General features: G+C 33.1%; 11 protein-coding genes, 1 long non-coding RNA gene and 3 other non-coding genes across 18 annotated transcripts in view; 7 read left to right on the forward strand and 8 right to left on the reverse strand.

Moving 5' to 3' along the window:
- Positions 1 to 209: 209 nt before the first annotated feature.
- On the forward strand, positions 210 to 1,778 carry LOC145333473 (protein dpy-30 homolog). The gene is made up of 3 exons (XM_080178628.1): positions 210 to 973; positions 1,301 to 1,357; positions 1,613 to 1,778. The coding sequence occupies exons 1-3, from the start codon at positions 884 to 886 to the stop codon at positions 1,673 to 1,675; spliced, it is 210 nt and encodes a 69-aa protein (XP_080034754.1). The 5' UTR covers positions 210 to 883; the 3' UTR covers positions 1,676 to 1,778.
- Positions 1,779 to 13,168: 11,390 nt separating this feature from the next.
- LOC145333474 (uncharacterized) lies at positions 13,169 to 23,800 on the forward strand. 3 transcript variants are annotated; one of them, XM_080178629.1, is made up of 7 exons: positions 13,169 to 13,693; positions 14,150 to 15,298; positions 17,053 to 18,195; positions 18,824 to 18,901; positions 19,450 to 19,549; positions 20,342 to 20,703; positions 21,135 to 23,800. In XM_080178629.1, exons 3-7 carry the CDS (start codon positions 17,238 to 17,240, stop codon positions 23,768 to 23,770), a joined length of 4,134 nt encoding a protein of 1,377 aa, XP_080034755.1. In that variant the 5' UTR covers positions 13,169 to 13,693; positions 14,150 to 15,298; positions 17,053 to 17,237; the 3' UTR covers positions 23,771 to 23,800. The 3 variants fall into 3 exon arrangements, with proteins under 3 accessions (XP_080034755.1, XP_080034757.1, XP_080034756.1); XM_080178631.1 differs by lacking the exons at positions 18,824 to 18,901; positions 19,450 to 19,549; positions 20,342 to 20,703; positions 21,135 to 23,800 and having other exon boundaries at positions 13,181 to 13,693; positions 17,053 to 18,190; XM_080178630.1 differs by lacking the exons at positions 17,053 to 18,195; positions 18,824 to 18,901; positions 19,450 to 19,549; positions 20,342 to 20,703; positions 21,135 to 23,800 and having other exon boundaries at positions 13,192 to 13,693; positions 14,150 to 15,086.
- LOC145333346 (uncharacterized) lies at positions 23,793 to 26,638 on the forward strand. The gene is made up of 6 exons (XM_080178464.1): positions 23,793 to 23,882; positions 24,192 to 24,250; positions 24,827 to 24,871; positions 25,696 to 25,740; positions 26,116 to 26,183; positions 26,569 to 26,638. Exons 1-6 carry the CDS (start codon positions 23,849 to 23,851, stop codon positions 26,636 to 26,638), a joined length of 321 nt encoding a protein of 106 aa, XP_080034590.1. The 5' UTR covers positions 23,793 to 23,848.
- Positions 26,639 to 27,293: 655 nt separating this feature from the next.
- On the forward strand, positions 27,294 to 45,793 carry LOC145333475 (uncharacterized). 2 transcript variants are annotated; one of them, XR_013884509.1, is made up of 30 exons: positions 27,294 to 27,418; positions 27,979 to 28,043; positions 28,446 to 28,522; positions 29,260 to 29,348; positions 29,773 to 29,835; positions 30,244 to 30,322; positions 30,720 to 30,829; positions 32,496 to 32,563; positions 33,156 to 33,249; positions 33,822 to 33,907; positions 34,314 to 34,511; positions 34,618 to 34,723; positions 35,192 to 35,256; positions 35,696 to 35,758; positions 36,035 to 36,235; positions 37,126 to 37,222; positions 37,633 to 37,821; positions 38,334 to 38,813; positions 39,235 to 39,427; positions 39,591 to 39,726; positions 40,347 to 40,458; positions 40,914 to 41,039; positions 41,525 to 41,625; positions 41,965 to 42,010; positions 42,295 to 42,338; positions 42,482 to 42,545; positions 42,917 to 43,022; positions 43,951 to 44,011; positions 44,471 to 44,902; positions 45,189 to 45,793. XR_013884509.1 is itself a non-coding variant. In XM_080178632.1 (29 exons), exons 4-29 carry the CDS (start codon positions 29,340 to 29,342, stop codon positions 44,541 to 44,543), a joined length of 2,970 nt encoding a protein of 989 aa, XP_080034758.1. In that variant the 5' UTR covers positions 27,294 to 27,418; positions 27,979 to 28,043; positions 28,446 to 28,522; positions 29,260 to 29,339; the 3' UTR covers positions 44,544 to 44,999. The 2 variants fall into 2 exon arrangements, 1 of the variants encoding a protein (XP_080034758.1); XM_080178632.1 differs by lacking the exon at positions 45,189 to 45,793 and having other exon boundaries at positions 44,471 to 44,999.
- A 12,331-nt stretch (positions 45,794 to 58,124) lies between these two features.
- Positions 58,125 to 73,994, reverse strand: LOC145333478 (uncharacterized). Its single transcript, XR_013884510.1, has 6 exons — positions 73,908 to 73,994; positions 73,092 to 73,159; positions 72,103 to 72,187; positions 71,240 to 71,377; positions 70,234 to 70,419; positions 58,125 to 58,948 (listed from the first exon to the last, which is right to left on the reverse strand). It is a non-coding gene; the product is annotated as an uncharacterized LOC145333478 (long non-coding RNA).
- A 14,179-nt stretch (positions 73,995 to 88,173) lies between these two features.
- On the reverse strand, positions 88,174 to 88,377 carry LOC145334834 (small nucleolar RNA U3). The gene has a single exon (XR_013885031.1). It is a non-coding gene; the product is annotated as a small nucleolar RNA U3 (small nucleolar RNA).
- A 476-nt stretch (positions 88,378 to 88,853) lies between these two features.
- LOC145334835 (small nucleolar RNA U3) lies at positions 88,854 to 89,060 on the reverse strand. Its single transcript, XR_013885032.1, has one exon. It is a non-coding gene; the product is annotated as a small nucleolar RNA U3 (small nucleolar RNA).
- Positions 89,061 to 89,538: 478 nt separating this feature from the next.
- Positions 89,539 to 89,742, reverse strand: LOC145334833 (small nucleolar RNA U3). Its single transcript, XR_013885030.1, has one exon. It is a non-coding gene; the product is annotated as a small nucleolar RNA U3 (small nucleolar RNA).
- Positions 89,743 to 93,341: 3,599 nt separating this feature from the next.
- On the forward strand, positions 93,342 to 204,876 carry LOC145333347 (uncharacterized). Its single transcript, XM_080178465.1, has 27 exons — positions 93,342 to 93,416; positions 95,922 to 95,970; positions 96,523 to 96,575; positions 96,859 to 96,918; positions 97,423 to 97,531; positions 98,035 to 98,162; positions 161,778 to 161,849; positions 166,815 to 166,891; positions 184,621 to 184,669; positions 185,232 to 185,287; positions 185,753 to 185,829; positions 186,572 to 186,652; positions 193,934 to 194,011; positions 194,809 to 194,871; positions 196,126 to 196,179; positions 196,886 to 196,939; positions 198,617 to 198,670; positions 199,001 to 199,045; positions 199,464 to 199,517; positions 200,172 to 200,225; positions 200,791 to 200,832; positions 201,822 to 201,872; positions 202,471 to 202,506; positions 202,994 to 203,059; positions 203,519 to 203,632; positions 204,270 to 204,344; positions 204,738 to 204,876. Exons 1-27 carry the CDS (start codon positions 93,342 to 93,344, stop codon positions 204,863 to 204,865), a joined length of 1,854 nt encoding a protein of 617 aa, XP_080034591.1. The 3' UTR covers positions 204,866 to 204,876.
- On the reverse strand, positions 186,908 to 189,358 carry LOC145333511 (uncharacterized). Its single transcript, XM_080178670.1, has 2 exons — positions 189,272 to 189,358; positions 186,908 to 188,843 (listed from the first exon to the last, which is right to left on the reverse strand). Exons 1-2 carry the CDS (start codon positions 189,333 to 189,335, stop codon positions 186,964 to 186,966), a joined length of 1,944 nt encoding a protein of 647 aa, XP_080034796.1. The 5' UTR covers positions 189,336 to 189,358; the 3' UTR covers positions 186,908 to 186,963.
- Positions 204,877 to 212,339: 7,463 nt separating the features above from the next.
- On the reverse strand, positions 212,340 to 231,674 carry LOC145333831 (glycoprotein 3-alpha-L-fucosyltransferase A-like). The gene is made up of 15 exons (XM_080179086.1): positions 231,457 to 231,674; positions 221,739 to 221,803; positions 221,063 to 221,151; positions 220,455 to 220,518; positions 219,167 to 219,232; positions 218,340 to 218,424; positions 217,811 to 217,904; positions 216,789 to 216,889; positions 216,221 to 216,284; positions 215,692 to 215,788; positions 214,867 to 214,940; positions 214,327 to 214,380; positions 213,668 to 213,781; positions 213,013 to 213,250; positions 212,340 to 212,641 (listed from the first exon to the last, which is right to left on the reverse strand). Exons 1-15 carry the CDS (start codon positions 231,494 to 231,496, stop codon positions 212,537 to 212,539), a joined length of 1,350 nt encoding a protein of 449 aa, XP_080035212.1. The 5' UTR covers positions 231,497 to 231,674; the 3' UTR covers positions 212,340 to 212,536.
- A 13,814-nt stretch (positions 231,675 to 245,488) lies between these two features.
- On the reverse strand, positions 245,489 to 258,336 carry CCDC53 (Coiled-coil domain containing 53). Its single transcript, XM_080178924.1, has 10 exons — positions 257,287 to 258,336; positions 256,079 to 256,136; positions 255,074 to 255,119; positions 252,883 to 252,962; positions 252,082 to 252,130; positions 249,925 to 250,005; positions 248,618 to 248,666; positions 247,027 to 247,072; positions 246,570 to 246,594; positions 245,489 to 246,290 (listed from the first exon to the last, which is right to left on the reverse strand). The coding sequence occupies exons 1-10, from the start codon at positions 257,478 to 257,480 to the stop codon at positions 246,235 to 246,237; spliced, it is 684 nt and encodes a 227-aa protein (XP_080035050.1). The 5' UTR covers positions 257,481 to 258,336; the 3' UTR covers positions 245,489 to 246,234.
- Positions 258,332 to 258,911, reverse strand: LOC145333349 (prostamide/prostaglandin F synthase-like). Its single transcript, XM_080178466.1, has 2 exons — positions 258,874 to 258,911; positions 258,332 to 258,713 (listed from the first exon to the last, which is right to left on the reverse strand). The coding sequence occupies exons 1-2, from the start codon at positions 258,909 to 258,911 to the stop codon at positions 258,332 to 258,334; spliced, it is 420 nt and encodes a 139-aa protein (XP_080034592.1).
- Positions 258,912 to 271,307: 12,396 nt separating this feature from the next.
- On the forward strand, positions 271,308 to 286,096 carry LOC145333479 (uncharacterized). Its single transcript, XM_080178633.1, has 21 exons — positions 271,308 to 271,554; positions 272,254 to 272,345; positions 273,231 to 273,308; positions 274,366 to 274,486; positions 275,107 to 275,211; positions 275,748 to 275,819; positions 276,266 to 276,336; positions 276,687 to 276,840; positions 277,253 to 277,317; positions 277,913 to 278,008; positions 278,616 to 278,741; positions 279,349 to 279,451; positions 280,046 to 280,092; positions 280,333 to 280,428; positions 280,896 to 280,973; positions 281,614 to 281,721; positions 282,113 to 282,178; positions 282,577 to 282,614; positions 283,307 to 283,400; positions 284,698 to 284,746; positions 285,093 to 286,096. The coding sequence occupies exons 1-21, from the start codon at positions 271,545 to 271,547 to the stop codon at positions 285,173 to 285,175; spliced, it is 1,752 nt and encodes a 583-aa protein (XP_080034759.1). The 5' UTR covers positions 271,308 to 271,544; the 3' UTR covers positions 285,176 to 286,096.
- A 1,586-nt stretch (positions 286,097 to 287,682) lies between these two features.
- LOC145333480 (phytanoyl-CoA dioxygenase domain-containing protein 1-like) overlaps positions 287,683 to 288,358 on the forward strand; it is an 8,908-nt gene continuing 8,232 nt past the window's right edge. Inside the window, exon 1 of the mRNA XM_080178634.1 lies at positions 287,683 to 287,857. Within this exon, the coding sequence (XP_080034760.1) occupies positions 287,820 to 287,857 (38 nt within the window). The 5' untranslated portion in view covers positions 287,683 to 287,819. The remainder of the gene's footprint in view (positions 287,858 to 288,358) is intronic.

Raw genomic sequence — 288,358 nt, forward strand, 5'->3', positions numbered from 1 at the left:
GAGTGGTATTTTTTTCACATTTAACATATTCCAGCGTTATCTTTTATTTTATTTTTCAAACATAAAGAAATTAAATTTAAATTTAATAATGATTTTATATCAGGAAATATTAATAAAATATTTTTATATAGGTTAAGCTAACTTTAAAATATTTTACAGAAAAATTTCCATTGTTATTGTTTAAATTTCTTCTCAATTAGTTTATGAAGTTTATTTTTTTTAATTTTATAAAATGACATTAATTGTAGTACTTTATAATATTTTTGATAATAATTTCATTTTATAGTTTATACACTAATAGAAACTAATTATATTTGATTGGAAGTTAAAAAGAAATATGTGAATTTAATTTTTTTACTGAAAATAAATATTTAAGTTTATAAATATTACATGTCTCTTAGACTTTTTAAACCATTATTTTTACAATCTTATAAATATTTGCTAATCATATAAAAATATATATATCTAGAAGTCCAAGGGTGGGGGTAATGAGGATTACCTTCCTCCCAAAAAAATTACGTTGAAATCCTCTTTCACCTCTCCATCAATTAAACTTTTACTTAATGTAATTAGATTACGAACCCCCTTTAACCTTAGTAACCCTCATTTTACCCCTATCAAAATTTTAATCAATTTTTACTAGATGAACACCCTCCAACCTTTAATATCCTAGCTCATTTTATCCCCCCACCTCCCTAAAAAAAAATTTAATTAAATTAAAACCTTGGACGTCCTTGATATAGTTAGGCCCATGGTAGGGTGGAGGCTGATGATACTAAAATGAAGCCTCTCTCACAAGCTTTTTATAAAATGTTTTTTGAATAGCATAGCATGAGTTTATCTATTTCAGATTAAACTATATAGTACAAAAATAACGAGAACAATGTCAGCCAAAGAAGACGGAAATTCTGCCAAAAAAGCCAAGACTGAAGTAGACATAAAGTCTATGACCAACAAGGAGTATCTAGATCAAGTATAACCATTTGTATTTTTTAGAGGGGGGGGGGGGGTGAAGAGAGTATTTTATTGCTTTTAAAGTGTTTACTTTTGACAGTTAAAAGGATGAATATAATTGAATTGTTTATTTATACCTAATAGATATATAAAATGTAGCATATATTTTTAGGTTAGGTCAACCCTGCATCAAGCAAGGCTCCCACAAGGGTTAGCTTCCCCCGTGGAATCTGTTGAGCGACCCAAAAATGACACAAACTTTTGATCTGATATACATACTTAAACCTAACTAGTTTTATTTATGAATTTAGATACCTACCTTTATAATAAAACATATTTTTTACAGTTTGTTGTACCTCACCTAATGAAGGCACTTACTGCTGTTAGCACGGAAAGACCAAAGGTATATAAATTGTCAACACAAAGCTTTTCTAATTGTTAAGCATAATGTTTAATTTTAAGCATCTCTATAAGCAAGTCTTCGAATTTGATAATGTCCTAATCAAGCATTAATCTGTATGTAAGTAATTTTGGAAAGACATAGGTAATATTGAATTTTATTTGTGAATGATATATTGTCTGACCGTCTGGTTTGTCTAGCTTTCTTTGTTTGGATTTTGCCATCCTTGTTTTAATTTAAATGGAATTTTATTTTTAGGACCCAGTAAAGTTTCTTTCCGATTATTTGCTCAAGAACAAGCCTACTTCAGACTCAAGCTGAAAAAAAAACATGAAAAATAGAAGAAAAAATCATATCAAGTCATTACACCTCTTAATAACTTCTTCTTGAATTAGATAATTAAAAAATGATAACCAAAAACAAAGTAATTGCAAGAATTGAATCTGTCATGATGGTGTTGTGACTTGATCATGAAAATCTCCCAAACTTGTTACAAGAAAATTGAACATCTCAAGAGCTGTGAATCTAGATAATTTAATACCTGATATAAATGCTCCATTTTAAGTAGCGCTGCTTCTCAGTAACCAGACAATGTCCGTCAACTTTAATCATCTAAAAAAACTACATTTTGTCTCAATGGTATTGTTTCGGTACGCATGCCTTGCCGTACACGAAATCTTAATCTCCAAGCCCTCCGAATGACCAACATGTGAATGTTTACAAATGTGTATTTATTACCATGAAAACGGTGCATCTAAAACAAAAATATAAAAATTAATAACATAATATTAATGGTTTATTATTTTTGTATATCGAGGTTGCGTGATTTCAATTTAATTAAAAATATAAAATTTCTAAAAAACTTTAAATTGGCACGAAACATATTAAATAGCATCAGAAATTGATAATTTTAGGTTCAAATGATCAATAAAATTAAGGAAAATATTCGTATGTCAAAAGTTAGCAGTTAAATGGTCTATTTGTTGAAAAATTAATGTTTTAAATTTCTTCGTAAAAATATACCATACTACACTTATTATTAAGAATTAAAGATAAATTCTTACCACATTATACGTCAAACTAAGCAGGAAGGCTTATTTGAGATCTTCCACGGATTAGAGCGCATGTATATCCATCCAATACATTATTTTTATTCACGTAGCTCTTCACATGGGAATCAACAAGGAAAAAATGTGCGCGCCTTTGTTTGTTTACAAGCGAAGCGCGGAGATAGTTAGGAATGCCGCGTAACACACTCATTCTCTGGTGTAAGGAAAAGGGAATTAATGGGTTCGAACTTGCCAGGGAATACAAGAAAAATCATTCCAACACACACCCGTCTAGTCACTGGGAATCGAACACAATAACTCATCTTAGCATCATGCGTGCAGACAGTGTCCACAAAATCACAATCTCATAACGCATAAATTACAAGAGTTTAAAATGGCATGGCCATCAGGCCTAAAATTAATTATGGTAACTTACGAACACCACAATAACTCAAACCGACTCCACTACCACATAAGGATAGGAATAAGGAATGGGAAAAGCATTCAACATTCATGAAATGCACATTTACCACTCACACATCTCATTAATCATGGCCTCATAACCTCAATTAAAGTTAGAATTACAGACCATGTAATTGCGAATACATGAATTAATAATCAATAGTACCTAAACTTTGATTAGGTACCTACATAATAATAGGCAAATGATTTTTATATTAAAAATCGCATCAATAATTAAATAATCAACTCAAACTTTTAATCAAAAGAAAGAAAGATTAAATAATGACATTTTTTCTACTAAATCTTTTTGCTAGAAAAGAAAAATAGAATTTTCATAAAAAACTTCTCAAAATTAAGCATTTTCTCCAGCAGAAAAATACTCGGGCTTACATCTAGACATTCTTAGATAAGATAGGTAAATCCTTAAATCTAACATGTTTAATAAAATAGATACTTAAATCTAAACAAAATATGACTGTAAAAATCATCAAACATCGGAAAATAAAAATTTCATAATTTTAAATCTTCGTGAATTAAAATTGCGTAAAATAAAATTGCAATTGAAATATGCAAATTAAATTACCAAAATAAAACAAAAGCTCAATTATAAGAAAAGAACTTCTCTAAATGCTGAGTTTGCAATTTCTCTCTGTTTTAAGAAGAAAGCAACTTGTACATATTCATACAGTCAAAATTAAGGCAATTTGGGGCCTCAGTTAGAATGTACCCCTCAAGATACAAACTAACCAATCTTTCAAATATTAATAATGCCATGTTCCAGCTATCCTGACGGACGTTATGTCTTTCCATCACAATTTTTTGATACTGCATAATTTCCGACAGGATTTCTGGCGCAGGGCTCCATCAACTGAAAATAAACATAATTAGTGATGTTTAAATCAAATCAAAAATTAAAAGAATCATGAATAATTCAAGAAACTTTAGAATCATCAATCAAAGCAATCAAAATAAAATTATCTTATGCTTTAGTTTTGCCGTTCTGTAGTATGTCTGGCCGAGGTAACAGAGCTAAGATACACTATAGAGCGGTCTTATTAAGCTTAAATCTTCGAACTCAAAGAATCTACTTAATTCAAGACGAAAAAAATCTGCATTTTTCTTTAGGTACATCGGTTAAAAGGTAAATAGAAATAATTTTAATATATATGTAATATTAAATTATCTATGTGATTATAATAAATCTTAAGAAATATTTATATGATGTAAAAAAATCTCATTGTGTTACTTTTTTATCATATCGAATTTCAATCAAACAAGTATAAAAATGTTCGTATTTGCGTAGGTACCTAGGAAAATTTCCACGAAAAAAATCCCTGGTCCCGGAAAGACTTAAATCATTGAAAAAACTTGCGTAAACGTATAAATAACTTAAGTTTGCATTTCAAATGAAAAAATCTTGCGTCGATTTGAAAGTTTAAACGAAATTGAGTTAAAATTTGCGTTTTTTGTCTTTCGAAAAAAATCTGATAAATCTACCGTAAAATAAAATTCAAAGTTAAACAAGAACGATACTTATACTAAACTTTGGGTAGATTGATCTTGAGCAGACGTCTTGCGGAAGTCTCGTTACTCGTGGCGGCTGCGTCATCTGATAATTTGAACTTGCAAACCACGGTCCTCCCACCTGGGCGCACTTCTTCCACACGCCCCAATCTGAACTTCTTCATCAAATTTGTGCTATCGTCGATCAGCACCACGTCTCCCGGCTCAAGCAGCACCTTGTTGCTGCGCCACTTGACGGACTTGAGTAGCTCAGGCATGAGCTGCTCCTTGTACACCTGATGGAACTGACGGGTCAACTCCTCCAAGTTCTCCAGCCTCCTGGTGATGGGCTCTTTACAACCTGTCTCAAAGGTGCAGATTGCATCGTTGGTCCTGCCGCCTAACAGATCAGCAGGTGAAATTATTCTCCAGCAATTGACGTCATCTCCTTGGGTGGCATAGGTCAATGGCTTAGAATTCAGGACTCGTGCAGTCTCAGCACACAACACCAATAAATCATTGAAGGTTACAGTAGCACCAGCCAACTTCTTGTTCAACACACGCTTGACCAGCCCAACCTGCCTCTCCACAGTACCCACGAACGAGTGTGCTGCGGTGGGCACCAGATGCCATTCAAAATGCATTCGGGTATCCTTCAAAAGTTCATCCATAATTCGCTTGGCACCGGCCATATTGGTGCCTCTGTCTGTGGTAACCCTTCTAGGCATATTGTAAAACGCCTGAAGTTTTCTCAAGCCGACCAGCACGGCTTCAGTTGAATAATCAGTCAACACATCAACAAACACAGCCTGTGTAAATCTACAGGCCACAATCAACAACCAAACCTTGTACTTGGTCTTGGAACTCCTGGTACCAACACCAGGCTTCGTAACTTCGATCGGCCCCGCAAGGTCCATATGCACCTCCTTGAAGGGCACAGAGGGCTCGACACGATCTGGCAGAATATTGGCAATTGCGGGACTCGAACGCTTAGCATATTCAATGGAACATGCAGCACAACTCTTGACCACTTTCATAGCCTCCATGCGGCCATGTATGATCCATGCATACCTGCGGCTTTGCGCCAACGTCTTACGATGGCCTCCATGCCCCAATTCATCGTGGGACTGTTGAAGGATGAGCCGCGCCAGCCTGTTGTGGCGGCTGAGCAAGACAACACCTGGGCTGTCCTTCATAATCTTCCTGGGGCCTCCAGCAGCGGCCTCAAGAGCCTCATCTCCTCTCCCGGACATTTTCAATATTGTAAATGTCCTAAGAGGATAACATCCATCATGACCCACAATGGGCCAACAAACCTGGACCTTGTGATGATACGGTTGAAGGGAGTCGAATTTCCCCTCGGCGTCCATGGTCATCTCCTTCTCTTGGTTGAAGGAAGTCAAAAACAGGTCACAAACAGAATCCATGTATGTATTTGTGAAAGTATAGTTCTCATAATGCTTAGAACTATCATTGTTGCTAACATCATCCTCAATTGTTGTAACGCCACGTTTCTTGATAAGCAGCGTTTTAAAGCAGTTGGCAGCCCTAAGAACTGCGGCCACAGTCCTCCTCGCCTGCCTGTAGGTCCTTCTTGCCAGGGACCTCCAGAAATCGTTGTCCACTACCTGTGTGAACATTACCTTGAGCTTCGCCATCTTGGGATTTAGCTCGCTCTCGGGAATGGATGCATTTACCTCACCCGCCGTCTTAACGGGCCACTGGTCCTGTTCCAGGCGCAACCAGCTTGGACCTTCCTGGTATGTAGATCCAGGTTGTACATCCTCAATCGTACACAAACCACGCGTCGCCAGATCGGCGATGTTGTGTTGGGTTGGAACCCATCTCCAATCTTCAGGGCTCGTCAACTGTTGTATCTCGGAAACACGATGACTGTTAAAAACATTTAACATAACACTGTCACTGGATAGCTGAGCTAGGGCACAGCTGCTATCACTAAAAAATACTTTGCCAGAAATGTTGAAAGGTAGAGCTCTGGCTACAGTATCCACAAGCCTGGCCAAAATTAGACAACTAAGCATTTCTAACCTTGGTATAGACTCAATCTTCACTGGTGCGACATGTGACTTGGCGCAACACAAAACTACATCATATCCTCCAGGAACCGGCCATCTCAGGTAGGTGATGGCTGCATAGGCCTGGTTAGATGCATCACAGAAACCAACAAGCATTGGAAGCCCCAACGGCTTATCAGGAACCATCGAACGTCTGAATGACACATTTCCAAGTGCCGAACGGTCCTGGAGGCTGGACACGAGCTCCGACCTCAACTCTCCAGGTATAACATCATCCCAGTTACATCCATGTATGCAAACTGAGCGCAGACAAAGCTTGGACTTAAGCAGCAATGGCGCTGCTAGACCCATTGGGTCATAAAGTTGTTGCACAATTCTCCAAACTTCACGTTTAGTTATCAACTCAGGTAGACTTCTCCAGAGATCCTCCAGGTCCAGATCCTCTAGTAACTTTCTACCCTTAATCTTCTCGCCGTGGTTGGCTCTGACAGGTAGGAACAACTTATCCTGTTTAGGGTCCCAAACGAGGCCCAGAACTTTTACACTGTCAACATCATCTCCAGAATAAACAACAGATTTAAACTTGAAATTGCCAGGTGCAATCATATCCTCCAGCTCTTGGACCAGCTGGACAGCTTCAGGTTTACTGTTATGACCGCTCAAACAGTCATCCACGTAAGTACAAGTCTCCAATTTGACCGATGGAGGATCTTGATACAAAATAAATTCGGAACTGAGTGGTTGCTGAACATCTCTCCACACATCCTGCTGGGCTACAACGTCACAACCTCTAATCTTCTCAGATCCATAAACATCTTGAACATCCTGCTGGGAACGTCCACCAAAAATACGACCAGTGAGTCTGAGGGCGGTCACGGCCATATCTCCAGCCAAGGCCTCACCAAAGTTGATGGTTTTGGTAAGGTAGACCTCTGGCTCTCCATCAACTGTATCAGCGAAAAAAACACGTTTCAGCTGAGAATCTTCATAGGTAGCTAATAATGAATTATAGAACTTCTGAATATCAGCCACGAATGCACACTTATAACTTCTGAACCGGATAAGATTGTGCATCAGAGTATATAATGGGACTGGGCCGTCCATCATAATACTATTGAGGCTTAGCCCCTTGCAGCAGAGGCTAGAATTGGCGCATATCCTCAAGGGCGTGGAAATAGACTCTTTATATGCGCAGACTAGGCTCGAATAATACACGGGCTTAGTATAAGCTAGGTCTTCTGGCGAAGCTTTCTGATACACTCCACGAGACACAGCTTCTTGAAACACTTGGCAGAAGGTGCTGTACTCACCTTTTTTAATCATTCTCTGCCGGTCACGTAAGCAGATCTTATAGGCCTGCTCTGAATTGTCAAATAACACACTTGGCGGCTGCTTGTAGGGATATGAGGCCGTCCAAATATGGTTCTCAAGATCTAATGTCAGACCTTCTTCAATCAGCTGCCGCTTACGCACGTCCAAGGCGGACTGCCCGGCGGCAATGGCGGCGCAATGACGGCAGTTCTTACAACCGCTGCACATTGATGGCGGCTGTATTCCCAAACTCTCAGTACTCAGGAACTCCATCTTGCTGACCTCCAACTTCACAGCTTTACAGGCGACAGGATTAGCAACAGTCCTGCCATCTGCAGACACAACTAAATAGCCTGTACCAAATAAGCTTCTGTACAGTCTAGAATCACCAACCATTTTATCTGCACACGGGAACATAGCTGGTGTCAAATGGCCGATTAAAACATCAATCTTGCCGTCGACCATAGAAAAATTATCAGACTTCATGTTGAAAATGTCGGCGGCGGCTGTAGGATCAATAGAACGCAACCCTTCTTCAGTACCAATGCTGGGCACTACCGCCGCCTCCAGAATATGTGAATTCCGGTTGCGGTCAACCAAACAAATCTTGACTGTAGGACATGCTTGGCTCTTTCCATCTGCCAGAGAAATAGTAGCTGTGCGACCAGTTGATGGCAACTCTAACTTCTTGGCAATACTTCTAGAAATCAACGTCAAATTTGCTCCACTGTCCCACATGGCATTGACGGTGACTTGACGTTTGTCAGCCGCCAACGCCGGGACCTGCTGCAACATCAGCATGAAATTGTTCTTGCTAAACAATTGTGATTCATACACTGCCGCAACTTGTCCACTAGCAACTGATTCATGTAATAATGAATTATGAGGCTGGTTGCAACTGTCAATGGTACAGCTGCCAAGCTTATCGGCTCTGGGACAATCGGCCACCCGATGCCCCTTTTGTAAGCAGAGCAAACAGGCGCCTATCTTCTTGATGAAGACTTTGCGTTCAGGAACAGACATATCCCTAAACTTGGAGCACTTAAACAACAGGTGATCAGAGTTACAACCTTCCGACGGGCAAGGCTGTTTCTTCTTGGTCTTAGCTGGAGACCCAGGTTTACCAACGGCTGTAGCTGCGGCCGCAGGATTACCCTTCTTCTTGGAGGGGGTGTCTACATCGATTGAACACCTCATCAAAATGGCGCCACGCTGTTCTTCTATAATCTTCAACAGCTTAGGAATATTTGGGGTATCCATCGAGCCCAACGCCAGGTTGAGCTTGTCCTGGAAATCACGTGGCAACTTTTTGGATAACATTTCCAAAAGAATAATGGTCAACCACTGGCTTGTGGTGACTTCCTCATCATCATCATCTTTAGTCAGCTGCTCGAGCTGGCTAACTGCACCACCAAACTCTGCTAAGACTGTCACAATCTGGTTGGAGTCCGACGGTTTAGGCTTCTTCTCCCATTGGTTGAAAAGGCAGAGCATCTGACGTGTTTTGGACTTAAAACGTGCGTCGAGGTAAGCCCATTGAGATTCATGTGATTGAATCTGAATTAACTGAAGTCTTAACTCTTTATTTTTGCAGACCTTTTCACTGCTCAACAATAACTGTAAATATGACGGGTCCTGTCCTACGGTAAGCTTTTTAAAATTGTCCTTGAAACTTACGTAGGCTGACTCTGAGCCGTCAAAGCTTGGAAGAAGACGTTCGTCGACACGATTCATATATCCTGGCGTGAACATAGAACCGGTGCCGAACTGTGGTGTGCCAAACGGCGACACAAATGGCGATGCTGTCGAAGCACCCGCCATCGTTGTAGGCGGCTTCACAGGTTCAAGCTTAACCTCGGCCAGCCGTTTCATCAAAGCAGACAAAGTGTTTATAATTGGTTCTGGTAAGGGAAAGTATGACCCTTTAATAACCTTCACAATCTTTAAGCAACGATCATATAGTTCAGCCTTATGGTCAGGCAAATTATCACCAACTAAATCAACAACACTTTGAATGTCACTAAGCTCCTCCATAGCATCTAGAGCATCTTTCAGAGCGTTATAATCTTTTTGCACAGTAATTATATTAGAATAAATGTCACTAAACTCCTCAAGCTCTTGGATTCTCACACCAAGCTTGCTAAAACCGACCATAATGCTATCGAATGTCTCGAACTTGTCATGGACAAGGATTGACTCCTTAGTGAAATGTCTAACATCAAGCTCTGAAGATTCACTGACCAACTTCATCACTTTATCTAGTTCACTGGTTAGGGCCTCGACGGCTGGACGCAGCCGTAGTCCCAGTTGAGCGCCTTTATTCTTTTTAGGACCCATGATTGTCACAATAATTAACTGTACTGATTACGATTATAATAGTGTGTGGTAAGGTATCACAACCAACACATTCACAAAACTTCACAGATATTTTCTTAGCCGCATCTGTTCTGTCTCGTTTTCATTGTTTCGGTACGCATGCCTTGCCGTACACGAAATCTTAATCTCCAAGCCCTCCGAATGACCAACATGTGAATGTTTACAAATGTGTATTTATTACCATGAAAACGGTGCATCTAAAACAAAAATATAAAAATTAATAACATAATATTAATGGTTTATTATTTTTGTATATCGAGGTTGCGTGATTTCAATTTAATTAAAAATATAAAATTTCTAAAAAACTTTAAATTGGCACGAAACATATTAAATAGCATCAGAAATTGATAATTTTAGGTTCAAATGATCAATAAAATTAAGGAAAATATTCGTATGTCAAAAGTTAGCAGTTAAATGGTCTATTTGTTGAAAAATTAATGTTTTAAATTTCTTCGTAAAAATATACCATACTACACTTATTATTAAGAATTAAAGATAAATTCTTACCACATTATACGTCAAACTAAGCAGGAAGGCTTATTTGAGATCTTCCACGGATTAGAGCGCATGTATATCCATCCAATACATTATTTTTATTCACGTAGCTCTTCACATGGGAATCAACAAGGAAAAAATGTGCGCGCCTTTGTTTGTTTACAAGCGAAGCGCGGAGATAGTTAGGAATGCCGCGTAACACACTCATTCTCTGGTGTAAGGAAAAGGGAATTAATGGGTTCGAACTTGCCAGGGAATACAAGAAAAATCATTCCAACACAGGTATTATAAAATTCCTATTAGATTGTAATTTTGCGCTATTTATCAACAAGATTAACCTTGTTAAATAAGGACATAACTATAAAATCTCGTTTGAAAATCAATTTGAAGTAGGTATGGAAAACCTTTTTTTATTTTTTTGTCGATGATTTTTAATAATTTTTTATACTTAACAAATATATTGACTTTTTAAGTAATACCTATGCTAAATCATTTTCCTTTTTATTCTCAAAATATTTATTTTTTAAGTAGGTAATAAGCTAAATATTTAATTTTTAAAATTTTCATATCTATCCTTTTTATACATAAAATATTTTCTTTTAAATAACTTTTATCATAAATACTATTTGCTATTTACATTATTATTATATTATACATCAATTTTATTTATATACATTTTATGTAATATGCTAAATATTTAGATACCTACTTAATTCTTTTCATTTAATTTTATTTATTTTAAAAAGATATTTTGTGCTATATGCAGGGGGGAGGTGACTTTGGACCGCTAATTACCCATTTTTCATGTTATATTTTCGTTGCCCTTAAACTTGGAGTACTCACAAAGAATTTTAATGCTTGATTTTTTCAACCAACAATTTAAATCGACAGAAGTAGTAACTTTGTTTATCGTCATTGGAGATTTCATATAAGGGAGAGGTAGCTTGCGTGTTAGTTTTAAGACTTTGAAATAAGAGTATAACTCTAAATTTTGTACGGCAGTTGCTCTAATATGGTAGAATATAGAACCGTGAAGTAACGGCGGCACAACCGCCAAAAAAAACGTTATATCCCACCATTTTTTTTTTGCTTTTTCTCGCTAAATTATATACTTAAATTTGAATCATCTAAGACAAACTTTTTAGGTATTTTGTTATAATGTTGACCTTTTGTGCTCTGGACACTTTTTTTGGATTTTAATATTAAAATTGAATTCCAACTCTACCAAGATAATAACAAGTGTCAGACTTAGTAGAAAATATTCGGGAAATTTTTTAGAAATAAAATGGCTTAAATGAATCAAAATTGTCTAATTTAGAGAGAAAATGTAAAAAAAATTCGGCGGGAGGGGCGGTTCGGCCGCTGTTTTTTTCCAAAATACACGTTAGTTCCCATTAAAGCAACTGCCATGCCAAATTTTAGAGTTCACACCTTCACGGATTTCTGCGCAAGCTACCTCCGCATTTATCGTCCTTAGTCTTTTACCTTAAAATCTATGGTTATACGTTAATATTTGCATCTTTGACTGATTAGTTAACAATTTGAATGTATTATTTAAGGATTATTAATAATAAAAATGTTTAGGTACTAGAAATAATTTGTTTGTTTTTTAAATGTGTTTAATTTATAATTTGATAGAATAATTCATTTTCAGATAAATGAATAAAAATGGCTGGATATAAATGGTATTAAGAATCTTGAGCCATTTTCTTTACCCTGCACCCGTTACTGATTTGATTGTATTAAAATTTAAAAAATCAAGTAGTATCAAGGGAAAATAAAAGGGCAACTTAAAAAAAAAGTTAGTTTTAAATGATTCACATTTGTGTAATCAAGGGAGAAAAATTAAAAACAGATTTGGCGGTATTTACCAGTTTACGGTGGTTTTCTTCACAGTTCTATAATGCATCTAGAGCAACTGCCATGCCAAATTATACAGTCCTACTTCTGTTTAAAACACACACTTTTACGGAAAATACGTGAAAAAATTACCATGTATATTTTTGTGTAACTGACGACTTCTAAGTCATCTAAATTTCGAATGCATAAAAAAGATAAAGATATAAGCTTTTTAATAGGAATAGATAGAACATACTGATAGGATTGAGTGGTTCCATTTTTATTAGAATATGAGATATTTCTTATTCAACTCATGTTTTCCAAATCAAATTAAATTTTTTATGAAAATATTCCTGTTTATCACTGATTTAATAATGCATTTCCAGCCAATACTTTCAAAAAGCTTCGCTGATATCAAATGTTCTCGTCCTTAATTCATGTGGGGCGACAATTTGGAAAGCAGGGCAATTAAGATAATATCATCCCACCTTTTTGTCCTTATTGACCATGATTCTTTCAAACTTTAGTACCTAGTTAATTTAAAGGGGTAGTTTCATGAAATGCATTTGAACTTAATTTACTGAACCGCATATTTTATCCTTGTTAAATGGTTAAACTACATTTTATGGCATATATTTGAAAGAATTTCAATTTTCTACCACGTAGTTTTTAAACTATCAAGACTTGAAAATCGTCTTTTTAAATTGCATATATCACAAAAAGACAATTTTCAAGATATTCAAATATAAGCTATATAAATGTAGGTTAACCCATTAACTATGACAAAATATGCGGTTCACTAAATTAAGTTTAAATGCATTTCGTGAAACTATCCCTTTGCTTGTTATTACATTGGTTACTTTTTTTCAGAAAATTAAAAATGCTGCAAAGAACGCTGAGACAATTTATATCAAGCAACCAATTAATCCTGAATTTTCCACGCACTTGTGATGTCAAATGGTTTAGCTTATCCAGTATATACTCTAAGAAGGCATTTGGTCTCCGGCCCCCTCCTCAACCATTTAACCTGTTCCGCCAAATGGCATATCCAAGGCTGAAAGACAAACATCCCAACAGTAGAGCAACGGAAATAAGCAAATTGGCCGCTGAAGAATGGAAACAATTAAGTGAGACAGAGAAGGAGGAATATAGAGAAATGTGCAAAGATAGAATTAAAGAATACAAGGCGGATGATACTAAACAAGAAATAGAAAGGATGAGGAAGGAAATAGAAGAATTAGTGCATGATCGACCAGCTCAATATCTAAGTACCAGGAAACGGTTGGCAATCCGGATTCTGGCCAATTTCGGAATCTAGAATCCGAATCTGAAGTCTGTTTTTTAATAGCGGATTCGGATTCTTAATTGTAAGGTTAAAATTAGCGTTCTTAGTTTTTTTTTGGTCCAAATATACCTATATTTTAATTTTTAACAAAGCTAGGTTAGGTTGAGTAAGGGTTATAAAGTGGCCGCTGTACGGTCTAGAAATAGGAGAAAAGCTACTGTGAAAATGAAAAAACGCAGCTTTAGATTCTTCCCAGTACCCGATAAAAATCCCTTGATTTATTTTAATTTATAAAAGCCTTTAAAATATTGCTAGAATCCGAATCCGTAAAAAAAATAAGAATCCGGAATCCGTCCAAGAATCCTTTTTGTTTTTGGACGGATTCTTGTAAGAATCCGAATCCGGTCCAAAAATTAGACGGATTGCCAACCTTAATCAGGTTACTGTATGTCGGAGATACCATGAGAAATAAGAAAGTTAGCAAGGAAGGCCCAGCAATTGCAATGACAGTAGCTAATGAAGGATTTAAAGCAATGAATGAGAAGGAAAGAAGAATTCTTCAGAAAAAGTATGAAAAAACCCAACAAGATTTTGAAAATTGGAAACAAAAAGTAATAAAAGACGGCAGAGTTAAAATTATGAAAGATCTTGAATCTAATTTAAATCAAAGATTGAAAAAATTAGAGTTTGATAAACCTAAAAGGTGTATACCTCCAAATATTTATTACTACCAGCAAACTTTCAAATCATATGAAGGATCAGATTCAAAAACTAAATTGCAACAGAGTATGAAGAAATGGAAAACTTTGAGTGCTGCAGAGAAAGAACCTTATTATGAATCTGTGAATAAATATAACAAGGAAATGATTGTTTGGAAGGAGACAACAAGTCAAGATGGAAGAATAGAGGTTATCAAAGCAATCAAGACATTACTAACCCAACTGAAAATGTAATTTAGCCTTCAAATTAGTTAGGCATCTTTCTGCGGATATTAAAAAATGAAAAATTATAAGATTTAAACCAGTTTTGTTAGCCTGTAATACGATGCCATATATGATTATTTTTCAGTATGGCTGAGAACCGGTTCTTTTCCAGCGGATATTAATCGGTTTCAATGCCATACTAATAGAATAGTATTTCCTTATCTAAAAAATATGTATTAACGGGTTAATTTATTAGTTAAATGGAGTGTAAAATCTGTGCAATTTTACTGTTCAATTGGGCGAATCATTTTAGCATAAGTTCTAAATGTTGGTTCTCTTTGTTGTATAAAAGTTTTTTTGCCTTAGGTAGGTAATGTTTGATAATAATGAAAATTAATATTTTATTTTGTTATGCTGTAATTTTATTTTATTATTTGTCTATTTTTTACAGAATTATTTATACAAAATGTTGTTACTGATATTAAACTTCTTTACTATTGTGAGAAATGTAGAAAGACTTGATACAAACGAAGATTACCTTACACACACTGAAACCCATTTTGACCAAGGATTCTCTTGTGACGTGTGTAGTATGAGGTTTGATCAAATAGATGACCTGGAAAGACATGGAGTAGAACATCAGTTATTAAAGTCAGAATTTTTAGGTAAAACTAATATAGGGTAGAGGGTGTTGTAAATCTTATTACCAGCCCCATACACCCACCTTAATTTTAATTTCAATGTAAACTCCCCCCTCCCCCCTCCAATCATCAAGATCTGATAACCATTCGTGCAAGTTGTCTTCATTTAAATTGTTTCGTGTCCCATTCAATTAATTTTATTGTTTATCTATGTTGCTGCTATGTCTGAAGCTGACAATATTAGTAAGATGAAAAAATAGTAAGAGATAGTTACATGAAGTACATTTCAGAAAAATTATTTGAATTTACAAATATACCATCTGTATATAAAAGGGAGGGGGCGGAAGTGACACTTTTAGAAACCAAAAATAAAACTCAAAGGAACTCAACTAAATAAAGAGTTAAAGCTCTGAGATTTGGCATGGCAGTTGCTTTAAAGAGGTACAATATTAACTGTGAAAGAATGGCGGCGGAACCGCCGCTTCCCACAAAAATTTGTTTATGCCTTTCTCGCCAAATAAAACAATTCGGAATCATCTGAGACAAACTTATTTTTTTCTCCATAAAATTACCCATATATTTTCATTTTGTGATTTTTCTCCACATTCAAACGTTTTCAACATTTTCAAAAAAAAATGTCAATTGCAAATATTAGGAATTTCTTTTTGTTGAAAAAAAAGTTTGTCTCAAACGATTGAAAATTGTCTAATTTGGCGAGAAAAGACAAACAAAATTTTGGTGGGAAACGGCCGTTTCTTCACGGTTACATATTGTACCTCTATAAGGCAACTACCATACCAAATCTCAGAGCTGTAACTCTTTATATAATTGAGTTCCTTTGACTTTTAGTTTTAGTTTCAAAAGGTATCCCTTTTGTATTACAATAAAAAAAAATTAGACATCACTAAACTACTCGTCGTGGTGCTTTTCAGAATACAAGACAGTTATATAAGCTGAAAATATCACAAAAATATGATTTTCAAGCCTTGATATTTTAAAAACTAAATGGTAGAAACAGGGGCGTCCAAGCTTTTTATTTTGGGGGGGGGGGGGTAACATTTTTTTAAGGTGGGGGGTAAATCGTTTTTTTTTGGGGGGGGGGGGGGTAAAATGGCGCGCGAATCGCGCCGCAAATTTTTTTTACCCCCCCCAAAATTTTTACCCCGGGGGTAAAATTAGCTTGGGGGGGGGGGGGGTAATTACCCCCCTTGAAACCTGTAAATGGGGTATTCCTATCCAGTTTTTTGTTTAGGTATGAATATTTTTTACCCGAGGGAATAAATGATGGACCGATAGGTCATCATTTATTCACATTTACTCATATTACTGAATATAATACGATGCTATACATAAAATTTCCAGTATGGCTGAGAACCGGTTCTAATCCACCGGATATTAATCGGTTTCAAAGCAATACATAAAATATAGATTATTAATATAGAATGATACTAGGGTAATAAATGATACCAGGGAAAGAAATGATATCAGGGAAAGAATTGATATCAGGGAAAGAAATGATATCAGGGAAAGAAATGATACCAGGGAAATAAATGACTATCTCAGGGAGAATAAAAGAATATTTACATCCACTATTTAAGGGGTTGTTTATATAGGAATGGCAGTTCCCCCCACGATATATGGTTTAAGGTTTTTTCATTATTAATAGGTCTGGGTATGGTTTTAGACTAGTTTTTTGCACTTCTCTTCGAATATAGAGTTCCTAGATGCTAGGGGCGCAACAGTCCTAGATAAAAATTTAACATTTTATTTAATTTCAGAGGATGGAACCATCAAATTAGAAATAGATTCATTACTTAGTACAGATGATATGGTAATAAAAGCCGAACATATTGAAACATTTCCAAGCAAAACCGCTGACCCCAATGATTTAGTGACAAAATTGAATGCTAAAAAGTTATAAACGTGTACCATTTGCAGTAATGTTTTTTTGACCAGAGATAAAATGGTCGAACATAAAAAAATTCACAAATTTGAAAAACGTTTTCAATGCACGCATTGCGCTCTTAGATTTAAAACTAAGGGTATCTTGTTGAAACATTTGAAGTTAGTGCATTCTTGTAGTGATCAAAGCACTTGTCAATTTTGTTACCAAACATTTACACAAAATATTAATTTTCTACCACATGAAACTGTTAATGAATTAAACAATAAAGATTGTCATTCTTGTAATACATGTGACAAAGTATTTATGTATAAAAAAGATTTGCTTAAGCATATAAAAGAACATGATCCTACTAAGGAAGATAAATTTTACTCATGTGATATTTGTAACAAAAGTTTTGTAAAGGAAAGTGAAATGAGTGAGCACAGTATAGTGCACAAATCACTTACACAAAAAGACAATTTAGAACCTACTGAAACATTACTTCAAAATATAGGTGAGGATTTTGTTACAACTTCTGGATATTCTTGTAATGTATGCGAAAAAGTTTTTGTCAAAAAGCTTGAATTGGTTGAGCATAAAAGAATTCACAAAGATGAAAGAAATTTCAAATGTGACCACTGTTATCGTGGTTTTAAAACTAAAAGTATACTCAAGAAACATCTAAAATTGATGCATTCCTGTATTGATCAAGACACGTGTGAATTTTGTAATAAATCATTTTCTTTAGACAAGTTGAAAACATATGTTGAGCCTAAATATAATTTCGATTTGAAAGTTGAACCGGAATATATTAATGAAGACTTTAAGGATGTGTTGCAAGAAAAGTTATTTAATATTCCACTAAACCATTCTATTTATTCAAAAGTGGCAGCTGTCGAAAAAATGAAGATTCTTTATTTTTGTGAAAAATGCATCATAACTTTTGAAACAGATGAGCTCTATGAAACACACATGCAAACCCACAGTAGTCAAGATAATGAAAGAGAACACCATAATGACAATTCGTTGGGTGGAGGTGAGTTTAGAGACTTGTTTTGAATCGTTGTCATTTTTTTAGAAGCGTTTTTTTTTTATTTGGTTGGGACCGTCCATACGTTCAAACAGCCTTTTGTACCATAACGCATATTTTTTTGCATCTTAAAATCGTCCCTTTTCCCTAAATCTTTCATGGGAATATTTTTAATAAATATGAAGAATTCCTATAACATACCAGCAACCCAAAAGTCATAAACTGAGTAGGTACCTAACCACCTGAAATATTTGATTTTTTTGGTGAAAAGGCACAATGCAATAAGCAAAGTATTTCTTTAATTATGTATATAATGAAACGACTTCCTCGTCCATATTGTAAGCTTGCAAGATATTGAGAAGTTTATGACGGGTTAACATCGATATTTGGTTTAATTTTCTACATATCTTGAATTCAAAGCAATCCAACTCTACAATATTGTTGTCCTCGTTGCCCGGTCTATTTTCTTTCGTCTTTTCTGAAATTCTGATTTATCATGTTGATCACCTACCTAATTTATTCATATGTATGAAAGAATTGCTTTTTTAGCTTGTCGTTAGTTTGTTTGCTTATAACTTTGTTTTCACTGCAAAGGCGTAAAATTTTAAGAAAACTTATCTTGCTTTTATTAAAGATAGCGAAGATGGAGTTTCTGTAGTGTACTCAAATTCAAATGAACTGAAACCAAATGACCTAGACGATACCAACTTAGGTGATTATTTATCTAAAAATCCACTACTGTGGCGTAACGCATAGCACATCTGCTCGTTGTCAGGAAGGTGATAGGTACGTATCTGGTCTCAATACTGCGTTATAACCAAAGGCATTAAAACTGGTTCCAACTGCTGCTATGTCACGTGCGTAGCATAAATAGTAGGGGTGCAACTCATGCACAATTAAATTACAGACAAAGGTCGTGCAATCAAAATGTTTGGTGTCTCTATAGGCCGTGTTAATTTAACTTTTGACAACATTTTTTTCATGATATCTTTATCCTTATTCATCTAATTTTTGGAATATTGACAAAATAATAAGCGAAGCATCTCCATAATCAAGACCTAATAATGTCATTATGTCTTTCAACAGTATCTTGTATTTAATATTAAATTAATATTCTGTTTATTAAGTTCTGACACTCTATAAGTGTTCGTTTGTCATATCGTCTAATTTTAGAGCTTCGCTTTTATGGATTATTGATGTTGTAATCCTTGTTTAAAAATAGGAAAGTATTGGCGTTGATTAATCTTGTTTATATTTAAGATGCTAATGATCAAACAGATCCGGTAGAAGCTCCTATGATTAATACTGGTGACTTAGAAGAAGAAAGGAATGAAACTGTTGATATCTTAGAGAATAACACAGGAATAACTGCATTATCTATTGATTACGTAGTTTAAAAAGGCTTGCCGGGTAAATCTTTGATTAATTTTGTTAGGGTATTAATCTTTAAAACTAGGGTTGGCAATCCGAATCCAGATTCCGGAATCCGCTAAATTTTTGGCCAATTTTGGTTCCGAATCCGAAATACGTTCTTTTATCGGATTCGGATTTAGGCTAAAATTAGCGTCTTGAGTTTGTTTTTTTACCCCCTCCCCCCCTATTTGAAGGCAAAAATCACCACCCCCCATCTCTCCCCACCTACACGACCAAGTGGAGAGATCAGAAAATATAAAAAAAAACGCAGCTTTAGATTCTTCCCAGTACCCGGTATAATATAATCCCTTAATTTTTTTAAAAGTCTTTTAAATATTGTTATTTAGTATCCGGAATCCGTCAAAAAAATAAGAATCCGGAATCCGCGAAGAATGGTTTTATTTTTGGACGGATTCTTGTAAGAAAGGCCTTTAAAGTATGACTTTTTTATGTAGGTATTTATTATTTTAGGTAAAACTTATTGCTAAGATTAATAAAAGATTTAAGGCTAAAGTTTCAGAAAAGCGTCTTCATAATTTTTCTGTCATTGGAGCACTAAAAATAATACTTACAGATTTTTCCAATAATTTAAGATTTATATATCTTAAAATAATTTTCATTTAAAGGAGTAAACTCTAATCTTCAGGACAATTCCTCTTTTCATTCAAATTAACCCTAAATAATTGTGGAATTTCCTTCGATAACAAAAATGTTTGTGAATTAATGCATTTACCAATATAGGGATTGATGTCAACCAGAGTAATAAGAAAGATTCTGTCAAATTACATAGATGCAGATTTTGTAACAATGACTTCTTGATGAAAAACTGTTTAGATGTACACATAAGAAAGGTTCACACGGGAGAGATACTCTATTCTTGTGACCAATGTAATAAACAGTTTATAACAAACTCACTTTTGAAGATACATTACAAAACGCATACAGATAATAAGCTTGAGTTTTCTTGTGATCTATGCAACAAATTATTTACAGCCTTTGCATCGCTAAAAAGACATAAGCGATTAAACAGATGTTCTAAGAAGAAAGTGATATTTGAAAGTTCTTCAATGTTATTAGATTCTTTCTCTTCTGCATTAAAAGGTATTTTTGCTAATTTTACATACACAATGTTTTAAAATCTCGAAAGGAGATCGGGTAGGGTTGTACCTTCCTTTTTAAAAATTTTATTAAAACGTGCTCTACCCCTATAGAAATCTTTTTGTTGATTTTGCCTTAAAGTCTTTTTAAGTGAGAGTTTATTATTGCTTAGTTCTTTTGTGTCGATTTCTTTGCACAAATTAAAGAAAAATCAGAAACAACATTATGATTCAAAGGATCAAAGGATTTGAAGATTCAACTTCTGAATCTCTTTTTAGGTAGAGTTTCTTTCATGTTGGTTTCTAAAAATGGGCCTTCTCTTTGTAGCCTTCTAGTATGCTTCAAGTGTACTAAATATCTTAATTACTATATTCTAAAATAACAATCTTTTTTTTTGTTTGTGCTTGTATAATTAGCAAAATAATATAATCTAGTTAGTCCTGAAGGAAAACAACATCATTGTATACTTTGTGACAAATCTTTTAACAAACTTAAATGTTTCAAAGCACATTTAGAAACCCACACAGAGGAAAGACCTTACTTATGTGAATTTTGTGATAAAACTTTTAAAACCAAAGAACATTTGAATAGACATATACAAACGCATAAAAATAATAATCCTTTCTCTTGTGAATTTTGCAACAAAACTTTTCCTGTAAGAGCACCTTTAATGTTACATTTGAAAACCCATAAGGGCACAAAACCTTATTTGTGTAATAAATGTGGAATGGTTTTTGCCAGCAAGATTGAATTAAACAATCATGACTCAGATCATGATGAGAATCTGGAAAGAAGTTTAACACATGAAGGACAAACTGGAAAAGAAATACCTCTAGATTTAAGCTCATTCTCTTGTGCTCTCTGCGATACGGAATTTGCAGACTATCAAAACTTGAAAAAACACCAAAAAATTCACAATGGTGATAATCTATATTCTTGTAGCGTGTGTGGGAAAAGTTTTACCACAAATGGTTATTTGAAGACACACATGACTATTCATACTGGAGAGAAACCATATAAATGTGAGATTTGTGGTAAAGCTAAAAGGACTAAACTCCTTTTAAGGAACCACAAAAGAGTACACACAAAAGAGGGCAATTCTCCAAACGATAAAGTCTCGCAATCAAATAATTTACTAGCCAACTCTTTGAAAGAAACGCCAAATGTATTATCATTTTCATGCAATTACTGTGATATACAATTTAACCAGAAACAAGACCTAGAAAACCACAAAAAAGTGCACAACAGAAATGAAAATATTCAAGTCCACCCATTGAAATCTGAAATAGCTACACATTCAATTAGTGTTAGTATGGTTGGTGTTAAAGAACAAATAAAACTACAAGACGTCACTACCAAAGACAATGAGGTTGATGATAGTGAAGATAACCTAAACAAGAAGATATTTCCTTGCCAACACTGCGACAAAATATTTACCCACAGAGGCAGTGTATGGGCACACACACAACGTCGCCATCTTGGCAAAGGTAATAAAGAAAAAAACATTTCATGTGATCACTGTGATAAAAATTTTAGTATGAATTACATGCTAAAGGAACATTTAAGAATTCATACCGGAGAAAAACCTTTTTCTTGTGACATTTGCAAGAAAGCATTCACTACAACGTCTGGTTTGTATATACACAAAAAAATACATTCAGATGTAAAGCCATATTCTTGTAAGTATTGTGGTAAAAGATTCATTCAAAAAGGGCAATTAGATACACACATCAGAGTTCATCTGGGAGTGAAACCATATTCATGTGAATTTTGTGACCATGCAGTTAGTGACAGGAGTGCTTTTACTAGACACAAAAGATCACACCAAGGGGACAAGCCTTATTTGTGTAGAATATGCCAAGCTATATTTGCTACCAGGGATGATCTTAATATTCATAAGAGTGAAGAACACCCCAACGTTTTGGATCAGAAAATACCCATCCTTGAACCTTTGGAAGCTAATATACTGCCTGATACAGTTTCTATGAATAGCATATCACCAGAACAAAAACCTGTAACAATCACTTTACCAGAAATGATAACTTCCACCAGTATTACAACAGAAATTGTAACTAGTGTTATGTCACATGAACAGCTTATAGATACAAATATAGATCAACTTCCCAATTCTGTAGATAATGAAACAAATGATGATCAGATCACAAAAGAACCTGTTGGTGTTATTAGTGAGGCTGACAAAACAACACAAAATAAAATAAAAAGAATCTATCCTTGCCAACAGTGTGATAAAACCTATACAAGTAGACGCTGTGTCTTGGCCCACACTCAGCGTTGCCATCTTGGTAAAGTAAAAGAAAAAAATATTCCATGTGAATACTGTGATAAAAAATTTAGCATGAATTATTTGCTAAAAGAACACTTAAGAATTCATACAGGAGAAAAACCTTTTTCTTGTGATATATGTAATAAAGCATTCTCTCAATTGTCTAGTTTGCGTATACATAAAAAAGTACACGCAGGTGTGAAGCCATATTCATGTGAATATTGCAGTAAAAGTTTTGTGCACAAATGTCAACTAGTTACACACAGAAGAATCCATTTGGGAGAAAAACCATACTCTTGCGATAAATGTGGGAACACATTCAGTGATCGCAGTGCCAAAATCCAACATGAAAAGAAATGTGGTTTTGGGGATAATTTAAAATGTAGAATATGTGACAAGATATTTAACTTTCAGGGTCTCCTTGATAGACACTTTACAATATGCCAAGACAAGTTTAATAAAAAAGGTTCCGAAGAGGTTGAGAAACCTAAACCTTCCACAATTCAAAATAACTCTGAATCATTTACATGCAAATATTGTGATAAATATTTTTCGAGTAATGAGAAATTAAAAAAGCACATATACATTGCTCATTCTGAAAAGAAATTTAAATGTGAATATTGTTTCAAAGATTTTCTTCTAGAATCAATGTTAGACAATCATATTCGTTCTCATACTGGGGAGAAACCTTTCTCATGTAATCTGTGCAATAAAGCATATCCAGCGAAACATAATCTTATGAGACATATAAAATTTAAACACAACGAAGTGTCTGATAAACAATGATTGAATATAGTTTTTAAATTTTCAGAAGAATTTATATAAAAATGTTTGAATCTAGCTTGTGACGGAGAGAAAGAAATAATGGAGGAAGTTAGCAGTGAATATATTCTTCAAGGTAAACAGGCGGATAAAAAGATGGTTACATTGTCTTGCATAGGCTAATATTTAGTAATTGCTTAGAAGTAAGAATTGATAGGCATGAAGAAATGGATAATGATAAACAAGTTCTTTTTCAAAGCAAAATTTACTTTGTGACACAATAATGAACATCAATTTTCCACGAATATTGAAATGAAAATTATAAAATCAATACCAGTTTTTTAAACGAAAACTAGTTTTAATCTTATAATTTTTTATTTTCATATCCGCAGAAAGCTGTATTTCTTCCATTGATGAAGCTCTATTATCATTACTATTTTTTTAGATGACAACCACAGATTGAAAAGTCAAGTAAATCAACTTAAACTTCTAGTGGACAAACAGGTTTGCATTCGTTAGTTGCGCATCTACTCTATAGCTATCCGAATATCCGTTCGTCTGTCCATGAACAAGAGAATAAAAAACATAACTACAATTGTATTGTTTATACAGCGTATTATTGCTGCGTCACTGAATTACAAAACTGTCCTTGTTTATTCATCTACTTCAATATTCATGCAGCTTCTTTATAACTATAATATATTACCCGCGAAAGTGGCTTAACACGTAGTACATCCACTCGTCGTTGGGAGATGATGGGTTTGAACCTCGGCTCAACATCGCGTCATAACTGAAGACGATAAAATTGGTTTCTTCTGCTATGTCAAATGCGCGACTTTAATATACAGAGTAGGGGGAATGCCTTGGCCCAAGAAATGCGCAACTCATTACCATGTACAGTTGGGACTTCCAGACAAGGTTCGTGTAATCAAAGAGTTGGTTGGCTGTTAAGAATAAGAGAGCATAGGGTTCTCTGATACACTATTCGGTTTGAGGGATTATTTGAAGCCATGAATCAATAAAAACTTAGGTACCTAGGTATTTATTAAATTTTCAATAAAATGTTTTTTTTTGTTTTAGTCCGAGACAATTAGGAATTTGAAGCAAGAATCTTTGGATAAATCTAGGAAAAAATATATTTCGATTGAAGGGTCCCAAAATATTCAAAAATGGAGAACTCAATCGGTTAAGTAGTCATATATAAATCTTAAGCTACATTTCTACTATATGTGATGAACTAGATGCTTAACCCTTAGCCTCTAGTGGAGGGCGGCGGATCCGGAAAATATCTTAAAACTACCCCAAGATATTTATAAAGCTTACCTGAAAAGCTTAAACAATTTGGACCTGCAATTTCCACATAGAGAAAAAAATAAAAGAGAGGAATCGAAGCAACTAGAAGACGAAAATAGGCAGTGGGCCTAGAGGCCTACTCGGCGCTGTTGCCGCGCTAAAATTTATTGCTATTCCACTACTTTTCAAATGGGAGGATTAAAAATGATTGAAAAAAAATATTTTTTTACTTTTTACTATTTCCATATTTAGGGCAATAATATTAGATTAGATATTTTCGTTTTAATTAAAAATTACATAGAATTTTATTTTTATTTAAAAAAATTTGTTCATGAAAGATGAATCCTTCTATTTCTAAAAAGGGGGAAATTTTTTTCATAATGAACATTCAGCTGATTCTGACCGCCCACGGCTGTTTGCTAAATATCGCTTTTCTTTTTATTCACATTATTATTTATGATTGACTTACAAAAAGCCCTGGGCGGTTTTTGATTTTCGTCTGCTTCTAAATTTAGGGATGGGGAAGTAGTATTTTACCATGAAAAAGGGGTGAGTATTCATCCTCTTATCCTTTTTCCTTATGAATTTCCAAGACATAAAATCCTTACTACTATATAGTAGGAAAGGTAGTCAATAAGAAAATATTTTCTGTTATCAGGAGAATTTTAGAATTTGAACAATATGTACAGATAAAGGCAAAGGTAATGATTTATTGAGCGTAGCTACTCTAGATTTCTCTGAGGTTATAAGTATTGATTGAAGGTGGCCACCCCAAATTCTCGGCTCTGACTTAAGACTGTAATATGTTAATTTATTCTATTTAAGTAAGATTTTATCCCGGCGTAAACTTGTTTTCTGGTTGTAATTTTGTAAACAAGAGGAAATGGTTGAGAAGAATTAGACACAGGGAATATTGACACAGCATGGGTTACAAAAGAAAAATCTATCAGACAAAAGCGTGGTTTTGACACAAATGAATTTCATGTTGAATCTTTTATTTTTGATAAGAAATATTAGATCAAAACAACTTTAAATTATCTGCTATATAAATAGAAAGCTTTAATTTGTTTGTTAAGGTGACAACACAATCCGACTCAGTTTTCACCCCCAAGCTTCAGCTTTCAGGCGTCGTTTCTAGTGCCAGGTTGGTAACTACTCTTCTTTAAAAAAACATCGTTAGTTTTCACCAATGAGTTTATGTTCGCGTAAATCTAAAATGTATAATTTCATTGAGATGATTCATCTTAAAAGGCTTTATAACCATTTGTGAAGTTTTTATTCAAATGACATAAACTTATATATCACATACGACCCAATCTAGCCTTGTTTGTCTTCCCTAATTCAAAAAAATTGTATTGCCCCCTGTAATTGTCGGGCAGTTGATGGGTTCGAGTACTGACTAAGATTGTACAATAAAATAGTTTCTACTGATGCTATTTCAGACACGAGACAATTATAAAATATGGATAAATTTTCAGCAAATACTGTGCTTTATTTCTGGTTAACATGACTCCACATTATTATTTTAGAACTCAATACTGGGATAAGGAATCTGTAACTTCTCAAGCAAAACCGGTTTTGCAGGAAAACTTAAATTAATTTTCATAAAAAAGCTCTCAAAATATTTAGTACTAAAAATTTGAGAGTTGTATTCTTTGTTTAATACAATGACATAAATCATTAATTGTATATGAAAAAAGGAATTCAAACTGTTGGCAAGCATTTATATTTTACTACTTTTTAAAAGCGAAGCTTTTCTATAATTAGGGTCGGTCCGTCCGTCTGTAACGGATAGCTTTTTTCGTTAATTTAGGCATGTTAGAATTGTCCTATCGATTTCAAACTTTGCATGGTGATTTCTTTAGTAGTTAGGTACGATTTAGAAAGCGTAGCAACTCTATAATCATTACAAAAATGTTCGTACGTTCAATTTAAACATGTTGATTTTTTTTCCTTTTTTAACAACAAATTTTTATGTGATCTAATCATCCGATTGATCTGAATTTTGTTATATTGATTCCTGGGACAACAAAGTATAATGTTATAAGCGAAGTAACTCTATAATCAAGTCCTAAAAATGTAAGTATGTCCATAAACATTATTTTGTATCCAGCAGTTTTTTAACAAATTTACATACAATTTTGCTTTGACTCTTATACATTTATATGCTGATTATTCAGTTCTGACACTATACAAGTGTTAATGTCCATTTGTCCTACCGTTTCAGTGCTTCGCTTTTATGGATGTTGTCATCCTTGTTATGTTAGTAACATGATCTTTTTCATGAAAGCTCCCCTAGAATATAATTTGAGTTTTCATTGAATACAGGGAAATTTGGAATCTTCAAGATTAGCGGAGAAAAATATAATTTTACTGCAGGTTTGTTTAATATTAATAAAGCAGCTATTTTGTATCGGATTCTTGTCTGTTTGCCAATGTCCAGTATTTTAAGTTTGGTGGATTTTTGTTACTTAATTATGCCACAAGAAGTAGTGTTGATTCCTATATATTTTTAATTATATTAGGACCACTTTCATAAGAATGTCTGTGTTTTAATACTACTAAGCCGATTCGTTTTACTGTTAATGAAGCCTTTTATAGGTCCAGATTAAGTTTTTTTTTAATGATTTTGAGATGCTTTTAAGGAAAATAACCCTTTGGTCATTAAGAAAACTTAAAGCTTTGTAATTAAAAAATGTATAAAATTCCGTATAATAAATTCATTAAGTAACGAAGCGAAGAAAATCATTGATGGAAAAACAGACAACTTTTTTTATTCAGCAGATGTTCAATGGTCTGGTTGGTCATGCATATTTGAGAAATATCATAAAATCTTAAAAAAAGTCTTAAAAAGTTTACGACTGTTGTAGCATGACTGACGGACGGAAAGCCAAACTGAATTATAGAATAGCTTCGCTACTGCAAACTCCTTCTACTAGGATGAACGAGAATATTGGAGGCGACATTTCGAGGAGGCTGATACACAAGTTAGAAAATTAAAGAAGTAAGTTTTCTTATTGAATAAGATCCTACTAATTTGAGATTTTAGTTAAGATAGCGTACGTTTTAATAGCAAAGCAGCTCTATTAGATATGTTCATATTGTTCAGTAAGCAGTCCTTACTATGGGTGCATTGTTGATTTAACAAACTTCTGTACATACAGAAATAAACAAGCCTATTAATAAGTGACTGAAAACCCAGCTGTTAAAACTGAATTAATACGAAAATAAATATTTGTTAAGATTTCGTGATTTTGAAGGGCAGCTCGTCGTAGTAAGAACGATCTTTTTATAGGACACCCAAATTTTATACTAGATTTATTTCATTTGTTGGTTGTATCTTATTCCTGCTAAAAGCCATTTATAGTCAATAATAGTTCACAATGTATTTTTGAAAATTATTCAGAATACTTGAGGCAGAACGTTTGTTGCGTCCAGATGAGTGCAAACAAAAATATTTAACGCGGCATTCTTCAGTTACAGGTAAGCTAATCAATCTTCAGAATATTTATCCTTCTTTGGCCAAAAGACCACGAATCAACGAAACAAAAAATCATTTTAAAAGGAAAAGTTGCACGAAATGCATCTAATCCTGAATTTAGTGATCCGCCTTTTTTCCTGTTCAATATTTGAATTACACCTATAGTAGGGCATATATTTGCAAGAATTTTAATTTTCTACTGCATACATAGTTTTCAAAATATCAAGACTTGAAAATCATATTGAATATCATGTAGAATGTTTTAGTGATGACCTCAATGTTTATTTATTCAAAGTAATACAAAATTATACCTACGACGTGTTAAACATTATTCTTGTAACTTATGTTTGCAATCATTTTTCTGAAAATGTTACTTTTCTAAGCACAAATTAGACATTTTTGGACGTTATACTAAACCCGACCAGTAAAAATTGATTTTATTTTCGATTATCTTCATTATTGATGGCTAACTTATATTTAATTTATCATATTCTTCAAAAACACTTCAAGGTTCACTTCACCAAGTATCCAAACTCTTTAAATGCACTTCATGCAACTATCCCTTTGATAATATATCTAGTATACGTTTCATACAAATAGGTACCTAGACAATTAATCAATGAACATAATAACATCAACATTAATCGTTAAAGGTCAACTACAGGTCTGCAAATCAATCAATCAGCTAAATAAAACTAAACCTATTGATTGATTTCACCTATATCGTTTATATTTTTAGATGTCGATGAGAAATCAGATGACAATTATATCAAAAGCCTGCTCCAAGAAAATTATGATCTCAAAGAAAAATTGTCGAAAATGACAATTAAAGGAAAGGATAATAGAATAATTGCCTCTAAATATTATTTTTCTGTTTGCATTATACCTCTCATTTTATTAAAGCTCTCATTTTTAAATATTTCTGTTCCTACTAGCGTCTTCGGCCCTAAAATCTAGGGGCTGGGTATTTGAAAAGTTATGAAGAGTAGAAAAATATTCTAAAACTATCTTATGACAATTTTTATGTGTGCATTATAGCTGACTGTTGAAGTTGATTATTAATATCCCTATTATTAATGTGTGAAATTCTGTATTTTGTATCTGTGAAATATTTGGTATATGAAAAGTTCGCAGTTCAGTGTTATAATAATCAAATTGTCGGAATCTAAAAGTCTAAATATCTAGGTACCTTCCTATTAAAAATATACCTAGCTTTTTTTCTATTTTGATTATTCTTAAACCATACTACAAAAAAGGTCTCCGAGAAAAGGAGCTGAATGATAAAGTTGTAGACAAAGAAAATATTGAAAACCAGGTAAACAGAATATATTATACTTGTAGTAGCGTAGCTACTCTATAATTAATAAATGTATGTCTGTCTGACAGTACTTAATTCAAAGATCATTGAGGTATCTATGACTAATTCCCTCTTCTACTTTTACTTACACAATCTAACACATATAAGTTCAAGGGTGGAGGCAAAGGGGGTGTTTTTCCCCTCTCAAACTTTGATACCCCTTTTTTACCGCCGACAAAATTTTAATTACCCCCCTCAAACCTTTTAACCCCCTAAAAATAAAAAGCTTGGACGTCCCTGGTCAAACATTCAAACAAACAATAACTTATGATTTTTCTTTTGTATACTTAACATTTGCTGATTAACCATTCTTTCTCACCCTCCCAATATTTTCTTCATTATATATTATTAATTTTGATTGTTTAGGATCTGCCAAGCAGCAATGGTATCAGTCAACCTTCTAGAATTTCAGCCAGTAGCAAATCACTTCCAGCAAGACAACAAGGTAAGAGTATAATATTTTTTTATTTCATTGTGGGCTAGGGAACTAAAGGGATAAGATTATGGCCGATGAATTGGTGTACTTCTCAGCACCCCAAAGATAATACACAAAATTAACCCTTCTGTAGATTATAGCTAGTCGTTGAAACGTTTGAACACTCAACTTTATGAACCAACAAATCAAAATTTGATATATTCCCAAAAGTTTTTGATCCATCGAATAACAAAACGTTGTTATAAAATTCGTGTAATAAACAGCCCAAAGTTTCCTCCCACCCTGCACACTACCTATTTATTACAAGGTTAACTAATAACTGTAACTTTCCATTCAACTCTAGGATTGTTGACTTGATATTCAGCTATCAGTCTGTCCTGTATTTCCATAAATCTTTATTTTTCAGGAAACCCAAAGAAGGTCTTATCTGCCAAGCCTCAATCTGTCCAGCAGTCGGAAACAGGCACCCGTACATCCAAAAGTTTTGAACAAACAAGGAGGACAAATTCTTATGCCAGGAAACTTGGATTTAAAAAAAAATAGCATTGCAGAGCATGGACGTCCAAGCTTTTTGATTTTTTTTATGTGGGGGTGGTTAAATGGGGATTTTCAAAGGAAGGTGGGGTAATCTAATGCAATTTCAATTTTTTTGAGGGGGGCGCTAACCAGGGTGGGGAAAAACCCAGGGTTTTTTTAAAAAGCCCAACCCAACCCATAAAAACCCTTAAAACCCTGGGTTTTATTGGTTTTTTTCGGGTTTTATTGGGTTTTTTGATTTAGGAGTCAAATACATTTGATATATTGATGAAATATTAATGTTTATGTTGTTGTAGGTAAAAGGTAAGCAATATTTCACAATAAACAAGATAGATAATGAAAACAACTGGCATTTCGATCAATTATAAACCCTTATTTGCAACGGTGCACAAAATATTCTATTAAGGGGGAGGGGAGGTTAAAAGCTTCAAAACATGGAACCTCCTCCTCTATTCCTAAGCTGTCAACAACCCCCCCCCCCCTCCCAGAAATTATTAAGGTATTCCCCTTTTTACATCCCCTTAATAAAACCCTCTGCACGCCACTGTAACTATTTCCTTTCATAAATTGTTATGTTTTAGTTTAAAAATCAATTACGATTATGTAATTTACACAATTTATACCTATATCATCAATTCAGTAGGTAGCAAAGCGTTTTCTGAAATTAAGTTTTGAGAGAAAGTAATTTCATTAACATTTGAACAATAAGTAGAGCATCATTTTTATAAGGGGGGGTGGGGGGTTAATGCAACCATCTCGTAATCAATGATTAAATGGCACTTAGAATTCGAATTTGGATCTAAAATTTTTCATGAGTAATCCTTGGTAGGTCTATTTTCCCTAAGTCGAACAAAAAGTTGGAAAAAGTAACGGCTGGTGGCTCAGCCGTTAACCGTTTTTTGCCTATTTTGAGGGCAAATTCATCATTAATTACGTAGGAATCAACTTTTTAAAACATATTTTTTGTTTTAATTCATGTTAAATGATAGCAATAACCATTTTTAAAATTTCTAGTTCCTACAGCAACCGGCTAGAACCGTTTGATAAGGTTTTTGAGCGACAAAAAGTATTATGTGGAGATAGGTTTTGTGACTAATTTGCTCTTAAGATAGCCTAAAAATGGCAAAACATCTGAGCTGCCAGTCGTTAGCCATTACTTTTCCAACTTTTTGTTCGATTTAGGGAAAAAAGACTTACCAAGGATTATTCATGCAAAATTTCAGATCAAAATTCGAATTCTAAGTGCCATTTAATCATTGATTACGAGATGGTTGCATTAACATCCCCCCCCCCCCCCCCCTACTTCATATTTTTTTTCGTTTTTTAGGTAAAATTTGCTTTAAAATGTTATTAGATCCTAGTCTTTGAGTAAATAGAGGTTTAATTTGTAAATTTTAACGTGAAATTTCAATGTTTTTTCAAAAACCCAAAAAACCTTGGGTTTTTTTCCAATGGGTTTTTTAAAAAACCCTGGGTGGGTTTTTTGGGTGGGTTTTTTGTATGCCCACCCTGGCGCTAACACCCTTTAACCCCCCCCCTACACTTTGGACGTCCTTGATGAAGAGCTTTCGCCTTACGGAACGATTGAGCTTCGATTTTATAAATGTTGTCATCCTTGTTTATATTTTTAAAATCCTGAATGTTAAGTGTGCCAAAGCCCCCAGTTAGAACCCAGTCTTTAAAAAGTCAAGATTCAACTAAACAAGTGTATCGGTGAGTTTCTAGAAATGGGCCACTTCATTTTTTTGTGTTAACAATTTATTAAAAACGTAATCAATGCAGCTTATAACAACAACGAGATTATTTTGGGAAAAAATCACGAAATCTACATGTGATTTTAAGCTGTCGTTGGGGGGGCAACACTTGGAAAATTTGGCGACCTTTTTATCTGCTCGCCAAATATTATTTTAGATTTATTTCACTTTTTTGCTATGTATATCTTTATCCTTTAATAATTCAACAATTTTAATATTTTTCCACGTATGTTTTCTAAAATAATGGATAAATATTAAATAATGGAGTTTTCTTAACTTGTAAAGTATAAAATCTTAATTTTAAAATTTCTTTTTCTGAAAACAACGCTCAAAAATATAGGTTACTTAAGTAATTTTAATGGATATGCAATGCAAATAATGAATTTTATATTTATGGCGTTGTTTTTAAACTTAAAAATGTGTAAAAACTCGGCTTTTATAAAATGTAAGCTTACAAATCTTAGAACCAACGAGGGTCCTTAATCTGTGAGGGTACAGCTATTTAAGCTATTTAATTCTTGTCCCCTCTACTCTTTAAATTTATTGCTTAGATCTGATGAGCAGAATGATTTTACTGAAAATATTGAATATGATACATTGGCAACGGATAGTCATAAGAATGTGGATTCTTCAGTAAAAAGTCAGGTAAGATTTCTTTTTTTAAGACTAGCTAGTATTAAACTTTGTTCAAATGGTGGGTATTTCTTCCTCAAATTGCCATATTGAGCACAAAACCCCGCTTCCTAGAGGGTTTTCAGTGCCGCGATGGAAAGCACATAATGGTATCTAAAAGCAATAAGAATAATTATTATGTTTTCATACTTCAAACCATCCCATATTTGGAGTATCGCAACGTTTTTTTTTAACATAAATATCATTAGAAAATAAAATACATTTTCAATGTAATCTTTTCTTTTTAACATCCAACAGACAATCGACCCTTTGATTGCACGACCTTTGTCTAAAAGTCCTAACTGTGTATTGTAATTAGTTGCTCCTTTTATGATCCAAGGCATTGTTCCTACTCTCACTATAAGTGTCACGTGCAAGACGTAGCAGCTGTATGTACAATTTTAATGTCTCTAGTATGACGCTGTGTGGAACATACCCGATTCCGACACTTCAATTCCCTGACGACAGCAAGCAGACATGCCTTTATTTTCGCCAATACCAAGGGATATCTTTTCTTTATTTACTGTTGATTCAAAAATATTCAGGTAGGAAAGTTGAGGGAGGAGTTGTTAGCCGCTGCCGCAGATGTTGAATGTTGCTGCTGCCATTCCAGAGATTCAAAGCACGCAGGGTCAGTAAAATTTGTCTCATAATTTTTTAGAAAGTGGGAGGATCTTATCTAACTTAATTTAAAATTTCTAAAAAGTTCTGGTCCTGGCAAGAGATACATAGCCATCTAATTTAAAGTTAATCTCTTATTTCGATGGTTAAATTAAGGGGGGGGGGGTTGTATATTAATTTAATTGTTACATTGTCTATTTTTCAAAAACAAACCTTAAAGTTTTAGTCAAATACTTTGTTAAATTCAAAAGTACACTAATTATGTTTTTTTTGTTACAGCTCAAATATTTTTAGAATTATATTCAGATTTTTTAGTAAAATAATAAAAATAGGTAGATAATAAATAAAGAGTGGTTTCCAACTTCTGTTAATGATTGATTTCCTTAAATAATTTTTTACATTTTTTACTAATTTAGAAGTAATAATACAAAGAGCTATCTCTCTGCACCTTCTATGACCACAAAGAGCGCCCCAACTAAGAATGCAAAGAGTACATCATATAATAATACAAAGAGTTCAACAACTCAGTATCCAAAGAGCTTAACATCCAACACAAAAACTGGAGAACGTAAGTGTTCTGATAAATGTGCAGGCCAACAGAATGTTTGTTATAGGTAGGATTTTAGAATGTGTTAAATAATTTACTCTAGTGTCTGTTTAGTTTCTAAAACCCTAAATTGGTCTCACTTAACATTGTCTAACAATTATATTATTTGTTAGGTGTAAAAAGTTGACATGTCGTAATGAGACAGGAGTCAAGTTTGATGAGGAAATTGACCCGACAACAGTTCATCTCTGTCAACACATCAGATGTCTTCAAAGACAGGTTAGTAGTTATCTCTACATAAAACTAAAAGAATAGAGGGGACACTTATGTAACTCTACCCACGGGCTGGAGACCCTGTCCAATCTTTCAATTGGGGTTTGAACATTAGCCAAAAACGTCGGATATTAAACACAGCCAAGTCCCTACAAAAGATCAGGAAGCAATTTGCTAGCAGACGAAAAATGTTTCATCACTTGGGCCAAGTTATACATCTATACATTTATTATCTGTACTGAAACAAGTTCTAGACTAAAATTTTCTTTTTTTCTGAATGTTATCAGGTGTCCTGCATGAACCTTAAGATCTCCGGATTACGTGCAGACGTTTGAAATTTCTTAGGAATCATTCTGATTGTATTGAAAAAAATTTGCTTTACATTTATTTATGAAATCATTAAAGAAATCTTATGTTATATACATAAAGGCCATGAAAGAAACACACACTTACATCTTATTCCTTTACTTTTAGGTGTGCCATCTACAGCATAGATTAAGCTGTCAAGGTCATGATCTGTCAGGGCTGCGAGTTGCTAGGTTGCTGTTCTTTTGCGCATTAAAATTTAATTCAGTTAATATTAATGTGTTTAGAGATAAAATGGGCCTGCAAGAACTATTAAAATTAGTATCATTAGTGATGGAAAACTTTTAAAAATTTTCATCTACTTACAATGTCATTTTAAAATACTTTTTTTGTTATTAAAGCTGAAGGCTTCAAATTTAGCGTGTTTGGGTATACTTGTGGCAGTCTTTCAGCATTTAGAGCGGTGTATTTCTTGCAGGCTTCCTTTAATGCGAAGGCATTGCTTATTAAACATACCAAATTAAACTTCCATTTTTTTGATATTTTTACATAGTAAATTAATTTGTACAACAAGATAACCTAAGAGGTTTCATAATTAAAACGGTGCTTACATATTACCCTCTTTACCTGCCCTAATGATAACAGAACAGAACAGCAAAATTATTAAACAAGATCAAGCTTGTCCGAGGTAACCTGTCAGCTACAGAGGGCTAATCAGGAGATAAGTAGTCTTAGGTTAGTTGTAACTTTCTTTGTTAGTGGCACAGGTACTATTTAGTAGGACATTTTTGTCATATGTTGCGCCATTTCTCCATTGTAAAGGAGAACCATATTGGTCAAACGTTTAGCGAGATCCTTCGGTACAGACAGACAGACAAACTTTAAATTTTATATAAGGATATATAAAAGAACTCGCTGTTCTAAAATTGAAGCCTTAAAGTTAGTCGACCTTTATTTATTTTCTGTAATTTTTTTATTTCATTGGTGTTGTGTCATCCTTGTTATTTTAAGATGTGCTAATGCAGAGCTATGCAAGACCCGTAGTAACTGTGAACAAGAAATTGAAATGCTAAAGACCAAGCTAGAAACATTAATGAGTGAAATCTCTGAGAATGATAAAGTAAAGAAGCTTGTTGAGAATATAGAGACACAGAGAGATAGATATAAATCACATATGGAGAATCTACTTCAAGATATTCAGAATAATAAAGGGTACGTTACATGATTGTCAAATATATATATAAGTCTCAAGTGGCACCCAAGGTGGGGGGAGGGAAATTTGACACCCCCAATTTTCAAAAGTTTTAAAAAGAAAAAGTAAAAAATCTGGGTGGGGGGTAATTCTATTACATAGAGTTATTTACAGTGTTGCGGATCCGCATTGATTGTATGCGGATCCGGATCCTCCAAATTTGGTCAGTGCGAATCCTTGACAATAAAAATAAAATCACCAAATTTTTCAAAAAATATTTATTCTTTAATCTCGAAGTCAAAAATACTTTTAATTTTCAAGTCTGAACCTAAACCTTAAAGATTGGCTCTCATCACGAGAATGTCTTTGTAAATGACACTCTTCGCAACACTGGTTATTTATCTTGGTAGGGTGGACATACCCTCCTCCCAAAATCTTATAAACATTCCCTTGACCTATAAGAAGTTTCATTGTAAAGGAGAACTATATCAGTTCAGCGGTTAGAGAGATCCATCGATACAGACATAAAAAGCTTACAACTTTATATAATAGGATACCATTGCATAATAGGTAGGTATAGAAGATCCCCTACATCCATTTATTTAGAAAAGATAGTTTTATTTTTTCCCTGTGAACAAGTAGTATCCTAGGATGGGTGAATTATCCCTTTATAAAAAAGCCTAAAACCTGTATTGGATCAATACTAAGTTTTTAAAAAAATTGTAGACCAATCACAAATTGTGTTAATTTTTGTTAAATTACTACAAGGAAAAAGCGGATTTTTCGTTATTTCCCTTATTTTTACATTAATATAAATAATCCTACACGCCAAAAACTTAAATTTATGACACTTGTGACAAACTTTGTCCTCATTTTAAAGATTTGACAATACATGTGACGCTCCCTCTAGAAAAACCTCCCCCAATTGTTCTGAGGAAGACACAGAAAGTGAAACTCCACAACAACAACAACAGAAGAGTAGCTTGAAACAGATGAAAATTAATCAGGTAGATAAATATATATATTTTTTAATGTTAGAAGGGTACCTAGTATCCTTATTTAAAAGTAACAGGATCTGTGTCTTTCTGTGTGTAACAAAGAATCTCGCTTACATTGAAGCTTCTCAGAGGACTTGGGAAGGTTTATAACTATTTTGGGGAAGGATACCACGTCCACCACCCTCTCAATAATAATTGCCCCTCGAAAATTATTATTTAATTTTTTACTTTTGATAACCAAAACGGCTTAGCTTTTTTAGTGCTAATATGTTCAATTTTATTGAATTACCCTATATAATAAGTGAAAACTACAAACTTTTGCCTAGTTACAGGGATTTTTGTACTTAAATGAATAACTTCCTTCTTCTTTAATTGGTCAAATAAAGATGGTTTTTCCATATTGAATGTATTTTTCTCAGGACAAGAGAAGGGTCAACTTTACCGGTGTTGATCTGTTACACGCAGACCAGGAGGAGGAGAATGACTCATGCACCACTGACACACTTGATGAAGTGTCAAGACTGCAGAATGAGCTGCACAATGCTAGGATGGAGATTCACAAACTGCGGAGAGAACTAATGGACACATTAACTCGTCCTTCTGGCCAGGTTCAGTGGCATCTAGACAAAAATGTTGAACAAAAAATAAATGTAAAAACATGTCTTTTCATCCATTAGAGATAGATGAATAAAGGGGGAGGTAGGTTGTACTAAAATTCCGTGAAGGTGTGAGTTTTAAGGCTTAAAAACAGTAGTAGAACGATATTATTCAATAAATATGTTTATTCCTTATTGAAAAGAACTACAGACAAAAAGTTTTTTTTTAAGTTGACATAAATTATCGTTCTACTAATGTTTTTAAGCAATAAAACTCACACCTTAAAGGAATTTCAGCACAACCTACGTACCCCTTTTTAAAATTCAAAAAATACTTGGATAAGACAAGATAAATTATCTTCCTCCAACTGTGATGTAATGTAAAAAAGTCTTGCTTTAGTAGATTAAGATTGTTTGGGGGGAAATTGGGAGAATATTATTTTCTATTTTTGTCCTCAAATAATCATAATCTTCCAAATGCAGAAACTAGTGTTGAATTTTAAATCTAGATTCAACTGTGTCAGGGAAAATCACCTAATGACTCTCCTTCTAAACCGTCCATCTACTGCCCACCAAATTCAGGAGCGGAACAGTCCACATATGATTCTAACCATGACTTGGCCGCCGAGAGAAATCGTCTCAATGCGGAGAGAGAAATAATTGAATTGCAAAGAGCTCAGCTCAGAAATGAAAAGATGCAAAGAGCTCAGTCAGAACAAGAAAGGGAAATAAGAAATAAAATTAAGGTTCCACTAACAAGATCTAAATCTACACCAACATTCACACAAGAAAAATCAGTTGATGAAAACCAAAATGAGGAAAGGGATAGATTTGATTGTAGCACAGAAATGGCTAATCTAAAGAAAAGAATTTATTTTCTTGAGAAGCAGCTGGAAAACACAGAGAATGCGCTGCGAACAAACCAAAATTTGGTGGCAGAGAACAGTGAGAGAACTTACAAGCAAAGTACAGAGTTATTGGAACTGAAACAAGCACTGAACCAGGCAGGCATTTCAGTATAAGTATTGTTCCAATTATTGGCAGAATTGGGGAAGTAAAGCTTTATTGAACGTGATCTGTATGATTCCAGCATTTAAAAAAACCTCTAAATTTTGGACATTGTGTAATTATGTGTGTTTGTGTGTGATCTGTCTTTTAAATTGATTTTACTATAGAAGACCAACTGATAGCAAAATTAGGTACCTTAATCCTTATTTATGATACAAAAATTATCCCTTTGTATATTACAAAAATGGCTGTACCTTTAAGACAATCAATCAAAGCTAAATAAAAGTCCTCAAACTTTTTATTAGACTTTGGGGACTAGTTTTAAACAGCCCAATGTCCCCTCCACTCAAGGTTAAAATAGTATTATTCCTCACGAATCACGATTTATTTACTTATACATACATGCATCTGAATCAGGCCAACAGAACAGCAGAAGAGTTAAGAACAATGCTGGAGAGAAAAGATGATATGTTGCGAAGAGTTACAGATGAGAAGAATCAGCTGTTCAATCAGCTGAGTGCGCAAAAGGACAGAAATGCCGCGTTAAGTATTGATCTGGCCGAGAGCAAAGAAAGATGCTCTCATCTAAAAAGAGATTTGGAAAAATCAGGTAAATGAAAAAATGGTTCAAATAACATATTTTAGTATTTTTCTTTTTTTATGAAGTAACTACACTAAATAAATCTTTAGAAGGCACTTAATATTATGACTTTTTAAAGACAACCAACTCCTACATTTTTCCAACCTGTGTCAAATATTGAAATGTTGTTTAGAAAGAAAAAGCTTGGAGGAAAGTGACGAGTCTGTGAGAAGAGAAGAAAGATTGGATCAAAGATTAGCTCAGCTCAGAAACATGGAGAAACTGAGAGAACAGGATTCAAATGCCTCCAGTCAGCTTCAAGATTTGAGGTAATTTTAGTGCCTTCATAGCTTGAACATGCTAGATTGAAAGTGCCTTTAGTTTGGAAGGACTGATCGAGAGAGACCCAGAGAGTATTGGTAGCGCAACAATACCTAACTAAATATTTCAGATATTTACCTAATGAAAAGAACAAAACTTAACATTTAATTTATTTTCATTTACAGTATTTTAAATCTGAATTATGATAGATATATAAACCAAAATTTTTAAAGAAATACCTTAAACATTGAAAAGCCAATCATATAGAAGACGGTAAACAGTAGGTGCTTTTGATTGGTTGAACAATTTTTTAAAGCTTAGTTATAGTTTTCTTGAAACATTAGAGTAAAACACTAGAGGGGGAAAGGGTTAAATAGCTGTATATAATATGCCCATCGTACTGTCTTTGTGCCGACTCTCAATTGGTTCATTAAAGATCAATGGTGTCGTGTTTATTAACACAGCCAAGTAGCAGAAAACAATTTGCTAGTAGAAGAATAAGGCCATTAAAAAAGGGAGGGAGGCAGTTATCTGTATATACATCTGAACTATACATCTGTTTTAGAAACTGCAAAAAATAGGTAAATCAATAAGACCTTCCTACAGTAAAATCACTATTTTTTATCAGGGAAGATTACAGTAAGCTAAGTGAAGAGCTTCAAAGCCAGCGAGATTATTGTGAGGATCTGAGCTGCAAGCTAGAGCAAGCCAATCAGGATATCAACAATTATATTGATAAGGTATTTCTTCGAGATTTTTTGGGGGGCAGCGATTTTTTTTGCTTTTTCGATATACCTTATTTACGATTTCATGACAAATAAGAAAATAGCGTATTTTTAAGTTATGAAAGTGGATGACATAATAGGTACTATATATTAAGTTTCAACATCAAAAATCCCCCTAATAATACATTAGAAATGATCAAAAAACTTTTCGTTAAACGCTATGCTGAAGTCTAAATGATCAATATTGATATTTGAATAAAAAACTCACATGTGGCACTTTGAACAAATGTTTATCTACGCTGTTTTAAATATTTCATTTATTAAACCCCATTAATTTTTTATTTGTTGACTTATTTTTTCAAAGCACAGTGAAGCTTCTCATTGGTCCAGGGAAGGTTTATAACTATTTTTGAGGAGGAACCTCCATCCTTCTAAGAGAACAATTCAATATATTCAAGATTTTTTTTCAGGTTAAGGGCCTGGAGTCCTTATTAAGTGAGAAGGAGAATGAGAGACGGATCCTGCTGGGCCAGTACGAGCAACTCTCCAGGGACCTACACAAGGTCGAGACCATCAATAGAAACCTGGAAATGCAGGTAAAGGATCAAGGATTAGGGCTGTTTAAAAACCTTGTTAGGTCTCTTAAAATTTTATTTTGGGCTATTCCTTAAATCAATTAGAGCTATCCTAAAATCTTATTCGGTCTAAATAGGTCTGTAAAAAAGATAAAGACTAAAAAACTTACAAAATTATATTAAGACACTAGTTATAAAAAAATTATATAAAAGTAACAGGATGTCTGTCTGTTTATTTGGGTGTAAAGAATGATCTCACTTACTACCTATTCCTTTAAAGTGAAGCTCTTAGGTTCTGGGAAGGATTATAGATATTTTGGAAGAAAGTATCATGACCCTCCCAAGAGAAATTGCACCTAGAAAACACTAACACCGTCACCTCCCCTCTAAAAAAGTTTTTTTTACTTTTTTTAAACGAAAATTGAAAACGGATAGGCGGGTCTAATAATCTAATTCATCATCCTTTCTCAAGTAACCCTAGAGGCCTATTTAATATTTTGCTGTAGGCTGAGAACATGAGTTTGGAAGTGCGAAGCAAGCAAGCAGACTTGGAGGCTGTTAAAGCCAAATGTGAACATTCAGACCAATACATAGAATCTATGATCAGGTATTTCAATTATTTTTTAATCTAAATCACCTATGACACAGAAAAGCACGAGGATCATAAAATTCATAGAATGAAAAAGATTCGCATATTATACTCTCGGCATAAAGAAATTTTTAAAAAATAATTAGAAACGACTTCATGGAATAACTTCGCCCCTAGAGGCCTCAAGGGGAGTTCTCTAAGATGGATGGTGGTAACCTCCTCACAAATATCTTTTAATTGCACAGGATCTATGAGAATTTATATTGTAAAAGAGAACCATATCGGTTGAGCGGTTAGCGAGATCCTTCGTTACAAACAAAACAAACTCAGACATTCTGTTACTTTTAAATATTTTAGGAGTAATGAACAACTGAAAACACAGATTATTTCACTAAATGCGAAGGTAAGCTGTTAATTAAATCCAAGAAGTTAAAACAAAAGTAGGTAATGGCCTAATTTATTAAAAAATTTTAAATTAATGTATAATTACAGTTTTTTAATGATTCTCAAAAGACAATCTTGTTTTATATCAGTTACATTAATATTTACCTAAACAGAATCTTTTTCCGGTTTTTTTTTCAAAAATAGTTGGAACTCGTTAAATCGATTGAACTAGTGGTATATTATTTTCTTATAAGAACTTAATTAACGTTCGCCTCTCAGTTTCTACCATTTTTTTTTATTTAGGTTGAAATGTTAACAGCAGATTTACAAGAGAATAGAATAACCAGGTAGGGGGCATAGTTATTTTTTAAACTGCTTTTAATCTTCATAATTTTTCATTTAAATATCCGCTGTTTATAATACTAGGCGATAAAAAAAAAACTATTTAAATCTCTTGAAAATTATATAAGTTAATTTTGTTTATTTTCAGGGACCAAGTCCTAGATGATTTGAATGGAGTAAATGAGCTGGCTGTTAAACTGAATACAGACAAGGTATTATTATTACTTGGATGTTGCACCAGATTTTCAAGTACTCTGATAAAGTGATGCTCCCAGCTGGCTAATATAACGATACCCCCCATGCACTTCCTTTACCCCATTCCCTCCCCTTCTAATGAACTAATAAATGAAGCCGCTAACCTCTGAATAGATATTGGCCCCCTATTTAAGTGGAGCGTACCTCTTCAATCCTCAAAAATTTCGTTCAAAAATAGCTAAAGTCGAGAATGGAAGTTCGACCCCCCGCCCTACCCATTTCCCTCAAGTGCCAATAGAGGCCTCTAGGTAGCGTAGCGACTAGTAAGTAATAAAGTAAAATAAGTTGTATGTAGAACTCTCCTACCAACTATATTAAAATAATTAAGGTTGATCTACTACACAAGATAAGTGAACAGAACAACGAGGTAGAGAAGTTGACAGTTGAGCTGTGTGCTCTGAAGCAAGAGTTGCTTGGCGCTCTCGCAACCGCAGGTATAGTTGACAGTTGAGATGTGTGCTCTTGAGCAAGAGTTACTTGGTGCTCTAGCTGTAGCATGTATAGTTGACAGTTGAGCTGTGTGCTCTTAAGCAAGAGTTACTTGGTGCTCTAGCTGTAGCAGGTATAGTTGACAGTTGAGCTGTGTGCTCTTAAGCAAGAGTTGCTTGGCGCTCTCGCTGTAGCAGGTATAGTTCACAGTTCAGCTGTGTGCTCTTAAGCAAAATTTACTAGGTGCTCTAGCTGGAGCAGGCATAGTTCACAGTTCAGCTGTGTGATCTGAAGCAAGAGTTGCTTGGTGCTCTGGCTGTAGCAGGTATAGTTCACAGCTCAGCTGTGTGATCTGAAGCAAGAGTTGCTTGGTGCTCTGGCTGTAGCAGGTATAGTTGACAGTTGAGCTGTGTGCTCTTAAGAAAGAGTTACTTGGCGCTCTAGCTGTGGCAGGTATAGTTGACAGTTGCGCTGTGTACTCTTAAGCAAGTGTTACTTGGCGCTCTAGCAACCGCAGGTATACAAAAATATGATTATGAATAATGAACCTAGCCTTAATAACCTTAAAAGAAGTTATATTATTAATTCTGCTGCGACAATGCCTTAGCTCTTAACGTGTTCACGTTTAACTGCGGCAGAGCGACGAATAATGTTGTCCTTCATTTTTTATTACTGGTTCCTGCGCCATTAGTCTCTAGTGACTTTTCACCTAAAAGAAGAAAAGAAGTAAACTATCTTCTAAAATTTTTAACTTAAAATCCAAGTATTTTCTTTAAAAAGCTTTAAGCATAACTAGTACTAATATGAAGTTTTTCTAAATATTTTAGATCTAATGGTATTACCATTTTCAAGACAATACAATAACATTAATTAATTAATAACTACTTTAGTTTTTTGGGGGAATTTTTGAATATTTACATAGATATTTTTTAGAGGATGAAAAGCATAGAAGTAAAACATTGGAGAAACTTGTGACTGAGTCAACAGAAGTTAGGTTAGTAAGCTGTAAGAGCAGAGCTACTCTATAATTATTTATGTTCTGTTCGTCTGTCTAACAAACACCCTTCCTTTAAGTAACTTATGTACTATTTTTTTACAACCAGATGCACCCCTATCATCTATTGACTCATTATTAGCATGAAAAAAGCCTAAAACCACCATAAACGAGATATACAAGATTTCCCAGAAAAAAAGTATTTTTCAATTAGAGCGACTATTTTCGAGGACCTAAGCTCCAACCAAATAAACATTCTACTTTATAGTACAGGATGGATTTTATTTAATGAATTTAATAGGGAGCGGTTGTTTAAATATTTTTGGTGGATGGTGAAAATCTTAACAGGAAAGTTAATTAAAGTACGGGGTGGGGGCAAAAATGGTTTAACGTATTTTTTTGTTTTATATTTATTATCATTGCTACCTAAAGATGTTGTCATTCTAATTTTACTCGTAGAGAAACAGTTATCAAGGAGTTAAGAAGAGAAACTCACAGCAATGATGATGAAACATCAAGCTCCAAGAATTAACCATCCAACATGAATCTATAGTTGAATCTTTGTATTATGCTTGTACTTGTTTGAAATAGACCAGCATTTATTGATTTTACTAAAATACTTGTAAAAAGAAGGGACGGCCTTACAGTAAAATTTTCGTAAATCAAGGTATGACGAAATCTTAGGAATTAAATTAATAGCTTTATAATTATCTTTATTATGTTTTTAATGTCTTTCTTATTTGCTGTGTTAATTTATCTTTTTAGATATTTTTTTTTGTGATCTCTAATGCAAAAGAGAGAAATAATTTATTTATTAGAAATAAATATAATTTTATTTTCTTCATTATAAAATTACCTAATATATTGATATTTAATAATGCGCCGACAAACGTTCTAAGGGGACAAACGCATTTGGAGACAAACGTCTGGGGTAACAAAGGAAAAATCATATCGTTATTTTTAAAAATTTAAGAAATTGTAATATATTTTTATATATTATTTAAGATTTAATGAAATAAACATTAGTTTCATTTATTTTTCTTTAAACTTTTTTTTTTGAAAAAAATCTTCCAAATATAAAAATAAAATCTACATAAATAAATTTAATCCTGGCGCGTTTTACATAAAATGATGTCGCTATAGCACGTTTGTCCCCCTAAAGGTTTTGTCCTCTTAGTACGTTTGTCGGTGTACCGTTTTCACAAATTAGACTTTGAGCACAATGATTTTTTTTATGACTTAGGGAAAACTTATTTATTTTTTAATATAGATATTATCTTAGATTATAAAACTTGTTTAGGCCTAGATAAAATTATTATTCACTCATTTTGTATGAATTTTGTATGAAACATGCTATTGAATTTACTTTTTGGAATGATACGACGTCTCTTAATCAATTGGATTAGAGCCAGTCCTACTGAAAAATCATGTATCGTATCATATTATAGTCAGTTTTCTACAAACAATAAAATAAAAATACTATTTTGTTAGCCCGAGCCATTGGTTTTATTCTTGTAAATTTCCATTTTTCTATTCGTGGAAAGCTGTCTACAATACGTGGAAAGCTGTTTATAATACGATGCGATAAATAACCATTCTTTAATTGTATGCAAACATTACAAAAAAATTAGATAGATGAAATTTTATGTTGAATTAACAAAATTAATTGTGATTAATTATTAAATATGTTGATATTTTAAAATTTTTTATTTGAAATTATTCGTGTGTGGATATTAAAATTTATATTTAGTGTTAATGTGAAAAATAAAAATGATAATTTGATTAATATATCAGTTACAGGTTCTGATGATTTTCCTAGTTAATTTTAATTTAATGAAAAATATTTTTGTATAGTATTAAGTATCTCTATAATGGTGTTTTCAAAAATATTTACTTCAAGCCGTTAGTCTGTGTGTACTGTGTAGCCATAGTTTCTTATTGTTTGGACCCAAGTAGTCCTGGAGTAGGACGAGACACTTTATATAGCCACACTGGCATTCAAGCTCCACGTTCAAGTACATTATGACTTGACAAGCTGTCTCATTATTACCTCAACCTCGCCGGTTACGGCAGGTGTCCCAAATTAAAACACTAATGAATGACGCTCTCTGTAGAGAAGCTTTAGATAAGGGTTGCACTGATATTATGTATGGGACTGCACAATTATCTCTCTTTTTACACTAGCAAGGGGAATTGTCATGATACTAATGCAAAATTCTAGTTGCCACATGAGGACCTGAACTCTACCTCTCACCACCGTTCATCAGGTCGTTAAATCATCAAGTTTCTTTAATGTTATTTTTTTTGTAGACAATTCATTTGCGTTATTTGTTAAGTCTTGAAAACAAGGTAAACAAGTTTGAAAAAGAAAAAGTTACTCTTAAATAGATTTTTTTAGGTAATCGTTATGTTAACTAAAAGGATATTTACATTTCATCATATATTTTTTAATTTAGATCCTATTTAATAATAGGTAGAATGTTTGATTATATTATTAACAATTAAAACAGGTAAATTAATTTATTCCCAAGTTTTTTAACATAAAGACAAACAAATTAAAATATTTTATTTAATTTTAATAGTTACTTATCGAATTTTTATTTTAATTTTCGTGGAAAATTGTCTATAATACGATGCTGTAGATGATATTTCATGATCCCGGAAAAAATAATCTTTTTTATTAAACATTATGTTGAAGTCAAAGTAATATAAATTCTTATTTAAGAACAACGGTTCATGGATTTTGAAAAGGCAATGCTGCTTTGTAATATATTCTAATAAAATATTTTCCACCAAAGAAGAAAATTTTATGTACAAAATTTAAGTTTCAGTCAAAGATAATATTTTAGGATGAACAAAAAAGATAAAAAGAAAAGTCACACATGTGATCAATGTGGAAAGTCGTTTGGTTGTAACAGTAAATTGATAATTCACAACAGAGTTCATACAGGCGAGAAACCTTTTTCCTGTGAATACTGTGAAAAAGCATTTTCACGGAAAGACCAGTTAAACTTCCATACTAAAAGCCACACAGGAGAAAATTTATTTAAATGTGGTCAATGTAAAAAAATATTTATAAGTTATAGTAGTTTGATAATTCATAGAAGAGTACATACTGGAGAGAAACCATACTCCTGTGGTTATTGTGATAAAGCATTTTCTCAAAAGGGACACTTAAATGTCCATACTAAAAGCCACACAGGAAAAAACCTATTTAATTGTGACCAGTGCGGGAAGGTATTTATTTATAATAGTGTTTTAATTATTCACAAAAGAGTGCATACTGGTGAGAAACCATACTCCTGTGAGCATTGTGATAAAGCCTTTAAACGAAAAGATCATTTATATCTCCACACTAAAAGCCACACAGGAGAAAACTTATTTAAATGTGAACAATGTGACAAAGCATTTGCAAGAAAAGTCGATTTAATTAAACACCACAGAGTACATACAGGAGAAAAACCATACTCTTGTGAACATTGTAACAAAGCTTTTAGAATAAGTGGCTCTTTAACAAAACATAGAAGACTACATACAGGTGAAAAACCTTACTCTTGTGAACATTGTAACAAAGCTTTCAGTGAAAGTGGTAATTTAATAAAACATAATAGAATTCACTCTGGAGAAAAACCTTACAAAGCATTTGCACAGAAAGGTAATTTATCTGAACACTATAGGACACATACAAAGGTGAAACCATACTCTTGTGAACATTGTAACAAATCATTTGATGATAAAAGTAAACTTTCTAAACATTTTGAAATAAAACATGTTAGTAAAAAGCCTTACTCATGTAATCAATGTGTAAAAAAGTTCCAAAGTAAAGATAATTTAGATAGACACATGAAAATTAAGCATGCTCTTGTGATAGATTTCAGTTGCAACCAATGTAACAAATCATTTGAGACAGAAATAAAAGTTAAAAAACATTTAAAAGTTCACAAACATCCTCAAATATACAAACTGATGATGTTATCAAAGAAGAAGTAAATGAGATGGAAGATAACAATGAAGATATTGTAGACACAGACAGAGACACTTCTGAAATTACAAGAAGCAAGGAAAGTCAAAGGTTAATAATTTATTAATTAAAGCACAGCAATGCAGTAAATGATATACGATGATATTATGTATGTCCTATACTTCATCAAAGTCAGTTATGTATTAAAAAAAAGCATATTTAGGTCACTTATCCTTCATGGACATTAAAATTGTTCAAACTTTGAAGGGATTCAGCCATTTATTTCAGGGGCGACTGCGGTGTTAGAAATATGTTTATTTAAAAAATTTTAAAAAGGAGGTGAAAGTGATCCATTGGTAAAAAAATATGTTTGATCACCTTGTATCTAAATTTACAATATTTTAGATTAGAAAACTTGCGTTTCAAAATTGAAGTTTACAAAGAAAATTTTGCAAATATCCAGAATGAAATTATCCAAATAAAGAGAGATATGAAGAAAACTAAGAAGAAACTAGAGAATGAAATATCTGATTTGAAAGCAAAACTATCAGAAATTGAGGAGAATATTAAAAATATTTTGAGATCAGCCGCAGAAGACATCAATGATGAGGAAATTATCAAATTAAAAGAAGATTTGGTCTATTTTAGAGAACAATTAAACATTAAGGTACATAAGTGTTTTTGCTCAACCCCTTATTATTTTATTTTTATGAATTTTGTTTCGCTTGAGTGATTAGGTTATGACCATACACTAGTTTTTTAAAAATTGATACATTTTTGGATGTATATTATTTTAATAGTTGATAAAAATTCACTTTAAAAATACTTGATGTGGAAATAATCTGAAAAACTGTAATTCTATCATAATAATTTGTAATATCAAGTTTTTTCGAGCGACTAATTTACCTTCTTATGAAGAGCATTGATTTTTTTTTCAGGAATCTTTCTGCAAGGGTTTATAACCATAAGAGATTCTAAAAATGTATGTATTGTATATTGTATACATATTATTTTAGGAAGAAAAACTTGAAAATTTAAAGACAGAAACTTGTCTTGGTGAAACTTCAATGAATGACGGAGAAATAACTCCTGATGAACAAACAATGACAGAGGATAATGATATTGTAATACCAAATCCACATGATGATCTTTTACTTCAAACTGTTGTTGATGAAAATGATGCTGGACTAACAAATGGAGATGCTGAAAGTACTAAAGATGATGATACACCTATTATAGATTTAGTAGAAAGGTATATTAAAGTATTTATAAAGATATTTTCAAAGAAATACAATCTTTCGTTACATGAATTTCATTTCAGCTTTTTCTCCCTTAGTTTAAACTCAATTATTTAAAATCTTAATAAGTCATTTATAACTCTTGAGTTGGCTATTAGCGTCAACCTCAAGTCGGAGGCTAAAAATGTAATACTTTTTAAATTTTAAAAACAAACAGGTATATTTTGCAATAGATTTCAACCTGTACTTTATTGTACTCTTGAATTTGACAAAGCTTTTGACTAATGATTTAAGAAAAGTTAACAAAATATTGGATGCTTTGCTACTTATGGCCGGCTGTTATCATCCTTGTTAATTCTTATTTTAGAAATCTAGAAAAGGAACTGAGAGAAATTAAATTAAAATTAAAAGAGGCCAAGTATTATAAAACAACACTAAAAGAGGAAGCTTTAACAATAGAAACTAATTTGAAGAATAAAATAAACAAACTAAAATCTCAAATCGAAGAAAAAACAAAGGAAAATACTATGTTGATGAATAAAGATACCAAGCAATTGAAAAAATCCATCATTACAAGAATGAAGAAAAAAACTGCTAGTATAAAGCAAAAGATAAAGAAAAAGGTAACTATGATTGTCTAATATTGAATAACTTGACATCTACAGCAGTATTACCTATTTTTTTAGTAGATTAGTCAGTGTTGTGCGCGAAGCTCATCCTAAATTTGACACCCTCAAAAATCGAGTGGTGTGTTGGGGGTGTAATTCAGACATCAAATAGGTTTCTTTACAGGGGAGCTTGTTTGAGTGTTTCATTCAGACAGACATTCAGATGGACATAAATTAAGTTTAAACCTCAAAGCTTTTTAAAGGATTCCTAAATTGGCATATTTCTTTCACACCTTCATTAATATTTATTTAGAAAAATCTGATTCAAGCCATTGTTCTACAAAAAGCTGTAAAAATATTATCTCATCAGGAAAAACTAAAACTTATCTCAAAAATATAATAAGTATTATTCCTAATTTTTATATCTGTTACAACCTGTTTAGTTTTTTTAGTTTTTTGTTTAGAAATTCTAGCTGACCTTGTTATAATCTGTTTATAGAACAAAGCATTCCCTTTGTTTTTATTGTCATTTAAGAAGCAGCAGTAGAAACTTTTTAATCTTTTATTTGAAAATATTGAAGGGGATTAGAAATTAAAAATGAGATATTTAGTTTGTTTTCCAATAATAGGAAATTACTGAAGATGATATTGCTCTAAACTATGATCAAGATGATATTGCTCCAGACTCTGTTGATCAAGTTGAAGAAAATTCAGGTAATTAGGAGTATAACATGGCTTCTCTATGATAAAAGTATGTCTGTTAATTTGGCATAGAAAAAGTTGTATATTTGACAAAATTTAATGTTTTTCCACTGGATATAAAATTAATGGATGTAAAAAACGCTAGTATTTTTTTATGCTGTTACTTTAAATATGAATATTTTTTTGGCAGCGGTTTATATATTATGAAAACAAAAAATATTCAAAGTGGCTTTTTTCCTTCCTCATAGCAGAAATACCATTGTAAATTATCCCATCCTTGTAACTTGTACTTTTATGTGATTTCACATACACTTTTAATACCGAAACTTTTCTATAATTAGGGTCGGTCCGTCCGTACGTCAGTATGTCCGTCCGTCAGTACGTGACAGACAGTTTACTATTTTCGTTAATTTAAATAGGTTAAAATTGTGGTATTGATTCCAAACTTTGCATGGTGATTCTTGTAGTAGTTAGGTAGAAAGCATAGCAACTCTATAATTATTACCAGAATGTCCGTACGTCCATTTTAAACATGTTGTCTTATAACTTTTTTGAGAATTAATTTTTATGTGATAAAATTATCTGATATATCTGATTTTTGGAATACTGATTCCTATGACAACAAAGTACAATGTTATAAGCGAAGCATCTCTATAATCAAGTCCTAAAAATTTAAGTATATCCTTAAACAAAATCCTTTATTTAAGCAGTTTTTCAACAAATTTACTTACAATTTTGATTTGACATTTATATTCTGATTATTCAGTTCTGACACTCTACAATTGTTGATGTTCGTATGTCCTATAGTTTCAGAGCTTCGCTTTTATGGATGTTGTCATTCTTGTTTTTTTTCAGAATTACGCAAGAGGCAGAAAAAATTGACTAAGCTAGAAACAAAAATTAACAACATTGAAAAGAGAAAATCAGAAAATATAAAAACTTTAGAAAATCTTGAAAAAGAATCTTATCAAATTGAAATGAAAATTATGAATAAATTTATTAAATACAAGGATGAATACAGTCCAGAGATAATGGAAAAATTAAATGAATTACACAATTTAGAACAACAGATAAGATTTAAGGTTGGCTTAATATAATTAATAAAAAAAATATATATTTGTTCCTTTTTTGTAGGCTCTTTTTTTGTCTTTTTGTGTGGTAGGGGTTTGATAACTCTATTACGAAATTCCTTCTTAATAAAGTCGCAACCACTAGTTTCTATTAAAAAAAACGTTGCTTTCACACAAGGGCCAGTTGAGCAAATAAACCCCTTTCTCTCATTTTTTTAATATATTTAATTGAGGGGGAAGTGTGATCCTTTGCACAACCAAGGCGGGGGCCCTTACAACGCGAGACCATACTGTGGGTATCCAGTATCCAATTTAACCTATCCTAATCTGACCTTAAGTAATAATAAAAAAAACTAAACCCCCTATTTTTTTTCAATTTATGTATAAAATAAGAAGGGGGGGGGTATTATTGCTCGTATTTGATAATCTTTTTCAATGCTAATTATTACAGGATGAAATCATTAATAAATTGAGCGCTAGAGTGTCAAATAATACACATGATGTTAGGGAAGAAAGTACTATTGATGTGTTTGATGATCCAAATACTGGTGATGAAGTTGAAATTAATCAAGCTAACCAGGAAAATAATTCTGAAAGAACCAGGTAAAGAAAAAATATAAAACATCGAAGACAATTATTATTATGTATTTTGCTTTGTTTCTTGGCTCTAAAGGTTCAAAAAAAACAATGATGTTTTAAAAACCTTTTTTGAAATGTAACTTATTTTCATAAAAAAATATCTTAACCCGTCTTATATGTTCAATTATAAGCTCAGTCAAGCTTTTTTTGTCACTGTTGATATTTTTCAGTAGCAAAGCTATTGTATATCATCTGTCCAATCTGTTACTCCATGAGAGAAATGTTTTCTTACTTTACTGCTTTTTTAGATTTCTTATGTAAAAGTAATAGGTTGTCTGTCGTGTGTGTAGTGATCTTGCTAACCACTGAACCAATATAATCATCTCAGGGAAAAATCCTCTCATTCTGTTCTCTCATATTCCCCTAGAGGCCTGTAAGCCCTAGTTTTAGATGTGTTCGAGTTTTTTCTTAAGGTGTAAGTGATAATTTTTGAAATTATTTCTGTAGTGCTTTTGTTTACTTTTTACCTTAATTTGTCTAATAAAAGTTTTGATATTTTCTTATGCTAATGTTATTATTTTATGAAGCTCTGAAAGTAGATATAATGAAACTAAAGAAAGACTAGAAATTCTGAGGAAAGAAATGGAAGAGGCAGGACAAACCTTTAAAGAAAAAGAGACAGAAATGCTGAAAGAAATTGATCTCCAAAAATTTGAGCTCCGAATGATTGAGAACATCCTTGATTTTGCTTCATTTGAAACTATCAGAATTAGAAGAATTGAGAGGCTGGAAAAATCACTGAAAAAAGAATTGATACAAAAGGTAAAAGTGGGCAATTTCACTCATTTAATGAGAGGGAATAGGTGGGAGAATTTCATAAGTCTTTTTCTATTAATGTAAAGAATAGAGAGTGCATGGGCTATATGTAACTTACCCTACAAGGCAAAGACCCTGTCCAGATTTTGCGTTGGGTCTTTGAAAATGACCTGATAGTAAAAAAAGTAAAATATAAAGTTTCTATAAAGTTTATTGATCTTATGAAACTGACAATAACCCAACAGGACACTTTTACTCATCATTGAAAGACTTTACAAAAATTAAATGATCACTAATTGAGAAAAGAAAGTTTAATGGATATTTTTTCGTCTGCTAAAGGGTTTTGCAATTTGGGAAAGGTATTTATCTGAAATAATATTTACTTATACATTTACTTATATTATATATTTACTTATACATTTTTTTCGCAATAATTAAAACTTTGATAAATTCAAAAAATTAATTTGTCATTTCTCGCCAAATTTGAACTTTTTTCAAAATGTGAAAAAAAAGTCTTGACAACACTAAATCCTGAAAATAATGAACTTTTGTTTTAGATCAAGTCAGGGATAAGGGATGGGAAACCTGGCCGAAAATTAGGTCTCAGCCTCCTTTTCAAAGTGATGGGGCAACTTTTCTTTTTTGCCTATAAAATCAACTCATTTTCGCCAGTTCCTCATTGGCTGTAGGCCAATATCCAATAACCTGAAACTTGCTTTTAGCATTAACCAATTATTAATAACAAACGCGTCCCCCAGTTCATTATTGGCTAAATTAATTCAAGCAAACATAAATTTCTGCTATTAGAAAGACAACAATGGAAAGTTTCTGCTATCAGAAGGACAACAATATATATGACGTTCAATCACATCAACTTATTATTAAATCTACACATTAATAAATGTCCATATAGCAAAACATAAATTGAGAGATCGTTTTTTGAAGACTGAGTAGGATTCAACATTTTATACTTTAGAACAATGTAAAAAACTCATTGTCTTTAGACAATTTAAAAGTTACATTTCATGTGGAATTGATAACCCACCTAAATGATTACAAATACAAAACTAGTTCAATATGTAAATAAAAGTGTACTGTGTTTTGTTAAAAAAAATTTTTTATTAATTTTGGTAAAAATTAATGCACACTTAATTGAACTTTTTTGTTAATATTTAACGTAAAATTAATTTTTTTTTTAAATTCTTAATTTATATGTATGCTATGGAACAATTAGTTGATAGAATGTTACCCATGTACTTATTCAAATCTACTTAATTTATTTATTAAAGCTGGGGGGCTAAAGCGGTGTTCATTTCTAAATACAAATTTTGGGGTGAAGTAGATCCCCCCTTAAAATGTTTGAAAATAAATCAGATTTAACCATCTCAAAAAAAACTTTTTTTTTAAATGGGGGGGGGGGGGGTTGGCGAAGTAATAACGGGATTCTACTTAAAGCCACTAACATATTGGTTCTTTGGAAAGTTTTTATTATATTTTATGATTGGTGAAATCAACTACCTGAATTCTATTCTATACTTTTTTTCTTTGCATTCATATAATAGCTATTTCATCATTGTTCATAGTTTTCAAATCTAACTACTGCGTCATCCCGAAACTAGTTTTTTAGGCCTAGTTGGAAAATAGGCCTGGAATAATATTTTCTTACGTTTCCCATCCCTTATCCCTGGATCAAGTTAATAAGAAGACTCAAAAAAGAAGACTGCTCCAATTGAAACAATTAAAAACCAAGGATAATTAAGTCCTATAGTGACAATTCAATATAAGTAAAATGTATGGATTCTAACACTATATTCCAGATGAAAAAAAAATTTTTTAAAGATTTATTTGGGGCAGGATTATACATTGCAAAGAGGTAAAGATAAATATTAAAATGTACTAAAATATTTAAAATAATAAGTAGGTTACTTTTTTTCTTTGTTATGTTGTTTAAAAATTTATGAAATAAAACTTAAATCTTTGTAAAGTAGTCAGTATAATATAAGTTCATCTTTAGTGTAGATTTTATGATCGTTAATTTAAAAGATAATGCAAATATATTATTCTTTCTATAATCTTTATAGCAAATTAATAAGATGTTTGTATTTGTGAGATTATATGTATACAGTCCTTATGATATTTAGTTATGCATAAAAGTTTTACTTCATCTCTCTTTTTTAAATAAATAATGTATTTTGAAACTAAATATGTGTTTAAACTGTTTATTTTAGATTATAGACTAAACAAAAAAAATGTTAATGTAAGTTGTGATTGTCCTTTTAAAGATTTTTAATCATACAAATATGAACAAAGAAGAAATAAAGAAAAGTCACACATGTGGCCAGTGCGGGAAGTCATTTGCTAAAAAAAGTAATTTGATAGTTCACAGAAGAGTTCATTCTGGGGAGAAACCTTACTCTTGTGAACATTGTAACAAGGCATTTGTAAAAAAAGGCGATTTAGTTAAACACGTCAGAGTGCATACAGGAGAGAAGCCATACTCATGTGAACATTGTAAAAATGCATTTGCAACCAAAGGACAATTAAATATTCATACTAAAATCCATTCAGGAGAAAATTTATTTCAGTGTGTACAATGTTATAAAACATTTGCACAAAAAAGAGATTTAATAATTCACAAAAGAGTGCATACTGGCGAGAAACCTTACTCCTGTGAATATTGTGATAAAGCCTTTTCTCAAAAGGGTCATTTAAAAGTTCATGTACGCTTGCATACAAGCAAAGAGCAATATTCTTGTGAACAGTGTACCAGAAAATTTAAAACTCGAAGTCATCTAGATATCCATATTAAAAGCCACACAACTTTTATTTGCAAGGAATGTAGTAAAGAGTTTACATGCAATGACGACTTAAAGAAACATTTAAAAGTTCATAATAGAAAATCTTTTTCCTGTGAACAATGTAATAAGACATTTGCATCAAAATATCTATTAACTATACACATAAGAGTTCATACTGAGGACAAACCCTTCTCATGTGTGTATTGTGGAAATAGTTTTACAGTTAAAAGAAGCTTAAATGACCATATTAAACGCATGCATACAGGAGAAAGACCATTTTCTTGTGATACTTGTAACAAAACATATAGTACAATTAGTGATTTGAATAGGCATCTAAAAACTCATGAGACTGATTCTAAAGCACAGCATGAAAAATCTCAACAGCCCCAAAGTAGTCAACCTAAAGGCAACAATGCACCTGATAATAACAAAAGATACTCTTGTGACTACTGTTATATATCTTTTGATCTTGAAAGTGACTTGCAACAGCACAATTTACAACACGCCAAGGAGAGACCATTTTCATGTACACTTTGTGATAAATCATTTGCATATCAGAATACTCTGAACAATCATCTCCGCATGCATAGGGGTGAAAATTTATACAAATGTATTTTGTGCGAAGAATCCTTTTCTCAAAGCTCTGCATTGTGCAGTCACATGAAAGCACACAAAGGTAATAAGTTATCTATAGATAAAAGTAAGGATGTCTATCTGTCTGAGTGTGTGTAGAAAGGATCAAAATGGTTTTTCAAAACAGCGAAGCTTTTTATAGGTCCAGGGAACTACATAGGGAAGGCAATGAAAAAAAACACGTTAGATTTATATATTTTCTATTTATATTAAAATTTAAAGTTGTTTGTCGACCTCTCTCCCCCTAACAAAAACTTAAAGGTGCCTATTTTTTACATGCTCTTATATTTTGCTGTTTTCTGTTATCAATATTCTGAATTAGAATTATTACTCCTTCTTTTAATTTCTTATGATTTGTAGACAAAGAAAGAAATCCTGCTGAGGAAGTACAAGCTGATAATAACTTAGAACAAATGCTTGATACAGAAATAAGAGACTCTTCTCTGCCCATACAAAATGAAAACATAGCATGTTCAATTAAAGAAGAAATTGATAATTATAAAAATGATATAAACAATGTTAACGAAGATTCTAATGAAGCCAGAAAAGCAAGGTATGAAATCTATTTGGTGCTATTTTAGTAGCAAAAGTAAACTAAATCTGTATATCCATAAAGGTCTTATAAAATGAATCTTTTTTTTCTGAAAATTTGTTTAAAAGAGTACAGGTATCTTATTTCATTTGATGATCGTTTCTAACTCTTTTTTTTTAGCTCATGCGTCTTTTTTCCAATATGTCATATTTGCTTGCCTTATTAAGCTAACACAGATTTTCAAATAGATAGTAAACTTACTTATAACAATTATGGTTAATCAAAAATTTATGTTAGATTTTTGTTATCCTTATATGAACAGGAAAATTTATAATATGTGCTCTTAATTTTGACGGTTTGTCTGTTTGTTTATATGGAATTTGTTTTAGATTAGCTGTTCTACTATTGCGTAAATTCATATTATAACAGAGTAAAACCTATGTAAAAGAGACCATAAAGGTTCAGAGGTTAGCAATAAAGGCAGACATTCTGTTACTTTTATATTATACTAGCGGCTTCGCCCCTAGCCTCTAGGGGCTTCGCCCTATAAAGTTATGGGAAGTCAACCCTCCTTAATAGAAATATTCAAAAAATATTCTTTGGTTAATTACTCTGTGGTAAAATTAAACCCAGGTTGTGCGCTTTATGCACAAAAATTTTAATTTGTACAAAAAAATTAAACCTAGGTTGTTCGCATACAAAAAAAAAATAAAATTAAAAAAAAAAAATTTTGGGGGGGGGGATTCATGGGGGCTTCGCTCCATGTTGCAGTGGTGTTCCCCCACCCCAATTACTTGTATTTGTTTACAAAAATTTTTAAAAATTAAAAATTTTGGAAGTGGGATTTTTTTAATTTTTTGGGCGGTTGGGGTGTCCCACCCCCCCAAGAAAATAGCTTAAAACCACCAGAGGACCAGTAGGTATATTCCCAGAAGGGTAGAGCCCGATTTGATCAGCAGTTACTGAGATTTTACAAAAAAATTTTAAAAAAATTTTGGGGGGTGGTTTTTTTTATTTTTGGGAGGGGGTTGGGTGTGTCCCATCCCCCAAGAAAATAGCCTAAAACCACCACAGGACCAGTAGGTATATTCCCTGAAGAGTAGAATCCGATCGGTTCAGTGGTTACCGAGATCTTAAGGGACAGACGGACAGACAGACGGACAGACATGGATCGTCCTTTTCCCCTAAACCGATTCTATGAATAACTTGTAGAGTAGCTTTACTGGGGAAAAATCCAACCCATACTTTAAATTATGTATTTATTCTAATGAAAATAGAAGACTATAAAAATATTATCAAAATTAGACAAATTTAAAACAATTTAATATAATTTTTAAGTAAAAAAGCATGTATAAAGACCTATTTATTAAAATGGGGAAATAAGATTTATAAAACGAAGACCCTAAAAGGCAATGTTAGAGACAATAACCCTTTTAATAGAATGGTCATAGTACAGCTAAAAAATTATTAGCAAATATTGTCAGTATAAATTAACATTAGTAAAACAACACAAGAATCATAAAATTAGAGGTTTCGTGATAAACAAACTAAATTAAAAGAATGAAAATTTGTAAAATTAAAGAGGACATTGAAAAAACATTACTAGAAAAACTAATTTGAAACCAATAGTTTAATGTATTCTTGATGTAAAATAAAATAAAATGTGATCTTACTAATTTATGAAATGAATATTGTAATTTAGTTGAGATATGCACACACTTTTAAATGCAAAATCTTAATAATCAGGTCGCCAATTTCTATAAAACATAAAAATCAACACAAAAATAAAAGTCATCCTTTTTGTCTCTCTTTTTTCCAAAGGCTTCAGGCCTATAAAAGTAAACCTGGAAGAGAGAAACAGTCAGTCGTTTTACGGAATTATTATATCACACAAACTCTTTTTAAAATTCTAAAATTTAAGGGAAGACTCCCTTCTCTTGCTTTGGAATTTTCTTGAGGGTCCTGGCGGCTCAAACTTAGGATTTTCATTTAAAACACACCTAAAAAAATAAAAGTTTTTGTTAGATAAATTCATAATACTTTGTTAAATAAATTATAGAATATCATTTTGATGTTGGTCAATTGAGATAAATTTAAGGACAGGGCCTTCTTAGGGCCTAAAGGCTTAGGCATCCGGACGGATAGTTATCTCCAAGTTTTCTTCTGAAGAGAACTCCTATAGCGCGGTACTAGGTACCAGCAAGTCGCAAGTCACTACGGGGCTAAATAGGAATAACACAGGGAAGATACGGTGGTGGCTCGGCTACCAACGGTTGATGATAGCTCGCTATCTGACGGCCGGTACTAACAACTGGATCCTCCCCCAGCTTCTGAAGTATAGGAAAGTTGGAGATCGTTATCTTTTCGGACAATTTAACATTTTCGGATTAGAACTCTGAATAAGTTCACGTCTTAAAGGTAGTTTTACTTTGCTAATACTCTGGAAGATCGGTTCGGGGCTAGCCTAGTGATTTTCTTACCTGACAAAGGTACCTAACAAAGAACTTCACGCCTCACGGGGATACAGGCAGCAGAACGGAATATTGTAGTCATGTTCGCATGGCTCTAGTAATCACAATAGATACTTCCAGTCCAAAAGTGTTGACAAAGTTAGTTACCTAGGAATAAAAGAATTCTTAGAATAAAATAACAGTATAAAGTTATCAGTAATGTTTTAATACCATTTTCGGAATAGGGCTTATAGGCAAAAGACTATCCCTTAAGTATATTTGGGTTTAGGATCGGTGTAAAGTAATACCACCATTCTAAGGTTAAATATATTTGTCAAAACAGGGATTAATGCGTCGCTGATCTGGAAAGGAGACATTGGTGAGAGATTGTAGTCCTGTGATAAAGGATTACATTTGTCCCTGGAACCCGGAGGCGACCCATAAAATTGGTTCCGTTACCGGATAAACCCAGGTAAGATTTAACTTTTTCCTTTTAGGAGGGAGAGGGCAAGGCCACTAAATAAGTCTTACCAGTAAAGCATCCATAAAAGCACAGCTCTTCATTGACAAACAATCATTCCATGTGTAGTGCAGCAGAGCATAGGCCACGCACAATGGTGCTCCATTTATCTTTGATTTAGGCCTCATTCCATGTGTAGTACAGCAATAACCTAAAATGGATGATATTATTATTGATCAATTAGAAGATGAAATATTAAATCCTCCACCTTATAATCCAGAATATGAACCTGGATTAAATAATGCAGTAAATCATTATCTAAGACTGGAGGAAATACCTAGTGCTCATGTTAGGCCTGAGATTCACTCAGCAACAGCAATGCTTGTCTTAGGCAATAGGCAACAAAATCGCATATTAAATAGGCCTCAAATACATTTACAGGACACTCCTCCCATACATGAACATGAGCCAAATATTCAAGTAATAAAACAAGAAAATAATGGAAATAAACCCCAAAATAAAAAAATAGTTAAACCAACTTCAGATTTTTCGGGTTATGAGTCAGAATCTAGCTATTATAGTGAGGATTTTGACAGACAAAAAAGTAAAAAACATTCTAAAAAAAGGCCTGACAGAATGTATGATCCACTTAACCCACATGGCAATGAGGACCAAAGACGCCATGAACAACATCATGATAGACATGAAAATCATTATAAACACGATAAAGACAAAACTAAGTCAAGTAAAGAAAGACAAAATAAAAGAGACAATAGTGACAAAGAAGACAGGCATAAAGACAGACAGAATTTCTCTATGCCAAGGAGAATGAATAGACGTGGTAACAGTAGTGGTCCTAGCTCTAGTTCTAGCTCTTCAGATACGGAGTTAGATAGAAGGACTCCATCTACCAATAGAGATAACAGAAATAGAGAGACAAGACAAGAAAATAACTTACTTGGAAATATCTTATCTGAATCTCAAATGTGGCAACTTAAACTTCTCCTTCATGAAAACACATCCATCACTGACCTAAATACAGCAAAAATAATTAATCTCATACCAAATAATTTAGTGTGGGGCAGTTGTCAACACGAACGTATTCACAGACAAGTCAAAATATTGGGTAAAATCCCACCCCAATATGGAGAAAAAACTAACAATTACACTTTTTTTAGCACTTTTAAATATTTGGAGGAATATGAGATCCCTTTTACTCATAGTTCCTACAACAATATTCTCATTCACTATTTTAATGAAGAATCAAGGAATAAACTAGATATTCTAGAAATAGATCCTAATGCCCTTAGTGCTCAGGATTTTGTAAAATCGATCCTAACTACCATAGGTGCAGAATTACTCAACCCACATCAATATGAGAAACAATTCTACACTTATAGATTCACTGCTGAAGATGAAGACAAACCAAATAAAATAATAGTATATTTGGCAGCCATGTTGCAAAAAACAGGCAATAGTCATGAAAATCAAATGGCTAAACTTAGGGAGAAAATATGTACCTATTTGGTACCACCATTATTGCAATCTGCATTTTTGACATCCACTAATGTTCCTTACATTACTAAAGAGACAATCTTAAGCTGGTTTAGCAATAACAGAAGCTTTTATAACTCAGCCATTGAGAGAAAAAGAAAATTAGACAGACAAAAAAATGCAAATGTAAACCAAGTAGAAAAGGAAAAAACTTGTGAGCATTGCCAAAAGCCTCACTATTCTAGATACTGTTTAAAACATCCAGATGAAGCAGTTAAAAAAGCAAATATGGAATGGTGGTATAAAAAGAATAAAGAAAAAGCTAACAGTATAGTTTGTTTATTGTGTAATTCTGACACCCATGGTAGTGGGGAGTGTTTCACTTTCCCTAATGTCAATCCCTCCAAAGAACAATGCCCACGCTGCTTAAATTATGGTGTATCAAGATTATACCATCCATTGTCGGCGTGCAAATTCCCGCCAACAATGGAAAAAAACTAGTGGGGCAGCCGAGTATTTCTCAAGAAAGCAAAAACATACAATTACAGATAAAAATTCCACAAGTTACGGATTCTTGGGACATACCCGGCACCCCTATTCTAGGGAAAAAATCACCTCAGAATCAATCTGGTCCCAAAATCAACATTTCTTTGTCCATTCAGATAAACCTGAAAAATTCGGATATTGATTATCAAAATGAAAATATAAAAATTAAGAATGTTGAAGTACTAGAATGTTCGACTACCCAAAATAGTGTCAATAATAATACCCAAAATAGTGTAAATAGTAATAATACTAATAAGCTAATAGAAAATATATTAATGGAAAGTCAAACATCTAATACTTCAACATTAAACTGTTCGTCTATAGACAATGATTTAAAAATAATAGAAAACTCTATTGTTAATAATCCAATAGATAAAATTAATCCGCCAATAATTACCAATATAAAAGAAAATGTATCTAACACAAAATTGGATAATATTAGTAAATCCCCTAATTATGCGTCAAATCAAAAAATAAGTCAAAATATTGAAAAATTATCTACCAATAAAATTTCCGTTAATTCAACTAGGAAAATTTTTGAAAATTTCGAATACAATAGAAATAAAACTATAGAGGAACATTTAAATCAAACAATAGGCAAAGTCGATTTAGAAAATAGTTTGGGGCAAAAAGAGGAAATAGACAAACAGACAAACATTAGTAAAATAGAAAGCAAAGAAAATTACCCTGAGGATTTAGATGAGCAGATAATTGACTACTGCAAAACTGTTCAGTCCTCTTACAACACTGACATATCTGAAAATAATAGAATTAAAGAAAAATCAGATTTTAAAAGTGCATTGTGCATGAAAAATGGGGCCAGAAACACTAAGGCTTTATCATGGCTCCAATATCTTGAAGACTTTCCTTCTCAAAATAAATTCATGACAATCATGTTGGTTCTACTAACAAATATGGTGATTGGTAGTACTCTTGCTTCATTTGGCTTATTATTTTTTATCATTGCATACATTAGTATGTCAAATGAGAGATTATTACTCATTGCCATGACTGAACGCGGAACCAACAGGATTGATATGAATAAGCATGAAACAAAGCCGGAGTCTAAGCCAATTAAATCGAGCAACCGTTTAATTAAAACCCTAAATAAAATAATTAATGTTTTAAATTATATTAGGGTTTATCTAGCTAAAAAGATAAGGTATAAAATAGCCATTATCCAAACGTTTTAAGAATCTCCAGATCCCATTCTTAGAACTATACAATGAGACACAGAGTTTCATTAGTAAATTTATAGTATAAATGTATAAAGAGCATATTATTTGATTTCCAATTGCATAGACCTAGAGCGTTGCAGACGAAAAATAATTTCATTAAATTTTGCTTTCTAAGTTTAGCTGTTTAATGCTTTTTACTGCTTTTAGAAAAAGAAAGGGACAATTTTAGTGAAAAATTGTCATTTCTATCTAAACTTATGTGAAGTATCTAAAACTGCCATTATACTCATAATCATCTTTTCTGATTTACAATACTGCATTTTTAAACCTAGTTATTTGTGATAAGACATTTTTCCAAATGATATGAATACTTTGTGGAAAATCAAAATTATCAAGTTTTTAGTGACATCTAGCGACAAATGTAGAACTAATATATTGCAGATGTTCCCAAATTTAATTTTTGCCTGTATTTACGTTGTTTTCGATTATTTTTCCATAAATGGTTGAGATCTTTCTTGTGGGGGTGGCAAATTAACTATGTCCTTATTTCAAGTATTGGGTTATTTTCAGTTTCAAGAGATCAATAGATAATTTTCAAAATAATTTTTAACAAATGAACAGTATTTAAACTATGCAAAAACGAAATTAACTAGGCAAAATGCAGAAATCATTATAGCTGAAACATAGATGTCCAAGTAAAGGGGTAATGGTGTATTTGTCCCTTACACCCCTCAAGTTTTTTTAAAATACCTTACATTACTCCCCTTGAACATATAGAAATCCTCATTTTACCCCCATGCTAAGTAAAAAGCTTGGGCGTCCTTGAGTTAACATTAGTTTGCAATTTGCTCTTGGTTCTTTTTGCCAGCACCCGGCTGTATTTACATTTTTGAATGATTCAGCTTATTTCAAAGACCCAACCAAAAGTCGTGTAAAAGGTCTTTGAGAAGGGGTGGTTGTTACATATACTATTTATTGCTCTATATACATTACTTTAATGCTTTATTTATAATAAGGCAAGAAAAAATAATAAAAAGTTTGAACAAGAATAGACATCATTATAATTATAAAGTAGGACAATTATGTGTGCTTAATAAAATAAATAAATTCAATAGAATATTAAAAAGCTCAACAGACGACAATTCTAGTTCTAGAGCAGATACGCTATCTAGTCTGTAACAAATACAGACATATCTAGTTTTGTAGCAAAAAAGAACATACAATCAAAATTATAAAATAACTCCCCACAAAACTGCAGAAAACACACAACTTAGTTATAGAATAATTTTGCTTAAAAACCTTCCTATACCTCCATTAGTATCCACAAGCCCTTCACACTTCTGCAGACAAATCCGGTACATCTGCATATTACAGGAGGCCCCAATGGAGAGTAAAACTGGTAGGAATTTCGCAATTTTCTCAGCTGTCACCAATGCCATCTTCTTTTCAGTTCACAGTTTCAGTTTCCTCAGCAAATTTCGAATCTCCAAAATACAATTACAGGCATGATACCTAAAAATAAAATACAAGAATTAGTAACAAATAAATAAATAAGCTATTAAATTTTTTTGTAATAATAAGAAAACACCACACAATAATAAATTAGAATGACACCGTACTTTTGAAATAATAATTGGCAAAAACTTACTAACAGAAATGTGTCATCCAAAATTACAAGACCTTATTAAATAAGCATGAACTTAATCCCAAAAGAAATAAAAATTTCCATAAGAAAAGTCTAACTAAATCCAATTTCCATAAATTATGTGTTTATGTAGCAAAATAGTACAACAAATTTATCATCCATTGTCATATCCCTTTAGATCCTTGTATAATTAAATCCAATTTTCATTAATTATGAGTTAATGTGTCTTAAACTTCCAACAAAATATCGTCCATTGTCTTATCCCTTAAGATCCCTGAAAATAAGCCTAATTTTAGCTAATAATTTTTATGAAAATGAATTTATAAATTCTGAGGTTTATGACCTAGTTCCGAACACATGTGTTGATTTTTAGACATGTGTGTTAAAAATCGCTCCAAAACATACATTTAATTCAACTTTTTACAAACTTTTAAATACATTAAATTGATTATCTTGAATTTTCAACTACAAATTATACAACATTGTAAGACTGAACTGATTAGGCTCTCTATCTGGTATAAGTTTGATTTAAGTTTCACTTTAGACTTAAAGATTTTATCTTTTTTTTTAGGCTTTACTATGATTTTAGGTTTCAGTTCTTTTATTGTATGTCCCCAGCGGGAATTTTGTAGTTTAGGCGAGCGCTAATTAACCCCTAAAAAGTTATCTCTATCCTATCTCTAAATTGATAATCTTGCAATTTTTAAATATTTTCTGCCTATACTTTTTTCCTAAAAAATACAAAATAAATAATCTCCAAGTATCCTCAAACCTCATATAGTAATCTAGGAAAAAATATTATTCGTCGCATCGTATTATAGACAGTTTCCCGCTGACATTAAAATGAAAAATTGCTAAATTAATTTTTAATTAAGTATTGGTTGAAAATTATGTACAATTCGATGCTATATACTAGCTTTAACATGGCTGAGAACCGGTTAAAATCCATCGGGAAATAATTGGATTCAAAGCAATTTTTACATATCCTGCTATCCCTAAACCTATAAAAGGTTAATTTTTTTTTGTAGCATGTAACTGAAAATGTTTATTTCAATTAAAACTGTCTGACAAAGACTCAAATTTAAATCTCCTACGTGGATTTCTATTGTTAAACAAAAAGTAAACTGTTTGACAGTTATTTTTTTTCTTAACTGTAAACCAATTTTTAACATCACCCTTGCTTTGATAAAAGGGACATTGGCATGCTACACTATCTCTGATTTTCATCTTTTATAGATAGAGGGGTAGTTTTGTCAATAATACGAAATTAAAATATGACATTTAAGATTTAAAACCCAATAAAAGTTAAAACAAATAAAATCTACAAAAGTTTTTCTATTGTTAATTCCTTTTTGCAAAGATATTTAAGACCAATTTGAATACAAGTTTTTATATTTTTGCAACTGATTTCTTGCTGATTTTTTTTCACAAAACCAGATGTCGTAGCCTTGTCAATACCTAAGCGGATAAATATGCCCAAGTTTGAGTTCCAGATTCATCATCTACTAGCTCCTAACAAAGTAGCTGATTCTGATAAAAACAATCAGCCAACCATTGCTCTTGAGTTTGAAAATCAGTAGATCTACAGTCAAATACGTCAAGAAACCAGCCTTGCATCATACAACACAAGTCATCAGACGTTTATCAGATGTGTATCCACAGTATCCTAGCAAGATTCCACCTGACTTGGACTGGAATATTCACCAACAGCCATAATACCAGAAATACCTAATAAGAAGCTACGGATCTCATAACCTGTTACAGCATTAACCTGAAGAAACTCACTGGTCTTAAACAGTAAACACCTTACTGTTGCTAACTCTACAACACCATCAAAATACATAATTTTAATGTAAATCATTACATTTATGAGCTAAGGATTTTGACAACGGGGGTCACGCGCGCCCGGTAGAAAAATATCACAAGCAAAAGTATCAGACTCCTTGTTTACATTGTATTCAGATTTGTAAAAAATATCTTAATTTATACTTTTTCCTAATTTTTCACACATTGATATCAGTAGTCTTATAGCAAATCTTGTCCAAATTTTTACAATAGTTGGGTAGTGTTAGAGACAAAAATTATAGCTGTAGTCGATGCTAAAATAAGAGATAGCATTGTGGCAAGCTAAAATGATTAACTATTAACAACCTCTCGTTCTTCTATAAGCTAATTAAAATATTGTTCATACTTTTTACAGCACTAAGCATCTATGGCATTGTAAAAGGTTCTAAGAACCTAAATATGAGTTTAAGCTTTTCCCTAAGAATATTCTTATAGGGGCGCAGCCAATAGTTGTATCATTGTGCAAAGAATAGGGCCTTTATGCTTTGAAACATGTATTTCTTAGGATGTGTAGATAAAATGGCGAATTTTTTTTTGTATATTTTTGGCCTAAACAAAGAATACTTCAAAATGCAGTTTAATTTTTGAAATTAGTTGTTTATGGAAAGTAAATTGAATTTTTATAGTAAAATTTGAAAAACTCTATATGATAAAAACTTTTCTGAGGGTTCTAATATTATTAAACTGATAGATAGTAAATTAAGGAAATGCTTTGCTCCGAAATAATATAATTAAAATTTTTGTGTAAATGCATAAATATAGTGTTGAAAAAAGTTGACACATGTCAAGATAGAAAACAGACCTCATCAAAATTATTTTAGTTTTTAATTTAAATAATGCGTATTTTGAAAGTACAACTTGCAATATTTAAACACACACACGCAAGCCTAAGATAAATCAATAACAATTTCTAAGATTTAGGACAACTTAATCTTAAATTACTTTCTAACATTTCTTGAAAGCAGTTTTTAAATCGATTTGCCTTAAAAATAAATTTTTTTTCTTATTCTCTTTAAAATAGGAAGATAAAAACGCCGAATAATTTTTCTGTCAATTTTTGGCAAAATAATAGACAATTATTGGAAAAATTCGTTTTCGTGCGCATAAAAACAATCAAAATTTTTGCGTAATAGAATAGGTTTTAAGCTATTTTTGTAATTTTTTCATTTCTTTACATATCCTCAGTGTTTATGGTACGATTTCCAGATTTTTTTTTTAGTTGCAAAATAAAATTTCCTGTTGTTTAAAGAAAACAGACATGACGATCAGACTTCCTTTTTGCAGGTTTTTGGCTATTTCTATATTTTTTACATTTTCCCCCATATTTTTGGTATTTTTGGACCAGTCTTAAAACTCTTTAAGATATCATGATCAAAATAATTCTTCCCATAGTTATGAGCATCCTTTATGTAAGTTACTTTGACCGACAACATTATATAAATAAAAACAAGTTTTAGTGTTTATTTTACCCAATAAATCAATTAATAAATACACTACAAATCTACTTGTAAACATTACCATCAATGACCTTTTTGTGTTTCGCTATTTATAGATGTTGTCATCCTTGTTTTGCTACATTTAAAATATTTACTTCACTTATAAATCTTCTTTCTTGTAAATTTATACATAAAAAGTTACAATTGCTAAGCCATAAAATTTTAAACTTTTAAAATGAACAAAAAAAATATAAGGTCATTTAAAAACAAATGGGAAACTACACATATATGTTTTAAAACAGCAATTTTACACACCACAACTCAGCTGTTTCCCAAGCCACTTAGGCGGAACACACACGCAGGCTATATAGCTCTAAAATACATTATTCAACATCTAACAATAGGCACACATACACACAGCCTAGTTAGCTGTAGAGTACACTTTGCTAGGCCACTAAACTACACGCACAACTAATGCCGCCTAGGCACACACACACACAGCCTATTTAGCTGTAGAGTACACTCTACCAGACTAAACAGCGACAAGCACACACCTACCCACTTAGCTGAGAAAAAATTAAATGAGAAAGCAGAAATCAGCTGCCTATTTTTCTTCTAACCAAATCGGTTACACACATACACTAGCCTGGATAGCTAAAAAGCTAACAGCTGAAATAAAACAACACTATTAAAACAAACTTACAAAAAACTCTAAATTAAGAAAATATCAAACAAGCTGGATGGCACATGCACATTTCACACAACATAAAAATAAAATCAACATAAATAAACTAAAACTTTACTTATCAATATTTTTTTTACACACACCTTGATTTTTCACCTTACACGACACTCCTTAATAAAAACAAAACACCAAAGCTATCAGTGTAAAACAAAAAAGCGATATTAATTCTTTCTCTCTTTCTCTCGACCCCTCTCTTTATCACTTTCTTTCACTCTTGTCTTAAATCTATAAGTCAAAAGGCCAATGTCTCTTATGTCAATTACTCTATAGAAAGACAGAAAATAATGCCTTATATGTTTTATACAGAATGATATTAACAAAATAAATTTAAGTTTTTAAAAAATAAACCACCCTCCCAACTCCCAACAAAATGAACTGAAAAATAAAGCAACTAATAAAAATCACTCTCAAATTTATCTCTAACTTATATTAAAACCCCTCCAATCGAGCAAAATTTTTTTTTGCAAAGGGGGAGAAGTTATTTTGCTAAGCAAATAACTATCTAATTATAAAAATATCAGTCAATATTCTGCTTACATTAAACAAAACCTAATCTTTTGCTTCACCTAAAATAAGAATAAGCATGCATGTATCTTATCCCCCAAAAAAATAATTAAGGGGTCTTCTTTTAGCTTCACAATCCTATAAAAAGGGATGGGAGCACCATAGGCCCTAAAGGACCAAAATAGAAGCAAAAGGAACACCTACCTAGAAAATCAGTGTACAGGCTACTCCGTCTGCAATCAAATATAGGGCGGACATTCACCAGTTACTTGATCAGCAATGCAATGTTGGAACCACAGTTGTTGTATTAAAACTGGGAGCCGAGGAGATATGACTGAAAAAACAGAAAAAATAAATATTAAATCAAGCTAAAAAATATTCTACAAAATATAAACTGTAGTAGATAAGATTATTTAAAAAAGAAAAGCACACAGAAAATAAGCCAAAAAGCATTCACACTTAAAAATAACATCTAAAAATCTTAGGATTAATTATCTGCACTACCCTTTGGTGCTACTCTTGTTCAGAATACTTTTTTTCTCATCATAAAATCCATTATAAAAATAAACCAATTTTTTTTATCATTCTATGAAAACTTATACAGCTCATAAATTACGAATAAATAAAATATTTTAAATTAATACCCATCTAAATTGAGTCTAAATGATAATATCATTACCTCATAACTGCTATCTTAAGTAAATTTTGTACACCAACAACAAAGCCCAATAAGTGAGAAAACGGCAGAACAAATAGCTAAACAGCTACATGATAACCTAAAAACAAAGAAAAAATAATTGTAAAATGAGACAATAATGAATTAGACAATAGTAAAAAACCAAAAAACTTTGTAATTAAAACACCATTATTTTAAAATTAACAACAAGATAAAATTATTAGTTGTTTTGAAGAAACACAGTCTCTTATCCAATATTAAATATGAGTTCGATACTTAAAAATTCATCAAAGAATTATAACTTACCAAATAAAATAACAAAACCAAATTAGAAAGGATCTCCTACATCGTCATCCCACAAATAGCGGCAAACACCACGCTTCTTGGAACCTTGTTCCAGGACAGGAACATTCTGCTCCATGTAGGTTGTCTTGGCGGATAAATAGCGGCCCAAACAAATCCCAAAAAATCTCATCTTCTTTCTCAAAACAACTGAAAAATAAGAACAATTAAAAAATATTAAAATAGCTATACAATTTTAGAAAAATCAATCTTTTAAGTATCGGTCTAATACTCCATATATCTATAGTATCATTAAAAAAGCTATAATTTAAAAGTGAAAGAGGATGTTGCTCTTATGATGTAAAAAACTTGGCAAGGTGTCTAATCACGTTGTCGTCGGTGTGCAGTGCATAAATCTAAAAAACGTTTTATTCTTTGCTCAATAATCTTTAAAAATTGGAAGAAAAAACAGCTTTTTGGACCACAACACTACCACACCACCTCCTAAATTAAATCAAGATATCCATGTTTTTAAAAAATGTAAATCTAAGATAGATACACACTCTACTACTTTAATTAGAACAATAATAATATTTAATAATTTTATTTCAGGTTTCTAACTCTTTTATTATAGGATAACACCAGAAAAAACACCTAGTAATCATCAATTTCCTAGGATCCGAAAATGGAGAACCATATCAGTCTCATACTTGAGACAAAAAACCAACGAATGACTGTTAAAGACTAAACTACTAAAGACTTCAAATATTTTGAAATGGTCCATTTTTATCTTTACCTAACAAAAATATTCAAAAAAGAAGACGGCATTTAAAAGTTTCGATATCTTCAATCAACCTTTTCCTCCCCTGTAAAGAATATTAAAAAAAAAAAAAAAACTTTCTTTTTTTCAACCATCAGGGAAATAGGGATAGGAAACTCAACAGAGAGCTGAAAAATTTAGGTGAAAAACACTCAAATAATATATATTTCCCATTCATAATTTACCCATTACATGCAATGATATACTTACTTTGTATGTGTACCACAACCCACTAGTTGGAGATGTAGCAGTGCGGCAGGTGTCCCAGAATGAACAGCTGACAGTGGAGCAGTCAGGGAAGCTTTCAATACTCGTTTATTCAGGTGGAATACAGCGGTTCTAAACAACCTAAAATAAAATAACAAAATTAGGTTGTTATAAATGAACTACAAATAAAACAATAAAGTATAATACATAAATAAAATACTAAAGTTTGCATTGCTTTGTTAATTTCTTTTTAAAGTCTTTTTTCGATTTAGGGCTTTTCAGAATAGTACATTTCATTAAAACAATCCAATGGTTCATTAGTCAAAGAATGAAAAACTTACTTACATAATTAGGTGATATTTGGATAGGTTTAATATTACATTTTGAAAACTTTTTCACGATAGTTAATTTAACCAATCTTTTCTTAAAAGAAACAAAATAAGTTGTTGAAAACTACTAAAATTGGAAATAAAAAAGTTCAAATTGTTTTTATAAATGCTTTGAATTGATTTAAATGCGTATTCTGTACTAAAAAATAACAATTTTCTTTAAGTTTTTATGTAGACTGTTTTCCCTTGCTATTAGTAAGATGGCCGACGGGCGACGTTAGACTGATACAACGAATATAGAGATTTGAACCTTTTGCGCGTCATAGGTTAATCACATATATAGATTGGATAATATTTTTCTCATTTTTATTTTCTACAAAATTAAATATTCTTTGCTAAAAATGAATTTGAAAATAAAAATGGCTTTTGCATTAAACAATTACATTTTAATATAAATTTAAGTTTTGTAAGTAATTAACATTATTTCCGACACTTAATTTTTGCTCTGTGGTGAAGAAATAGGTTGCGTGACTTTACCTTGACATATTTTAAATCATTAAACTTTAGTCTTGTTAGGGAAGCCTTCTCTCAGTCTTCGTGGGGTGATTTGACTGGATTCCTCCTAAATATAAAACAGTATGGCTACCAGGGAAACTTATACTTGTATTAATAATAAAAGAATTAAGACTCTATGACAATCTCTCAATATTTAATGCCTATTTTGGGAACTTTCTGATGACTCATGACATCAAGAGATTGAAACTAATAAGTGAGAACAAAACTGGGAATATGATATTGCTTGAAATTTATGCAATAGCAACTAACTTTAGGGTCTTTTTGACTGTATAGTCGGGTTTTTAGCTATTTTTTTTATAAAAGGACTTTTTAAGAGTTTATTATTTATATCTGAAAGGATCTAAGTAATTTTTACAAAATTAGAACCGACTATGAGATAAATGTAAAATACTTCATATACCTACTAGCGGTTACGCCCTTAGAAGCCTCTAGGAGCAATTAATGTGTGAGGTCTTTTCACCCATAATAGTTTACAACCTTCCATAGACATATAAGAAGCTTCATTGTAAAGGTGAACCATATCGGTTCAGCGGTTAGCGAGATCTTTCGCTACAGACAAAAAAGGCTTACTACTTTATAAAATAGGATAAAATCAATAAAATATGTAGCTTTTGCTAACGCGTAAAAAGAACTATAACAGTTTAAATAAAACTACTCTATAACTGGATATATATGGAAATAAAATAAAATAACAAAAGTAATTGTTGGAAAAATATTTGGCCCATAACAAATAAACTGAAACAACCCAGCTGCTCTTTAAAACAATTTCCCAAGAAGTTGATGTGGACCTTATATTTTTTTCAACACACATAATGTTATATAATGTACAACTAGTAGAAAGGAGATGAATATGACGAGGCTATCATATTTGTCCACTTGACATTAGTTCAATATAGTAAAACTAGTGTTTTAAAGGTCAAAAATAAAAAAGTTACAAATTTGATACTTACCAAAAATTGAGAGCCCAAACTACGACTACAATCAAGAACAAAAAACAGCCAAACTACTGCAAAAGGGCCTGAAAAAATAAGAAATTCAATTTTTAGATCTAATCAAAAAAAGAATAAATCCAATTTTTAAAACACATAAAATTCAATCATTGATAAATAATTATGTTCAGGTCATAATGCAGGAATATGATTGCAATTTTATGGAAAACAACATTTTAAAAATATTGTTTCTTTAAAAATACATATAAAATTTAGTCTAAAAAACATCTGTTTAGTGAGAGATAAAGGAAGGACTAAATATTATATAATAAAAACGTAGCATAAGATTAATGACCTTAAAAAACGAACTTTCGAATAAAACAGTAATAAAATGACCAAATTTGTATAAAAGATAATTAATTAATGGAATGTCTTTCTATTTTTTAACTCTTCCCGATAGGAGTGGATTAATATCTGAGAGATAAAAAATATATAGACAAATAATATAATGATGTAAGAATAATTTATCGCATCGTGTTATAGACAGGTTTTCTCTTACATTAAAATGAAAATATATAAGTATAAAACCAGTTTTGTTGAACTCTAGGGGCTGAAGGTATTAATTTTTTTAATATTCGTGGGAAGTTGTCTGTAATACGATGCATTTCATGACTTTTAGAATGGGTGAGAGCTGGTTCAAATACAGCGGATATTAATCGGTTTCGAAGCCGAATGTCCATTGTCTATGAAAACCTCTTGGTTTAACTTGCTAAATAGTCGACGCATGAAAAAACATTAAATTATAGCTTTAAAAAACATAAACAAAATTTAGTTTACCAGTAATAGTGTGCTTATTTCTTCTTTAGTCAATTCATTATCATTTCAAAACTAAGCACATTTTCACCATGGCAACACCCGACATAAAGCAAGATAAATCTAAAATATTCACAATGTTTATATTAAACTAAGATTTTCATATTTATCACATCACGAAGGCTCTTATTAAAATTTATCACCAATTTTTAGGGAAAATGACAAATTATAGCAACAAATGATCTAGCTTTTCTTATTACTATTTCTCACTTTAAAGTGAGCATAAAAAAGCAACTTTTAACTCGTATATTTCCTATTTTATGTTTAAAAAATGTTTTTAGCTTGTAGTCTAAAACCTATACAGTGTCGCCATGCGGTAAATAAGAACTACTCAAATTTTAGCGCGGCATCCATAAATTAGTGCGCTCACCAATGTAGGTAAGACGACATTAATGTTTTGGTATAAGTTTTTAAGAGCCTTCAACTTTTAATGTAGTACATAAAGATATTAATTGAAAAATAACTTAAAATCATGTCTTAAAGCCATAATATTATATAAAAAATTCGTCTGTGCCAAAAAATACAAAAAAAAAAAAAAAAAAAAAAAAAAAATTTATTAAAATAGTAAACAAATAGTATTCTATGATTTAAAACACCTCAAAAACAAGGCTGTATGAAACACGAGTCATTTTTAGCCTCTTGAACGTGTTATAATCGAGCTTTTCTTTTTGAGGGGGGTACATGGATCGTCCTTTTCCCCTAAACCGATTCTATGAATAACTTGTAGAGTAGCTTTACTGGGGAAAAATCCAACCCATACTTTAAATTATGTATTTATTCTAATGAAAATAGAAGACTATAAAAATATTATCAAAATTAGACAAATTTAAAACAATTTAATATAATTTTTAAGTAAAAAAGCATGTATAAAGACCTATTTATTAAAATGGGGAAATAAGATTTATAAAACGAAGACCCTAAAAGGCAATGTTAGAGACAATAACCCTTTTAATAGAATGGTCATAGTACAGCTAAAAAATTATTAGCAAATATTGTCAGTATAAATTAACATTAGTAAAACAACACAAGAATCATAAAATTAGAGGTTTCGTGATAAACAAACTAAATTAAAAGAATGAAAATTTGTAAAATTAAAGAGGACATTGAAAAAACATTACTAGAAAAACTAATTTGAAACCAATAGTTTAATGTATTCTTGATGTAAAATAAAATAAAATGTGATCTTACTAATTTATGAAATGAATATTGTAATTTAGTTGAGATATGCACACACTTTTAAATGCAAAATCTTAATAATCAGGTCGCCAATTTCTATAAAACATAAAAATCAACACAAAAATAAAAGTCATCCTTTTTGTCTCTCTTTTTTCCAAAGGCTTCAGGCCTATAAAAGTAAACCTGGAAGAGAGAAACAGTCAGTCGTTTTACGGAATTATTATATCACACAAACTCTTTTTAAAATTCTAAAATTTAAGGGAAGACTCCCTTCTCTTGCTTTGGAATTTTCTTGAGGGTCCTGGCGGCTCAAACTTAGGATTTTCATTTAAAACACACCTAAAAAAATAAAAGTTTTTGTTAGATAAATTCATAATACTTTGTTAAATAAATTATAGAATATCATTTTGATGTTGGTCAATTGAGATAAATTTAAGGACAGGGCCTTCTTAGGGCCTAAAGGCTTAGGCATCCGGACGGATAGTTATCTCCAAGTTTTCTTCTGAAGAGAACTCCTATAGCGCGGTACTAGGTACCAGCAAGTCGCAAGTCACTACGGGGCTAAATAGGAATAACACAGGGAAGATACGGTGGTGGCTCGGCTACCAACGGTTGATGATAGCTCGCTATCTGACGGCCGGTACTAACAACTGGATCCTCCCCCAGCTTCTGAAGTATAGGAAAGTTGGAGATCGTTATCTTTTCGGACAATTTAACATTTTCGGATTAGAACTCTGAATAAGTTCACGTCTTAAAGGTAGTTTTACTTTGCTAATACTCTGGAAGATCGGTTCGGGGCTAGCCTAGTGATTTTCTTACCTGACAAAGGTACCTAACAAAGAACTTCACGCCTCACGGGGATACAGGCAGCAGAACGGAATATTGTAGTCATGTTCGCATGGCTCTAGTAATCACAATAGATACTTCCAGTCCAAAAGTGTTGACAAAGTTAGTTACCTAGGAATAAAAGAATTCTTAGAATAAAATAACAGTATAAAGTTATCAGTAATGTTTTAATACCATTTTCGGAATAGGGCTTATAGGCAAAAGACTATCCCTTAAGTATATTTGGGTTTAGGATCGGTGTAAAGTAATACCACCATTCTAAGGTTAAATATATTTGTCAAAACAGGGATTAATGCGTCGCTGATCTGGAAAGGAGACATTGGTGAGAGATTGTAGTCCTGTGATAAAGGATTACATTTGTCCCTGGAACCCGGAGGCGACCCAGACATCAAGCTACTTTGTATTATAGATAAGATTAGCTGCGCTCCTAAAGTATAACAAATATTCTATTTTTCTATTAGAATAAAAACGATGAAAATCAAACTTGAAACCTCCAAAGTAAAATTCACAAACATACAAACTGACATAGAACTAATAAAGATAAATACTAAGAAAAGGAAAAAGAAACTCGAGAATGAAATATCAGATTTGAAATCCAAATTATCAGAAATAGAGGAGAATATTAAAGATATATTGAATTCAGCTGCAACAGCTGAAATTAATGATGATGAAATAATAAAATTAAAGGAAGATCTCGAGTATTACAGAAAACAATTAAATATCAAGGTATTCTTTAAATATTTTCTCCTTACAGCTCAATGTTTGCCTCTTTTTTACCCAAAAGCAACGGATAAACATGTCTTGTGTGGTTTCAAAATTTGACATTTAAAGCAAAATGGAAAAAATGATATACCCAGCTGGTAATATAAGATGTGCTTCTGAAATTCCTTCTTTAGATTCATCTGATCAATGAGGATTTATAAATACAACTTACTACCTACTTATTGTTAATTTTTTCAGTGTTCTTTTTTGTGATGTTATAATGGTTTGCTTATTTTTAGGTAGAAAAACTTGTAAATTTAAAATCAGAAACGCAATATGATCCTTCTCCTAAAAATGCACCAGAATTACAACAAAATATAGAAATGAGAGAAAATGATATTGATCAAATCAATAAGAATATTGATGTTAAAATGGAGTGTGATTTTCCTATTCTTGACAAAATTGAAAGGTATGTAATGTAATATAGACAGCTTCTCGCGGATATCAAAATGAAAAAAAAAACATAAGATTAAAACCAGGTTTGTCAGCCCCGTGGATCCAAAGGCCTAGGCTAACAAAACTGGTTTTTATTTTGTAATTTTTCTTTTAATATTCGTGGCAAATTGTCTGTAATAAGATGAAATGCACGATTTTTTAGTATGACTCAGATCCGGTTCTAATCCAGGGGATAATTGTCTTATAATTTTATGAATATTGATTAGTTTTGGTAACGTAATCATTGAAGTTGGTATGAAATATAGCTAAATACATGTACATGTAAAGATTCCTGTAACAAATGAGCATTTACTCTGGTAAATATTTTCTTTCTATACTCATTCTAAAAAATTTAATTTAAGATTTTCTTGGCTAGATTACCTAGATGTCCCTAAGGAACCGTATACCTTTTTATCCCCATCCTAAAAAGTCTATGTGTCCTATATGGTTCAAATAACTGATCCTTACATCCTCTATACAACTCTATAACTTTGACTGTAATTGTCTGGAAATTTTTAAGGAGAAATTAAATTCTTCTTGGGGCTATTAAAAGTAATATCAGAAGTTTCTTGTGAAGATTTACTTCATAAATGGAACATGTTCAATTCTCATTGCTTTTATAAAAAAGTACCCAAGTATTTATCATTCTTTAAGCTTACTACTGTTTAAATTTTAGAAATCTTGAAAATGAACTTCAGGATGTTGAGTTAAAATTAAAAGAAGCAAAATATTACAAATCCAAACTAAAAGAAGATGCTTTAAAAATGGAGAAAAATTTGGAAAACAAAATAGAACAACTAAAGTATGAAATTGAGGAAAAAACTAAAGAACATAAAAAATTACTGAAGAAAAATCAGTATGAAATTAAGGATTCCACAATAGAGAGACTGAGGAATAAAAAAGCTGATGTAAAACGATTAATTAAGGAAAAGGTTAAGTACACAGTTTTTTTTTCTTGCATTTTTAATAATAATGAATAACTTTTTGAAATTCAAAATTGTTTTATGAAATATTTATTTATCGCTTCGTATTATAGGCAGCTTTACGCAGATATTAAAATAAAAAAATATGAGATTAAAACCAGTTTAAGCCTTTGTCCCTTAGGGCTAACAAAACATATTAACTTTATGATTTTTATTTTATTATTAATTGGAAGTTTTCTGCAATGCACAATTTGTTAGTATGGCTCGGGACCAGTTCTAATCTAGCGGATATTAATTAGTTTTAAAGCCATACTGGAAAAATTCACAGCAAAGCATTAACAAATTGGTCGTCTAAGGGTTGCTAAGGTTATTTATTTTACTCAAGACAGGCATTTTTTATGTCATAGCATACCTCTTTTCAAAATTTGTGTGTTTCTCATTGATTTATCATTTTTGTAAAATAATCTCTGTGTATGTTATATAAAACTAGCGGCTTCGCCCCTAGCCTCTAGGGGCTTTGCCCCAAGAGGTTTGATCAACCTAATTTTTAGTATTTTAGATTGAAAAAGCAAAAGTAAAAAAAAAATTTTTTTTTTTTGGGGGGGGGGGTTTATTTTTCATTTTTTGGGGGGGTTGGAGGTGTCCCACCCCCCAAGAAAATAGCTTAAAACCATCACAGGACCAGTAGGTATATTCCCTGAAGAGTAGAGCCTAATCGGTTCAGTGGTTACTGAGATCTTAAGCTTCAGACGGACAGACAGACGGACAGACAGACAGACAGACATCGTTCTACTTTGTATTATAGATTATTTTCATCCCTAGAAAACTCTGATTGATGTCAAGATAACTGGGAAATCTACACAAGAATCCAATCAAAGGCCTGTCAAGATCAAGAAAACAAAAAGAGTTTATACCCCAATTTTAGGATTGTTATCACTTGATAATCAATGTCTCTCCGCCAAGAAAACATTGTAAAAATGCAGGGACTTAAAGGGATAAGACAATGACGGATTACAATTAGTAAGTGGAAACTTTTGGACACTCAACTAAATGAACCAACCAATTTAAATTCAATTAAAGTCTCCCAAATTTGTTAAACCAAATAATATTAAGAAAACGTTATTATAAGACATTGGGGACTAGTGTAATAAACCGCCAAGTATGTATAGTAAGAGATATAAGTTTTCCGGAATTTTAATGTAGGGAGTAGATTTGAAATCTGCATCAAATTTTAAGGATTTTTTATAAAATTCGATTTTTGTAAAATTCTTTATCTAAAAGCGAAAATACATTTTAAGTTAATTAATTTTGACCAATAGGATAGGTGGATTTTAAACTACCTGCGCTCTAATTGGTTGAATGATGTACGACATCCAATCAGAGCGCAGATTTTTTAAATCCACCAATCACAGATGCCAAAATTAATTAACTTAATTTGTATTTCCGCTTTTAGATAAAGAATTATACAAAAAACGAATTTTATAAAAAATCCTTAAAATTTGATGCAGATTTCAAATCTACTCCCTACATTACAATTCCGGAAAACTTATATCTCTTAATGTATAGTATAAATTGACATGACACGGCTGGTTTTTTATTAAATGAATAAGTTAGGGTACAATGTTTGGCACTTTCGATATAAGTAAATGATAATAAAAAACCCATAGAATGCGATAATAACTTCAGAAAAATCGAAGAAAATAGTTTTCATACTTAATTAACGTTTTTAAGTTTTTCTTCAAAAAGTTTAGATAAGATGCCTTTAAAAGTCGTCTATGATTTTGTCAGGGATAAAAATGTAACTTTAAAATAAGAATTACAACATATTTTGTCAATTAGTACAAAGTAAAATTTTGAACATTTTATTGATCAGTATATTTTTTAAAATGTGAAGTAGAAACCTGAATATTTTATCATGAAAATTGTGTTATGATTTGATTGTCTGCTAGATTACAAGAAAAAAGATACTGACAGTACTTGTTGGTTCTTTAAAAAAAATTAGGTAGATTACTTTCAGAACCCCTCTTTTTGCAACGTTATTTTAATAGAACAGAGACGTAATCTTAGTGTACTCAGATTAGATTAGATTAGATTTATTATTCTTGGGTGTACATACATAGAAAAAAAAAAAACAAAATAATAAATGAATTAAATGAATATTATATACATTTATATATACAGTCAAATTTTATTGATATGATTAATTTATAAAAAAATTTTCTTCCCAAATGGCAGTTTCCTAAAAAACTAGGAAGTATGCAGTAATGTGTATTCACACATTGTTTTCATACAGGCCATATAAATAAGACAAAAAAAATAGAAAAAAAAAGATAATAAGCAATAAATAAAATCATATTGGAGAGGAAAGAATGATAATAGGAAGGATTGATTAGGACATACAAGTCTCACACCATTATTGCAATAATAGAAATTTAAAAAAAATTTTAACAAATAGATTTTGATTGATTTATCAGATTTCAAACAATATTGAAAAGAAATATAATTTTATCTACATTCTTGACATAATGGGTTGTTACACACTAAAGTTAAGCTTGATAACAAAGATTCTTTTAGATTTTTCATAAATTTTTTTCTTGATTGATTGTGGGTTAATAAATCATTATTACAATGGTTATTCCATAATTCTTGGAAATGATACTTAGGAAATCTTTCAATAGATTTAAACTTCGGTTTTTTAACATCAACTCAATATCTAGACAGCCAACCATTGTTTTAGAATTGTTCAATTTTTTTAACTTCTGATAAAAACAGAATTAATGGTATTTTTGTAAATATTATACCTCCAAGAAATGGCTATACTTCCCAATCATATGTTGTGTGATATTTAAGAGGAATTATTTTGATATAATGTCATTAAAATATTCGTTGAAAAAAGTGCTATTCTAGCTTATACTTTACATTTTAATGTGTATGATAATTCAAATAAAAGATAATGAAGATTTATATTATATTTAATTGTTATAATTATAAAGAAAAACCTGGAAACAGTAAAAAACTGACTTTATTTTATTGACGTAGGGAAAATTTTGTCAAATATTTGAATAAAAAAGCAATATAAAACAAAATAAATTATTTTTAACATAGTCACAAAAAGGCTTAATGAGTTTAGGAAATATTTCATTCACTAATCATGTCATTTAAACTCTATTACATAGAATACAGTGTAAAAAGATGTTCTCGTTTTAATTTTAAGTAATTTCAAATGCATTTTAATACCTTTTAATGATTTATTTTTTGAAACATCTTTTTATAAAATGTTAATGATTTTTGAAGTTATATGTTAAAATGTTTTTAAATTATGTTAACATTTTGTTTTAAATGTAGAAAATTGGTAATTCTAAACATTCTAAAAATGATTTTATTAAATTTTCATCACTTAAATTGCATGTTTGATGAAATTTTCAACTGATAATTCAAGAAAAATCGTTTAAGTTTTATTATATTTTACTTTGAAATGTTAAAAAAATATATTATTGTCAAAAATGTGGAAGTTATACTTTCCTCAAAAAAAGACCTAAAACATGCAAATTAACACGTGTAATGAGATTTTTTTTCTTTCAGGTTTAATTTTAAGTAATTATTGATATTTTTTGTAAAAAGGATTTTATATAAAAAGTTTTAAAACTCGAGTTATGTAGTGGTTCTAAAAAAGGTTGCGAATTTATGCAATTTTCTTGCAAAAAAAATTTTCTAGGATTTTAAAAATAGCAAAGGATGTTATTAGACGTACTTACAGATACAATTGCTAAGTCATTTTGGCCAAACACTAAAATAAAGTTTTGACATCTGAGGGCCCATACGTGATGATTTTATATTTCAAGCTATAAACTATATAGATCATCAATATTTCTTTGGGACAGTTTATTTGTGCAGTCATCTTATAAAATAATTTGCTTGTTCAATAATCATTTAATTTGTTTAATTTCAGTTCAGCTATCCTAATGCCTAAATTATATAGATATGCTTTAATAGTTTAATTGTGTTGTCATTCATATTTATTTAAAACTAATAATTATTAATTAGATATACAATTAGTTTATATGATGCTATATTCGTTATGCATATGAACCCTTTGACTTAATTTTGTGTTTTTATGTACAAAACAGTAATAAAAAGATAGTTATATTAACAAAAAAATCTTTTAAATACAAAGAGACAAAGTTTGAAACTTAAGATCCAATACAATTGAGTACTAAACCGATTGAGTTCTCCATTTTAGGGAGGCTTTTCATAGGTCCTGGGATTGCTATAGGCAATTATATTTTCAGTTTTAAGTCTTTGGATGGTTTCAAGCTATTTTTATAGCCCCCATCTGTCCCTTTAAACAAAAAGCCCTCGATGCTTCGGACGCAACCGCTAGTTTGTATTATAAAGAGTGAACAACTTATTTTAAAAACAAATTTACTTATTACCTTATTCTGAGTATCATGAAAAATGAGAAACTATATATTGGAAGAGCAAAAACATAAACTTTAAAAAAAAGTCAGCCAATTGTTATTTTTTTGATACACATTTACAATGATTTTTATTTCACCTTCTGTAGATTAAGATTATTAGCTGAAAGGTTAGGGCAATCCAAGTTTAGAACAACCAATAAAAAATCAATAAATGTACCCAAAATTTTGTTCTAAAACGTTGAGCACCAGTGAAAATTCCAAGCCAATTACATGGTAAGAAATATAATTTTGTTCCAATATATGACACAAAAATATTTAGGTATTGTCCCTTTCGTGCCAATGCTCCTTAAGGAGCGAAACATCGTTTTTTTTTCACAGTAGCTTTTCTCCTATTTTTAGCCCCTGCGGGGAGTTCTAACTCTGCGGGGCCAATTACCATATCCTGTGGGGCAATCACTTAACCCAAAATAACCTATCAAAAGCCATCTTAAATACGACGAATCGCCCCTTAAGGTGCGTTGCCACGAAATGGACTATTCCCAAGTATTTTTAATTACAGTAAAAAAGATATATTTAGCCAAATTAATTTTTATATTTTCTTTGGATAATTTTTAGAGTGTGTTGTGTACATATAAATATTCAAAGTTTATGGTTGAAAAATTTTCAGTGTCAGTTGTCACTCGGCCTTTGCACAGTGATTACCATCACAGGGAGGGAGTGGACATTGGGCTGATTATTAAACTAGTCCACAAAGTTTTATAATAACGTTTTATTATTTGTCTAAGAACTTGTGTAAGGACTTTTGATCGAATGGTTTATTACTAGTTGAATGCTCAAACGTTTCTCTTACTAATTGTATAAATGTGTTTATCATTATTATGAATGTAGACCAATTTATCGGCCATTGTCATATCCCTTTAGATCCCTGGATTACAATCCCAGGGACTGACAGGGAATATTTAAAAAAAAACTTATCATTTCTTATGGATAACTTTTACAGCATGCTTTTTTTACCTCAAGATGCTGAACAACAATAACTTTACTGTCTCGATCGAAGCTTTTCTATAATTATGACATGTCCGTGTCGGATAGCAAATATCATGAAATTATGAATATTAGAATTGTCTTATCGTTTTTAAATTTTCATTATGATGCTTATAACAGTTAGGTACAATTTAGAAAACCTAGCAACTCTTTTTTTTCCTTTCCAGAAAGTCCGTACGTCTATTCATAATATGCAAATTTTTAACCTTTTTTCGACAACAATTTTTGTTTATATTATGTTTATCCTTTTCATAAATTTTTTAAAAAAATTAACATATGTAATTATCCTTGTTAAAAAATTGTCCGTGACATTTTATTTGTGATTATTAACCATGAAATCTTAAATTCGTTTTTAATGTGAAAAAAATTAAATAAAAAATATACTTAATTTATTTTTAAAATAATTACCTAGTGATTTTTTTATTTATTTTTGCTGTATGCAAACCGGTTCTTAACTATGAATAAATAAAACATTTTTAGTATGGTTTTTCTAGAAATTGCCTATTGAAACTTAAATAAAAACCATATCACAATCCCAGTTTTCGCTGGCCCTATTGGAATCAATTCTATAATTTTTTCATCTTTGCGGACAACTTTTTATAGAATCATACACAAAATGTAGGCATAGTCCCTTTCGTAACATCGCCACTTATGGGGCGATTCATCGTATTTTTAAGTTAGGTTAGCTAGGTTATATTGGGTTAGGTGATTGCCCCACAGGGTTAGGTAATTGGCCCCGCAGGGTTAGAGCCCCCCGCAGGGGCTAGAAATAGGAGAAAAGCTACTGTGAAAAATACGAAGAATCGATGTTACGAAAGGGACTATACCCTTTTTTTGTTTTTTTTAGGCCATATTTAAATTTCCTTTCCAATGTATAGGTATTAGTAGAACACATTTTTTGTAACTGGACAAAGTGTCTCTAAAATCAGCCATATGACGTCATAAAAATGAGTTATTATTCATCTCTTTTTTCATGGGTTTTCTTTCCCACTTCTCCTCTCATCTTCCTCATTTTTATGACGTCACATGGCTGATTTTGAGACACTTTGTCCAGTTACCATTTTTCCTGCATTTTTTTCAGATAATGTGAATCAAAAATTTCTCATACAGATGTATTATAAATAATATGAATAAAATGCTAAGAAATGAAGATCATTTATATTATCATTTTATTGATAATATGCAGAAAAACTAAACAAGGAATATTTTAGAATATTATAAATATTTTCTTTTCGAATAAAAATTTCCTAGGATTTCAGAGGTTTATAAGGGAAGGATTATTACCACCCCTAGAATTTCCCTATGCACATCCCCCCCCCCCCAAAAAAAAATAAGGTATATATTCTTAATACTGCATAAAAGATTTGTCCCTGCCACGCACACTAAACAAAGTAAACTCTGAATCATACAAACAAGGCATAATCTAATAAATAACATAATATATGAAATAAGAGGATATATTGACGTTAGTATGGACCTTATTTATTGGTCATCATGTAAGAGGGGATTGGGGTAAAGGGTGTGATAGGGTGTTATGGTTATTTTAGCCAGCTGCAAGTATCACTTTACCAGAGTATATGAAAAATATGGTTCAAGTAATGAATTTATTGATTACAACATGCAACTTTGTGCAAAAAAAATTGCAAGAAATTGTTGGTGCCTCTAATCTTAAGATTAATGGCCAAGTGCCGTATTAATTAAAGTAATAACTTTCAGGCAACTAGCTCTTTGATAACACGAACTTTTTATGAAATTCCGAACTGTTCCTGAATACAATGAGCCTGTTTATGTTCAAATGCATTTCCCCTTTTGCTTTTATAACGCACATTATTAAATATAAAAAGATTCGCTTTTACAATTACGCAAATGGTGAGTTGAAAATATGATTATGTTAAAACAAGGATACCCTGATATAAAGCAGTTCATCCAAACAGTCAACATAAAACAAGGACAATTATTGTTAACAAATACATGATTGATACATTGTATTGTCATACTTTAACCCTTTACAGTCGGGCCCCTTGCCGCACCTTAATCGGTCGGGGGGGGGGGGGGGGGGGCGTTCAACGCCCCCCTAATTATCTCAGTTCCTATTAGAGCTAGAGGGCTAAATTTTTTTGTGCAAGTCCCCTGTTTGATAATGAATTTCCGACCTTTTATAAGTCTAAGTCAATTTTCGCTTCCTTCACCCTTTTATCTAACAACCTTTGTTTTTAGGTCTTTTTTTATTTAAAAGTTTCAAACGGCTGTAATTTTCTTATTTTTGAAGCTAGAAGAAAAATTTTTTCCCAGAAAATGTTTATCTTTATGGAAACTTTACATTAGAAATATCAAAATATAAATTTCATCGGCCGCAGCTGTACTTGGCAGCTGCCAGCCGTCGCAGTCGGCGGTCGGCGGGAAAACGGCGGCGGATCTTCATGAAATTTTAATACGTTATGTAGACATGTAAGAAAAGCTTAAGTTTAAAATTTGAAGTCTCTAAGTCAAAAATTGCGGCCACAGGAGCCTTTTAAAGATTTCTGGAGACCTGGAGGATCAGGACCTGCAGGATCATACCTGGAACCTGAAATTGACTTGAACACCTGTATTTCATATAAGGATGTACTAACGGAGGATTTTTTAGTATTTTGGTATGATAAAATGCTTTGTTTTAGTCAAAAAAATATTTTTGCTCTTTACCTGGATGACCCTGCCAGGTTTGCTGGCATCCTGTGCCCGCCAGGATGGAGATATTCAAAAAATTCCAACTCTCAGTTATGTGTCATACCCATACTTAAAAAGTCAAGCAATTTGGGCTCTTTATCTTTCACACACAGAAAATGAGATAGAAAAAACCGGATGGGGGGGCGTTCAACGCCCCCCCCCCCCCCGACCGTTAAGGGTTAAGACCTGATTATAGAGAAGCTTTGTTTAAACAAGGATGACAACATACATAAAAGCGAAGCACTGAAACGGTAGGACAAACGCACATTAACACCTGTATAGTGTCAGGACTGAATAATCAAAATATAAATGTATTGTATATGAGTCTAAGCATATTAATTGTAAGTAATTTTGTTGAAAAATTGCTTGATGCAGGATAATGTTTAAGAACATACTTACATTTTTAGGACTTGATTATAGAGTTGCTTCGCTTATAATATTTTACTTTGTTGTCCCAGGAATCAGTATACCAAAAATCAGATCAATCTGATAATTAGATCATATGAAAATTTGTTGCTAAAAAAGTGAAAAAATCAACATGTTGAAAATGGACGTACGGACATTCTGGTAACGATTATAGAGTTGCTACGCTTACTAAATTGTACCTAACTACTACAGGGATCACAATACAAAAAGCTAATTATAGAAAAGCTTCGCTTTTAAAAAATGAGTTTAGAGTGAATAGAATGATTTATCATATAGAAAATAAAGTAAAAAAATTCAATAAATTATCATGTTTATAATGTACATACGGACTTTCTAGTAATGATTATAAAGTTGTAGCGCTTTCTAAATTGTACTTTACTCTGACAGAATCATCATATCAAGTTTGAAATCATTTAGATAATTTTTTTATTCCTAATTATAGAAAAGCTTCGCTTTTTTTAAACAATAACGGTTGGAATAGGATTGGAAAGAATGAAGTCAAACGAAAATATCGCCCAATCCCAGTCGAATTCAGGTACGTGGAAAAATTTGTCGTCAATTTAGGTTGCTAATATTTACCTCTTTTATTGATCCCAGTAGGAGGGGAAAGGATGGGGTAAAGAGGGTGGATGGGGGTATCGTTATTTTATCAACATATACATGAAAATTTTGAGCAAAACCCATGTGATTATTATATTTCTTTAGGTCTCATTTAAAAGAAGAAGGATGTTTTTCGGTCTTTGTTTATTTGTGTTTGCACATAAATTTCTCGCAAACAGCTGTACCGATATGATTGCAGCGATCTGAAGGATAGGACAATGGCCAATAAATTGATGTATATCCCCGATGATGATACACAAAATAATCTCTTCTGTAGATTACAATTAGTGGTTAAATTAAAACGCTTAGACACTCAACTTAATGAACCAACCAATCAAAATTCAATAAGTTGTTAAGCTAACGATTAAGAAAACGTTATTAGAAAACCTTGAGCCACGTCCCTCTCCTCCCAGATATAATTGTTCTTGTTTTAGATACAGCACCTGATTACGACAGTTATGAAGATTATATTGCACAAGAAAGATTTCTAGATCTTACCAAAATGCCAGGAACAAAGTCAAATTTATTGATATTATTTTTATAAAATTAGTTTTTCTTTTGTAAAAAAGGGATCTATTTAGTTTAGTATTGCAGTTATTTTGTAACAATTTATCGCATTGTATTATAGACAGCTTGTCGCAGATATAAAAATGAAACATAAGTTTTGTTAGCAATGAGGGGCTTAAGACCCAGGCTAATAAAACTGGTATTATTTTAATAGTTTTTATTTTAATACTCGAAGAAAATTGTCTGTAATACGATGCTATACACAAACTTTCAATATGGCAGAGAACCAGTTTTAGATCAGTGCAGTGTGTATATAGGCGCTTGTATAGCTGTCAGTACTTGAAATTGTTTAGGGCATGACTAGCATACAACAGAGATATAAATTTAACCACTCAGCCAATGTCAAGGTCCATATAGGAGATAACAGAGTGACTTTCAAGCGATCATTGATATGTTGATAAAGTCAACTATCAATGCCTTCTCACGCTCAGGACATGACATTCAACTCATCATCATGGCTTCGCTATCTTTAAGTTTCTAAAAGAAACAAAGGATATATACTACAGAAATGATTCTGTGAAGTATAATCTTATCAAACATTGACCTTTTTGGGACCAATGTTGAAAAGACTATAGATAGGTTTCTGACCAGCTGTAGACCTCCACACACAGCTTGATTCAGTTGCTGTGTTGCCTCAGAAATGCTATCTTTATACTTTTTCAAATAGTCCGTGACATACTTTGTTGATGTAACCTCTGGTTGGAGGTCTTCTATTGAAAAAAATGAGACACATAGTGTCCAAATTATTAACTATATAACACACATGTTTGTAGAGAAACTCTGCAGCTGCTCCTTGGCAGGTTATGTGTGAGTAATTAAACAAAGAATAACTTTTTGGAATATTTCTTTTTAGGAAGGTTGCCTTTTCATTACTTAAAAGGGTGAAGCCCCTAGAGGCTAGGGGCGAAACCACTATTTTTCAACAGTTTGTAAATAGGCCCTTGTAAAGCTGCCGGTATTTGAAATTGTTTAGCGCATGACCAGCATACAACAGAGATATATATTTAACCACTCAGCCAATGTCACGGTCCATCTAGGAGATCACAGAGTGACTTCCAAGCGATCATCGATATGTTGATGGAGTCAACCATCAATGCCTTCTCACGCTCAGGACGACATGACATTCAACTCATCATTATGGCTTAGCTATCTTAAAGTTTCAAAAAGAAACAAAGGATATATACTACAGAAATGATTCTGTGAAGTATAATCTTATCTTACACCGACCTTTTTGGAACCAATGTTAAAAAGACTATAGATAGGTTGCTGACCAGCTGTAGACCTCCACACACAGCTTGATTCAGTTGCTGTGTTGCCTCAGAAATGCTATCTTTATACTTTTTCAAATAGTCCGTGACATACTTTGTTGATGTAACCTCTGGTTGGAGGTCTTCTATTGAAAAAAAATGAGACACATAGTGTCCAAATTATCAACTATATAACACACATGTTTGTAGAGAAACTCTGCAGCTGCTCCTTGGCAGGTTATGTGTGAGTAATAAAACAAAGAATAACTTTTTGGAATATTTCTTTTTAGGAGGGTTGCCTTTCCATTACTTCATAGGGTGAAGCCCCTAGAGGCTAGGGCAAAACCGCTATTTTTCTACAGTGTGTGTAGATAGGCGCATGTAAAGCTACAAGTATTTGAAATTGTTAAGTGCATGACTAGCATACAACAGAGATATAAATTTAACCACTCAGCCAACATCATGGTCCATCTAGGAGATCACAGAGTGACTTCCAAGCAATCATCAATATGTTGATGGAGTCAACCATCAATGACTTCTCACGCTCAGGACATGACATTCAACTCATCATCATGGCTTAGCTATCTTAAAGTTTCAAAAAGAAACAAAGGATATATACTACAGAAATGATTCTGTGAAGTATAATCTTATCGAAAACTGTCCTTCTTGGGACCAATATTGAAAAAACTATAGATAGGTTGCTGACTAGCTGTAGACCTCCACACACAGCTTGATTCAGTTGCAGAGATCGGTTTTTAATAAATGCCGCGTTTTTTTGACAATTTTTTAGACATTGATTGATTGAACGAAACGATGGGAGAGTATACAACCTAAGAATTTAAAATTGTTATTTTAGCCATACAACTTAAATCCATTTTCGCTGCATATTTATCAATGCATCTTTTTAGATCTGTATTAGACATTATACAAATGGCCAAAATAATAATTTTAAAATTTTGAATACTTTAGTTGTTGCTAAAAACCTTATTCCATCTTGAAGATCAATGCCCCGTACGATTTTAACAGAGTATACAAAACTTGAAAATTCAAAATTTTAAATTATTATTTTAGCCATTTGTATAATGTCCAACACAGCTCTAAAAAGACGCATTAATAAATATGCAGCGAAAATGGATTTAAGTTGTATTAGATATTATACAAATGGCTAAAATAATAATTTTAAAATTTTGAATTCTTATATTGTATACTCTCCCATCGTCTTCGTTCAATCAATCAATGTCTAAAATATTGTCGAAAAAACGCGGCATTTATTAAAAACCGATCTCTGTGTCGCTTAGAAATGCTATCTTTATACTTTTTCAAATAGTCCGTGACAGACTTTGTTGATGTAACCTCCTGTTGGAGGTCTACTATTGAAAAAAATAAGACACCTAGTGGCTAAATTATCAACTACATAACACACATGTTTGTAGAGAAACTCCTTGTCAGAGTGTGTGAGTAATTAAACAAAGAATAACTTTTTGGAGTATTTCTATTTAGGAGGGTTGCTTCCCATTACATCATAGGGCGAAGCCCCTAGAGGCTAGGGGCGAAACCGCTATTTTTCTACAGTGCAGTGGATATTAATCGGTTTCGAAGCCATATTCTAAGTTCTGTTCTGTTCTAAATGCCCATTTATTCAATTTCCAAAGTACATATGATTTTCTAAGTTTTTTGTATGACGCAGACCTGTTTTCTGGGGATATCTAGTGAAGGGGGGATCGTACAACCTCCGCCAAATAAAAATCTTGAATTATCTAATCTATTGACAACCAAAATAAGATTGGATGTCCTTCAGGTACACTTTACCTAAATTCGATTGTGATTGATTGATTGATTTGTTACTAAGGCTACGGACGATTACGGCCAGAAAGATTAGCTGAAAGATGGAACAATTTAATTCACAATCGACCAGGCATACAATTACTAGTCTGTCCAGCAGAACAAGGGCTCGGCAGCCACGCGTCAGCCGCGACTAAGCCTCATACTTAAACCCGTTTGAAAGCTTTGACATTTTTTTTTATAAAAAGAGATAGCCATATTTGATCTGGTATAGACTTACAGCTGATTTTTAAAATTGTAAAAGATTGATTTTCCTGAGGCTTACAGGCGGCGTACGCGTGGATGCCAAGCCCTGTTTAGAACTATTGCCAACGATAGAACCACTAATATATAATGGATAAGGAATGGGATTTTTTATCCTTAAATTAAAGTAATAGGATGTTCACGTGCTTCTCAAACGCCCTAGGAAGGTTTCTAACTATTTTGGAGAGGACAATACCACCCTCCAAAGAGAAATCGCTCCAAAAAAATAAAGCCCCTACAAAGTTATTTATTGCTTGTAGTTGCTGCGCTACTTTTGAACAATATTGTCTCTGTAAGATTAGCTCAATATGCGCATACTTGTTCTATTTTGATAGAATATAAATGTTTTAGGTTGGGGAAGCTTACGACCAGAAAATATAAATAAAAGTCCTATTTATAATGACTTAAAAGTAAGTAATTTGGTTAGCGGAATTTTTTTCTTTGTAATACTACATTTATATTTATTATCATCCTATAATCCTTTTCTTCGTAGCGGAACAAAGTGTCTCAAAGTATCATGTGACGTCATAAATTTTTGTGGTTTTATTTCCCACTTCTCCTCTCATTTTTATGACGTCTTTAGGCGGATTTCTTGCGACACTTTGTCCCGCTACCTTTTCTTTACTAACTTTCCCTATACTAAACACACAAAATAGCCAGAGTAATAAAATAGCTTAAACCATCCTTTGATCTATGTGAAGCTTTCCTAAATTAAGTACTAGTTCCCTGATTAGTTCTCTTTATTAGTTATTGAATTCTTGAGCTTTAGACAAAAAATCATCTTTATATTTTAGAAAAGTCCTCTATGGGGAGCTTTGAGACCTGAAAGGATCAAGCAAAAAGTTGACTTTATAGGTTGATATTTTTAGAAGCGATGCTACTCTATAATTCAAAATGTCCATATGTTTGTCATATTTCCATGCTTCACTAATGGATATTGTTATCCTAGATAAAAAAAGAAAATATTTTTAAAAATTTTAAATTGGAAAAAAAGGGGATTAAAAGATAATTAGGAACTTTGTTGACATAAATAATTAATATGTCATCAGTATTAATAACAATGTACTTTATTATTTTGACATTTAGCATTATATAGGTTTTAGAATATAGTTTGGATGGTTGGTTATTCTTTTTCATACAACATACAACAACATGACAATATTAAGCATTTTAGAGAAAAAAGATTTCTAGCTCATGTGGAGTGCTTTATAATGCTGGTTCTTTTACAACAGAATTATCCTTGCAGGGTTTATTTAACCTTTTTTAACCTAACCTAAAATAATTATATTTTTTGTAGACTATCTGCGATAGAAGGAATGCTGTTATTAATACTTTTTTGTTTTTTTTTTAGTTGAAACAAAGCCAGGATTTGGAGCATTGAATCCAGAAAATATTCAGGAACATTTCATTATATTATACATAATAATAAGGAATTTAGAAGAATGAAAACATCCATGAGTAATGAATCACAAAAATTATAAAATGAAAAACAAATAAATGGGAGTTATAAAACAGAGAAAAAAAAGAAAGAATATGCAAAAACTTGAAGCAGTTCAGGAAATTTTAAGATATAACGTTTAGATCTTTTGAAGTATGACCGATAGACAGACGGACAAAACAATGCATAGATTAGATATGCATATCTCATAGGAATCTTCAATAAATAAAACAAGGATGATGACATCTAAAAGCAAGGAAAATATTTTAAAATTGTAACAAAAACATTTTTGTATGAATATTCTCGATCATAAAGTATTAAGTTTGTATCAACCAATCTATATAAATATGATAAAACCTTCTAGGTAAATTGTCTGATTTATTAGGTTGAGAGGTAAAGCTCCATATTGGTCCCGTTTTTTTTATCTTTTATGTAATGTTAAAAGATTTTTAAAGTCCTCATGTCATATTTATCCTGCACAGTTACCATCACTTTTACATACTACTTTGCGTGTGTCTGTCAAACTATAAATATATAATCCAGACAAATACCTGGTACAAGTGGCAAATACCCTTCTTGTCTGCTAGCAAATTGCTTCTTTTGTGTGGACTCGGCTATGTTTGTATTTTTGACGCAATTAGCTAATTTCAAAGACTCTATTCAAAATCGGGACAGGGTCTCCCCACCATCAACAGAGCTCATGCCCCCTCTATCCTTTTACTTTAATGAAATGCTGTCCCCAGGATGGTATGAGAGATGTGTTTTCTAATAAACCAAGAACAAAAAGAAGAAAGGTGAAGGTAATGATTATAGACTAGATGCGCTACTAATAATGTAAGGCCAGAGATGGGTTTTTGAAAGATGAATGCCGCGATTTTTCAATTCGCGAAATTTAAACAGAGTATACTACTATTTATTTAATTGTTTCGCTTTTGTTGGTACGGCCTTCGTAGAAGAAAAACAAATTATCTTCAATCAATTTTTGCTGCATATTAATTAATGCATCTTTTTAGAGCTGTCTTGGACAATGACATTATACAAATGGCTAAAATAATAATTTTAAAATTTTGAATTCTTAAGTTGTATACTCTGTTGAAATTCTATCGTCTTCGTTCAATCAATCTATGTTAAAAAATGTCGAGAAAACGCGGCATTCATCTTTCAAAGACCCATCTCAGGGTGATCGCGTGTTGTCGGAAAGATGTCGGGTTCGATTCTTTACTGGACTGTCTTATACTAGAGACATTACAAGTTATTTCTAAGTTTTCCCTCAAAGTGACTTGTTGAACACCCTTACCTCCCCCTTTTTTGCAATAAATTTGAAAATTAGGTTATATTGGTGTTAGCCCCTCCGAGTTAGGAACCTCTTCAGCGGTTAGCGAAATCCTTCGGTACAGACAAACAGACAGACATCCTGTTACTTTATTATAAGGATTAATCATCACCCTTTCTGTCTATTGCCCTATTCCTGTATCCTTAAAAGTTAAATTAATCTACACACATTTAACCCTAATGATACTATCAATATTAGCTAATAAAAGAATAAATAAGATTTTTTGGAGTGGGTTTTTTTTTCTTTTGGTAGCACAGAGTTAAACTCCCCTAAAATAGTTAGAAACCTTTCAAGGACCTATGGGAAGCTTTACTGCTTAGCGGTTACAGAGATTCTTCAGTACATACAGACAGACACATACTTAGATCCTGTTAGTTGTATAAAAGGGTACAGAATTTTACAGACAATTATGGGAAGGATTAATTTATCGTCCATTGTCCTCTCCCCCTGCATTTTCGGTGGTTGACCTTGTTTAAATAGCAATGAGAAATGGTAATGCCATAATAATTATGTCCAGTAATAGCGCGGCCATGTTAATTTAACACTTTTTTCCGTACTAGATGCCTCTAGGGGCACTTAATGTGTGGGGAGGAGTCGGCCCCCTAACTTTCTATTTATTCCTTTTAATTCAAAAAAGTTTAGGGGGCGGTAGTTATTTGCTAGGGGCGAATTCTCTTTGTAGGGTTGAAGTAACCTCCCCAAAAATAGCTATAAACCTTCCCCAGACCCAAACTGTAAAGGAGAACCGTTCGACAGCTATTTTAAAGTTAGTTTAGAAATTTAAAATTATAAATATTTTTACGTATATAACTCAGAATGACGAACATATCCGTAATTGTAGAGTAGCTGTACTACTTAATATCTGGCACACAGCCAAAATTAATGTAAAGAGTTCATAACAACAAATCAAATGTACAGTTGACATTTGTATTTTATATTTTTGGTAGCGCAGCTACTCTGCTAGTTTTCCCGGACTGTAGGTCTGTCTGTAGCACTTATTATAACAAATTACATAAGCGCCCCTAAAGATTTTAAAAAACCCCATTTTCAATATTAGTCTTAAAAAGAAAAAAAAATCATTGGGATTGAGAGCATTTTTTAAAGTGGCGATTTCTCTTGAGAGGGTGGAGGGGTTTCCTCCCCCAAAATAGCTATAAACCTTCTCAGGACTTATGAGAAGCTACACTGTAACACATATTGGTTCAGTGGTTAGCGAGATCCTTTGGTACACACAAATAGACAGACATAAATCCTGTTACTTTTATATAAGGATGATTTGGGAATTCAACGCTTCAAAGAAAGATGTCGTAATGAAAAATTCAAAGAATGTTATTTCCAAAGTGAGGCTATTCCACAAGACTTTATATTCCGTCTGTTCATATATACATATCTATAGACACAAAGTATAACATAAAAGTATCAGGATTTGTGCCTTCTATACTGAAGGTTCTCGCTAACTACTAAACCGATATGGTTCTCCTTTACAGTGAAGCTTCTTTCATAATAATGGATATAGACTACACGTTGTTATTATATGTGACAGGCAAAATTTGTTGTCAATTTAGTGGTTGCTAATAATAATATGGACATCACTCATTGGTCAGCTTATTCATTCAGTTAAACGGGAGGGGATTGATTAAAGAGGGTGGATTGGGGATATCGTAATTTAAGCCGGCTGGGAAGTATCACTTTATTTAAGTACATGAAAATCATGGTGCTACATCCAAGTAATTATGTATATATCGATTGTAGCAGCTTTGTGGATATTTATCCCTGACGAAGACCAAACTGCATTGCCTTTGTGTCACTTTTGATTCCTGTGACGTCATAAAATGAGGAAGATGAGAGGAGAAGTGGGAAAGAAAACCCCTAAAAAAATAGATGGAGAATATGACGTCAAAAGTGGTGCAAATGTAATGCAGTTTGGTCTTTGTTCTTACCCCTGCATTTATTAATATTTTTTTATGTTCAGAGAAAGCAAGCGAATGGTGTTAGAGATCCAACTACAACATATAATCCAGGTTTTTATTGATAGATTATTTGTCATATCCTTTTATATAAGGAAGTAAGGTTTTTTTGCTTGTCCGTTAAAATCTTACTAATGACTGAAACAGTTGAGTTCTACACTAGTAAAAAGCCTCATTTAGTTTGGTCCTGGGATGGTATTTAGTATAGGCCATGTTGTACTTTTAAAAAAATATAGGTATTAAGAATATTTTTAAAATTAATTTACAGTTTGTAATAGCGAAGCTACTCTAAATTTATCTTTATCTGTAAGTCAGTCAGTCGGTAATGCTATTAGGGAAATGGTATTTTGTCGGCTGATTTTAAAGATAGACAGCTGAAATTTCAGTGAAGATTCCTATTACATATGATATTCTAGTCTATACATTGTTTTGTCCGTCTGTCTGCCGGTAATGCTCCAAAAGTAAAAATACTACCTAATTATTTAAAGGTTTCGTGATTTATTTTCGCAAGTGTTTTTTTTCTTATGACAACTGAACATTTGCACTATAACTCACTTTGTGCCTTTGCCCATTTTTATGTGCTTCACTACTTATGGATAATTTTAGTCGACGTAGTTGCGCAGGCACCTCCAGGAACTATTAGCTACCAGCAGTACCAGGTAACTGACTCAAATAAGCTCAGAGTTTTTTTTTCAGACAAAAAAGTCGTTACACTATGTTATAACGTTTTAATTGATTGATTGAAACGCAGACGACCTTTTTGTCTTAGAACTTAATTCTGTTACTCATGTATAGTTTCTTCCATATGGTATTAGTCACTAGTATTGGTTGTATATTTCATTCTTACGAAATGAAAAATTATATCTCTTTCTTCAACTGAGGGTTGTGGAATCTTATAGCGACTTTTTGTTACTATGAAATGATTTATTTTGTTGCATTCAGGCTTTAATGAAAGATTATGAGGCCCTTATTCATGATTTTATGGAGTTATCTCAGAAAACGGTAAGTTTATGACAAAGTGGAACATTGTCTGTCTGTCTGGAGCTTAAGATTCGAGATTTGCTCATTGGTTTGGGTGCTAGTTTGATTCCTAGATTTTTAGGTTTTCATGATTTTCTTTACTCCTATCTGAGATAGACGGCTGATATTTTTAGGGATTAAATAAGTTTACAATTTACTTATCCCCACAAAGTTTCATTAAGATTTGCTAATTTGCTGAGGTGCTAGATCGATTCCTAGATTTTCACGTTATAAATCGTTTCGTGATTTTTTAGTTCAATGTTTTTTATGTAAATGCAATAAAGTTAATGTTTTCCAGATATCCATCCATAATTTTTGGTCTTCGCTACTTATAGATGTTGTCATCCTTGTTTTAATAATGAAGAAACAGAATATAAAACATCGAAAAATCCCTAGGGAGAACTTTGACTAATTCTTGTGGGATGATTTATTTTATTTTATTTATGTATGAATGTTTATTTTAAAATTGTTCCTTATTTGATTCAGACCTCTACCCCACCAACAACTACAACCACAACAAATTCAAGAAGACCTACAACAACCTCCTGGATTGTGAATAATGTTGTCATTCCCTTTCTCACCTCTGCTCTCTCAGGTTTACATGCGTCCAGACAACCAACCCTTTTATTGCATGGCTTTTGTCTGAAAGTCTTTGACTGTGCTTTTACAAATGAAGTAGTTTAATGTTGTTTTAATTATAAAATACAACTTTCATGATTTTAGTAGCGAAGCGACTCTAATATGCATTTTGTCTGTCCTTTCGTCAGTCAGTCAATCCGTAACTCTATGAGGGAAATGTGGTTTTCTCATCTGCTATTCAAGATGAACGGCTATTTTTATGAAGATTTCCTATACTAATGACCATCTGTGTAAATTACTTTGTCCGTCAGTCTGTCAGTCATGCTACAAATTTCAAAATGTAATTGTTAAAAAATATAATAATACATGATAGAGGTTGCGTGATTTTTATTCTACATTATATTTCTATTCTTGATTTTAACAAATCAAATGCTTATTAAATCTTCTTATTTGTATTCCCATCCATGATATCTTGTGCATCGGCTACTTATTGATATTGTCATACTTGTTTTGATTTAGAAGGGGACAGCAAAGAGAACTTAGAGCCAACAAAAGGAAGTGTGGATAAAGATTTCAACACCTCAACACAAAATTATGTCAATCCAACACTAGAAAGGAAATCAAGATTTTTTACACCAGACATTAGAGTAAAACTCTAGAGGGGGAAGGATTAAATAACTGTGTATCCCCATCGCGATGACCTAGTGCCACCTCTCAATTGGATCTTTGAAAATTAACCAATGGTGTCGGTGATACTAACACAGCCAAGTAGCAGAAAAGCATTTGCTATCAGACGGAAAAGGTTATTTGAAAAAGGAGGGAGGTAGTTGTCTGTAAATACATCTATACTATATATCTGTTATATAAATATAGATTCTTATTGTTGCATTAATTCCGTATATGGTGATTATAGTGCCACCTCTCAATTAAGTCTTTGAAAATCAATCAATGGTATCGGTGATATTAACACAGCCAAGTAGCAGAAAACAATTTGCTAGCAGACGAAAAAGGTAATTAGAAAAAGGAGGGAGGTAGTTATCTGTATATAAATCTATACTATATATCTGTTCACCAGACACCTATCTTAAATAGCAGATGAGATAAATATTCAAAGCGTAATGGTCATAGACAGACAGACAATGCGAAATGTAGAGTTGATGCTTATTGGACGGGTCATAGAAATATCTTGACATGATATTTTCATCCTTATTTCTTTAATAAAAGGTGATAAAAAAAACATTTAAATTTAAATTTAAAGTCTCATAGATATAAATACAATGGATTTAAATTGCGTTGATATATATTGACTGGGGAAAATTTGTCGTCAAATCAGGTTGCTAATGTGGACTTCATTTATTGGTCAGTTCGTTCATCCAGTAGGAGGGGATTGGGTGAATGGATGTATCGTTATTTTAGCCACTGTGAGTGTCACTTTATTAGAGTACATGAAAATCTGGTGCAGTATCAAAGTATTAATATATGGATTGGTGTATAATATTGTAAGTATGTAGGTAAAGATCCTTTTTTACTCTCATTGTCCTCTCCCTCATGTCATTGATATGCTGATTGTAAAAATCTTGTTTGTAATTAGACCCGGAAATACAATTGTATCGACAAACGACGCCTCCTACACACATGTCGACAGATCATTTTGTGTCTTCAGGAATAGTTCATTTTAAACACAGCACAATCGTGTTCAAGAATATGAAGAAAGTATTCTCAACAAACAACTTGATTAAAGGGTGTATACCTCTTAGGCAGGACTCGGGTGTGGTAAAGGGGTGTTTACCACCCCCACCAAACTTGGAATTCCCTATCCCCTCATTTGACCCTCAAAATTAAAAAATAAAACATTATATAACCCCTACAAACCTTTAAAACCCTCATTTTTGCCCCTGAAAATAAAAAAGCTTGAACGTCCCTTGATATACTTTTTTAGCAATGTTCTGGACAGTATTTAGAATATTTAGTCAATTCCAACATATTCCAAAGAGAATCGATTTGTAAGGATAACAGTTAATCAAACTAATTTCTAGCAAATCTACGCTAAAACTTACTAACTGTCTGTCCGTCCATATAATTCTTAAAGGGGAGTTTACTGTTTACCCCCCCCCCCTCAAACTTTGAAACCCCAAATTTTACACCCCTCAACATTTTAAAAGTAGATTAGATTACAACCTCAAACCCCCAATTTTACCCCATTTGAAATAAAATGCTTAGACGTCCCTGCGACTCTCCATCCTAAAAAGTTACATACTTTGCCACTTTCAGAGAGGGAGACCGCTAAAACTATTCTTATGGCCCATTTGAATCTAAACTATCTAGCAAACTTTGTCCGTCAGTCTACAAGAAACTCTTTGAAATTTCTTGTGATGATTCAGCTGTTGAGATATGAATCAGTTTTTATCATGGGGTAAGCTAATATGGATTCCAGTATGGTTTCGAAACCGATTGGTATCCGCTAGATTAGAACTGGTCCAAGGCCATACTGAAAAATCATGTATTACAGTCAATTTTCTTAGAATATTGTATAAAAATTATAAAATTAATACCAGTTTTGTTAGCCCAGGGCTTAGGCCCCTCGGGACGTATAAACTGGTCTTAATGTTAAAGTTTTCATTTAAATATCCGCGGAAACCTGTCTATAATGCGATGAATAACTAATACCACTATCCCTACTTTTTAAGAACAAGCATAATTTAATTCCATAAATAAAATGAACTAATTTTATCAGGCAAAATATAAATGACTGTCCGATATTTTTATGCCGGATCATAAAAAAAGCTCTGGCCTACCCATTTCCAACTTGTTACAGCTAGACCTCATGTCTAATCGCCTACAGATCACCAATATCTTGTCAATGTAAATAAAAGATAAAAATAATTTCTGAGGCTTTTTATATGTTAGGTATAACGCTAGATTGTGGCTAAACATGTAGCGCATCCGCTCGTCGCCGGGGAGGTGATAGGTTCGACTCACGTGCCGACACCGCGTCATAACTAAAGACGTCAAAAATGGTTCCTACTGCTGATATGTCAGATGCAAGACATGAATAGTAAGAGTATGGGAAATGCCTTGGCCCATAAACAGGTGCAACTCACTACCATGCACAGTTAAGACTTCTCAGACAAAGGTCGTACAATCATAGGGTTGGTTGTCTGATGGATGTTACTAATCCTTGGGTGTTATTGCATCCCATTACAAGCAGATGATGCTCTGGATTCTTTAGATGATCACTTAAATCGAAGGAGAATTTTTGTCCTTACGAGGTAATGGTATATGTTATGTTTGAACCCACGGCATACGCGCTAATGGCTTGCTAAAGGGGATAGTTCAAGGCGCGACTTTAGCCCGTCATTCTAGAGACGTTAAAACGGTACCTTGTGCTGCTATGTTTGTTGAGTGACTTCAATATAAAGAGAAGGGGAATGTATTTAGGTTTTAAACAGGCGCAAATGATAACCATGATCATATTAGGACTTCAATGAAAGGGTTGGTTGTGACTTAGGTGTTACTTTACCTTATACCCCTTATGTATTATGAGAAAAAAGACACGATAGTTTTCCATGGCTGTTTGACCTGACGTTACAGTGTCATACCATAACAGTCTGTTGTCTGGATAATAATATCAAAAGAGGTAATTTTGTTTATCACAATTAAAAGTGGGGAAAGATTGATCTGGAGGGGACTATGAACATGTCAATTTTACTGGTCCTTACAGATTTTGAAACAAGATCTAAGTTTTTATCTTGGGCTTAAAATCCTATTATAACTTTTATTCTTATAAAATATTGTTAAATCTATTCGTGTACGAGATCCTAATGTTCATTCTGTTAGTAATTTGTTAATTGCTTGTTTGTTGTACTGCTATATATTTATCTTCCATAGTCCTACCCCTGCACTAAATATGTATCTGTTTGGTTGACGCTGAATTTTTTCTTGGTGCAGTCTTGTTTAGGGATCAAAAGGATAAGACATTGGCCGATAAATTTTTATAAATCCCCAATGATGATGATACATATTATCACTTTTATAGATTACAATTAGTGGTTGAAACGTTTGGAGACTCAACTTATTGAACCAACCAATATCATTCAATAAAAGTCCCCAAAGTTGTTAAGCCAACGAATACGAAAACGTAATTACAAAACTTTGGGGACTAGTGTAATAAACACTAAACAGTCCATTGTCCCCACTTGCTCTGATAGAATTACCCCAAACTAATACTGCTTTAAGTTTTTGCGGTCCTTGAAGTTTTAAACCTTAAAGTTATTAAAAGTTATTAAAATATATAATATTGTAACTGGATAGGTATGTAAAATTGTATTCATTATTAAATCCTAATGTACTTTTTTTATATAATATTTAACTAGAGGAATTTAATAAATCTATCTATCTAAAGTTGCTACTCTATAACTCAATTTTTGTTTGTATATATGGCTTTGGTGTAAATGATATTTGCTCAACTGTTACTTTAGCTAGTAGTTTGATCTTTTTCATCAATATTTCCATCATTATGGAGATTTTTAAGTGTAGAATATTTATGGCAGTCAAAGTCAAGAGGAAAATTTATTTTTCTAGTCCATTGTCATATCCCCGATAATATGTAGACAAGACAATCTGTCTGGACAATCCTGCCTGTCAAAATTAAATCTTATCTACGGATAGAGATATCACACATAAAGAGAATTTTATTGTGTCTTAAACTTTTCCACCATTCAAAGATGGAATACAATTAATTTCTTCATATCTTATTTGATCAACAACTGGCGTCGATACAGGATTTCTTCATAGAATAGGAAAGGGACATTTGGCTGTTTATTACACTAGTCCCTAATAACGTTTTCTTATTCGTTGGCTCAACAACTTTGGGGGCCTTTTATTGAAGTTTTTTTAGTATTGCCGAGAACCGGATCTAATCCATCGGATATTATCGGTTTAGAAGCCATACTTGAAAATCATTTCTCGTATTCATTCCAATCAGGTGGATAGGAACCGGTTCTCATCCATACGAAAAAACTATGTCTAGCATCGCATTATATCCAGCTTTCTACGAATATAAAAATGTACAATCATAAGATTAAAACCAGTTTTTTTAGCCCGTGCCTTCGGCATCTCGGGGCTAAAAATAACTGGATTTAATCTTATAATTGTACATTCTATATCCGCGGAAAGCTGTTTATAACACGATGCGAGAAATAACTATCATTCTTCCGATGCTATGTCCCTGTCCCCGATTTTATCAAGCAATTTTGCATAAGTTAATAAATTATTTTTTGCAACTACCAGCTAAATATGACACTCACTCTCGTCCAGCGTCAAGTGTTGTGCGTCCGTTAGTTGTCGGGGATAAGACAATGGCTGACATATTGATGTACCTCCCCAATGATGAAGCACAAAATCACCACTTAGGTAGATTAAAATTAGTGGTTGAAACGTTTGAACACTTATTGAGCCAAGCAATCAAAATTCACTAGATTCCCCAAAGTTGTTAAACCAACGAATAAGAAAACGTTAATATAAAACTTTGGGGACTAGTGTTGGTATTACAGGAATGCTGAATGGATATTAGTTTTTTTTCTTCTCATATATAAAATTGTTTTAGAAAGTCAATGATATTGTATTAACTCAAATTTTCGAGAAAAAAAGGTTTATAAAAAATGTTATAAAAAAATCACATAATTTCGAAAATTATTCATAAATAAGATATATTATTTGTTCTTTCTCAACATTTTTCATACTTAAAAAGGTATTTAATCACATATGCAAAAAAAAGCATTTCTCAAATATCACATAAGTAATAAACATATAAGTATAGATATATAATCTAGATAAATACCTGGATCTAGTGTTGGGGACCTTTTTCGTCTGCTAGCAAATGGCTTACATTGGCTGACATTCAAAGACCCAATAGAAAGTCGACACAGGGTCCATGGGGTGGAGATATACAGTTAAACAACTCCTTCTATTGATTATGAAACTTGGCCGCGGGACTTTTTTTACAATCATGTTAAGTTAGGTAATAGGCTAGGTTGCCCGCGGCTAGGCAGGCAAGGGGGCCGAGCGTCGCGGCCAGGTTTCATAGTTTTGTTGGAGGGGAGGGAGGTACTAAAATTTTCAAAATTTAAAAAAAGAAATCCTAAGAGAGTATTACCGAAATTTTTAATAATAAGCTGGAAGGGAGCGGACATTAGCTGTTTATTACCCAAAGTTTTATGATAACGATTTCTTATTCGTTTGCTACACAATTTTGGGGACTTTTATTGAATTTTAATTGGTTGGTTAATTAAGTTGAATGTCCAAAAGTTTCAACTACCAATTGAAATGTACAGAAGAGGTAATTTTGTGTATCAACATTGAGGGTGGTACATCAATTTAATGGCCATTGTCTAATCCCTATAGATCCCTTGTAATAAGAGTGAAGAAAAATTATAGCTATTGATTTGCTGCTGTTGTAATTATTTAGCAGAAGTGAATGGACACCCCACGCCCAAAAAAGCTATGTCATCTCGGTGTATAAGTGTGTGTACAAAAATAGGGACAAACATTCCATCATCTAAATCATTTTAAAGAAGCTGTATCAACTTTTTTTTATAGCTAGCCGGTTCTTTTAGTAAGTAGTAGATGTAAATTTTTTCATAGAATTCAGGTATGCAATCGTTTTTTTTGTAGACCTCTTATTTTTTAAGTAATTTAAGTTTAAAAAAAAAAATTAAGTCGATTTTAAGGTACTAAAATGCAACAAAAAAAAAGAAAGAAAATGGCCATTATGAACAAAAATAGTAAGATCTTTAATTTGACACTTTACTTTTTCAATTCTGTCAGGTAATTATTGAAAAAATCGATTTTTTAAAACCCACGAGAATAAAAACTTTGAACTTAATTTTATCATTTCACAGGTAAAAAAATATGGGTTAACATATACCTTTAGAATCAGAAAAATATTACGAATCCATTGTAAGCAAAATTGAAATAAAAAGTTTACAGTATAGTATATAAACTACAATAAAAGGAATTATATGAAAATATCATATTATATTATACAGGCAACGTCTTAATTGTTGAATTGAGTATAATGGGAAGGGGGTAAAGAGGGGGTAAAAAAGGGAAGACAAAAGTGTTGCCTGAACAAAAAATATAATTGGCCATTTGTTTATTTTTTAATTTTTTACTTTTTTTCAATTTTGCTTACAATGGATTCGTAATATTTTTCTGATTCTAAAGGTATATATTAACCCATATTTTTTTACCTGTGAAATGATAAAATTAGGTTCAAAGTTTTTATTCTCGTGGGTTTAAAAAAATCGATGTTTTTAATAATTACCTGACAAAATTCAAAAAGTAAGGTGTCAAATTAAAGATCTTACTATTTTTGTACATAATGGACATTTTCTTCCTTTTTTTGTTGCGTTTTAGTACCTTAAAATCGACTTAATCTTTTTTTAAAAAACTTAAATTACTTAAAAAAAAAGAGGTCTACAAAAAAAACGATTGCATATCTGAATTCTATGAAAAATTTTACATCTACTACTTACTAAAAGAACCGGCTAGCTATAAAAAAAGTTGATACACCTTCTTTACGCAAATTTAATATCTTCCCGCATTTTTGTTGATTTTTTGCTGAAAAAAAAAACATATTCTCGGTCCAGTATGGCTTCGAAACTGATCAATATTCGCTGGATTGTAACCGGTTCTTACCCTTGGCTGTTTCAGGTATTACAGGCCCATGTCAGGAAAGATGTAAGGGCCCATTAATTTTGCCAGGTTAAAAGTTACCTCATACAATAGAGGGTCAGTATAACATTAACTATACATCCTACACAATATTCATGAGGTGAAGCTTTCTGCAGTTTTCATTTAACAGGCCACATTTATATATCCCTCTTTGACAATTTTAAATAATAATAATAATTTTGCCAGGGGTTGAATACACCCCCCTTCTGTTCGCCTCTAGTTTATTGTCAGTAAAGCTACTTTTATTTCAGAAATATCTTTCCCTGTTACTGAGTGTGTGTAGTATAAATAGGAGGGAAATGACAATTTTAAGTAAATTTTAGCGTTTATACAATACAGCTTAATATATGCTTTTAGCGTCTACTTGCAGCTCCCAGCTGGCTGAAATAAAGATACCCAATTTACCCCCATCGCCTCCCCTACTACTGGATGAACGAACGGACCAATAAATAAGGTCCAAAAATTGACGACAAATTTACCTTTGTCAATATATCCACACTGACTAACGCAACCCTCGATCTTATTCTTTTTTTTACTGTTTTATTGGAACGCAAAATTTCTGAGGTAGTTTAAATTGCTTAATTCCTGCTTTATACGCTAAATAAAATATTTTCAATTCTGATTTTTTAAAGCGAAGCTTGTCTGAAATAAGTGTTGGTCCGTCCGTCTGTAACGAATAGCTTTTTTTTTGGTAATTTAGGCATGTTAGAGTTGTCCTATCTATTTAAACTTTGTATGATGATTCCTCTAGTAGTTAGGTACGATTTAGAAAAGGTAGCAACTCTATAATCGTTACCAGAATGTCTGTACGTCCATTTTAAACTTGATGTTTCACTTTTTAACAACAATTTTTTATGTGATATAATTGCCCGATTGATCTGATTTTTGGAGTACTGATTCCTATACTAATAAGATACATTTTTATAAGCGAAGCATCTCTATAATCAAAAATGTCAGTATGTCCTTAAACATTTTTCTGTATTTAAGACGTTTTGCAACAAATTTACGTAAAGTTTTGTCAAAACCTATATATTTCTATTTTGTATATTCAGTTCTGACACTCTTCAAAAGTTAGTGTTAGTCTGTTATACTGTTTCAGGGCTTTGCTTTTATGGATGTTGTCATCATTGTTTTAAAAGCGAAGCTTGTCTAAAATAGGTGTTTGCCTTCACGTCCGTTTGCATTTATGGAGTGTACATCAATCCTAGATTATCATGTTCTCTGATAAAGTGAAACTTGTAGCACGCTAAAATAATGATCCTCTGTCATAATATCCATGTATGTTTTACATCCACTAGATGTATATTAGAATTTAATGTTTATTTTTTACTTTATAATTAGATGTGTCTGTCAGTGTTACGCTCTATATTCGGTATCATTGGATTTATTATCCTTATAATAAAGTAACAGGATGTTTGTGTGGTTGTGTGTTTGTCTGTACCGAAGGATCTCGCTAACCGCTGAACCGATCGGGTTCTCCTTAACAGGGTAGCTTTTCATAAGTCCCGGGAAGGTTTATAACTATTTTCTTGGGGGGTGGGACACCCCCAACCCCCCCAAAAAATGAAAAATCTCCCCCCTCCCCCAAATTTTTTTTTTGTTTGAATTTTTAAAACTAATATTAAAAATGAGGGGGGGGGGGCACCCCCCCCAAAAAAAAAATTTTTTTTTTACTTTTTTCTTTTATAATATAAAATAAGAAATTTAATTATTAAATTCGACTCTCTCCTCAAGTGCCCCTAGAGGCCTCTAGGGGCGTAGCCGCTAGTTACTTAAATCTTACACAACATTTTCATGTTCTCTAATAAAGTGAAACTTGTAGTGGGCTAAATTAACGGTTTCCCTTCTTTACCCTATCCCCTCTCCTCCTACTGGATAAACGAACCGACCAATAAATTACAGGGGAATAAGCAACATAAAATGACGACAATTTCTCCCCTGTTATAATATTATACAATCATTATGCATCTCACATATACACAATAATATATTTTTTTGTGGGGGGGGGGGGGCAGATGAGGTTCTAAATACGACGATTGTTGGCGACCGTGGCGTCGTCGGGGAGGTGATAGATTCGAATCTCGGCCCGACACTGCATCATAACTAAAGACGTTAAAAATGGTTCTTACTGCTGCTATGTCAGGTGGGCGACATGAATAGTTACAGTAGTGGGAATGCCTTGGCCCATTAAAAGGCGTAACTCAGCTGGGACTATTAAGACAAAAGTCGTGCAATCAAAGGGTTGGTTGTCTGACGGATATTACTTAACCTAATATCCACCAGTGGGCGTATTGCATGCGGATGATGCTCTTGGGTTCTCTAGATGATCACTTGAAATCGAAGGAGAATCTCACCCTAATTAGGTAATATAGGTAATAATACGACGATTTTATTTATAAAGGTGGTTGTACCTTTCACACCCCCTACTCCCATTGAAGTCTCCGAGGGATGTCTTTCGGCATGAAACAAAAGATCTCTTAACGCACAAAAATGCCTTGTTGATTTGGAATATTGCCTAGTCATCATTCTCTAATGTTTACACCGTCATCTTCTATAATACAAAGTAGCTTGATGTATGTCCGTCCGTCCGTCTGAAGCTTAAGATCTCGGTAACCCCTGAACCGATCGGATTCTACTCTTCAGGGTATATACCTATTGGTCCTGTGGTGGTTTTAAGCTATTTTCTGGGGGGGGGGGACACCCCGAACCCCCCCCCCAAAAAAAAAAAAAAAAATTAAATTTCCCCCCCCCCTCAAGAAAAAAAATATTTGGGTGGAGAGTATGGTTCGCATCACCCGAATTTTTTTTTATTTTTTAAAAACTACCTCATTGGGCAAAGCCCTATTAAAAGTAATATTTCTGCAATGGTTTCGTCCATAGCTAAAAGGGCTTCCTAAGAAAGGCGAAGTACATCCTATTATTTAAAGTAATGTTTTTTTTTGTCTAAAACTTAAAATTTCGACAAATACTGAACTGATTGAGTTGTCCTTTTTAGGTAAGCTTCACATAGACCAGGTTTTAGGCTTATTTTCAATATTTAATTCTTTTGATGCTTTTAGACTGTTTTTTCCCCTACCATTCTAAAAAGTCCCTAGGGCCTAGATGCTAAGAGCGCAACCTGTGTTTTAATATATGTATCGCATTGCTTTTCTATAATCATAGTCACAACGGCCAATACATGTAAGATTTGGCCTCTTTTACTGACAGAGTTGTCTGATTGTTTTGAAACATTTCATTGATGCTATTCTTGAGATCACCTAGCCAAAATACTCTATCTATCCTATTTTATAAAGTATTATTATATGTATAAACACAGTTTATTTTTTAACTTTTTATTGATGGAATACATATGTTTCTCTATAAAAATAGATCATCAGTTCCAATTAAGATGTATAAAATATGAGTTAAAAAAGTATATGTCCTTGCATTTTGAATCCTTTTAAAAGACTAAATAAGAAAGAAGTGTTAGAAAATTGTGCCCCCTGCGGGGTTTTTTACTACTTATATCCTCTTGGGGTTGGGGGGGGGGGGGAATTAGCATCTTTATATAAAAAGGGGGAGGTGTTTAAAGAGAAAAATAGATCATATTTTATCATTTGCAGTTTTACAAATTAATGCATATTATATAAAAAGTACTGCTTTTCACGTCATGCACTTTGAAAGAAGGAACTTTTCTCTGTGTGGACACTTGCTGAAGATTTTATTTCTGGTGTTTAAAGTTTGTATGTTATTGATCACAGTTATGGAATCTCAGCAACAAAGATTTTTTTATCCAATCTTGACAAGTGAGGTATTTTTGGAAAGAGGAATATATATAGAAAACGCCTATGAAAATTAGAAAATCCGCAGAAATCATATTTGCAAGTTATTTGCAAAAATCTGCAATGCTAATTTGCAAAATTAATTTCATGCCTTAAATGACTTATTTAGTAAAAATCTTTTTATGAAATGTGTTTAATTATAAGTTTAGAACATACTTAGGGCAAAAAAAATTTCTTTAGTGTTACTTTTTTCACCTTGTATATGAAAAAAGCAGTTTCTCACATTTTATGATAAAAAAAGGTATAGGAACAAAAAATATGATTTTTCTTGATGTAAACACAATAATTGGCATAAAATCTATCATCCTAAATGTAAAAATCAGATATAGAATCCTTTTTAGAGCTAATATAGTGCAAAAAGTAACCAAGACATTTTTGCAAAGTATGAAAATCTGAAGAAAATAGTTCTTTTTGTTTTTGATATACATATCAGATAAATGTATATAAAAATAGTGATTAAAAACTATAAAACATGTTATAAGTTTTTTCAACATTGTCATTGATTAAATTGCATTTTTAGGTTTAAGAATTACCGAAGTAGTGCATAAAAACTCTTTTTATGATGTAATTAAACAAAATAAATGCCAAAAAACCAACTACAAAATGGTCTACTGCATTATAATAAACGCCTAATTGTTGATTTGAATGTATTTTGTTTCATAACTTAATAAAAAGAGTTTTTATGCACTACTTCGGTAATTCTTAAACCTAAAAGTGCAATTTAATCAATGACAATGTTGAAAAAACTTATAACATGTTTTATAGTTTTTGATCACTAATTTTATATACATTTATCTGATATGTATATCAAAATCAAAAAGAACTATTTTCTTCAGATTTTCATACTTTGCAAAAATGTCTTGGTTACTTTTTGCACTATTTTTGCTCTAAAAAGGATTCTATATCTGATTTTTACATTTAGGATGATAGATTTTATGCCAATCATTGTGTTTACATCAAGAAAAAACATATTTTTTGTTCCTAAACCTTTTTTTATCATAAAATGTGAAAAACTGCTTTTTTCATATATAAGGTGAAAAAAGTAACACTAAAGAATTTTTTTTTGCCTTAAGTATGTTCTAAACTTATAGATAAACACATTTTATAAAAAGATTTCTTTTTAAATAAGTCATTTAAGGCATGAAATTAATTTTGCAAATTAACATTGCAGATTTTTGCAAATAACTTGCAAATATGATTTCTGCGGATTTTCTAATTTTCATAGGCGTTTTCTATATACATTCCTCTTTCCAAAAATACCTCACTTGTCAAGATTGGATAAAAAAATCTTTGTCGTCGAGATTCCATAACTGTGTGATCTTATTTTATAAAGTAGTAAAGGACTTTTGTCTGATGCTTAGGATCTAAATAACAACTGAACCCATTTAGGTAAATTTCACATAGGTCCCAGGATGGTTTGAGGCTTTTTTTTTTCAAATATAAGTCGTTGGATGTTTTTAACCTATTTTTAGCTCCTAGGTGCTAGGGGAGTAGCCGCTAGTATAATCAAAATGGACATTTTCATTGTAATGTGACCCATGCACTTTTTTTATGCAATCTTGATGCAATGAAAAGTCAGATTTTATTCAATTTTATGGGTTGCTGGGTTTTGTTTTAGAAACAATATCTGGAGCGCAGCTACTAATTTAGCACTTTATTTAGATACCAGCAGCTAGGCCCCTAGTGGCTTTCCTTCGACACTTGAAGTGGGGGTAGGTTAAGTCATTAAGTCAACCTCCTCCCCATTTAAACCTCCCAAGAATCTATGAGAACCTATATTAAAAAGGTAAATCATATCCAGGGCGACCACTCCAAAACAAAAAAATATAGTATTTTTATAGTATATATAGTAAATTTTGGTCAAATAAAGGTAATATTATATAGTGTATATAGTAAATATTGGTCATATAGTATGATATAGTATCCAAATTCATCCTATATAGTATAAATAGTATATATAGTATGCAGTGGTCGTCCTGCATATCGGTTCACTGGTTAGCGAAAACCTCATTATTAAAATAAAGGTACTAAGAAAGAGATAAAGCTTTTCTCACGTAAATTATATCGTGTAAAAATTAATTTTCTAGTATAGTGTAAAGCATATTATAAATTCTTTAATAAGTCAGCTATGAATGGTTGAATTCCTTAATATAAAGTTTCTAGAAATTATATACTCGAAAAATTTTAAGATGTTTTGTCAGCTGGAGGAGTTCCTTTGTCAGATTTACGAAAAAAAGGGTTCAGAATATGCTTCTTCTCTTATAATTCTATTATTATTAACTACATAATTAATCAGAAAAAGAAATTTTTTTTAAATAATTAAAAGTTGAGGTTATCCTAACAGTTCCAGGAATGGTCTTAGGCCATTTTATTCTTCTTTTAATTAAAGTCTTGAGGTGATATGTTTGGTCTATGTTTTAGCCTCTCCATATCTCCTCTAATACCATTTTATCGTAGGGGCGTAACCGCTAGTATATATCTAAATAGAATAAAATTCGGGTATAGTCCCTTTCGTGGCAACGCCCCTTAAAGAGCGTTTCTCCTATTTCTAGCCCCTGCGGAGGGCTCTAACCCTTCTGGGCAATCACATAACCCAATATAACCTAAACTAAAATAACCAATAAAAAGCCATTTTTCAAAATACGAAGAATTGCCCCTTAAGGATCGTTGCCACGAAAGAAACTATACCCTAAAATTCAATACCAGGACTGCCATTGTCCTATCCAAACATACGTGATGGTTAAAGATGACTTCAAGGGTTTAAAATGTTTGCCGTGTTGCGTCGTCGCATCGCGTCGCGTAAGCCAATATATCCAGTGTTTTAATACAACAGCACAAATTTTCATACTTTCTGGACTAAAAGAAAATCAATTGTTATTTATAGGCAATTTCTATGAATGGTTTTATCAATCGAAAATGCATCTGACTATACAAATAAGTAAAAAAATAGTTTTTGCTATTTAAATTTTTAGTTGCTTTATACGTATTCCGAAATATCTTAAGAACATTCGTTGGTTTAGGGGGCTAGTTATAGTTATGGTGGCTTCTGGGGCCTTTTTTGTGGATAAAAATTAATTGGGGGGGGCAATTGGAGAAAAGTCTTGCGGTTGAAGTATTCACTTGCAGTTGACTGAAGTTGTTTGCGTTGGCTTCAGTATTAATGCTATAGTTATAAATTAATTCAAATAATTCTCATAGTTTTTTTTTATTTATTTGGTGATAAGTTATTTGAAAAGTGTTTATTTAGTTTTTTGTCAAAACAAGAACATTTTGGTTTCCAAAAAGCGCAGCAACAACCATATATCATTGCTAGATAATATAGGTTGGTTTGATAGATATCCTATTATATAAAGTAGTAAGGTTTCTGTTGTCTAAAGCTTAAGATTTCAATAACTACTGAACTAAATGAGTTCTCCCTTAAAGCGAATCCTAACTTAGGTCCTAGATTGGTTTTAGGCTACCTTTTTCTTATACTAGCGGCTGCCCCTAGAGGCCTCTAGTGGCACTTAAAATGTATTTTTTGTTCAAGTCTCTTTGATACCTCTTTATTGCTTTCAAATTCTACGATATCTCTTTATGTTTCGTTCAAGTCTCTCAAATACTTAATTTTTTCCTTTTTTTTTCTCTTGGGAGGGTGGTGGTACCCTCCCCCAAAATAGTTATAAACCTTCCCGGGTCCTATGAGAAGATACCCTGTTAAGGAGAACCCGATCGGTTCAGCGGTTAGCGAGATCCTTCGGTACCGACAGACACACAGACATAAACACATCCTGTTACTTTATTATAAGGATTTAGACCTTGGGATGGTTTATGCTTTTTTCCACCCCTTTTTGAATAATATACAAATAGGATGTTGTCTGTCTGTTTCGATGAAGCTTTAAACGTCGCTAATCACTTGATCTATAATATATTTTCACACAGGGAGGGAGGGGACAATTGGTTGTAAATTACGTGGTACCCATTAAGCATGCAGTACTTAAATTAGCTTACAGATTTTTTTGTTTAAGTTAGAGAAGATGATTAAATTCCCTTAACAGATTATGACGTCATACGATAAAATAACCAATGAGAGGCCAGCATAAATTTTACCATTGGTCAATTACAGTGTATACTGGCCTCTTATTGGCTATTCTGTCGTATGACGTCATAATCTGTTAAGGGACTTTAATCATCTTCTAGTCAGACATATAAATAATTTTGAAATTTTTTAAATAGTGTTACTTTATATTTCTAAATTGTTAGTTTTCACTTTTATGGATGTTGTCATCCTTGTTAGTAATTAATCAGAAATAGATATTTCTTTGAGTTTGTTGCAAAATTGCGTAAATACAGGATACAGTAAAAGGACATACTTTTATTTTTAGGATTTTATTATAGAGATACCTCGCTTATAATATGGTACTTTGTTGTCCTAGGAATCATTATTCCAAAAATCAGATGAATAGGATAATTATATCATATAAAAATTGGTTGTAAAAAGTTAAAAAGTAGCATGTTTAAATGGACTTAAGGACTTTCAGGTAACGATAATATAGTTGCTACGCATTCTTCTGTTACAGAAATCATCAATATCATGCACAGTTTGACATCGATAGGACAATTATAACAGTGATTTATATTCTAAAACTTCGTCAAAACTTTGACTCGTGACAGAACTGAAATATCCTAGTCAAAGAGAAGCTGCACTCTCAAAAAAAAACATTGAACCATTAAATGTATGTTTTTTCAGCATAAATAGCAAGATAAAGATCTTATTGAACAGAACTTTTAGACATGAAATTGATTTTTTTATACATGTCTTAAAATTTGAGATGCTAATTATTCTTTTTTAGTTGAACAGCTACTCTTAACAACAGAGTTTGACTATTAATTCATTCGCTTTTTGTAAGTGCCCCCTCTTTAGGGATCTAAAGGGATAAGACAATGACCAATAAATTGATGTACATCCTCAATAATGATACACAAATTTACCTCTTATGTATATTACCGTTAGTTGCAGAACGTTTGGACACTTAATTTAATGAACCAATCAATCAAAATTCGACCCTATAGTTGTTATGCCAACGAATAATGGGGACTAGCGTAAAAAATAGCACAATTTTCGCTCCCTCCCTGACTCTCCCTCTTATTTTGATCAAACCAATCAAAATTCAATAAAAGTCCCCAAAGTTGTTAGGCCAACGAATGAGAAAACGTTTTTATAAAACTTTGAGGACAAGTGTAATAAACAGCTTAATGCCCCCTTACCTCTCCCTCCTAGTTTTATCCCTAATTAGCTATATTAGTAACAATTAATTTTTATTAGGCAATTAAGAAAACACACAAGGACAGGTCACTGAAAAAGAATCTGGAATTGACATTCTGGTAATTTACATTATTATGCTGATACAATAATCATAATATGTCAATTTAATGTTTTTGAACTTTGGTCCAAGATAGATTTTAATATTCTCACATCAAATTAGCGAACAACAAAGTTTTATTGTATTTTCTATTATATAAAGTAGTAAGATTATTTTTGTCCTTAGCTAAAAATTGTAATATCTACTGAACTTATTCAGTTTTCCTGTTTAGAAATAGCCTAAAACCATTCTGGGACCTATAAGAAAATGAGAATATTCAGTATTTAACGAAATCTTAAGCTACATGCGAAAGAACCTCTAGTTGCAAGGGGCGAAGAAAGTAAAATTTCTAACATAACATGATAAATAAAGTTAATAAAATTTGAAAATTTTTGAGGAAATGTTAGGTAAAAGCAAGTTGCACATATAGAAAACCTATGTTGCCACATTATCTTGTACTATTCGAGTGTTCATGTTTTATGTCCATTTAGCGTGAAATGTAGGCATTTATTTCAGTGTTCTAACACATCTGCTATCACCATAAGTTATAAAAAGCCCAAAATATTTAATAAATTTATCCTATTTTATAAAGTAGTAAGATTTTTAGTCTTATTTTGATAACTCAATCGATTTAGTTCTCCATGAAAGATTCTTAAAGGTCCATGAATGGTTTTGGGCAATTTTTTTAGATAAGTGATGGTATGGTTTGAGGCTAATTTTCTGCTTTATATCACTTCGAATACAGAGCTCCTAGATACTAGGGCATAGCTGCTAGTATACCATAGGATATTATATGTAAAATTCTTATGATATAAATATAAATGTTTATTACTAATATTCTCTTATAAGCATGTGTCTTGATAAAAGCTATGGGGGGTGTGGGGGCATGGGCCTTGAAAAAAGACGGCAAAACATGCTCCCTAATTCTGTTTCTTTTGGGTGGTGTTGACTTTTACCCTACCAACCTTTTGCACGCCTATGCTTTTAAGAAGCATTTGAAGGGCCAGACTCAAATAAAACACCTATTCAAAAATTTGAGGGATTTTTTTGAAGTTAGTGATAGTGGCTGACTCAGATTATGACGTCAAAAAAAATTAACCAATGAGAGGCCAGTATACACTGTAATTGACCAATGCAGGTAAAATTTTTGTGCAAATCCAGGAATCTAAAGGGATAAGACAATTATTTGTTGAAACGTTTGTACACGAATCTTAATAAAACTTAACCAATCAAAATTCAATTAAAGTCCCCAACGTTGTTACGCCAAAGAATAAGAAAACGTTATTATAAAACTTCGGGGACAAGTGTAATAAACAGGCCAATGTCCTCTTCCTCCATGACAAATCCATATCAGTTCAAAATATCTCTTGAATTATTAATTAAAATCAGCCATTAAATAATTTTTTATTTTTTTATTTTCCATACTGTGATGAACAATCTATAGTATAGATGTATATACAGATAACTACCTCCCTCCCTTTTTCAATGACCTTCTGCTACCAAAATTATTTACCTAGCTATGTTAATATAAGTGACACTATTGGTTGATTTTCAATGACCCAATTTAGAGAGTCGGCACAAGGACACTGCGATGGGGAGATACAGATATTTAACTCTTTCTCCCTCTAGTGTTTTACTCTAATCTGTGAGGCTGCATTCAAATGTAATAAGAAAAATTTGGGTTGAATTGCAGCCACACCGTTTATTTGGTCGAATGTTCTAATTATAGCACAAACACATTTTGTCAAGATCTGCAAAAAAGTTTCCTAAAAACAGTGCAAAAAAACTGAATTACAAATTAGCAATACCGATGTATGGCTGTCTGCTTATTCGTCTGAAAAAACAGTTGCGCCCCTAGCACCTAGGAGCTCTGTATTCGAAGGGCACTATAAAAAAAGCCTAAAACCAAACTTAAATAAGAATTAAATAGTCTAAAACCATTCAGTGATCTACAAGAAGCTTCCATAAAAGGTAGAACTCAAACGGTTCAGTAGTTATCGAAATCAGATAAAAACCTTACTACTTTGTATAATTGGATATTAGGTTATCATTTAATAGTTTTTCGGTTATTTTTCTATAGTAGTCAAAATTGGCATATTCATGATTTGTTCAAATTGCAACAAAAATATATTTTCCAGTATGGCTTTGAAACCGATTAATATCCGTTGGATTAGAACCGACACTCAGCCATACTGAAAAACTATGTATAGAATGGACAAATTTCTACGAATATTAAAATAAAAATAATAAAATTTATACCAGTTTTGTTAGCCCGGCCTTAGTCCCCTCGGGGCTAGCAAATCTGGTTTTGATTTTATAATTTTTCATTTCAATATCCGTGGAAAGCTTTCTATACGATGCAATAGATAACTATTCCAGATACTACATATTCTTTATCACTAGAAACCTAAATCCACCTGTATTTTGTTGTTGTTGTTTTGTTAGATAACCCCCAGGAAAACTTATTCATTTTGTGTTGGTCATAACTTCCTTACACACACACACGGGGAGGGATGGGACAATTAAAAATGAATCAATCTCCCCCCCCTCTCCCAAATAGTATATATTCATTATTTTTTTACAATGTTGCGCTACTTATGGAAATAATTGTCCTTGTTTAAACTGTGATTATCAAAATTTTGCCATGTTATTATATGAACCTTTCAGGGATGAGGGATAAAATAACTTTCAATCAGAAAGAAATTAGATTTAAGGCTTTTTGTCTTTAGCATAAGATTTCTATAAATACTGAACCGATTGAGTTCTTCATTTTCTGGGAACTTTTTATAGGTCCCTGGATGGTTTTAGGCTATTTAATCAATATATCTAAGTATGGTTTTAGGATATTTTCTACTTTCCTTACTCCTTTGAATATATAGCTCCTAGATGCTAGGAGCGTAGCTGCTAGTTATTAATATAATACTGTAACTTTTTAATAATCCCTATGAGTCTATTTTACAAGCTACACATTTTAGAGGCTTTCATCTATTCTGGGAAAGGCTTGTTTTACCCTCCCAAGGTTTCTTTTGATTCTTAAAATAGAATGCACTCTCCTTTAATGTGCCAAAGGGGAGTCAAATGGCAGAGCCAATATTATAGAAAATCATCAAACCTATTCTTAAATGTAAAAACTGTTTTTCTTGGGATGATTAATCCCTTTATTCCTGATGTTTGTATACATAGACATTTGATTTTATAAATAAGAATTATTGTCTTTGACATTTCCCTTTCACTTATATCCTTCCTTTTCATGCATATAACCATCTATACATTATACAAGTCAAGTAATAGTTATTTCTAGTATAGCATCGAAACCGATTGATATCCGCTGGATTAGAACCAGTTCTCATCTAAACAGAAATATCAGTATTACTACAATTTTTCACGAATATTAAAATCAAGAAGCTTTCTAAAATGCAATGCGATAAAAAACTATTATCGAATTTTCGTAATATTGATGACGATGGAATGGGTATTCCAAACATTCCTTTACGGTAAAGCTTTTTATAAAGAAAGTTTATAACTATTTTGAAACTAAATATATATTTCTAATAGATGATTATGAAGATACAGACTTTTCACTGCAGTGAATTTATCATAAGTTGCTACAGTTGCATTACTTACATAATACTGACATACAAATTAAGTTCATGTCGCCTCATTTTACACGAAATATTTCTCATATAAAAATTCTAAATTTTAGCAGCACAGCTACTCTTAGATCCTTTGTAGTACGTCTTTGCATTACTATCTGATTGTAAGATACGTAAGTGGAGAATCTAACTTTGAGAATATCTATGCGTTGGGGATGAAGAGTCGAGACTCTACAGATTAGAGTAAAACACTAAAGGGAGAAAGGGTTAAATAACTGTATCTTCCCATCGCAATCACCTTGTGCAACCTTTCTATTGTATCAACCAATGGTGTCGCTTATATTAACACAGTCAAGTAGCAGAGAATAATTTAGAAGAAGACGAAAGAAATCTGTGAAAAATGAATGAAGGTAGTTGTCTGTATATACATCTATACTATAGATCTGTTCTCTACAGTATCTATGCAGTATTAAATCTACAGTATCTACAAAGCAACTATTTCAAATTTTTATAACACTAGATTGCACGATTGTTGCCAAAAATTGAATTAACTAAGGGACATGTAGAAAAACTTTTTATCTTAATCTACCACATCCCTCCCTACCCCCGCAGTCCCTACAGTCAACATTGTCCTCGCCAATTATGCTAATTTATAACAGGGATGCAATTGACAATTACAGCGGAAACTCGCGGGATTCGACGTTATAAATGGTATGCACTCAGAGAGAGAGAGATGACAATGGGATGTTTATTACACTAGTCCCAAAACTTTTATAATAACGTTTTATTATTCGTTGATTTACAAATTTGTGGATTAGAGTGAATTTTGATTGGTTGGTTTACTAAGTTGTGTGTTTTAACGTTTCAGCCACTAATTATACGCTACAGCAACAGTGATTTGGAGGATCATCATTGGGGATAAACATTGATTTATCCAGCCATTGTCTTATCCCTTTAGATCCCAGGTAAACAACTGCTTGATTTGTTTGGCGTGTGACACTCATAATTTTGATTAAGATTCTCTGTAAATCTTTTTGTATATTGTTATTTATATTAACCTTAAACAAAAGTAACAGGATGTTTGTGTGTGTGTAACAAAGGATTTCGGAAACCACTGTACCGATATGGTTCTCCTTTACACTTATGATTCTTATAATTTCAGGGAAGGTTGATAACAATTTTGGGGAAGCTTCCCTTGAGAAATTGAACCTAGAAAAATTACACCCCACAAAAAATGTATAATCATTTTCTCTTTTAAACTAAAATAAAAAGTGAATGGTCGAATTCCTCCCAACCCCACCCCACCCCATCCCCCCCCCCCTCCACCATTTCCAGACTTGATAGTTTTATTAATATAGTAAAATAAGATTATATTGCTACAGGAATCTTCAAAAACGAACTCTGACAGACATACATGCATACAAAATGTAGAGAAGCTACGCATCAAAAGAATATTGAAATGTCCATTTAATATATTCACGACACCTTTTTAAAGAGGGGGACAGGGACAATTCATTTACTAAAGTAACAGGATGTCTTTCTGTATGAAATTTTTAGGTTATCCTCCATTATAATTACTAGCGGCTACGCCCCTAGAGACCTCTAGTGGCACTTTAGATGTTTTTTTTGGGTTCAAGTCTCTACGATCCCTCTTTATATTGCGTTGAAGTCTCTTGCAACAAAAAATTAATTTTTTGTGATTTCTCGTGGGAGAGTGGTGGTACCCTTCTCAAAAATAGTTATAAATCTTCCCGGGACCTATGAGAAGCTACCGAATTAAGGAGAACCTGTTCGGTTCAGCAGTTAGCGAGATCCTTCGGTACAAACATACACACAGCCAAACAGACATCATGTTACTTTAGTATAAGGATAGAGAGCAATTTAATACATATTTCTAAGAACTTACTCAGCTAGTATTAAAGATAAATGTTTAAGAGAAAAATTGCCACTACTCGTTTTTTGGGTGTTTTTTTTGTGGTGCGGCCACTCTTTAACTTTTATGTAAACAAACGCACATGTACATGAAATTTAGATTCATACAAAATTACTAAGGCCATACGAATGCACCAATTTCAACAAATTTCAATAAGATTATACTGATATTAGATCTTCTATTCTATAACTTACTTTGTATGTCACTATGTCAAACTGTCCTTAATAATTTTCATTTCAATTTGCTATTTAAAAACGTTGCAGGGATCTAAAGGGATAAGACAATGGGCGATAAATTAATATACTTCCCCATTGATGTTTCACAATTTACCCCTTCTGTAGATTAGAATTAGTGGTAAAAACGTCTCAACACTCAACCTAATGAAACAACCAGTCAAAATTAACTGAAGTCCCCAAAGTTGCTAAGCCAACGATTAAGAAAACGTTATTATAAAACTTTGGGAACTAGTGTAATAACCAGCCGATTGCCCCCTCTCTCTCTAAGACGTTGTCATCCTTGTTTCCTTATGACTCATTTTACTTGTCTTGAATAAGTGGTGGGAATTCATTGCCGCGCATGTATTAAATCTTGAATATCGCACAATTTTATCAATAGCACAAACTACCAGGGAGGTAGGGGACATTGGGCTGTTCATTACACTAGTCCCCAAAGTTTTATAATAACATTATCTTATTCGTTAAACAACACTGGAGACTTTTGTTGAATTTTTATTGGTTGGTTCTTTAAGTTGAATGTCCAAACGTTTCAACCACTAATTGTAATCTACAGAAGGGGTAATCTAGTGTGTCATTATTGGGGATGTACATTAATTCATCGGCCATTGTCTTTTATCTTTAGATCCCTGCATTGAATAAGTGGTGTTTAATCATTACCGCGCATGTATCAAATCTTGAATAACGCACAATTTTACAACACTGCACAAACTGTCCCGTCATTTTTTCTTATAATTAAACGCTATATCATATTTATTTCGTAGAGTGTCTTTTTAGTACTCGTTAACTCACTTTTTATATCTGTCTGACCAAAACAATATAGGGGATTTTCTCAGATGATATTTAAGGTAAACAGCTGTTTTTGCGAAGGTTTGATATATCAATCAGCATCCAGTATATGATTTAATTAGTCCGTTTGTCTGTCAGTAATGCAAAAAAAACTTTAAAACTCTGAAAGGTTCGTGGTTTTCTAGAAATTTGTTTTTTTCTTAAGATTCATGAATCTCTGCACTACAACTCATTTGTCCGTTAGTTCATTCTTGATTTTTTATATTCACTACAAATGGATGTTGTCATTCTTGCTACGAATATGAAACAGGATGTGAATTTGCTAATATACGGAAGTTATTGCACACCACCAGAATAAGTATCCTCGTAGCTTTTTTTATTTGTTTTCCTTGGGGGAGGGAGGGGTAATGAACTGTAAATTACACTAGTCCCCAAAGATTTTTAATAAAGTTTTCTTATTCGTTAGCTTAATACCTTTGAGGACTTTTATTGAATTTTGATTGATGGTTCATTAAGTTGAGTTTCCAAACATTTCAACCACTAATTACAAACTACAGGAGAGGTAATTTTGTGTATCGTCATTGGGGATGTACATCAATATATTGACCATTGTCTTATCTCTTTATATCACTTTTACTTAATTTCCTTGAGGGAGGGAGGGGCAATGAACTGTAAATCACACTGGTAACCAAATTTTTATAACCATCTTAAATGCTTTCATTAAATTTATATTAGATTCATCAAAACTATGTGTGTCTAACTTTTCAAACAATCATCGCAATCTACAGAAGGGTTAATTTTGTTTATCATCATTTAGGATGTAAATCAGTTTATCGTCCATTAATATTCCTTGGCTTAGGAGTGCAGCTAATCTATAGCTAAGTCTTTACGTCAGTTTGTCCGACAGTCACTCAAAGTAGGTTAAAAGATTATTACCCAAAGTTTAGAATCACCATTCACTGGTTTAAAACTTCAGACACCTTTATCAAAGTTTGATTGGTTGGTCTAAACTAGCAGTGTACAAACTTTAAAACAATAATTATAATCTACAGAATGGGTAATATTGTACATCATCATTGAGGATGTACAGTACATGAATTTTCGTTCAATGTCTTATCTCTTAAGATGCCCAATAAAAGGGGCCATGGCTGTCATATTAACAAAACTAACTTCACGAATCCTTTACATTTACTGCTTCAGTTTTACTGTATAACACATTACTTTTTTATTTTTGCATTGTACTGATAGACGAAATTGTTCTTTTTAATAATTCCTACATATCGTGATCTTAACATAAATTAAAAACTATACCAATTTGCAATTAATTAATATTTTTAGATAAATTACTGATACATTATTTATTGGGCTTTATCTTTTAATATTTAGTTTTAGCATGGATGACTACATCTGTGATTAGTGCAGCTAAAATTTTTAAGAAATTTGAATAAAACAACAACAACAGTCAAACAAATATGTAAATGACTGATTTCAAATTTTTTTAAAGAAAAAGTAGACATCTATCATAAACAGCAGCCGATATAGTCTTACAATTAGACCATTTAAAGTAATATTAGGATAAGTTATGGATTAGATCCTCATTGTTAAACAAATTGAAATTTAAAATGTTTAATTACAACCTATGAAATCATATTTAACCCAGCAAATTTCAATCTTTAACTCAGCCTATTTGACATATGACGGACAGAGATAGTTAAAAATATCAACGCTATTCAACCATGCATTGTAATCTTTACATAGTTTCTTAATTTAATAAAATCTTTCATAGAAGCCGAGAAAATCATACAATCATACTTTAAAATATAAAATTTAACTAGGACCATTGCTAAATTATTCTTGAAATATAAACATATCAGTCTTGCCGTTTACGAGAATTAAATGGACACACATATATATTTTAAGATTAAAAGATTAAGAAAAACTTGAAGCCCATTTTTTTCGTGTATCAAGCAATAGTAGCAAAATTGACTTCAAATGTTTTTTTGTCCAACAAACTTTAATAAATGTTCAAATTTTACCACTCTATATTTCTGCAATCTTTAGCGAATAATATATTTTTCTAGATATTGTAAGCGTCGGAATGTATGATATCTAGAATTGAGTCATACTTAGAATGTTTCAAAAGTATATCTGCTGCTGCTATGTTAGTCGTATTATAATTCTTGTAAGAACAAGAAAATTAATTTATATGCTCTTTACAATTTCACCTTGTTAGAAAAGCTTAAATAAATGATTTTCGACCCGCAAGTATTTTTTTCCTGATGCTTCCATCTGGCCAAATTCTCCCACGTGCTTTTGTTTGTTGTTAAATAAAAACGTCTGTTTCTCCTTAGTTGCCTCAGTCACCACACAATTGAATGAAAAATTTCTGTTTTGACACAATAATTGATCATGATTCTTTATTAGGAACGTGGCTACTCTACAAGTCATTCATGTTGAGCTGGGATGGAATTTATTGGGATAATTCTCAAGAGGGGGTGTGCTCAGGGTTTTGTCAGGAACATGTGCGAGGCACACCCCAAAAAATGACACCTCCCTTGAAAAAAATCGAGTGAGGATAGGAAGTATGGGCATTTCATTGTCAGGGGAATGAGACCTCAGAAGTTTTTTTTAAAGACTGTTCTAAAATTAGTCACAACTTTCTTCCCCTAATTGAATTTAAACAAAGGTAAAAAAAACGAAGATGATTAAAGTCTCTTCACAGATTATGACGTCATACGATAGAATGGCCAATGAGAGGCCATTATACACGTAATTGACCAATGGTAAAATTTATTCTTGCCTCTCGTTGGTTATTCTATCGTATGACGTCTGTGGTGGGACTTTAATCACCTTCTAAAAAACCCTTTAGGGTAACACTGAAAAAAAATTATGTATAATACTTATTGGATTTGCACTAATAATGTTATACTTCCACCCAGCTGGCTAGAATAACAATAACTCTCATCCACCCCCTTTTACTCCTTCCCCTCCAATCCTACTCGATGAACGGACTGACTAATTAATGAGATCTATATTAACAACCTAAATTGACGACAAATTTTCCACTGAAATCAAATCCACGCATTCTATATTCATTCTTAAAAACATTTAGTATAATGTTTTTATATAAACACAACATGCATGATATTAGTTACTTAACGTTCTTAATATTAGTTGATATACAAAAATTGTACAATTGTGTACATTTATGGCCAATTTCGTCGATTACTGTGCTACTTATGAGAAAAAATGCACGTGTTAGGAGCGGAGCAATCTCAAACTTTAAAGAGCTCTAACACAATATGACATATTCAAAAATTTATTGATAATACCTGCTAAAATTAAATTTCAACTTAAAATTCTTACCTATAGAATTCTGTTTTATACAGCGTTCTTTTAAATTTTTTCCCCCAAAATTATATTTTGTTTTTCAAATTTCTGTTATTTTCATGAATAATATTTAAGATTGTTATTGCTGCGCTACTTATGTGCAAAATTGTTCATGTTTTGATGTGGACAATGATTGTGTTGTTGATATAATAATAAATAACCATGTCATTCTAACCGCTAAATACAAGATTTTGGATCAACTGAAAATTGATGGCCCATTTCTTCCCTAATTTGCGAAGTTGAACAGCAGATAACCCAACTATTGCAAAAGCTATTTTCAGCTACTCCGGTCGAAGGGAAAAGCAATATAATGTATAAACGATTTATACATTATACATTTAAAATTTTAATTTATCAAATTTTGATTATTTTGGAAGTTTGAAGCTTTTTTAGCTAGTAGTACATATTGAGATAGGATGAGGGTGCTATGTACTAGGGAGTAGGGGAGGGGACAATGGTCAATTAATTCAATTAAATAGTTTAAAGGCCATGAAATCCAGATTAATCCAAAAAATTTGGAGGAAATTGTAAATGGGGTGTTAAAAAAATTGAGAAAACTATAAAATAAGAAAAAAGTTCCAAGAAAATTAGATTACCAGTATATCAGACTGACGTAACCATTATGTAATTAATTACTAGAAAAATCTCCCTGAAACTCGTTCAACCCATTTCCTAGATTTGAATTACTATAACCAAGAATTAAATTTAGGTTGTTAGATTAGGGTTCTTTGATTGTTCATTACACATATATCAAAATAAAGTTTTTATCCATGAAATGGTATTTTTGGAGAAATTTTTTTTTTAAACCAGCCATATAAAAACAAATTCTTCTGTCTGCTATATTCAAAACTAACACAGCAAGTAGCGGCAGAAACTGCTAAATTCTTGCACATACCCAAAGTCTGAGACTCCTAAAAACTGAATATTTGATCCATTGTCCCCTCCCTTACTCCCTGGCTATGTACACAATCGGAAACTAGAATTCAGCTGAGCAGATTGTGTGTGTTTCTTACCATTTCTTTAATTCTTTACAAACTTTATTTAATTTTTAAGGTTTTTTACTTGTTCTTTCATAAAATTTATTTTTCAACGTCCACCTCTCTTATTTTTTTAACTTTTTTATTCATAATTGAATTATGGGAGTTAATTTAAATATTGTTTAGGATTGATTTCTCATGGGACGTTAGTGTTACTCTCACCTGAAATAGTTATTTATAGATATTCCCAGGACCTTTGTAAAGGAGAACCATATCGGTCCAGTGGTTAGTGATATCCAGTGGTACAGACAGCAGACACACACAGATCCTGTTACTTTTATATCAGGATTTATATTTCTCTTTCTCTCTCCTTTTTTTGTGTCTTGTAGTTTTCAATTCTCCTATTTAATCCAAAGATTCAAGATTCAAATTTTATTTATATTTTTTTTTCTTATTTATCATTATCATGTATTAATACAATATTTAAACTCTAAAATTATTACATTATTTATATACATTATGATTATATACAAGTATGGTTAAACTATACAATTACACTATTAATGGGAGGGTGTATATCCCCTCTGAACATTTTATTGGACTGATAACAGAGGAGTGGGTAATTTAACAAATATTTACTGACATAAGCATCACACAAGGGGGTTGAAAAAACTCCTGAAAAAATGTTGATTCCCCCCCCCCTATCTTTCTCTCCTCTCTTATTAAAAACTAATCATTCTAAATTATGAACATGGTTTAAAATATTGCCTATATAATCAACAAGGATGACAACATCCATAAGTAGCGAAGCTCAAAAATTATGAATGAATATCAGGCAAAAATTTACTGTAGAGCAATGTAAACAATAAACATATAATCTGATAAAATAGGTAAAACAAGAAACCCTATAAAATCACGCACCTTTTGAAATCATGAAAACTTAAAAATCTAGGAATCGATCTAGCACCGCAATTAATAGACGAATTTTAATGAAACTTGATGAAAATATGTAGAATATGAGCTTATTTAATCCCTAAAAATTTTAGCCCTCTATCTTGAAAAGGAATTGGGAAAATTACAAAAAGTTAAAAATCTAGGAATCGATCTAGCACCACAGATAGATGGACAAAACAATATATAGTTTATATGGGCATATGTCATAGGAATCTTCACTAAAAATTTCGGCTGTTTATCTTGAATTGGAGCCGAGAAAATCACGTTTCCCCCATAGCGTTACTTACTGACGGAGTAAATTATAGAGTAGCTTCGCTATTTAAAACATCTATTAATCAATTAATGATTTATAACCAGGACAATTATTACCAAAAGTAGAACAGCTATAATGTTTTTTTTAAATTGACAGTAAAGTGTAATACAGTAAGATTTAAATTATTTTATATAAATTTCAAACTTCTTGGTATAATCGTAAATTGTTTACAGCTTATGTAGGTTAGGTTAAGTATGGCCTAAGAATAAGCTTCCGCAGGGTTTTAAGCTCGAAAATTGAAAGTATTGGTGGGTCGATATGTTCTAGTTGGTTCGAAAGAATATACTAGTATAATGTTTTTTTTAAGCACTACATACCGACAAACACACCTTGTAAACATTATTTTTATCGGCGAAAAATCTGAAGAATAATAGTTTTTCTTGAGAAGCAATGTTCTATATTATAATTAGGTTTTCTTAGCTGAATTGTTTAATCAAATCTTTATTGTTTCTTTTTTTTTCTTTTACAGTGTTTCAACATTTTAGCAAATTTTAATAGAGAAACAAAGGCAATTATATTCATAAGAAGCAACGCAACTATATGCAAGTAAAAATGAAAAGAATAGTGAAATTTAATATTGTTATTATGTATAAAAGAATTAAATACTTTCAAAAATGTATCTATTGTAAAATATGTATCTTCTGTAAAAATAATGTATCAAAGCTTAAAATAAAGTAAAAGGATCTGTGTCTGTCTGCTTGTCCCAAAGAATCTCGATAACCACTGAACCAACATGGTTTTCCTTTTCAATGTAGATTCTCTATTCTAGGGCAGGGTACCACCATCGTCCGAAAAGAAATCGCCATTAGAAAAAAATACCCCACCCAATTTTTTTTAAAAACTGGCGTTATCCTCTTAGAATTTTTTTTTCAATTTTTTTGTACCACCCCCCCCCCTCCCTCCCGACTACCGACGAACAACTATTTTAGGTTAGGTTAGGTTTTAGGCTAGGGAGCCGAGCGCTGCGGCTAGGCAGGCAAGGGGGCCGAGCGCTACGGCTAGGCAGGCAAGGGGGCCGAGCGCTGCGGCTAGGCAGGCTAGGGAGCCGAGCGCTGCGGCCAGATTTCATAGTTCGCTGTAGGGGGGGGGGGGGTACTAAAATTTACAATATTGAAAAAAAAATTTTAAGAGGATAAACCTAAAATCTATATTTGAAAATGGATGTGGGGTGTCGACTTCCCACCCCACTACTCAAAGGCCTCTATGGGCAAGTATTTAATAAAGTTATATAAATGTTTGTTTGTGTGTACTAGTCTGTTGATTGTTTGTGTGTGTGTGTGTGTCATTCTTTAAAAGGCAGTATCAAATGGGTGGACGAACGAACATGTAGATAACTATCTTATAAAAATGTAGTTTCACAATTGCTATCACGCTTCCGACAGAGCATCAATATGATAAAACTTTGACCTTATAAGCAAATTAGCAGATTTTTTGCTAAAACCAAAATTATGCTGAAATGAGGAAACACTTTTGTGTAAAAATAGTCATCTTCCCTGAGAATTAAAGAGTGATAATTAAGATAAAAGCTTTTTATAGTCGTAGTAAAGCTACTCTATAAGTTATCCGTGTGTCGGTCTGTCTGACGGTGAAGTTACAATTTAAATTTTGTGGCCTTTACAAAATCCAAGATTTAAAAGGTTTCGCTATCATCCTACTATTCAAATTAGTAAAGTTTTTTTTGTTTGAAAGTTTTAATAACTACTGAAATAATAAAGGTTTTTTTTAATTTTTTTAAATATCAAGCTTCGGATGGTTTTTGGCTATTTTTTGCCCTTCCCTATCCCTTTGATTAATTAGCCATAGATGCTAGTGGCGCTGGTGCTCTTTGTACAAAATAAACTTGTTAAATATGCAAATTTGTTCTTTACAATGGCACGTAGAATAGGAGTGTAGAGGGGTGCCCCCCCCCCCCGTTAAAACATGATATTAGAACAAACTAATTATCTTTTTTACACCACTAAAGATTTCACACCTTGGTGAATTGCTGTGCACGCACGCCACTGGTTGTATATAGAGTTGCTCAAATCAATTAGCCTTTTTGATCATGTAATTCTATTAAAGTGCACTTTGCTATTTTTTTATCTTGTTATTGCTGTGCTGCCAATGAATATAGTAATTCTTGTTATATTGAAACTTAAAAAGCTTTTATTCTAACTATATACCTTTAATTTTAAACAATTTGTTAGGTCGATAGGAGGTTGACTTTTAGAAAAACTTTTTTGTTTATTTTGATAATAAACTAAAACCAAGTTTGACTAAACAATATATTACTTTACATAAATACAGACAGACAGACAAACAACATAATACTTTACTATATAAACTAGCGGTTTCGCCCCTAGCCTCTAGGGGCTTTGCCCCAAGAGGTGATAAAATTTTTTTTTGGCGAAATACGTAAAAGGACCAAGGAATCTTCTAAAAAAAAAAATGGGGGGGGGGGTTGTTTTTGGGGGGGTTGGGTGTGTCCCACCCCCCAAGAAAATAGCCTAAAACCACCACAGGACCAGTAGGTATATTCCCTAAAGAGTAGAATCCGATCATTTCAGTGGTTACCGAGATCTTAAGGGACGGACGGACAGACAGACAGAAAGACGGACGGACGGACAGACAGACAGACAGACGGACGGACAGACAGACAGACATCGTTCTACTTTGTATTATAGATGGTTTTAATCACATTTGTGTAGTTTCAATTTTGCCCAACTTTCATATAGATCTACTTTGTGAATAGAAATCAAATTAGAAAGATTTTCAGGAATTCAAAGATAAACAAGGATGACAACATCCATAAAAGCGAAGCTCTGAAACGATATGACAGACGAACATTAACTTTTGTTAGGTGTCAGAAATGAATATACAAAATTTGAAAATATAAGGTTTGACAAAATTATACGTAAATTTGTTGCAAAACTTCTTAAATACAGAAATCTGTTTAAGACTGACATTTTCGCTCATAATATTGTACCTTATTGTAATAGGAATCAGTAATCAAAAAATCAGATCAATCGGATGTTTTTATCACATAAAAATTTGATATTAAAAAAGTAAGAAAATCAACATGTTGAAAATGGACGTACGGACATTCTGGTAATGATTATAGAGTTGCTAAGCTTTCTAAATCGTACCTAACTCTACATGAATCACCATGCAAAGTTTGAAATCGATAGGACAATTCTAACATGCCTAAATTAATGAATAAAAGCTAACTATCTCGGACGGACGTACGGACGGATGGACAGACCCTAACTATAGAAAAGCTTCGCATTTAAAAATTCGATCCTACAGAATATATGCAGAAAATTCGCATTCGAAGAGATACATAAAGCACTACAAATTAGAATTTCAACCAAAATAGATTTCTGTCCCACAAAATTAATAGTTTAAAGGCCATTAAGTTCTGTCAAACCTTATTCATGAGAACATCCATAAAATCAAGGCTCAACAAATCAGACATACAAACGAACATAAAAAATAAAATTAAACAAATTATCTGAAAGAGAATTCCGTATAATTTTGTCTCAAAATGACATAATACATGATATAAGTATTGTTTTAGGTCCTCAAATGTATAACTTAAGCTTTTTTCTTCATTTATTGGGGACTCGGTTTGCAATTTAAGGCTTAATTCTATGAAAAACCCAAAAGCCAACCATTTATTTAAAATTCGTCTATACAAGAAACCCAACCCTATACAGATATAAGTACAAATACAACTTACAGGGTGATACTTACAAAAATGGTCTTATAAAGCCTAATAAAAATTTATGGTAAATATGTTACCTAACAGTTTTCCTTATTTTGATATAATATTTTATTATCGTGACTTAAATTGTTCTGATATTAGGGATAGATCAATTGAGGCTAAAAATTATGTCTAGTAATTAAGTTTATATCTAATGCCTTTGATTATTACCCTAAAAATCGAAATAACTTTAAATCTTGAATATTTTGAGTATCCCCCCCCCCCTAAAGTAGTTTTAGTAAGATCGGATAACATACAAGATCAAGCAAAATCAGTAGTAAAAAAATTATTGCAGGGTTTTTAGGCTTAAAACATATATTTGTGCTCAAAACTAGTAATGCCCCTTTTTAGTCAGCACCAAAAGTCCAAACTCATCGCGCCATGATTTACAATTTCATCAGATTCCTTTAACACGTCAAAAGTCACAAATTTAATTTGTCAGTGTGTGTGTGTGTGTGTGTGGACTTTGAAATATTAGTTTGACACATTAAAATGGGTTTTTCGTGTATTGTTTGAAAACAAAACCCATATAAAAGAAAGGCGGAAAAGTCAAACATCATTTTTGAGCATTGTCAGGGCGGTAATTAGGACTTTTTTTCAGTTTTATAAAGGATATTTACAAGAAAAAGGATAATATCATCAAAAGGGGCGCGTTGATAAAAAAAAGAATTGTTTGAAAAAGGTCACTAAACTGTCATTATACAGCAACAGCTACATAAAATTTTATATGTCGTATAAATAGTAAAACACTAGAAGGAGAAAGGGTTAAATATCTCTATCTCCCCATCGCAACCACCTTGTGCAACCTTTCTATTGGGTCATTGAAAATCAACCAATGATTCGCTTATATTAACACAGCCAAGTAGCAGAAAATAATTTAGAAGCAGATTGGAATTAGTGATTGGAGGGGGGGGGGGGGAGGAGGTGTGTTATGGTTATATACATAATTAAAGGTCTCACAAACTGCTAGAACTTTCTTATCTTATTTGGGGAATTCTCCAACCACTAAGGTATAAATCTTAAATGCTAGGGATAAAACTACTAGTGGTTCTTTCTCACAAATGCCCGGTTAATCACACAATTTTCCCACTCCTTATTTTTGAAATAAACCAAAATAAGGGGAAGAAGTTAGCTAACCCCTGCGGAAAACCTTAACACTGCAGCAGGGGCAATACCAGCGATGCCAAAACCCTGCAGGACTGTCCAGTATTGAATATAACCTAACCTAATCTGAACTAAAGAAATAAACAAACAAACAAAAACTCCCCCCCCCCCCCTCTTTTAAAATATTTTTTCAAAATAAGGTGGGAATGGGAGCCGGGGTGGGGGATGGGAAGGGGTTATCAGTGCTCAAGAGTGTACATTGTATGCTAGCGCCCCACGAGTCTAATAATTTTCTGCTTGTTCATTTTTATCTTCTTCTTTCCTCCTTTTACATAAAAAATGTCCAATCATGATTTTAGTAGCGCAGCTACTCTTTATTTGTCGTATTTATGCTGTCAGTCTATATTTCTTACAGTTCAATTCCAAATAGAAGTGTATACGCCCCCTTCACCATTTTTTCACTAGAGTGTACACTGTACAGTACACCCCTAAAAGTTTTAGTATGTCATTTTGAATATTTTATTTTACATCCCTGCGGTAAAAATTACTGAATCAATACTAAAAAGTAAATTTTAAAATTCCCAAAAAAAACTATCTTGGGGACCTAATTAAAATTTGGGCCCTGCAGTCTGATTCTTAAAATGGCAGAGTATATTTTTGACCCCTCATTCAAAAAAAGGTTAAAAACAGTTTAACAACTTTGGGGACTTTTAATGAATTTAGATAGGTTGGTTTATTAAGTTAAGTGTCCAAACGGTCAACCACAATTTTTTTTTAAAACGAAGCTTTTCTATAATTAGGGTCTGTCCGTACTTCCGTCCGTCTGTCCGTCCGTCACAGACGGATAGCTTTTTTGTTAATTTAGGCATGTTATAATTGTCCTATCGATTTCAAACTTTGCATGGTGATTCCTTTAGTAGTTAGGTACGATTTAGAAATTGTAGCAACTCTATAATCATTACAAGAATATCCGTACGTCCATTTCAAATATGTTGGATTTTTTTACTTTTTTAACAACAAATTTTTATGTGATCTAATCATTCGATTGATCTGATTTTGGTATGTTGATTTCTGGGACAACAAAGTATAATGTTATAAGCGAAGCAACTCTATAAGCAAGTCCTAAAAATGTAAGTATGTCCATAAACATTATCCTGTATCAAGCAGTTTTTCAACAAATCTACTTACAATTCTGCTTCGACTCTTATACATTTATATTCTGATTATTCAGTTCTGACACTATATAAGTGTTAATGTCCGTTTGTCCTATCGTTTCAGTGCTTCGCTTTTATGGATGTTGTCATTCTTGTTTATCTACAGAAGAGGTAAATTTATGTATCCTTATTGGGAATGTACATTAATTTATCCGTCATTGCCTTATCCCTTTTAGATCCCTGCTTGTTGTCTTTGCACACCCCGTTGGCAAAATTCTGTGCAACCACTGATTTTTAACATCAAACTTTTTTGTACATAAGTATATCAATTGTTAGCGAAATAGTATTGGTGTCCTTTTTATGAACATAACTGTTCTTGTTACAAAAGTGTACAAATAACGTTATCATTTGTTTTTGCTCTCCTTTTTAAAAGCGAAGCTTTTCTATAATTAGGGTCGCTACGTCTTTTCATTAGTTTAGGCATGTTAGAGTTGTCCTATCGATTTCAAACTTTGATGATGATTCCTGTAGTAAACGGGGCAACTCTATAATCATTACCAGAAAGTCCGTACGTTCATTTTTAAACGATTTCTAACTTTTTTAACGACAATTTGTATGTGATATTATTATCCGATTGATCTGATATTTGAATACAGATTCCTAGGACAACAAAGCACTAGGGTTGGGCCGGATATCCGGTGTGGCCGGATATCCGGCCGGATATCCGGCCATTTTCAATAACCGGCCGGATACCGGATATTGAAACTATCCGGCCGGATATCCGGCATTATAATCTTTTATATTTTACAACAAAAATTTCTGTTTTTTTTAATCTTGAATGGCTTTAATTTTCTTATTATTGAAGCTAGAAGAACAATTTTTTCTGAATATGTTTGTCTCTATGTAAATTTTATATTAGAAATCTCAAAACATAAATTTTGGCGGTAGCAGCAGTACTTGGCAGCTGCCAGCCGCAAACCGGCGGTTGGCAGGTAAACGGCAACGGATTTTATGAAATTGTAATATGTCATGAAGATATATAAAAAAGCCTAAGTTTAAAATTTGAAATCTTCAAGTAAAAATTTGCGGTCACAGGAACCGTTAAAAGATTTCTGGAGACCTGGAGGTTTAGGACTTGCAGGATTATACCTGGAACCTGAAATCGACTTGAACACCTATATTACATATGAGGATGTACAACTATAGGATATTTTAGTATTAGATAACATGAAATGCTTTGTTTAAGTAAAAAAATATTTTTACCTTTTACCTGAATGACCTTACCAGATTTGCTGGCATCCTGTGCCCGCCAGGATGGAGGTATTAAAAAAATTTCAACTCTCAGTTATGTGTCATACCCATATTTCAAAAGTCACTCAGTTATAGCCCTCTACCTTTTATACACAGAAAATGGGATAGAAAAAAACAGAGGGGGGGGGGGGCATGCATTCAACGCCACCTCCCCGCCCATCCTCCAACGGTTAGGGGTTGCTAATTAGAAAGATCATTTAATAGTTACTTAATTTTTAAGTTTTAACCTTAATTTTATCCTATTATATAAAGTAGTAAGCTTTTTTTGTCTGTAGCGCAGGATCTCGCTAACCGCTGAACCAATATGGTTCTCCTTTAGAGTGAAGCTTCTTATAGGTCCCAGGGTGGTTTTAGGCTGTTTAATTTTTATAAAAAAAGTCGTTGTAAGGTTTTAAGTTATTTTTCTGCACTTTTATGTCCCTTCTAATATTCCTAGATACTAGGGACGCAGCCGCTAGTATAATATAAAACACCAGTTTATGAAGAATTTTTTTTGCGGGTATAGTCCCTTTCGTGGCAACGCCCCTTAAGGTGCGATTATTCGTATTTTCACAGTAGCTTTCTTCCTATTTCTAGCCCCTCGCAGGGGACTTTAACCTTGCGGGGCCAATTGCATAACCCTGCGGGGCAATCACCTAACCAAATATAACCTAACCTAACCTAAAATAACCTATTAAAAGCAATTTTAAAAATACGACGAATCGCCCCTTAAGGTGCGTTGCCATGAAAGGGACTATATCCTTTTTTGATACTTTAATATGTAGTAATTTGGCCGATTATCCGGCCGGATATCCGGTAATTTTTGCCGGATATTCGGCCGGATACCGGATATCCGGCTTTTGAAATCAGCCGGATATCCGGTATCCGTCATCCGGCCAAAAAAATATCCGGCCCAACCCTACAAAGCACAATGTTAGAAGTGAAGCATCTCTATAATCAAGTTCTAAAAATTTAAGTATGTCCTTAAACATTATCCTGTATTTCAGCAGTTTTTAACAAATTTACTTACAAATTTTTTTGACTTTTATATTCTGATTAATCAGTCCTGACACTCTACAAGTGTTAATGTCCGTTCGTCCTACCGTTTCAGAGCTTAGCTTTCATTGATTTTGTCATCCTTGTTCATTTGTTTTTGCCTGTACGATCATCAAAGAATTGCAGCAATAACAATCTAATAACATTCTAGACGAAAACATAACATTAATCACAGTACAGATGTATAGATAGATGAAAATATTTGAAGTCTAAAAAATGTTTGGAGAAACGGCGTAAAGTGCCCCCAAAAAATGACGTCATACAATACAGGTGACCAATGAGAGGCCAGTATAAATTTTACCATTGGTCAATTACAATTTATGCTGGCCTATCATTGGTACTTTGTATTGTATGACGTCATTTTACGCTGTATCTGTTTGGAAATTGTTGGGATAGATGAATCATTTTTATAGCAGACATTGTAAAAAAGTCACCCTTACTAATAGGACATTTTTGGTAACCATTTTTCTGATAGGCGAACGAAATGACGTGCGAACAGTGTCTAGTAATAGAACAGCTGCGATAACAAAGTTTACATAAATGTAATTACGTATAGATGATGTGCAACTGAAATGTATTCTGACGGATTGACGTACAGACATTTGTAAATTAAGTTGTTAGTGAAGATTTTTATTGGCGCAATTAGATGTGCTTTCAATTCCGCAAAGAAAACTGAGAAAGAAAGAGAGAGAGAGTAGATACGTAGAATGGCAAAATAATGGAGGACGTAGAGGGCACACTCCACAAATACGTCAAAATACTAAAATCATCTCTTTATTATATCACAATTTAATCTATTTAAGTAAATTTGTGAGATTTTTATCAAAGGAATATTTCGATAATTTTTTAGCTCGAATTATTTATTTTCTCGTATTCATTCGAATCCGGTGGATAGGAACCAGTTCTCATCCATACGAAAAAACTATGTCTATCATCGTATTATATCCAGCTTTCTACGAATATAGAAATGTACAATCATAAGATTAAAACCAGTTTTTTTCAGCCCGTGCCTTCGGCACCTCGGGGCTAAAACAACTGGTTTTAATCTTATAATTGTACATTTTATATCCAAGGAAAGCTGTTTATAATACGATGCGAGAAATAACTATTCTTATTTGTTAGCTACCACTTTGGGGACTATACTGAATTTTGATTAGTTGGTTTATTAAGTGGAGTAACGTCTGAAAGGGTAATTTTGTTTATTATCATTGGGGATGTACATCAATTTATTGACCATTGTCTTTTCCCTGACCTACATGAACACACTCTCAAATACAATTACAGCAAATAAGTTAACTTGATAAATTAAACACCCAATAGACAACCAACTCTTTGTCTGGAATTTCTAACTATGTTTGGTATTTAGTTGATCCTGTTTCATAGTCAAAACATTCCTACCTATTCTGACACAAAATAATAGCATTTTAATATTATTAGTATTTTTTTTAAAGAATCCACCTCTGGAGTCTGCAAGTTTATTGTATTAGGCCATTTCTTGTGGTGAATGTTTTAATTGCACTCCATCTTGAAATCTGTTTTGAGGTCTGCTGTCGAAAATAGGTCGAGTTCGTGTCTGAACCACCTACTACTAAAGATATTAAAACTCAGTTATTCTATGTCAAAGTATAGGGGAATGTTTTGACTGTGAAATTTTTTTAAGAATCCACCTCAGAGGTTTATTTTTCATATCCTCAACAAATACACCGTCTTGGTAAAATCCGGTGCGCACAGAGATTATCCTATAATATAAAGTAATAAGATTTTTTGTCTAAAGCGAAGGATCTCGCTAACCGCTGAACTGATCGGGTTCTCCTCTACAGGGTAGCCTCTCATAGGTCCCGGAAAGGTTTATAACTATTAAGAGAAACCACCAAAAATTTATTTTTTCACATATAGAGACTTGAACGCAACATAGATAGGTATCGTATTATTTAAAAAAAAAATATTTAAAATGCCACTAGAGGCCTCTATGGGCGAAACCGCTAATTATTAATAAACTACGTAGGATTATTACTTGTGTAAAATATTGTGTAACCAAGTGGAATTTCTGACTTTTCATCATTAGAGTAGTGATGCTGTTCTATAATTAGGGTTTGTTCGACCGTCTATCAGAGTAACTACCTACAGCTAATACACAAAATAATATATAACTGTGTTACATCGTAGAAATTGACGAAAATTGAACCAGATTTTATTTACAAATATAACTTTTAAAGAATTTATGGTTGTTTCACATAAAGTGACCGTTGAACACTGTTAAACCATCCCCGCTTTTTATAGAAATAGATTAGTAACGCTTATTGGTTGGGGGGGAGGGGTGATTTTTTTTTGCAAGGGGCTTAACCCAGTGGGGCTATCTAGTACCTTATATAACCTAACCCATAGTATAAATAGTATAAATAGAAATAAATTAGCAACACTTGTTGGTAGGGGGGGGGGGGGGGGGGCGGGATAATTTTTTTTTCGCAGAGGGCTTAACTCAGTGGGGCTATCTAGTACCTTATATAACCTGACCCATAGTGTTAAACAAACAAACAAAAACTAAACCGTATTTAAATATTTTTTTTAATTTGTGTAAAAGCCACTAATCTACTGTTATATTATCATTTATTCTGAGTTAATTTTTGATCATAATTATACTTGTCAGTAATATAAAAAAAGAGTATTATAACCAATTTATGATGTGCCAAATTGGATTAGCAATACTTCTCAATTAATTTTAGATTAAACACCTTCAATGCTGTCCAAGCTTTTTTTCGGGGTGTGGGATTAGTAAAATTCTCACCCCACCCCTATTTGACGTCCGACCTATTAATTTTAAACTAAGAGGATTGGTTTATTTATCATAATTGAGAACGTATAACTTACATCATTGTCTTATCCCCAGGAGATCTTTTATATTTTTTTTTACAAATATTCCAAAAGTTAGCAATAGTTTAATTCTTATTTTTATCTAATCTTTATGATGTAAATAAGGGAGGGAGGAGACATTGGGCTGTTTATTACACTAGTCCCCAAAGTTTTACAATAATGTTTTCCTATTCGTTGTCTCAACAACTTTGTGGATTTTAATGAATTTTGATTGTTTGGTTCATGAAGTTAAGTGTCCAAACATTTCAATCGCTAATTGTAATCTATAGAATGGATAATTCGAGATGTACATCAATTTATCGGCCACTGCTTTATCCCCTTAGATCCCTGGATGTAACTGTCCCCTCATAAAATTAAGAAACAGGGCGTAAAATAGAACAATAGAATAGGGAAGTCCAAAATAATAAACTTCAAAGAGAAATAAAATATCTAAATTAGGACAGCAAAATTTAATTCAAGTAGATTTAAAAAGTAAATACTAATGCTTTAAACTTTTTAAAAATTAAATCAAAACTTTTAAAAAAATCTATTTAGTCCCCATTTGTTGGTCCCCAAAGTTTTCTCATTTCTTGGCTGAACACTTTGGAGTTTTAAAAATCTTGATTGAGTTATAGAAATTAGCAGTGTCCAATCTTATTCATCAATTTATGTTATACTAGCGGCTACGCCCCTAGAGGCCTCTAGTGACATTTAAATGTTTTTTTTTTTAAATATCTAATTTAAGAAATAATTTGTTGCGATCAGCTGTTAAATTTATGTCTTTACGCAGCGACACTATGCGGCGGGAATATTTAAATTTTTTTTCGATTTTATTGTGATTTCTCTTGGGAGGGTGGTGGAACCCTTCCCCAAAATAGTTAGAAACCTTCCCGGGACCTATGAGAAGCTACCCTGTTAATGCGAACCCGATTGGTTCAGCGGTTAGCAAGATACTTCGGTACAGACAAACATCCTGTTATTTCAGTATAAGGATTGTCTTAAATCCATTCGAATAATAAGTATGATATCAAATTTAAACACGTTGAGAATAAATAATCTATGTTCCTAATGAACAAACTGTAAAAACAAACCACACAGGCATTTAATATAGAGCAGCTGCGGTACAAAAACTATTTTATTTATTTAAGATAAAAGGAATATTGTTTTTAGCCTTGAACACGGTTATAGTTGTTGTATCTCTAAATTTATTCATTTCCCTTTAGCAATATGTTTAGTTGAGCAGCAACTCTATAACTAGTGTTAAAATGATGTGTATCTGATTTTTTTGTGTGTAGATTTCCATATCTAGGGATGTTTCTTATCATGGCAGTGAACAATATTGGCTACCAAACTTTTTTTAAAGCATTTTTAAATGTTTAATTCTGTAGTGTTTTATCGTAATTTTAAACTTTGTAAAAGTAACATGATGTCTTTATGGCTGTCTCTTTGTAGCTTAGTATCTTGATAACCGCTTTATTGTTATTTTAGGGGAGAGTACCGATTCATCCTCCCAAAAGAAATCGCACCTGAAAAAAAACCAACCACCAAAAAAGAATTTTACTTTTCATTTAAAAACTAAAATTGAAAGTGAGGGTGGACTTACAATCACCTCTCTTCCCCAAAGTACCACTAAAGGCCTCTAGTGGCATAGCTAATCTATAATACAAAGTAGCTTGATGTCTGTCCGTCCGTCCGTCTGAAGCTTAAGATCTCGGTAACCACTGAACTGATCGGATTCTACTCTTCAGGGAATATACCTACTGGCCTTGTGGTGGTTTTAGGCTATTTTCTTGGGGGGTGGGACACCCCCAACCCCCCCAAAAGCAAAAAGATCCCCCCCCCATTTTTTTTGTTGGAGATATCCTTGGTCTTTTTTTTGTAGGAGATATCCTTATTGTAGATTTTACAAATTTCACCTTAACTTTTTTTTATCATCTCTTGGGGCAAAGCTCCTAGAGGCTAGGGGCGAAGCCTCTAGTAGTTATAAATAGAGTATATTTACGTCCTTGATGTACACTTTGTATTTGAGACAGGGATATGTGACTATCAATCTATTAAATTTATGGCAAAAAATTACCTCTATTTAGTTGCTAATCAAAAAAGAAGAAGTATTAAACAAATAGCATCTTTATTGCAGCTTTTTACTGGCGGCTGCATATTAATATGTAAAATGTAGACGTCATTTTTGCAGCCGCGATTGAAGGTTGTCTAATTATTGGTTGGACATGCCCAGAAAGAGAGGGGTCAATGGGCAGTTTATTACACTGGTCCCTAAAATTTTATAGTAACGTTTTCTTATTCGTTGACTTAACAACTATTGGGACTTAAGAGAGTTTTGATTGGTTGATTATTTAAGTTGAGTGTCCAAATGTTACAACCACTAATTGTAATCTAAAGAATTTTGTAATTGGGGATGTAATGTACATCAATTTATCGGCCATTGTCTTATCCCTTTAGTTCCCTGGGACAAATTACTTATTATAATTAACTACTAGATGGAGATAAACAGTTTTTTTTTTATCAGAAGATATATCCCTTGTGACTGAATCTAAATATTTGAATTGTTTTCAAGGGCTTTTGAAGTATCTTAGTTATTATGGACTGGACAATTATGGTATTATATAGGTAGGGACAGGGGTTATGACAACTGAAAATACGGGAAGGTAATGTTAGATGTGCGATATTAATAGAGACAGAGTTTAGATGGAATGCCTTGGCCCAAAACATGCAAGACACATACACAGTTATGACTTTTAGAAAGGGGTTTCGTGTAATCAAACTTTAATACAGTAAAAACGAGCAGCTAAGCACTATTTTACGCTACATCAGTCTATACCATTTACTTATTCTAATCGATATATGATTTCTTGGACGATGCATCAAATTTTAATATAAATTGATACTCACAGCTGGCTAAAACAATAATACCCCACATCCATCTCTTTTACAACATCCCCTCCCCTCCTACTGACAAATTAATAAGGTCCATATTAGCAACCTAAATTGACGACAAACCTTCCTCTGTCATTATATCCACTTATGCTATATCCACTCATATGCCTCATTAAAAACCTTCTTAATTCACTTTACTGCATTTTTAAAAGCGAAGCTTTTCTATAATTAGGGTTGGTCCGTCCGTACGTCAGTCCCTAACGGATAGCTTTTTTCATTAATTTAGGCATGTTAGAATTGTCCTATCGATTTAAAACTTTGCATGGTGATTCCTTTAGTAGTTAGGTACGATTTAGAAAGCATAGCAACTCTATAATCATTACCAGAATGTTCGTACGTTCATTTTAAACATGTTGATATTTTTTACATTTTTAACAACAAATTTGTATATGACCTAATTATCTGATTGTTCTGATTTTTGGTCTTATTTCTATATAGCCCATGTGGAGGGCTCTAATCCTACGGGGCCAATTGTTCTAACTATGCGGGGCACTCATTAACATTTACTTAGCCTAACCTAAAATAACCTATCAAAAGCTACTGTGAAAATACATACGATAAAACCCGCTACATTGTTTTCTTACCATGATCCAAATTGGTTACTAAAACTATATATTTGTTTAGAAGTATTTTTAGCTGACAGAAAAGATTTAGGAAAAAGTTTATTCTTACTATAGTTCCTGCTTTTTTGAAGTACATTAGAAAACAAAATTATATTTTAGCTATTTAATTTAATATGCTTGATTGTGAAAACACCCATTAATTAATATTTTCAGAGTAACAATGGGTGCATATCAGCCAGCTCAATCTAAAATTTAATAGACAGACACCCCACTACTATCTATCTATCCATTTCTTCTTTTATACAGGTATAGTTTTTTATCGCAACGTATTGTAGATTAGACAGCTTTTCGCGGATAGTAAAATCAATTTCAGTTTTTGAACCCTAATTCTATCTATCTATTTAAGCTTAAAATAGGTAGATTACTTTTTACGTACTTCAATGATATGTTGATCTGATACACATAAATTTGATATCCACATTTCTATATACATACCTTAATTATTAAGAATTTGATAACTTCAATGACGATGGTCTATTGTAAAATCTATATATACTACCCTTTCTAATTATAGATATATCAATCATGAAGTTACTAATAACGAATTTTGAAGCAGCAAAGAGTGCATAATAAAAATTACATTATACAATACCAATAATGGGCCAGTATACATTTATATTGACCAATGGTAAAATGTATACCGACCTATCTTTGGTCATTTGTATTGTGTGACGTTATTTTTTATTAGACACTATTTTAATTACAAATATTTTTATCGTAGGTACTCTGCCCTAATTAGCCTGCCCAGATCCATCTATCCACCTCCAATAACATATTAGAATAGTCACAAGACGATATAAAGCCTCAAAATGAAGGTAAAGTCTTTTCTCGTATTCATTCGAATCCGGTGGATAGGAACCGGTTCTCATCCATACGAAAAAACTATGTCTAGCATCGTATTATATCCAGTTTTCTACGAATATAGAAATGTACAATCATAAGATTAAAACCAGTTTTTTTAGCCGGTGCCTCCGGCATCCCGGGGCTAAAAAAAACTAGTTTTAATCTTATAATTGTACATTCTATATCCGCGGAAAGCCGTTTATAATACGATACGAGAAATAACTATTACACAAATGCAATGCTACTCTATAATTCCTTATGTTCGGCTGTATGTCCTCGAGATATGTTAAATGGGAAACGTATTTTTTTTCTGTTGTTACCCTTGATAGATGTTTTAAATTTATTTTTAAAATTCTTGTTAACAACTTGCAACAGGGCTCGGCAGCTGCTCATCAGCCGCAACTAAGACTCAAATCTAACCCGTTGCCATGTATGGGTTGCCATATTTAGGTTAGTTTTAGACTTCCAGCTGATTTTAAAATTTGGAAAAGGTTGATTTCCCTGAAGCTTACAGGCAGCTGACGCGCGGCTGCCGAGCTCTGACTTAAACTAACTTCAATCAGCTGTGGTTGCGCGATCAAAATAGTTTTAGAGAAATATGACACATTTAAGATAAATATTATGAATTTTCTTGTAAAGATTTGTATGTACTTTAATACAGTGAAACTTGTAGCTAACTGAAATAATAAACCTCACCATCCACCCCTTCACCCCATCTCCCTCCCTACTGGATGAACAAACTGACCAATAAGTGATGTCCATGTTAGCAACCTAAATTGATGAAAAGTTCATCTTGCTCTCGAACTGGTTGCCTCCAACTTTTGCACCAGTGAAAAAATTTTTATTTGAATTATTAAAAATACAATATAGTTGCTGGTAATATAAAATTTTCTTATTTAAAATAAAATTTGGGAAAGTTTTTTATTCAGTTGTCATATGCATGTCCCTAATTCTAGCGAACGGTCTTACTGTATACAATAGAATTAGATTATGAATTGTCTTTTAAAATATGCAAAACTCGTGCATCTCATATTGTAAAGTATATGGATGTTTGTTCAGTAAGATCATGTAAATGACTGGGCCAAAATTGGGTTCTTGAATGGTTTTAGACTATTTGTTAAGGATGTGAAAGTTGAAAACTAAACAAAAGATTTTTGGATAGTGTTTGAAATATGCATCTATCGTAAAATAAATGAATAAAGTTGTTTATTTTGACATCACTGTATAAAAAACTAGCGGCTACGTCCCTAGAGGCCTTTAGTAGCACTTTAAATGTTTTTTTTTTATATTTAAAATATGTCTATGTTGCGTTTGACGTTTATGTTTGCGTTGAACTCTCTTTCTAAAATCAAGAAACGTAAAAAAAATTGTTTAAAACCTTCCCGGGACCTATGAGAATATACCCTGTTAAGAAGAACCTGATCGGTTAAGCGGTTAGCGAGATCCTTCGGTACAGACAAACAGACAGACAAACATCCTGTTACTTTAGTATAAGGATAAAATTGTGATTGGAATGTAGAAAAAAAGGGTAACTTTTGTCATGGAGGGAACGCCTACTTTTTTTTCGTCAGGTGGTGATTTGGAGGATTAAAAAAGACTTCTAAGAATGTTTTTTTAAAGGAGGGTGGCCCTAACACCCTCCTATCACACGCCTATGTTTTGAACTTAGAGTTTCAACAATTGTGAAGTTTTTTGTTTGTTTTATTATGCATTTTTTTGCGTATGGGAAAAGACGAAAAAATTGGCAATTTTTATCCATTTTTGCAGACAAAATTACTTCTGCAAATTGGCGGGTGCTCTATATGGTCTAGCCCTTGAGAGATACAGGGTGTCTACTTTGGAAAATTCAACAAAAAACATAGAATTAATATTTAAAATTTGTAAAAAAAAACTTGCTTGAAATAAAGTACACTTTAATTCTTTTTAGCTACTAAATGTTGGTTTATATGATTATGATAATGAGTAAAATTAATAGAAATATCATAAAGTTTGTTCAAGTTGCCTTTCAAGAATTTTTATCATGGAGAAACCCTATATTTTTATTACACCAATATATAACACCATTTGGGACATTTTATATTTTTATGTGGGATACCCAATACTGTGTGTTAGGAGCTAAGTATTTTGTTTTGGACATCCGGTATTTTGTGGGACATCTAATATTTTGTATGAAACACCCAGTTTTTTTTGTACAGGAACCTTCTTTTTTTTTGCAATAAAACTACAAAGTTTTTAATGTACCCTCCTGATGAAAAATTCAGCTTTTTGGCACACCCTAAATTTTCATACAAAAAACATGTATTTCGTACAGGTCACCCTGTAGTTTTGCAAAACCTTCCTGATTTTTGTATGAAAAATTCAGCTTTTTTGGCACACCCTAAATTTTCACACAAAAAACCTGTATTTTGTACAGGACACCCTGTAGTTTTGCAAAATCCTGGCAACAAAATGTGGGATGACTGTCATACAGGGCGTGGGACAGTAAAATACATGTCATTCTGTGTCATAAAAGCAAACCATTAATAAATTATATGATAAACAAGGATAACAATATTACAAGTAGCTCAGCATAGTAAAATTAATCTAATATTATAGATGTATTATACAGAGAGAGAGGGGACAATGCGCTGTTTATAACACTAGTCCCCAAAGTTTTATAATAAATTTTTCTTATTAATTGGCTTAGCAACTTTGGGAACTTCAGTGGATGTTTTATTAAATTCAGTGTGCAAACGTTTCAACCACTAATTTTTATCTTCAGAAGGGATAGTTCTGTGCATCATCATTTGGGATGTATATCAATTTATTGGCCATTGTCCTATCCCTTAAGAACCCTCTGTATTATAGCAACTCAAATTTTAAAAAGTTACAAATTATAAATCTAAACATAAAATAGTAGTTTTTAGGTTTTTGGATGTTGGACACGTTTTAGTTACAGAGTAACTGCGCTTTGAACAAGGACAACAATATAACAAGTAAACAGATCAAATCATTTTACTAAAATTAGATTTTCCCGGGAGGGAAGGGGGGGCATTTTGGGGGTTAATTCAAGCCCAGTTTTCTTTGTTTATTAAAACACCAGACAGACGCACAAGTATAGTATGAACTATAAAGTAGAAGTACTTCTTAAAAGCATTATATAAATTGTATGTTGAAATTTTTGTCACCAAAATATTTTGAACAATGATGATGAAACAAGATTTTATAAATGGATATATAATACGTGGATATTGTAAGAGATTTTCGAATACCCTCATAAAAAGCTTATTACAGATGGCTAATATAACGAGTAGTAGTAAAAATGCGCACGAAGCGCGCCAAATTTTTGTTTGTTAGGGATTATTTATTTTGGGGGTGTATTTACCCTCCCAAAATTAATTGGGGGGGGGGGGTTAATACCCCCTCATAAATGGTTGAGGGTGGCTACGGCACCCTCAAGGTAGGGGTAAATTTTAACTGACCATGGAGAAACGTATTGGATAAATTGACGAAGAAACTCCCTGTCACAATATATTCCTATATCCATTATTTTATATAAGTTTGCAGCTCTTATTTCCAGCAAAGACGACTACACAGTGACACCAGCAAAAGCGAAGCCCAAAAAATTAAACAAGCCGAAATATTTTAATTGAATTACTAATAACATCCACATAGTTGATATTCTTATAAATTATACAAAATCGTTATAGGATTCCTCATAAGCTTATTCACAATACATATTTATGACTTAAAGCAATAAAATTGAAATTTAAGATTTTATAATTTAAAACAGAAATTATTGCACTTTTTTCAACAACATTCGCAATGACAATTGCAAGAAAACAAAATAGGCGTAAAGTCTGTTGCAAAAAAGGGGTTTCTTTCAATTTCCTATAAAAAAAACCCAATTGCAAAAAAAATGTAGAGCATGACTTTTAGAATATTTGTGTATAATGTCAAGCCACCCTAGGTTTGCGGTAGCGCAGCTACTCTATAACTAGAATATGACCGTCTGTTTGTCAAATGTCACTACGGCACACAATGTCAAGAAAAACAAATGCATTATTAAATTTGCCTTTTTGCAACTATAGTATCATAATGTTGTATATATGTATACCTATTGAAACAATAATTAGCTCTAGGTAGGGACGTCTAGGCTTTTTATTTAGAGGGGGTTAAAATAAGGGGCTTCAAAGGTTTTAAAGGGGGTAATCTAATGCATTTGTTAAAATTTTGAGGTTGGTAAAATGAGAGTTTTTAAAGTTTGAGGGTGGTAATCACCCTGTAATTCCCCCCCCCCCCCCCCTCCACATTGGGCGTCTATGGCTCTAGGTTTATCTATTTGTGATAATTTGTGTATTTAATTTTGTAATGAAGAGGGATTATTCAAATTTTGTTTTTCTGTATTTTAGATTTTATTTGTATATATATATGAGCTAAGTTTAAAAAGAGTTACACCAATTGTAAATGTTAACATCCTTGTTTTTTCCCGCGTTTTTTTGGTTGTAGTAGGAACTTGGTTTACTTGGTATTTACTTTTTTTCTTCACATGTGTATACTAAAAATAAATATAATATACGTGGATATATTGACAAGGGAAAATATGTCGTCAATTTAGGTTTCTAATAAGGACTTTATTTATTGGTCAGTTCTTTCATCCAGTAGGGGAGGGTAAATTGGTTGGAGGGGATATGTCGTTATTCTAGCCAGTTGTGAGTGTCACTTTATTAGAGTACATAAAAATCTGGTTCAACATCCAAGTAATTATATATCCATTGCGCTAAAACAAATTTAAATTGTCATCTAGAAAAAAATAGGAACTTTGTAATAGCGAAGCTTTTTTATAAGCTAAGTCTGTCAGTATGTACATCTGTTTCTCACTTGCATACTTACAATGGAGGCAAATAAATACTTCGATCAAATTATAATGATGTAGTTTGTTCAAAAGGCTTTGCTTTTATTTGAACTATTTGGAGCCACATTTTAAAGGAGAATCATAGAACCTAGTAATAGTGTCTAACTTTTTATCTTTGTGACGTAACAAAAATCGAAGGATGAGAGGGGAGGTGGGAAAGGAAACCCCTAAAAAAGAGATGGATTTTTGTTACGTCACAAAGATAAAAAGTTAGACACTAGGTTCAGAATCATATCGGTTCAGCGGTCAGCGAAATCCTTCAGTACAAACAGACAGACAGACAGCCAGACAGACAGCAAGGAAAATTATCAAAATTAATAAATACACCCGTTTTAGTTTTGACAGTTTTGGACATAATTGACCTTGTTAATTTTGGACATTTTAAGTACAAAGGTTTGCCTAGAAAAAACTGCTTAAAGGTTAAAAGTAAAAAAAAGATTCAACCCGATAATATAACCAATAATTTTTTGCCTTCATCTTTTTGAAATATTATTCAGGGAAAACTTTATTAATATGGAAACAAAATGTATGTACTATGTATGACAGCTTTCCGCAGATATTAAAGTAAAGAATTATAAAATTAAAACCAAAGGCCCGGGCTAACAAAACTGGTATTAATTTTATGGTTATTATTCTAATATTCGTGGTAAATTGTCTGTAATACGATGTTTTTACAATATGTTTTTTTTTCATTGTGGCCGAGAACCGTTTCTAATCCTAAGGATATTAAAGCCATACTGGTAAAGCTATTATTGCAGCGCTTTTTTAATACACATTTATCCTTTTATGTAATGGTATCTTTATTATTTGTAATAAATATGCATTACCAAATTTGCCTAATTCTTTTGTAATCCTTAAAGTCTATCTATCAAATTAGATCTAAAATAGATATCATTATGTCATAAGATGTCTGTAAGTCTGTATAGCTACGTGGAAACATGTACAGTTTTAAATTTTTGACAGTGATTTTTATGATCTCTATAATCAAGTCCTTAAAATGTAAGAATGCCTTAAAACTGTACTTAAGTAATTTTGCAACAAATTCACATGCACCATTGTTTAGATTCATAAATTTATATTCTTAATAATATGTTCAGACGCTCTACAAATGTTAATGTTCGTTTGTCCTACCGTCTTATTTTAAAGCTTCCCTTTTTATGAATGTCATCCTTGTTTACGCTCTACTAACCCTTAATTAATATTGGATTTGCACCTTAAATAAAACATATGTATATCATGTTAGGATATTTGTTTTACAGAGGAGTTTTTCTTGCTCGCTGTTTTTTGCAATTATATTCAAAAATGCATTTAATTTAGATTGAAAAAGGATACTCTATTTGTATGAATAGGGTGTGCTTTGATCTCCGCAAAAATACTAAATAACCAAAGCGTTTTATATTCGAAAAACAAGGAAGATTATGTTCATTATGCTGAGAGCTTAAAGGAAAAATAGATAAAGAAAGACAGAGAGGAAGGTAGATAGAGAGAGAAATGAGATAAATATAAGCAAAATATAATCACCATTACTTTTAAGGTAGCTTCACTTTTAAGTTGAAATAATTAAGAAGAGTATAGAGTTTATATACATATCATAGAGAGAACCGAATCGCGAACAGCTTTATTGACAGACTATTATTATAGGAGAATAAAGAAAGAACTTCTGCGGAAGAGATACCGCACCTTTGAATAGACCTTTTAAATAAACAGTGGTACATTACTAGGCTATATAAAAAGTACTTTACAAAAATTAAATATGCAATTACAAAAAGTTCCAGTTCAGCAATGATAACTCCTCCCCCCCCCAATTATTTTATAATAAATTTAAAAATTAATAGAGCAAAAATATTTCAATTTTTTAAGGAATTTAAAAATTAATAGAGCAAAAATATTCAGTGCTGTGACACTCCTAGCTAGCTAAAATATCGATACTCCCCATCCATTCCCTTAAGCCCATCCCCTCTACTGAATTAACAAACAGATCACTATTAAGCACATACGTGGATATATTGAAGGGGAAAAATTTGTCGTCAGTGGTTTAAGGTAATTTTATAATGTAAGCATTAGGATGGCTATTTTCTGCCCCTTCTACACCCCTTTAAAACTGATATAGGGGCGTACGGGGTCTATATCAGCTACCTAAATCCATATATTCTATCCATATTAATAAAACCTCTAAAATATAAAACTTCCAAAACCTTACAAAGTTTTAGAAGTAGAAAAAATTATTGTAAAGCTTAAAAGTGAAAAGTGTAACTTTGCCTATCTTTTGTTAACAAACATTTTAAAATACGTAATTATTAGTTTAGAATAAAAATAGAGAAAGAGATTTATGATGTCAACTTGTGGATTAGACAGATGATGATTTTACAGTCTTTTATGAACGTCTAAATTTTAAAATTTAAATAGCATAGCACTATGGCAGTAACAAAATAAATACACGACTCCACCCAGTGCGTGCACAGGATTCGGTTAGAGGATACGGTTCTACATTTACTTTATCTCTAGTACCATTAAAGTGGAATCTAATATATATTGATAATGTATATTCATCCAGACTTAAAAGTTCTGGCGACTTGATTGGATTATTCATTATTGGGGGGGGGGGGGGGGGTGGGGGGGCAACTGTATACACATTATTTATCAATTGTCTTAAGAATATATCCAAAAATTCGTTTTAAAATTGATTCTTTAAAAACAAAAATTAGGGGACTCCCCCAACTGAATTTGGTAATCATAAAGTGCTGAAGAGGTTAAGTTAACTGTGCAGGTTAAAGTCATTAATTCATGGATAGGACAATAGAGAAAAAATCTGACTTTTCCCATTTTTCTGTGTGTAAACATTTGTTTTAAGTGTAGTAAGTGAAATAGGGTAAATATGATTTATAAAAAATAGTAATATAATGAAAGCACAAGATCGAACAAACGGTATGTTTCTTTTAAGGAAGCTTTATAATATATATGTTATGCTATTTTTCTAAGGCACATATCTTGATACATATCTCTTGAAATATCCTATTATATAAAGTAGTAAGCGTTTTTTGTCTGTCCCGAAGGATCTCGCTAACCGCTGAACAGATATTGTTCTCCTTTACAGTGAATCTTCTTATAGGTCCTGGGAAGGTTTTAAACTATTTTTTTTGGGGGGGGGGTGTCTTTACCTCCCACCCCCCAAAAAAATAATTTTTAATCTTTTAAAACTTAAATTTAAAATGGGATAGGTCGACTTTTCCTCTTCTACCTTAAGTGCTTCTAGAGGCTTCTAGGGGGCGTAGCCGCTAGTTAGATATAAAGCAATTGTTTCTTAACTTAAAAATTCCGTCAACGATTTAAACAGTAAGGAATACTTCAATACTATTATAGATTAAGTGACAGACATACGAACATGTAAGTATAATAGAGTAACTGCGCTATTTTGAAAAAAAAAACTGTTATATTTTATGATTCATGTTTAAACTCGGGGAATTCCAAAAACCAGTGCAATTGACTTTTGTAGATTTTTAAAACAGGAAACAAAATATCCATAACGGCGAAATAAAAAGATATATTTTGGATAAAAATTCTTTTTCAAGAATGGCTTCGAAACCAATTAATACCCACTCGCTGGATTAGAATCGGTTCTCAGCAATGCTGAAAATTCTTGTATAGCATCATATTAAAGACAATTTTCCACGAATAACAAAAAATCATAAGATACTACTAATTTTGTTAGCCCGGAACTTCGGCACCTCAGGGCTAACAAACCTGGTTTTCATCTCACAATTTTTCATTTTAATATCTGCGAAAAGCTGTCTAAAATACGTTGCGAAAAGTAAAAACTATGTGTCCAAATCACCAAAATGTATTATCAGTTTTTGAAACATTCTCCCGAAAGGCTAGGGGTAAATCCGCTAGACGCTAGTCGTCAACGTTTAATGCAAGAAATATTTTAAATTGTTAGAACGATCGCCGTTATTTTAGCAGACAATAGACGGTTGCCGAGCCTTAGTTTATTGTTTAATTAGAGGTTAACATTTGACTAGACTTTAAAGAATGCAAGATTTGATAGTACCACTGCGCTCTAACCAGACAGTAGGATACAAAACAACTATTTACCCCCCCCCCCCTCATTTATTGAATATATCTATTACAAATGTATTATACAATTATATAAAGTAGTAAGCTTTTTAAGTCTGTAGTGAAGGCTCTTGCTAACCGCTTAACCAATATGGTTCTCCTTTACAGTTAGCTTCTTATAGGGATTGGGATTGTTTTAGGCTATTTTATTTCTATAGATAAGTGTGAGTATAGCTTTAGGCTATTTTGTCGTTTCATACCCCTTCAAATATATAGAGAACAAAGTAGTAAGCTTTTTAGTCTGTAGTGAAGGATCTTGCTAACCGCTGAACCGATATGGTTCTCCTTTACAGTTAGCTTCTTATAGGGATTGGGATTGTTATAGGCTATTTTATTTCTATATATAAGTCTGATTATGGTTTTAGGCTATTATGTCGTTTCATAGCCCTTCGAATATATAGAGTCCATAGATGATAGGGATGCAGCCGCTAGTAGGCTATATATTAAGTGATATTTGCCTTTATCCCTTAAAATCTTAAATAATTTTGTTAAACTTTTACTTGAATAACCACTATAGGACAGAGGGATACTTTAAAAGGTCTTAAATTGGTGTATTTCTGAACAAAATTAAGATTTTAAATAAAAAGCGTGATATCGACAATGAGCGGATGCTCCAAATCTCATAAAGTGGTACATAAACGATTTGAGGGATTTTGCATAAAGAATTTTTCCATTAACCATTTTGTAGTGTGTTCTATGACATACTTTCTAAGAAAATAGGAAACAGTAATAGTGTCTGACTGATTATGACGTAACAAAAAAAAATTAGCCAATGAGAGGCCACTATAAATTTTACCTTTGGTCAATAACGGCCTCTCATTGGCTAATTTTTTTTTGTTACGTCATAATCAGTCAGACACTATTACTGTGTTCGAAAATAGAGTTAAACCCTTTCAATATGATTATGTAGTAATAATGTCATAAGAATATTGTTATGTCAATAATATATCAGTTGCTGCGCCTTTTGTAAATGGACTAAGGAAGTTTTAAAAGTATGTTGATCTTGTAATTCAACACATAAAATTTCAGTAATCTATCTATAATAACATTAGATAATATGATGGAAGGATAGAATTCTTGATTAGTAGATTGTAAATTAGCTTCACTATTATATTTAGTTCAAAATATCAATAAGATTTTATTGGCTTCACTCATGTATAAATCTACTAGCAGCCACGCCCCCTAGAGGCTTCTAGGGGCACTTGAAGAGTGGGAATTGAATCTCAAAACCTATTTTTATTTAATTTGTCCAATGTCTATGTTGCGTTCAAGTCTTTACGAAAATAAGAGAATATTAAAAAAATTGTAATTTCTCTTGGGAGGTTTGTGGTACCTTCCTCCAAAATAGTTATAAACCTTCTCGGGACCTATGAGAAGTTACCCTGTTAAGGAGAACCCGATCGGTTCAGCGGTTAGCAAGATCCTTTGGTACAGACAAACATCTTGTTACTTTTTATAAGAATTTGGTCTTAAAGATTTTGGATACTGTTAAATATAAATTTAGACAGACCATGTAAACAGACGCTTATTTGTCATAGGAATCTTAAAATAAAATTTCAGATATCAATCTTTAATGGCAGCAGAGAAATCTAATAAATTCTTTGTTATATTAAATTTTAAATTACCTTTAAGCAGCCTGCTAATTGACGTACTGACAAATAGATGGAAAGGCAGACAGACAAATATAGAGTAGCTTCCTTATTAGCAATTGGTTCAATAGCCGTTTTATAAAATATTTTATTTTTCTCTCTATGATATCAAACGTAGTTTATAGGCCAAACTATTTTATCTATCTGTTAGGTCATAAAAGATTGCAACGATAATAAAATGTTAGGCATGGCGATTAATATCTGCGTTGCCTTATATCAAGGAAATTTGAGACCTTAATGCAAAGTAAGTAAATACGACCGCTAGTTGTCGGTGAGGTGATCGGTTCGAATCGTTGCCTATATAGTAACCTAACTGAACAAAAAACAAAATATTATTTTTAAACATATGACATCATTCAATAATAGGACTTTCTAACAAAGGTAGTGTAATCAAAGTGTGTTTTTTCTCTATTCATGCATTAATTTAAATATGGACGTTGTTATCCTTGTACTACTACTTGTTCTACGGTATAACACAAAGTAGAACGATGTTTGTTTGTCTGTCTGTTTGTTTGTAGCGAAGGATCTCGCTAACCGCTGAACCGATCGGGTTCTCCTTTACAGGGTAGCTTCTCATAGGTCCTGGGAAGGTTTATAACTATTTTCTTGGGGGGTGGGACACCACCAATCCCCTCAAAAAAATGAAAAATTCCCCCCCCCCAAATAATTTTTTTATTTATTTTTTTAAAAATCTAAAATACGAAAAATTGGTTTGATTAAACCTCTTGGGGCAAAGCTGCTAGTCTATAATACAAAGTAGAACGATGTCTGTCCGTCTGTCCGTCTGTCTGTCCGTCTGAATCTTAAGATCTCAGTAACCACTGAACCGATTGGGCTCTACTCTTCAGGGAATATACCTACTGGTCCTGTGATGGTTTTAAGCTATTTTCTTGGGGGGTGGGACACCCCCAACCCCCCCCCCCCCCCAAAAAAAAAAAAATGAAACCCCCCCCCAAAAAAAATAAATTTTTTTTTACTTTTCTTTTTAAATGTAAAATACGAAAAATTAGGTTGATCAAACCTCTTGGGGCAAAGCCCCTAGAGGCTAGGGGCGAAGCCGCTAGTTTTGTTTAAAGTAGTAAGGTGTTCTTTTGTGTCCATTCTATACTTACAGATAAAGCCCTTTTATTTTAAGGAATCTATACATTACATAGGGTTAGGTCTTAGCATTGTTTTAGGCTATTTTGTCTACCAAATTATAGAAAAGGAAAAGGCGTAACCGCCAGTACGTTAAAAAACCAATGAAGTAATAAAAATAAAATAATCATACAAATACCTTTTTTGTTTATTTTTTTTATTGCAAATTGGGTAATTCACAGACAAACTTCCAAATAGACACACACACACAAACACACACATACACACACACACACATACACAAACCCACGCCCAAACACACAAATATGTACTGTATTAAAACCCAGAAAGGAAGTGGACTGTTTATTACGCTAGTCCTTAAAGTATTTTTATAAACCTTTTCTTATTCGCTGGCTTAAGAATTTTTGTGACTTTTATGAATATTATTTTTTGGTTCAATAAGTTGAGTTTGCAAACGTTTTAACCACTAATTGTAATTTACAGAAGGGGTTGTTTTGTGTATCAGCATTGGGGATGGACGGTAAATTGATGTAAATCCCCAATGATAATGAACAAAATTATTACCCTTCTGTAGATTAAGATAATTGGTTGAAATATTTGAACACTTAAAGTTTGAACCTGCCAATTGAAATTTAACAAGACTACTTAAAATGACTTTAATGACTTTGTTGAGCTTTTAAGGAAAGACAGTTTCTTTATATTTTAGTATCAACGTAATAATAATTTCCTTCTGTATGGATGATGCCATCCTTGTATAATAAAGACAAGGTGTGGATTCACTTACGCAATTAATTAAATAAATTATCGCAAAAATACACAAAAGCAAATGTATTCGAAGGTGATCATGAGGAACCCGGTATTAGTGTCGGACTGATTATGACGTAACAAAAAAAATTAGCCAATAAGAGGCCACTATGAATTTTACCATTGGTCAATAATGTCCTCTTATTGGCTAATTTTTTTTGTTACGTCATAATCAGTCCGACACTAATACCGGGTTCGATCATGAGATGAAAATAATAAAAAGTTTTTGTTGTTGTAAAAATATACAATAGCGGCTACGCCCCTAGAGGCACTTGAGGCATTCGTTTTAAACAGAAAAAGAAAAAAAATTCCCAATGAGTCATTTTTTTCTAATTGTGATTTCTCTTGGGAGGGCGGTGGTACATTCCCCTAAAATAATTATAAACCTTCCCTGGTCCCACAAAAAGCTATATTGTACAGGAATTCGCAATTCTAAATGTGCGGGTGTGAATTCACACCTAACTAGAGAAGCGTAAGTAAAGATAATAACTGTAAAACGTAGAAATATTTGGAATAAAAGGATATGTTATTTACTCGTTTCATAGAAAAAAATCAAAAATAAAACCACTGCTGCTATGTCAGATGCGCAATGTAATTAGTCAGAAAAATAAGAATGCTTCGGCCTAAGATAGTTAAATCCCACATCTAAATTAAGACTTCCAGACAAAGGTCGTAAAATCGTAAAATCAAAGGGTTGGTGTAGATGATAATTAGTATCAAAACAACAAAACATTTTGCCTTAATGATGATTTATTTTCAGTCGTGGAAAATCAAGAGAAAAAAAGATTTATTTTCCCTTTTTTCATGATAACTATAAAAAAGTTAAGTGTTTGTTAAATTTTTGAGGAATTGTGCATACTAAAACAATTAAGTCTCTAAAACAGCAAATTTGTGTATTATCCCGTCCGCCATTTTTCTCAGAGCACCTTTTATTGTTTTCTCTTATCTCGGTAAAAAAATATACAATCATGAGATTAAAACCAGTTTTTTAGCCCGTGCCTTCGGCATCTTTGGGCGGAAAAAATGGTTTTAATCTTATAATATGTCAGCGAAAAGCTGTTAATAATACGATTCAAGAAATAGCTATCAATGTATCATATAATTTTCTTTATAATAGCTGTTGCGCGTAACCGTTCTTAAATTTTGTTGAAATGTGAAAACGCGTATTTGTTGCGTGCTTATGTCCCCCCAATAATTTGTAATCTTTATGCAAAATTTACTAACATGTTGTAATTACTTTTTTTATTACGGACTGTAACCCTAGCCTCTAGGGGCTATGTATTTGAGGACAGAAAAATAGCCTAGAGCCTAGCCATACCAAGACATAATTCAGCCCCAAATAAATTCTTTAATGATAATTGAGTACCACAAACTTTATTTGAAATGTTTTTTTCAAAATATTTTTTGTCTTAACCCCTTAAACCTGCAAAATAGTAAAATATAAAAAAATACTTCATAGCCAAAACGAAGTTTTCATAATAGTTATTTCTCGCATCGTAGCTTTCCGCAGATATAAAATGTACAATTATAAAATTAAAACCAGTTTTTTTAAGCCCCGAGATGCCGACGGCGTTTTGATGAGAACTGGTTTTGAATGAAAACGAGAAATGATATTATCTTATCGGTTTAGCCGTTGCTGAGATATTTTGCTTGATATACACAGACAGACAGATAGACAGACATGCAGACACGCGAAGGTACATACATAAGTTCAGACAGACGGAAAGCTAGACCTAAAACCCATTATTTTAATTAGAAAATAATTTGAATTTTTTAAAGATAATATTTATGAATGACTAAGCAATATATATTTTTAAAACGAGAATGATAACATCCATAGAAGCTTTAAAAGTTACAACAAACTGCACTTAACTATCAGAAAATTTTATGTTATTAATAGTAACTTCGCCCCTAGCCATTTGATAAAGAAAGAGAGTAATCTTAATTGGTTTAGTGATTAATGAACAGACAAAATCTTACGACTAAGATATCATCATAAGCCGTCTTAATTAATAGCATGGAATTATTACAATAGCGACATAAAACATTGAAATTCATATTAACGTAAGACGTAATACTTCTAGATTTCATAGGTCTTTTCTCAACTCACTCAACCTGGGATAAACTGACGTATGCACGTATTTGCCCCAATTATAGATAAGCTAAGGCTATGTGTAATAACATTAAAAAAACGTGATTTCCTACGTTTACCATTCAAATAATATTCTAGTCAGCATATAACACCTTTTACTCATTTGTTAAATTTCAAGGATGAAAATCATCCCATCTATAGATTACGATTAGTGGTTGAAACGTTTGGACACTCAAGTTATTAACCCAAAGAAGGTTTACTCAATACTCATTGCCAATTGTCCTTTCGCTGTCTCCTTGACAAGCATATCCTATCCTTATAATAAAGTAACAGGATGTCTGTTTGTCATCTGTTTGTACCGCAGGATCTCGCTAACCGCTCAAAATATATGGGTCTCCTTTACATAGAACCTCTATTTGATGCTTAATATCTAAAAATTACATTTAAGTAAAGTTTTTTTTGAGTGATTATTGATTTCCTGTTATTTACATTTACATTTTAAAAACAATAAAAAAATGCGTGCACTGGAATTTTCCCCTGATATATGAAATTCTCCAGGAGGGGTTTATGATAAATGTTAAGGGGGGGGGGGGAAAGGGATAATAATAATTAAATCATTTGGACGGCAAGTCTTAAATATAGAAAAGTCTTGCTTAAGTAAGTAATAACAAGGATGACAAGATCAATAAACAGCGAATGCGATGCTTAACAAAGTCAAAACGATCATATAAATAAAAATGAATAAAAAGTACATAATTTGATGCTTTGCCTTAAAGTGCATTTCTGGGGCTTCCAAACCCTACGGGGCTACCCACTACCCACTATAATCTAACCTAACCTCACCAAAAGAAATAGACAAAAAAAACTAAAAACTCCCCCACCCTCTCCACCCCATATTTTTTTTATAAAATTTAAAAAAGGGAGGGTGTTTCTGTTCTTTACTAGATACTTTGAGGCAGTGTTGCGGAGCCGGAGCCGTAATTTTCGTTAAAAAACGGCTCCGGCTTCGGACTAGATAAATAAAGAGATTTTTTGTAAGTTATAATTTGGTAACTCTGTTTTGTCATGTGCAAATGCCCCTATTCAGTTTTTCAAGTCCATTTTTATAAAAAATTTAACTTTTAAAACCTTCAAAAGTCAAAAATAGACGTAGGAAAAAAATATGTCGAGTTTTTTCTTGATTTTAGGTCGGAGTCGGAGCTGGAGCCGGAGCCGCACCAAAGACAAACGGCTCCGCAACGCTGCTTTGAGGGAAACTGCTCAAAATTATAATGTTATCTGCAGTATAATTGCTGAAGTTGTAGGATACTAAATATGTACATTGGACATACTAACATTTTGACAATAATTATATAGAAGTGTTACGCTTAAAATATTATTCTAGGATTAATTAATTAGTTAATTTGACAATTATTTCTTAAATGTAGAAGTTTAAAATCAAAAAGATTGAAATGGACTTGTTTGCCTTATTTTACAATGATTATCCATTACACAGTACTGACATACATATGCTATGTATAGAAAAAGCTTTGCTTACTATGAAAAATAATTTATAGAGTAAATGCAATGGATATAGAATTAATTGGATATTGCACCATATTTTTACCTACTCTAATAAAATGATTATACGAGCTGGCTAATGTAACGATACCCCCTCCTTCTCCTCATAGTTATGCCTTTTACCCCATACTCCACTAACCATGAGGAACGCATTGATCAATAGATGATGACTATATTAGCAATATCCACTGACACAATATCCATATACTTGCGGCTACGCCCCTAGAGGCCTCTAGTGGCACTTTAAATGTTTGGTGTTTTATAAAAATAATAAGATACCTTACGATGGAGTCTCTATTAAATTGCTACGATCCTTTGCAATGTTACGTAGGAGTCTCTATTTGAGGAAAAAAATTTCGATTTATTGTGATTTCTCTTGGAAGGGTGGTGGTGCCCTCCCCCAAAATGGTTATAAACCTTCCCAGGACCTATGAGAAACTACCCTGTTAAGGAGAACCCGATCGGTTCCGCGGTTAGCGAGATCCTTCGGTACAAACACACAGACACACAAACACACAAATACACAAACACACAAACAGACAAACAGACATTCTGTTACTTTAGTATAAGGATTATATATCCATTGTAAATGCAGTATAGAATATTGTTTTGATTGGTGCACTGACCCTCAGGGATGGAGGGGACATCGGGCTGTTTTTTACACTAGTCCTCAAAATTTTTGATAACGTTTTCTTATTCGTTGGTTTAACAACTTTGGCGACTTTTAATGAATTTTGATTGGTTGCTTCATTAAGTTGAGTATCCAAACGGTTCAGCCACTATTTGTAATTTGTGTTATAAAATTGGGGATGTACATTAATTGATCGGCCATTGTCTTATCCCTTTAGATCCCTGACTGACCCCATACCATATTCTCAATAGAACCTTGTCATGCTGTATGGTCAGGCCAGCAAAAATATCCTTTCAATATGATTATTAAAAGAACTGATTTTCTATAGATCAATGCTTAAACAAGGATGAAAACATCCAGAAAATTATCGAAGCTATGAAATAGAAAGGGAAGTCAAACAAATAATTACTCTTGTGGGGTGTCAGAAAATAATAAGCAGAACATTAATTTGTAATTTTAAACAAAATTGTAGATTATTTTTTTACCTAAAGGAAAACTTGTTAATAGTACATTTAAATTTTAAGTTACCCAGATGTAGATTCAACTGGTCCTTGTGGGATCGATTCACTCCAAAACCACAAAACTGTCACCAATTTTCATTGTCGAAAAATTTTGCAAAAAAAAAAATTTATGCCCTCATTTTATTTTGTGTGTGTTAAAAGCACTATTGAGGCCATTATTATAATAGCATGCTTCAAAAGAGCACATTTAATGTCAGTCATTGCAAAATACAGGGCTCGGCAGCCGCGCGTCAGCCGCCTGTAAGCCTCAGGGAAATCTACATTTTACAATATCAAAAAACAGCTGTCTAAGTCTAAACACAAATATGACAATCCCTCTTTTTAGAAATTTATTTTTAAATCATCAAAACGGGTTTAAATTTAAGGCTTATTCGCAACCGACGCACGGCTGCCGAGCCCTAACAAAATGCCTGAAATAGGTACAAGAATTATAAAATTTTTGACTATAACCTAAAATAAAAATTTAAATTTAAAAAAAACATATATCTCCTAATGCAGAATTTTTTAGAATTGAAACTAATCTATAATACAACGTAGAACGATGTCCGTCCGTCTGAAGATTAAGATCTTTGGTAATATGGAAATATAGCTACTGGTCCTGCGGTGGTTTTAAACCAGACAAAAACTAATATGGGTGGGGGGTTGAGAAACCGACGCCACATCTTGGGGAAGCCCCTAAAGACTAGATGCGATGCCAATAGTCTTAGACATAATACTTGCTTGACTGTTTCTATTTAAATAGTATATAAATTGTCTCTATCTTTGTTTTTATTATGCTTTTTTTTATAGTGAGTAAATGGACATTTATAGTCCTGAATTTTTAAATGCGTAGCATCTATATAAATCTTTCTAATTTTCTAAACACTAAACGTACCAACTGATTAACTAACACAGTTAAGTTATCCTATTATAGAAAATAAGGTTTTTATTTGTCTGTAGCTTAAGATTTCGATAACTAAAGAACAGATTAAGTTCCCAATTTCATGGAAGTTTCTTATGGGTCCCTGGATGGTTTTAGACTATTTATTTCTTATAATAAGTTTGTTTTTAGGTTACATGCCTTACTCCTTCAAATAAAAAGCTCCTGATTGACTCTTTCTTTTAGATTTTCAATGTCATTAAATAAACATAGATAATTTTAGAATTTAAGCTGCGATAATTTGACACCCTATTACTATTTTTGACAACTCCCTTGAACTGCAAACGGGGGGCAGGGGGTGTGTAATACAGACAACAAAAGTTTGTTTTTATCTAAAAAAATATTCTGGCATCCTTGTTATTTATAAAACCAAGCTGTTGTCAACTTAAAAATTTTCATTGCCTGTCAAAAATTGTACATATAATGCATTTTTGATTAAAAATTGCTTTACCTTAACTTTTAATCTTGTTTTAACCCCAGTTAAATTTTTAAAAAAACCCCATTCCCCATAGACATCAAAAGGTGGGGGTTTTGGGGGTGTTTAACCCCCTCAAACTTTGAAACCTTTAATTTTCTATGCACACATTGATGGATATTATCATCCTGACTTAAAATGGGCTTGGCAAACGGATAAATCCAGAAGTAGTTCATGTTTCTTCTTTTCAATTCACATAAAATTAGATCATAAATACATTTCAAGGCGCAGGTCATGTAAATCTCAAATTCTGATGTAAAAAGTGGAAATAACCAGGATGACAACATCAATGTAAGCAAAGTTCTGAAACGGTAGGACAAATGAACATTAACACTTGGGTAGAGTATCAGAACTGAATAATCAGAATATAAATGTATTAAAGTCAAACGAAACAAAATTGTAGGTATTTGTATCTCTTGAAAAACTGCATAAATACAGGATATTGTTTAAGGCATACTTACATTTTTAGGACTTGATTATAGAGATTCTTCGTTTATAAAAATGTACTTTGTTGTCCTAAGAATCAGTATTCCAAAAATCAGACCAATCGGATAATTTTATCAAATACAAATTTGTTGTTAAAAAAGTTAAAAAGCCACATGTTTAAAATGGACGTATGGTCTTATAAAGTTCCTTTTCTTTCTAACTCGTACTTAACTCTTATAGGAATCAGCATGCAAAATTTGAAATTGATAGGACAATTTTTACATACCTAAATTAACGAAACATTCGGTGGAAGCATGTGTGCCTTGGGGGTAAAAAGAACATCCACTTTCCGCACTGTTCTGTTTATGTGTATTTTATTTTTTTCAGGTTTCCTGCATATTTTTGAGTCTTCTACTGCTAAGCCAGAACATTTTTTCAATTCATATCTTCAAATTAGTGGTAAGAATTTTATTCATTGGAGAGATATTTTGTAACTCACTTTGTCTGTTTGTCTGTGCGTGCAGAATAAACTTGAATTGGTAATTTTCTGTTTGAATGATAAAAGATGAATTTCTTTTTGATAAATCTAACTGTTTCTAGTTTTTTTTATTCTGGCGGCCACAGGAGTCATCAAAAATTTACCTCTGCTTTTATGATAAGAACATTATAAGTTAAATGGTATAATGGGTTATGCCTGTTTTAGGGAAATGATATTTCCCTATTATTCCACGTGTTTGACAAAATAGCTATCTTTATCTTTTTTAGTGGTTGCACCCTTAGCATCTATTGGCTCTGTATTCAAAGAAATAAATAGGAATGGGACAGAAAAATAACCCTAAACTACCCAAAGTTTAAAAATCCTAAAAAATAGAACTAAAAATCTCAGAATCTATATGAAGCTTACCTTTTAAAGAAAACTCAATTGTCCACGGTTATGTAAATGGTGTTAACTCAGACTAACAAGAAAGAGATAAATCCTATTGACGTTTTCGTGGGCAATTTCTATAAAACCACAATAATATATTTTTTTATCACGGTTCAGAACCGGTTTTAATCCAGCGAAAATGAATATTAGACTGAGCTTAATATGGAAAACTCCTCTATACAAGAAGTATTACTTGATGTATTCATGTATATTATGACAAAATGACATTGTCATATAATAAATATAGTCATGATAACAAGGATAAACAGGCACAAAGAGGTCCAGATCAAAAAGGGATGGGCTTATTACATTAGTCCCCAAAGTTTAATATTAACGTTTTTTTATTCGTTGGCTTTACAACTTTGGGGACTTATATTGAATTTTGATGGTACATTAAGTTGAGAATTAAAACATTTCAACCACTAATTGTAATCTGCGAGAAGGGTATTTTTGTGCATCATCATTGTAAAAATACATCAATTAATCGTCATTGTCTTATCCCTTTAGAACCCTGAAGTTATAGCGTAGATCCGGTAGGTAAAGATAGAATGGGGAAACAAATTGAAAAGAAATCGTGCCTCCACTCCAAGGGTTAGAAATCTTATCTTGTACGGCGACAAAAGAGGGGTGATATCACTGACACAAGAAAAATTGGTCTGACCAGGGATCTTAAGGGATAAGACAATGGAAGATAAGCTAAATGTATAACTCAACTTATAATAAACAATATTTGGTAGATATCATTAAAGGAAAATCTTCACCCTCCCAAAAAATCAGCCGTCTACCTACAATAGCATCAAAAAAACTTTTTCTAATATTAATTAAATGGCCGTTAGGGCATTAGGGACCTATTGACATCGGTGAAGGGAAAATTTACAAAAAGTTTTTATCTGTCTATCTTGAATAGCATTTGAGAAAATCATATTTCCTCTAATGTATCTACAGACAGAAATCCGAAATAAAGAGTAGCTGTGCTATTTATAAAAACGTTTTTTCATCTGATTTTAAGTTTTTAACGATACTGTGATTTTTTGCAGAAATGAGGGCCCACTGACAAAAGAGTCATAATAGTAGGTTTAATATTCTGTTTGTATATAAGTTTTTAAAAACGACAATGTTAAGCAGCGAATCTGTTCTTTAATCTTGTCTGTGCGTCCAGCGTCCATGGTTATATCTTTTCAGGGTGAATAACCGCACGCTAAATATAGCTTAAAACTTGCCCTGAGCTAAAAATGAACTTATTCTCTCAAAATTAAAGACGTACTTTAACCGATGGTATGACCATTTTCAAGATCATACAGGATATACCTGCAGAATATTATAGAACAATTCCCCAGACCAATATACAAATATTCTACAATTTGCTTGTCAGGAAGTTGAAAAAAACTTGTACAAAGAAATATAAATTTTTATACCGGTTAATCGGTTTAAGGTATATTTTTTTTATTAAGAATACACACAAACATCTTTATACTTTAGAAAGTTCAAGTAACACACTTAAATATAAAATATATTTGATATAGATGGACTTTTTCGAAATTTTTGTTTTATCCGTTTAGAGGCCTTAAGTAACAGACCAAACCCTAATAATCCAGGGATAAATCAAGTCGTTACTGTGATCTTAATAAACACACACATTCAACATCTTGGTATTGCTATAAACAATGAATACACAATTTTAAATAAACACTAATTATGTTTATAAGTGTTTTTGTCATGCAAAAACGTTTTTTCATCCCCAAAAATTTATATTAAATTAGCAACCTGCATTGAATCTATTTGAATCCACTTGTTCTATAAATCTTCAGATATCTCATTCTATTTTAATTTTCTGATTCTACCTGTATTAAAACAAGAACGATAACATCAATAAGTAGCGAGGAACAAAAAGTCATGGAATAGAAATGGACAAAGTGAGTTATAGTGAAGATGAAAATGAGGTCTTTGGAAGTATGACTGACAAACAGACTGACAAAATGTATATAATAGATGCAAATATTCACTAAAAATCTAAACTGTCTATCCTCCATAACAGCCGAGTATATTACATTTCATCAATAGCGTTACGGACTGACTGACGGACAGACAAAGTTAATTATGGAGTAGCTTTGAAAGATTGTCAACAAACTTAAATTATTGTTAACATTTATTTTCTTTTTCATAGAAACACCCAGGTTAGTTATTGCATATTATGACATATGACATGTAGGGTGTGACATAACTTCTGCCAAAATCACAAAAATTAGAATATGATAATTTCGCTAGACCATCAAAATGTAAAAAAAAATATTATTTTTCATCAAACATTGCGATTCTAAAAATTAGATAATTTGATTTTAAATCAGGGATCTAATTGTCAGGAAAAGACAATGGCCGACAAATAAAAAAATACATAAAATTACCCCCTTCTGTAGATTGCAATTAGTGGTTGATGCGCTTGGACACTTAATGAACCAATTAACAAAATGAATAAAAGTACCAAAAGTTGTTAAGCTACCAAATTAGAAAACTTTGTAATAAAACTTTGGGGACTAGTGTAATAAACAGCCCAATGTCCTCTCCCAATGTGATTTTGAATACTATTCATAATAAATTATATTTTATGCAGAATTGACGGCACACCGGCATTAGGTGCACCTCATAATCAATTCATTGATTGAATTTTAAAATCACGTAAAAAAACGTCAGAGCTGGGTTTTTGAAAGATGAATGCCGCGTTTTTTCAATTCGCGAAATTTTAACAGAGTATACAACTATTTATTTAATTATTTCGCTTTTGTTGCTACGGCCTTCATAGAAGAAAAACAAATTATCTTTAATCCATTTTTGCTGTATATTAATTAATGCATCTTTTTAGAGCTGTATTAGACATTATACAAATGGCTAAAATAATGATTATAGAATTTTGAATTCTTAAGTTGTATACTCTGTTGAAATCCTATCGTCTTTGTTCAAACAATCAAAGTCTAAAAAATGTCGAAAAATTGCGGCATTAATCTTTTAAAAACCCATCTCAGTATCCTTCCATTGAGTTTCTGGGCCAACTAAATATTCAACTCAAAAAAGCTAAAGATGTAAAAACTTGGATAGATAAAGTGTTATAGCTAGTGCCAAAATAGGCATCTTTTTACCATGCACGGTTTAGAATTTCAAACAAAAAATCACGCAATTAAATAGTTAACTTTTTTATGTTAATGCCGTTGGACCAAATATAAGGCACAGGGCCATATTGTTAACCCTTCCCCTCCCCCTTCACCAAAGGTTATTAAAAAAGAGTTTCATCGTTAACAGTAATTAAAATATGTGTGTACCAAAGGATCTAGAACTAAATGGTTCTCCTTCACAGTGAAGATTTTCATAGGTCCTGGGAAGGTTTATAACTATTTTGGCGGGTGGAACCTCCACCCTCTCTCCATAGCTGTAATTTTATGAATTATTTTTTAAGGGGGTCCAAATAGCAGTTTGAGAGATGTTGCAGAAAAAAACAAAAACATATAAAGAAGCTTATTTTTAAAATTATGCAATATGCAATCATAATTCATTTATCAAACGGTTTTGAATTAATATGGATGTAGCATAATGCAGAAATGCATTCTAGAGTTAGTTAAAATAAGGACATGACATAATGATAAAAGGAATAAATAATCAAAAATTAGAATAAGTTGTTTTTTTCTTTATCTGGAAGACCAATCAAGGTTTGGTATGGTCATGTGGGCACCAGGAAGGTGACTTTCATACAGAAGTACGTACAAATGCACAGACAGAATACATGGCGGTTTCCCTGAAAGTGTTTGTTTCAAACTAAATTGTGGGATAGTTTTTCATTTGTTTGTTTCTTACTTTAGGTCAGGTTAGGTCGGGTTATATTGGGTACTGCGTAGCCCCGCTAAAATAGGGAACTAACTATAGGTTAGTCATAGGAAAAAGAAACTACCCTCCCCAATATGTTTTGAATTTTCATTCTCACAAATAGTGGATGTAAATAATTTTTTTCTTCCTGAGGTAGTCATTTATTTCCCTTAGGTATCATTTATTTCCCTGAGGTAGTCATTTTGATCCCATGAGCATGGCAACCGGTGAACAGAATCTCAGTTCTGCACCACAAGCCTCGATGGCAACTGGTGAACAGAATCTCAGTTCTGCACCACAAGCCTTGCACAACTGAAGTTCCCATGTCTATACAGTCATATTTATATAAAAATATTCTTAGAAGATTTTTGAATTTTTTTTTGAAGATTTTAAAATTTTTTTGGAAGATTTTAGAATTTTGTTAAAATTACTAAAAGAAAGCATAATTACCTCAGGGAAAAAAATGAAAATTAAAAACCAAAATTAAACCACATTTTAGCACAAAAATTAGTTTTTGTTTAAATGAGAATGATATTCCTATCCCATTCAAATAAGGGAATGGTTTTTTCGTGCTCGATAGGCATTTTGAATGGAAGAACCGATTACCCTAATTATACAATAGCTACGCTACTAAAGATTTTCATTTTTAGGAAGACAAACTGACGGAAAGGTTAAAGCTGTCAACACCATCAATTTTCCCATTTTCCTTGGTTTTTCCAGATGCTAGGTGACTGTTTTTTTTTAAATATAAAAGTCACAGGATCTTTGTCTGTCTGTCTATACCGAATAAAGGATCTTCTTTACGATGTAGCTGCTAATAGGTCATGGGAAGGTTTATAACTATTTTGGGGGAGGGTACCACCACTCTCCCAAGAGAAATCGTCCTTGAAAAAGGGATACTTAAAGAGCTTGCAATATTTGAAATTTCCAATTTATTTTCCGGTTTCTGTACTCCGATGAGATACATTCTTAGGGTATTTATATCAACAATTATTTAAAATTTTATACTTCTAAGTCGTGGAATAAAATAAAGTTGAATATAAGAAGTAGCGTACGTAGCAATAACAAAATTATAACAATTTGGATGAAGCAAAGCTTTTCCATAATTTGAGTCTGTTCGTCCGTTACGGATAGCTCTCATGGTTTATTTAGGCATGTTAAAATTGTCCTTTCAATTTCAAACTTTGCATAATGATTTCTGTAACGGTAAGGTATAATTTTGAAAGCAAAGCATCTATATAAACATTACCAAGAAGCCCATAGGTCCAAATAAGCAACAAGTTAATCATCTAACTTTTGGAATTACGATTCTCAGAATATTTCCAGCGAAGCATCTCTATGTCCTTAAACAAAATCCTGTATTTACGGAATTTTGCAGAAAAAATTCGTAAATTAATATTTGTTAATATTCGTTTGTTCTACCGTTTTAATTTAGAGCAAAACTATTTATGGATGTTGTTATCCTTATTTCTAACATTTTCCAACTTACCGAAAGACCCTAGAAACAGAGTAGCTGCGCTACTAAAAATCGTGGAATAAAATCATGTAAAACATAAGAATCAAATTATGTGATTAATAAGATAAAACAAGGATGACAACATCCATAAGTAGCGAAGCGCAAAATTTCGTGGATGGGAATGACCGTCATGGTTGTTTTCTTCAAACAAAAGGAAATTTAATTTTGATATCTATAACAGAAAAAATTTTGAAAATCGGATCACAAACACCAAAGATATGGGGAAAAATGTAAAAAATTTAAAGATAGCCAAAACCCTGCAAAAAGGCAGTCTGACCATTATTGTTGTTTTCTTCAAACGACGGGAAATTTAATTTTGACATCTTTAACTGAAAAAAAAATAGATAATTGGACTAAAAACACTAAAGATATGGGGGAAAATGTAAAAATATAAAATAGCCAAAAACCTGCAAAAAGGCAGTCTGACCTTCACAGTTGTTTTCTTCAAACGACGGGAAATTTGATTTTGATATCTTTAACAGAAAAAAATTTGAAAATCGGTTCATAAACACCAAAGATATGGTGGAAAATGTAAAAAATGTAAAAAATAGCTAAAAACCTGCAAAAAGGCAGTCTGACCGTTATTGTTGTTTTCTCCAAACGACGGAAAATTTAATTTTGATATCTTTAACTGAAAAAATTTTGAAAATCTGACCATAAACACCAAAGATATGGGGGAAAATGTGGAAAATCTAAAAATAGCCTAAAACCTGCTAAAAAGCCGTCCGACCGCCAGTGATGTGTTATGGTCAATTATGCTCCCTGATGATGGAAATGTTCTCAAAAAATTTCAGCATTCTATCTTTTATAGGAGCTGAGTAAATCCCATTTCCCCCATAGCGTTACGGACTGACGGACTGACGGACTGACGGACTGACGGACTGACGGACGGACGGACATAGTGAATTATAGAGTAGCTTCGCTACTAAAAAGTTATAAGGTTAAAAATGTTAATAAGCGGCGCAGCAATAAAACTAACAAAATCTTATAAAAGATAAATTAGTATAAAGTAATTATTTAAGAAAGAGTAGTTAATCAATAAAAATCAAAGGTTTATTAAAGAAGCAATTGCTCATTGTTTGTAAAAAAAATATTTTATGTTCATTATATAAATTTATGGCTTTAAAGTTTAAAATCCTCCAATAAACAAGGAAAGTCTTATTTATTCTTTTAAAACTGGAGAAATTAAATTTTATACATTCAATATTATAGTTCATCTTGACAATACTGCATTAAATTAAAGTTGAATCCTCAAATTTAGGTGAGCTTAACATAGGCCCGGATATGATTTTATGCTTTTTTTAAAGCAAAGCTTTTCTATAATTATGGTCGGTCCGTCCGTACGTCTGAGACGGATAGCTTTTTTCGGTTATTTAGGCATGTTAGAATTATCTTATCGATTTCAAACTTTGCATGGTGATTTCTGTAGTAGTTAGGTACGATTTAGAAAGCGTAGCAACTCTATAATCATTACCAGAATGTCCGTACGTCCATTTTTAACATGTTGATTTTTCTACTTTTTTAATAACAAATTTTTATGTGATCTAATTATCCGATTGATTTGATTCTGGTATATTGTTTCCTGGGACAACAAATATCAATATTATACGCGAAGCAACTCTACAATCAAGTCCTAAAAATGTAAGTATGTCCATCAAAATTATACTGTATCAAGCAATTTTTCAACAAATTTACTTACAATTTTGTTCTACCGTTTCAGTGCTTCGCTTTTATGACTATGGTCATCCTTGTTTATTCTAAATGTCCCCTTCCCTAGATGCTAGGCGCGCATCCGTTAGTGTTGATATAAATCAGCCCTAAAGCTTGATTGATATTATTTTTGACGTTCAAACAAACGATCGGACAAACACTAGTTGTAGAGTCGCTTTTCTACTAATTAATGTAAGATATAAATTAAGGAATTGTTAATAATTAGTTTACTGTGGTCGTTTTACTGTTTTATTAAACCAAAGATAGTTAATAAGGAGCATTGCCTCTCTATAATAACGTATAACCATATTAAATATTTAAAATAAACCCCGAACCACTTCATTATGCAATCTACATTTTCCTGGATATTTTGTCTACGGTAGTCCATGAGTGTACAGCTTTACAGTACATTGTTTCTATTTGTTAAAGGAACACGTATGATAAAAGAAAAAGATTCTTTTTAAAGTAAAATGCTTATATTTCAATCAAAATCTATATTTTTTTATTTTTTACCGATCCACGTCATTATGCAAATCAAAAGAAAATCAATGAGAAAACGTTTGTTTTGCACTTTTCTCCACTTTTAAAAAATGATTCTGATAAAATAACAATTTTTTAAGGGATTTATGCATTAATTATAATGAAAAACAGTTTCAGGTAGATTTTAATGATTTTTATAAATAAGAAATAATTGAAAAAAAGAAATTCTATCCTTATCACTTTAGAGGACAACTGCTGACCCTCAGTCTTATGGATGAAGCTAAATACATGTTAAAGATAAAAATTACCCTGAAAAGTATACAAAAATGTTTTTTGATGTGTTAAAAAAATCCATTTTAAAATCTTGATTTTGAGGATGATGGCCTTTAAGATGCTCTTACTGGTGGTGAAGGTGAGCTAAATGTTATCTAAGTACATGACCATTACAACAACTTGTCTATTAACCTATGTACCATTTTTTGTAGTCATAGCAGCCTCCAGTAGAGCCTCTCGACATGAAATATAACCATTATCTAAAAACTACATTATTTACTTTATGAATTTTAGTAATTAAAATTGCAATTTTTTTCTTTTTTAATATTGCTTGGCTGGAGGCTTCTATGACTACAAAAATTGGACCATAGTTTAATATATAAGTTTTCTTCAAGGGCATGCACTTTGATAACATTTAGCTCGCCATCACCACCAGTAAGAGCATCTTAAAGGCCATCATCCTCAAAATCAAGATTTTAAAATGGATTATTTTAACACATCAAAAAACATTTTTGTATACTTTTCAGGCAAATTTTTATTTTTTACATGTATTTAGCTTCATCCATAAGACTGGGGGTCGGCAGCTGTCCTCTAAAGTGATAGGGATAGAATTTCTTTTTTTCAATTATTTCTTATTTAGAAAAATCAATAAAATCTACCTTAAACTGTTTTTCATTATAATTAATGCATAAATCCCTTAAAAAATTGTTATTTTATCAGAATTAATTTTTAAAAGTGGAGAAAAGGGCAAAACAAACGTTTTCTCATTGATTTTCTTTTGATTTGCATAATGAAGTGGATCGGTAAAAAATACAAAAATATAGATTTTGATTGAAATATAAGCATTTTACTTTAAACAGAATCTTTTTCTTTTATCATACTTGTTGCTTTAACAAATAGAAACAATGTACTGTAAAGCTGTACACTTATGGTCTACCGTAGACAAAATATCCAGGAAAATGTAGATTGCATAATGAAGTGGTTCGGGGTTTATTTTAAATATTGGCTCGATATAATTATCTCCCTATTGGCTAGTTTTCTATATGCATATCTTTTTCTCAATAAATCTATTTTCCTCACCCGGCATTACTATCTAAAAGAAAGTAAATATTTAATAATTTAAATGATTTTTAAAAGATTTTTTTTAATTATATTTTTTTCTTTACATTACCATCACCAAAGGGTTAATGATGATGATTACAATTTTAGTTTAATATTTGAACACACAATATGTCGCCACAATCGAATTCTTTTAAAACATAGTTTTCTTAAATTTATCATATTATAAATTTAAATTTTCTTTTTTATGATTAGAAATTAAATACATCAATATAAGGTAAATAGCAACATGAAATGAAAAAAATGAATTTATTTTTAATAAAGTAAAATAATGGGTCTTATTGTTCTGGGCAATGAGAGTTTATTATGGATTATTGGAGCACTATGAGTTTTAATCATATATTCCTTGGAAAACTTGAGCTCGTTTATAGACATTTATTTCCTATATAGATCTGACATGGATCTTGAAGCAATTAAGCAGGCTGTTTTGTACATGTTAAAAATTGGAAGATTTCATTAAATAAAAGTAATCGCAAATATACTTAGTAAATAAACAAAAAGTTAATAATTTGTTCATATGTTTATTAAATTTAAAAAAAAGTAAATTATCATACAGAATCTTTGAAAATATTACATAGAGGGGGGGGGGGGTACAACAATGTACAACGAATAAAGAGGGGGGGGGGGATAAGGGATATTAATGGACAAGACAATGGACGGTAATTGTTATAAATACCCAATGAAATTAGTAGGTCACAATAATTGGTTACAAGATTCCGATTTTGTACAAAGTTTCCTCATCCTATCTCAATATTTACTACTAGCTTCAAACTTCCAAAAAAATCAAAATTTGAAAAATTTAAATTTTGGATATATAATGTATAAATTGTTCATACATTATATCGCTTTTCCCTTTCACCGGAGTAGCTGAAAATAGGTTTTGCAATATTTGGGTTATCTGCTGTACAACTTCGAAAATTAGGGATGAAATCCAATGATTTTTAACCAACGAATGAGATAAAGTGTTTAACAACTCTTACTATTTTTTACGGTCCCATATTTCCTGGTTTGGATGGATCAGTTGTCATTTGTAATAGTATCATAGAAATACATCAGGGAGTAAGGGAGGGGACAATGGGCAATTAATTAAATTTAAGAGTTTCCGCTGAAAAGCTATGAAAACCAGATTTATCCAGAAAATTTGACCAAAATTGTAAGGGGATCATGGTAATATAATTTAGAACAAAATTAGTTCTAAGAAAAAAAAATCACTTGAAAATTGAATTACCAATACATCACAATGTAGTAAACATTCTGTAATTAATCCCTAGAAAAATCGTGTTTAGAACTTCATCAACCCTTCTCATATATTTTCAACTGCAACCTAAACTCAAGGGGTTCTTAGATTTTTAATACATAAATATCACAGTAGAGTTTCTATATATAAAATGACATTTTGTTGGGAAAAATTTTTTGTTAAAACCAGCCATCTTTTCTGTCTGCTATATTCAAAACTAACTCAGCTAGTTAGCGGGGCATTGATGCGCTAGTACCCAAAGTCAGTCAGAACCTGCTGAATTCGTGCACATTCCCTTTAAGTCAGTACCCAAAGTCTGAGTCTCTTAAAAATAGAATATTCGATCCATTGTCCCTCCCTTACTCCCTGGAAATACATCCAGACCGACAAGGATTACTTATGAAGACGAAGCAAGTCTCTCAATGACGTCATAAAAATGAGGGATGAGGAGAGAAGGAGTTGGAAAGAAAACCCCTAAAAAAGAGATGGCTAATCCCTCGTTTTTATGACATAACATGCTATTTTTTTGAGGGACCTTCTTCGTCTTCATTACTTATAGTTAACTTTGCCACTTGAGGGTTGATAACAAAGGAACCTAGTAATAGTGTCTAATTTTTTATCTTTGTGACGTAACAAAAATCCATCTCTTTTTAGGGGTTTCCTTTCTCATCTCCCCTCTCATCCATCGACTTTTGTTACGTCACAAAGATAAAAAGTTAGACACTATTACTAGGTTCATAGCAAAGAAAAGACTCGCCTGTATAGAAGATCCTAAGGTACCAACATCCCAATAATTGCGCACCACCAACCCTTGGATTGTGCGACTTTTTCCGTAAAGTCCTAAGTGAATTGAATTGTGCCTGTTTTTTTGGTCAAGGTATTAACATCTAACACAGCAGTAGTATTTACAACTTTCAAATATGGATTCGAAACCGGTTAATATACGCTGGATAATGGATTAGAACCCAATCTTAGGCATACTGAAAAATCATGTATGGCATCGTATTACAGAAAATTTTCTGCAAATAATAAAATAAAAATAAAAAGTATATAACAGTTTTGTTGGCCCTGAGTGGCCGAAGGCCAGGGCTAATCTCTAATCTTATAATATTTCATTTCGATATCCGCGGAAAGCTTTCTATAATACGATGCAATAAATAACTATTTATTTCTTTGTCTTGGCCTGGATTCAAAACCATCACCTCACCAACGACTACGAGCGGCTGCGCTACGAGTAACGCCTGAGTCATAAACCTAAGAATCCAAAACATTTTAGAGTAATTTAAAATGTCATGACTTTTTTTTGTTTTCACGATGACAACCATTTTATAATAACAATTTTAGTTCTATACTATCACTTCCGTAAGAAAAACACTATAAAACAAAAAAAAATAGCTAAATACCAAGCTAAAACATTTATATTTAGCTTCTTTAATATGATTGCAATTATAATATGTAAACAATTTATAATTGGACGCCTACAACGTTTGAAATTTAAGATATACATAGTTTTTTATTTATTTTTAATAATAGTTATTATAGACAGCTTTTCGCGAATAATAAAATAAAAGATTATAAGAATAAAACCAGTTTTCTTAGCCCTGAGGGGTCGAAGGAACGGTTAAAAAAACTGGTGTTAATGCAATGCTTGAAAAACATCTCGAAAATAAGGTTCAGGGGGTAGCATCAAATTTAATTCTTGATATTTTTGCGGGAATGATGACACACGACAATTTATAATGTCCTTGACGACACCCATAAAAATATCTCAATTTTAAAATTATACTTTTTGCAGTCTGGTGACCTTTTAGAACAAGCAATGCGTACGTTCTATAGAGCTCAGAATCCGTTACTATAGCAACTTAATACTGGTATATTGGTTCGAAACCGATTTATATTTGCTGGATTAGAACAGCATCTCAGTAATACTGAAAATCATGTATCTCATCGTATTACAGACAATTTTACACAAATTTTAATATAAAAATTAATTTCAGTTTTGTTAGTTCAGCACATCGGCCCCTCGGGTCTAACAAAACTGATTTTAATCTTATAATTTTTTCATTCTAATATCTGCGGAAAACTCTCTCTGATACAAAACGATAAATAACTATTATAGGTCCCATTATTAAAAAAAATAACTGTCTGAAATGCCAAGACTCGAACTGAATTAAAGAAATATTATTATGTTAAAAAACTTTAATTTTGTACAATTAAAAATATACTTCTATAATTCAAAAGGCTTTTCTGACCATTAGTGGAATTTTCGAAAACTTTTTTATTGTATTTAAACAGTTAAATTAATTTTAAATTAATTATTTGTTGAATACTTTCTAATATAACTTTAGATTTTTAGCATTGTATTAAGTTTATCCTTATAATAAAGTAAAAGAATGTTGTCTAACTGTCTGTTTGTACCAAAGGATCTCGCTAACCACTGAACCGATAAAGTTCTCCTTTACAGTGTAGCTTCTCATAAGCTGGAAAGGTTTATACCTATTTTGAGGGAGGATACCACCACTCTCTAAAGCGAAAAAAAAATTATAAAACAACGCCGCCAAACAAAACAAAAAAATTTTGGTAAACATATTGAATAAAAAAACATTTTATGTGCCCCTAGAGGCCTCTAGGGGGCGTAGCCACTAGTTTACCTCAAAGCAAGAAATATTGTGACTGCGCTACCTACTTATTATGAACATTGTCACCCTTGTTTAGATTCAGCATGCCAATCTTAGTAATTGTTTAGTGCAAGTCTGGTGAAAATATAAACAGTCATGTATAATGTACAATTGTACAGCCAGGAAGTGAGGGGACATTGGGCTGTTTATCACACCAGACCCCAAAGTTTTATAATATCGTTTTCTTTGTTAGTTGGCTTAACAACTTTGGGGTTATTTTATTAAACTTTGATTGGTTGGTTCATTAAGTTGATGTCCACATGTTTTATTTTAGCCAGTGAGGGAGGGGACATTGGGCTGTTTATTATACCAGTCCCAAAAGTTTTATAATAACGTTTCTTATTTGTTAGCCTAACAATGTACAATTGTACTATTTAGCCAGGAAGAGAGGGGACATTGGGCTGTTTATCACTCTAGTCCCCAAAGTTTTATAATATCGTTTTCTTGTTCGTTGGCTTAACAACTTTGGGGTTATTTTATTAAACTTTGATTGGTTGGTTCATAATTACTTAAGCGTTGAAACGTTTCAACCACTGCACTGGCTGTAATCCACAGAATTGGTGATTTTGTGTAGCATTATTGGGAGTGTACATCAGTTTATCGGCCATTGTCTTATCAATTTGGCCGTAATTAACATTGGGTTGTTTATTACACTAGTCCCCAAAGTTTTATTTTAACGTTTCTTATTTGTTGGCTTACAATGGACAATAGCCAGGAAGGGAGGGGACATTGAGCTGTTTATTACACTAGTCACCAAAGTTTTATCGTTTTCTTATTTGTTGGCTTAACAACTTTGGAGTTATTTTATTAAACTTTGATTGGTTGGTTCATTAGGTTGATGTCCACACGTTTTAATTAAGCCAGGGAGGGATGGGACATTGGGCTGTTTAATATACCAGTCCCAAAAGTTTTATCGTTTTCTTGTTCGTTTTCTTGTTCGTTGGCTTAATGGGGTTATTTTATTAAACTTTGATTGGTTGGTTCATAAAGTTAAGCGTTGAAACGTTTCAACCACTAATTGTAATTCTACAGAATAGGTGATTTTGTGTATCATTATTAAGAATGTGCATCAGTTTATCGGCCATTGTCTTATCCTTAGAGATCCCTGCTATTTAGCAATCTGAAAGATATTTTTATTTGACGATATATTCATCTTTATATCTCCAATTCTTCTGTGTTCAATTCTGTCTTAGGCAGCTTGTATTCAAATTCGATGTTTTTCTATGTTTCCGTTAAGATCGCTATATCGGCTAAATTTTCGAAGATTTTTCCGAAACATTTTTAACATTTAACTTCTTTTATCGAAAAAAGAGAAGTGGTAAATCCGTCCCCAAGGTGTGAAAACCTTTAAAGTATGTAAAAAACAATGTCAAGACGCAGTCACTAGAAAATTTAAAGTTACGAGATAAAAATGTTCAATTAAACAATTAAAGAAATATAAACTTATAATTATCGTAGTTTATTTTAAAACAATGACAATCATGATCATTAATAGCGCAGCAATTACAAATAAAGACAAATGAAAACTTTTTCCTTTATCCCAAGGAGCTTTGCCTCTAGAATGAGGTAACACCACATTCAATATTCTCTCTTTACTTATTTTTTTGAAGAGGGAGGGGATCAATGACCATCTTCCTGGAAAATAGGTTTAAACCATGTGGTTTAAACGGGAGTTATATCACTAACAAGGATGACATCCATAAAAGCGAAGCACTGAAACGGTAGGACAAACGGACATTAACACTTGAATAGTGTCAGAAATGAATAATCATAATATAAATTCATAAGGGTCAAAGCAAAATTGTAAGTAAATTTGTTAAAAAACTGCTTGATACAGGATAATGTTTATGGACATACTTACATTTTAAGGAATTAATTATAGAGTTGCTTCGCTTATTACATTATACTTTGTTGTCCCAGGAATCAATATACCAAAAATCAGATCAATCAGATGATTAGTTCACATAAGAATTTGATGTTAAAAAAGTAAAAAAATCAACATGTTTAAAATGGACGTACGGACATTTTGGTAATGATTATAGAGTTGCTACGCTTTCTAAATCGTACCTAACTACTAAAGGAATCACCATGCAAAATTTAAAATCGATAGGACAATTCTAACATGCCTAAATTAATGAAAAAAGCTATCCGTTACGGATGTACGGACGGACCGACCCTAATTATAGAAAAGCTTCGCTTTTAATAATTATAGAAAAGCTTCGCTCTTAAAAAGCAGGCCTCAATCATTTCAGCAGTTAAAGTTGATATTATCTTTGACGTTCAAACAAACGATCGGATAAACACTAGTTGTAGAGTCGCTTTTCTACTAATTAATGTAAGAAATAAATTAAGGAATTGTTAATAATTGTTTTACTGTGGTCGTTTTACTGTTTTATTAAACCAAAGATAGTTAATAAGGAGCATTGCCTCTCTATAATAACGTATAACCATATTAAATATTTAAAATAAACCCCGAACCACTTCATTATGCAATCTACATTTTCCTGGATATTTTGTCTACGGTAGTCCATGAGTGTACAGCTTTACAGTACATTGTTTCTATTTGTTAAAGCAACACGTATGATAAAAGAAAAAGATTCTTTTTAAAGTAAAATGCTTATATTTCAATCAAAATCTATATTTTTTTATTTTTTACCGATCCACGTCATTATGCAAATCAAAAGAAAATCAATGAGAAAACGTTTGTTTTGCACTTTTCTCCACTTTTAAAAAATGATTCTGATAAAATAACAATTTTTTAAGGGATTTATGCATTAATTATAATGAAAAACAGTTTCAGGTAGATTTTAATGATTTTTATAAATAAGAAATAATTGAAAAAAAGAAATTCTATCCTTATCACTTTAGAGGACAACTGCTGACCCTCAGTCTTATGGATGAAGCTAAATACATGTTAAAGATAAAAATTACCCTGAAAAGTATACAAAAATGTTTTTTGATGTGTTAAAAAAATCCATTTTAAAATCTTGATTTTGAGGATGATGGCCTTTAAGATGCTCTTACTGGTGGTGAAGGTGAGCTAAATGTTATCTAAGTACATGACCATTACAACAACTTGTCTATTAACCTATGTACCATTTTTTGTAGTCATAGCAGCCTCCAGTAGAGCCTCTCGACATGAAATATAACCATTATCTAAAAACTACATTATTTACTTTATGAATTTTAGTAATTAAAATTGCAATTTTTTTCTTTTTTAATATTGCTTGGCTGGAGGCTTCTATGACTACAAAAATTGGACCATAGTTTAATATATAAGTTTTCTTCAAGGGCATGCACTTTGATAACATTTAGCTCGCCATCACCACCAGTAAGAGCATCTTAAAGGCCATCATCCTCAAAATCAAGATTTTAAAATGGATTATTTTAACACATCAAAAAACATTTTTGTATACTTTTCAGGCAAATTTTTATTTTTTACATGTATTTAGCTTCATCCATAAGACTGGGGGTCGGCAGCTGTCCTCTAAAGTGATAGGGATAGAATTTCTTTTTTTCAATTATTTCTTATTTAGAAAAATCAATAAAATCTACCTTAAACTGTTTTTCATTATAATTAATGCATAAATCCCTTAAAAAATTGTTATTTTATCAGAATTAATTTTTAAAAGTGGAGAAAAGGGCAAAACAAACGTTTTCTCATTGATTTTCTTTTGATTTGCATAATGAAGTGGATCGGTAAAAAATACAAAAATATAGATTTTGATTGAAATATAAGCATTTTACTTTAAACAGAATCTTTTTCTTTTATCATACTTGTTGCTTTAACAAATAGAAACAATGTACTGTAAAGCTGTACACTTATGGTCTACCGTAGACAAAATATCCAGGAAAATGTAGATTGCATACTGAAGTGGTTCGGGGTTTATTTTAAATATTGGCTCGATATAATTATCTCCCTATTGGCTAGTTTTCTATATGCATATCTTTTTCTCAATAAATCTATTTTCCTCACCCGGCATTACTATCTAAAAGAAAGTAAATATTTAATAATTTAAATGATTTTTAAAAGATTTTTTTAAATTATATTTTTTTCTTTACATTACCATCACCAAAGGGTTAATGATGATGATTACAATTTTAGTTTAATATTTGAACACACAAAATGTCGCCACAATCGAATTCTTTTAAAACATAGTTTTCTTAAATTTATCATATTATAAATTTAAATTTTCTTTTTTATGATTAGAAATTAAATACATCAATATAAGGTAAATAGCAACATGAAATGAAAAAAATGAATTTATTTTTAATAAAGTAAAATAATGGGTCTTATTGTTCTGGGCAATGAGAGTTTATTATGGATTATTGGAGCACTATGAGTTTTAATCATATATTCCTTGGAAAACTTGAGCTCGTTTATAGACATTTATTTCCTATATAGATCTGACATGGATCTTGAAGCAATTAAGCAGGCTGTTTTGTACATGTTAAAAATTGGAAGATTTCATTAAATAAAAGTAATTGCAAATATACTTAGTAAATAAACAAAAAGTTAATAATTTGTTCATATGTTTATTAAATTTTAAAAAAAGTAAATTATCATACAGAATCTTTGAAAATATTACATAGAGGGGGGGGGGGGGTACAACAATGTACAACGAATAAAGAGGGGGGGGGGGATAAGGGATATTAATGGACAAGACAATGGACGGTAATTGTTATAAATACCCAATGAAATTAGTAGGTCACAATAATTGGTTACAAGATTTGGATCAGCTGAATTTGAGTTTCCGATTTTGTACAAAGTTTCCTCATCCTATCTCAATATTTACTACTAGCTTCAAACTTCCAAAAAAATCAAAATTTGAAAAATTTAAATTTTGGATATATAATGTATAAATTGTTCATACATTATATCGCTTTTCCCTTTCACCGGAGTAGCTGAAAATAGGTTTTGCAATATTTGGGTTATCTGCTGTACAACTTCGAAAATTAGGGATGAAATCCAATGATTTTTAACCAACGAATGAGATAAAGTGTTTAACAACTCTTACTATTTTTTACGGTCCCATATTTCCTGGTTTGGATGGATCAGTTGTCATTTGTAATAGTATCATAGAAATACATCAGGGAGTAAGGGAGGGGACAATGGGCAATTAATTAAATTTAAGAGTTTCCGCTGAAAAGCTATGAAAACCAGATTTATCCAGAAAATTTGACCAAAATTGTAAGGGGATCATGGTAATATAATTTAGAACAAAATTAGTTCTAAGAAAAAAAAATCACTTGAAAATTGAATTACCAATACATCACAATGTAGTAAACATTCTGTAATTAATCCCTAGAAAAATCGTGTTTAGAACTTCATCAACCCTTCTCATATATTTTCAACTGCAACCTAAACTCAAGGGGTTCTTAGATTTTTAATACATAAATATCACAGTAGAGTTTCTATATATAAAATGACATTTTGTTGGGAAAAATTTTTTGTTAAAACCAGCCATCTTTTCTGTCTGCTATATTCAAAACTAACTCAGCTAGTTAGCGGGGCATTGATGCGCTAGTACCCAAAGTCAGTCAGAACCTGCTGAATTCGTGCACATTCCCTTTAAGTCAGTACCCAAAGTCTGAGTCTCTTAAAAATAGAATATTCGATCCATTGTCCCTCCCTTACTCCCTGGAAATACATCCAGACCGACAAGGATTACTTATGAAGACGAAGCAAGTCTCTCAATGACGTCATAAAAATGAGGGATGAGGAGAGAAGGAGTTGGAAAGAAAACCCCTAAAAAAGAGATGGCTAATCCCTCGTTTTTATGACATAACATGCTATTTTTTTTGAGGGACCTTCTTCGTCTTCATTACTTATAGTTAACTTTGCCACTTGAGGGTTGATAACAAAGGAACCTAGTAATAGTGTCTAATTTTTTATCTTTGTGACGTAACAAAAATCCATCTCTTTTTAGGGGTTTCCTTTCTCATCTCCCCTCTCATCCATCGACTTTTGTTACGTCACAAAGATAAAAAGTTAGACACTATTACTAGGTTCATAGCAAAGAAAAGACTCGCCTGTATAGAAGATCCTAAGGTACCAACATCCCAATAATTGCGCACCACCAACCCTTGGATTGTGCGACTTTTTCCGTAAAGTCCTAAGTGAATTGAATTGTGCCTGTTTTTTTGGTCAAGGTATTAACATCTAACACATCAGTAGTATTTACAACTTTCAAATATGGATTCGAAACCGGTTAATATACGCTGGATAATGGATTAGAACCCAATCTTAGGCATACTGAAAAATCATGTATGGCATCGTATTACAGAAAATTTTCTGCAAATAATAAAATAAAAATAAAAAGTATATAACAGTTTTGTTGGCCCTGAGTGGCCGAAGGCCAGGGCTAATCTCTAATCTTATAATATTTCATTTCGATATCCGCGGAAAGCTTTCTATAATACGATGCAATAAATAACTATTTATTTCTTTGTCTTGGCCTGGATTCAAAACCATCACCTCACCAACGACTACGAGCGGCTGCGCTACGAGTAATGCCTGAGTCATAAACCTAAGAATCCAAAACATTTTAGAGTAATTTAAAATGTCATGACTTTTTTTGTTTTCACGATGACAACCATTTTATAATAACAATTTTAGTTCTATACTATCACTTCCGTAAGAAAAACACTATAAAACAAAACAAAAATAGCTAAATACCAAGCTAAAACATTTATATTTAGCTTCTTTAATATGATTGCAATTATAATATGTAAACAATTTATAATTGGACGCCTACAACGTTTGAAATTTAAGATATACATAGTTTTTTATTTATTTTTAATAATAGTTATTATAGACAGCTTTTCGCGAATAATAAAATAAAAGATTATAAGAATAAAACCAGTTTTCTTAGCCCTGAGGGGTCGAAGGAACGGTTAAAAAAACTGGTGTTAATGCAATGCTTGAAAAACATCTCGGAAATAAGGTTCAGGGGGTAGCATCAAATTTAATTCTTGATATTTTTGGGGGAATGATGACACACTACAATTTATATTGTCCTTGACGACACCCATAAAAATATCTCAATTTTAAAATTATACTTTTTGCAGTCTTGTGACCTTTTAGAACAAGCAATGCGTGCGTTCTATAGTGCTCAGCTCCCCTCACTATAGAAACTTTTTTTTCTCCATTGTGGCTCAAAACCGATTAATATCCAATGGATTAGAACCGATTTTCAGCTATACCGAAAATTCATGTATAGCATCATATTACAGATGACTTCGGGGCTAACAAAACTGATTTTAATCTTATAATTTTTCATTCTAATATCTGCGGAAAACTCTCTCTAATACAAAACGATAAATAACTATTATAGATCCCATTATTAAAAAAATAACTGTCTGAAATGCCAAGACTCGAACTGAATTAAAGAAATATTATTATGTTAAAAACTTTTGTATTTAGTACATTTGAAAATATAATTTTATAATTCAAAAGGCTTTTCTGACCATTAGTGGAATTTTCGAAAACTTTTTTTATTGTATTTAAACAGTTAAATTAATTTTAAATTAATTAATTGTTGAATACTTTCTAATATAACTTTAGATTTTTAGCATTGTATTAAGTTTATCCTTATAATAAAGTAGAAGAATGTAGTCTAACTGTCTGTTTGTACCAAAGGATCTCGCTAACCACTGAACCGATAAAGTTCTCCTTTACAGTGTAGCTTCTCATAAGCTGGAAAGGTTTATACCTATTTTAAGGGAGGATACCACCACCCTCCAAAGCGAAAGTAAAAATAACAAAAAAAGCCGCCAAACATAATAAAATATTTTTGGTGAACAGCTGATTCTAACATAGTTTGTGCCCCTAGAGGCCTCTAGGGGGCGTAGCCACTAGTTTACCTCAAAGCAAGAAATGTTGTGACTGTGCTACCTACTTATGATGAACATTTTCACCCTTGTTTAGATTCAGCATGCCAATCTTTGTAATTGTTTAGTGCAAGTCTGGTGAAAATATAAACAGTCATGTATAATGTACAATTGTACTTGGGAGGGAGGGGACATTGAACTGTTTATCACTCTAGTCCCCAAAGTTTTGTAATATCGTTTTCTTGTTCGTTGGCCTAACAACTTTGGGGTTATTTGATTAAACTTTGATTGTTTGGTTCATTAAGTTGATGTCCACACGTTTCAATTTACCCAGTGAGGGAAGGGACAATGAGCTGTTTATTAAACTAGTACCCAAAGTTTTATATTAACGTTTCTCATTTAAAGGCTTAACAATGTACAATTGTACTATTTAGCCAGGAGAGATGGGACATTGGGCTGTCTATTATACCAGTCCCCAAAGGTTTATAATAATGTTTCTTATTTGTTGGCTTAACAAAGTACAATTGTACTATTTAGCCAGGAAGGGAGGGGACATTGGGCTGTTTAATAACCTCAGTCCCCAAAGTTTTATAATATCGTTTTCTTGTTAGTTGGCTTAACAACCTTGGGATTATTTTATTAAACTTTGATTGGTTGGTTCATTAAGTTAAGCGTTGAAACGTTTCAACCACTGACTGTAATCTACCGAATGGGTGATTTTGTGTAGCATTATTGGGAATGTACATCAATTTATCGGCCATTGTCTTATCCCTTGAGATCCCTGCTATTTAGCAATCTGAAAGATATTCATCTGACGATATATTAATCTTTGTCTCTCCAATTGTTCTGTGTTCAATTCTGTCTTAGGCAGCTTGAATTCGAATTCGATGTTTTTCTATGTATCCGTTAAGATCGCTAAAAATCGGCTAAATTTTCGAAGATTTTTCGGAAACAGTTCTAACATTTTTCTTTTATCGATAACCTTTAAAGTATAGGGGGCGAAAAAAAGTTTCAAGACGCAGTCACTAAAAATTTAAAGTTACGAATTATAAATTTTCAATTAAACAAGTAAAGAAATATAAAATTTTAATTATCGTGGTTAATTTTAAAACAAAAATTTATATTAAATTTTAAAATTATATATTTTGTATGCATAAAAACTTAAAAAACCCAATAAATAATTAAACCTATTTTAAAACAATGACAATCATTATCATTGGTAGCGCAGTAATTACAAATACATGAGACAAATGAAAACAATGTTATCTAAAATACAAACATTCACTTTTTCCTTTATCTCAAGGAGCTTCGCCTCTAGAATGAGGTAACACCAAATTCAATATACTCTCTTTACTTACTTTTTTTGAAGAGGGATGGGATCAATGACCAACCCCCTTGAAAATAGGTTAAAACCATGTGGTTTAAACGGGAGTTATATCACTAAAAAACAGGCCTCAATCATTTCAGCGGTTAAAGGAATCCTAAGCTTTTGACAGATGGACAAAAAAAATAAACTGGCATTGTTCTACTTAGTTTATATAGATAGCAAATGTATGCTTGACAGCTTAAGAAGCACAATTGTTAGCAATTATATGTATTTTCTATTTTAGGACTTTTGTAACACACAGGCAGTCAAGATCCATAGTGTCTAATATAAAGGTAATAAAATATAATAAACTCTTTTATTGTAAGTATAGATTATATGATAGGTTATTTTAGAATTTAAAGACAAATGCTGTAGTTTGTGAATAAAAGTAGATATACTGAAAGATTTAGTGATGATTTTTGTCAAATTTTTAGATTTTGTATGTTTCTCCTATCTTAGCCCATAAAGTTTGTTTTCAATATGGGAGAAAGAAAGGGTATACAAAAAAATTCTTCGTTATATATTAATTATCTTAGGGGAGTGACTCCCCCCCCCCCCCATATCATAGAACTGTACAAGATCCAATACAAAGCTTTTCTCGAAACTGTGGAGAAGAAAGATCATGCTAATTTACGAGATCCAAGACACCATGAAAATAAAGAAATTTACTCCAATAAAAAAGTATTAACATGGTTATAATAATTTAAAGTTTGTTTTTAGGATTTACAGTTAAATAATCCAAAATGATAATGTAAAATGATACTATATATGATTTTTCAGTATGGCTCTGAAGTCTAATCCAGCGGATATAAATCGGTTTCAAAGCCATACATGAAAATAATTTATATTTTTTAGGATTTACTGCTAAATAATCCAATTAGTCAAGCAATCAACTCCCTTCTTCCTGACAGGTTCAAAATTTTATTCTCTATTAAACCTTTACTCGTTTATTATGTCGACAATAGACCAACGTCAACATGTACTCATTAAAGTAGTGAATCATGGAAGATTTGAGTTTAAAACTTGGACATAAGTTCAAAGCCATTAGCTCTTATAAAAATAACATAATGCCAAAAGAAATACTATTTTCATATGCAACCATATCTCTTTCTACCTTACATACTTTATAAATGACTTTGGATAATTAATGTAATTAATATTTAAGTAATTTAAAAGAGGATTAAGTAAAATAACACCCAACAGACAACAAACCCGTTGATTTCACGACCATTTTCTGGAAGTTTTGGCAGTGCATTAAAAAGGATTGCATCGGCAGTTTATGGTCCAAGGCATTCCTCCTACTCTTACTATTAAAGTTACACAGAAGTTGGTAACATTTTAGTGTCTTTATTATGACGCAACACAATTGTATCTAGGTCTGCTAATGGTAGAGGAATTAGCGGAAACCCGTCAACTAGAGGACACGATAATTATATCCAAGAAAATTTCCCAGGTACGGTTTTCCGCGGATACGTAAATAAGAATATGTATATAAGTTTTTGTTTGTGTAAAATCTAAGACAATGTAAAAAAGAATACTTAATTAAAACCATTTTCAGTTTTACTGCCAGGATTGTTATAGGTTTGATTATGTTGAAAAAAATGTACATAACTATTATGTACTTTTTAAGTAGCGCACTCACTAAACAAAATGAATTTCTGTCCGATTGAAGCAATCCTTATACCCATAAATTTCATCATAACAAAAATATTTAAAAAATTAGGGTGCGCAGAGTTAGATGATTAATTGTTTGTTTGCTATAGAGGAAATACACTTTTCAGATAAATGGAAATTTCCTTATCCTTATACTAAAGTAACAGGATGTCTATTTGTCTGTGTGTTTGTACCAAAGGATCTCGCTAACAGCTGCACCGATCGGGTTCTCCTTAACAGGGTAGCTTCTCATAGGTCCCGGGAAGGTTTATAACTACCCACCCGCCCAAGATAAATCGGCCCTAGAAAAAAATCCCCCCCCATTTTTTTAAAAACTAAAATAACTCTCCTCTCCTTAAGTGCCCCTAGAGGCCTTTAGGGGGCGTAGCCGCTAGTTAGTTTTATAGAAGGTAACTATCTCACTATGATTTCAAAATGTTTAGTGAAAATTGACCAACCTTAGTGTCTATATATATTTAATGCCATTTAGTATATGTAAGCTGCGCTACTTACAATTTACAGAATTGTCCTTGTTTTTTCAGATTACCGCGGAGTTTATGAATTTTCCCCGGAATATATCCAAAATTTTCAACCATCTCAAAACCTTAACTTCCAATATCAAGGTAAAAAATTATTTTCATAGGAGCGAATCTACTCAAAGATTAAGATACATATGATAACAAATAGTCAGTTTTCTTTAGAAATATTTTTCATATATGATATTGACCTTTTAAGTAAGTTTCAGATAAAATATACAAACTATCGGCTAAGCCCCTAGATAACAACAAATATCACATCATTTCTTCCTAAACATTTCAGATAGACAAGTGCAAACATTTTGAATTATAGAGAAACTTAGATAATAATAATAGAAGTAAGTTTGTAATGCAAAATGTATTGTATATAAATCATTTATTTCTATCAAAGATTTAAGTTATTTCCCAGCCATTATGAAATGAAATCTCATTGCACCAGAACCATTATCTTCACCAAAGTTACATTCTCTGCCTTCTCTTCTTGCGGCCCAGCAGTTGACTACAAGTCCAGTAACAGGATTTACAGCCACATAATCATCACCGTCAGTGTTGAAATCAAAACTAGCAACTCCTTCAACTATGTAAGGTTTGCCACTAAATTCATTGATTAATTGGTGGTTTTCAACTGACATCCTCCACAGTTGATGAGAATTTCCAGTCACCTCACTAAAGACAAATATATCTAATTCCGAGTCGTACTGTAATACTTTACCATCAAGTCTATCCAGACGGCTACCAATCATAAATGGAACCTGAGTGTTGTCAACCTCTTCGGACATATAACAAGTGACAAAATCACCTCTTTTGGGAATAGGGCATTCCTGATCAATATTGGCATCTGGTGTTGCTTCGAGACCAGAATACCCTTTTCTCATCATCTTTTCCATAGCTAGAGTAAAGGCATCAATCCAAACATTGTTGTCATCAGCAAATTCTTCCATTATCTTGTAAACAGGAGTTGATCCTTCTGGTTCAGCAATCATTTGTTTACCACACTCAGGTTGGGCCTTTCCCTTAGAAGACCCAGCTGGTTTAGACCAAATAGGTTTTTTATTGTCACTCTCCATTTCTTCTTTGAAATGCTCAAGGCCAGGACAGCCATGTGGAACTCCATCTGTAACCTGAAAGTCTAAATACAGACCCATTTCACAGTTCAAAGCAATTTCATCTGCACCAACAATCAATTTGAACCTTTCACAACCAGTATTCATGTTACCATCCTCTTCACCATCTAACCTGGGTGAGTCACTTCCTGTGGGAGGATCTGGCCTGCAATATTGACCAGGTCCAGCTTCTTCTACACATTTGTAGTCTGCAGCAGACCAGTTATTTTGATTATAAAGTGATGGGCAGCAATGATTTTCATGAATCCAGAACGAAGGGCCTCCTCTTGTTGTCATTTTTCTTGAGTGGGTCAACCATCTTGTTTTAGGTTTGTTACCATAGGCATCTGGAACATGTCTGCATTGTTTGTCATTAATAAACCATCTGTCTCTGCCAACTATGTTTTTATAGTAGTCATTATTGATTATATTGACTGCACTTGATGTCCAGGTGTATGGAAATAGAGATATATCTACATGTGGCTTTCCAAATGTATGGGCTCCAAATATTGCAGCTGTTTCACGGCCAAAAAAGTCAAAGTTGTCTTTAAAGTACTTGATTGTTTCTTGTCCGTTACCCTCAGCATCAGGGTGATTTTCTTTCTTTAATGATTTGTATGGAAATTCAGGATCATGCTCTGTGCAGTCGGCTCTACCATACTCAAATTTAATAGGGCTAGCTGGTCTCACAAAACATTCTTCGGTGCCTGGTTCATGGACACAATGGCTGTTGGGTACATTTGGCTGATCCCAATCCACACAGGCTAAATTATTTGCCGTAATACCCCACTCAACAGCAACAATAGCAGCATAGGCCCAAAGATCAGCTCTGGATTTACCTGAGTTCTTTAGAGATTGTCCTAAGGTAAGGGTATTGGATGGATAATCTACCACAGTATACACAAGCTCAAGCTCACGAACTATATCACCTAATCCATTGTTGGCACCAACATCAGTGTGTGTTATATTCTTGGCATACTTGTCAGTTTCAATATGGACATCTACTCCTTCCCAGTTGATGCAACCATCACAACCACCAGTTCCATCGGGATAGGGCATACAATCATGAAATGCAAGACGTAGGGCTTTTGGGGCCAAGTTGTTCTTGAACAGACCATATAACTTGGACTTTACAACCAAGAGCTCCTGTTCTGACCAAGGTCCCCCAGGTGTTCCTGAGACAAACAAATAAATATGAAAGACTTTATGTCCGAAATTATGACTACAATAAACAAACATTAAAGATTTAGTTGCCAGTTGGATGTTCCAAATGTCAGAGTGGACAAATGCAGGAGTGGACACTTAACCTAACCCAACCTACTTTAGACCATCTTATAGGTTTTTAAATGTCTAACCCGTGCAGGGGGTTATTTCTACATTCATATCTTAAACTAACCTAATCTTTATAGTAATACCTAATTAAATTAATATTTTAACACTCCTGCGCTTGTCCACTCCGACATTTGAGACTTCTGCGTTTGTCCTGGATCCTTATACCCAGGTTAAATAAAAATAAATAAAACCCTTCCTTATTTTAATTTATGACCACAATGGTCATTGGCCAACGAACACCTGCCTTAGCCCTTACAAGGCATTTACTTACCTGGAACATAAGTTGCCTGGGCAACAGTTGCCACTATAAGCAAAGTTGCCAATACTCCCTTCATCTCCTAAAAGAAGATTTTTACTAGTTTTGGAGCAAAATATTTTCATTTTATGTACTAAATTGTTTTATCCAAAAGTTTAGGAGAGTGCATTACTGTTATTTCTAATTTAGATATTAACATTTGGATATAGTCCCTTTCATAGCAGTGCCTCTTAAGAAGCTATTCTCCTATTTCTAGCTGATGCTGGGGGCTCTAACCATGTGAGGTTAATTGCCTAACACTGCGGGGCAATCACCTAACCTAATATAACCTAAAATAACCTATCAAAAGCCATTATGAAAAATACTACAAAACGCCCCTTAAGAGGCGTTGCCACAAAAGGGACTATACCCCAAAATTTGAAAGAAACAATTTGTTTATAAATGTTTTTTTTTGTGATGATCTCCACATAAACACCCTTGCAAATTATACATTATAAATCCCCCCCCCCCCAATCATTATTTTGAAAAATAGTGGGAGGGGTCTATTTTTTGATTATTTGTATATTACTTTAGGTCAGGCTAGGTTAGGTTACATAGTGTACTCTGTAGCCCTACAGGGTTAATGCCCCGATGGTAATTCCCGTAGGGAATAAGTATAAGGGAAAAACTAAAGTCCCCCCTTTAGTTTTAATTTATTTGATAAACAAGGATGACAACATCCATAAGTAGCAAAGCTCAAAATTTAGGAATGGATATCTGGAAAAAATGTACTATAGAGCAGTGTCATATAAAAATCATTAAACTTGATAAAATAGAGAAATCACAAAACTTTTAAAATCACCCAACCTTTAAATCTAGGAATCGATCTAGCACCGCAATTAATAGTCAAATCTTAATGAAACTTGATGGAAAAATGTTGAATATGAGCAAATTAAATCCCTGAAAATTTCATCTGTCAATCCTGAATAGGAATAGATAAAATCACAAAAACTTATATGGGCATATGGCATAGAAATCTTCACTAAAAATTTCAGCTGTCTATCTTGAATAGGAGCCGAGAAAACACGTTTCCCCTTATTCATTAATTACGGACAGACGGATGGACATTTGGAATTAAAGAGTAGCTTCGCTACTAATTAATGATAGGGGGAAGGAGTTATCAATGTTAAATTTAAAATTATTTTACATAAGTTAAATTAAAACCTACCTCAAGTAAAAGTCCGGAATTACCTTACTAATTTAATAGAAGACACTTGTTTCTCTGACAATATTACTATTATTATAATATTTTCACAATAAAGGAAAAACTAGGATGACATATCCATAAAGGCGAAGTTCAGCATGTTGTATGGTCAGGCAAAAAAACATTTAAATAAAAAGTGATAGATTTAGATAAACTAAGCATGATGATTTCTGATCCCCTCCCCCCTTTTTAAATTTAGTTATACAACAAGGATGATAACATCCATAAAAGCGGAGCATTGTTAAAAAACTGCTTAAATATAGGACAATTTTTAAAAACATACTTACATTTTAGGAATTGATTATATAAATGCTTCGCTTATCACATTGTACTTTGTTGTCCTAGAAATCAGTATTCTAGAAATCAGATCAATCGAATAATTATATCACATAAAAAATTGATGAGAAAAGTTGAAAATCAAGTTTAAAATGGACGTATGGACATTCTGGTAACGATTATAGAGTTCTTACGTATTCTAAATCGCACCTTACTACTACATGAATCACCATGCAAAATTTGAAATCGATATGACTATTCTAACATTCCCAAATTAACAAAAAGAGCTGACTGTTACGGACTGACGGCCGGACCGACCCTAATTATAGAAAAGCTTTGCTTTTAATAATTATAGAAAAGGTTCGCTTTATAAGTGATAGGATTTATAAAAAGTGAAAAAACTTTTAAAAGTCAAGCTTTAATATATTATAAATATATTTAGTCTGTAACGGATATCTTTATTTTCTGCATTAATTGGTACCCCCCCCCCCCCCCACCCCCTCCTTTTGCCAATCAACTTAATAATAACTAGCGGCTACGCTCCTAGAATCCTCTAGGGGCACTAATGGAGAGAAAATCATATCAGCTCCACCACTTTTTAAAAAAGTATAAATAAAATTTAGTAAAAGGGGGTCATATTTTATAGGGAGGGTGGAGATACACACTACCAAAATAGTTAAAAAACCTTGTAAAGGAGAAACATATAGGTTCAGCGGTTGGCGAGATCCTTCACTTCAGCTTACTACTTTATAATAGGACTAGCGGCTACGCCCCCTAGAAGCCTCTAGAAGCACTTAGGGAAGGAGGGGGAAAAGTCGAGCTCATCCCATTTTAAATATATCTTTTGGGGGAGGGGGTCGAGGACACCCTCCCCAAAAAAGTTTAAAACCTTCCCAGGACATATAAAAAGCTTCACTGTAAACATATAGGCTCAGCGGTTGGCGAGATCCTTCGCTTCAGCTTACTACTTTATAATAGGATAAATTTTTGAAAAAGAAAACAGTGATTTTTAGGGTGTTGGATCCAAAGACTTAAAGACATAAGAGACAAAAGACCTGGGAGGGCAAAAGATCTAACATTTTTAAGTTCTTTTTGTCAATCTACTGCGGAGCCTACATCTGCAGTGCCCTAATCTTGCGGGGCTATTCTAAACCCCTTACAACCTTAAAGGCTTAAATACAATAATGTACATTGCAAAAAGATGTTAGTTCTTTTGCCCAATTATATAATTTTGTCTTCAGGTACATTGTCCCAGAGCCATTTTACCGTGGGTTATTGTGTTACCGAGTCCATATCTCCTCTTTAAAATAGACTAAAACCAGTTACCATGCTTTTTTACTACAAAAAAAATAATTAATAACAGCAAATTTTCTATTTGAAAAAAAATCCCATTACAAAGTGTACACAAATTTAGAACTAACAAAGAATAATGAATGTAGAATATACGACATAAGTGGATGATATAACAGGAGAAAAATTGTCGTCCATTTATGGTTGCAATTTCACCCCACTTTTATTGGTCGGGCCGTTTATCCAGAAGGAGGAAAACGAGAGGGATAAGGGGGGATGGAGGAGATCGTTATTTTAGCCTGCTACAGAGTACACTTTATTGTAGAATATGAAAATCTGATGTAAGATCTAAGTAATAGTACATCCATTCAAAGAATATACCTTTTTTTCATAAAAAAAAAACATTTGTAAAAATACAAAGACTTTATAAATAAAATACAAATAACAATTTTTAGGTAAATAAAGAATATTTTCCAATACAGTTTTTACCACGAATTGTTTTTAAATGCGAAGCTTTTCTTTAATTTGGGTCGGTCCATACGTCTTTGATTTAGGCATTTAAGAATTGTCTTATCGATTTTAAACTTTGCATTGTGATTCCTGTAGTAGTTAGGTATGATTTAGAAAGCGTTGCAACTCTATTAAAATTACCAGAATGTTTGTGCGTTCTTTTAATAATTCCTAGGAAACAATGTACAATGCTATATGCAAAGCTTCTCTAAATATGTAAGTATGTCTCTAAACATTATCTTGTATTCAAGCAGTTTTTCAACAAATTTTCTTACAATTTCGACTTTTATACATTTATATTCTGATATTCGCTATTATGGATTTTTTCATCCTTGTTTTGTCTATTTCTTGTGTAAAAAGTAAAAGCTAGGAAATATTGCAATGTCTTTCTTTTGAGTGACTATGCGGGCGTTTTGAGGAAATCCCCAGTTACCCTCTTTTTCAAACATTGAAAATATACAGCTTATTGATTTGAAAAAAAAGAACGAAACCTATACGTTGTTTTACAGCTGTCGTTGGGGGGTAACGTATAGTAAAATTGACGACCTCTCCATTGCCCCCCCCCCCCTAATATTGTTTAAGATTTATTTCACTTGTTGATTATACCTTATACCTGGAAAATATGTCCTTGTTTAAAGTATATATTTATTTTGGTTCCAGGACAAACGTCGGAGTGGACAAACGCAGGGTTAAATAAGCCCCTCGCAGGGATTAGGCATTTAAAAAACATGTTTGCTTGTTTTAATTAGGTTAGGTTATGTTAAGTGTCCACTCCGGCATTTGTGACTCCTGTGTTTGTCCTAGGACCTTTATTTATTCTACTTTTAAGTAAATTATCGTCATAATAAGAGCAAGTGTTTTTTTTCTTTTCTTCGCCATATTTGCTCAATAAATATTTGATGTCAATACTAAATTCTTTGATTATATCCTTTTATATCCTTTCTTTTTATCCATCTGTTTATCTGTACAGCTTAAGCACTGAATTAAGGTTAACATTGAAGCTTTTCCAGAGAAGGTTTATCAATGCTATAGGGGAGGATACCGCCACCCACGCAGAAAAAAATCTCCCACCCCCTCAAAAAAAATTTTATGTGGGTCTACAATTTCCTATTCTTCTCTGACCTGGAGATATTTCAAAAATCAGATGAATGGGATAACTATATCATACAAAAATCAACCTTTTTTTAATGGACGTACATACTTTTTGGTAATGATTAAATGATTAAATACTATCAATAAACCCCCTTTACCCCATGCCCCACTTCTACTCGATGAACACATTGGCCAATAAATGAGGTCTGAATTAGCAACCTCAATTGACTACAAATTTTCCCCTGTCAATATATCCATTGGTTTAGATTACAATTATGATAATTTGCTGGAAGATGAAGGATTTTATGAACAACAGGCATACAATCAACCACAATATTCATCAGGCAAGTACAAGTTTTTTTTCAAAGCCGTTAAATCAGGGCTCGGCAGCTACGCGTCAGCGACGTGTTAGATTTCGTGAAATCGTCATATTATCCTATTATATAAAGTAGCAAGCTTTTTTTGTCTGTAGCAAAGGATCTCGTGAACCACTGAACCGATATGATTTTCCTTTAGAGTGAAGCTTCTTATATGTCAAAGGATGATTTTAGGCTATTTTAATTTTAGATTTAACCCGTCAGTTGGTTTAAGGCTATTTTTTGCCCCATGTATAACCCTTTATGTAAAGAATCCCCTAGATGCTAGGGGCACAGTCGCTAGTAACTTTATAATTCAGCTGGAAGTTAACAACAGATAAAATTTAAGGCTTATGCGAAACTGGTTATTCTAATTTTAACTTAGAGTCTGAGTTTTGCTGGTGTAAACCCTCAATGTGCCAATCGAGGATGCTGTGAGTATTGGTGCAAAAAATATGACGTAACAAAAAAATTAACCAATGAGAGGCCACTATAAATTTTACCATTGGTCAATAACGGCCTTTCATTGGCTAATTTTTTTTGTTACGTCATATTTTTTGCACCAATACTCACAGCATCCCAATCGAGCACTGGAACCTCCTCAAATAAATTAAAAAGAGGGGATAGTCAGCGACATTTAAGCCTTAGTAAAATCTTCATATTATATCTTTTAAATTCAAATGGAAGTTTAAACATGTTCCTAAACAGACAATCCACCTTTTCTGCACTAAATTGCAATATATAATTTGATTTTATATTTAATCTAATGTAAAGTTTAATTTTAGAAACAATAGTAAATGATATTGATACTTATGGTTCACCTGCCGCTCCCATCATTCAAGATATAGGTATTATTTATTATGGCATATGGTTTTCACTTCTTTCACCAATTCAAATTTTGTTAATGCTTTCTCGTAATTTTTGACACTTTAACAAGGATGACAACATCAATAAAAGCGAAGCTCTGAAATGGAAGGACAAACGAACATTAACACTTGTAGATTGTCAGAACTGAATTAGCATAATATTAAATGCATCAGTACAAACAATATTGTAAGAAAATTTGTTGAAAAACTGCATAAATAGATGATACTGTTTAAGGACATACTTACATTTTTGTAACTTGTTTATAGAGATGCTTCGCTTATAACATTGTACCTTGTTGGAATAGGAATCAGTTTTTAAAAAATCAGAAGAATCGAGTAATTTTAACATACAAAAATTTGTTGTCAAAAAAGTTAAAAATCCACATGTTTCAAATGGACGTACGGACATTCTGGTATTGATTATAGAGTTGCTACGCTTTCTAAATTGTACCTAACTACTACAGGAATCATCATGCAAAGTTTGGAATCGATAGGACAATTCTAAGCTGTTTAAATTAACGAAAAGAGCTAACTGTGACGGACGAACCGACCCTAATTATAGAAAAGCTTCGTTTAAAAATAGTAGTCTCCAACAAGTTTGTCTCTGTGTGTGTGTGTGTTACCACTTTTTAGATTATACAAGGTTGCGTGATTCTCTTTATTTTTTATAGCGAAGCTTGTTTATAAGTCACAAGTTTCTAATACAATGATTATATAATCGATCATCTTTTTCATTCTATAATTAAATATGATTTGAAATGTTTATGAGAGTTATCATACTTGTTTTTAGATTTAGTTTAACTTTGTTAACCTGTCATCCAATTCAATCATTTTTAAAGCATAAAAAAGTTAATTTTCTTCTGTAATATAATCTACTTTTCTTCTTAATTGTGTTTGCTTCTTTGCTAATGATTATAATGTCCTTTTTTATTACATATTCATTAGTTTAATTCCCTACCTTATTAATCTTTTTTTTTTCAAGAAATCTTCTTTAGAACGCAATTGCCTTCATTTACTTTTAAAGAAATCGATTTATAATTACTTGGATGCTGCACCAGATTTTCATGTACTCTAATAAAGTGGTACTCGTTGCTGGCTGAAATAATAATAAGAGCCCTAACCCACTTTACCCAAATCCGCTCCTCTCTTACTATAAATAAGTTCCATATTAGCAACTGAAATTGACGACAAATTTTCTCCTGTCAATACATCCATGTATCCTTTATCTATTTTTAGAGACTTATGGAGCCCCTGCTGCCCCTGTCATCAGTGATCAACATTCAGATTTGGGTAAATTCTTGTTTTTTTTTATAACGTAGTTTTTTTCAGTTTGAAATCATAAATGGTTATTTAATGCCTCGTATTATTGACAGCTTTCCGTTGATAGTAAAAGGAAAAATCATGGGATTAGAACCAGTTTTGTTAGAAATAACTATTATTCTTTTTTAAAGAAAAAAATCTTCTTTACAACGTAATTGTCTTTCTCGTATTCATTCGAATCCGGTGGATAGGAACCGGTTCTCATCCATACGAAAAAACTATGTCTAGCATCGTATTATATCCAGTTTTCTACGAATTTAGAAATGTACAATTATAAGATTAAAACTAGTTTTTTTAGCCGGTGCCTTCGGCACCACGGGGCTAAAAAAACTAGTTTTAATCTTATAATTGTACATTCTACATCCGCGGAAAGCCGTTTATAATACGATACGAGAAATAACTATTCTTTACTTTTAAAAAATCTATTTATATTTTATAATTACTTGGATGCTGCACCAGATTTTCATGTACTCTAATAATGTGGTACTCGTTACTGGCTGAAATAACAATACCATCCCCCCCCTCCCCCCCCCCCCCCACCAAATCAATTATCTTTACCCCCTACCCTCTTACTGGATAATCGAACTAACCAATAAATATGGTCCATATTAGCAACTAAAATTGACGACAAATTTTCTCCTCTCAATATATCCAAGTATTCTTTATTAATTTTTAGAGACTTATGGAGCCCCCGCTGCCCCCGTCATCAGTGATCCACATTCAGATTTGGGTAAATTCTTGTTTTTTTTAGAAACGTAGCTTTTTTCAGTTTGAAAGCAAAAATGGTTATTTAGTGCCTCGTATTATTGACAGCTTTTCGTTGATAGTAAAGTGAAACATTATAGGATTAGGTATAGATTTTATGATTTTATTTCAATATTCGTGGGAAATTATTTGTTAAACGATGATATACAAGATTTTTCAACATGGCTAAGAACTGATGTTAGAATCCAGCGAATATTAATCGGATTCGAAGCCATACTGGAAAGAACTCTTCTAACACACACACACAAAATTTCAACAGAAAATGTGCTATAATAAAATTTGGTCGGTTTTAAGGTACTAAAACGCAACAAAATAAAAGAAGAAAATAGCCAGTATGAACAAAAATAGTAAGATCTTTAATTTGACACCTTACTTTTAAAATTCTGTTGAGTAATTGTTGAAAAAATCTATTTTTTTAACCTCGGTTTAATCAAAACATTAAACCTAAATATTTTCTCATACAGACATAAAAAATATGGGTTCATATATACCATTAGAATGAGAAAAATAATATGAATCCATTCTAAGCAAAATTGAAAAAGTTTAAAAAAATTGTAATAAAAAATAGAAAAAATAAAAAGTTTATTTTAAGAATTGTAACTACTAAACTAGCCAATCACAAATCGCAAAAATTGACGAATCGGGAAGCTTAACCTATAAAATTAACCTATAGAGTTGCCAGAAAAAAAAGAGAACGTTCATACAATATATACAATAGATACTACAATAAATATAGTGATATTAAAGAACATGTAAAGAATGAAAAATTATGAACAAATATGCATCAGTCTGTTTATAAACTTAAAAACAATGCAGTTAAAAATACATTATTGTTTCTTGTGTTTAAAAAATATCTGCTACATTGCATTGTCTTTTGTTTAGGTTTTGTTCAGGTTTGGTTCAAGCTAACCCTTTAAAGCCGAAAATTATGATTCTTAAAATAAACTTATTTTTTTTATTATAGTTTTATAAAACTTTTTCAATTTTGCTTAGAATAGATTCGTAATATTTTTCTGATTCTAAAGGTATATATGAACCCATATTTTTTATGTCTGTTTGAGAAAATATTTAGGTCTAAAGTTTTTATTAAACCGAGGTTAAAAAAATAGATTTTTTCAATAATTACTCAACAGAATTTTAAAAGTAAGGTGTCAAATTAAAGATCTTACTATTTTTGTTCATACTGGCCATTTTCTTCTTTTATTTTGTTGCGTTTTAGTACCTTAAAACCGACTTAATTATTTTTTTTTTAAACTTAAATTACTTAAAAAATAAGAGGTCTACAAAAAAACCGATTGCATATCTGAATTCTATGAAAAATTTTACATCTACTACTTACTGAAAGAACCGGCTAGCTATCTTAAATAAAAAGCAAAAAAGTTGATACACCTTCTTTGCTGATTTTTTAAACTCTACTAGCAGTTAGGTCCCTATAATTCTCTGGGTGGAGATACCCTTCCCCAAAATATTTAAAAACCTTCCCTGTACCTCAAAGAAGATACATTCTACCGGAAAACCATTAGATCCTTCGCTACAGACAAAAAGCGTAATACATAATAGGATTATTTTTGCTCGATGTTAAATTTATTCATTTTCTTGTGGATATAATTGTCCTTGTTAAAATTCATTTATTAAAATTCAGAAACTTATGGTTCACCTGCAGCGCCTCCAATAAATCAAATAACTCCTCAAACAGGTTGGCAATAAATGTTTTTATTTTTCATCTAGAAATATAAAATTATTGATGCCTTCCTTCAGGGTCATCTCCTCCCATAATTTGTTTTTTTACTTAATTTTTAAACAAAATGTTAAGTTATTAGGGCACAAGCTAAAGGACCCAATCTTTTAAGCTCTTTTTTTTTTTGGGGGGGGGGGTAAGGTAAATTAACCTGTTTTTTTAATAAGAAAGAGAGGAGACGTTAAATTAATATTTTGGTGAAGCAAATTGTGGTAAAAACCAAGAAGTAATGGTATTTATGGGGGTTATTGAAATCTACTGAAAAAAAAGATAAGATCTACTTTTTAGAAACTTATGGGTCACCTGTTGGTTCATATGAATACACTGATTCAGGTATAATTTTATTATAAGTAGCGATGCTACTCTATAATTCACGTTTTTTATCTGTCGGTCTATCCTTCAGTACGTCCGTAAATGCAATTTTCTCGGCTACTATTTAATTGATAGGATAAAATTTTTGACGGTGCAAGTTAGATTCAACCAATCATGATTTAAGAATAGTGCTAAGTTTAAGTTTTTATGCCAACGAACAAGAAAATTTTGCGTACCATTATAATTTACAGTCCGATGACCCCTCACATTTGAAATAATAGATAAAAAAATTTCATCACTAAAACCGTATTTTTTGACTACTTTTGTTGTAAAATTGGGTGACCAAAGCCCGTATAAAATAGCTTAAAACCTGATCCACCGTTTAAGATAATTTAAGTAACATTTGTTAAATAAACAAAAAAAATATTTATTTCTTTAGAAAGTTATGGTTCTCCAGAAGCCCCTGCCCTGTATGAAATTGTACAAGATTCAGGTATTAACGTAATAGAATAAAGGGGGCAAAAGAAATATGTGAATGTCCCTTTAAATCAAAGACCTGGTCCCAATTTTGTTTTGACTCTTTGAAAATCAGCTGATAGCATGGAAAAGTAAAATTACAAGTTTCTTGATTAAAGTAGAACAATAGAGGGGGAGGTGATAAATTAATGTATGACCCAACCTCGTGGACCCTATGCCGACTTTTAATTATGTCTTTAAATATGGGCCAAAAGCGTCGCAAATATAATTGGAATCATATTGTCAGATCCATACAAGAAAACAACAAACAAAATGTGTACTAAAATGATAAAAAAAATACTTATTGGTCTTTTAAAACTGACAAAATCTCATTGGATATAGATTATTTGCTGGTAATTAAGAAAAAATAACCAAAACAATAAAAAAATAAACACATAAGTTACTAATATCAAAGTTTAATCAAATTAATTTCGTCTGCTAAATTGCTCTTGCTATTTGGGGGAGGTACTTATTTAGAATATACTTACACATCTATTACTTAGGTATATAAATCTTTAAATAAAAAGAGATAAGGTGTCTAAACATCTGTCTGTCTATGTGTTTGTACCTAAAGATCTCGGTTACTGCTTGTACCTTTATTGATCTTTTTTATCAATTATATACTTTTTAGAAAGTTATGGATCCCCAATTGCGCCAGCAATTAATGAAGCCGTTACAGAAACAGGTAAAATCCTTGAGAAGGGAACATTGGACTGTAAATCACACTTTTACTCAAAGTATTATAACCATGATATCTTATTTGTTGCATCAACAACCTGAACTTTGAACTTGAACTTTGATTGATTGGTTCCAAACTAGTTTTTCCAAGTAGGTATAATTTTGTTTATCATCATTGGGTATATGTAACAATCGTAACCCTTAAGATCATTGGGTAAACTACACTATTTTTTTTGGTTTGGGTATTTGTGTGAATTCCAAAAATATCTTTGAGTTGGTTATAGACATTTAGGTTCTTTTTAGAAGCGAGGCTACATGGTAATTCACTTTGTCCGCCCGTCCGTCAGTAAGTCAGTCCATATTTGATTTTCTCGAATGGTATTTATTACAGAAAATTACGCCTCTACCAGTTCTAAATGCAATTTAATTTTTCTTTCGGTCTGTCATTTATGCTACATAATATAAATCAAAGATATAAAAATAAATGTGAAGTTTTCGGGATTTTTTCCAATAAATTCATGATTTTTGGGCTTTGCTACTTATCAATGTTGTCATCCTTGTTTGTTTTTTAGAAACATATGGTTCACCCGTAGCTGATATTATTACAGAAATAGGTAATGCTATATTTTACAATAGCGGCTAGGACCCTAGAGGCCTCTAGGGGCACTTGAGGAGGAGGGAGTCGAATTTGATAACCCAATTTCTTATTTTAGATTTTAAAAGAAAAAGTTAAAAAAATATTTTGGGGGGTGGAAATTTTTTTTTTTTGGGGGGGGGGTGTATTTTTCATTTTGGGTGGGTTGGGGGTGTCCCACTCCTAAAAAAATAGTTATAAACCTTCCCGGGACCTATGAGAAGCTACCCTGCTAAGGAGAACCCGATCGGTTCAGCGGTTAGCGAGATCCTTCGATACAGACACACAGACAAACAATAGACATACATCCTGTTACTTTAGTATAAGGATTAGCGGCTAGGCCCCTAGAGGCTTATAGTGGCAACTTTTAATCTACGTTTAGATCAGCTGTTAACCAAAAATATCGAAAAAGGCAATTTCATTTGGAACAAAGGTGGTACTCTTTTCCAAAATATTTTTTAAAAACTGCCCAGGATCTATGGGAAGCTTCACTGTAAAGGACAACCGTATCGGTTCAGTGGATAGCGAGATCCTTATAATTAGGATTTTCGCAATAAGTAAGAGAGGTGACTGTGATCTTTGACATATTAAATAAATAATTTTAATTCAGATGTAAACAAAGGTTCTTAGCAAGAGTAGTCAGTATTGCTAAACATTTTTTATAAACATAATAGTTATGCAACCTTGGTTAAATGCTAAAATGGAAATGTTTAAAGCAGGGCTCGGCAACTGCGTATAAGCCTCAAATTTGAACCCGTTACCGTACATATAAATTCTGAAAAGATAGATTTTCTTGTAAAGAACAGGTTTAGTCATCCAGCTGTATTTTAAGTTATAACATGGCGATTTAACTGAGGATTTCACGCGGCTGACGCGCGGTCTCCGAGCCCTGATTTTAAGACTTTATGGCAAGTTTCTTGTTACTGCATTACTTATGGACATAATTGTCGTTGTTTTTGTTTTCTTCAGATTATTCTGAACCTGTGGTAAATGAGCAAGATACGTATGGACACCCCTCAGGTTAATTATTAACAGCGAATATCTAAAATACAAAGTAGCTTGATGTCTGTCAGTCTGTCTGTCCGTTTGTCCATCTGTCTGTCCGTTTGTCCATCTGTCTGCCCGTTTGTCCATCTGTCTGTCCTTCTGAAGCTTAAGATCTCAGTAACCGCTGAACCGATTGGGCTTTGCTCTTCAGGGAATATACTTTTTGGTCCTGTGGTGGTTTTAAGCTATTTTCTTGGGGGGTGGGACACCCCCAACCCCCCAAAATGAACCCCCCCCCCCCTCCATAAAAAATAGTTTTGAGGCAGTTGCTTTACATAAATTGGCAGCACCAGAACTTTTTTTTAATTACATCTTGGGGCAAAGCCCCTAGAGGCTAGGGGCGAAGCCGCTAGTACCTAACGTAACGCTGTGGGGGAAATGTCTTATTTATGATCACTATCATGGGGAGGAAGGAATATTTTTTCCCCAAAGTTATTTTTCTAGTTTCCTGAAAGTATAGAACCGGCAGGGTTAGGCTAAGCTTTTCACAGGGGTTAGACATTTTTTCAGTGCTTAACAAGCACATGTGAAAGCAACAATTATTTTATATATTTTTTCTGTGTCTTTGAAGGTGACATCATAACTGGAAATCTGAACCAAAATTCAGGTAAACATATTATTTGCCTTGATCCTCAGTATTGTGTTTCTAGGGCCTGCTTCAGGTGTCTGTACATACACCTTTCAAGAGCCCAAACCCAATTGCTCCCTCCTATTAATGAATAGGAATCGACACAAAAAATTAACACTTTATCATCCGTTTTCCATCACATTGAATCTCCACCATAAAGACAAACGAACTTTTATTAAAAAATGGTACTTAAAGGGAAGTAAAGGGAAGGGGACAAAGTGTCTTAAAAATCAGCCATTTGACGTCATAAAAATGAGGGATTATCCACCTCTCTTTTTAGAGGTTTTCTTTCCAACTTCTCCTTTTATCTCCCCTATTTTTATGACTTCACAGGGCTGATTTTTGAGACACTTTGTCCCCTTCCTGTTGGAGGGTGAGTTTGGTGATCAAGTAAGCACACACAGACATACAGACAGACAGACAAAGTAAATTATGGAGACTAACAACATATATGTTTTTATTTCAGGAAGCATTTCTTTTCCAGTTTCAGAAAGTATAGGTGTCTATGATCCATATACTCAACAAAATCCAGGTAACTGCATCCACTAGTTGTCAGGCTTATGTGTCAGATTCGAGGAGCAGCTTATAGTTCCTATAAAAAAATACGTCATGCATAACAAATGACCAATGAAAGGCCAGTATACATGTATTTTTTCTATTGGTCATTTGTATTGTATGACATCATTTTTTTACAGGTATTTTAAACTGCTTCAGGTTGGAGTCAGGATCAATGTTCTTCATAAAAAATATGTTTGAAATGTTTCATATAGCTGCTTTGCCAGGCGATTTCTATTTTAAGGATATGCGGAAAGTGTCATGTGTGACGTCATAAAAATCTTTTTTTGATTTTCTTTCCCACTTCTCCTCTCATCCTCCCTTTTTAGAAGTATTTTTATGACTTCACACATGACACTTTCCGCATATCCGTTCCTTAATAATTTTTCTGTCTGATAAATCATAACCGTTATATGATCTATATTTCTCGATGAAGGTGTAGAGTATAATAGTATAGAATATACTGGTGATGCTTCTAACACTGAAGAAACAACTAGCAGCCAAGATTATCAATATAATTCGGTTGAAAATCAAGTTCAGATTATTAAAGGTAATAATAGAAGGAAAATTTTATCCAAGAGTAGTGCAGCAATAAAAATCTAGCTACGTTTTTAAAAAATATTATCTCTCTTTCTTTCTTTGTTATGATAACATATAATCTGATCTATAATTCATATTTCATTTGTCAATTTCATAATAAATTCTGTGCTTCGCTACTTATGGATGTTGTCAACCTTGTTAAATAGTTTTTTAAATCCAAATATAAATCAACAGGGAAAGCATAGCTTATTAATTGATTGATTGATTAAACATAGTTTCTTAGGGTGAGACACTTTTGTATAACCACTAGGGCTATCAAGCTCCACGTTCAAGCACATTTTGACTTGACCCGCTATCTCATGTATGGCAGGTGTCCCAAATTAAGTCACTGTAATGAATGACGCTCACCGCAGAGGAGCTTGGGATAAGGGTAGTACTAATATTATGTACGTGACTATTGAGCATCCAAACTTACTCAATAATTCCCTTCTTACACAATCAGGGGAAGTTGCGTGAATGTATTCAACTGAGAAATTTGAGTTGCCACATGGGGACTAGAACTCGAACTCTTATCACCGTAACTCAGTGCGTTATCACTGAGCTACGACGCCCCTTAGCTTATTAAATATATTAACCTTTTTCCGTAGATTTTGTATGGGAGTCAATAGGAGCTTCCGGTGCTGACAAACAATCTTTATCTCAAAATGTCAATTTTCCTGAAGGTAAAGTTATATCTTTCCTTTAATAAAGTAACAGGATCTCTGTTTGTCCATTTGTTTGTTTGTAATGAAGGATCTCGCTAACCGCTGAATCGATATGGTTCTACCCATTTATTTTTTACTTTTTCTTTTTAAATAAACAAAATTGTTACTGAATTTAACCCCCTTCAAAAAAAATCAAAAGATGAAAATCTATTTTGTTGGGTTTTAATCCATTAGGGTCCGGGCTAACAAAACGGGTATTTTTATTATCTTCATTTTAATATCCGAGGAAAAATGTCTGTAATCTATCCGATGCTATAAATAATTTTTCAGTATGGCTGAACACCGGTTCAAATCCAGCGGATATTAATCGGTTTCGAAGCCATATTGAAACTAAACATTTTTTTATTTCAGATGAGACAGAGGGGCCATACACATTCAAATCCATAGATGATATTTTGAAGAATCCAATATTCCGGGAGCAGGCGCATCTTATTATGAATACAAACTATGAAAATCATCCTCTAGTTGAATTTATTTGAAATTGAAAAATTTTCTTTAAAAAAATCATATTCATAGTCATAGACGTCCAAGGTTATATGTTATAAGGGGTTATAAGTGTGTTCACCCCCCTCTCAAACTTTGAATTCCTAATTTTACCCCCCCCCCCCCCACAAAGAAATAAAAAAAATACAAGAGATTCCCCCTCAAACCAAGTTGAAACCTCTTATTTTTCCCCTCCTCAAAATCAAATGCTTGGACGTCCTTTTTCATGGTAAATTTAAAGTGTCCTTACATTTTTTTGACATAAGCAAAACATTTAACTAATTTACTTAAATATACATTTTTTGACCGAAAAAAGTATAAATTTAGGCTTTTGAGCATATGATTTAAGAATTACATTTTTATTAAATGACAATTATATAAAAATTGGAATATACTGCAATGAAAGTTATTTTCTCATAAAAGTCTTTTATCATAAGAAATATGTTTGAATTAATGAAAATACAATATTGATTTAGCTTTAATTTTAGTAAATTTTCAATGCAAGGAATTAGATTGTATTTATAAAAATATATATCAATTTATTTATCTAACTATTCATATTTCTTATTTTTAAATTATGTAAGTGAATTTAATTCGAGCTTTTGAAGAAAAAAAATATTTTAAAAATATATGTGATTAGAATTTCTGTAAAGTAAAGTAAAAGATAACTCGATTTTAGCTTAAGGGGGGATATTAAAACTTTCTGGTTCACATCACGCACCTCCTACACGCCCCTGCTCAGAAACCTGTGTAAAATTTCAGATTCGGAGCCATACTTTTAATGTTTTTATGTTTTACTTTTGTCTCATTGTCCTAAATAGTATTAATTGTAATTATATTTATTGTGATAATTTAAATGAAATTATTTATTTTTATTTATTTAATGAATTAATAAAAGGAAATACAACGAGGGATAAATTTACTGTATTGAAGCTACTCTACAGTTTACAAAATGTTCGTCCGTTTTTCCTTAATATAAGCTAACGGAGAAACATTTTTTTCTCAATTAGCACCCCGGATATAACTATATTGGTTGTTGTTGTAGCCCTGATTCTCTTAAGTTAGGACTCAGATGCACACTAGATCTTTTCATGAAAATACCCTTTTTCGAATTTCAATCTTCTGCTAACCTAAAAAGTTACTTTAGGGGCCTAGAAATATATGTACAAAATTTCAGCTCTCTATCTCTACTGGCGACCTAGCGCCAGGCATGTAAAATATCAACAGATAACGGTAGCACGGCGGTTTTAACAATATCTCAGTAATGTGCAGGTTTTCAGCTCTTCTGCATATTTCAATTTAAACACATAAGGCCAAAGATATTTTATCCAAAAAATCTTTTGTCAAAGTCTACTCTAGACCTAGCGCCAGTCAGTTGTTAAAATCATGCATTTTATACCTGTGAAAAATGAAATCGCCAGCGCTAGGTGTAGAGTAGACTTTGACAAATGATTTTTGGGATATCATATCTTAGGCCTTATGTGTTTAAGTTGAAATATGCAGAACACCTAAATTCACCTTCCAAGCTATTCTCTAAGCATTTTAATTTTTTTTTTGAAATAACGGGATTTCAAAACTGCCTTTTGAAAAGGCCTAAAAAATATCTTTTTTTGTCCCTTTTTTTACTGTATATAGTTACAACTTATTAAGATATTATTCTCAGTTAAAAAAAAATTGGCGCTTCCAGCACTAAAACCGGCAAAAACAGGCAGTTAAACTTCTGAACCCCTACTTAACCCCCTGACAGACCCCCCCTCTATCTCGGCTCCTGTTACAGATAGAGACGTAAAACTTTTTTCTGGTTGTTCATGTGTAGCTTTAGAGAATTACTTTTTCTAGTCATAGCGGTCAGACCGCTCCTTATCCGCTTTTTAGCGTCCAGCCGCTAAATATTAAAACAGCTGTAGAGCGGTCAATTTTAAAGCTAAGAAAACCAAATTTTATGACAAACTATTATTTTTTATAATAAAAAATACCTTTTTTGACCATCGCCGAAAAACGACAAATAACGGAAACCACCAATTTTGGCGGTAAATCGGCCAATTTTAAAGCTAAGAAAACCAAATTTTATGACAAACTATTATTTTTCGTAACAAAAAAAAATGCTTTTTCTGACCATCGCCAAAAACCACAAATAACGGAAACCGCCAATTTCGGCGGTAAAATGGTGGTTGGCGGCACCAATTAATATTTTTATCTGTTTATGATCACAATAAAAGACTACATACAAAAATTGGCTGATTAAGGTCTGGAAAGGGTCAAGACAGTTAATTGTTTAAACTAATGTAATAGATTTTTATTTTAGTCAGATGCCAGACGCAGACAATTTAAAAAAAATAACATTTAGAAATATTATCAATTTGTCTACAAAGGGTTAACAACAAAATCAAAATATACAAATCTAATTATTAAAAACATCAAGATGATCTTCTCTATAAATTTTATTTGTAAAGCATTGATATTTTTATCAAATAATATGACAATGATGACAACATTAATAAGTGATTAAATACAGACAAAAAATAGGATGACAACATCCATAAAGACAAAGCTCTAAGATCAGAAGTAAGGACAACTCTCTTGTAATTACTTTTGTAATATTTAATCAACCTTAGTAAAAAATAAGATGAAAATTAGGTGTTCAGGTATGATCAAGCAGGATATAATCCTCCTAGTCTTCAAATAACTTTGAATGGCTCCAGTGTATTTATTTTTTTACTCATAGACTTAAAATTGTAAAATTAAGCTTATCTTACATGCCTACATGACATATTAAATTTTTTTTTAAATCAGCTGTTGTTTCCAGCTGACCGCAGCCAGTGGCGGCAGTCCATGTAAGCTTCAAATCAATTAAATTTTTTGATAAATATATATTAATTCTTGAGTAATAATAAACTTCCGTGAATAGTAAGGCCATGACCGCTTGCCCACTCCTTGACCGATTTTTAACTGATTTTTTATTTCCTACCTGTAGTTTTGCCGTTTTTAAGCTGCCAGTAGCGGAATTCTAAAACAGCTCTAGACCAGCCAATTTTTATATGTAGTCTTTATTGTGATCATAAACAGATAAAACTAGCGCCGCCAACCGCTGTTTTACCGCTGAAATTGGCGGTTTCCGTTATTTGTCGTTTTTTGGCGATGGTCAGAAAAAGCATTTTTTTTGTTATGAAAAATAATTGCTCATCATAAAATTTGGTTTTACTAGCTTTAAAATTGGCCGCTCTACAGCTTTTTTAATATTTAGCGGCTGGCTGCTAAAAAGCGGATAAGGAGCAGTCTGACCGCTATGACTAGAAAAAGTAATTTTCTCTAAAAATACACATGAACCAACAGAAAAAAGTTTTACGTCTCTATCTGTAACAGGAGCCGAGATAGAGGGGGGTCTGTTATGGGGTTATGTAGGGATACAGAAGTTTAACTGCCTGTTTTTGCCGGTTTGGGTGCTGGAAGCGCCAATTTTTTTTTTTACTGAGAAAAATATCTTAATAAGTTGTAACTATAAACAGATAAAAATATTATTTAGCGCCGCCAACCGCCGTTTTACCGCCAAAATTGGCGGTTTCCGTTATTTGTCGTTTTTCGTGCGATGGTCAGAAAAGGTATTTTTTTATTATAAAAAATAATAGTTTGTCATAAAATTTGTTTTCTTAGCTTTAAAATTGGCCACTCTACAGCTGTTTTAATATTTAGCGACTGGCCGCTAAAAAGCGGATAAGGAGCGGTCTGACCGCTATGACTAGAAAAAGCAATTCTCTAAAAATACACATGAACAACCAGAAAAAAGTTTTACGTCTCTATCTGTAACAGGAGCCGAGATAGAGGGGGGGTCTGTCAGGGGGTTAAGTAGGGGTTCAGAAGTTTAACTGCCTGTTTTTGCCGGTTTTGGTGCTGGAAGCGCCAATTTTTTTTTAACTGAGAATAATATCTTAATAAGTTGTAACTATATACAGTGAAAAAAGGGACAAAAAAAGATATTTTTTAGGCCTTTTCAAAAGGCAGTTTTGAAATCCCGTTATTTCAAAAAAAAAATTAAAATGCTTAGAAAATGGCTTGGAAGGTGAATTTAGGTGTTCTGCATATTTCAACTTAAACACATAAGGCCTAAGATATGATATCCCAAAAATCATTTGTCAAAGTCTACTCTACACCTAGCGCTGGCGATTTCATTTTTCACAGGTATAAAATGCATGATTTTAGAAAACTGACTGGCGCTAGGTCTAGAGTAGACTTTGACAAAATATTTTTTGGATATAATATCTTTGGCCTTATGTGTTTAAATTGAAATATGCAGAAGAGCTGAAAACCTGCACATTACTGAGATATTGTTAAAACCGCCGTCCTACCGTTATCTGTTGATATTTTACATGCCTGGCGCTAGGTCGCCAGTAGAGATAGAGAGCTGAAATTTTGTACATATATTTCTAGGCCCCTAAAGTAACTTTTTAGGTTAGCAGAAGATTGAAATTCGAAAAAGGGTATTTTCATGAAAATATCTAATGCACACGGAGACTGGAAGTAAGAATCCTTTGGCCAATCTTAGATTGGTAAGCTTCGCGAACAGCTGATAATATTCTATGTTACATTACAAGCTGACCCGCAGTTCTCGTGGAAGCTACTCAATTATTACATCACCCTGGCCTAGAGTTTTGGCAGGTGTTCCATATTAAGCCAACCTAATTAATGGCACTCTCATAGACGAGGACGCATGGACGAGGGAAAGCATGGTTTAAGCTACTTGATTTGTAGAATCCTAACTTCCTACAAATCTCCCTCCTTACAACCTAATGGAATCTTAGCGACAGCATTTGTCAACCAAGTGCAAAGTGTATGTGGGGACTTGAACTCGGTTTCTCCCAACCACAGCGTAGTGCGCTAACCACTACGCTATGGGACACCCTAAATTTGAAACTCAATTGGTCCGTCGGTCCTTTGGTAATGCTCTAAGAAACATGAAAATTCTATAGAGGATTTGCTAATTTCTCAGCTGCTTTTTAAGATAGACATCTGAAATTATTGTGGAGATTACTTTATTCAATGAGCATCTACTCTATACATTTTAATGTTTGTTTATTTATTGGGACACATTTGATTTCCATTTGAAAAGTTTAATTTTTACGGTGACCATATAATATAGACGAAACTAATTTTTTAAAATGGTATTGATCAACTAATCTATGACTCGTATTGTATGTATGTCCGTCTGAATTGCTTTTGGCATCTCGGGGCTAACAAAACTAATTCTAATTATATAATTGTACATTTTTATATTCGCGGAAAACTATTACATTAACTGATGTATGTTTATAGAATTCTTTAAATTATTTACTTATCTAATTAATTATCATAATGGAAATAGAATATATGTGGAAAATTTTTCGTTATTTTAGGTCGCTAATATGTAACTCATTTATTGGTAAGTTTGTTCATCCTATAAACGGGGCCGGGTTTATTTTAGAGAGCTTTATTAGAGTACATGAAAATCTAGTGCAACAGTCAAGAAATAATATATCGATTATTAAGTGACGTATAGTCGATGTACAGACGGACGAGTGTCTTATTGTAGAGCAGATTCGATACAATTTAAATATTAATGATTAACAAATAAGTTTAATTAAAAAATGTATATTTACAGATATAAAAAATAACAAATTAAAGCACTAACGAATTAAAAGGGATTTGTAGGAATAAAATGAGTATAGAATGTGAATAAGCTTGGACGTCCTGCACTCTAGCAATACTGCTACTGGCAACGCTGGTTATGATGGATAGACCGCGTAGGCGTTCACAAAGAAGGCCACAGTCAAACAAGAGTGTGCTGGGAAGATAACTTCATACTATGGCACACTGACACTACAATCAACTGCCTGCTGGAGCTACAAACAACAAGTCTGATAAAGATGGCGCCTGGATGTGGTGGGAACACGGTAGGGGAGCTGGAATAATCCGGGACAGGAACAATTCTTCTAGAGATCAAGGGCTAGTGCTTTAATATCACATAAGTCTGTTTTTTATTTTCTTGATAATTAATAGATCTCATTGTGTTTCCATTCTTTTCTAACAATTGATGTTGTCATCCTTGTTATTTTGTATGATATATTTATGAATTTTATGATCTGACATAAATAAAGAAGAGAAATTCTATAATTTTACGCTTTATAACTTTGTGTATAGGGTTATAATTCGGACATTTTTAGGAAATTTATTTGTGATTATAATTTAGCACATGCCAGGGAGTTAGGGAACATTGGACTGTTTATTACACTAGTCCCCAAACTTTTCTTATTTGTTGGCCTAACAATTTTTTTGTTTGTATTGTTGATTAAGTTGAGTGTCTCTAAACGATTCAACCACTAATTGTACTCTATAGAAGAGGTAATTTTGTGTATTATCATTGGTGAAGTAACAGATCTATAATATAGATGTGTATACAGACAACTACCTCCCTTTATTTTTCAAAGGCCTCTTTCGTCTGCTTCTAAATTATTTTCTGCTACTTGGCTGTGTAATATAAGCGATACCATTAGTTGATTTTCAATGACCCAATAGAAAGGTTGCACAAGACAGTTGCGATGGGGAGATACAGTTATTTAACCCTTTCTCCCTCTAGTGTTTTACTCTAATGGAGGAGTAACTCCATTCATCGGCCATTGTCTTATCTCTTTATATCCCTGGCTACATGCTGTTATTAGACTTAAACAACAACATAGGACTTTTGTCATATTGTTACAGCGATTTTTCAGATTATAAAAGTGTATAATTTAACAAGGATGACAACATACATTAAAGCGAATGGACAACCGAACGATACTATTAAATTTAATGAATTCTTATTTCGATATAAGAAAACAATTTGATGTGAATTTACCACAAAGAGTACCACAAAAAGGGATGTTTGATATCGACATATTTAGACTTGATTATAGAGTTACGTCGTATTTTACTAGGGCCTATTATTTTTGGTTATACTTGGTTAAAGAGTGAATGCGCATTGGTCAGAAGAATCTTCACAAGATAAATTTATCCATCAATCTAAGATACCAACCGAATAAATTTTAAAAACAATGTTCTGTACTATTTTTCAGATTGACATACAGACGGTCGTTTCGATTATAGAATTTTTGCATCTACCTACAATAAAAATTTATCATTTTAAATTTTTATATTTTTTTTATAATTTTTAACAATTTTTTATTACAATAATATACAATAATAGTTTTGACTACATTAGTAATATCACAATTATACATAATTATGTTCCTACTTAACACCTAACATATATTTGTACAAATTAAATTAATTTACTTAGCCGCGGACAACTTGCTCGACATTAAAAGTATTTCATAGGTCAACTTTGGATACAATTGTTTTGAACTAATAACAAAAGGTGTACAGAGATGGGCCAATGGGAGTAAATGCAACATAGTTTTCTCATCTGGTCTTAAAATCTTTGCATAACTTAATTTAGAAAAAAATAAATTTTGATATTTGTAATAAGGTTAGGTAGGTATTTAAAGATCCCCACAGGGGTTACGTGATTCAAAATAATACTAATACATATAATTTAGAGATAATTTAAATATATAATCTTTGACAAAATAGCTTTTATTGAGATGTAACTTCTCTTGACTTTGGAGGCTACGATCTCGCCATCACATACATCAAGGGGGCTACGAACTCGACAACCCCAAGACCCTTCTCCAAGTGCCCTTAACACAGGCCTTCTCTCTCCACCACTTGTTTATATCATCATAATGCCTCTCTGAAAAGTTGGCCTGAAAAAAATTATTTATTGGTAACTTTTTGTTTCAGAATATGGTATTTTTTTATGGCCGATAAATAAATAAACCGGTCTAAAAAATCAAGAAAATAGACATTCTTATAATGATATTAGATTTGAAATACTATTATTATGGCTTTTTGTTCGAAATCAATAGGGTGATTATAGCATGCATAATTTATGATCAGAACTATAAGTTACAGGAGCCAACGGAAGTTACAACTTGGACTAACCGACTGTTTCCCTCAAAGTGTATAGTGGAGCACAGAAACTCTCCAATTATATAGAATTTTGTGTTTTTTCTAATTAGAAGCAGGAGGAGGGTTCTGTGCTTCTTAGGCCTTTTGAATGAAAGGACTAACTAACCTGTTCACTATGAAGAACAGCGCATAGTCTACAGAAAAACTTTGTATTAATCATCTCTCCTGTTCCTTTCCATTGAAAGTATTCATTATAAAGGTCGTCGTTCTGATCTAGCTTGTGCAAGTATGCCGCGAGTTCTTGTGCAGACGAAAAATCGTCCACGTGAATGTAGGATTTGTATGGGGCATTCTGCGCATAGTCACTGGGCCTTGCGCCCATTACAATAGGTAGGATATTGTGCCTGAAATTTGTTACCAATTGTATTGGTGTATTTTTTCATAAGACCACATATGTTCCACATAATTGAAAAGTAATATGAAAACAGAAGCTCTTTATAGTAGCTATAAAAAACGTCATACAATACAAATGACCAATGATAGGCCAATACAAAGACTAAATTACCAATGGCAGGCCAGTATACAATTTATTGACTAATACAATGGTAGACCATTATGATGTAATTTTTATAGGTACTATAAAAAAGCTTCATAAAAATCATAAAATAAAATTCATGCAAATTTAATTTTTAACAAGTTGAACAAACGAACTCATAGACATCCCCTGTAAGTGGAAAAGACAGAATTATTAAAGGCTTTGTTAGGTAGTACAGGTTATAAGAAACCATTTTTAAATAATTTATTAATAGAAAAATACTTACTGAAGGCCGTTTTCATAAAGCTTTTCTGTGATATACTCTGCACAATTAGAGTTTTCAAATGAGAGGTAGAATTTATACTTGGTATCTAGCATTTGCTGACATTCAGGCTGGGACCTAAACATCAAACATTTATCTATAATACAAAGTAGAACGATGTCTGTCTGTCTGTTTGTACCGAAGGATCTCGCTAACCGCTGAACCGATCGGGTTCTCCTTTACAGGGTACGAATTTTTTTTTACTAATAGAGACTCCTACGCAACATAGCTAGGTATCGTTAAGTGCCACTAGAGGCTCCTAGCGTAGCCGCTAGTATTTAAAAAGTATCTTAGAATGTTCAAACTCTTCTATTATTTAAACTAGAAAGGTCTTTTTTTTGACTAGCTCAAGACTTCAATATCTACTAAACTGCGTTTTCTTTTTTAGTGAAGCTCCATATATGTTCCAAGTTGGTTATTAGATTTAAATCTGGGATATTAGTTTAAGGCTAGTTTCTTTGCCTTTTTTACCCCTTTGAGTACAAAGCCCATAGATTAGAACATAGAAAAACGTAGAAAATAATCATCCCCCCGTTGCAAGTTAATTTTGGCGAGTGCATAATCATATCCAGTTAATTCATTAAAGTTTAAAAAAAATACACTAAAATTTGTTCGTTATATACCTTGGGCATTTTTTATCTCCGCAAGTACCATAGATATCAACATTAATGTATTTTCTAAAAAAATAGATTAGTATATAATTCATAGTTAAAATAAAACGTTTTTTTGGGGGGGAGAGACTATTTGTAGAGTAGAAGCGCGATAAGAATGTATATATGTATAAGTCCGTTGCATAAAATCTCTGAAATATTTAGAAAAACAAAGTTCTACTTTTTTGTAGAAAAAAAACTGGTAGATTTTCTAATAAGAGTGACGACGCCGTAAGTAATATATTTAACCCCTAAGAGTAATAACCTTTACATATTTCTTTGTCTGCCGGGTTTTACAAAGTAGAACGATGTCTGTCTGTCTGTTTGCACCGAAGGATCTCGATAACCGCTGAACCGATCGACAAACCTCCCCTCCCCCCCCCTCCAAAATTTTTTTTTATATTTTTCTTTTAAATCTAAAATACGAAAAATTAGGTTGATCAAACCTCTTGGGGCAAAGACCCTCTAGTCTAGGGGCGAGGCCGCTAGTAAAAGATTAAATCAATAACTTACCCTAATTCTTTGGCATATTGAAGTCTATCATTTTTAGCCTGACAGTTGGACACAAACCAAGCTACTTGGCGAGTCTAAATTTAAATATATATAAATATACATTATACAGGGTGATATAATTTATTGTGGTCTGATTTGCAGGTTGTTGATTTTGATTTTCTAACATATATAATACAAAGTAGAACGATGTCTGTCTGTCTGTCCGTCTGTCTGTCTGTCCCTTAAGATCTCGGTAACCACTGAACCGATCGGATTCTACTCTTCAGGGTATATACCTATTGGTCCTGTGGTGGTTTTAAGCTATTTTCTCGGGGGGTGGGACACCCCTCACCCCCCCAAAAACCAAAAAATCCCCCCCCCATTTTTTTTTTTTTTTTTTTTTTTTGAAGGAGATTTCCATGGTCCTTTACGATTTTCTCCATAATTTTTTTTTTATCACCTCTTGGGGCAAAGCCCCTAGAGGCTAGGGGCGAAGCCGCTAGTATAATATATAAATAAACATATTTACAGGGTGTTCAGCAATTTATTTAGGACGATATGTGCAATAAGTTGAATAAAAAAATTGTAAATCAGTATACTAAATTGTCTATATTGAAAAAATATTGATTTACAGGGTGTTCTAAAATTTAGACTGACTGTTCTATTTTCCAATTCTACAATTAAGTCCAGCTACTTTTTTTTATTTTGATTATAAAAGGTTTGGTTTTGAAAAGAATTTAATAAGCATTTCACAAGAACCAGATTTAATAGGATATCATGAAAACAATAGCAGACGGACACTGCAATTTATAGAGTTACTATGATTACAAAAAAAGTATTTCTCACCTTATTAGCAGCATAGTTAATATTTTGAGGTTTAGTTTTAATATTTTCATCATAATATTGCCATTTTCCGTACGGGGTAGCTATCGTCGAATCTGACCTAAAGATATATTTAAAATGTAAATTTAGTCATTTAAGATATAGTCTAGTATGGGTTGGTTCATTTCTCATTTAAGATTGATATTGCATGATTATAGTGGGTTTTAGTCTATTTTAGGGCGATTTTAAAGATAACTTGTATGAACCTATGACTAATTAAATCTTCTAATATACATATTTGGTCAATTTGTACTTGCTATTCTTGGAGCTTTGTCTAAACCCCACCAAACCCAAACCTCCCCCCCCCCACCCAAAAAAAAAGAAAAAATTCCAAAAAAACAAAAAGATCAAAGTTTTTCGAATAAGATAGAATAAGTCAATTGAAATACGATTTAAATATGCAAAACTTATAATTTCAAAACTTATATACAATAATGGCCAATGTTTGTATCTTGCCAGGACGTACAGATGCGTGGCAACTAAAATTTCTTACCTGTAGGTAGCTGTCCAGTTAAAAACATTTGGTAGACGAAAATGCTGAGAATGCAAGGGGCTTTCTGAAAATAGATTTAGTATTAATGTATTTTATGCGAGTTTATTAATAATTTTTAATTGATTTATTATTATTTGGATCTTACACCAGATTTTCATGTTCTCTAATAAAGTGAACTCTGTAGCGGGCTAAAATAACATTTTTCCTGTCATAAAATCTACGTATATTCTCCATCCATTAATATTTTATCTTTTTTGTCATTTAGATTATTATAATTTTCTATAATCAAGTTAAAGAGTGGCTTTGTACTAAATATCACAGTTTAAAGGAAGATTACATTTTAGCTTTTAGAATAGAGTGATTCCACCAATTGGAGAGTACAAGAGATCTCATTGGTTGAAATTGATTGCTTTTGAATAGATTTATAGAAAGAAATAGAAAATAAAATCTTGTGCCATGCCTCCTCATCTGTGCCAAGTCTTTAGCAGAAGAAGAAGGAAGGACAGACAGACAAATGGAACACAATCACAATCAAGAGTAGCTTTGTTTTTAAAATATAAAACTGTACCTAGCATATATATCATCCAAAGTTGATTGGGTGGTCTATCAAAGCTTGGTTTCATGAAGTGATCTTTAAAGATGACCAAGTCAGCTTTACTGTGCTCCCGCCTAAAACAATAACTTATTTTTCTTCATGGATCTTACGGGATAATACTATGGATGATAAATGGAAATACATCCCGAATATTTACCAAAATGCAGATTAAAATTTAAGACAGTTAGTTTTGAGTCAACCAATGAAAATTCCAAAAATTACATAATATTTTTGAGCCAACGAGAAAGATAAAACTTTTGGTACCAATGTTATTTACATTCCAATGTCCCCTCCTTCCCTGTGTACATCTGTGTGTTGTTTCAACGGTCTGTCTGTCCAACTCAGCTTATACCAATAACGAAATTAATTCAGAAAAAAATCACGAAACCTATACTTGTTTTTCAGATGTCGTTGGTGGGCAACACATCGTAAAATTGACGACCTTTCCTTTTGCCCCTCAAATATTATCTTAGATTTATTTTGCTTGTTGGTTATACCTTATTCCTGTGTCCAACTGCTTTATTTTCTATCCATATATCTCTCTATCTATCTATATCTGTATCCATCTATCTATCTGTATACCTGGATGTTAATAGAGCCCAAATAGATATAGGACATTGTTCCTTGAGAAATAATCCTCTATCTATCTATCTGTATACATGGATGTTAATAAAGCACAAGTAGATATAGAACATTGTTCCTTAAGAAATAATCCTCTATCCATCTATCTGTATACATGGATGTTAATAGAGCACTAGTAGATATAGAACATTGTTCCTTAAGAAATAATCCTCTATCCATCTATCTATACCTGGATGTTAATAGAGCACAAGTAGATATAGGACATTGTTCTTTGAGGAATAATCCTCTATCTATCCATGTAACTATCCATCTATCTGTATACCTGGATGTTAATAATGCACAGGTAGATATAGGACATTGTTCCTTGAGGAATAATCCTCTATCTATCTATCTCTCTATCCATCTATCTATACCTGGATGTTAATAGAGCACAAGTAGATATTGGACATTGTTCCTTGATGAATAATCCTCTGCCCGCTTTGACCCCACCAGCAGCCCAAGAGTTACCTAGGAATGGATATATTATTTCTTGGATGTTGCGCCAGATATTCATAACTTCATAAAGTGATACTTGCAGCTAACTAAAATAACGATACCTCGCATCCACCCCCTTTATCCCATCCCATTCCCGCCTGCTGGATGAACGAAATGACCAATATACGAGATTCATGTTAGCAACCTAAATTGACAACTAATTTCCCCTGTGAATGTTCTAATCCATTCAAATAGCAAAGCATCCATGTGAATAAAAATTCTTTTAAGTACGGACAGACAGAGAGATTGAGATAGAAACAGATATCGGAGAAACAGACAGACTGTCAAGACAGAAAATGTGATTTGTAGAGCAACTTAAACTTTAAAATATTTGTTAGGAATTAAAACATTAAAATAATATTTCACGCAATTTCAGAAATCTTTGTGAACACTAAAAATGTAAAATACCTCCATTCCAAAGAAGAATTTTCTTTAGTGGCGAATCTGAGCTGTTTTGGTCGGGTAGCTGGTCATCTGGCGGCTTATACATTAACTAAAATATCAATGAAGTATTATTTATCTCCAGGAAGGGAGGGGACATTGGACTGTAAATTATACTGGTACCAAAAAAGAACTTATTCGTTGACTTAAAACTTAGGGTACTTTTCTTGAAATTTGATTGGTTTGCCTCAAACAAGTAGTGTCCAAACTTTTCAACCAATAATATACCTTTATATGAAAGCACACATCAAATATTATTATACAATCAGCTGTTTTGACAAGAAGCTAATTTTGATAAAAAAGATATTGCTTTATATAAAAATTTGAACAGTTTATATTTATTAAAAATATGAATAAAGGAAGTATTTGTCTATTACATAACAGTTTTATATTTTTCTTTTCACTTTTATTTAACCTTTTCCAATTATTTGCATTTTTATCCTTATTTTTATTTTCAAATTTAAACCTCGTTTCTTACAATTTTCGCTTGTATTTTGACAGAATCTTACTTGTTTTAAAACATTATTTATGGTATTAAAAGGGCGGTTCCTATTTAATTTTTTGTTGTCTGTTTGAGTTTAAAAATATAAATTCATTTCAATTGTTGGAAAGAGCAATATTATGTTTTTTTTTAAGTCGAAGGTTTTTAAGATTGAAGTTTTTACGTATCAGTACATTAAAGTCAGTCTAGTTTGCCTCTAAAATTTCTGCCAATTAAAAAGGTTCATTATCAGAACAAAATTACTTCAGGATAGAAAAAAAATTAATGTGCTTGTAATAATTAAAGTTTTAACCTGATTGACGATTCTATCATTGATGACTTGACTTTCTTCTGGAAGTAAACTCTCTGACTTAATACATCCTGTCGACGTCGATAAATTGAACAACTTATGCCAGTTGGAGTTGAAACCATTTGTTGAAAAAACAAGGATGACAACATCCATAAAAGCGAAGCTCTGAAACGATATGACAGACGAACATTAACTTTTGTTGAGTGTCAGAACTGAATATACAAAATATGAAAATAAAAGGTTTGACAAAATTATACGTAAATTTGTTGTAAAATTTCTTAAATACAGAATTCTGTTTAAGGACATACTGACATTTTTAATACTTGATTATAGAGATGCTTCGCTCATAATATTTTACCTTATTGTAATAGGAATCAGTAATCAAAAAATCAGATCGATCGGATGATTTTATCACATAAAAAATTGTTAATAAAAAAGTAAAAAAATCAACATGTTTAAAATGAACGTACGGAAATTATGGTAACGATTATAGAGTTGCTACGCTTTCTAAGTCGTACCTAACTACTACAGGAATCACCATGCAAAGTTTGAAATCGATAGGACAATTTTAACATGCCTAAATTAACGAATAAAAGCTAACTATCTCGGACGGACGTACGGACGGACGTACGGACGGACGGACGGACCGACCCTAATTATAGAAAAGCTTCGCTTTTAAAAATTAAAGGTTTTTTGTAATATGATGTTTCATAAAGAGGCCATTTATTGGTTTGATATTAATAGCTTATTTCTAAAGGCGAAGCTTTTCTATAATATTGTTAATTTAGACATGTTAAATTTGTAATATCGATTTCGAACTTTGCAGGATGATTCCTATAACATTTAGGTACGATTTAAAAAGCGTAACACCTCTATATGCGTTATCAAAAAGTACATTTAATCATGCTGAATTTAACTTTTTGACGACAATTTTTTGTATGATATCATTATTCTATTCATCTAACTTTTTAGAATAATGATTCCTAGGAAATCAAAATACAAAATTACAAGCTAGCACATAGGTATCTCTATAATCGAATTCTAAAAATGAAAGTATGTCCTTTTACAGTATTCTAGATTTACGCAATTTTACAACAATTTTATGTACACTTTTGTTTAGACTTATAAATGAATTTTCTGCTTATTAAGTTCTCACACTCCACAAAAACTATTGTTTGCTTGTCCTTTCTCCTGATTTTAAAGCTTCGCTTTTATGGATGTTGTCATCCTAATTATTTTACTACATTTATATATTAAAAGGGAAGGATATGTTTTCTGAATTTATCTTTGTTCCTTGTTTACACAGTTGTTTACTGGGTGTTGCATCACACTTCTCAGCTTCACAGGGTTCTTGACTAAAGGTGCAGTGCAATCAATTTTTTTTTGAGGGGGGGGGGGTTGAATATTATCCAGGGAGGGAAGGGACATTGGGCAATAAATTACATTAGTACCCACAGATATATAATATACTAGCGGATTCGCCCATAGCCTTCAGGGGCTTTGCCCCAAGAGGCAATAAAAAAAATTTCTGGTGCTGCCATGTATTTTAAAATAACTGCCTAAAAACAAAATTTTTTTAGAGGGTGGGGGGGTGTCCCACTCCCCAAGGGACGGACGGACAGACATCATTCTACTTTGTATTATAGATAGCCACGATAACTTATTTATTGGTCCTATAACTTTTGATACTTTCTTGAATTATGATTGGTTGGTTTCATCAATTTTTATCTAAAGAAGGGGTAAATTTTTTGATAATCATTGGGGATGTACAACAATTTATCTTCCATTGTCTTATCACTTAAGATCCCGTCAGAGAAGTAGACGTACAACCGTACGAAAAAAAAGCTTTGATCACAGAAAAAAACACAATTTTTTGGTTGTATATGATTGCACACAGACCTAGGACAGCACGGGGTTGGCTGAAGGGTCCCGTTGGTCATGTACCACGGGCGTTCTTTGGTATATAACAGGCTTTCATATACTAGAGTCTGAAATACAAAGTTAGGTTAGGTTAAGTGGGGTTCATAAGATCCCCGCAGGGTTTATATATTTTATACTTTTCTAACCGTGAGTCTTATTATACAAAAGTTAGGTTAGGTAAAGAATAATAAATTAGAGTCCTGCAAGGTTATGCATCCCTTTGAAAGGGACGTTATTTGATGGTTACATAGACAGTTATGTTGGTAAATAATCTATTTAATGGCCATAAGACACTCTAACCGTAAGACGTGTAAACGGACATGTGTCCGTAAATAGCTTACTTTAAAGTAGTTCTTATTTTATGAATTTGTGAATTATTAGTAAATATCCCTTTTATATTGTCACTAGAGGCGTCTAGGGTCGCAATTGAGGTTGGGAATTACCGCCTTATAATATTATTTGAACAAGTTAAAAAAAAAATTGAAAGGCTCCTAAAATATAGATATAAACCTTCCCACGACCGATGAGAAGATTCAATACAGAGGAGAACCATATCGGTTTAGCGGATAGCGAGATTCTTCGGTACAGACAGACATCCTGTTACTTTTATTTAAGGATTAGTAGCGCAGCTTTTCTATAACCAATATTTACTTACATTATGTACATATGGTTGTTGGTCTATCACACTGAAGGTCACCAGAAAGAATAGTCCCAATATTCCTAAACAAAAAAAACAAGGATGTTAACAATAATAAAAAGTAATTAAATTATTGGTGGAAAAGTTTGGACACTGCTAGTTTGTACAACTCAAACAAGGTTTAATGAAAATTCCCCAAAGTTTTACAGCAAACTAATGAAAGAACTTCATAAATAAGATTTAAAGAACAGAGGTGGAATTTTAAAAAAAGTTTAATCGCTTAGTGGAGCAAAATTGTTTGCGTGAAAAATCCTCCAAAATCACATAAAAATCTACAAAAATTAAATAAAATCCTATGTTAATAACCCTTCTATGATTTTTGTAGATTTTTAATGTGATTTTGGGGCAAATTCTTTTTAAGAATCCACCTCAGTATGATTTACAATTCAAAGTTGCTTCCCTCCAATCCAAAGTTAAGCGTTAAGTCGAATTTTCGGGTATAGTACCTTTCGTGGCAACGCCCTTTCAAGGGCGTTTCGTCGTATTTTCACAGTAGCTTTTCTCCTATTTATAGCCCCAGCGGGGCAATCACAGAACCTGACAGCCATTTTGAAAATACGACGAATCGCCCCTTAAGAGGCCACTATACCCGAATTTTCTTGTTTAATAAGGAACGGAAAAGACGTATGGACATGTACCTAAGTTAAAGGGTAGCTACGCTAATATAAATTGGCGTAACAAACTAAACTGTCAATGTTTATGAAATTAGTGTGAAAATAAATGATTTGTAGGACATAAAAACATATTGTGATAAAACAGATAAAGGCAGGGATAGGAAAATTGTAGTTAAATTAATATCAGGAATTTAAAAAAAAATAAAATGACCGATGAATGGGTGTACGTCCTCAATGTTGATACAAAATATGAGCCCATATGTAGATTAAAATTAGTGTGGAAACGTTTAAATGTTGAACTAAATAAACCAACCAATCAAAATTCACTTTTGACCCCAAAGTTGTAAAGCAAACGAATAAGAAAACACTGTTATACAAATTTGGGAACTAGTGTAATAAATATAGTGTCTACTCTCTATCTGAATTAATCTACTATTTTTTCCGTGAATTTAAAATTATAAATTGTGGAAGAATTTTTTTTCATGCATCGTCTTATCTCCATATCCCTAAATATTACTCTTTAATAAAAAGAAATTTAACACAATCAACAAGAAAGTTTACGTATAAAGTTAGCGAAAGCAATTTACGGCCAAATATGTTACAGACTGTATTTTTTACTTTTAAGTAATAGAATAGTTTTAAAAATTCGAGTTTTCTGTAAAATTTTCTAAAATGTAATGATTTTTGAAGTAGAGTAATTAATATGCCTTATCGCCCAAGAAAGCTAAATTAAAGGTCTATACTATCTTAGAGATGGACTCAAAAACGCACAGATTAACTCTTATTCTGAGCTTGATCTTTAAATCATTTTAGTGATGAGCAAGATCGGGGTGAGCCAACTTTCCACCAATGAGAGCACAGCATTTTATGAAATGACGCGCTGTGATTAGCTGAAATTCGGCTAACCCCGATCTGGCTCACTACTAAAATGATTTAAAGATCCAGCTCTGGAGTAGCTAGATCAAATCAGATTAGATTATAAAGTAGGAAAAATGAATTGCAAGGCCAAATCAATAAATAAAATGTTTTTTTTTATTTTTCAAAATTAATTTGTCTGAACGCTGCTTACTTTTATCTCATAATCTAATTGCCGTTTAATATATCTTAAGTGACTAGTATTTGTAGTTTGTTCTATGCTAGAGCATAGTGCCCTGAGAAAACCAAATATTTTTGACATAAAGATGGCCACTTTTGCTTTTGTCTAACATATAATTTTCTAAATTTTCCGTAATTTCTCAGGAACCTTCTCTGAACCACAGGCTCACCCTCCCAGCTTAATTTTGTAAAAAAAAATAAAGATGGTTTAAAATCTTAATGAAATCATAATCTTAAAATTTTTAATGTGATTACTATGCCTAACCTAACTTAACCTCGTCTAAACAACTCATACAAGTAACCTATATCCCCCATCTCTTGTAATGATACTAATGGCCACGCCCCTAGAGGCCTCAAGAGGAACTGGAAAAAAAACTAAGTGGATGATATTGGAGAGGGGGGGGGGTACTAATTTCAGTTGCGATTTCTCTTGTAAAGTTAAAAGGTATCCTACCACAAAATAGTTATAAACCTCCGTAGAACCTATAAGAAGCTTGATTCTATTCGGTCCAGTGGTTAGTTTGATTTTAAGCTACATACAAAAATCCTGTTATCTTTATTATATTCTAAAATCCAAATTGGGGAAAAGTCTAGCTTGAAAGGATATTGTTAAATTTTGCCAACAATACTTTCATTCAAAATAAAATTATGGAGCCAGGATGTAAATCATTGTTTTAACACATGTATAGTAGGTTTCATATACCTTTGATTCCCTCATAATTTGTACGTCTGTCTGTAACTCAAGCTTTTTTTTCATTTTCATTACAAAAAAGAAAAACTGCATCTAATAAAATCAATAAAAATACTCGAAGGCTTAAGCTATAAACAAGGATGACAACATCCATAAGTAGCGAAGCACAAAAAATCGTAGATGGGAATACGTACAGGTAGATTTAAAAGGTTTTTACTAAAATCAAGAATAGATTTATTGGATAAAATAAATATGAAACCTTGTTTTATTTTGTATGATGACGATGGTCAAAGTAAATTATATTAAAGATGCTCATAACAATGGGAAAAATTATTTTGATACTAATATCCCATAAAAGTTTGAAAATTGGATCAAAATAAACAAAGATCTTGGGAAATATGTAAAACATATAAAAATAGCCAAAAACCTGATAAAAGGCAGTCTGGCCGCCATGGTTGTTTTCTTAAAACGACAAAAAATTTAATTTTTAAATCCTTAAAACTTTAAAAATTTTGAAAATCGGACCATATACACTGAAGATATGGAAAAAAGTGTTAAATATATTTATAAATAGCCTAAAACCTGCCAAAAAGGCAGTCTGGCCGTCATGGTTATTTCCTTTAAAGACGGGAAATTTAATTTTGATATCTACAACTGAAAAAAAAATTTGAAAAACGGACTATAAACACTGAAGATATGGAGAAAAATGTTAAAAATATAAAAAAAAACAGCCTAAAACCTGCTAAAAAGGCAGTCTGGCCGTCATGGTTGTCTTCTTTAAAAGACGGGAAATTTAATTTTGATATCTATAACTGAAAAAATTTTGAAAATCGGACCATACACTGAAGATATGGAGAAAAATGTGAAAAATATAAAAATAGCCTAAAACCTGCTAAAAAGGCAGTCTGGCCTTCATGATTGTTTCTTTAAACGACAGGAAATTAAATTTTGATATCTGTAACTGAAAAAATTTTGAAAATCGGACCATAAACACTGAAGATATGGAGAAAAATGTGAAAAATATAAAAATAGCCTAAAACCTGCTAAAAATCGGTCCGACCGCAAATGATGTTTTATAGTCAATTGTGCTCCTTAATAATGGGAATGTTGTCAAAAAATTTCAGCATTCTATCTTTTAGAGGAGCTGAGTAAATCCCATTTCCCCCATAGCGTTACGGACGGACTGACTGACTGACTGACGGACGGACAAAGTGAATTATAGAGTAGCTTCGCTACTAAAAAAAGTACTTTATTTCATTCCCCTAACCGGATATGGTCTATTAATTTATATGGGGGAAAATATTATTTGATTAATTACAAGTTATGTCAAAAAAGAAGTAAAACAATAACAAATTATGATTAAAAAAAACTTTTTTTTTACACAATTTCGCTAGGACATTTATATCCTAAATTAGTGCAGCAAAAAAGATAAATATATTTGGTACTTATACAACAGACATACAAAAAATCTTATGGCATACTAAAAAAAAGACAATGCCCCCCCCCCCCTAAAGCAAAGTAATCGAACATCAAAGTATCTGAAGGGATAGGAAAATGGACCACACAATTAAACAACCCCAACAACATCCAAACATTCTTTTATTGTAGAGCTGGTAATAATTAAATCGTCCAATTTAAAAAAAAAATTAGTTTAATAAAGTCGTAGTAAGTTATTATTGTTGAAGGAGTATTGGTTATGCACTAAAAATATTTTGCTCTATGACGCTGAAAAGAGTGCGTCTATAATACCTACGGACACAACTTAATTATGAATATAGAGTAGTCGCGATATTTAAAAAAAAAATAATTATATATGAATTTATTAAAAATTGCTATGGTTCAGAGATCAATAAAAATCTGTTGCATATTATAATAAACAGTTAACACCAGGGCTCGTCAGCCGCAGTAGTTATAAGCCGACATTTTTAGATGATTATTAGCCACAAACGGCCTAAACGGCCAACTACAAAAATATTTAAAATACAGTCGCACTTTTAAAGCAAGAATCTGCAGCCTCAACAGCCAAAAAACGGCTGCAGATTAAGAAAATAAATTAACGGCCAAATTATAGTCACATTTCAGCAGCAAATAAGACAACAAGCCGCCTTTTTTATCATAATTTGGCCGCTGCCAAGCTATAAGAAATTGGCGGTTGCAGAGCATTGTTTCAGATATAAAACAGACTTTTTATGGTGCAAATAAATAACTTATAAATATAAGCCAATATAGGTTTTTAATACAGCTGCTTTATTTTAGTTAATGTCAAAGAGATCTTTTGGTGCAAACACACAGTCATTATGTAACCTTTAAGGATTATAAGCATTATGTTGCTACTAATGGAACTTAGACGTCCAAGGGGGGGGTTAATGGGGCAATTACCCCCCCCCCCAAAATTTTTTTTTTTTTTCCATTTTACCCCCCCCCCCTATTTAAAATTTACTCCTACCCTGGGGGTGCCGTAGGCACCCCCAACCATTTTGGAGGAATATTTACCCCCCCTCAAATAATTTTGGGGGGGTCAATAAAAAAAGCTTGGACGCCTCTGTTATGGAAATAGTCTTGTTTGTTTACAATTTATAAATTCTGAAAATAAAACTGTAACGTTGCATTAAACTTGGCATATGTAATATTCTTTATATTTATCTCAATCTAATAAAACGAAACTGTAAAAATACATTGGCATTTTTATATGTGTATATATATGTAATTTAAAAATGCGGTTCTTAATTTTTTGCCTGTTATTGCTGCGCTACTTACGAAATTATTTGTTAATTGAGAGGGAGTAAGGGGACATTGAGCTGTTTATTATACTGGTTTCCAAAGTTTTTGATAACGTTCTCTTATTCGTTTTCAATTTTTTTAGTTTTGATTGATTGGTTCATCAAGTTGAATGTTCAAACGTTTCAACCACTGATCTTTGTAATTTTTCTATTACATTGGGGTTGTAAATCAATTTAATAGTCATTGTCTTATCCCTTTAGATCCAAGGTTAATTGGCCTTATTGGTTTCTTATTTAGTAACACTATACATAATATTCAATTTATTTTAAAATAAGTTTTATAAATATAAGTTAGTATTACTTGATGTAACATACAAGTTTAGATAAAAACAAGGATAGCAATATCCATAAGCAGAAGCACGGAAAAAATTTTATTGAACAAAATAAGATGATTATCAGTTTGAGAATGGATATATGATTACTTGGATGTTGCACCAGATTTTCATGAACTATAATAAAGCGATACTCCCAGATGGCTAAAATAACAATACCCCCATCCATTCCCTCTACCCCATCCCATTTCTTCTACTGGTTGAGCAAACTGACGAATCAAGGAGGTCCATATTAGCAAGCTAATTTAACCATTAATTTTACCCTGTCAATATATCCATGAGTTCTATATCCATATCCATAATGTTAGAGAAAAAAGAACAAGAAAAATTAAAACCCCATCTCAGCCTATACGTCGCATTTCCCCCTTAACATTATTTATTGATAGACATTTATAAGACTGACCGACAATTTGTTCTATGGAGAAGATCCAGTTCTAAAAACCACCAACTATAAAAATCCCAATTCATTACGCAAACTAAGAAGGGAAACCTTATTGAATTAGTTTTATGTTCATTCTTAGTGGAAACTCGATACAAAAAAATTAATGCCAATAATAGCCACCCGTCAGGCGTCAATAATGTATGGCAAACTGCAGTCAAAAAACCAAACCGACCTTTTAAACTTAAGTCTATAGACGCAGTAAATGCCATTATTCGAAACCGATTGTAATACGCTGGATGAGAACCAGTTTTCTGCCATACTAAAAATCATGTATAGCAACGTATTACAGACAATTTTCCACGAATATTAAAATAAAATCATAGAATAACACTTTTTTTGCCAGCCTAAAGCAAATAGCTGTCTATAATACGATGCAGTGGTAAATAACTTTTATTTTTTTTATACTATTTCGCTGATTTTTTCATAGCTTGTTTTAGAACATTTTGTGTATTTGTGCAGCAAATAGAATGTACATGCTTTAAATATCCAAACAGAGTTTTCTTGCTGTTTTTAAACGGATTTTTTTTTGGAGCGAAGCTACTCTATAAATAAGATATCTATCGCAGTTTTCCGCGGATATACAAAAGAAATTTTTTAAAAAATTATTGATAAATTGACTAAAATACTAAAAAATTATACATGCAGGTTTTTTAAAAATTGCTTAAATCCGGTTTTACATATTTTAGGTAGTTTCCCGAATTCTTTTTTAATTTGAACTGGGCAAAACATCATTTACTAAGTATATTTGCGATAACTTTTATTTAATGAAATCTTCCAATTTTTAACATGTACAAAACGGCCTGCTTAATTGCTTCAAGATCCATGTCAGATCTATATAGGAAATAAATGTCTATAAACGAGCTCAAGTTTTCCAAGGAATATTTGTTTAAAACTCATAGTGCTCCAATAATCCATAATAAACTCTCATTGCCCAGAACGATAAGACCCATTATTTTACTTTATTAAAAATAAATTCCTTTTTTTAATTTCATGTTGCTATTTACCTTATATCAATGTATTTAATTTCTAATCATAAAAAAGAAAATTTAAATTTACAATATAATAAATTTAAGAAAACTCTGTTTTAAAAGAATTCGATTGTGAGTTCAAATATCAAACTAAAATTGTAATCATCATCATTAACCCTTTGGTGATGGTAATGTAAAAAAAAAATATAATTCAAAAAATCTTTTTAAAATCATTTAGATTATTAAATATTTACTTTCTTTTAGATAGTAATGCCGGGTGAGGAAAATAGATTTATTGAGAAATAGATATGCATATAGAAAACTAGCCAATAGGGAGATAATTATATTGAGATTAAAGAGAAAAAATACAAAGAAAAGTAGATTATTATTTTTCAATTAAAAAAAAGGCAAAACAAATTTTCTACTGTTGCTATATCTTTATTACACTAGGGGTGGAGGAACCCCCTTAATTTTTTAAAATTGAGGAGTGTTGTCGTATCCCCCAACTCAAGAGCCAAACACATTCCCCAGAAAATGGAAATCTGTCCTAGAAATTGTAGAACAATCGGTCCAGCCGTTTACGAGATCTTAGCGAATATATAGACATAATGTTACTTAGCACCCAGAATTCTTCAAAGGGTTAGAAATGATTCATTTGTACAGACTGACCGCTAAACTCAGTAATCTCCCTCAATGGTTATTAGCTACTGCAATGGATATTATATCAAGGGAATTTTTTTTTACAATTTAGGTTGCTAATATGGACCTCATTCATTGGTCAGTTTGTTAATCCAGTGGGAGGGGTTGTGATAGGGAAAAACGAGGTGGATGGAAGGTAACGTTATTTTAGCAAGCTATGAGTATCACTTTGTTAAAGTACATGAAAATCTAATGGGTCATCCAAGTAATTATTTATCTATTGCTACTGCAGTCAAGACTAGGGTGTTTTTTTGTACATTATTATTTTTTGTACAATTTTCCATGTCAAAATTGACTGAACAAAATATTCTGATTATACCTATAATGTACAGTATGAAATATTTTTAGATCAGTAAAGTAGGATTATTCTTCAATAACACAACCAAAAGCAGTTGCAAAAAAAATTAATTATGATTTCCTTGCAAAAGAATTTAATTTTTACGACAGGGATAAAAAAAAGAACAGACTGATTAAAATTATTGAATCAATTTTTGAGCCAATGAGTTTATATTTGAAATAAATTTAAAATTAGAAGGTGTGGTATTTTTCTTCATGCCTAACCCCTGCAGGGCCTTTACCATCGTTGTCCCAACTATGCAGGGTTTCTTGTACCCTATATATAACCTAACCTAACAGAAGTTATAACAAAAAATAAGGGGGGGGGGATGTTCTATGCTTGTTGGGCTTTTTGGGAAAACTACAGTCTATCTTGACAATTAAAAGCATTTACTCTACAACTATAAAACATATTTATTTCTATTTGAATTTAATATGATTTACACAACTTTACTTCGAGAGTGGACCTTATGAATAAGAATGATTATATTATTACCCATTATCCTATCCCTATATCCCTGAAAAGTACCTCTAGGCTAGATGTACAGGCTGTACAAAAAGTTACAAGAAAAGGAAAAATAACATTGGTAACGGGGGGGACCTGCATCTGCGATTGTAGTGTACAAAAGGGTAAACAACTAGGTAAATGTTTCTTATTAAAAACGAAGCGTTTCTATAATTAAAATCGATTCGTCCGTCCGCAAAGGTTAGCTATTTTGGTTAATTTATACATGCTAGAATTGTCCTATCGATTTCAAACTTTGCATGATGATTCCTGTAACAGTTAGGTATGATTTATGAAGAGTATCAACTCTATAATCATTACAAGAAAGTTTCTACGTCCTTCAATCAATCAATCCAATTTCAAAACCCAAAACCAAATTAATTAATACCCCCCCCCCCCTCTATTAGAGGAGCCACTAGTATTATATTTTTTTTTGTTTTATTACAGAAATAAGTGTTGTTCAATGCTTAAATTTTGCGTTTTTTTGCCAAACTAACTCAATTGCGGTATTGTTTTGTTTTTTGACCCATTGACAGTAAGCAACAGATTTTGCTCTTTGGAATGAACCAGATTTCTGATTTGGTAATATTATGATATAGTACGCTATTGACAATTTGCGTTGTGTCTTGCGGAAATGAATATTCACCAACAAGGACATTATATTGAAAATCCAGTTTTTATTTAATTGAAAACTTCAATCCTTTTAGGGCTGTTATAAACAGAATAACTGTTTTAGATATTGTTTTTTTTTTAATTTAGAATCTGTCCCTCCGCCCGGATAACTAACGTCATTATTGACATGTTCGAATAGTTCTATCCAATTCAAACTTATCATGTACAATTAAGAGAACGTAGCAACTCTATGTTAATATCCAGAAAAAAACGTATGCCGGTTTATGACATATGAATTTTTTACCTGCTATATCCTTGATTTTTGGATATTGATTCCTATTAGGGAAGGTACTATACCATAATTGAAGCAAGTCTTGAAATGTAAGAATATAAAAATATTTGTATATATCCTGCATTATAAGCAATTTTCGTTGAGACTACTAAATTAAATTGAATACCAAATGCCTTGTTTCTATATATTTACAGAGCTTCACTTTTATTGATACTGTCATCCTTGTTAATCTATCTCGACTTTTTAATTCCAGACATTTAGCTTAAGATTTTGCTACTTTTGAAAACAATTATCCTTATTTTAAAAATACCTGTTAGAGTAAAAATCTTTTTTGTAGTTCTAATCATCATTTTTAATGTTTTAATTTGTAGACTTTCACAATCAATAAATCACTTTATTTTTAACATCTAGTTTTTACATAATATTTCATTTTGTGTATACCTATGAAATAGTCATAATGATGGTTTATATTACTAGTTCACAAGCAAGTTGGTTTCTCTCGACTAAAGTGTTTCTGTGCATGCACGCACATATGAAAACACACACACACACACGCGCACACAAATCACACTGTGCTCACCCACCAGCGCCGTCCTTCCATTGGTTAGCCTCCAATTTTTCTTCGAAGGCTGAATTTTGCCAAAACGTTTTCTCCGATAATTTCAATGTACAAAAGTTATATTTTTTATGCGATGTCTTTTTTGATGTTGCATAGGCCCATTTTATGGGAAGGGGTTCGATTACCATTTGCGCAAAAGAAGGGGAAAGGAGCTGAAGGAGGAGCGGGTAAATTGTACAGTCTCTGTACAAATATTTATATATTTTGTACAATCCTATCTAATTTCTGGTTTTATTTAGACTAAAATTACAATTTCCGAAAGCAAGGCTTTTCTTTAATTAGGGTAGGTCCGTCTGTCCGTAACGGATTGCTCTATCCTATAGCTTTTTAACTTTGCATGATGATTCTTTTAATTAAGGAAGCCTAGCAGCTCAATAATCATTATTATAAAGTCTGTATGTCCATTTAAAACATGCAGATTTACATTTTTCTATAACAATTTTATGTAAGATGTAATCATCCTATTCATCTGATTTTTGGAATAATAATTAATATGACTACAAGGTAAAACATTATACACGAAGCTTCTCTATGATGAAATCATTAAAGTGAAACTATGTCCTTAAACAGTATCCTGTATTTATGCAATTAATTTATGTACAATTTTATTTAGACCAACAAATTCATGTTCTGGTTATTAGATTCTGATACTCTCTACAAGAGTAATTATTCATTTGTCCTTTTTTTCTGATTTTAGAGCTTTGCTTTTATGGATGTTTAATGTTGTCATCTTTGTTTGTTAATATCTGGTTTCATATAAAACTGTTACCATTATAATTGGTCACCTAATTGGATGTGCTGAAAATGAATTGCCTATTTCTTCAATAATTTCCAAATGTGTACAGCAGATAACCCAATTATTGCAAATGCTATTTTCAGCTACTTGGGTCAAAAGGAAAAATAATAAAATATATAAACGATTTATACATTATACATTCAAATTTTTTGGGAAGTTTGAAGCTTTTTTAGCCAGTAGCAAGTATTGAGATAGGACGCGGATGCTAAGTGCACTTTTGGAAACTAAAATTCAGTATATCCCTAATTGTGTTTATCATAAGAGGGGGGGGGGGGGGGGAGTCTTTCATCTATTGCCCTATCCCTACATTTTGGGTAAAGAATCATGATCTAAGTAAATGAAAATCCCAATACCCTATCTGCTCCTTTTTGCATAAAATTATGGAATTTATAAATATTTTTTTGCTATAAAATCAATAAAGATGAAACGAATTAAAATGAAAGTCTTATAGCTAAATATAAAAGCTATGACAAAAAATGTGTAGTTATTTGTAGTAAATAATAAAGATGATTATAATTCTAATATTTCAACCTTACCGCTTTTTGTAAGAATTGTTTTTTATGGTTTTTGTGTCTTGATGTATTAATGTGTTTATAAATGTAAATATATAAAAAAAAATTTACACCATTATCAATCTTCAACTTTTATCTTAAAGAAGTACAGCGTGACACACACACCGACTTACACTATATGGTCTCGGCCTATATGGTACAGTTACACACACACACACACTTTCACACACATATGACTTTCTCTTAAATGCCTTCTTTCTTTCCCATATAAACATATGTATCATATGTATATAGATGGATGCATGTTAGACTTTAGTGCTGCTATTATATCGACAAAGCAGTGGCGTGCACGGGGTTCAAAGACTTTCTTTTAACAAATTAGGTGAATTTTTCACATCTCACACTCAAAATGTGTCAAAATGAATTTTTGGGAGGGGGTATTAACACTGACCCCATTTTCTAGAAGTAATTTCTCCTGGAAAGACCTAATCCGTCAAAAGACCTAATCCTATAAAAGACCTAATCCTTTAAAAGACCTAATCCGTCAAAGTCCTAATTAAAAAATACCTAATCCTACAAAGACCTAATCCAACAAAAGGCCTAATCACAAAAGATCTAATCCAATAAAAGACCTAATCTGACAAAAGATCTAAAAGACATAAGACTTATTTGGACAAAAGATCGAAATAAATGACAAAATTTCTTACTAACTCAAAAAGGTAGAAAAAATTTAGGTTTTTAGTTTTTTTAGTTAGTATAAGAGAAGGGTTAATGCTTTGGCCCATAAACAGATACAATTTTCTGTTGTACATTGCATAGTTCCGTTTATAAAATTTTGATTGATTGGTACAAAGTCTCTAGCTATAATTCAATCTACATAATTAACCATTGTCCTATCAAGAAAATCCCTGATTTTTTTACCGCTTATCATGTTAAACTTCAGTGCTGCTATTACCATGAGAAGGTTTTTATATAATGATCACAAGAATATCGTTACCTTGCTAAATGGGGATATTTTTTATTGACAAAGATTCTAAAAATTACTAGCGGCTACGCCCCTAGTGGCCTCTTGGCAAGGACGTCCAAGGGGAGGGGGTAAAGTGGTGATTACCCCTCCTAAAAATTTACCCCGGGGGTAAATTTTGGAGGGGGTAAAAAAAATTTACCCTTGCCAACAGATTTCAGGGGGGGTAAATACCCCCCCCCCCCCAAAGCAGATTTTATCCCCGGGGTAAAAATTTGGGGGGGGGGGTAAACAAATTTTGCGCCATTTTACCCCCCTTCCAAACCCCCCCTTAAAAAATACCCCCCCCCCCCCCCAAATAAAAAAGCTTAGATGCCCCTCTAATTATTTTCTTCAAATACAAAAACAGATTTTTGGATTCCCTTTTTTTTCTAGAGGTGATATTTCATGGGTGGGTGGTCGTATCCTCCCCTAAAATAGCTATAAACCTAGCTACGCAGGACCTTTTAGAAGATAATTTGTATGTATGTATGTATGTATTTCATCAATTTAACTATCGATATACAATTTATGATAATAATATAGGATAAGGTATGAATAGTTTATGGTACAAGGACAGTAGAGCTTAGTACACCTCTTTTAGTACATGGCAATACTGGTAGAGGTTTTACTACTAACTCGATTATGATCTGAATTTAGGGGTGAAACCCCTCGGAGATATGATTGCAAAATTAAATGTGACTTAACTGGTGGTTATTATGTAGTTATATTGTAGTTATAAATGTAGTTATCTTGTAGTTATAAATGTAGTTATCTTGTAGTTATAAATGTAGTTACCTTGTAGTTATATATGTAGTTATTATTGTAGTTACAATGAAATTTTGTAAGTAAAACAATTGTAGAAATAATGAATGTCATTTAAGAATTCTAAAATGTAAAAAATATGCTGATTTGTATGTTTAGAAGAAAATTATACTGATTGTATCATAAATAGAAATTTTTTATTGTGATATTTAGAAGGAAGCTACTCTATATTTAGATGTCTAAATTGTTTGAAGCTGTGATTTATTAGAATGGAATGTGGTGGCCGTTTAGGATATGGAAATTTGGTTTGGAGAAGTTTACATTGCTGACATTTTTGTTAAATTATCTATACAATATTGACAATCCTGAAAGTTTAGGTTAATATATGTAGTCATAAATAGATAAATGCCCTTGCCCATCATTCAATAAGCATAATCTAAAGACTTTTTTTGGGAGACCTTTATAATAGAAAATGCTAACCCCTACTCTTAGCTAGCAAAATTCTGATACTAGGCCATTGTTGTCACACTTGTTACAGAAATGAATAATGTAAGTATAATTTTATAACTAATGTCTAGCAGATTAAGAATTGAACGTGGTGGCCGATTAGGATACATTATTTTAGGTTTGCAGTTGATATTGTTGACATTTGCTGTTAAATCCACTTAATAAAAAACACCTCTGCAAATTTAAATTATTATATGTAGTCAATATAGATTCATGCCCCATCCCATTAAGCATAAATCTAAGGACTAATTTTTTGGAGACCTACATAAAACCTAGAAAAATGCTAACCCACCTACTTAGCTAGCAGAATTCTGATGCTAGGCCAATTTTGTTATGAATATTACAGAAGTGAGTGATGTAAGTATAATTTTACAACTAATGTCTGGCAGAATTAAGTTATATTAGATTTGATGGAAGATTATTTTTGAAGGCTAAGTTGACTATGAAGTATTACTTATTTTCTTGGGAATAAGTGGCCGTTTTAGGTAAAATATTTTAAATTTGAAGAATTTTATTTTTATAAATGAAGGCGGAGATGACATAGTAGCGATTTTAATTTATGAGGATTATGAAATTTTTAAGATGAAGTGTTGATATTGTTTAGGAAATGTGGTTGACATTGAATTGGGTTTGTAGATATTATCACTTAGATCCATTTTGAGTTGTAGTTTCTAGAAGTTATGTCTTAGAATAAATATTTTAATATAACTAAAGTTGATATTTATAAGTTACATTTTTTGTATGAAGTTACTCACTTAAGTCACAAGTGAGTTTACTGCAGCTTTCACATTGTGCATGCGACTGTATGCTCTGAGAGCTTACACTACTTACTTGTAAAGGAGAACCTTATCAGCCCAGCGAGATTCTTCGCTATAGACAAAAAAGCTTACTACCTTATATAATAGGATAGGTTTAGTAACCCAAAATACCATAATCTCGTTACTATGTCAGCCATAACCACTAGGATTTTAATGCTGAAACCAAAGGTTATTGAAATAATTATATAAACAAAATGTTCCCATGTCTTTTAAGGCCCGTCGAATTTTCTGCTGTAATCATATCAACATAAGACCTTAATTTAAATAGCGTCCAGGGTTTTTTTTTGTGTAAAAATACCTAATTCTGGATTAAATGCCTTATTTTTTAATGCCAAAACGAGGTCGTTATCCAATGTAATATGATGTCAACATTATGCCATAATGTTTAACATGTAATTGTGGTTATAAATGGTTTATGGGAAAAATTTGGTCAACAGCAATTAGTAAAACAACATTTTTAATACATGTTTGACACTTTTAAACATCCCTATAGTCTTATTTCCCTAGGGAGGGCGTGGACACTGGAACGTAAAGTATACGGGACACCCAGAGTTTATAAACAGTGATAATGTATAAAGTTATATACACTACTCGTCCTTTCACGTATAGCTACTAAAATATCATAGAATCCTTGAAATTTGATTTTGACAATTGTGAAAATTGTAAAAATCGGACCAAAGACAACAAACATACTTGAAAAAAAAAATAAAGCTACTTTTCCTTTTATCTATAGACACAAAAAATCGGACCATACACCAAAGAAATTAAATATAATTTGTTGTATAGGACTAAAGCGGCTAAAAAGCTGCTGAAAAGCAGTCAAACAGCTATGAATTTATTATACATAAATGTGCCCAATAGTGAAAGAAATATGGACAAGAAATTTCAGCTTTATATCTTAAAGAGGGGCTAAGAAAATCGCGTTTCTCCCAAAAAATTTACAGGCATTTGGAATTTTAGATTGGCGTCGCTTCTAAAAACAGTAATATTCTTAAAATGAATCGAAAATCGAAAATTCTGTAATTAAAAATGCTGTACAAAATTGAGAATTGAATTTGACCACCCCCCCCCCCTCCCCTGGGTTTCCCTCCAAATAGTTAAAAAAAACCTTCCCAGAACCTCTGAGAAGCTACCCGGTAAAGAAGAACCATATCGGTTCAGCGGTTAGCGAGATTGTTCGGTACAGACATACATAGAGACAGACAAAGATCCTGTTTCTTTATTTCAAAGGTCAGTTGATTAGCCCCTAGCCTCGAGGCGAGGGCGAAAGAAGAGGTTATTAAAATAGCCAAATAAAGAAGTAAATTTTTTTTTTGTCTGTAGCTTAAGATTGATTTGGTCATTTATATATGGAAGATTTGGTTTTAGGGCAATCTACTTCTTTCCTTACTACTTCGAATACAGAGATCCTCGATGCTAGAAGCGCAGCCTCTTGTATAACGATATTTTGCATGGTAACCGTTCTTGAATCTGGATTGCAGGGGTTTGGTTAGCGGCAAGAGTTGCTATGCCATGTGTATAATATACTAGTATTAAATGTACATTAATGAGGTAATAATTTTTAAGGAAAGAAAAATATGGAGGTGGAAGGCTGTTTATTACACTAGTTTCCAAATAACGTTTTCTTATTCGATATCTTACCAACTTTGGCGACATTAATGTAATTTTTTATTGGTTGAATCATTAATTTGAGTGTCCATCACTCCATCACTAATTATCATTTACAGAAGGGGTGATTTTGTAATTAACATTGATTTATCGGCCATTGTCTTATCCCATTTGATTCCTACATGATAGTATTAAATGTACAATATTGCTCGGCTAAGATTTTAAAAGAAACAAAAAAATGTCTAATCAACATGGAAACAGCTCATCAACTTAGATTGCTTTTGAAATATTTTATTTGGGGGATGGTGCATAGATGTCCAAAGGTGGTGGTCAACTTATTTGAAACCTTTTATTTTTCCCCCCTCAAGCTAAAAAAAACTTGAACGTCCCTGGAGGGGGTACTGTACAGAACCAAAACCAAACCATTCGATCAATTTTGAACCAAATTGTTTCAGAGATTTTAATAGACATGCACACATCAAGAATTCAGGCTTTAGATAACAGATCTTTAGTATAGATGTATATGTGGTATACGTCAATCATACGGACAAGCCTTTCCTAGAGTATACTATGATCTGGGACTGCCGGCAAATGCAGATGTTAAAACTCCACCCATCAACTTTAGATATGCTATCAAAAGGCGGTCATTTTGATAAGCGGTCACAATGGCCACCTGGGCAGGGGGAGGTGATTACCCCCCCCCCCTCCCCCTTGCCGCAGCCGGACCTTCCCTTTTCTCTGCCATCACCTGCCTACCCCAAGGAGGCAGCCTTCCCTTCTACCTTTGCGCCTGTGGACACAGCCCCCAGCTCAAAGGAACCCCTCACCAGCTACCCCTCATAATCTATTATTATACTTCTATTTGCTACATAAACCTGTATATCTATTGTAATGAATCAGTTAAAAATATATCCTTTAATCAGTAACTCCTTGTAGTTATTTATTGGTAGAATCCTTAAGGCTAGGGGCTGGTTTGAATCGAACTCGCTCAGTAGGGTTGAACTGCTTCACCCCTTACCACAACTTGGTGTCAGCGTGTTTCAATCGAGCCCTGCTAAAACTAGCCGATTCTACCTCTGGCCGAGGGATTGGACCCTTTTGCAAGTAAGGGGACAGTCAACTGACAACCTTAGAAGCACTCCTGGCCGAGAGATTGGACCCTTTTGCAAGTAAGGGGACAGTCAACTGACATCCAACAAGAATTCAAGAAGCCAACTGACCCGAGAAACGGCCTTTTTAGGCCACTTTTTATCATTTTTGAACGCACCACATAGGTAGTTTTACCTACTGCGGGTAAATTTTGCCTGCTGAACGCACCACACGGCACCCTTAGTGACCGTCCAAGCCGCTTTGCGGATTCATCCTACGCTTGCTGAACGCCTTACCGTCTAGGCCAGCAAAGGTAGGACCCACTAATGGGGCACTTCCTCAAATTTTGCGGGTTCGATAAGTGTCTGACAACCTGATTCTAGGGCTCAAAGGACCAAAGGTCTAGACACAACTGTAGCTGAAAGCCTCGTCCCCAAGCAGTTACACTAGCCGACACTCCTAAAAGCAGGGAGAATGCTAGCATAGTTGCAGTCGCCTCCTGCGAGAAACAACCTAGAGGGGAGTCTTGAATAGAAACGACCACATTTGCCGCAATGTTTTGCGATTACGCTTAGGAAGGAGCATATGAACGCATTGTCGGAAGTGTGGGGCACCCTCTGCGGGGTGTAACAACTGTGCTTAGGAAGGAGCATAAGTATTGCATCACAGAGGTGTCCATCATTTGCCACACTGTTGGGTAGTCACGATTGGGGTGATACCGCAGTGTTGGGAGTGTTGTCCACGTACTTTTCCGCAATTACTGGGGAATTGTACACCACTCAGTACAACATTTGCCACACCGCTGGGTAGCTGCGATAGGGGCACTGCCGCGGTGATTGGAAGTGTTAGCCCATACGATTAGAGCGGGTTCTAACTTGGCACGTGCAGCTGGGAACAAGCCCCAGGGCACGAGTAGGCCAGACCCATGAGACAGAGTGCTGCGTAACTGGTCTTCCCCCACCAAGAATCTACGAGAGCAGGCGAGCCTCCAGAGCTGCGGAGAGTAGCGAAATCTAACGCAGAACAGCGGAGAGCGGCGAATTCTAACGGAGAATCGTGTGTTAGACGGCTGAAACATGCCCACTGACTGGCTGAAACATGCCCACTGACTGGCCGAAGCTGGCCAAATAGCTGTGAACTGGCAACGTGTCGGCTGGGACAAGCCCCAGGACACCCAGGCCGAACCTACGAGACGGACAGCTGCGTAGCTGGTCTCCCTGAGAAGGCTATGTGTGGCTGCGAAGCTCCAGCACACAAGTAAGGCCTACCACTGCAACGGATAGCAGAATTCGAACCCAAGGCGCGGCAGGACGGGACATTCCCTGCCGCCACCTCTCTGGATTCGAACCCACGGCGCTGCAGGACGGGACATTCCCTGCCGCCACCTCTCTGGATTCGAACCCACGGCGCTGCAGGACGGGACATTCCCTGCCGCCACCTCTCTGGATTCGAACCCATGGCGCTGCAGGATGGGACATTCCCTGCCGCCACCACCTGGATTCGAACCCGCGGCGCTGCAGGACGGGACATTCCCTGCCGCCACCACTCCAGATACGAACCACCAGCACTAGCAGGGCGGGTATTCCCTGCCGCCGCTGCTTCTAAACCCAACTGTGTCGCTGGAACCAGCCCAGGACACAACCTACTGGCGCTTGCAGGACGGGTATTCCCTGCTGCCACCACTTCAAGAATCAGCTTCTAGAGCTCTGTGCCCCCACCATGGTAAGAGAGGGCATCATAGCTGCGGCCCGGCCGCCGCGGAAATTCCGCCCGACGCCAGCGGAATGCAAGAACCCCCTGTCTAGTGGCCAGGAATTACCCTTCCACATCAGGGTGCGGTTCCCCACTCACGACCCTGCCCAGCACGTGCAGGTCAACGCAATGATAGATCCCGGCAACCGTATGCCCGGGTCTGCAGTAATTTCCGAGTCTCTCATGCACACAATGGGCGTGCAGAGGCTACTGATTCCAACACGTACGCGTATCATCACTGCCAATGAAAGGGGGCAGCCCCTCCAGGTACTTGGCAAACTAAGCGAGCTCTATATGGCGGTGAGCCACTCGCTCATCCTCCATTTGTACCGTGTGACTGTGGTCAGGAATCTCCCGCGCCCACTGAGCTTAGGGGGGGTCTTTCTGTGTGAGTTCGGAACTAGGCTTTGTTTCGACATGCAGACCCCCTGCCTGTGGGTGCGTGGGGAGTTTATCCCCCTCTACGGTGCCCCAGTGGACCGCGAGACCGCCAAGAGAGAGTTAAGCTACGAGGGGCCCCCAGAGGCCGAACCCGTTGAGTCGCGGCCAGCTAAATCTGGGACCAGGCCCGTCAAATCGCGGCCTGATGCCCCCGGTGCCGCGCTCGGCCAGCGGAGTACAGCCACCCCCCGAACCGAACCTGTCAAGTCGCGGTCAGCCAAGTCCGGAACCAGGCCTGTCAAGTCGCGGCCTGAGGCCCCCGGTACCGCGCCCGGCCAGCAAAGTCCGGCTGACCCCAAGACCAAGCCCACCAAGCCGCGGCCAGTCTCCGCCCAGTCCGAGCCCTTCAAATCGCGGCCGGACGCCCCTGGTGCCAGGCCCGTCAAGTCGCGGCTGGCCACCACCGAGCCCGAGCCTGCCAAGTCACGGCCAGATGTTCCCGGGGCCGAGCCCGTCCAATTACGGTCGGCCACCCGTGACGACACGGAACATGAACCGAGCCACAAGGAGCTGCTGCCGGGCCTGAACCCAGACTCATCCCACGTCGGTGAGAGCGGAACCCACCGGGTGGACACGGCCCTCACCGCCAGCAAGGGAACCAACCTGTCGGCTGTGACCCTTCCACCTGTACCAGACACGGCCGCAGTAGAATCACCAACAGCCTTCCCGGAGACCGATTGCCTCCCAGAAGCCTCCCTGACTGCGGATACTGTCATCAACGGCCAACCGTGTCCTCCCGGATCCATCCCTGAGTGCTCCTACCAAGCCGAGCCCGTCAAGTCGCGGCCGGCTACGCACACCTTGAACGCCGTGTTCCCCTTGAACAGGCACGCGGCCCCCCTGATCACGGCCAAGCAAGTCACCCTACTGGCCTGCAGCCTCACGATGGTCTCCATCCAGCTACTTGGCCGACACCTTCAGGCCGCAATCCGCTTGGCTGCCCCAGTGCAGCAGGTTGGGGAGCACTACCTCCCACTGGATGCTGGCCTTCCTGTGGCTAGGAAGCTAGTCAAGCCTGATGTTCTGGGGGTTTCCACCAATCTACCCCAACGCCTACATGCCAGGGGAGAACCTGTAGGACTCCAGGCGGACCTGGAGCTGGACAAGACTGAATTCTGGGAGACAGACCCCATGCTCAAGATGGGGGGACCAAGCGCTCCTGAACAATGCCAGGACATCAACTACCCTTTTAACCCAGGAGGATGGAAGCTTCAGCCCAATACAGCCCAGGGCCGTAGGAAGAGGCCATCACCTGGCACTAGGAGTAAGGGGGAGCCAACCCCCCTGAGGAGAGTCCAGGCCCCCACAGGATCAAGGCCTGGGGAGGACCCCTACCACAAGCCTCAGGACTGCCCGCCGGGGAAGCTACCTGTAACATCAACCCCGTACAGTAGGGTTGCCCCTGGAGGCCCCATTGCAACCATGTCCTTTCACTCGGACCTGCCACTACCTGGTCACCTGGCCCAGCTTATTGCCTGCCTTGGGCAAACAAGACGTCCCACCGTGCAGCAAGAAGTCAGGGATGGCCAGCTTGGGACCCTCAACCACCTGGCATCAATGACCACCGCCTGGCTGCCGGTCATCGTATTGTTAATGTTGAGTGGTTGCACCTGGCTCTTACCCCTACATCTCTCAATATTCTTACAAATGTTCACCCAGATTGGAAAGTCAGCAATTGAGTACAGCAGCAGGGGTATATGGCAGCGTAGGAGAGTCCAGGCATCCAGCCCGTTGCCATATCCGGCGCCATCACAGAGACCCAGAAGATCCCCTGACCAAGGCTCAGGGGGTTCGAACCCATGCCAGAGAATTGGTTGCCTACAAGAGAGGTACCAGACCCCCAGGATGGGCCAGAGGCCACCAGAGGTTGAGCACCAGGCCGGCCCCAAGCAGCTGCCGGCCATTGCAGCATCTCAACCTGCCCTGACCCATGTCACCACCAAGGAGAGGAGAAGGGCAACGAACGTTGACGCCACGGAGAGACCAGACCTACCGTACGAGCCAAGAGAAGAAGTGACCACCATTGCCCCCAGGAAACCAGCCAATGGGGCTCTGCCGGAAGTCGGAGACCCTGCTGGGACGCTGGGGCCCCAGCCAGATGAACCTAAGGAGACTTTAGCTGAAGCCACCACCCCCAGCTGTGGACTGGGTCAGAGGTGCCAGGGGATAGCAGAACACCACTCCCCAAGAGGCCTAGAGGCCCCTGTGAGACGACTGGCCACCTGCCTCTGCACAGACCCAGTAGCGACCAACCTGCCTGTTCCTGGGAAGGATTCACAAATTCTACCCTCAACTGCCAACGAGTGGTCATCTCTAGCCAGACACCCCTGTCCAAGGCCAGCCAAGAAGAACTTGCCAGCCAGGGGAGACCTTCCAAAACCTACGCCTCCAGCTGAGGATGTGTGGGAACCAGGAATACCAACATCAGCCACCTCCAGCAAACTTGAAGAAGCCGCCTGGGGAGAGAGAGGAGATGCACCCAGTAACGAGCCCAACGGCCAAAGACCTTGTCCTAGCCCAGAGGGAGACAGAGTGCCAGATCACCTCCCGGCTAGGGGAGAGAGCTCAGGATGCGATACCTTTAGTCCCCTCACCGCAGGGACTGGGGAGCTGTCTGCCCAGATACCGGCCAGATCCCCGCCGGACCTCCAGACCGGCGCTGATCCCCCACACAGAGAACTGGCCTACCCCTACACTGAAGATCTAACTGCCAGTCTCCTACCTGCCCCTGTCCACGACAACCCTAGGGGAGACAAGGTGGCCGCCAAACTGCCACCACCACCTGCCAGCGTTGTCCGAGACCCTGGAAGCTGGATACTCCTGGACCAGTCCAATGGTGGAACGGTTGCGGCAACCTTACCAGCTAGCAGTCAACCTGGAACCATGGACCAACTGCCCCTGCACCAACCAGCCGAAGTCACTGTCCTGCCACCGCCAGCTGTGGACAGGAGTCTGACCAGCAACCCTACAGGAGGAGGAGAGCAGCCGGGACCTGCGCCTGCGCCGCCAGCTGGCGCCATATGTAATCCCACAGACGAACTAGAGTTTGAGATACCTGAGGACCGGACCAACCACCCTGGAGGAGAAGAAGAGAACCTGACCAGCCAACCTGCAGAACTGGGAACAGTCCCTCCGGCGCTACCCACCGACGCGACATGGAACCCAGATGCCAACATGGAGCCTCTGCCAGCCAACAGCGAGTCCCCAGGACAAGAAGCAGCCACTGAGATGGAAGTTGCGGCCCCTGAGGACGACGCCAAAGCAAGGTGCCACCCCCAGATGACAGCTATACCCACCGGGGTTGGAGCCAAGGCCCCCAGTAACCTGGACAAGGCGGGCGCACCCCTGGAGCTCTATGCGCCAACTTCCACCACGGTCCCCCCTCTAGGGACCTCCAGAGTAAGCTTGGGCCTCCATGTCAAACTGCCAGCTGAGACAGAAATAGTTCGCCATACGAGGCCTAACTTCCAGTGCCGAGGCTTGACTGTCACCAACCCTCAGCTACGAGCCAACCGGGAATTGACCATGCGGATTACCAACCACAGCCAGACCGAGCAACGAGTTTCCCGAGGGGCCGGTGTGGCCCGAGCTGTCCTACACCGTGCTGTGCCCCAGGGAGAGTCTGCCAACCACCATGGTTCAAGGCCTGATGTCCCGATGGTCCCACAGCCCTTGAAGGGGAGGTTGTGGTATACGGCAATCATACGGACAAGCCTTTCCTAGAGTATACTATGATCTGGGACTGCCGTCAAATGCAGATGTTAAAACTCCACCCATCAACTTTAGATATGCTATCAAAAGGCGGTCATTTTGATAAGCGGTCAGATTGGCCACCTGGGCAGGGGGAGGTGATTACCCCCCCCTCCCCCTTGCCGCAGCCGGACCTTCCCTTTTCTCTGCCATCACCTGCCTACCCCAAGGAGGCAGCCTTCCCTCCTACCTTTGCGCCTGTGGACACAGCCCCCAGCTCAAAGGAACCCTTCACCAGCTACCCCTCATAATCTATTATTATACTTCTATTTGCTATATAAACCTGTATATCTATTGTAATGAATCAGTTAAAAATATATCCTTTAATCAGTAACTCCTTGTAGTTATTTATTGGTAGAATCCTTAAGGCTAGGGGCTCGTTTGAATCGAACTCGCTCAGTAGGGTTGAACTGCTTCACCCCTTACCACATATATACAGACAACTACCTCCCTTCATTTTTCAAAGACCATTTTCGTCTGCTTCTCAATTATTTTCTGCTACTTGGCTGTGTAATATAAGCAATACCATTGGTTGATTTTCAATGACACAATAGAAAGGTTGCACAAGACGGTTGCGATGCGAAGATACAGTTATCTAACCCTTTCTCCCTCTAGTGTTTTACTCTAATTTTAGGATTGCTGCATTGAAGAAAATTAGAACAAATTATTTATTAACATATCACAATCTTAATAATATCACAGTTATGGTTTAATTAGCAGAGCTACTCTAAAAGACACCGAGTCTGTATTGATTTTTTACTTGTGTTTTCATTATTCCTCCAATTTTTCTACTATTTTTTTAAACAAACCCAAGACATATGAAGATACTCATGCATATTACAATATTCATGTATTTCAAAAATCAATTTTGTCAGTAGCGAAGTTACTCTATAACTCACTTTGTCTGTCTGTCCGTCAATTTTCTCGGATGCCATCAAAGATAGACAGCTGAGTTTTTTTTGTTAAGAATCCTACACCAATAAGCATCCAGTAATTTCTGCTACAAAAAATTAGAAATTAACACATATACATATATAAAAAACGCATGTAAAAGGTTTCGTGATTTTTTTCCAATTAATTTATTCCTTAAATCGCTTTATTCATTTATTTTTTGTGCTATTTATAAATGTTGACATCCTTGTTTCATGTTTACCTATAAAAAATATTTTGATCATAGAAATAAAACAAAGTAGTGCGTGTTGTCGTATTTTTACAGTAGCTTTTGATAGGTTATTTTAGGTTAGGTAAATGTTAATGATTGCCCCGCAGGGTTAGACCCCCCCTCAGTGGCTAGAAATACGACGAGATCCGCAACTTTTTTTTCTTTCCATGATCCAACTCTTGTTTTCTTTGGTACTTTTGTCCTTAATTATTTCCTAGTCAAATTGTTATACAATAACTAATCATTTTAAGCGTCGCGTAGCTGCTCTACAATTCAGGAATTATCATATCTGGCGTTTCCAGCACGTCACCATCAAGCCCCTCTGAAAATAAGATTTAATAGATTGAAAATAAATATCTTAACTTTTGGTTTCAAGTTTTGTTTTATATTTTGTTTTGGTTTGTATTAAAGAAAGCTTTACGGGGATTTTGAAATACAAAACTGCTTTTATTTTATGATTTTTATTTCAATATTCGTGGAAAATTGTCTGTAATACATTACTATACATGATTTTTCAGAACGGCTGAGAACCAGTTCTAATCCAGCGGATTAATATCAGCGGTTTGGAAGCCATACTGGAAATAAAAATTATTATATTTACCTATTGCCATTTTATTCTTGACAGCCTACAATAAAAAGATATATGTAATTTATAATAATTCATAGAAGCGAAGCTCATCTACATTTAGGATTTGGCAGTCCGTCTGTAACGATTATATCTTATTAAGATTTATCCGGTTTTTGTCAGGGTTTACTTATCCTTTCCCCAAATAGATAAAAATAGCCTAAAACCCTTTTATGGTGTGGCAATAGGTCTGGGGGTGTAAGCCCTAAGGGTTGTAAAAAGAGAAGGCTGGATTTTTCGGAATTTTGATTTTAATTGAGCACAGTGCAGTAAAGGAACAATAAGTTTGTACTCTGAAAAAAACCTACGACACATAATTCTAGAGAAGATATACATATGTAGCGAAGTAAAAAATCATATATAAGAATACTGACGGACGGAGGAACAGACATAGTGAACTATAGAGTACCTTCGCTACTGAAAACTATTTAACCTGCAAAGGAACGCCCATCTTCACCATTTTGAAATACTTTGCATAACTAAAACAATTATTAAGTTACTCATTTCATATTGAATAGTCAACAGAAAGACCAAAAGATTTATCCTTATAATAAAGTAACAGGATGTTTGTTTGTCTGTGTGTCTGTTTCTTTGTACCGACGGATCTCGCTAACTGCTAAACCGATGAGGTTCTCCTTAATAGGGTAGCTTCTCATAGGTCCTGGGAAGGTTTATAACTATTTTGGGGAGGGTACCGCCACACTTCCTAGAGAAATCGAAAGAAAAATAAAAAAAAACGCCGCCTGCGGACATTTTTGAATTTTGCTAGAAACTAACACCATCTAGCGGCAAAAATAATATTTTTGGTAAATCGCTGATTTTAAAATAGATTGGAAAAAAAACAATTTTACGTGTCCCAAGAGGCCTCTGGGGGCGTAGCCGCTAGTTTATAGATAAACTAACGAAACTTTTAAAACATTTGATAAAATTTAAAGATAGAAATAAGATAAAATTACATGTAGATAGTTTTTATCAAAGGGACAATGATACCGCCCCTCACCCCCCAAACCCCCTCCCACCCGACTGTTTTAGAAAAAAATGAAAATAAGTTTACATTTTAACTTTAAAGTTTCAAAATATTTTTTTTCTGTTCATTACTCTTGCGGTGCAAATCTAGCGGTATCCTAAATCTATGGGGCTACACAGTTCCTAGCCTAACAAGACCTGAACTAAAGTATAGTAAACAAACAAACGAAAAACTATCCTCCTCTTATTAGGAGCGAAGCTACTTTATAATTCGAAATGGTCGTAAGTCAGTCCGTCCGTCTGTCCGTCTGTCAGAAATAGTAAGGGGGAAACGTGATTTTCTCGGCCCCTAAAAAAGATAGAGAACTAAAATTTTCAACGATTAGTTATTTTAACATTCTTCATATTTTCATTTCACCAAGTTTTATTTATATTCGTCAATTGGTTGGGGTGCTAGATCTATTCCTGAATTTTTAAGTTTTCATGATTTTCTTTACTCATATTTAAGATAGATGACTGAAATTTTCAGGAATTGTATAGTTTTATATTCTGTATACTTTTATCAAGTTTCATTAAGATTTGCTTATTGGTTGAGGTGCTAGATCAATTCCTGGATTTTCACGTTATAAATCTTGCAAGGTTTTGTGATTTTTTAGTTTAATGTTTTTTTATGAAACTGCTATATAGTTCATTTTTTCCGGATATCGCTTCGTTACTTATGGATGTTATCATTCTTGTTTTAAATTTATTTATCAAACAATAGGCGTAGGCAAGCGTCGACAAAAAAAATATCAAAACAAAAGGGGGAAGGGGTCTATGGTCTAGAAATTATACCAAAAGTTATAAATATTCTCTTATTTGTTGGCTCAAAAACTTCGGTTTCTTCCCTAAATCTTGGTTGTTCCCAGACTTTTCAACCAATAATTTTAACTTATAAAAGTGGTAATCTTATTTTAATCATTGTAAAAGAACATTAATTTATCGTCTATTATCATATTCCTTAGGTAAAGCATACAATTTTTTTGTCAACATTATGTTACTAAGTTTAATAGGGTTACCTTGGATGTTGTTCAGCTTTGATTCCTGGTTCAACTTCTACTACATTTTCTGAAAAATAAAATATGATATAGTCCATTTTTAAAAGCAAAGCTTTGCTATAATTAGGAATGGTCTGTCTTTCAGTCCGTTCTCCAGTACGTCCGTAACGGATAGCTATTTTCGTTAATTTAGGCATGTTAGAATTGTCCTATCGATTTCAAACTTTGCATGATGATTTCTATAGGAGTTAGGTACGAGTTAGAAAGAAAAGCAACTCTGTAATCGTTACCAGAAAGTCCGTACGTCCATATTAAACATGTTGATTTTTAACATAAAGCAACTCTATAATCAAGTCCTTAAAATGTAAGTATGTCCATATACATTATCATGTATCAAGCAGTTTTCCAACAAATTAACTTACAATTTTGCTTTAACTCTAATACATTTATATTCTGATTATTTAGTTCTGACACTATACAAGCGTTAATGTCCGTTTGTCGTACAGTTTCAGTGCTTGGCTTTTATGGATGTTGTCATCCTTGTTGTGACTGTAAATTACATTGGTACCCAAAGTTTGATCTCATTCGTTGTCTCAAAAACTTTAAACTTTTATTGGCTGATTCTAAACTAGTATTCAAACAAGTAATAATCTTAATCTATAGATGGGGTAATTTTTTTAATTTTGAGGCTTCTCAAAGCCGCGCGGCTGATAGTTGCTGAGGCTACGGCTGCGGCTGCTGACCCCTGATTGTTTGGTATCTATAGTGATTTTTAAAATTATCAATTTATCTTTCAGAGTTACCAGAGCTGGATCTTTAAATCATTTTAGTGGTGAGCCAGATCGGGGTGAGTCAACTTTCCACCAATGAGAGCACAGCATTTTATGAAATGCCGCGCTGTGATTGGCTAAAATGATTTAAATATCCAGCTCAGAGATCTTAAGGGATAAGAGTATGAACGATAAATTGATGTCCATCACCAATGATAAAAAAACCGACATACCACCACCACTCATAATACACTTTGTCTGTTCATCCGTCTGTCAGTCCGTAACGCTATGGGGTAAATGCAATTTTCTCGGCTGCTTTTAAAAATAGACAGCTGTTTTCATTATTGTTTTGGCCGTCTGTCTGTCGGTCATGCTTAAAAGACATAAATATTACTTTTTAAAGGTTTAGTGATTATTTTTTTGTGTATTATCTAACTATCTAGTCAATCTGCTCTATAACTTACTTTATCCAATTGTTCATTTTTTGTTTTTTATCTTTGCTGCTTATAGATGTTCTTTTTATTTTTGTGTTATAATCCAGTCCCCCCAAATATTTACCATTCAAACCGTCAATTTCATCAATATTTTCTGTAGTTGGAGGATTTTCTGTGTTGTTTCCTGAGGTTTTGGCACCTTCCACTGTTTTAATATTTACAATTTAGCCTTATATAAAAGTAACAGGATATGTGTGTTTCTATGTATTTTCTGTACCAAAGGATCACGCTAACCGCTGAACCGATATGGTTTACAATGTAGCTTCTTATAGGTCCTGAGAAGGTTCTTAATTGTTTTGAAAATTCGTTGTAAAACTAAAAATATAAAAAGTGGAGGAGGCGGGGGGTTCGAAAACAACTCCCCAACATCTCAAAAACCCCTAGAGGCCTCTAGAGCGTAACCGCTAGCCAAGGGATATTAGTAGATTTGTTGTTTAGTAGATACTAGAAGTTTCAAAGCAAAATATTAAATAGCCCATTTTTAAATCAAAATTAAAGTAAAACTTAAAGAAATATTTCGATAAGCATAAATTTTTTTTGGTTGGGTGGGGGGGGGGTATTAGGATTTTAGGGTAACCATAAAACTTTTAGTGTTGCCTACAACAAACAAATTTAAAAAGAAAAATCTTGATGATACAAAATTCATTTTGGGTGAGGGAGGGGGGGGGGGGGAGTAAATGTTTCACCACCCTCCCCCCTTGGACGTCCCTGTACTTTCAAGGTTGACTTGTTAAACATTTTTTTACTTATCCTTATAATAAAGTAACAGGATGTCTGTCTGTCTGTGTGTCTGTCTGTCTGTATGTCTGTACCGAAGGATCTCGCTAACCGCTGAACCGATCGGGTTCTCCTTAACAGGGTAGATTCTCATGTGTCCTGGGAAGGTTTATAACTATTTTGGGGGAGGGTACCACCACCCTCCCAAGAGAAATGACAAAAAAATCGAAAAAAATTTTAATATTGGGAGACTTCAACGTTACATATGGTAGGTATCGTAACCCAGCCAGAAAGTAGCGTCACTATCGCGCTACTATAGCGCACGATATCATGTAGCAATCGAGCACGAGTTCTTTTGATATCGCTAAATAGTCGTCCAATGCACATCGACGATATGTTACGATAAATGGTCGAAAAGGTACTTAGAGCTGTGCGATACACCCACGAAATCGTAAGCAATATCGTAAGGGTCGTAAGCGATATCGTGCCAAAATCGTGAATAAAAAGTACATTTAAAAAATATTTAACATCATGTAGTTTGTTTTGTAAATAAGAGGTTGCACAAAGAATCCATTTCATACTGTGCATGCAGAGAGAGAGAAAGAGAGAGTGAGAGACAGAGAGAGACATGGTGTAAATAGAAACCATTCTTTGTGCCCTTCTACTTAATGTATACTCTCAAAAGTTTTCACAACTTTGATGGAGTATTTTTATGTTTATCATACTGAAAGGCAATGATTTAAGGAATATTAAGACACACTTTAAAAATGTTGCCACTTAGAAAAAAAACTTTCTAAAAATACTTTTATTTGTAATATTAAACATAAACACATTATGACAATTTTAGTTATCAGTTTTATATTTATTTTGTTTGACAACAGAAAAAATGCAATATTTTTATAAAAATAATGTGAACTTCTAGCGGCCAATTAATAAACTATATTTCTCACAGAATGATGTTGATTATATGTTGGTTGTGTGTCTGTTTGTAAGTGTGTGTTGACACACATAAAATGCTATTGTTTACGATTTCTTAGGGAAATCGTGGTTGCCGCGATTTTTACTACAAAATCGAATTAATCCCTAGCGATTTTTTTCGATTTTTGCTATAAAATCTTAAATAAGATTTTGGCGATAATATACTACATATCGGATGCGAGTTTCCTTACGACGTTTCTAGCTGGGTTAACATAAATAAGGAGACTTCAACGTAACATATGGTAGGTATCGTAACATAAATAATTAACATAGACTTTAACAAACAAAAACATTTAAAGTGCCACTAGAGGCCTCTAGGGGCGTAGCCGCTAGTTCTATATAAAGTAACAGTGCTCCTTGGGGCCAAGAAAAGCAGTATTATTTTTATGATTTTTTCAATTTTCTTAGAAAATTGGCTGTAATACGATGCTATACGATTATTCAGTATTGATGAGAACCGATTCTAATCCAGTGGATGATAATCGGTTTCGAAGCCATAATGGAAATTAAAATATATTGTAAATTCCTGGTTTTTCTTGTTCTGATGTAGATTTGTCTGTCGGTGCTTGTTCAGTCTAAATATGTATATCCCAAATGAATATTTGGTTTTTTTCCTGAAAATTTCTTGTTGGGCACAAAAACCCCAATATTATATTGAAGAAAATTAAAAATTTGAGGGGGATTAGCTTTTGATTTGTATGTCTATTACTCCAGGTCAGGTTAGGTTATATTATGTTCTGGGTAGCACTGCAGGGGATAGGCATATTAATAAACTATTTATTTCAAACATAAAAGGAATGGATTTTTAAAAGTTTAATACTAAAGGTTTCGTGATTTCTCTTATATTTTTAAAAAGTTTAGGTTGTACAATAAAAAAAATCTCATATGTAGAAAAAATATTATTTTCTTATTGTGATTTTATCAAAAAAGATAAGGGGGAGGGGCTTCTTTGCTCGCTAGACACTATTAGGGAAATTACACTGTTTGCATCTCAATTATTATCCTATAAACAAAGTAGAACGATGTCTGTCTGTCTGTCTGAAGCTCAAGATCTCAGTAACCACCGAATCGATTGGGCTTTAATCTTCAGGTTATATACCAACTGGTCCTGTGATGGTTTTAAGCTATTTTCTTGGTGGTGGGACCTTCCTCCCCCCCCCCTCAAGAAAAATGAAAAATCCTCCCCAACCAAAAAAAAATTTCCAGAACTACTGAACCGAATAAGTTCTCCAATTTCGGTAAGCTTCAAATAGGCCCTGAGATGGCTTAAGGCATTTTTTTTCTAGTCTTTTGATTGTTTTAGGCTATTAAAACAATATACTATTACCTTAATTTGAACAGTTTTATTTTCAGCTTTGACTTCAAGTTCAAGTCCGGGAACAGAATTTATTTGGCTTTCAAGCAATTCTAAAAGATGAAACATTGGGGACTTCAGTGAATTTTGATTTCTTGATTAACTATGTTGAGTGTTGAAAAGTTTCAACCACTAATTTTAATCTAAAGAAGGGGTATTTTTATGTGTATCATCATTGGGGATACAACAATTTATCGGCCATTGTCTTATCCCTTTAGATCCCTGAGAAAATATTTTTAAAAAACAGCTTTACACTATAACCAGTAACTGTCCGTACATACATACATACATACTGGCCGTTCGTAAATCATTCCGTCAATGTATTTCATTTTAGCAAAGACACAATAGTAAAAATAATTAGAGTGAGCAAAGTGTTTTGCAAAAATGAACATAAATTATAATAATTTTGTGTATTAAAAATTAGCTATCTTAATTGATAATTTTTTTATATTATATCAATCTAGCTTGTTTTTTCTCTCACTACTTTTGTACAATTTGAACTTGTAAATTGTAACTTCTGTTAATCTGAGTGGATACAAAACCGCGACAAACAAAACCGCGACAGTTACAAAACCGCCCCATAACAAAACCGCGACAATAACAAAAGACCAATTATCAAAAAGTCTTAATGCTAGTAGGTCATGGCCGCAAAGCTCGGCCTCCTGGCCTGCCTAACCGCGGGCGCTCGGCCCCCTTGCCTATAACCTAACCTAACCTTACCTAAATATTGTAAAAAAAAATATTAAAAATTAAAAGTTCATTAACTTATTTATAGTTCAGAATTTCGTTGATTTTACAAAAAGTGGTTAGCAGATTTTTTTCAAAGAAGGTGTATCAACTATTTTTTTTATAGCTAGCCGGTTCTTTTAGTAAGTAGTAGATGTAAAATTTTTCATAGAATTCAGATATGCAATCGGTTTTTTTGTAGACCTCTTATTTTTTAAGTAATTTAAGTTTAAAAAAAAAAAAATTAAGTCGATTTTAAGGTACTAAAATGCAACAAAAAAAAGAAAGAAAATGGTCATTATGAACAAAAATAGTAAGATCTTTAATTTGACACCTTACTTTTTCAATTCTGTCAGGTAATTATTGAAAAAATCGATTTTTTTAAACCCACGAGAATAAAAACTTTGAACTTAATTTTATTATTTCACAAATAAAAAAATATGGGTTCATATATACCATTAGAATCAGAAAAATATTACAAATCCATTGTAAGCAAAATTGAAAAAAAAGTTTACAATATAGTATATAAACTACAATAAAAGGAATAATATGAAAATATCATATTATGTTGTACAGGCAACGTCTTAATTCTTCAATTGAGTATAAAAATGGGAAGGGGGTAAAGAGGGGGTAAAGAGGGGGTAAAAAAGGGAAAACAATAGTGTTGTCTGAACAAAAAAAATAATTGGCCATTTCTGTAATTTTTTAATTTTTTAATTTTTTTCAATTTTGCTTACAATGGATTCGTAATATTTTTCTGATTCTAATGGTATATATGAACCCATGTTTTTTATGTCTGTTTGAGAAAATATTTAGGTCTAAAGTTTTTATTATACCGAGGTTAAAAAAATAGATTTTTTCAATAATTACTCAACAGAATTTTAAAAGTAAGGTGTCAAATTAAAGATCTTACTATTTTTGTTCTTACTGACCATTTTCTTCTTTTATTTTGTTGCGTTTTAGTACCTTAAAACCGACTTAATTATTTTTTTAAAAAACTTAAATTACTTAAAAAATAAGAGGTCTACAAAAAAACCGATTGCATATTTGAATTCTATGAAAAATTTTACATCTACTACTTACTAAAAGAACCGGCTAGCTATAAAAAAAAAAGTTGATACAACAATTCTTTTTAATATTTTTTTTACAATATTTAGGTAAGATTAGGTTAGGTTATAGGCAAGGGGGCCGAGCGCCCGCTGCTAGGCAGGCCAGGGGGCCAAGCTTTGCGGCCATGATCTTCTAGCATTAAGACTTTTTGAATGTTGAATTGTAAAAAATTTCTACATAGTTATATTTTTGTTATTGTCGCGGTTTTGTTTGTCGCGGTTTTGTAACTGTCGCGGTTTTGTATCCACTCCAATAAGGGATATAATATAAATCTTTTGATATTTGTTTTCTACCTAAGAGAAAATCCTAATCTATATATTATAATTACCTAAAGAATCTTCTAAAGTTACCATTCTTCGCCAAATAACCATCATCTAATACATATGTTTTAATTAAATCTGGCTTTGGATACTTTTATTGAATCTTGATTGGTTGGTTCATATCTAGTGGTGTTCATACTTTGAAACCACTGATCTAAAGAAACGGTAATTTTGTTCGTCATCATTGACAATATGTATCAATCTATTGTCCATTGTCTTATCCCTTAAATCTCTGAATTTAACTACAGCCGCGATTAGCTGCGTATTTTTCAGTATTTTGTTGCCACTGAAAGCTAATGAACTAGCAAAAAGAATTTCAAACCTAACCGCTATTTACCTTAAAGCTGCAGTCATAGAGTGACAATTTAATTAATCTGTTTGATTTTATTTCTGTAGGAAACTTTCATTTAATTGGCTGATATTAAAGACATACAGCTATATTTTATCTTCCATTCGCTGCTTATGGAAGTTGTCATCCTTGTAAAAAGCGAAGCTTTTTTTATATTTAGGGTCGGTCTGTACGTCCGTCCGTCCGAGACGGATAGCTTTTTTTCGTTAATTTAGGCATGTTAGAACTGTCCTATCGATTTAAAACTTTGCTAGTGCTTCTTGTGGTAGTTTGGTACGAATTAACGTAGCAACTCTATAATCATTACCAGAATGTCCGTACGTCCATTTTAAACATGTTGATTTTCAATTTTTTTAATAACAAATTTTTAAGTGATCTAATTACCCGATTGTTCTGATTTTTGGTATTTTGATTCCTGGGACAACAAAGTACAATATTATAAGCAAAGCAACTCTATAATCAAGTCCTAAAATGTAAGTATGTTCGCAATCATTATCCTGTATCAAGATGTTTTTTCAACAAATTTACTCACAATTTTGCTTTGACTCGTATTCATTTATATTCTGATTATTCAGTTCTGATAGAAGTGTTAATGTCCGTTTATCCTACCGTTTCAGAGCTTCGCTTTTATGGATGTTGTCATCCTTGTTTATATATAACCCACCTCTTGTTCAGCTTGTGAAACTAGATTATTCATTGTATCAACCATTTCTGTTAAATATCTAAATAGAATTGGGAGGAAGATTATTTATTATTCTACTTACAAAAATAATTACTGTGAAAATTTAGTTTGAAATTCCCAATCTTAACTAGACCACTGCCATCTAGCTAAACAAGATACGTTGATGCTTTCTTAAAGATCTTCAATAAACCAACCTTTAAGGGAGTAAATTTATTCTTAAAAAATTAACAATCGCTTTGAAAAGGTCACGTAAATTTCAGCTTTCAATAAATCATATATAGTGTGGTAATACGACAACCAGACGGACAGGCAGTTTACAGAATTGCTACGCTGTGACTTATCATAACAAACCCTCTGCACTAATCTTATTATATCACCATTTATCTCATGACCGATGTTGACCCCGCTATCCAGCGGTCAAACTGGCCTGCCTAAATGTGGGGAGGGACTCAAACACGCAGCTATCACGCGCCCCTCACGCGATTATACAACCGGGAGGCGCTGCCTCCCCTTTTACCACAGCTGCCCCCACAGCCTGTCTACCGCCGGGAGCTAAGCCCTTGCGTCCCACACCCCCTTCAAACCTAACCATTGTTATAATCTGTTGTATATATATAGTAAACATTCATTGTAAATATTATTCAGTTAAATATATAATTTCTGTATGACTAAATCCTGCTAGTTTGTTTTGGTAGAATAATTCAAGGCTAAGGCTCGTTGGACTCGAACTCGCAACCCTGTGAGCTGAAACGTTCGGCTTACCACAATAGAATGGTTTTATGAAGAACTTTATTAAAGCAGACTTGTAAATAAACAAATAATAATAATATTTGGGTTTTTTTAATAGTAAGCTCCTAAGTGAAATTTTTTTTAAAATCAGCAAAGTAAAAGGATGTCTGTCTGTCTTGTATGTGTCTATCTGTACCAAATGGTCTAGCTACTCGGTGAACTGATGTGGTTTTCCTTTTCATTGTAGCTTTCTAGGAATATTTATAACTATTTTGGGGAGAGTACCACCACCCTCCCAACAGAAATCGCCTCTAGATAAAAATGCCATCACCAAAAATTAAAATCTTTTATTTTGAAAATTAAATACAATATAGATACTGTAAAGGAATTATGAATTTAGTCTTATAAACTATTTTACATGTTCTATAGTCAAAGAGAAGCTGCGCTCTAAAAAAAAGTACCTATTTACAATACCAGCCGTAATAGTAGCATCCAAGCCTTTTTTAGACTCTGCATTTTTTCCACCATTCATTTTGTTATTGTAAATTTTTATTCTGAATTTATGAATCATTAGTGGTAAAAAATCATTGTAGATATTGAATAGAAAAAATGTTTGAAAGATTATTCTGCTAATTTCATCAAAAAAGGACCACATAATATTTAGGTCGTTTTCATCATAGTGCCAGAATTATCTTAAATATTTTTTTTTCTTTTCTTGACAATTTTAACGTGGTTTACAGGGTGATCTAATTTTTTGATACGACACATAAGAATAATGAAAAGCGAAGTTGTTTACTTTTGAAAGAGAAACCAAGAAATATGATTATTTTTTTGTATCCTTAAAACATTTTGGAGAAACTTTACAAAGTGTCTCAAAAATCAGCCTTGTGACGTCATAAAAATGAGGAATTATCCATCTCTTTTTTAGGGATTTCCTATCCCACTCCTGGTCTCTCTTTCTCATTTTTATGACGTCACATGGCTGATTGTTTGAGACACTTTGTAAAGCTTCATTTAGGTTCACCCTGTATATATATATGGATTAAATATTTTGATACAGTATTAGTAAAAAATTAGACAATACATTATATAAAAGAACGTGTCCTAACTTTTGTGATTTTTTAAAATAGCTAGTCGGTGAATTTAGTAAGTAGTAGATGTAAGTAAAATGATCCATGGAATTTAGATATGCAGTCGGTTTTTATTCTGTAGACCTCTTATTTTTGAAGGTATTTAAGTTTTAAGGTTATAAAACAAACAAAAAAAAGAAGAAAATTGCCATTATGAACGAAAATAGTAAGATCTTTAATTTGACACCTCACTTTTTTAATTCTGTTGAGAAATTATTGAAAAAATCTATTTTGTTAAAGTCCGGTGAATAAAAACTGTGAACTTTGAGAGCTCGTCACGAATGGGTTAAACAAAATCACAAATGTTGGGACACGTTCTTTAAATACTTGTTATAAACTTTTGATTTTCACACATAAGATACTAAATTGAGGAAATTTAATTTTGATCCAGTCCAAGAGCTTTTAGAATATCCGCGTTATCTGGATGGTCTGCAGCATGCTCTTGTCTGTAGGTGTACAATGCTTTTCCACCTCCAGCTTCAACCACCAAGCAACCACCATTCTGATATCCATCCCCCTTCATGTTTCCCCCCAGGCCAAGCTCCTTTGCCCTGTTGCTGGCCAGCTTAGACTTTCTGGAAAATATTGCACTAAATATCTCTTTCATGGACATCCGCTGGAAGCCGAGCTTGGCATAGGCCTTCTTCTCCAGATCCAGGTAAAGTTCTCCAGCAAAGAATTTTCCCTCCACAAATTCTTCCACTCCCAATTGCTCGAGGCCTACGCCAATAAGCCGGATGTTTTTTTCCTTCAGCTGACTGAGAAAGAGGTATAGATTGATTTTTAAAAAAACTTAAATGATTATAATTGTGCATTTAATATGCTATAAAAACTTTATTTTGAGAGTAATGTATTATGCTTTTGTCTAGTGTCTAGTTTAGCTTCAGTTTTTAAAGTATAAACAACCATTTTTGTCACCTTTTAAGATTTCTGATTGACTCTCTGTGGTAATACATCTATTATGTCCTGCTTACACACTTATGATAAGATAAATATTAGGGCTAAGCAGCCGCGCCAAAGCCGCAACTAAGCCTCAGGGATTTCAACCTTACACAATTTTAAAAATCAGCTGGAATATGACAATCCTTATTTCAAAGAATTTTTTTTAGCTTCCAAACGAGTTTGAATTTATTGCTTCATCGCGGCTGTTACGCGACTGCCAAACTCTGATTAATATTCTTCTTTACAAAGTTTCTTTAAAAACCCCTCCCTGTGGATTTGTGAGATCTCTTTAGCAGCCAGCCTGCAGAAAGGTCAGCCAAACCTTCTTAGAAAAATTATAACACAGCTATGCTCTTTCCAAAGCTCCTGTAACATATGATATGTCCTGCAGTTGACAGTTAAATGTTGTTGGTATCATACCTGGGAACTTCATTGGCTGCGTCTGTCTGACTTACATATCTTTTTCTTGATATAAAAGTAACAGGATCAGTGTCTGAGTGTTTGTCCGTTTGTACCGAAGGATCTTGCCGACCGCTGAACCAATAAGGTTCTCCTTAACAGTGTAGCTTCTCATAGGCCATGGAAAGGTTTAAAATTAATCTGTAGGAGGGTACAATCACCCTTCCAAGAGAAATAGCACCCTCCCCTCAAAAAAAAAAAAAATTGTGGGGGCTAAGGAGCCAAGGTTCGATACCAGCAACATTTTACCGTGAACTACTCAAGATTCCTTAATTTTAACATCTTCACCAGATTCCACAGAACGCAGAACATTGTCTGCAATGTTGGCTGGATCCATTTTATTTGTCTGGAAAAAAAAACATACCTTTATACTAACATTGCACAGTTGGGAATATATAAATATTCCACTTTCTTCAATATTTTTACAGATTTTGTATCATTATCCATATAATAAAGTAACAGGATGTTTGTTTGTACCGAAGGATCGATTCTAGAGTTGATTCGATTCCTAATCGTAAATTGTACCTAATTGTTATAGGAATCATCATGCAAGTTTGAAATCTATAGGACAGTTCTAACCTTTATAAATTAACGAAAAGAGCTAACTGTCCCGGACGGACGGACTGTCCTATTTATAGAAAAGCTTCGCTTTTCTGCACAAGAAACAAAACTATACTGAACACTGGTTGCTTCTAGACAGGAATCATCATTATATTTACTCTGTTTCTCATATTAACTACAGAGAAAGCACGTCATACCAGGGAGGGAGGGGACAATGGGCTGTTTATTACACTAGTCCCAAAAGTTTTATAATATCTTATTTCTTGGCTTATCAATTTTTGGGGAGTTTTATTGATTTAACCAAACGTTTCACAACCTTTAATTGTAATCTACTGAATAGATAGTTTTGTTTATCATCATTGGGAATGTAAATAAATTTATCAGCGATTGTCTTATCCCTTTAGATACCTGAAGTCATATTCAGGTAGAATGTGCTTTCTCTATAATACAACTTATTAATGAATATAACCATGTTACTACACTATATTTTCAAAATATTTTGAATAAATGATGTGGGGTTTAATTTGCAAGTTTTTTTACACTGAGATAGGTAAGGTTAGGTTAAATTGAGTCAGTCTCCCCAAAAACCTGCCATCGCCACCTTATTTTCAATTTTTCTAAAATATAAGGTTAAAGGACGGGGGGGGGGGGAATCTGAGCTCGCTGGGCACTTTGTGGGTTAAGTACCCATAGTAGGTTAAGACAAAAATATATAACTAATGAATATTAAAATTTAAATTTTTATAACTTGTTGTAATAACCTCTAGAAAACTACTATTTCTTTATCTTTATTTAAAAGTTTTGTGGTATGATTCAGGGAAACACAGGGAGGGAGGGGACATTGGACAATAAATTGCAATGGTACCCAAAGTTTTATAATTACTTTATCATATTGATTTGCTCAAAACTTTGGGTACTTTTAGTGGTTTTTAATGGATAATATGAACATATATTTTCAATCTACTGAAAGGTTAATTTTGTTTATCATCATGGGGGATGAAATCAATTTTATCGTTCATTGCCTTTCCCTTAAGATTCCTGGGTAAACATGAATCTTATCACAATTAACAAACAATAGTTATTTCTCGCATCGTATTATAAACAGCTTTCCACGGATATAGAATGTACAATTATTAGATTAATACCAGTTTTTTTTAGCCCCGAGGTGCCGAAGGCTAAAAATCTGTTTGTAATCTTGTGATTGTACATTTTTATTTTCGTAGAAAGCTGGATATAATACGATGCTAGACATAGTTTTTTCGTATAGATGAGAACCGGTTCCTATCCACCAGATTCGAATGAATACGAGAATAACATTTATCATTATTTAAAGGGAAGATTTTATATAAAGGCATGCTTAAATTATTCTACTGATTTCAAATATATACATATATAGTTTCGTAATTACGTAAAGCAAAGCAATAATTAATGTAATTGTTACTTTCAAGTCTAATTTAAACAAAATTTTACATAGCTGTTGTCCTTTCATCTATAGACACAAATATCGATAAAAATGACTGGAATCTTATTTTTATTCCAACAAATATTTTAAAATCGGGCCACAAAAACATCCAAGATATGTGGAAATACTTTGTAAAATTATAAAAGCAGACCCGAGATGACTCGAGAAAATCACGTTTTAACTTTTCAGACGGACTTTTCAAATTATAGAGTAGCTTCGCTACTGAAAGACCTTACTACTTTATATAAGAGGATTACAACATATATATACTCTATATATGGGACCTGTCCGTCATTGGGCCTTTGAGTTCTTATCATATAGCAAACAAAATCAATGATTACCAAAGGTGCGCTATTTATAAATAAATCCATCCTTGTTTTATTTAGTCTCGCCTTCTTCTATATTTCTTTCTTTGAAAAGTAAAATAATTTAACAATTGATTTGACATTTTACATTACAAAACAAGGACGAAAACACACCTCCGTAAACGAAGCCCAGCAAAAAAATCAGCGATGAATTTTATACACAACTAGCGGCTACGCCCCTAGAAGCCTCTAGGGGCACTTGAAGAGAGAGTAGAATTTGATAACCCAATTTCTTATTTTAGATTTTAAAAGAAAAAGTAAAAAAAAAAAATTGGGGGGGGGGGAATTTTTCATTTTTTTTGGGGGGGGGGGGGTGGTGGTGTCCCACCCCCCAAGATAATAGTTATAAACCTTCCCGGGACCTATGAGAAGCTACCTTGTTAAGGAGAACCCGATCGGTTAAGCGGTTAGAGAGATCCTTCGGTACAAACAAACACACAAACACACAAACACACAAACACGCAAACACACAAACACACGGACACACAAACATCCTGTTACTTTAGTATAAGGATTGCTACAAAATGCAAGATACTTTTTGTGTATTACTGTATTACTGTATTACTGTGTATGATAATGAGGTCACAGGTGGAATAAATATCTGTAATACCTTTAATCAACATTTTACCTCAATAGCAAGTAAAATAAATGAAAGGATCGAACCATCTGACAGACCACCTGATTCTTACCTTGAAGAATCAGAACACATCTTTTCAATACCTGAAATTACCCCTGCTCAAATAGTTGAGGTGGTCTTAGAATGGCAAAATAAAAGAAGCTCTGATTTTAATGGTCTGTCCCCCTTTATACTTAAGAAGATTATTGATTCTGTAAAAAATCCTCTCTGTCATATATTTAATCTTTCCATAAAAACAGGGAAAGTGCCAACACAACTCAAAATAGCCAAAATAACGCCAGTCTTTAAGACAGGGGGTGACATGCATTGTGTGAATGACTACAGACCTATTTCATTGCTATGTATCTTCTCCAAAATTCTTGAAAAGATTATAGCCACAGCTTTGAAACAATATTTAGCTTCAAACAATATCATTGATAGTCTTCAATTTGGCTTTCAAAACCTTAACTCAACTTTTCACCCTATGATTCATTTACTTGATCACGTGGCCAAGGCAATAAACAGAAATGAATACACTATTGGTTTATTTTTGGACATTAAAAAGGCATTTGATTGTGTTCCTAAACATATTCTCCTAATGAAACTGAAAAAAAATAGGTATTCATGGAAATTTGTTGCAATGGTTCGAATCTTATCTATCAGAGCGCAAACAGTTTGATAAGTTAGGAAATGCTGAATCCTCTAAATTGGATATAACCTGGGGCGTCCCCCAGGGATCAGTACTTGGTCCGATTTTATTTTTGATATTTTTCAACGATCTTCCAAACTGTACTTTACTTAAAAGTTTGCTGTTTTGTGATGACACCACATTACTAGCTTCAGGGTCTAATTTAAATCAACTTGCTAATTTTGTAAATGATGAATTGCAAAAAATCTCTACATGGTTTCGATCCAATCAGCTCTCTCTACATCCTGATAAAACTAAATTTACAGTGTTCCATTCTAACTTAGGATCAATACAATGGGATGATATTCATTTATATATCAATGAGAATAACTCTAGTGCAAGTAATCCTAATCCTGACCTTATTAAACCTATTGAATATGTCAACAATGCATCTGAAATTCCAGCCATAAAATTTCTAGGTGTTTACTTTGACCCTAACCTTAATTTTAAGTATCATATACAGAAATTAAATGAAAAGCTCTCAAGAGCTCTCTTTATATTGAGACAATGTAAAAAAATTCTAACTAGGAGCGCACTTAAAACCTTATACTATTCTATATTTCATTGTCATTTAATCTATGGAATTTTGATTTATTCAAGCTCATATGAAAGTAACTTAAAATCTATTGAAATCAAGCAAAAAATGGCAATCAGAGCAATTACAGACTCTCATTATATAGCCCATACTGGTCCTCTATTTAAAACAATGAAAATTCTACCATTTGAATTGTTAGTGCAATACTTTAGAGTTAAATTCATGTATGAATTTAAACTTAACATAGCCCCTCGCTCATTTTTTAACATGTGGAAAACACGAGGACATATGTCCCAGGGTAATATTAGGCTTAGAAACCAAGAAGATTATAGCATCCCATTTGCCAGATTAAACTTGGTTAACAATCTTCCACTTTGTACTCTTCCAGCCACCTGGAATGCGTTTTTCATTAACAATAGCTTTATAGTGGAACAGACAACTTCTAGATTTAAATTTTATAAAAAATTGAAAAGAAAGCTTTTAGACAGTATTGTAGTTGCCTGTGAAAGGCTATTGTGTCCCTCCTGTGACCTTAACATTAATCTATGATTGTTCAAGTCAACCTGTAGCTTACCTTTTGATTGCTTAAAATATATACATTTTTTATAATCGCACAGAGACCCCATTCTTTCTCCACTTTCCAATCCCCCCCCTCCCCCCCCTACTTTTCCTAAACATCCTTCCTTGCATATTGCTGTATATAGTGTACATATATTACTTATATAAAAGACCGCTTAAAAAAACATTTAAATCGAAGTCTAAAATTAAAAGGCTGTCAACACCGCCCTCAGGCGTTTTTCAGTCCTTGGATACTTGTATTATTAATCCTATAGTATTCATTGTTTATATAAAAAATAGTTTATTAATAAATTCTTAATGCAATGTAATTACCATTTATGAATGTTGAATATTAAATGTATATGTTGTTTTGTCCCAATAAATATTTGAATTTGAATTTGAATTTTTGACTGGTTTTTGTCGGTAACTTAAAAACTTTGGGTACTTTTACTGAAATTGATTGGTTGGTTTCCAACAAGCAGTGTTTCCACCATAAACAATTATAATTGGGGATGATATCAATTTTTCGACCATTTTCTTATCCCCATGATTCCTGGAAAAAATAGATTCTTTAGAATTTTTAAGAAGAAGAAAGACGAGCAGATACAAGGATGACTACATCCATAAGTTGAGAAGAACAAACAAACATGGATTGACAAACGGACAAAGTAAATGGTACACTGACAAACGTCCTAACGCAACAAACAACCCAATGCGACAAACCTCCTAAAGGACAAACGTCCTAATGCGACATCTCTTAAGTAAAACCTCCTAAAAAAATAAAGGTCAATTTTTGTAATGCAAGGATGTATAGTGTTCGAAACCATGCCGTTTGATAGCCAACACAGACTTAGGGAAAACTGGAAAAATTTAGCCTGTGTGCAAAGTTATTCAAGAAATAAATTTAAGTTAAAAATTATTTCCCTGTGTGTATTATCGCCATATTGGATTTGATTGCTATAAATTGTTTTTCTGTCATAGGATTTTATTCTCAAATTTTGGAAGATTTTTTATGCCATATTTTTTGAAAATTTTAGGACGTTTGTCGCATTATGAGGTTTAGGACGTTTGTCGGTGTACCAAGTAAATCAAGCAAATGTTCAGTGATCAATAATTCCTAAGTACTACAGTAAATTCAATATTGATACTATTACCTACAAAAAAAGAATGATGAAAATCGGTCCGAAAACACGAAAGAAGAAAATAAACGGAGCTAAAAAGCGGCCAAGGACCGGCTTCAAAGCAGTCGGTCGGACTGCTATGGATGTTATTTACTCATATATGCCTTATAATGTTAGGAACTTTAATAAGGTCTAGCTTTTAGCGTTACGGACTGACGAACAAATTAAAAGACATACCAAGTGAATTATAGAGTAGCTTCGCTATGAAAAATATACATTAAGGCACATGTGTAAAAAAATAGATTATTGTCGGTAGTTTTATACAAATTTTGAGGCTTTTACAAAGTTTTATTTTTCTGTGTTTCTGTTATTTAAGACTTCATAAACGGCTGGCAGTAATAAATAAAAGCCCATTCCCAAACGAATCTTCCTTGAAAATTGTTATTATGTACGAGACTTTCAAACAGACATTCATTCAATAACTTCAGTATTTAACCACGCCCCTTGAGGCCTCTAGTGGCACTTATAATTTTTTTTTTGTTCAAGTCTTTAAGATACATATCAATGTTGTGTTCAAGTCTACGAATATTTTTTTCTCTCGTTTTTTTGTGATTTCTCTTGGGAGAGTGGTGGTACCCTCCCCCAAAATAGTTATAAACCTTCCCGAGACCTATGAGAAGCTACCCTTTTAAGCTAGAAGAACCGTATCGGTTCAGCGGTTAGCGAGATCCTTCGGTACAGACAAACAGAAACACAGATAGACACACATACTGTTACTTTATTATAAGGATTTGTAAGCAGGAGCGTGCAGAAGGATGGTGTATCCACCCCACTAGCTAGATTAAGGGGAGTGGAAACACCCGGCTCCTTACACCCCTATACATCCCCTAAACAGCCAAGGGGAGTTCCAAGTCCCCCCCCCCCCCCTGTTTGAATAAATATTTTAAAACCCTGTACACGCAACTGTATAACTGTAAGTACAACTTTAGCTTACAACTTTGGAGACTTATTGCTTAGCCGTTTACGAGATCTTAAGAAACAGAGACACACCAAATTAGATTCAAATATTTTTGTTAGTATTTGCTTTAGTGAATGTATTTTACAAATATTTAGTGAAAGTTTCTAGTTTTAAAAATCTGATGATTAGATTTTATCCCATCATTACTCTGGAATATTTACCATATTTTTGGAATTTTTAAAACATATGCAAAACAAGGATTGACTATTGACTCTAGGGGCTTGGTGACGCTTCAATCGCCTAGGGTATCAACACCCATTATACAACCAACCCTTTAATTGCACGACCTTTGTATAAGAAGTCCTAACTGTGCATGGTAATGAGTTGCAACTAATTGGAGCCAAGGCATTTCCCCTACTCTAACTATTTATGTCGTGCACCTGACGTAGCAGCAGTAGGAACCATTTTTAACGTCTTTAGTTATGACGCTGTGTCGGACTGAGATTCGAACCTATCACCTTCCCGACGAAGAGCGCTACGTGTTGAGCCACGGTCCCGGGTTTTTATGCAAGATCTATAACATACAGGGTGTCCCTCGTAAACTGGTTTTTTTGAAACGCTTATTACTCCCTTACTATTTGAGCTATCTTAGTAAAATAAAAAGTATTTGACAGCCTACTACTGACCATTTAATGATATAGTGATGAAAAATCCGCAAAGTTAACAGAAAAAAATCTACAAGGTAATACATAACAGGCTGATTTTAGTGAATATAAGACTAATCCACAAGAAAAATATGCCTTAGTTAACTTTTAAAGCAGCTGGTGGTCAAACGGTGGATCACAAAGACTTACTCCAGACATTATAAGAACTGGCATTGTAGTATAATTAAAAAGTCTGGTATATTTCAGGTTCTTGTGTGCATTTGAAGCGAACTCACATGAAAAATTAACAAAAAAGATCAATATTATGCCTATTTTTACGTATTGTTCACTTCTTTACACTTCAGATTCTTGAATATTGAGAATTTCTGGTATGCCATGTCAAGCCTATTCCATTTTTGTGCTTAGAAAGTCTGAGCGACCAGCCGTTTGAACCCTAGCTAATCTTAAAGTTCACAAAGCAAATATTTTCTTGTGGGTTAGTCTAAATTCAATAAAATTAGCCTCATATGTAATAACTCGTAGATTTTTTCCTGTTTATTTTGTGGATTTTTCATCATTACCCCATAAAATGGTCAGTAGCAGGCTGTCAAATACTTTTTATTTTACGAAGATAGCTCAAATATTAAGGGAGTAATAAGCGTTTCAAAAAAACCAGTTTACGAGGGACACCCTGTAGAAAAAAAAGATAGATAATATGCAATTCATTTTCTGTCTTTTTGGGACATAAGTGACAGACATACGTTCAAAACAATGCATAGACTAGACAATACAATTTTTAATTGAATTTTTTCTTTTGGTACATAATTTATCTTATATGTTGAGAATTTATATTGTAAAATTTGTCTCACTATACATATTTCCATTGTGCCCCCCCTCCCCCCCCCCCTTGTATCATACAAACTGAGTATTTTATCCGGCTTTTACCACAACCACGACAGCTTTCAATTTTTCAGGCAACTTTTACAGTTTCCACGCGGACAAGACAGGGACGATGGACGATAAATTAATCTTCCCCCAAATACTTGGCCATTTCCAAGCTGGTAAATATTAGGGGTAAATTAAAAGTGTTCCAATATTTTTTTGTATTTCCCCCCCCCCCCTTGTTTTTATTCAATTGTATCAATTACAGAATAACTTTGTATTAAATCAAAAGGTAGAAATAAAACAATACATTTTGTCTCAATTTAAAAGTCAGAAAAGTTAGAGGCCATTAAGATTAAGATTTGGAAGTTTTAGGCTATTTTAAGCCATTTAAGATGATTTATTTGTATAAAATGAAAAATACCTTAATGATGTAGAAAATTCTTATCCAAAAATCACCCCCCATCCTCCTCCCCCTCCTCCAAAGTTATCAAATGTTTTTACCTTTTTTTTTAAAAGCGAAGCTTTTCTGTAATTAGGGTCGGTCCGTCCGTAACGGATAGCTTTTTTCGTTTTATTAGGCATGTTAGAATTGTCTTTTCGATTTTAAACTTTGCATGGTGATTCCTGTAGAAGTTAGGTACGAGTTAGAAAGCGTAGCAACTCTATAATCATTACCAGAATGTCCGTACGTCTATTTTAAACATGTTGATTTTTTTTACATTTATAACAACAAATTTATATGTGACCTAATTATCCGATTGGTCTGATTTTTGGTATACTGATTTCTGGGACAATAAAGTACAACATAATAAGCGAAGCAACTCTATAATCAAGTCCTAAAAATGTAAGTATGTCCATAAACATTATCCTGTATCAAGCAGTTTTTCAACAAATTTACTTACAATTTTGCTTCGACTCTTATACATTTATATTATGATTATTCAGTTCTGACTCTATACAAGTGTTTATGTCCGTTTGTCCAACAGTTTCAGTGCTTCGCTTTTATGGATGTTGTCATCCTTGTTTCTTTTATAAATAGAGATTTTAACAACTCCCCCATGGTTTTTTCCCCTCTTACCTTATATGTAAACACAGTTAGGAGGTATTTTAACAAAACATCAAATATGTGTATCTTTTATATAGTCCAATGAATAATAGTATAAAATAAACGTTGACACAAAAATTGTTCATTTGTTTATCATGTACAAATCAAAAGATATAAAAATGTTTATGTTTAAAATTGTTTTTTTAAGATTATTCGTCATTGATACAGGAATCACCAAGCTTAGTTTCATAAAATGCACAATTCGTTAAAGACAAAAGGATTTGAGTTTGCCGCAAAATAGAAACGTGTCTTTATTGAAATTAAAGTTTTGCTAAAAACACAATTTTTTTTCAGAATTATAAAAACACCAATTTTTACCTGTATTTTGATATTTTCCCTAGTAGTAGTTCTCTAGCAGACGGGGGGTGGCGCGTTCAAATCTCTCCCTTTCGCTTTCTCTTTGGTTCAAATCTGCCACGAATGCAGGGATAGGACAACGGGTGGTAAATTAACACCCCCCTTCCCTTAAAAATAGAATGTCTTAAAAAGAACCATTAGAAACTAATAAACAATAAAGAAAGGGATGTAAATTAATAGATTTTTTCATTCTCCAATCCCTCCTTGCAAATCCCCTTATACAGGCCTGACTGAATAAGTGTTTCTATAAAAATAATGAAAAAATACTATAGCAAATGTTTTACGTCTATTTGTAGGTTAAAGTTTTGTAACGAGCCGCGTCATGACTAAAGATATAAAAAATAGCATAGGTACTATGTATTAATATTCTCTTGTAAAAAAAAACTAGAGTGATAAATTTTTCCGTTTTCAATATCTAATACTAGAATTGGCTCGATATAATTATCTCCCTATTGGCTAGTTTTCTATATGCATATCTATTTCTCAATAAATCTATTTTCCTCACCCGGCATTACTATCTAAAAGAAAGTAAATATTTAATAATTTAAATGATTTTAAAAAGATTTTTAAATTATATTTTTTCTTTACATTACCATCACCAAAGGGTTAATAATGATGATTACAATTTTAGTTTAATATTTGAACACACAAAATGTCCCCACAATCGAATTCTTTTAAAACAGAGTTTTCTTAAATTTATTATATTATAAGTTAAAATTTTCTTTTTTATTATTAGAAATTAAATACATCAATATAAGGTAAATAGCAACATGAAATTAAAAAATGGAATTTATTTTTAATAAAGTAAAATAATGGGTCTTATCGTTCTGGGCAATGAGAGTTTATTATGGATTATTGGAGCACTATGAGTTTTAAACAAATATTCCTTGGAAAATTTGAGCTCGTTTATAGACATTTATTTCCTATATACAGGGTGCGCCACATAAATCCGGACTTTTTCTTATTTTTAAACAAATAAACATAAAATCGTCAATTTTAAAGATTTTATTGAATTTTAAAAACTGGGAAGCAACCTAGGTATATGACTATTATATTATTTAATAAAATCGCTGCCAGCCTCAGTCACCGCCTCTACCCGCCCCCTGAACCAAACGCCGACCCTGGTCACCATGTCCTTGTTCAAGCAGGCGAAGTTCTCCATGATAGGAGCAATGAGAGAGGTCTCCTTGGTATGGGCGCGTCTATTGGTTCATGCTTTAATGGCGCTCCAGGCCCAAAAGTCCATGGAATTAAGATCGGGGCTGCTGGGAGGCCACATCTCCTTAAGGACGTGAGTAACTGCAGGATCCAAATTAACCCATCTTTAAAGCTACCCTTTGACAAGGCGGCTCTTATTTGGGCCACAGTTAAGCTAGAACAACGTTTTATACCTTTTTAAAAATGGCATAAAGATTAGGATAGGGTTATCAGTGCAATACATAGTCTAAAACGAGTTTCAAGGTTCCATGTGAGCCCCTAAAGTCAAAAAACGAGAAATTTTCAAGATTTTTAACGTTTTTGACATCTTAAAACCTACCATGATCCACTTTGTCGGAGTACTTCAGCCAAGTAAGCTGGGATAAAGAGCTCTAGTCTTTTCTAGTGTTTTCACTAGGTATCTGATAGTATCTCCAGCAAGTTTCATTAGTCCATCTCACCTACAGATGGGCTGAGGTCAGATTTGGTAGGCCCAAGTCATAAATCCATGGTAAACTATCTGCACAATTCGAATCTGCCTTGTTGAACATATGCGCGGCCAGCTCGGCGTACACGTCCTCCATCGTTCAAAGATTTTCATGGGCAAAAGGGTCATTACCTAAGGTTTTTATAGTGGGGTCAAACGTCCTGATTGGTCAAGTAGTTTTGGCGCTATGGCCGTTTAAAAAAAGTCCGGATTTATGTGGCGCACCCTGTAGATCTAACATGGATCTTGAAGCAATTAAGCAGGCCGTTTTGTACATGTTAAAAATTGGAAGATTTCATTAAATAAAAGTTATCGCAAATATACTTAGTAAATGAAACATTTTCTTGTTTTTACTTTATCTTTTACCAAATAAAATTTGCTAATTTCAGAATAACCCAAAATTGGCCGAACCAAACGAACACTAAGTGAAATTTTTCTTGAAGCTTTAGTGGTCTGAGCTACACTGAGCTACAGTTTGTTCCGTACCATTCAACGGTATACAGTGTCTGTCACATACACATGTTACAGTCGGGGGCGTGACTAAATTTACAGTTCTGCCTTTAAAAAAAAACTGCATCTTAGTGAGAACCGGTGGCTGTTTTAGAAAATTTGGACATTTTTAACATTTGGGCATTGAGAAAATTACAAAATGAAGCAAGGTAAGTGATTTTTTTCTTCATTTTTTGATTGGTTTTTAAAAATAGGTCATTTGGTCAACGACCCAGGCTTTTAGGACACGTAGGCATTAATCATATGTTTTCTTAATTCATTAATTTTTGTACTTTTTATTTACATTTTAAAAAGAGAATTACATATCATTCATTATTTTTTCTAATTTAGAAAACAAATTTATTTTTAAAATTACCTTATATATATTTTTAAAAAAAGATTTTCATCATGTAAATTTATTAAATGTTTTTTAAAACGTTTATTTGTATAATGATCATTAAAAACGTCTTATTAATTTTTGAAAAAAATTATATGAAATGGGTAATTTCATGAATGAATTCTTTGCGCTAGCTAGATGAAAACAGAGGCGTGTAAAAGGGGGGTGTATATACCTCTCAGACAAATGAGTGGTTACACACCCCTAGGGTTCCACCCCCCCCCCTGAATGCTTCCAGGGGGGGGGGGGTGTCAAGTATAAAAGTCTTACCTATCTTGAATTCAGAGCTGGATCTTTATATCATTTAGAAGTGAGCCACATCGAGGTGAGCCGAACCAATCTGGCTCACCACTAAAATGATTTAAAGATCCAGCTCAGGGGGAGTGTATTAAAAGATATACCTCCCAAATATTATTTTAGATTTATTGCGCTTGTTTGGTATATTTGAACCCTTGATAAAATTTTTTTTTAGGATTTATGATATGCGTGTTTGTTTGCGTGGTGCACGGTGGTGTTCAAGAAATCAATACAGAACAATATCAAAATAAACATGAAAATATTCAGGTATGCAAAATTTTTAATTAGGTAATAGGGTTAGCGTCTATCTGTTTTTAAAATAAAGTAATAGTAAGTCTCTTCAATAAATTAATAAAAGATAATATCAAAATTAAATTTTAAATATTCAGTTATTCATTCTTTATTAGTGTCTATCTGTATTTTACATAAAAGTAACAGGATGTCTTTATGTGTTCCTGTCTGTACCGAGAGATTTCGCTAACCGCTGGACCGATATGGTTCTTCTTTACAATGTAGCTTCTCGTAGGTGTATTGAAGAATAATAACCACTCTTAATACCATATCTCTCTTAAAAGAATTCGCCCATAGAAAAAAATACCCCCCCGGCCCTCCACACAAAAATCCTTTTATATTTAAAAAAAAACACCATTAGATGCCTCTAGAGGCGCAGTTGCTAATATTTAATAAATCTGTTGGTTGTTTGTTTGTGTGTTTAATTTAAAAATTAAAACAAAATATCTTCATTAAAAAAACATGGATGATTCCATTAGATCGCCAATGGACCACAAACATCCTTGAAAAATTTATCCTTAACTTAGATCAGGTTAGGTCAGGCATGCACGAATTAGGAGAGACCCCCACAGGGATAGAAAACTGTTTTGAGATAGGGCCCTGCAGGGTTAAACCCCTCCATAAACTTGTTTTTTCTTCAAATAAGGTTCGGGGCTTGAGTTGATCCATATATGGGTTTTTAAGTGAAACAAACTTAAACTTCATATATTCTTTTTTTTAACACGATGTCTATTTGTGTGTAAAAAAGGTAGTAGGATGCATGTGTACGTGTGTTAATGTTAACTAAAATAGGCATTACCGACCCGAAAACATCTTTTTCAATGGCGCAGCTACTCTATAATTAATTTACTTTTTTTTCAGGATGAATTACTGCAAGCTATGAAGGCCTCCGGTGTGTTGGATGAGATGAAGGACAAATTAGACCATATGCTTCATGAGGTTGAAATATTTTTTTTTGCATAGGATATGGGGATATATCATTTGCAGACAATACTGCTTTTCACTGCTAATACTTAGCTACTTTTTCCATAACTTTTAATCTATCCTGAGCTTATTAAGATAGGTTTATAGCTGCTTTTTTGTATAATGCTGCTTTATTCCATACTAGCGGCTTCGCCCCTAGCCTCTAGGGGCTTTGCCCCTAGAAAAAAATAATTTTCTGCACCAGCACCAGCAGCACCAGCTGCACCACCTGCACCAGCAGCACCAGCTGCACCAGCAGCACCAGGAGTATTTTTTTGGGGGGGGTAAATTTTCATTTTTGGGGGGGTTGGGGGTGTCCCACCCCCCAAGAAAATAGCTTAAAACCACCACAGGACCAGTAGGTATATTCCCTGAAGAGTAGAGCCCATTCGGTTCAGCGGTTACCGAGATCTTAAGCTTCAGACGGACAGACGGACAGACGGACAGACAGACGGACAGACATCGTTCTACTTTGTATTATAGATTAGCTTCTTCTAGGCAGCTTGAACTGCATCTCAACTGCTTAAAACATCAATATTTAACTACTTTTATATTTGTTAACTTCTCCTTAACTAGTTTTAAGGTATATTTCATTGGCCAAACTACTCTATATTTCAAAATGTCCGTCTATCCATCATTCTATCTTGACGTCTGTCAATTTCGTTCAAAGAGAAAAGGGATTTGATTTATGCTGCTATATATTGAGAATACTATGATTAATAATGCGTATGTTTTCTTTAACAAACCTGGTTCGTCAGTCTGTCTGTAATGCTTTATACCTACAAGAGAAATGTGTTTTTCAATTGGGTCTTTGAATATCAGCCAATAGCGTCGAAAATATTAACACAGTCAAGTCGCTACAAAATCAGTGGATTTTGATTGGATGATTCATTAAGTTGAGTGTTTAAAGTTTCAACCACTAATTTTATTCTAAAGCAAGGATTATTTTGTAAATCATCATTTAGGATGTACATCAATTTATCGGCCATTATCTTATCCCCTTAGATCCCTGTTTAATAACGCAACAATTTAGAATAACGAAGTGGACACAGAAAATACTAAACCCCAGTCCTTTCTGACCATCCAAGAGGAGAGTATGATGGAGAGCTATGTACAAGAGTATAATGAGGATAGGAGTAGTAAAGTCAGTTCAGGTAACCTGAAGTTTTTTTTTGAGGTTTGAGGGGGGGGAGGGGGTTTATGATATATTATGATTAGGTTTGCAGTAAAAGATTTTTTTATCTTATTTTGTTTCAGTTTAATTAAGTGCACTTTTTGTACGTTTTAAAGGTCTATCAGAAAAGTTTTTATTTCGAATGCCTATTTTCAATCTTGAAGTAAAGATTCTCGAAAACTGGAACTTAAATAAATTTTTTTCCAGTATGGCTTCGAAACCAATTGATATCTGGTTCTCAGTCATACTAAAAAATATGCATCTTCGTATTACATACAATTTTCCACAAATGTTAAAACAAAAATCATAAAATAAATAACAGTTTTGTTAGTTCATAGGTTTTAATCTTTAGATTTTTAATTTTGACATCTGCTGAACGATGTCTATAATACGATGCGATAAATAACAATTACGGTAATGTCAAACACGAAAATATAATAGTTTTTCAAAATCATAGTACACTATATTTTTGATGATGTCTTTTGTTTAAAGCTCCCGTTGGGGTTAAAATCCTAATTTAAATTTTAATTTGATATTAAAAGACACACGTCTAAATTTACAAAAATCTAAATTTTTTTAATTAATTATTTTTTCTTTTAGAAATTGTGATGGGAATCCTGCGTAGGGTGGTGAAGGCCCCCTCCCCCAACCTTCCCTCCATTCTTGTACAAATGAATCCTCTGTTGGACGTTCTGTCAGCTTTAGGTAATTCTATTTTAATATCTTGAGTAGCTTTTCTATAATTATCTTTCTCAAATGTCCCCTTTTTTAATAATACATTAGTTGTTTTCACCACTCTTTTAAACTTTAAAAAAAATTTAGTAAAAAATCGGTAGGAAATAGTGGTTTTTGGCGGCAGTGGCGGTTTTAAAAAAGCAGAAATAATGACCCTTTTTTAAAAGTCTTTAGTATTTCACCTATTTAGAACTTACTCTAGTCGGATACATTTCAGCGATAGATGGGACATTGTGCTGTTTATTACTCTAGTCCCCTGAGGCTTATAATAACGTTTTCTTATTAGTTGGCTCAACAACATAAGGGACTTTTATTGAATTTTGATTGGTTGGTTCATTTAGTAAAATGTTCAATCTCTCAACCACTTATTGTAATCTACTGAAGGGGTAATTTTATTTATCATCATTTAGGATGTACATTAATTTATCGTCAATTGTCTTATCCCTTTAGATCCCTTGATACATTTACTTATACCATTAAGCTTATCATTAATGTTATATTTTCAGGTATGAAAACAAAGAACATTGCCGACATAGTTGACCGACAGGCTCCGGTTTTCCAATCTCCCGCCAAAACCAAGGAAATTATCTATAGATGGTTAATAAATATGCAAATCTTTACAAATCAGACAGACACACATAAACAATTATAGTTTCTCCATGTTTTTAATTTTAATGGATATTTGAACAGAAGTTTGATGTTGATATTTCGTGAAATCGCTTTATCCTTTTAGGTTTAGCTTCTAAGAAGTCCTGAGAAGATTTAAAGTTTTTGGGAGTGTACTACCACCCTCCCAAGAGAATTATTCTACTTATTCTTTTTAAAACTGCACTAGCATGCTATAAACTGGAATAGACATTGTCGAGATACTTCGCTTTCATAATTATGACTGAACATATGGGAATCTGTAAGTAAAACATTAGTACAATGAACATGCTTTCAATTTTATACCTCATGGTAACATGGATCCTCATGTAAGATTGAAAAGCTTGCTGAAAAAAATCATAGATAAAATGAAAAAATCAGGACATTCTTCATACACTGACAGAAAATCTAAAATCCGAACTTGTCAGAATCAGCTTGGATGAGAAAAAGGTAGGAGTTTGAATATTTAAGAGAACAATTATGTCCAAAAATAGCACAGATATTTGAAAATGGAATTTGAAACCGTAATTCAATGGTTTAAGTCATAGAAAACAAGGCAATTTCCATCAAAGTGCCAGAACAAAGGTACCTTCAAAGGAGGAGGTGACAAATTTTTTCTTTGGACAATTTTTATCGGGAGTTTAGAGGTATTCTTCTCTAAAATAGTTATTTATAAACCTATGAAGCTTCACTGGAAAGAGAGACATATAGGTATATGATTATAGCTGATCAGTACAAACAGACAGACATCCTACCTCTTTTATTTTAAGATTTCTAATAACCCTTGTACAAAAATGTAGGTGAACAGCAAAAAGCAGGCGCCTCCTCCCAAGAAGAAGCCGGCACCAAAGCCTGCCAAGGCTGCTGGCAGCATGGATTTCAATGATTACCTGAGCCTGGGCAGCACACTTCTGGCTGGAGGAAATGCGGGTCAACTTCTCAATATGCTTTCAGGTATGGAATCGTTCTTTCTATTTGAAACAAAGATATATTTTTTTGTAATGGTTATCAATTTAGAAAGATAAATAAATTCTAGAGGAACTACTCTTGAATCTTAGCAATAGTATACACTGAGTGTTGGAACGATCCAGTCAAATTATTAGTTAGAAAGTATACGCATTTTGGTAGGACAGGGCAGTTTTTTGTTCATTCCATATATCATTATACCTATTAAATAAAAAAATTAAGATATTCATCCATTATTTTTAAGCTCTTATTTAAGATATGATAATTGCCACAGCTTACTTTAAGGTGAAAGTTAACTGAACTCGTTAAAAATCGTTTTCTGATAGAAATTGCTTTTTAAATTTAACGGAATTTTTGTCTAATGGACTATCTATTTATCTGAATTTATTGTTTTGTTCAGGAGAAACAGATGTTAGCTCTATGATTACCCTTCTCCCTACTTTGTTGGAAAGCCCTGCCTCACAGGTCGGTAAAATAATTTAGATGGCACACTACTTTATGAGTAGAGTTTATGTTTGTTCGGTCTGTATCTTCTAAAAGTGAACAAGGATAACAACATCCATAAGTAACAAAGTACAAATAAATCAAGGATAGGATTACAGACAAGGAGATCTAAAAAGTAAATTAGATGCTTATTGGTAAATGGAATGTCCACACAGAAAATAAGCCGTCTAGCTTGAATAACAGCTGAGGAAATCACATTTCTCCCATAGCATTACGGACTGAATGACAGACAAAGTGTATTATAGTGTAACATCGCTTCTAAAAATCGGACTAGCAACAATTTAACAATGACAGCACTATTTTTTTAAAAGAAACAGAACATTATTTAGAGCAAAATTTTGTATAAATTTGCCTTTTAATTGTTCTAAATGACAAATCAACTTAGCTTGCTAATATGGAACTTATTTATTTGTTAGTTGGTTCATCTAATATTGATTGTTTTGACATACAGACGGATATGTACATCTTAAATTAGATTAGCTTTGCTTCTAACACAAGTTATGAATATGAAAAAAAAACTTTAGAAACATGGAAAATAAAATTGAATATTTTCTAGGATTTATTGAAAAAGATGGCCTTTTCCTATTTGGATGGTACCCCCTATGGTCCTATGGTGAAGACAGCTGTCGATGGCTACCTCAACTCTGCACAGGTAGGTTGCAAGTGTTGCATTACAGACAACCAACCCTTTTTGATTGCCAAATATTTGTCTTGAAGTTGTAACTCGATGCACGGTAATGAGTTTTTCTTTATAATGACTATTCTGAAAGCTATTTTTTTGCCTATTGTTATAGGTTTGTAATTATGTCCGTAAATCTGCACACATTTAAGCTTAACAACTTTGGGGACCTATAAAATTTTATTGGTTGGTAGATTAAGTTGAGTGTTCGAATGTTTTAACTATTAATTTAAATGCACAGAAGGGATAATTATGTGTATCATCATTGGGGATGTACATCAAATTTTCGGCCATTGTCTCATACCTTTATATTTCTATGTTTTTAGGGTAAGGATGGTATGGGCACTGTATTCAAGTATGTCTCATACCTTTAGATTCCTATGTTTTTAGGGTAAGGATGGTATGGGCATTGTATTCAAGTATGTCTCATACCTTTAGATTCCTATGTTTTTAGGGTAAGGATGGTATGGGCATTGTATTCAAGTATGTCTCATACCTTAGATTCCTATGTTTTTAGGGTAAGGATGGTATGGGCATTGTATTCAAGTATGTCTCATACCTTAGATTCCTATGTTTTTAGGGTAAGGATGGTATGGGCATTGTATTCAAGTATGCGGATGTATTTATGAAATCAGAGAGTGGCCGCAGGTTGATGAAGATTCTTCCCAAGATCTCACAAGCCAAGGATGTCGATACTTTCCTAGAGGTAATCATCCTATCATCCTTATTACAAAGTAACAGGATGTGTGTATGTGTTTTTCTGTACCGAAGGATCTCGCTAACTATTCCCCCCCCCCCCTAAAAAGTAATTTTTATTTTTTTTTAACTAAAATAAAAAATGGGAGGTTTTAATTTAACGCCCAACCACCATAAATGCCCCTAGGGACGTTACTTCTAGTCATAGTAATAGAGAGTAGCTACGATGATAAAAGAATCAATTTTTAGTAGCGAAGATACTTTACAAGCTATGTGTGACTGTCAATGACGCTTTATGTTTCCCTTTTATATTCCAAGTTGTTTTTTCTCTTACTTTTGTTATATCTTTTTGCTTATTTCAAAAGCGAAGCTTTTCACATTTAGGGTCGGTCCGTCCAAAAGCTTCTAAGCTTTTTTGTCGGGGGGGGGGGGGGGACTGGATGCGGGAAGTAATTTGTAAACACCCCTTGAACGTCCTTTACTTAAAGCTTATTGACCAAAAAGTAAAAAACTATCTCTGCCCTCCCCCTTTATTTTTAATTTCTTTGAACAAAGAGCTATATCATAGCTTAACAGGGTACTTTATATGAAAGTACTAAATCTAATTTTTATTTTAGTTGGTGCACGAAGAGGCTGAATGGAACTGGGCCCAAGTTTTCGACAACTTTGAAAATACAGATTATAAAGAGAAGATTCTTGAACAAATGTCAGAATATTTAGGTAAAATTTTTCATTTTTCAGTTGCAAAGCAACTCTATAATAAGGTTTTTAAATGTTCGTATTTCCTGCCATTCAACAAAATAACTTTATTCTCCTTGATTTTGCTGTAAGACTTGAAACCGATTAATATCTGCTGGATTAGAACCGGTTCTCTGCCATACTGAAAAATCATGTATAGAAACGTATTACAGACAATTTTCCATGAATATTAAAATAAAAACCGTATGATTACTACATCTTTGTTAGCCGGGCCTTTAGCCCTTCGGGACTAACAAAACTTCAGCCGTCTATCTTGAATAGGATCATCATGAAAACTTAAAAATGTAGGAATCGGTTTAGCAAACCAACCAATAGATAAATCTTAATGAAACTTCGTAAAAATAAAAAGAATGTTAACATAATTAATCCCTGAAAATTTTAGCTCTCCATCTTTTATAGGAGCCGAGAAAATCACATTTCCCCAAAAACTTTCAACATACTGACAGACTGATATTTCAAATTATAGAGTAGCATCGCTACTAAAAAGTCGTCGAATACCATTCATGTAAAAATCCCTCTATTTTTCCAGACAATCATTTATTTATTTATTTTTAGTTTACTTCTATGAATACGTTGAGAATCCACCTAAGCAGCTGAAAAAGGTTAATAAAATTTTTTTCATATATTTTATTAAATAAGGCAGTTAAAAAAGCAAGGGGATAAATTTTATCTTCAGCCGCCAAAAAGGGGGCTAGTTTTTTACCCATTGTTCTGATGTCTAGTATAACTTATGCTTACCTGCCTTATAGTAATAAATAAAAACATTATTTCAATTTAATTTAAATTAAGGGAGGGGGGTTCTGTGTTCGACAAGCACTTTTTAAAAATTGCCTATTTTTTAGTTGCCTATGTTGGTGAATGGCCTTCTGATGACCAACGGAATCCCAACTTTTGATACCAACAAACCTGAAAAATCTCTCATTGCCATTGCCAATAAGGTAAATATTAACATAAAAAAAACATAAAGTTTAGTTTCAATGCCAGATATATGCTAATTAATCTAATAACAAAATATATTTATCTTTATTTGAATATATTAGCATAAAAAATTTCATTTAAACATTACAGATTAACAGACAGACAAATTATATGTTTATAGAGTAGTCTTATATAAGTCTGAGCATGTACGACAAAAATAGATTAGCATAATTTAAATTGTTAGGTACTGGCGACTATTTTTCTCTTGGGGAGGTGTAGGTACCCTCCTACAAAATAGTATAATATCCACTTAACAATTTTTTTTTAAAGAAAAGGTAGTTAAAAGAGTAGTTTTCATCCCAAAAATAGTTATATACATTTCAAGAAGCTACATTGTTTGGATCTTTAAAGATCTTTCGGTACAGACAGACAGACAGACACAGATCCTGATGCTTTCCAATAAGAATTAATCCAAATTATTTTTCAGTGTATAAAGCTGTTTACAACTGTGAAAGGTTTCGATGTTGGCCCATATGTTAAAGCTATCAACAGTGCCTTGACAAAGGTACAGTTCAAATCATTATTATAACAAATAACCATCATAATTAAGGGGTTTTTGGTCAAGGATTACTTATTTGAACCATTTACTTTATTTCTTTGCACAAAAAAAGTTTGAAAAAATGACAATATTTATTTAAATCTTGTATTCGTTATAAAAACACAATACAAAGTCATCCTGATCCATATCTTAAATTAAAATTATATTAATGAAAGTTATCATGATTTTTCTCTATTTTATCAGGGAAAAGGGAATGTGATTCTGACACACAATTCTAAAGGAAAATTTCCCCACAATTCCCTTCACCGTTTCCTCCCCTCTTTTTACCCACCCCTTTTCAGTTACACGAAGAAAAAAAAACAGATATACCCCCACCTTACTTCTAAAGGTTTCGTGATTTTTAGTAGAATTGACAGATTGTCAGAATAGCTAGGCCTGTATTTTATAAAATAAATCGTCAATGTAGGTTGTTAATATGGAACTTATTCATTGGGGTAGTTCCTTTATACAGTAGGAGGGGAGATATGGGGTAAAGGGTTTATTTTTCGGGTATCTTTAAATTAGCCAGCATCGAGTATCACTTTATTAGAGTACTTGAAAATCTAGTGCAACATCCAAGTAATATTATATCGATTGGTATTTTTAGGCCTATGCTCGCCAAGCCAAGGGCAACAAATGGTCAGAATTAAGCTCCACACAGAGAAGCTATCTCCTTGCCAGGCTTATTGATACAGAAATTGTTGAACCTATGCAGGTATTGTCAATAAATCATCTAAAACCACAAAACCCCAAAAAGTACTATTTCCTTTGGAAGTTTGATATCTTCTATAGCATTACCGATGACGGATCATTGTACCAAGTAAGTTGTATATAGGATGCTTAATGGAAAAGGGAATCTACACAAAAAATAATCAGCCCTCCGTTTTGAATAGTGATTGATTGCTTTCTTTGTGCTTTTTCTTACGGAACAACGGACTGACGTTAGATTATAGAGTTACTTTGTACTAAAAAAAATATTTTCTTTATAATTCTTCCCTATTAAAAGCAAATTTTCAACAAAGAAAGAAAACTTTCAATTGAATTTTTAAATTTAAAAAAAAAATATTCATAGCGCTATATCTTTGTTTATTTATATATTTTTTTAGAGTGTATGGTCTGTGTATACTCATTCAGTTCAAAACATTGACTGTGCTCCATACCTACTGTGCTTGGTAAATATTTTTTACAGTGTATTTGTAGTTTGTAGGATGGATATTATCCCTTTTAAACCATCCTCCCCTTGTATGTCTTTGAGCGTAGCCAATAACTGGATTGATTCGAAAGAAAAAATATTTTACAAGGGGGGGGGGGGGGTAGTTGTTTTTGTAGTAAATTTCGATATTTTTATCTAGCCACCTATTTTTGTTTTAGTTTAATTTGTTTGTTGGTTGAGCCTTAATAATATAAATTTTCTGGTGTGTTTGGCGATGATAAATAAAATACAAAAACGTCCGCTGATTTTGTGTGGTCTTTAGTTCTGTTTTGACACATTTTTTTGTTTAATAAGTTAATTATGTATTTTATAAAATGATAAATTATTCATATTGTCTTTAATAAAAATTTTTTGTAGGTAAACCATAATGAACAGAAGAATAATGTAGATTCAAGGTACTTATTTTATGTTTTATTTTAACAAAATAAGTAGATATCTCTCTTCGATGGAAGGGGAGTGTGGAGATATTTGTTTCAGTTTTGTAAAAACAAATAACAATTAAATAGGAGGAAAAGAAGGATAAAAACTTTGAGTACCAGTGGAATTTACAATCCAATGTCTCCTCCCTTCCTGATTAACAATTAATAGTTATTTCTCGCATCGTATTATAAACAGCTTTCCGCGGATATAGAATGTACAATTATAAGATTAAAACCAGTTTTTTTTAGCCCCGAGGTCCCGGAGGCACGGGCTAAAAAAACTGGTTTTAATCTTATGATTGTACATTTTTATATTCGTAGAAAGCTGGATATAAAACGATGCTAGACATAGTTTCTTCGTATGGATGAGAACCGGTTCCTATCCACCGGATTCGAATGAATACGAGAATAGTTATTTCTCGCATCGTATTATAAACGGCCTTCCGCGGATATAGAATGTACAATTATAAGATTAAAACCATTTTTTTAGCCCCGAGGTGCCGAAGGCACGGGCTAAAAAACTGGTTTTAATCTTATGATTGTACATTTTTATATTCGTAGAAAGCTGGATATAAAACGATGCTAGACATAGTTTTTTCGTATGGATGAGAACCGGTTCCTATCCACCGGATTCGAATGAATACGAGAAAAAAAATATTATCTTTCAGAATTGCTGTTGTGAAGGCAGGTAGCTTGGCTGCATCTTGGGCGCTGGCTCATGTGAAGAACCATACTGGAGACAAATACTGGGATATGTACAAGGTAATTATAGACTATATAGGACAGACAGATGACGGGTAATAAAAATCTGAAATAGAAATGACACAAATGACGCAAATTCTGACGTTTATCTAAAAATGCAACATATAATAATAGCTATTAAAACAATTTTCAAGCATAACTTTTATCTTATTAGGATAACAATTAAATAAGAAAAATATTTTTACCATATGAAATTCGTGATCAAACACCTATTTGAAAAAAAATGCAAGACATAGCTTTTATTTTAAGAAAGACTAGGGGCAACGGACGCCCCCAAGAAGCCTCTAGGTGTTCTTAAGGTGGGAGGGGGATAAGTCAACCGCCCTTCTACTTTTTAATTTGAGTTTTAATAAGAAATATTCAGAAAAAAAATTTGGGGGTGTGATTTTAAATTGGGAGGGTGGAGATACGCTCTCCCAAAATAGTTAAAAACCTTCCCTGTACCTAAATAAAGCTTAATTGCAAAGGAAAACCAAACAGATGTCATTTTTTAACAATTTTATAAAAAAAAACATTGGCGCACTTGTATAAACACCTTATCGCTAACAAGTTTTGGAATAGATAATCCAGAACCATCCAGTTCAAAGGGAATGGAGAAAGAGAGGGGGTGAATCTATCCGAAAATAGTTATGATCGAGATCTTCCTTCATCGGACAGACAACAGGCACGTGATCCAATCCTTTAATTTAAAGGGGAAAAAGAAGGGGTTTCAAAAGTTTTTTTTTTGGGAGAAGGGGGAAATGATGGGTTACAAAAGTTTAATGGGGGGAAGGTAATATTATGTATAAATAAAATTTTGACGTGGGAAAATGAGGGGTTTCAATGTTTGAGGGGGGGGGGGGGGGTTAAAAATCCCATTAACCCCCACCCTTTGACTTCTATGGAAGATAAACATTTGAAGAGTTTCTAAAAGCCAAATAGTTTCATCAAAATAAAATAGAGCACTGTTACTCGTAGGTAGGAAGGGAAAAACTGGAGTGTAAATGCTACTGGTGTGGTACCCAAAGTTTTATTAACTTGGCTGTAAAGCTTTCGTGACTTTGACCAAATACAATACTTATTGGTTGAAACTAGCTGTTTCCGTATATACTTTTCAGTCAATGATTTAAATAAAAAAAATGGAAAATTTCATCATTGGGGATGTACATCAATTTATTGTTTATTGTCTTATCCCCTAAGATCCTTTCTTGAAAGAGAGTTGGCTTACATCAAAATCAAATGGAATGAAAATAATGACAGAGGGGATTTGTAGAAAATCCTTGCTTCTAAATTGTTAAATTTTATTATTATATTTCAGCAGGCCGTGTGGCATGGAGCTAAGAAAGAGGACTGTATCACTACTTACAAGGAAATTAAGACTTACAAACAGTAATAATTATATAGTAGCCTCCTTATATCCTTTGAAATTTTTTTTTGTATTTTTGAACCAAACCTTGCTTATTTATGTGCTTGGTGATATGGTTCAATGTTCTTCAGACATCCAACCCTTTGATTGCATGACCTTTATTTATGTGCATGGTAATGAGTTGCGCCTGTTTTAAGCCAAGGCATTACTCTAACTACCCCCTAGTAGCAGTAAAACCATTATATTGCAATCCAAACCTATAGAAATAAACATATTTTTTTGATCAAAATTGAAAGAGATTGCTACGCTTATGATGTTATGTAAAAGTCTTAATGAATTGTTCCTGCAGGTACCCGAAGGAAAGTGCAACATCTTTTCATGGCAGAAGACCAACTTTATGGATACAAACTACGATCACATCGAACTTTAATCATCATAGTATAGTGACACTGTTGAAATAAACCATTTTAAATCATCATATATGTATCATACAATTTTTGTAAAGATATTTTGCCAATTAATGGGTAAAAAGACCCTATAACTTTTTTGTCCATTTGCAAAATAAGTTCTTCTACTAAAATTCTTTGCCTGTTAGAATCTCAATCTCAAAATAACACCTACAACAAATTTAGCAGCTATAAATAGGGGCAGAAAAAGGCGCTGTGAATGATATATTGTTTTTTGTCTTTTTAATGTACAACAAAATTGCAATTTTTAATTCGCAATATATCTTTCCTGCCTCCCTTATATATATTTAGATAATAAAATTTAATAATTACTATTTAAAACTTACTTTTTTAAATTAAAATTATCACCGTCTTCCCTTAATTTCTGTGATAAAAAGTATTTTAGTGTATTTTTGTTTTGTTAAATTTACTCTGATTTAATATAATATATAAGTTTGACAAATTCGTCTTAGAACAATGACCTAGCCGGAAATCTTTGGAGTAGCGAGTCTTCTTTATAATTCACTCTGTCGCTAATGAAGATACCTAACAAATTCAGAAGAAAAAAAATCTAGGACATATGCGCTTCTAGACTTTGTTTTGTCCGTCTGTCTGTCGGTCATATTTTAAAGACAAAACCTTAGTTTTCGGGATTATCGGGAGTTTTTACATATTTTCTCTCTCTCTCTCTTTTGTGATAACAACTGAACGTGAACATACGCTCTTTAACTCACTTTTTCTAATGATCTTTTTTATGCTTCGCTACTTATGGATTGTTTTTTCTAGTTATAATTGCCTTGTATTTAAAACAAGCTCAATAATTGCTAAGATGAAATCTAAATTGGTGAAAAATAATTTAAATGTAGAAGATTAAAAATTTTTGCTAATAAATGTAAAAGTTTAAATATTTGCCTTACTTTTTTTAATTGTTATTTTTTTCGATTTTTTTATTTGAATCATATGATTAATAAATTAAAGGATGATTATACTCATAACATCTATCTATTTACTTAAAAAACTGAAGATAATTGCATCAGTTCTAAAAATTCAATAAACAAGTTATCAATAAAATCCTGCGAACGATCGATTTGTTTGATTTTTTCTGTTTTATATACAAGGGCTGTGTCCCTTGCTAGTATATCATACATTTGGTCTTGGCTGGATGGTGATAATTGTAATATTTATAATTTTCGGTGGTTTCCTTCATAGTGCCTAGCGAGCACAGAAATCCTCCCCCAATTTTTAAATAATAGGATGGCTAGTTTTAGTTCTTTATGTCTAATTCTTCCTAAAATACAAACGAAAAATTATCCCCTCCCACTCTTTATTTGTATTTGGACATGGAATTACTAACTTTTCTATAAATCCCCCACCTGTTTGTGAGATATAAAGAAGCTGGCTGTCCAAAAAATATTTTACACTTAATTAGGTTTAGGATCTGTAGCATTTCTGAAACATGTCTTTTTACCTGACTGACTCTTACATTTCATTAAGTAATAGGGGTTTATGTTTATAGTAAGAGATCTCAAACGAATTTGTTTTCGTTTCCAGGGTAGCCTTATTATACAGTGACGTCCAAGGGGTTGTTCCAATACAAAAAAAATTCCCCACAACCCTCTAAAAGTTTACCACCAACTTGGAGTAGTTTTGTGGTTGCCTTAGGAACCCCCAAAGCTCTTGGGGACGGTTGGTACAATTTAACAAAAACACAGTAGTCATATAAAATATTTATATTTCTTATCTCTGAATTATCAAATTATCGTGTAACACACATGATAACATGTTTAAAAAAGGGGTTCTCTTCCAGATCAAAATATCTGTCTATTTCTCTTATTCTTATAGAAAAATATCAGGATATCTATCTGTCTGTCTGTCCGTCTGTCTGTCTGAAGCTTAAGATCTCAGTTACCACTGAAGCGATTGGGCTCTACCCTTCAGGGAATATACCTACTGGTTCTGTGATGGTTTTAAGCTATTTTCTTGGGGGGTGGGACACCCTCAACCCCCCCCCCCCAAAAAAAAAATGAAAAATACCCCCCACCAAAAAAAATTTTATTTTTATTTTTATTTTAAATATAAATAACACAAAAATAGGTTGATCAAACCTCTTGGGACAAAGCCCCTAGAGGCTAGGGGCGAAGCCGCTAGTCCTTATATAAAGTTTCAGGATATCTCTGTGTTTGTGCCCAATGATCTCGCTAACCATTGAACCGACATGGATCTCCTTTACAATGTAGCTTCAGTCTAAGGTCCTTGGTAGATTTATATCTATTTTAGGGGAGAGTACCGCCACCCGGCAAGAAAAATACCAAAAAAAATATTTTTTTATTCCTGTAGGGGCGTAGCCGCTAGTGCATACATAAAATATTCCTTTATTTTATGTTATACCAAAAAAGTCTATTTGAAAATACTCATTGTTTTACTATTTATTTTATGCACTTGTTCAAAGGAATGAAATGCTGATAAGAGATTAATCTCGTACAAATAAAATAAGTATGGGATTGTCCTTTTAATATGTGATTTCTTACAAATGTAAAACAATTTTAGTTTTAATCAGTTAAAAACTAGAAATCATACAAAACAAAAATAACAAATTGATAAATAAAACGTAAAAAGTTATTTTTAAACATGAGTGGATTAACCGAAGAGCAAATTAACAAATTTAGGTAAATTTTTAAAATGAAGAACCATTTAAAAACAATAATTTTCAAGAAAGGAAAAATACATCCAATAAAGCACATGAGCTTTTAACAAAAGTTTATTAGTAGTTATTTATCGCATCCTATTAAAGACAGCTTTCCGCGGAAAGTAAATTTAAAAAGAATGAGGTTAATAAGCCCGGGCCTTCGGTCACTCGGGGTTAACAAAACTGGTATTGATATATATCATTTTAAAAAGCGAAGTTTTTCTACAAATAGGGTCAGTCCGTCCGTAACGGTTAGCTCCCTATCCTAATTAAGACATGTTAGAATTGTACTATTGATTTCAAACATGCTGGTTTTTAACTTTTTGTATGATATAATTATCCTATTCATCTGATTTTTGAAATAATAATTCCTAAAACAACAAAGTACAATATAATAAGCAAGGCATCTCTATAATCACATCCTAAAATGAATGTATGTCCTTTCAATATATCCTGTATTTTGCAACAATTTTATGTAACA

Source organism: Acartia tonsa, chromosome 12 (assembly GCF_053477335.1).
Source record: "Acartia tonsa isolate MP-2025a chromosome 12, ASM5347733v1, whole genome shotgun sequence".
Taxonomy (NCBI): Eukaryota; Metazoa; Arthropoda; class Copepoda; order Calanoida; family Acartiidae; genus Acartia; species Acartia tonsa.

Coding starts and splice junctions, on each gene's coding strand:
- LOC145333346 (XM_080178464.1), top strand. CDS start 23,849: ATGGAGGAAGTTAGCAGTGAATATATTCTTCAAG. Junction 23,883..24,191: donor CAGTGAATATATTCTTCAAG/GTAAACAGGCGG, acceptor CTATTTTTTTAG/ATGACAACCACAGATTGAAA. Junction 26,184..26,568: donor GGCGTCGTTTCTAGTGCCAG/GTTGGTAACTAC, acceptor TTATTATTTTAG/AACTCAATACTGGGATAAGG.
- LOC145333473 (XM_080178628.1), top strand. CDS start 884: ATGTCAGCCAAAGAAGACGGAAATTCTGCCAAAAAAGCCAAGACTGAA. Junction 974..1,300: donor ACAAGGAGTATCTAGATCAA/GTATAACCATTT, acceptor TATTTTTTACAG/TTTGTTGTACCTCACCTAAT. Junction 1,358..1,612: donor TTAGCACGGAAAGACCAAAG/GTATATAAATTG, acceptor TTTTATTTTTAG/GACCCAGTAAAGTTTCTTTC.
- LOC145333349 (XM_080178466.1), bottom strand. CDS start 258,911: ATGTATTACCACAGAGAGTCAATCAGAAATCTTAAAAG. Junction 258,714..258,873: donor TCAATCAGAAATCTTAAAAG/GTGACAAAAATG, acceptor CCTCTTTCTCAG/TCAGCTGAAGGAAAAAAACA.
- LOC145333347 (XM_080178465.1), top strand. CDS start 93,342: ATGAAATGCTGTCCCCAGGATGGTATGAGAGATGTGTTTTCTAATAAA. Junction 196,940..198,616: donor TGATCCACATTCAGATTTGG/GTAAATTCTTGT, acceptor ATTAAAATTCAG/AAACTTATGGTTCACCTGCA. Junction 198,671..199,000: donor TCAAATAACTCCTCAAACAG/GTTGGCAATAAA, acceptor TCTACTTTTTAG/AAACTTATGGGTCACCTGTT.
- LOC145333479 (XM_080178633.1), top strand. Junction 274,487..275,106: donor GAGTAGTAAAGTCAGTTCAG/GTAACCTGAAGT, acceptor TTTTTCTTTTAG/AAATTGTGATGGGAATCCTG. Junction 277,318..277,912: donor TGGAAAGCCCTGCCTCACAG/GTCGGTAAAATA, acceptor AATATTTTCTAG/GATTTATTGAAAAAGATGGC.
- LOC145333475 (XM_080178632.1), top strand. Junction 34,724..35,191: donor TCAGATGTCTTCAAAGACAG/GTTAGTAGTTAT, acceptor CTTTACTTTTAG/GTGTGCCATCTACAGCATAG. Junction 42,011..42,294: donor TTATTTCACTAAATGCGAAG/GTAAGCTGTTAA, acceptor TTTTTTATTTAG/GTTGAAATGTTAACAGCAGA.
- LOC145333474 (XM_080178629.1), top strand. CDS start 17,238: ATGGTCGAACATAAAAAAATTCACAAATTTGAAAAACGTTTTCAATGC. Junction 18,902..19,449: donor CCTAGACGATACCAACTTAG/GTGATTATTTAT, acceptor TTTATATTTAAG/ATGCTAATGATCAAACAGAT. Junction 19,550..20,341: donor GATATCTTAGAGAATAACAC/AGGAATAACTGC, acceptor ATTTACCAATAT/AGGGATTGATGTCAACCAGA.
- CCDC53 (XM_080178924.1), bottom strand. CDS start 257,480: ATGTGGTCCTTTTTTGATGAAATTAGCAGAATAATCTTTCAAACATTT. Junction 255,120..256,078: donor TTTCACAAGCTGAACAAGAG/GTGGGTTATATA, acceptor CATATGTATTAG/ATGATGGTTATTTGGCGAAG. Junction 252,131..252,882: donor ATAAAACTGTTCAAATTAAG/GTAATAGTATAT, acceptor ATACATATTTAG/ACTGAACAAGCACCGACAGA.
- LOC145333831 (XM_080179086.1), bottom strand. CDS start 231,496: ATGATGATTAGAACTACAAAAAAGATTTTTACTCTAACAG. Junction 216,285..216,788: donor TTGGATGATATATATGCTAG/GTACAGTTTTAT, acceptor ATCTATTTTCAG/AAAGCCCCTTGCATTCTCAG. Junction 215,789..216,220: donor AACTGGACAGCTACCTACAG/GTAAGAAATTTT, acceptor ATATATCTTTAG/GTCAGATTCGACGATAGCTA.
- LOC145333511 (XM_080178670.1), bottom strand. CDS start 189,335: ATGAAGGGAGTATTGGCAACTTTGCTTATAGTGGCAACTGTTGCCCAG. Junction 188,844..189,271: donor CCAGGCAACTTATGTTCCAG/GTAAGTAAATGC, acceptor TGTTTGTCTCAG/GAACACCTGGGGGACCTTGG.